The sequence below is a fragment of the Geotrypetes seraphini genome, chromosome 11 (genome assembly GCF_902459505.1).
Source record: "Geotrypetes seraphini chromosome 11, aGeoSer1.1, whole genome shotgun sequence".
In the NCBI taxonomy this organism is placed as follows: Eukaryota; Metazoa; Chordata; class Amphibia; order Gymnophiona; family Dermophiidae; genus Geotrypetes; species Geotrypetes seraphini.
The window spans coordinates 84,186,021-84,474,378 of NC_047094.1; the positions used below are offsets into that span (position 1 = coordinate 84,186,021).

At 45.4% G+C, this 288,358-nt stretch overlaps 1 protein-coding gene across 5 annotated transcripts; it reads right to left on the reverse strand.

Annotated features, from left to right (window-relative positions):
* Positions 1–4,093: 4,093 nt before the first annotated feature.
* Positions 4,094–159,937, reverse strand: LKAAEAR1 (LKAAEAR motif containing 1). 5 transcript variants are annotated; one of them, XM_033914303.1, is made up of 6 exons: positions 159,802–159,937; positions 157,704–157,957; positions 142,981–143,150; positions 84,771–85,109; positions 33,902–34,024; positions 4,094–4,964 (listed from the first exon to the last, which is right to left on the reverse strand). In XM_033914303.1, exons 4-6 carry the CDS (start codon positions 85,074–85,076, stop codon positions 4,902–4,904), a joined length of 492 nt encoding a protein of 163 aa, XP_033770194.1. In that variant the 5' UTR covers positions 85,077–85,109; positions 142,981–143,150; positions 157,704–157,957; positions 159,802–159,937; the 3' UTR covers positions 4,094–4,901. The 5 variants fall into 5 exon arrangements, with proteins under 5 accessions (XP_033770194.1, XP_033770196.1, XP_033770192.1 ...); XM_033914305.1 differs by lacking the exon at positions 142,981–143,150; XM_033914301.1 differs by lacking the exons at positions 157,704–157,957; positions 159,802–159,937 and adding an exon at positions 148,633–148,817.
* Positions 159,938–288,358: the final 128,421 nt, after the last annotated feature.

Genomic DNA, 288,358 nt, shown 5'->3' on the forward strand with positions numbered 1-288,358 from the left:
TTTCAGTTCATCTTTTAACTATGCCAGCTCTCGTTTTCTCTTCTTTCCACTTTTGTTAATACATGGAATACATCTGGTCTAGGCTTCCACAATGTATTTTTAAATAATATCCATGCCTGGTTTACAGTCCTATCCTTTTAGCTTCTTTTTAACCATTTTATCCAGAACCTCCCTCCCACATTTTCCTATGCCATCGGTACCTACATGTACCAATACAGCCAGCTCCTCTCCATCACTATCTAAAATCCTATCTAAGTGACATGTGAGGTCCGCCACCTTCACACCAGGCAGGCACTAATCCTCATGCCCACCAGCCACCCAGCTATCTACATGCCTAATGATCAAATCTCCAACTACAACAGCTGTCCTAATACTTCCCTCCTGAGCAGAAGCCCCGGAAGAAACATCCTCAGTGCGAGAGGATATTGGGCAGCACAGTGGCTGCCAGACTTGAGGTGGGACTTCTCTACAAAGTTATTAAATTTCACTTTAAAAAATCCCTGACTTGCATCCTCTTGGATATAACATCCCAGCACACTATACAATTCAGTACAATGGCATATCTCAGAACGCTTGCACATAATGGGCCCGATTCTATACATGAGACTCTAATCAGACGCCTAACTAAAATCTCTGCATAACTAAATAAAAACTGTTTAAAAAAAACAATTTTTTTTATTAATAATTAAGGTTGGGAGCAGATATCTGCATGGTGCCTAGTGATGACTAACTTAAGGCACCCTCCAATGCCTAACGAAGCCTACCTAAAACCTAAAAAGTAGGCATAGTTAGAGGTGGAAAATAGGTGTGGTAAACTGGTTGCTAGGCGTGCGAGTTAGGTGCAGATAAATTAAGGCAGGTAATACCTAAAATGACCATTTATTTTTTTTCCTCAAAACGGGACAGGATAGGAACCCCACCCTGGACCCCTGGATCATTTCCCAGATCCCCCCCCCCCCCGGAACACGTTAAATATAGTGCAAAATATAGACAGCAGATATAAAGTCTCAAAACTGATGCATTTTGATCACTAAATTGAAAATAAAATCATTTTTCCTACCTTTGTTGTCTGGTGATTTCATGAGTCTCTGGTTGCACTTCCTTCTGACTGTGTGCATCCTTTCTTTCTTTCTCTCTCCCTGCCCCACCTTTCTTTCTTTCTCTCTCCCTGCTCCCCCTTTCTGTCTTTCTCTCTCCCTGCCCCCTTTCTTTCTTTCTCTCTCCCAAACCCCCCCCCCCTTTTCGATCATCGAAGAGAAAGTTCCGGGCCAGCCATTCGCTGCCTGGCTGGCCCGGAATGTCCTCTCCGATGTCAGAATTGACGTCGGGAAGAAGGCTTCTGGGCCAACCGTTGTGCAGTCTCTGTATTCACCTCAGCTGGTCCTGTTGCTGCGTCGGCTTCGGGAAATAGGGAGAAATTGTCAGTGGCAGTGGTGTGGGGTAGGCAGGGAAAGAGAAAGAAATGAAAAGTTAGTTGGCTTTGGGGAGGCAGGGGGCATATTTTTTTTCTGTCTCTTTACCTCAGGTTAGCACAGTGCCTGATAATGCTAAAAGAGATAATGCAGGGAAGAGAGTGGATATGAAATACTTGCCACATGTCCTGACACGATGAGGACTGTCCAGTGGAGGAAGGCAGAATGGCAGGAAGGTAAGCAGAGGAGCAGTGGCGGTGTACCGGGGGGAAGTTTAAATCGGGCCTGGAGGGAGGCTTTTGTTTTCTGCAGTAGGGGGGGAAGGAGGTAGGCAGGCAGGCAGGCTGGCTGGCTCTGGGGGAGAGAGGTAGGTAGGCAGGCTTTGGGGGAGGTAGGCAGGCAGGCTTGCTGACTTTGGGGGAGACAAGCAGGCTGGCTTTAGGGGAGACAGGCAGGCTGGCTTTGGGGTAGGTAGGTAGGCTGGCTGGCTCTGGGGGAGGTAGTCTGGCAGACTTGCTTTGGGGGAGGCTGGTTTTGGGGGAAGTAGGCCGGCAGGCTTTTTGGGAGGGGGTAGGACAAAGGCTGGAAGGCAGTGAGGGGACATAGGAAGGAAGGATGAAGGAAGGAGAGAAAAAGGCAGAGAAGGGGGGGTTGTAAGTAGAAGAAAGACTAGAGAGATAAAGGCCTGGACCAAAGGGGAAAGACAGGAGGCAGAAGCAGGACTTTGGGGGGTGCAGACAGAGGGGGAGAGCCCCTGAGGAAGAGCAGAGAGAGGCAAAATCATAACAGAGGAGGGAAAGAGAGAGAGGGAGACCTGGAACAAAGGTACAAAGGAGAACTGACACTGGATCTGGGGGCACTAAGGGCATAGGAAGGAGGCACTGGGGACACTAAGGACATAGGAAGGCACTGGGGGCACTAAGGACATAGGAAGGAAGGAGGGAGGGAATAGAAAGGGACAATTGTTGGGCCTGAGTGCAGAAAGAAAGAAAGGATGCACAGTCAGAAGGAAACGCAACCAGAGACTCATGAAATCACCAGACAGCAAAGGTAGGAAAAATGATTTTATTTTCAATTTAGTGCTCAAAATGTATCAGTTTTGAGAATTTATATCTGCTGTCTATATTTTGCACTATATTTGTCTATTTTTCTATAGTTACTGAGGGGACATAGTTGAAAACCCCCCAAATATAAATGATAATTAACATTTTCTCTGCGTATAGGGTGCTTTGTGTTTTTTTAAATTTTATGGTTACCATTATGAAATAATAAGATATTGTGTGTACATGAAAAATGAATGGAAGAAATTGGGGAGGGGCTAGGGCGGGGCTAGTGTGGGATTGGGGCGGGGCTAGGGCAGGATTGGGGTGGGAATAGGGCAGGATTGGGGGTGGGACTGAATATTAATAGATATCCCGTTTTGATGAAAAAAATAAATGGTCGCGTTAGTCATAATAAACAATGCTCTACAACACAAGACAATACAATAACACACACTGCCCAGGGGCAAGTTCTATGATTTTATTTTCTACAACTTATATGTCATATTACTGTACAGACAATTTGAGTAAATCTAATTCAGTGATAATCAAACAGCGACACACAGCAAGGAGAAGAGCTTCTGCATTAAACAAACTGAAAACTGGTAATATTACAATAGGAGGACTCTGCCCATTTCACATCCTTCAGGGAAAGTCCTGGAATGTAAAAATTATCCTTTCTAATATAGTGAATGCACTCTGAAAAAGTTAAAAAAGAGAAAGAGAAAGAGAGATAATTGATTATAACCCCCCCCACACACACACACACACATCTCTCATGGGTTGTGTGAGAGGATGAGATCAGACTGTATGTGCGAGCAGGAAATGTGTTATTCATGGAGAGCCTCTTGCCATGTGTCTGCAAGGAGAAGAGCTTCTGTGCATGAAACAAACTGAAAATTAATAATACCGTGTTTCCCCGAAAGTAAGATCTACCCCGAAAATAAGCCCTAGCATGATTTTCAGGGTAGGTCTTAATATAAGCCCTACCCCCCAAAATAAACCCTAGTCGCTGGAAGTAGCAGCAGCAGTGCTCCTCCCCTCCTCCGTCGACCCATCTCTCTCTCCGATTGTGAGACAGAAAGAATTGTACCTTATAACAAACTGGCAGCATCGGCAGCAAACTAGACAGGCTCCTTCGCGGCCTGGGCCATTCCTCTTCCGCATTGCTCATGATGTCATCAGTGATGCGGCAGAGAAACGGCCCATGCCGCAAAGGAGCCTGTCTAGCTTGCTGCCGACGCTGCCGGTTTATCATAAGGTACATTTCTTTCTGTCTCGCGGTTGGAGGGAGAGATGGGTTGGCTGGGGGGTGGGTGATGGTGTCGGCAGGAGGGGTGCACAGGGGGGTGCATGGCGGCGGGGGGAGGATAGAAAGATGCTACACGGGGAATGGGAGGAAGGGAGGGATACAAGCTACAAGGGTTCTGCTGCACAAGGGATGGGAGGGAGGGATACAAGCTGCAAGGGTTTTGCTGCACAAGGGATGGGAGGGAGGGATACAAGCTGCAAGGGTTTTGCTGCACAAGGGATGGGAGGAAGGGATAGAAAGATACTGCACAAATGGATGGGTGAGAGGGGAAGAAATATGCTGCACATGTGGGGGTGAGAAAGGAAATAGGAAGAATTGGGGTGGAGGAGAGGAAGGGAGAGATGATCATTGTACACGATAAAAAATAAGACATCCCTGAAAATAAGACCTAGTGCCTTTTTTGGGCCCCAAATTAATATAAGACAGTGTCTTATTTTCGGGGAAACATGGTATTATAACAGGAGGACTCTGTCCGTGTCACATCCTGCAGGGAAAGTCCTGGAATGTAAAAATTATCCTTTCTAATATAGTTGAGTGCACTTTGAAAAAGTTAAAAAAGAGAGATAATTGATTATAGAAAAAAAACTCCACCTCTCATGGGTTGTATGAGAGGATGAGATCGGATAGTGTGTGAGCAGGAAATATGTTACTCATGGAGAGCCTCTTGCCATGTGTTTGGATCACTCAGCAACTACAGTTCATCCATCCTCTGATTATTCCCCATTTTTTTACACAGAAACTGCTTCCAAAGTGTAACTTTACAAACCGCACACATAAATCTCACACAGTAAGAACAGCTGACTACTGAATAAAAGAAAACAAAAGACATGCAATGCACTAAGACCACAGGCCACTTGTTATGTAATCACTTTTCTAATCCAGAAGAGAAGTGGCCTCTCCCTTGCCTGGTTATCTGTCTTTGTTCATTTAGAATATGAGACCAGGAAATGGAAGAATTTAGGGAAGTGCTTTCTTCATGATCCCTAACGATTAGGCTAGGCAGACCCAAGATCTGGCTCGGGTTTGCACAGACACAAGAAGTGAGAGCCAGTTATGCAGAGAATGTATCTTTATCTGTGCTGGGAGTTCTTGGAGCTGCCCTCTCTCTCCTCTCTTCAGCCTCTCTGCAGGATGCCATCAGCTTGTTCTCTTAATTGTTAATTCGCCTTCATCCCCCAGGATGTCTTCCACTCGTGCTCTCTAGAAAACAGCATAACTAACGTGACCATTTATTTTTTTTCATCAAAAAGGGACATCTATTAATATTCAGTCCTGCCCCCAATCCCGCCCTAGCCCCGCCTCCAATCCCACCCTAGCCCCACCCCCAATTTCTTCCATTCATTTTTCATGTACACACAATATCTTATTATTTCATAATGGTAACCATAAAATTAAAAAAAACCCCACAAAGCACCCTATACGCAGAGAAAATGTTAATTATTTATATTTGGGGGGTTTTCAACTATGTCACCTCTGTAATTATAGAAAAATAGACAAATATAGTGCAAAATATAGACATCAGATATAAATTCTCAAAACTGACACATTTTTATCACTAAATTGAAAATAAAATCATTTTACCTACCTTTGTTGTCTGGTGATTTCATGAGTCTTTGGTTGCGTTTCCTTCTGACTGTGCATCCTATCTTTCATTTCTTTCTGCACTCAGGCCCAACAATTGTCCCTTTCTATTTCCTCCCACCTTCCTTCCTATGTCCTTAGTGCACCCAGTACCTTCCTATGTCCTTAGTGTCCCCAGCGCCTCCTTCCTATGTCCTTAGTGCCCCCAGTGCCTCCTTCCTAGTGCCCCCAGATCCAGTGTCAGTTCTCCTTTGTACCTTTGTTCCAGGTCTCCCTCTCTCTCTCTCCCTCCTCTGTTATGATCTTGCCTCTCTCGGCTCTTCCTCAGGGACTCTCCCCCTCTGTCTGCACCTCCCAATGTCCTGCTTCTGCCTCCTGTCTTTCCCCTTTGGTCCAGGCCTTTATCTCTCTAGTCTTTCTTCTACTTACATCCCCCCCTTCTCTGCCGTTTTCTCTCCTTCCTTCATCCCTCCTTCCTATGTCCCCTCACTGCCTTCCAGCCTTTGTCCCACCCCCTCCCAAAAAGCCTACCGGCCTACCTCCTCAAAGCCAGTCTTGCCCAAAGCCAGTCTGCCTGTCTACCTACCCCAAAGCCAGCCTGCCTGCCTACCTCCCCCAGAGCCAGCCTGCCTGTCTCCCCCGTATGTGTGCGGGCGATGTCGGGAACTGGAGAGCTTGAAGAGTGAGGTCAATCGTCTGAATCACAGGATCCAGGAGCTGGAGGGACTCTGCATCTTAGAAGACTCTTTCCAGGCAGCCGAAGACCCTATGTAAGAGAGGCACATCGAGGAACAGGTCAGGGAGCTTGAGAAGTTCATTGAGGATGCCTACAGGAGAGTGGAAGAACAAGAACAAGAGCAGCGCAGGGACAAGGAAGACACACAGAACGGAGGACAAGATCCATCTGACACCAAGGTAGAAGGTAACCATGGAGGATTCTCACAGAATGAAGATGCAAGAATCTATCAGTGCCTAGAGGGAGAAGAAACGAAGCACACCAAGGACACGGACCTGCGACCACAGCGGAAGCTGAAAAAGGGGAAATCTTCAATCCTGGTGGGAGACTCAATCCTACGGCAAGTAGACAGTCACATAGCAGGAGGAAGAGAGGATCGGCTAGTGACCTGTCTCCCAGGAGCAAGAACCAAGGACATGGTAGATAGAATTGAAAGAATCCTGGAGGGAGCAGAGACGAAAAAGACAGCAGTGATAGTCCATGTCGGGACGAACGATGTCACCAGGAGAGACTACAGCAAGAATGCACTGACCGAACAGTTCAAGATCTTAGGAAGGAAATGAAGATGAGGACCCAGAGGATAGCCTTTTCGGAGATCCTACCAGTGCCGAGAGCAGAAGCGAAGAGGCAGACGGAGCTATAAACAATAAATGCGTGGATAAGGAGATGGTGTGAGGAGGAGGGATTTCTCTTTGTGAGGAACTGGACAACATTCTGAGGTAGGAACAAGCTCTTCAAGAAAGATGGACTACACTTGAGCACGGCAGGAACTAGACAACTTGCAAATAATGTCAGAAGCGCAATAGAGCAAGCTTTAAACTAAGTAGAAGGGGAAAGCCGACAGTTGACCTGGTGTCGACGGTTCAGAAGACAGTATCCCGAAAAGATACTGGATGGGAAAAACACCGGGATGACGCAAATGGCAAACAATAGCAGCGGAATAAACAAGTGAACATACTGCAAGGGGAAGTCAAAGTAGAACTGGACATTGGGAACAGTAGAAGCATAACACAAGGGGAAGACAAAGGAGAGGAGGACACGAGGAACTTACTACATGGGGAAGTCAAAATGAAATTGGACAAAGAGAGGGAACACGAGGAGGACAATAGGAACATACCACAAGGGGGAGACAAAAGAGACACAAATCAAGAGTCAGCAAGTCAGGAAGGGGGCGGAAAGGAAGGAAGCATAACAAGGAAGAGAAAACACCAGGACCTGAACTGCATGTACACTAATGCAAGGAGCCTAAAAGACAAAATGGGGGAATTGGAAGTCATGGCGAAAAATGAAAGCCTGGACATCATAGGGATCACGGAAACATGGTGGAACGAGGAAAACAATGGGACACAGTACTGCCAGGGTACAAGCTCTACCGAAGAGACAGGATGTATCAGATAGGAGGAGGAATAGCACTATACATAAAGGACACCATTAACTCGGCCAGAGTGGATGCAACAGCAGCGACAAATGTCCAACTGGAGTCACTATGGGTTAAAATACCAGGTAGAAATGGATCCGAGATAAAGATGGGGCTGTACTACCGTCCACCTGGGCAGAACGAAGCAACTGATACAGATATGGAAGCCGAGTTGAGGCGGGAATGCAAGCATACTAATACCATAGTTTTGGGGGACTTCAACTATCCAGGGATAGACTGGAGTCTTGGAAACTCAAAATGTACTAAAGAAAAGGAGTTCCTGGAGGCTGTACAGGAACAACTTGTCAGGGAACCAACGAGAGGGTCAGCGATTCTGGATCTAATCCTCAATGGATTGAAGGGACCCGCAAAGGGTGTGGAGGTCTTGGGACCACTAGGAACCAGTGACCACAACATGATCAGGTTCAAGGTAGAAATGGGATTACCCAAAGGGATGAAAACCAATTCAACAGTGTTTAACTTCAAGAAAGGGAACTATGGTGCCATGAGACAAATGGTGAGGAAGAAACTCAGAAACAGCACCAAGAAAGCTCAGACTGAGGAGCAAGCCTGGTCTTTATTCAAAGACACAGTTAACGAGGTGCAAAACCTGTATATACCCAGATTTAGGAAAGGATGCAAGAAGAATCATACAAAAAATCCAGCATGGATAACCAATGAAGTAAAAAAAGTGATAGAAGACAAGAAAAAATCATTTTGGAAATGGAAAAAAGACAAAACTGACGAAAACTGGAAGGAGCACAGGAAGCAGCAAAAAGAATGCCACGCAAAGAAAGCATACGAAGAGAGACTAGCCAAGGAAGCACAAAATTTTAAACCATTCTTCCGATATGTGAAAGGAAAGCAGTCGGCGAGGGAGGCGGTGGGACCTTTGGATGAGGGAGACAGGAAGGGAGTGGTGAAGGAGGAAAAAGAGGTGGCTGATAGACTAAACTAAACTAAACTAAAACTTAGGTTTGTATACCGCGTCATCTCCACAAGCGTAGAGCTCGGCACGGTTTACAGAGTTAGGATAGAAAGAAACGCCAATGAAGGGTTATAGGAAAGGAACAAGAAGGGAGAGAGGGACAAGGGTCCCAGAGAGCAGGAGGTGTTAGATTTTTGAAAAGAGCCAAGTTTTCAGGTGTTTGCGGAAGAATTGGAGGGAGTTTGAATTTCTGAGCGGGGATGTGAGGTTGTTCCAGAATTCTATGGTTCTAAAGGGGAGGGATGTTCCTAGTTTTCCTGCACGAGATATACCTTTTGTAGAAGGGAATGATAATTTCAGTTTTTGGGAAGATCTGGTGGAGTTAGGGTTAGAGGAGTTCCAAAGGAGTGGAATAACGGGAGGAAGGATGCCGTGTAGAATCTTGAAGGCTAAGCAGGTATATTTAAAGAGGACTCTGGAGTGTACTGGAAGCCAGTGGAGCTTGGACAGGAGTGGAGAGATGTGGTCGAACTTGCATTTTGCGAAAATAAGCTTAGCTGCGACGTTCTGAATTAGCTGAAGTCTATGGAGGTTTTTCTTAGTTAGGCTTATAAAGATGGAGTTGCAATAATCCAGTCTAGAGAGGATGGTGGATTGAACAAGGACGGCGAAGTGAGAATGATGAAAGCAGGATCTCACTTTCCTCAGCATATGAAGGCTAAAGAAGCATTTTTTTTACCAAGGAGTTGAGGTGGTCATTGAAGGAGAGAGAGGAGTCTATGATGATGCCCAGGACTTTGCTTGAAAACTCGATCTGAAGAGTGGGGCCAAAGGATAAAGGGACGGAGGTGGGTAAATGTTCTAATATTGGGCCGAGCCAAAGTAATTTTGTTTTGGACTCATTCAGTTTCATTTGTACAGATTGGGCCCAGGATTGGAGGTTCATTATACATGCGGATATGTTCTCAGCGAGGTTAGTGAGGTTCGAGTCTGTCTCGAGGAGGATGAGGATGTCATCAGCATAGGTGTAGAGAGTTTCTAGGGGGGATAGGTGGAGGTGTTTCAGAGAGGACATGTAGATGTTGAAAAGGATAGGAGAGAGGGGTGAGCCTTGCAGGACTCCACATATCGGCTTCCAGGAGGAGGATGAGGTGCCGTTTATGTTAACGGTGTAGGAGCGGAAACGTAGGAATTTCGAGAACCAATCTAGGACTGTGGAGCTTATGCCTATTTCGGAGAGATGGAAGATTAGGATATCATGATGTACGACGTCGAAAGCTGCGGAGAGGTCAAATTGTAGAAGAACAGCGAATTTATTGCGGGAATGGAGTTGTTGCACCTTGGAGATTAGTGAGGCCAATAGAGATTGCTGAAGTTGGGTCTGAAGCCGAATTGGTGGGGTAGGAGAATAGAGAATCTTTCTAGGTAGGATGAGAGTTGAGTGGATATGATAGATTCTAACATCTTGGTTAGGAGAGGGATGTTTGCTATTGGGCGGTAATTGGATGGGGTCAAGGGTTTGGTAATTGGGCGGTATGGAGGGGTCAAGGTCGGTCTTTTTCAGTAGGGGGGTCAGTGCAATGTGTCCCATTTCGGAGGAGAAAAGGCCCGATGTTAGGGCAGAGTTTATAAGTTTGGTGAGGGAAGTGATGGCCTGTGTAGAGATATTCTCAAATAGGTAGGAGGGGAAAGGATCCAAGGTACACTTGCAAGTTTTTAGTTTGAGGCAGAGTTTGGAGACTTGCGATTCGGAAACAAGCTCAAAGACGGTCCAAGATCTGTCAGCTGGAATGGGATTGGAGACAAGTAGGGTAGGGTTGAGGTCAGTAGAGGTCAGGGAGTTGTAGGAGACTGTAGGCGGGAAGGAGCATCCTTTTCATTGAAGAATTTTGCTAGGGCATCGGCTGATAGAGACGAGGGGAGCAAGGATGGGTCCTTTTTTGTAGTTAAGGAGCGCTAAATGTTAAACAACACACTGATCTGGTTGTTGGATCTGGAGATCTTATCTCCGAAGAAGTTCTTCCTGGCTTATTTTAGAGTTGAATTGTAGAGTTTGATATTGACCCTCCAGGTCTGTCTATCTGAAGGGGATTTAGATTTTTTCCATTTGCACTCCAAAGCGCGACATTTCTGTTTCAGTTCTCTGTGAAGCGGTAGGTACCAGGGGGCCTTTCGGGGGTAGGAGATTTTAGTGGACATTGGAGCAAGGGAATGGTGGATTCGGAGAGGGAGATCCAGTTGTGCCAGTAGGATTCGGAGTCTGTAGGCTTAGGACTGGAGGAGAGTTGGTTGAGGAATTTGGACCAGAATAGATCGCTCAAAGTTTTTTTGCAGAAGGTTATGGAATGGGAGGAGTGGGATGGGGATTCAAGGTGTGACATGAAAATGGGAAGACAGGTAGCCCCTAAGAAGTGGTCAGACCAAGGTCTTGTTCCCAACGAGTGTCATCAGTTGAAGTTTTGAAGACGGTAAGATCGAGGAAAGTGGTGAAGTCTACTGTGTGCCCCTTTTCATGGGTTGAAGAAGAGGTAGGTGAGGGGAAACCTAGAGAGGTAAGGAAATTGTTAAATTCAATCGTGTCCTTGCTGGTGGTATCGTCAAGGTGGAGATTAATATTACCAACGATCAATAGTCTTTGAAATTTAAGGAAGGCATTTGTTATGGCCTCAAAGACGAGATTGGAGGAGTTGATCCAAGGGGTAGGTGGGCAGTATAGTAACAAGATGCCCAATGGGTGAGTTCATCATTGACTGAGGCAAGCATATATTCTAGAGAGGCGTGAGTGCCCTTCTCGAGGAGCTGGACGTCAAAGAAAGATTTATAGAGGAGTGCCAGTCCTCCTCCTATTCGATTGGATCTGGGAAAGAAGAGACCTTGATAACAGAGGGGGAGGAGTTTGTTTTGTGTGAATAGATCGTCTTTGGCGATCCATGATTCCGTGATGCACAGGAATCCAGGGTCGAGCTCGTCTAGAAGGTCCTTCAAGATTTGGGTCTTGTTACATGCAGATCTGGCATTGCAATAAAGTGTTGGGACTGGGGTGAGAGAGTCAGAGGCAGCGCTGGGAAGATTGGCAGGGGGCAAGGGCTTTAGTGAATCTTGGTTGACTTTTCGGGGGTTTTTCTTAAAAGGGGGATTTCTGGTGCGTATCAGGATAGGGATTCTGAGGCCAGGGCAGATGTTATTGGTGTTTGCGGGATCGAGTAGGTTGGGAGAGGGAGGTTTCAGACAGAGGGAAGTATAGAGAGGTGAGCTGAGTAGGAGGAGAAGAAACCAGAAGGATGGATTCATGGCGGGGTTAGGACTAGGTGGATTGGTGCGTGAGAGTCTGTGGCAGGGGCTAAGGAAGGAGCAGGGGGCTTAATTAGGCTGGCTGAGAGAAGAGCCAAGAGTAGGGAAGAGAGGTTATTTTTTTATTTTTAGGGGTAGATCAGGGGAGGAGCCTTAGCGGTGAAAGCAATTAGCAGCTAGACACTTTTCATATGGAGCTTAAAACGGAGAGGATTGGGCAGTAGATGACCAACAGGAAAGATTGGGCAGCCAAGGTTTGTGTGTAGCCCAAGGATGTGCTTGGGGGGGGGGAAATAGGGGCAACAGAAAGTGAATACTGGCAAACCTTTGGCAATAATACAGTTTGGCACTAAGCAAAAGCAAAGACAGTAATAAAATTTGGCATCTAAACAAGAGCATAGACAGTAATAAAATTTGGCACTAAACAAGAGTATAGACAGTAATAAAATTGACATCGGGCAGAATCCAGGTTGGGAGGGTTAGACAGGGTAGAGCTGTGAGTCTGGAGGCCCCCAATGGACCTCGATAAGCCAAGGAAGGGGAGGGCGATGAGTTAGGCAGAGAGGAGCCCGAACGTGCTTGCACGATCTAGCATGGACTTCAACAGCTCTCGGGTGGGCTGCAGGAAGGCAGAGTTCAGCAGCTCTCGGGTGGGCTGCAGGAAGGCAGAGTTCAGAGAAGAGCAGAGGCAGGGCCAATCACTTCTGCTCCGGTGGCGTCGGGCGGAGGAAGGAGGGACAAAGATGGCGGAAGCTACCTCCTTCCTCTGCCTTGAAGAGCTGTTAAGACCAAAACATTCGGCGGTCCAGGGTGGGCTGAAAGGAGACCGGTCGTTGGTTGGGCACAGGCAAGCCCGACTGAATGGAAGTGGTCTTTGGCTGCCCTCGGATGGGTTGAAATCGAAGAAAAGAGTCTCCTCTCCCGGTTGGCTGTGGGGAGGAGGAGGAGCGGGGCTCGTTTACCCTGCAGGCAGGGCCGATGGTCTCCCTCTCTAATTGTGGCGGCGTGGGCTGGTTCCCGTCGCTGAATTGTTTATGCCCTAAACACATTCTTCTCATCGGTCTTTACAAGAGAAGACACATCCAACATGCCTGAACTGGAAAAAATCTTCAAGGGGGATCAAGAGGGAAAATTATCATACTTGGAGGTCAGCCTCGAAGACGTGCTCAGATAGATAGATTAAAAACTGACAAATCTCCGGGCCCAGGCGGAATCCACCCAAGAATACTGAAAGAGCTCAGAGACTAAACAGCAGAGTTACTGCGACAGATTTGTAATCTATCCTTGAGAACAGGGGTAATCCCAGAGGACTGGAGGATAGCAAATGTTCCGCCTATCTTCAAAAAAGGATCGAGAGAGGACCCGGGGAATTACAGACCAGTGAGCTTAACCTCAGTTCCGGGGAAGATGGCTGAATCAATGATCAAGGAAAGTATCAATGAGCACATAGAAAAAAATAATCTGTTGAGAACAAGCTAGCATGGTTTCTGTAAAGGAAGATCATGCCAAACGAACCTACTGTATTTCTTTGAGGGGATAAGCAAACAACTGGACAAAGGTGACCCTATAGACATCGTATATCTGGATTTCCAAAAAGTTTTTGACAAGGTACCCCACGAGTGCCTACTAAAGAAGCTGTGGAGCCAGGGGATGGAAGGGGATGTGCACAGATGGGTCAAAAATTGGCTGGCAGACAGGAAACAGAGGGTAGGAATAAAGGGACAATACTCTGGCTGGAAAGGGGTCACGAGTGGTGTCCCACAGGGGTCAGTGCTGGGACCGTTGCTGTTCAATATATTCATTAATGACCTGGAAACAGGGACGAAGTGCGAAGTTATAAAATTTGCGGACGACACAAAACTCTCCAGTAGGGTCAGAACTATTGAGGAATGCAAAGATCTACAGAGTGACCTGAACAAGCTGGGTGAGTGGGCAAATAGATGGCAGATGAGCTTCAATGTAGAGAAATGTAAAGTCTTGCACATAGGGAAAGGGAACCCGATGTACAGCTATATGATGGGAGGGAGGGTATTGGGGGAAGGCAACCTTAAAAAAGACTTGGGGGTATTGGTGGACACAACGATGAAGCCAGTGGCACAAAGTGCAGCGGCCTCAAAAAAGGCGAACAAAATGTTGGGTATTATCAAAAAAGGCATCACCACCAGAACGAGGGAAGTTATCCTGCCGCTGTATCGAGCGATGGTGCGCCCACATCTGGAGTACTGTGTCCAATACTGGTCGCCGCACTTTAAGAAGGATATGGTGATGCTCGAGAGGGTCCAGAGAAGAGCAATAAAAATAATTAAGGGCATGGAAAACTTTGCTTATACCGAAAGGCTGGAGAGGCTGGGGCTCTTCACCCTGGAAAAACGTAGACTTAGAGGGGACATGATAGAGACCTATAAAATCATGAAAGGTATAGATAAGATAGAGCGGGACAGATTCTTCAGGTTAGCAGGGACATCAAAATCAAGAGTGCACTCAGAAAAACTGAAAGGAGACAGATTCAAAATGAATGCTCGGAAGTACTTCTTCACTCAGAGGGTGGTGGACACCTGGAATGCGCTTCCAGGAGAGGTGATAGGACAAAGTACAATAATGGGTTTCAAAAAGGGCTTGGATGACTTCTTGAAGGAGAAAGGGATGACAGGGTATAACTTTACATGGTTCTTCAGGATTAGGGCATAAACAATTCAGGTGGAGGGAACTTACAGGTCAAGGACCTGGAGGGCCGCCGCGGGAGCGGACTGCTGGGCACGATGGACCCCTGGTCTGACCCGGCAGAGGCAATTCTTATGTTCTTATGTTCTTAAGTCAGCCAGTCAGCCTGCCTACCTCCCCCAGAGCCAGCCAGCCTACCTGCCTCCCGCAGAGCCTGCCTGCCTGCCTACCTCCCTCCCCCAGAGCCAGCCAGCCTGCCTGCCTGCCTACCTCCCCCAGAGCCTGCCTGCCTGCCTACCTCCTCCAAAGTCTGTCTACCTACCTCCCTCCACCAGAGACAGACAGCCTGCCTGCCTGCCTGCCTACCTCCTCCCCCCCTACCGTGGAAAACAAAAGCCTCCCTCCAGGCCCGATTTAGGTCCACCGCCGCTGCTCCTCTGCTGCCACTACTCGAACCCGGAAGCCTTCTTCCCGACGTCAATTCTGACGTCGGAGAGGACGTTCCGGGCCAACCAGGCAGCGATTGGCTGGTCCGGAATGTCCTCTCCGATGTCAGAATTGACGTCGGAAAGAAGGCTTTCGGGTTCCAGCAGTTTGCAGCAGAGGAGCAGCGGCGGTGGACCTAAATCGGGCCTGGAGGGAGACTTTTTTTTTGATGCGGCAGGGAAGGGACAGGAAGCGATCGTCTGTCCCGTTGTCCCCGCACACAGCTTCAGGACGCTGACCCTGAAAACGGGACATTTTGGCGTCCCGAAGCTGTGTGTGGGGACAACGGGACAGGGGATCCGAAAACGGGACTGTCCCGTTCAAAACGGGACGTATGGTCACCTTAAGCATAACAGACAACATGTCAAAATTCTGGGGCCCATGCAAGGGCTAAACATATGGCTTCTAATGCAAAGGTTTTGTTCTCTAATGCAGTAAACTAAAGACATGCAAATTATTGTTGTGTTAAAAAGTGTGTGCTCTCAGAAAACCCAAGACTTATTGTGGGGATAGTCTGCATATATTGGCTGCTGAAGAGCAAAAAAAGTCTCCCTTTCTGTCAGAATGTGAGTGGTGATTGACTCACTCATTGGCAGTATGGGATATATATATATAAAAAGCCCGCTGTCATGCGAGGAGTCAATACCACCTCTCCAAAATAAACCCATAATTCCATGATCCCCCATGCCCCAGTATTCTACCTGATAGAAATGCCTCCTGTTAACCCCACACCATTCAAAATATTCCTGGTAGTCTAGTAGACCCTAACCGCTGATCCTCCCAACAACCTCAAAATATCCTGATAGTGCACCCTGACTTCCCATCCCATATACCTCCCAAAAATCCCTGGTAGTCTAATAGACCCCCATCCCCCACAACCTACCAGTACTCAGATCCACCCCCACCTTCCATATCAATTAAGAGGTAGGAGCAATGCCTACTTGCTCCTCCCATTACACTGCCATCTTCCAAAATAATGGCATCTGATGCCAGTCAGTGCATCTTGGCAGTGGCGTACCTAGGGTATGTGGCACCCGGGGCCCATCATTTTTTGACACCCCCCCCCTATGTAAAAAAATATTTTTTGTAATGACCATGAAACAGAATAAATGGTCAGAATAGAAACAGGCAGTGAAAATTTTCTTATATTCCAAACATAACATAACATAAATTATGTCTGAATTGTCATGACATCAGAAGTACATATGGAGTAGTTGCAGGTGATGCTTGGGACAGTTCTGATTGTGTTAGTTCGGTTTTATGTGTTTTTTGAATAGAAGGATTTTTATTTCTTTTTGAAGGTTTTGCAGTCTGTGGTCGATGTCAATTGGTTGTAGAGTTGGGGGTCGAGTGGTTGCAGCTCGAATAGCTAGGAGGTTGTCAAACAGTTTTTTTCTTTTGACGTTTTTGGTTGGAGGGTGTGTGAATGGTGCGTGAGTTCTCCTATGTCTGTTTGAAGTGGATTGAATTATTTAGCTGAAGAAATTAGTTACCCCCTCATCCCACACACATTAATTCTCTTCCATTTTTGTTCCCATTATAAAAAACACTGATAAGTTCCCAGAAAAAAAATACATTAAAATAAGAAGTGAAAACAAAGGCCCCTACAGATGAGAACATAACATAAGAATAGCCTAACTGGGTCAGACCAATGGTCCATCATGCCCAGTAGCCCATTCTCATGGTAGCCAATCCAGGACACTAATACCTGGTCAAAACCCAAAGAGTAGCAACATTCCATGCTACCGATCCAGGGCAAGCAGACACTTCCCCCATGTCTTAATAACAGATTATGGACTTTTCCTCCAGGAATTTGTCCAAATCTTTCTTAAAACCAGCTACACTATCTGCTTTTACCATAACTTCTGGCCACTTCATTTTTAAGTTTAGATCTTTCCTTTCAAACAGAGACCTTGCTAGATGTCAAATACAGCACAAGGTAACTTCACATGGACTTAGCTGTGCAGGAAATGTGAATCTCCTCATACACCCACCATATAGTGCAAAAATGTGCAAAGGTCTGTTTTTTTCTTTCGATCACTACATAGCCTAATGCCACACAAGCAGCGCTGTTACAAACATATTCTGTAGGTCAATGCTAAGGATAACAAAGTTTCCTTCCTTGGACCAGAAGGAGATAAACCACTGGAAGAGATCCCAAAACAACACCCAAAGACCCACTCAGTGTGTGAACCAGTTGAGTGGAGTGGACTAACTGGGGGGTGGAAATGGGCCCGGAGTTTGCTCAGCAGAATTTCCCAGACCACCTCTTCCTCTCAACACATTGACACGCTGCCACCATCACCACTAGGAACACCTCACTGGGTAGACCAGCTATGCTATAAACTTTATAAAACACATTATTATATTTTCTTATAAAGCACATATTTTAACTGAACTCTCTGACATCCTCAGCCTTTCCATTCACAAAAATAGAAGGAAGAAAAGTTCCCATTTCCTGCTGTCTCATGTCCCCGGCCTGTACAATATTTTTTTTCTGCAGACCCTTCAAAAGTCTGACCAAATCCTCGTTTCACTTGCATTATAAAGTACTGAGGATGCCATCTCTCCCCAATCCCAGGTCCTAAAGTCTAAGACAGTAGCGCAAACTAATGCTGCCAGATACAGGAAAAAATTTTTTGATTCGATTCAGCCCTATTGAATTGGTTTTTCAATTCGATTTTCCTGCCCAGTTGGGTGATTTTTTTCAAAACTCCTGGTGGGTTTTATAGCTTTTTCACCCCCTTTGGCTTCTCCTAACCACACTGGCGCTGTGGTGTAAATAAAATAAAGAAACAAAAAGGACTTTTCCTCTCTCTGTTAAATCCTAGCTCACGTTTGCAGTCCAACACCAGCTCTGGCAGGATACACATTTCAAATCTGACATATTATAATCACAAAACAGAAAATAAAATTAATTTTTCTACCTTTTGTTGTCTGGTTATATTTCAAATCTTGTTGGTCCAAGGCTCTGGTTTTCTTTTGATAACTTGCTTGCCAGGGTCTCCTTCTTTCTGCATGCTAACCATCCATCTGCCAACTCTGTCCTCCCTTTCCATTTCCCTTCCCTTCCCAGGAAGTCTGGTATCTTTCCTTTTTTTCATCTCCCTCCACAGATCCACCTTTTCTTAAATACCCTTTCATCCGGCATCTCTCCCTCCTTCCCCACCACCCCAGAGTCCACCATCTCTCCCTTTCTTTTCCTAATTACCCTCCTATCCAGTATCTCTATCCCTCCTCCACACCATCCCTTGTGTCCAATTTCTCTCCCTTTCTGTTCCTTCCCTCCCTAAATCCCATGGTCCATCATCTCTCTCCCTCTCCTCTATTTTCAGACCCATTATTTCTTCCCCCCCCCCAAAGTTTGGCATATGCACGTCTCTTTGAACACCCCCTTCCCTCCGTGTACTTCTAAATCATGGTCCCCCCCAAAGGCCTGTCCCCCCCTTAAAGGTCTGCCTGTCCCCCCTTGAAGGCCTGCACCCCCCTTGAAGGCCTGTCCCATCCCCTTGTAGGCCTGTCCCCCCCTTGAAGGCCTGCCTGCCTGTCCCCCCCTTGAAGGTCTGCACCCCCCGAAGGCCTGCACCCCCCCCGAAGGCCTGTCCCCCACTTGAAGGCCTGTCCCACCCCCTTGTAGCTTCTCCCCCCCCCTTGTAGGCCTGTCCCCCCTTGAAGGCCTGCCTGCCTTTCCCCCCCTTGAAGGCCTGTCCCCCCTTGAAGGCCTGCACCCCCTTGAAGGCCTGCACCCCCCCCCCCGAAGGCCTGCACTCCCTTGAAGGTCTGCACCCCCCCGAAGGCCTGTCCCCCCTTGAAGGCCTGTCCCACCCCCTTGTAGGCCTGTCCCCCCTTGAAGGCCTGCCTGCCTGCCTTTCCCCCCCTTGAAGGCCTGTCCCCCCCTTGAAGGCCTGTCTCCCCCTTGAAGGCCTGCACCCCCCCCTTGAAGGCCTGCACCCCCCTTGAAGGCCTGCACTCCCTTGAAGGTCTGCACCCCCCCTAAGGCCTGTCCACCCCTTGAAGGCCTGTCCCACCCCCTTGTAGGCCTGTCCCCCCCTTGTAGGCCTGCCTGCCTTTCCCCCCTTGAAGGCCTGTCCCCCCCCTTGAAGGCCTGCACCCCTTTGAAGGTCTGCACCCCCCAAAGGCCTACACCCCCCTGAAGGCCTGCACCCCCCCTGAAGGCCTGCCTGCCCCCCCCTTAAAGGCCTGCACCCCTTGAAGGTCTGCAACCCCCCGAAGGCCTGTCCCCCCTTGAAGGCCTGCCTGCCTGCCTGTCACCCCCTCCCCCTTGAAAGCCTGCTTGCCTGCCCGCCCGCCCCACCCTGAAGGCCTGATGCCCCGACCCACCCCGAAGGACCGCTCGCCCCCTGGCCTCCCCGCACCACCTATGAAGCAGCCGCAGCAGGATCGCGAAGTCAGCGTCAGCGATCCCTGCGCTGCTTCCTGCGCCACGGTCCCGCCCCTCCTCTGACGTCAGAGGAGGGGCGGGATCGCGGCGCAGGAAACAGCGCCTAAGCAGCGCAGGGATCGCTGACGCTGACTTCGCGATCCTGCTGCGGTCTGCTTCACAGGTGGTGCAGGAAGGTCAGTGGGGCGAGCGGTCCTTCGGGGGTGGGGGGGGACTGAACGGCAAGGCCGGGAGCACCCCCTTAGGGCTGGCACCCGGGGCGCACCGTCCCCCCCCGCCCCCCCTTGGTACGCCACTGCATCTTGGGATGCACTACATGGGGTCAATCTGCCAAATAAGGGAAATTTCCTGTTATTTGATAGTTTGGGAGAAGACTAACAAATAACAGAAATATTTCCTTATTTGGCTGAGATGCCCTAAGCAATGCATCAGAAGATGCAGCATGTGGGATCAGGTGCTGCTATTTAGTAAGACTGTGGTGCAGAGGTATGAGCAAGAGGGCATCATCGTTCCTGCTTTTTCTTCAAGGTATGTGGGGTGGGGTGGGGTGGGGTGGGGTGGGGGAGGGTATGGGGAGCCCAGGAGAGGGTCGTAAGGGTGGGAAATCCACTAGACCAGTGTTTCTCAAAACACGGTATGGTACGTGAGCCGATTGTTGGGGGTACAGTACATGAGCCGCTGCCACTGAGGATCCCATGCCCTTCTTATTCTCCTTATTGCCAGCCCATCTCCCTCCGCCAAAGCAACTGTTGCCTCAGGGGATACCATGCCCTGCTTCCTGCTCGCCCCCTCCATTGAAGCCGACCCAGAAGGCTTCCCTGCGATGTCAGAGCCAACATTGGAGGAAAGCTCTCTGGGTCAGTGGGGGATCCCAGTTACCTCCTCCCAGGTGGGATGTTTCTTCCTGTCTTGAGCGGCACTTGTTGTAAGGATGTGAAAGCGTCTCTTTCACGCTACACGTGGCTGACCCGGAAACCTCTCTGACGTCAGAGCTGACGTCAAAGAGAAGGTTTCCGGGTCAGCCACGTGTACTGTGTGAACCGCTACCCATGCGTCCCTACACAAGTGCCACTGAAGGCAGAAGGAGCAGCCCAGCAGGACGGCCCTGAAAGAAGTGAGTGCAGCTTGAGCAAGTAAGGGAGAGAGGGGGCATGATCTGGGACAAAGGGAGAAAGGAGGGGAAGGAAGCAGCATGTTGGGACATGGGAGGGGCACGATTTTGGGACAAAGGCTAGAAGGCAAGGGGGTTATGAACTCAAAACACAGAAGGAAGGGGGGCATGAACATGGGACAGAAAGGAGGGAGGAAGGAGGCACTAACTTGGATCAAAGGAGGGAGAGAATAGAAAGGGAGAATTGTTGGGCATGAGTGTGAGAGTGAGAGGAAAAGAGATGGTGCACATGGGGAAAAGAAAGAGGAAAATTGGGCAGAGAGAGAGGAGTGAGGTAGAGATGCATGGGGAATAGAAGGATGAGAGGGAGAAATGTTGGATATGGTGATGGAGAGGGAACAGAGGGACAGATTGAAGGGTGAGGAATTTGGACATAGTGATGGCGGGAGCGATGTGGCATTGTGCTGGAGAGGAGTGATAGGAGAAATAGACATGGGGCTGGTGGGCAGTGGTGAAAAATGCTGTACATGATCCGGGGGATGAGAGAGGGAGAAATGTTGCAGTAAGGGAGGGAATGAGAGAAGGACAGTGAGAGAGAAAGGGAGACAAGTTGCCAATGAAGGTAGAGGAGAGAGGAAGAAAAGTTAGAATCATGGAGGGACAGAGAGAGATGTTGGTTGGGTGAAGGGAATGAGGTCCGAAGGAAAGGAAGTGTGCAGGAAAGAAATACACTTCTCCCTCAATATTTGCGGGGTTAGGGGCAGAGCCTGCAAATATTAAAAAGATGCGAATAATATTCGGGCTGGTTCTGACCCACCCCTTGCTTTCCCCTGGAATTAAAGCTGTATTCCGGACCTTCCCCGCCTCCCTTCTGCTTTCCCCGGAATCCCTTAAGCCTTACCTGGTGGTCTAGTGGGTTTTTGGGGCAGGAGCGATCTACCTACGCTCCTGCCCCGTGCAGATCACTCATAGGAAATAGCTCCCATAGTCTCTCGAGACTACGACGGGAGTTTACGGCAGCCATTTCCTATGAGACATAGACTTTACAGCATTTACAGCATGGACAAGGGTACAGATTACAGAAATTACAGTATAGCTATAACATTTAGACTTACAAATACAGACTTAGTGGACATAGGGTGGTTTAAATTGCAGCATTTTCAGTGTAGATATACTAGGAAGTAAAATAGATTTTCTTTGCAGGTGGGGTGGGGTCGGGGCAGAGCCTGGGCAGGTCTGGGGTGGAGCCTGGGTGGATCTGGGGTGGAGCTTGGGTAAGGGTACTCAGTTGATATTTGTTAGACTTAGGTGGTACTTAGCTTGAAGAAGTTGAGAAACTCTGTACTAGACTACCAAAAATACTTTTTAGGGGGTTAGGGGATTCAACTAGACTACTAGGAATAATATTTTTTGAGGGGGCAGACAAAGGTGTCAGGGGGTAGGAAGTCTCCTACACTACCAGGCAGAGGAACCAACTTTTCAAAATTATTGGGGATACTAAACCCAATGAAAATTATCTCTCCCTGCTCATAGTCAAGGAGTATGTTCAATACTGGGAGTGCTCAAGCATCCCTAGCACCCAGAGTTGGCTCCTATGCTACCAGTTATTTACTTTTGGAGTCTGGAGAAAATCAGGGGTTTAGGGTAAGGGGGATCAGGGCATGGAGGGGGATTATCTTGGGGGGGGGGGGCTAGGGGATGAGGATTCTGGGGGCATTTGGAGGAAAAAGAAGAAGCAGGCATTAAATCCTCACAGATGGTACTACAGAAGATCAAACCAATCCTTCTAGACCTCCTCTAAGGTGGCATTAATGAACTTGTATTTAAAGTTTTCAGCATTAATGAACTTGTATTTAAAGTTTTCAGCACACATTTCTGCATCAGAGCTGAAGAGGTAATAGCTTCATTAAGAATTATTTCAATCATAGGAGCCAGCTCAGTGGATGCTTGAGCACCATCAATATTGAAAAAACTCCTTGACTGTATCTAGGGAAAGATAATTTCCACAGCGTTTAGCACCACCAATAATTCTGAAAGGTTGGCTCCTATGATGCAATATGCTGTGCAGTAGTGCCCTATGTACAGATTCGCACAATTCATCTTCAGTTGGAAACACTTCTCTGCATAATGTGACCATTAAACTGTGTGTAAACATCATGATAACCCTGCAACATCACTTGAATAAGCTTTCTGCATCAGGCACTCTGATAGCTCCACTTCCAAAAAATAAAAAGAGGACTGTTGCTTCTAAGCTTTACCATGTATCTCTTGAGATAGGGAATTAAGGGCATTTTTTTCCATCACACATGGCTTGAGATATGAGAGCAAGGGCCTTGCTTCCAGGCTCTATCAAGTTTCTAAGTTTAATAAAGGCTTGATATACCGCCTATCATATATACATCTAGGTGATGTACAATCAAATTATAAATGGGAGGATGAAAATGAGCAAAGCATAGTAGGATCAAAGAAAGGAAGAAGCAGGAAAGGGAGGGGGCAGGAAAGATGGGGACTATCCACACAAATAGCTGATATAACAAGGGCCAGATTAAAGGGTAGGCCCAGGAGGCGTGTGCCTAGGACCTGGAATTGTCAGGGGGGACCCAGGGTCGGCATTAGGGGAGAGGAAACAGGGCAGCTACCCTGGGCCTAACAGATCCAGGGGGCCCCGCGGTCTGAACTTCTTTGTTAAACTCCTAAATTGTCCTTTTCAGAGGGGCCCCGACATGGCAGCTGTTCTCACAAGCTACCAGCAGCTGCCCCAAAGCTTTCCCTCTGCCACCATCTGCCCTGTCGGAAACGGAAAGTTGCAGCAGAAGGAAAACTTCGGGGCAGCTGCCAGCAACTTGTGAGAACAGCTGCCATGTCGGGGCCCCTCTGAAAAGGACAATTTTGGCTGCGGGGGAGAAGTGATCTCTTGCCTCCTCCCCCGTACTGTTCAGCTTTCCCTCCCCTGCTGGCCAAAACTCCTCATCTTTCCCCCTTCTCGGTTGTATTGGCAAGCAGGGCCAGCATTAGGGGAGAGCAAGGAAAGCAGCTACCCTGGGCCCTTGCCTTCTGTTTTGAGCCGCGATGATCGTCTGCTTTCTCCCTATTTCCCCGATGTGGCAGCCCACAAACCTTCCTCCCCCACAACCCAATGTCAATTCTGTTGTTGGAGAGGAAGTTCAGAGCCAACCAGGCAGCGATTGGCTGGCCTGGAACTTCCTCTCTGACGTCAAAATTGACGTTGGGCGGGAAGGCTTGTGGGCCCGTCACGTCAGGGAAGCAGGGAGAAATCACGGCGGTAGCTTGGCCAAATCAGCAGCAGTGGCGGTGGCCACGGGGGGGGGGGGGCGATAGAGAAAGAAAGGGGAGGGGGCAGGAAGAAAGAAAGAAAGCCTGAAAGAAAGGGGCAGGGAGAGAGAATTAAAGAAAGAGAGGGCAGGGAGAGAAAGAAAGAAAGAAAGAAAGGGAGGAGGCAGGGAGAGCGAGAGAGAAAAAAGAAAGGGGAGGGGGCAGGGAGAGAGGAAGAAAAAGTTTAAAGTTGGAGGAGGGAATGGAGTGTGTTGGGTGGCAGGGGACAGGCAGGGAGAGAGGAAGAAAAAGTTGGACTCATAGAGGGACAGAGAGATGTTGGTTGGGATGAGGTCTGGAAGAGAGGAAGCACGCAGGAGGAAGAAAGAAAGGATGCACAGTCAGAAGGAAGTGCAACCACAGACTCATGAAATCACCAGACAACAAAGGAAGGAAAAATGATTTTCTTTTCAATAGTGATCAAAATGTGTCAGTTTCTTCAAATTTACATCTGCTATATTTATATTTTGCAGAGTATTAGGGGATTATGTGTCATTGTTTCTGTGGTGTTTCACTGTATGCAGTTTGGCTTCTTGGCGGTTCAATTTAACCTTTATCTACATATTTCTATTTTTAGTTTGTGATTACTTATTCCATACTGGGTGAGGGTGTATCTGTGTTTGGTGTGTATGAAAGGCATGGTTTTCTGTTAGTGTTTACTAGCCTTGTTTGGCGAAATGCATCAGGCATGGTTCTTGGGAGCACCTTGAATAAACCTGATTTGAATCTTCTTATTGTCTGCCGATCTTCTTTTGATTCATGTTGGATTCTTTGGTGGACTGTTTGGCTTATTTCATTACAAGTTAACATACATGGGTGGAACGTACTAGAGGAGTTACAGATTTGATTGTTTATACATACATATTGGTTATAGTTGGTTGACATAGAGTGAGGCAGTTGAGAGGAGTTGTACACTTGGTTATTAATATAGACTTATATTTCGGATAGCATTACTGCTTTACAATATATTTGAACACTTCTTTATACATATGGAAAGTGTTCAGAGTTAAAGTCCTGGGTAAGTAGGTGGGAAGGGAAGAAAGGGGAATTTGTTCAGAGATGTTTGGGGGTGGCATAGAAGAAAAACTGTGCACTGGTATGCTAATTTTTGTTTGTTTTGAATTTAAAAAAAGAAAGAAATACAAGAGGAAATCAAGAAGTAAATAAGAAAACAGATAAATGGGGGTGGGGCAAGGCCAGGGGGGGCCAGTGTACTTGTGTGCCTAGGAGCCCTTGAAGAATTAATCGTACCCTGGATACATCTAAGGGGTTCAAGGCACATTGAAATCTTCAAAATGAGAAAAATTCATGTAACCCCTTCCTGGTTGCTGGCAAATGGGGCACACAAAGATATCTATTTGTTTGGGACCAAGGCCAAGACCAACTTCCAAGCTGGGGGCCCTTGGCAAACATTCACCAGATAGTCTCCTCTCACTCCTTCAAGGACTCAGACCACACCAGGTATTTAAATTCAAAACTCAACTTTTACTCCTTTTTGTTGGTGGAATAGGCACTCTGTTTAAATGTTCTTACAGTTCTTTTTTTTATTATTTATTTTTCTACAATTATCAAATTTCATCAAGCGAAATATATACAACTTGAATAGATCAATATAACATACTTATGAATTCATAAAATCAGGAAAAATAATTAATTATTGGATATTTAGTCCACAATATTTAAGGAGATCAACAGGAAATAATTCAAATAAAGTAGTACAAAATACTACGAAGCAGCATATCTCTGTGTTACCTACTGCTGCTATAGCAAGCTAAGTACTATCGGCCACAATTGTTCTTCCTTCTCTCAATTCAATAAATTCCAGCAGCTGTTTGGTTTCAAAAAATAAGTAACTCTTATCTTGATAAGTAATAAAACATTTTACAGGAAATTTTAACTGAAATATTCCTCCCAAAGCCAGGACTCTTGGCCTTAATGCCAAGAACTCCTTTCTTCGCTTCTGGGACTTTTGAGACATATCAGGAAATAAACAAATTTTGGCCCAAAAAAACTGATCATTCAAATGACGAAAATATAAACGCATAACATAATCACGGTCATTTGCCAAAGCTAAAGTAACTAGTAGAGTTCTTCTCTCAGTTACCATCTCCAGTGAACTCTCTAGGAATGTTGTCAAATCTAGTTCCCCCATTTTATCTCCTTGATTTTCAATAGGAGTAGAGACTTCCACAGTACTTTTAAGCTGCAAGTAATTAACTCTTACAATCGGAGGTAAATTATCCGGAAGGATACACAATATTTCCCTAAAGTATTTCCTAACCATCTCCATAGGAGATGTTTTGTATTGACTGGAGTTGTTTTAGCATGTTGGCAGGGCAAGGTAGATAGAGGGAATTGCAATAGTCCAGTAGACCTAGGACTCGGGGGAGGGGGCGGAGCAGTGCTCCCACGCTCCTCTCCTTTCTGGAGGCCTCTGAATCCCCGGTGGCCTGCAGGTATTGGTGCGGGGGGCTGTTTGCTGAATCTATAGGACAGTTTGCTGAATCTATAGGCCAGACTCTTAATGTCAGCAATTGTTTTGTCTGTGGTAGGACCAGTATGGGAGAACAGTGGCTATGAACACAGCTGGATATGCTAGACCTGCCTTCAATACAGAACCTCTCTTTCACGTCAGCCCCACGACTTCCACTGTTGGCCTTGCGGACTTCCATTATTGCATCTTCAATTTACCAGCTCTTCAGTACCTGCTCCATGGAACTACCTACGTCCGCTGGCCAGCTCCTGATGGTTGATATTGGCTCTGTGGCCTGTTTGCTTACCCTTGGCTGCCTGCTCACCGGACTGGTACATGTGTACTAGGATCTGTCCCAGGTCCTTTCTGCTACTGCTGGCCGAAAGCGGTTAGCACTCTCCACCCCATACAGATTGGAAAATGGGGTGACAACTGGCCTGCTGAACGGATCATGTGGAGAAATGTAAAGTCATGCACATGGGGAAAGGAAACCCGATGTACAATTACACGATGGGGGGGATACCATTGGGGGAGGGCAACCTAGAAAGGGACTTGGGGATTATGGTGGATAAAACAATGAAACCGGCGGCACAATGTGCTGCGGCCTCGAAAAAGGCAAACAGAATGTTGGGCATTATCAAGAAAGGTATTGCTACCAGAAGCAAGGAGGTTATCCTCCCACTGTATAGGGCGATGGCGCGACCGCATCTGGAGTACTGCGTTCAATACTGGTCGCCGTACCTTAAGAAGGATATGGCAATACTGGAGAGGGTCCAGAGAAGAGCAACAAAAATGATAAAGGGCATGGAGAACCTTTCGTATGCTGAGAGACTGGACAGGCTGGGGCTCTTTTCCCTGGAGAAGCGGAGGCTTAGAGGGGATATGATAGAAACTTACAAGATCATGAAAGGTAGAGAGAAGGTAGAGAGGGACAGATTCTTCAGACTGGCAGGGGCAACAAAAACTAGACGACATTCGGAAAAATTGAAGGGAGACAGATTCAGAACACATGCCAGGAAGTTATTCTTCACTCAGAGGGTGGTGGACACCTGGAATGCACTTCCGGAGGAGGTATTAAAGCAGAGTACGATTTTGGGTTTCAAAATGGGACTGGACAAATTCCTGAAGGAAAAGGGGATTGAAGGGTATAATTAGAGGGGTACTATACAGTACAAATGCTTAAGGGTAATAGATCACTTACTGATCATTGACTAGGGGGCCGCAGCGGGAGCGGACTGCTGGGCATGATGGACCTGTGGTCTGACTCGGCAGAGGCGATTCTTATGTTCTTATGGACCCACTACGTGGGCCAAAGATGGCTCCTGGGGTCCGCTACCTGCTCAACTGCTGTATTTTTTGAAATGCGTGACCTTTTCCTAACAGGTCCTCTTGGAAATTTCTTAGCAAACTGTTTATTTTATATTCTCGCTCAGCAAACTGTATATTTATATTTTTGCTTTCTTAAAATTTCTGCACTCTATTTCCTCTGATCATCTGCATATTGTAACTCACTGAACGTCCAGCTCCCTTGATTGTAAACCGCCTAGAAGTCGCAAGATTGTGGCGGTATAGAAGAATAAAGTTATTATTATTATTATTATTACTTCACTTGAACTTTTGCACTGCCATGTACCAGAATCGTCTGTCCCTAGATTACTTGCTGGCTGCGGAAGGTAGCGTCTGTGGCAAGTTCCACCTCTCTAACTACTGCCTTGACCTTGATGATGATGGTACCGTGCTTGAGGAAGATGTAGACCACATCACCAAACTGGCTCATGTTCCTCTCCAAACCTGGCGTGGCCTCCCTGCTGACTGACTCTTTCGCTCTTGGCTGCCTGCCTTGCCTGGTCCCTGTGATTCCATGATATAGTCAACTCTGCTGTTCATCGCTCTACTGCAGCCCTGGCTAGTACCTACCGGTCCCTACCACAGACTCCCGACCTTCCCGGAAGCTTTGACCCCCATGTCTATATTGCTGCTCTTGGTGTCCCAAGAGGGGTTAAACACCTTCTTATTGAAATATATATCATAGGACATATCTGGAATATCTCTCCCTCCAAGCTCATGCTGTACACTTATGATGTCATTTTCATGATGTAAGAGGGGATTGAAGGGGCACATATATTCTTTGTAAGTTTTTCTATTCCTGCTTATGTAAAAGGAACTGCTGAAACAGTTATCCTTGTGTAAAAGGAACTGCTGAAACAGTTATCATTTTGCCAAGAGACCACAAGGTCTTTTCTTTTTGTGTTCGGAGCTCTGCGTTCCCATTTTGTTCTGTAGTTGACTTGTTGTGATAAGAAACATTTGTTAAAAAAGAAACATTGCTAGACCTTAGACAAGACAGTATTATATGCTATAATGGAACCTTCTCACTATTCTCAAGTTTCAAGTTTTCAAGTTTTATTGATTTTGATATACCAACTATCAAATTAATATCTAGCTGGTTTACAATAAGATTACAGGATAGAAAAATTATTAAAAAATAAAAAAATAAAAGTATATATATAATTAATTTAGCAGTATTGTGTGAACATAAATAACATTACAAGACAAACTGGAAAGTGAGGGTGCTAGGGAGGGAAGGTTAAAAGTTACATATTGGAGATAGAAAAGGGTGACAGTGGGGTTTGGATAAAACATAGAGGGGGAGTCATAATTTCAGAGCTATTTATTGTTTACAAAAGAGGGGATAAGTGAGACTCTAAATGATATCAAATGCATCACGGAAGAGAAAGGTTTTAAGTCCTGTCTTAAATTTGTCTATTCGTGGCTCGTTGCGGAGATATAGTGGTATGGAGTTCCAGAGGGTTGGGGCAGTTACTGCAAAATTTACTTTTCGTGTATTGTAAAACTCTTTTATGGATGGGATGAAAAAAAGGTTTTGATCTCCCCCCCTTATGTTTGCTACCTTTTTCTAATTGCTTTTATGTATCCTGTTGCCAAATATGTTCTTTCCTACAGTCATATGCTGAAAAAATCTGACCCATGTGAAATGCTCTGAATAAAGGAGATATATCTCTTGGCATATTGGCATGTGCGTTTGTGTGTGTATGTGACAGCAGGACAGCAGAACGAGGCTAATACAAATTGGGACCTGGTCGTTTCATCTCCCACCTCCTCTACTGCCACATCAAACATTTCTTCCTTTCTCATCCACCGAATCATGTGCAGCGTCCTTTGCCCCTGCCCACCAGCCCCATGCTCAACATTTCTCCTTCTATCACCCCTCTCCAACGCCATGCCACATCTCTCTCTCCATTACTATTTCCAGCATTCCTCCCCCTTGCATCCCTTTCAATCTGTCCCTCTGTTCTCTCCTAACCACCATATCCAACATTTCTCCCTCTCATCCTTCTCTTCCCCATGCATCTCTACCTCACTCCTCTCTATGCCCAACAATTTTCCTTTCTTCCTTTCCCCATGTACACCATCTCTTTTCCTCTCACTTACACACTCATGCCCAACAATTCTCCCTTTCTACTCCCTCCCTCCCTCCTATATTTTCAAGTTCATGCCCCCTTCCTCCCTCCCTTAAGTGTCCTGTTCATGCCCCCTCCCTTCCTTTTATGTTCTGAATTTGTGCCTCCTCCATCCTTCCTTCCAGTCTTTGTCCCAGATTTGTGCCCCTCCCATGTCCCAATGTGCTCCTTCAGCCCATCCCCTCCTTTCTTCCTTTGTCCCATGTTCATGTCCCCTCTCTTCCTTAATTGTCCCAACATGTTCACTCATTTCCTTCAGGGCTGTCCAGGTGGGCTGCTCCTTCTTGCCTTCAGCCATATTTGCTTTTTTGCAGGGCCATGGGCAACGGCTCTTGCACGCCGCATGTGGCTAACCCAGAAGCCTTCCCTCTAATGTCAGAGGGAAAGCTTCCGGGTCAGCTTTGGCAGCGTACTGGGAGCATGCATGTGGCTTTGTGGAGGAGAGCATGTGGCTGGAGGGCAGGAAGGAGGCCTGCAGAGGTAAACACATGGAATACCTGGTGGTGGTGACGATTGACGATAGTGACTACACCTTGAGGAGGAAGAGGGTGCAGACTCACGCAGTACTGTGCACCACCTACCAGCGGTTCGCGTACCCCTAGGGGTAAGCATATCGCGTGTTGAGAACCTTTTGTCTAGGCCCGAGGGGCCCATGCAGATAGTGCTTGGAGTTAGTTTGGAAACATTTATCATCTCCTATTTAGAAGGCAGCAAGTGGTCTTACACTAACTGCAAAAGTGTCAATTAGTGCACACATTAGCAGCACACTAACTACAAACTAGAGAATGACATGGGGAAAAAATTTGTCCCCGTCTCTGCCCCGTCCCCACGAGCTCGCCCCCATCACCGTCCCATCCCCACGGGCTTGGTCCCCGTCACTGTCCCATCCCTGTGAGTTTGGTCACCGTCACCGTCCCGTCCTCGCGAGCTCAGTCCCCGTCACTGCCCCGTCCCCGCAAATCTAGAGAGAAGATTGTTCTTTAAGTAGAAGGAGTTAACCAAAGTGGATGGGATTGGGGAAGGGAGGTGGGGAAATAAGGAGAAAAGGCAGGGGAGATTGATAGGGAAGAGAGGGAAGAGTCAAAAGGGTATAGCGATTCAAATATTCTCTATCCTCTTTCCCAGCGTCTTCTTCCCACTCTCTCTTCCCGAGCGTCCTCCCCACTCTCTCTTCCCCATTTCCCAGCATCTTCTCCCCTCTCTTTCTTCCCCAGTTCCCTTCAGGCTGCTTCAGCGTCTTCTTCTCTCCATTCCCCCCAGCACCTCCCTCCCACCGGCCAGCCATGCATCTCCCTCCCTCCCTTCCCCTTCCCTTCTCTTTGTGGCGATTTCTATAAGGCAATGCGTTGTATTGCAGCTGGAGTCTTGAAGACGCGCCACGTTGGCTGCTGGAAAAGTCTCCTCCGATGCAACCGGAAACAGGAAGTTGCGTCAGAGGAGACTTTTCCAGCAGCCACACGCGACATGGCTTCAAGGCTCTGGCTGCAATACAATGCATAGCCTTATAGAAATCACCATGAAGAGAAGGTAAGGGAAAAGGAGGGAGGTAAATGTATGGCTAGACGGCTGGCAGGAGAGAGAGGGCTGCCGGACCGCGCGCTCGTTCACTGCGCGTGCTCACTCTAACTGTGGAGAAAAGACCATTCACCGTTCCACGGGGCGGTGAATGACCTTGTCCCCATAATCGTGGTGACCTTTTTTTTTGTCACTGTTTCGACGGGTTACCCGCAGCTAGCCGCAGGTAACAACCACCGTGTCATTCTCTAATACAAACCATGACCATTCTCATGCATGACATGCCCCCAAAACAAAAAGCACTTAACATGAGGTTTATTATGTGTTACCTGCAAATATGCTGCAAAATCCCTTAATGCAGTTGACACTAGCAGTTACCGCACAATAAACCATGTGTTAAGTGTTTAACATGGTTTTGTAAAGGGGCCCAATAGAGTACGTGTGTAAAGTGACAAAATAATAAAATCCAAATAGCACCAAAAGGTTCCACAAAGGAAATGAAGCAGCAAAACAACAAAAGATTGTGGAACAGAAGATCGGATGTACCAGTTTTTAATTTAATAAGCATCCAAATAACTTAAAAACAAAAATTTTAAAAACAATCCTCAAAGAGTGTACAGTGTTCCCCCACGAATTCGCAGTTCATGAATCGCAGAGTCACTCATTCACTGTCTGCTCCGACCGCCTCTTCCTGTAGTAAAGTCGGGCTACCCCAATCAGAAGCTGCGTGTCAAAGCAGCTCCTGATTGGTGTAGCCCAACTTTACTATAGGAAGAGGCGGTTGGAGCAGACCGCGAGTGATTTTCTTTACCCGTCGGCGCTCCAGCTGCCCTCTCCTGCCTCCCCTGCGTCAAAATTTGTGGGGATTCCTAGAACGGAACCCCCGTAAATTTTGGGGGAGTACTGTATACAGTCACAAGTGACCCACAAGATAAAACCCAAATAATGTATAAAATACATATGACCCAACACAGGCCGTGTTTTGGCAAAATAAAAATGCCTTCCTCAGGGGTCTTATGGGGTCCTACAAGATGGAAAGAGAAAATATTTAGAAAAAATATATTTATTTATTTAAAATAACCATACGCATCTTATTTACTATCAACAACTTGTATTTCTTTTCCCATCCTTTCCTTTTGTTCAATATGTTTTGTCAGGTTAGTTCTATTCGTTTGTTTTGTTTCCCACAGAAATTTGTAATTTTATTGATTTGTACATCGCTCAGAATTTTGAATAAGCGTTTAATCAAATTTATTATAAACTTGAAACTTGAAGAATAAGTGGTGGTGCATAACTATATTTTACCCGCATAGGTCTTTTGCATGGCCTTTCATTTCTTATTCTGAAATACTATGCCCCTTTTCACACATGCATTTTATAGACTGTCATTTGCGCACATTTGTAGCACTGGAGGTTTTTATACTAATCTGTTTAAAATGGTTCTCTTTTCTGCACTCATTCTAGTTTTTTTTACATCTGTTGTTTCCTTTTTTTGCTTTCTTTGTAGACTTTTATATTTGACAGCCAACAATGTGCGGCGGCGGCGAAAAGGGCGAACAGAATGCTAGGAATGATAAAGAAGGGGATCACGAACAGATCGGAGAAGGTTATCATGCTGCTGTACCGGGCCATAGTGCGTCCCGTATATGAAGAAGGACACGGTACTACTCGAAAGGGTCCAGAGAAGAGTGACTAAGATGGTTAAGGGGCTGGAGGAGTTGCCGTACAGTGAAAGATTAGAGAAACTGGGCCTTTTCTCCCTCGAACAGAGGAGATTGAGAGGGAACATGATCGAAACATTCAAGGTACTGAAGGGAATAGACTCAGTTGATAAGGACAGGTTGTTCACCCTCTCCAAGGTAGGGAGAACGAGAGGGCACTCTTTAAAATTGAAAGGGGATAGATTCTGTACGAATGTAAGGAAGTTCTTCTTCACCCAGAAAGTGGTAGAAAACTTGAACACTCTTCAGGAGTCTGTCATAGGAGAAAACACCCTCCAGGGATTCAAGACAAAGTTAGACAAGTTCCTGCTGAACCGGAACGTGCTAGTCTCAGGGCACTGATCTTTGATCAGAGGGCCGCCATGTGAGCGGACTGCTGGGCATGATGGACCACTGGTCTGACCCAGCGGCAGCAATTCTTATGTTCTTATAGGGCCTTTTTATCTAGTTCACCCCTCTCTTCACTAGTTTATTTTCTGTTTCATTAGTCTTACTGGCCACTGCACCAGTGGATTATTTTTACTGAGCATTTTCCACAATGTTGACATCACATTTCACCTCTTTCAGAGTTTCCATTACCACACCTTATTAATTACCACCATTTGTCCTGCTTTATCATCATTGTCTTTTCATCATTTCATTTCACTTCACAGTAATTCATCATTCACACATTCATTTTTATTACATATGCATCACCACTTATTCTTGATTATTTAAAATTCTAAATCTTTTCTTTCCATCTTTTAGGACCCCATAAGACCCCTGATGAAGGCATTTTTATTTTATTTTATACATTATTTTGTTTTTATCTTGGTGGGTCACTTGTGACTGTATACACCCTTTGTTGATTGTTTTTAAGATGATTGTTTTTAAGTTATTTGGACGCTTATTAAATTACAAACTGGTGCATCCAATCTTCTGTTCCATAATCTTTTTGTTGTTTTGTGTGTAAAGAGAGGATGTAAGAAGTTTTTCCACTTTTTTTCTCCTATTCACTTACCTCAAGTTTACCCATGGGATCTCGGGGAAATTGTATTTCTTGTCGTGGTGGAAGGAAGACCTCCAGTCTCACTGCAGCCATGGCCCTTGGCTGGTAAGTAATGAGATGTTTTATTTCTTGGGCCTGCATCAAAAGAAAACTCATTAAAAGATAATGCAGATGTACCCTATGAGTGAAAATACTGAGAAATGCACTACCTATCCAATGAGCAAAGAAAAAGGTGACGAGAAGAGCATCACTGCTAGTAAATCATGGTTAAGAAGATTCAATATGGCTGTCTCCATGTGCAATGTCAGTGAAGATGCAGATTGGGCCCAAATAATCCTACTTAATGCACATATACACAAAATTCAAATGTATCTATAAGATTATCGTCAGGGCTTTGTTTTCAGGTTTTAACCAAGTTGCTGAGAACTGTGGCGGCAATTTTGTATTCACTAGAGAGTGACGCGGGGATAAAAATTCATCCCTGTCCCCTCACCGTTCCCACATTTTCAACCCCGTTCCCTCACTGTCCCCACAGTGAAGTGCATTTTTTTATCCCTGTCCCTCCCTGTCCCTGCAGTTTCATCCCTATCCCCTTCCCGTCCCTGCAGTCTTAATTTTCTTCACCGCATCTCCCCACTCAAAGCAGAAACATGATTTTATGCAATTTTATGAGCCTAGGGCAGGGGTAGGCAATTCTGGTCCTCGAGAGCCACAGGCAGGTCAGGTTTTCAGGATATCCACAATGAATATATATGACATGGATTTGCATGCACTGCCTCCATGAGATGCAAATCTATCTCATGCATATTCATTGTGGATATCCTGAAAACCTGGCCTGCCTGTGGCTCTCGAGGACCAGAATTTCCTACCCCTGGCCTAGGACATTGCAAATAAACATTTTAAGCACCTTGTTTACTCACAGGAAAGTTGGAAAGAATGCCTTGCTTTCCCTATTTATTTGCATGTAGTTTATAGCTACTGTGAATAAAATTCAGATACTGGATGTTTAGTGCAGCTTAAAAAGGATACTGCTCCTCCCTGTTTGAGCACCACTTTTTAAAAACGTGAGACAGTATTTCTGTTGCTGATTGTTTTAAGCACACTGTACGCACTGCAGGGAATTATATATTTTTTAAAAATCAAATCAATATACAGAAAAACAACATATTGAACAGAATATTTGCAGAATTTTGGAAATATATGGGGGTATTTTAATATTTAGTTTGCCAGTCCAGTATCTTCCTGTCGGCCATGTAAACAGTGATATTTCGGCAGCACTAACCAAAACTCCTGAGGTTACTAGCAACCATAAACTTAGTGTTTTTGGTAGATTGCCAAATGGCCACTAGGCTTCAGTTCTGCTAGCCTTAAGTTACCACAGATTAGGTACAGGAGTGCCATGCTTGGATGAATGAGTCAGAACCAACATTGTCGGAGTACCTAAACTCGTTAGTGACCTCAAGATAACAAAGAAGCACTCTTCTCACATCCAACTTCATCAAGATGCGTTCCTGCTTCCTACCAGTAGAACCTATAGGTTGAAAGGCAGATGGACCTCCTGAATCACTACTACTATTACTTATCACTTATTTAGCGTTGAAACATTTAGCGTTGAAACATTTAGCGTTGAAACAGCGCTGTACATTTTGACATTTATAGACGGTTCTTGCTTGGAAGAGCTTACAATCTAACTTGGACAGACAGACATGACATATAGGGTTGGGGATGCAGGTGAGAGGAGTTAGGAGTTGAAAGCACTCTCAAAGAGGTGAGCTTTTAACTGGGCCTTGAACATTGCCAGAGAAGGAACTTGCCATAGGGATTCGGGCAGCTTGTTCCAAGCATACGGCGTAGCAAGGCAGAAGGGATGGAGTCTGGAGTTGGCACCCGAAGAGAAGGGCACAGAAAGGAGCAGAGCTTGCAGGGGGGATTATAGGGGGAGATAAGTGAAGAGAGATAGTGAGATAGTGAGATAGTCAAGAGAGGTCTGCTGCTTGCCGGGGGCCAAGATCCGGGATGTAACTGCTAGCCTTGGCAGACTCATCAAGCCCCAAGATCACTTCCCTATGATTCTCATCCATGTCGGAACCAACGACACTGCCAGGGGCACCCTAGAAAGCATACCCGAAGACTTCAGAGCCCTAGGAGAGAAGCTGAGGAGGATGGATGCGCAGGTGGTCTTCTCCTCGATCCTCCCAGTGAGGGGCAAGGGCAGTGCCAGGGAGGATCGTGTCCGGAGGGTGAACGACTGGCTGCAGGAATGGTGTAGGGAGATGAACTTTGGGTTCCTGCACCACGGAGAGGCACTGCAGGGACTGCTTGGACCAGACGGGTTACACCTGACCAAGAGGGGGAAGAACGTCCTTGGACACCGTCTAGTCCGCCTACTACACAGGGCTTTAAACTAGGTAAGATGGGGGAGGGTACGGGCTTTAAACTAGGTGAGTTGGGGGAGGGTACGGGCTACCAATACTATTTTGGAACTGAACTAAGTAAACACTGCATTGGGTCACATTACAATTCTGGGTCTAAGGGGAGTACATGTAGCAATTCTAGGTCTAGAGGGAGTACACACTGTAATTCTGGGACCAGTGAGAGTGCACACGCTGCAAATTGCACTAAAGGAGCTCAAGTAGCCCAAACGGGAATACCCCCACAGGGTACACACATTACCAAGTCTCTGATAGGAGCGCACTGCAGTTATGGGGAGTCCGGGATAGGTACAAGCTGTAGCTCTGGGTCTAGGGAGTGTAAGAGACAAGCGAAAAATACTAATGGTGGTCTAGTTGATATAGAGGGATTGTCCCCACTGAGATACAACAAGCACACAACATGGAGGGCTATGTACGTCAACGCCCACAGTCTGGGAAACAAGATCCTAGATTTGGAGACAGAAATGAGGAATGCCGACCTGGATGTGGTGGCGATATCTGAGACCTGGCTCACAGACTCCCACGCGTGGGACATGGTCATACCAGGTTACAACTTGCTTCGTCGGGACAGGGAGGGCAAAATGGGAGGTGGGGTAGCATTATATACTAAAGATGACATTAAGGTCACCAGAATCACAGATGTACAGTACACTGGGGAATCCCTTTGGGTAAATTTGGCCAGAGGGAAGGACAAATGCCTATATCTTGGCGTGGTATACAGACCCCCAAAACATCAAGAAGACCTAGATTTGGAATTAATCGGAGATATAGAGAATATCACCTTGCGGGGGGACACAGTATTGGTAGGTGACTTCAACATGCCCGATGTGGATTGGGTCACGCTTTCCTCTGCTTCCGGCAGCAGCAGGAAGCTATTAAACTCTTTGAATGGAGCAGGACTCAGGCAACTGGTAATTGAGCCAACAAGGGATCAGGCAATTTTGGACCTGGTACTTACCAACGGAGAAAGTATCACAGAGGTCTCGGTGGGTGAAACTTTGGCCTCCAGTGACCACAATATGATTTGGTTCAATCTCAGGAAAGGTTTCACGAAATCTACCACATTGACCAAGGTTCTCAAGTTCAAGGACACAAATTTCCAGGACATGGGAGACTTCGTTCACCAGGCGCTACAAACCCAAGCAGATACCGACAGCGTGGAAGAAATGTGGTCAACTTTGAAAACCACCATACAGGAAGCAACAAACCGCTATGTTAAATCAGTAAGCAAACGAAGTAGGAACAACAAGCCACAGTGGTTCTCTATGGAGATCTCAGACCTCATCAAAGAGAAGAAAAAAGCATTCATCTCTTACAAACAATCAGGGACACAGGACTCCAGAGTAGATTATCTGACCAAATCAAGAGCCGTCAAAGCGGCAGTTAGAGAGGCCAAATTCCGCATGGAGGAGTCTCTAGCAAAGAATATCCAGAAGGGAGATAAATCCTTCTTCAGGTATATTAGTGACAGGAAAAAGAACTCAGGCGGGATAGTACGACTCAGAAAACCAGACGGAGACCATGTGGAGACGGACTCAGAAAAGGCCCAACTGTTAAATGAATACTTCTGTTCAGTCTTCACCCGCGAGGTGCCGGGAATCGGCCCTCAACCACATACAAGGATTAAATCAGTAGACCCGTTTAGTAATTTCAAATTTACACCCAGCAGCGTCTACTGCGAGCTGTCAAAAATCAAGGTCAACAAGGCAATGGGGCCTGACAACCTACACCCTAGGGTACTCAGGGAGTTGGGAGATGTCTTGGCGGAACCACTATCCGCGCTCTTTAATCTCTCCCTTAGTACAGGTAACGTCCCGATGGACTGGAAGACGGCTAACGTCATTCCACTACACAAGAAAGGCTCCAGGGTGGATATGGCAAACTACAGACCAGTGAGTCTCACTTCAATAGTGAGCAAACTAATGGAAACCCTAATCAAACACCAAATGGATAGGATCATGGACGAGGAGAATCTGCGGGATCCCCGCCAACATGGATTTACTAAGGGGAGATCGTGCCAATCCAACCTGATCGGCTTCTTTGACTGGGTGACGAGGAAGCTGGATGTTGGTGAGTCCCTGGACATCGTCTATCTGGATTTCAGCAAAGCATTTGATAGCGTGCCACACCGCAGGTTGCTGAACAAGATGAGTTCTTTAGGTTTGGGCGACACTTTAACAAAATGGGTTGGGAACTGGCTTGGAGGTAGGCTTCAGAGGGTGATGGTGAATGGCACTCCCTCCAAGATGTCGGAGGTGATAAGTGGAGTGCCACAGGGCTCCGTCCTAGGCCCGATCTTGTTCAACATCTATATAAGAGACCTGACAGAAGGGCTTCGAGGTAAAATAACATTGTTTGCCGATGATGCCAAACTGTGCAATGTAGTGAGCAAAAGCACAACAGACAAAAAAGCAATGACAGACGATATGGTGCATGACTTACTTCTGCTGGAGCACTGGTCTAGGTCCTGGCAACTCAGTTTCAATGCCAAAAAATGCAAAGTCATGCACCTGGGAAGCCAGAATCCATGCAAGATCTACACCCTAAATGGCGAGATCCTGACAAGAACTGTAGCAGAAAGAGACTTGGGAGTGATTGTCAGGGAAGACATGAAGTCGGCAAACCAAGTGGAGCAAGCTTCATCCAAAGCAAGGCAAATCATAGGTTGCATACGCAGGAGTTTCATCAGCCGTAAACCTGAAGTCATTATGCCACTATATAGATCCATGGTGAGACCGCACCTGGAGTACTGTGTGCAATTCTGGAGGCCGCATTACCGCAAGGATGTGCTGAGACTGGAGTCGGTCCAGAGAATGGCCACCAGGATGGTCTCGGGACTCAGGGAGCTCCCGTACGAGGAGCGGTTGGGGAATTTGCAGCTCTACTCACTCGAGGAGCGTCGAGAGAGGGGAGACATGATCGAGACATTCAAATATCTCACGGGCCGCATCAAGGTGGAAGAAGATATCTTCTTCTTCAAGGGTCCCGCGGCAACAAGGGGGTATTCGTGGAAAATCAGGGGCGGGAAACTGCACAGTGACACTAGGAAGTTCTTCTTCACTGAAAGGGTGGTTGATCGCTGGAATAGTCTTCCACTTCGGGTTATTGAGGCCACCAGTGTGGCGGATTTTAAGGCCAGATGGGATAGACATGTGGGATCTATCCGCAAAGATAGATAGTGAGGATCACTGGGGTGGGCAGACTTGATGGGCCTTGGCCCTTATCTGCCGTCTATTTCTATGTTTCTATGAGGGGCAGCTGACTGAGTGCATTTATAGGTAAGCAAGAGGAGTTTGAATTGTATTCGGAAATGGATAGGAAGCCAATGAAGTGTCTTTAGGAGAGGGGTAATGTGAGTAAAGCGGCTCTCCTAGAATATGAGTCGTGCAGCCGAATTCTGGACAGATTGGAGGGGAGCGAGATGGCTAAGCAGAAGGCCAAGAGTAGTGAGTTGCAGTAGTCTAAGCGTGAAGTGATGAGGGCGTGGATAAGTGTTTTGGTAGTGTGCTCAGAGAGAAAGGGTCGCATTTTGGTAATATTATAGAGGAAGAAGCGGCAAGTTTTAGTGATATGTTGTATCTGGGTGGTGAAGGAGAGAGAGGAGTCAAAGATGACCCCAAGATTACGAGCAGACAAAATAGGAAGAACGAGAGTGTTGTCCACAGAGATGGAGAATGAGGGAAGGGGAGAGATGGATTTAGGTGGGAAGATGAGCAGCTCTGTTTTAGTCATATTCAATTTTAGATGGCAGTGAGACATCCAGGCAGCAATGTCGAACAGGCAGGCTGAGACTCTGGTCTAGGTTTCAGTAGCCATATTTGGTGCAGAGAGGTAGATCTGGGAGTCATCAACATAGAGATGATACTGGAAGCTGTGGGAGGAGATCAGCACTCCAATCACCTTCAGCAAAAACAAAGGAACAGTGCGCAAGGAAACTTCAGTGTCAGAATTCTGAAGAAAGGATCCCAATAAGAGAGCGCATGGAGTTCCAAAACACGCCACACCTAGATCACAGTGCTGAGTAAAACCGTCTTTAGTGTCAAGTCCACTAAGGATGCTGTTTCGAAGGCTCGGAGTCTTAGTGAGGTCTTTGAGAACCACATTGAGGTCCCACATAGGAAATGGTGGCTTAAACGGTGGTCTAATATGGAGAGCACCCTTCAGAAATCTGGCAATGTCAGGATGAGATGCTTGCATAGAATCACGGTCCCGAGCCCTGAAACAAGAAAGCCCAGTGACTTGAACCTGAAGAGAAGCCCTGGTGAGGCCCTTGTCAAGGCCCACCTGGAGAAAGGCCAGCAGCACTGAAACATGAGAATGGTTCCACACGTCCTTGGGCGAAACTAATGCTGGAAAGTTTTCCATGCCTTAACATAGGCAGAAACAGTAGTCTATTTCATAGACCTTGAGAAGGGTTGGCAATGCCTATGTCAGAATAACCTTGACACTCTAACGCTTTGTGTTCAATAGCCATGCCATAAGCGCAAAGTGATCCAGATCCTCCATGCATACTGGACCCTGTGAAAGCAGGTCTGGAAGCATCTGCAACCTAAGGCCTTGGCCCGATCAAAGCTGCAGCAGATTGGTATACCACATTCTGCAGTGTCAATCTGGAGCCACCAAAATGACTCTTCCTTGATGAGCTGCTATCCTCCGAATGATCCAGTCTATCATGGGCAAGGGAGGAAAACCATACAACAGGACTCCCTGAGGCCACGGCTGGACTAATGCGTCCAACCTGTCACTTCCAGGCTCAACTCTTCGATTGAAGAATTGGTCTGCCCTCTTGCTTTGTGCAGTTGCTTTGAGGTCAAAGTGAGTACAACTCTAGCACTGAACAATGGCCTGAAACATTGCTGAAGACAGCGCCCATTTACCCGGGTCCAAGGTCTGTCTGCCAAGGAAGTCCACCTGCACATTGTTCACTCCGGCTACATGCACTGCCGAGAGCACCTATAGATGGCATTCTGCCCAGTGGAAGAGAATGCGGGTTTTCAGATCCAGAGATACACTCCTGGTGCTTCCCTGGTGATTGACATATGCCACCAAGGTGGCAATGTCGGAGAAGACTAACCGCTTGACCCTCAAGAGTCTTCTGAAATTTAACTAAGGCCAACCATCTTCTGAAATTTAACTAAGGCCAACCAAATGGCACGCAGTTCCAGCTTGTTAATCAACCACTTCTTCTGAGAGGGCGTCTAACATCCCTGAATTGGACAATGGATTCAAAGGGCTCCCCAGCCCAGGAGACTTGCGTTTGTTGTCACAACCACTCAAGAAGCAATCCATAGAGACATGCTCCTGGTGAGGGAGAGAGTCCAGAGTCACCAATCCATGCTGGCCTGAGCCTCTAGCGTCCAGGACAGACACTTCTGTAACGCATCTGTCTGTAACGCATGTTCGAGAGGACACATGTGGGCTTTTGCCCAAGGCACCATGTCCAATGTGGCCGCTATGGATACCAGGACTGGAAGATAGTCTCACACCGACAGGGCCAACTTGCACAAGAGAGAAGAAATCTGAGAGCATAGCTTCTGTCTGCATGCCTCTGGCAGAAAGAAACAACCTGCAGCCATGTCAAACAAAATTCCCAGATACTTCAAGAATGGAGTCGGCATCAAATTGCTCTTGCGGTAATTTACAAGCAAGCCCAGATCTTCCAGGACTCAGATCACCTGATCCACTGTGCACTGACCCTCTGACAATGAAGGGGCCCTGATCAGCCAATTGCTGAGGTAGGGATGCACTTGTAATCCTTTATTGCGCAGGTGAGCTGCTACCATCACCATCACCTTAGTGAAGGAGCAAGGAGCTGTTGCCAAGCCAAAGAGTAGAGCTGAAAAATGATAATGATTTTCCAGGACTTGAAATCTGAGAAACTTCCTGTGATCAGGGAAAATGGAAATATGCAAAAAAGGCCTCTGTCAGATCCAGAGAAGCTAGGAACTCCACTGGGGCTACCGAGGTTATGACAGATTGAACCGTTTCCATGTGAAAGCACAGAACTCTGAGTGTTGCATTCACACAAGTAAGGTCTAGGATGCGTCTCCAATTGTCTGAGCCTTTCTTTGGCACAATGTAATCCGCCTTGAACCGCAAGGTAATGGCGGAATAGAAATCCCTAATGTAATGTAATGTAATGTAATGTAATATGGAAAATCTGCCTGAGCCCAAGAGTTCGGGCAGCATCGGCTCTAAGGTCCAAATATTGAGCAACCTTCTCACACGGGCCAGAACCCTGGCTGCCTTCTCCAAGAGCCCTACAGGAGAGACCACAAACCAATCCATCAGAAGCAGGGCAAACTGCAGCTTGTAGCTGAACCAAATGATATCCAGAACCCACCGGTTGGATGAAATGTGAACCCAGGCCTGAAGGAATGTGGAGAGCCTGCCCCTTACATGTAGAGGGATAACTCCTGGTCTGGCATCATTGCGACTTCTTAAAGTCAAGAAAATTAGAGCGTCATGCGCCTCTAGAAGTTCTGGGTCTACTATTAGGTAGGGTATTGGGTTGACAATCCACCACAGAATTCATGAGATCATCCAGACCTTTACCAAACAGTCACTGCCCCTTAAAAAGGAGTCTGGTGAAAGTAGCCTTAAGAGGCGGAATTGCCAGCCCATTGCCCGATTCAGAGCATTCTTCAAGCAGAAATGGAATAAGCTGATGCTTTGCCCAGGACACGAAGAATGTCATACAAAGCCAACCCCTGATAACAGAAGTTGAGGGAAGGGGGGGGCTCGACACCTTCACTCTCCAAAGTGCACAGTCTGGAAAGACAAGCACATATAACAAAGGATGCCACCGAGGTAGCTTTGACTTCCAAAGCCACTGCCTCAAAATGTTTCTTGAGAACTACATACACACGACGGTCCTGCATATCCTTGAGTACCACATCACTCAGAAGGGAGGTGTGCTTAGTGACCTGAGCCACCAAAGAATCCACTCTAGGTCGACTAAAGAGTTGCCGAAATGTCTGTGCCATAGGATACAGACGGGATACTCACTACTTTGAGAATACCCTCTGGAGGATCCCACTGCTCTGGAGAGCAGCTGCACGATACTTAAAGTCCTAGATTTCAAATGTACGGACTTCAATGCAATGGGAGAGTACCTGAAGAAAGAGCTGTTAGGATGGGAGGACATAAGAGAAGTGGAAAGACAGTGGTCTAAGATGAAAGGAGCGATAAAAATGGCTAAGGACCTTTATGTGAAGAAAATCAATAAAAACAAGAGAAAAAGGAAGCCGATATGGTTCTCCAAACTAGTGGCGGAGAAAATAAAGGGGAAAGAGTTGGCATTCGTGAAATATAAAAAATCCCAAGAAGAGGATGTCAGGTTTGTTAGTGGCCCCCACAATGCATGGTTGGTGGGGTCACTTGAGAGGTGCCCTTACAAACGCCAGGTCCCAGGTTCAGTTCCCTCACAGATGATTCACCAGGAAGTAGAATCAAAGAGGCACAGCCAGAGGTGATTGCATAAAGAATATATTATAGAAATAGGCTTACAGAAAAGTAGTATTTATAAGCATTACAATTAATGAGAGAGCAACACAGTTTCCCTGCCTTACATAGTTCAGAGACAAAGAGACAGAGAGTCTGAAGTTCTAGGGAGAGCCAGAGAGAGAGAGAAAGAAAGAAAGGACAAGAGAGCCAAGACCCAAGAGCCAAGAGATAGATGGATAGATTGATAGAGATTTTTGTGTGTTGCAGAGAGGAGGCTTTTATAGCTTGGAATCTTCAATAGAAGTTAAATTTCCCCTTCTTAGTAAACTTGTGCTAGACAGCCGAAGAATAGGCTATGGTCACATATGTATTTCCAGTCTGCCTCTGACAATAGTTTCTGATTAAGTTATCTGTGCACCTGGACCCATTGTCCTAAGCACCCTCTTAATCAGACATTAACACCTTTTAGCTAATCATGATTCAATCAGGGCTACTTAAAACATATCAATCAGGGCTACTTAAAACAGTCTCCCTGCCCTCAGGGTCTATCTGCATTCACATGCCAGAGTCAGATTGATATAATTTCCCATAGGCCTTCGCTGACATAAGTAATGCCAACTGAAAATGCTGAATGCTAGCAATAGCTATGCTGACATCTCCCATACTTTTTTATTTTTATTCTTTGAAATGAAGGGAAGCTTGTGGTACCCTCGCTTACCTCCAACAGCACGTCCCCTTTCCTGCAGAATCTCCAAGCTAAATCTCCCCCTTCTTAGTAAACTTGTGCTAGACAGCCGAAGAATAGGCTATGGTCATATATGTATTTCCAGTCTGCCTCTGACAATAGTTTCTGATTAAGTTATCTGTGCACCTGGACCCATTGTCCTAAGCACCCTCTTAATCAGACATTAACACCTTTTAGCTAATCATGATTCAATCAGGGCTACTTAAAACATATCAATCAGGGCTACTTAAAACAGTCTCCCTGCCCTCAGGTCTATCTGCATTCACATGACAGAGTCAGATTGATATAATTTTCCATAGGCCTTCGCTGACATAAGTAATGCCAACTGAAAATGCTGAATGCTAGCGATAGCTATGCTGACAGAGGAGTGCAGAAAGGACTACAGGGTGAAACTGAAAGAAGCCAAGAGAGAGATCCATCTGGTGAAAGCACAGGCGGAAGAACAAATGGCTAAAAATGTAAAAAAAGGAGACAAAATTTTTTTCAGATATATTAATGAAAGGAGGAAGATGAAAAATGGAATTGCTAAACTAAAAGATGCTGGGAACCGATATGTGGAAAGTGATGAGGAAAAAGCAAATGTTCTAAACAAATACTTCTGTTCTGTGTTCACAGAAGAAAATCCAGGAGAAGGACTGAGATTGTCTGGCAAAGTTACACGAGAAAATGGAGTAGATTCTGCTCCGTTCACGGAGGAGAGTGTTTATGAGCAACTTGAAAAACTGAAGGTGGACAAAGCGATGGGACCAGACGGGATCCATCCCAGAATACTAAGGGAGCTCAGAGAGGTTTTGGCGAGTCCTATTAAAGACTTGTTCAACAAATCTATGGAGAAAGGAGTGATTCCTGGGGATTAGAGGAGAGCGGATGTGGTCCCTATTCATAAAAGTGGTCACAGGGATGAAGCAGGAAACTGCAGGCCGGTGAGCCTCAATTCAGTTGTTGGAAAAATAATAGAAGTGTTGCTGAAAGAAAGGATAGTGTACTTCCTTGAATCTAATGGGTTACAGGATCCAAGGCAACATGGCTTTACAAAAGGTAAATCGTGCCAAACGAACCTGATTTAATTTTTTGATTGGGTGACCAGAGAGCTGGATCGAGGAGATATGCTAGATGTAATTTACTTAGATTTCAGCAAAGCCTTTGATACAGTTCCTCATAGGAGGCTGTTGAACAAACTTGAAGGGCTGAAGTTAGGACCCAAAGTGGTGAACTGGGTTAGAAACTGGCTGTCGGACAAATGCCAGAGGGTGGTGGCTAATGGAAGTCGCTTGGAGGAAGGAAAGGTGAGTAGTGGAGTCCCTCAGGGTTTGGTTCTGGGGCTGATCCTGTTCAATATGTTTGTGAGTGACATTGCTGAAGGGTTAGAAGGAAAAGTGTGCCTTTTTGCAGATGATACCAAGATTTGTAACAGAGTAGACACCGAAGAGGGAGTGGAAAATATGAAAAAGGATCTGCAAAAGTTAGAGGAATGGTCTAATGCCTGGCAACTAAAATTCAATGCAAAGAAATGCAGAGTAATGCATTTGGGGATTAATAATCGGAAGGAACCGTATAAGCTGGGAGGAGAGAAGCTGATATGCACGGACGGGGAGAGGGACCTTGGGGTGATAGTGTCTGAAGATCTAAAGGCGAAAAAACAGTGTGACAAGGCAGTGGCTGCTGCCAGAAGGATGCTGGGCTGTATAAAGAGAGGCTTAGCCAGTAGAAGGAAGAAGGTGTTGATGCCCCTGTACAGGTCATTGGTAAGGCCCCACTTGGAGTATTGTGTTCAGTTTTGGAGACCGTATGTGGCGAAGGACATAAGAAGACTTGAGGTGGTCCAGAGGAGGGTGACGAAAATGATAGGAGGCTTGCGCCAGAAGATGTATGAGGAGAGACTGGAAGCCCTTAATATGTATGCCCTAGAGCACAGTTCTTCAACCGCCGGTCCGCGGACCGGTGCCGGTCCGCTGAAAATTCCTGCCGGTCCGCGCAGGACCGGCAAGATGAACGCTGTTAAATTTCCTGCCCTGGTGATGTTCGGGGAAATCTTCTGTTCCTCCCAGCCTCGGGCGATCAAGACAGGCTGCTGACGTCAGCCATTCCCTCCGAGTCTCGCCTATGCAGAAACAGGAAGTTGAAACAAAATAGGCGGGACTCAGAGAGGGAAGGTCCCGATGTCGGCAGCCTGTCTTGATCGCTGCCCCGACCGAGTCGCCGAAGAGGGCCGTGGGGAAGCTGCAATTAGAAGGGAGATGGTCAGCGTGCGCGGTGGGGGGCAGCGTGTGGATTGGGGCCATCAGCAGTGTCTGTGCTGAGATTCTGCCCACGTGCAGGATGCGGCGGATAGGGGCCTCCGGCTCGTCTTGAGCGGCAGGGCCTGCGGTGCAAAGCTGTTTTTGCCGGGGGGGGGGGGGGTCGCGAATGTGCAGGGAGCCTTCAACAGTGGCTGTCTCCTCTCCTAGCAGCTCTGTACTTACCAGGGCAGTGATTCACTTTGGCAACTTCCCCTTCCTCAGAGGCAGCAACGACCCAAGGCTGCCTAAGGAAATCACTGCTGCAGGCAAGTACTGAGAGCTGCTGGAAGGAGAGGAAGCCATTGTTGGAAGCTGGGAAGCTGCTGGATAAAGGGAGAGCTGCTACTGCACCTGGAGGTAGAAAGAGAGATGCTGCTGGGAGGGGAAGAGGGAAAGGGATGGGAAGAGAGCTACTGTTGGATAGGGAGGAGGAGGGAAGGGAGAAGGAAAAAAGGAAGGAAACAGCTGGCAGGGAGATTAGAGGAGGGAAAGGGGAGAGACAGGAATGAGAAAGTAGAGAGAGATTGATGCTGGAAAGGGGGTCAGCAGAGAAATGAGAGAGGGATAAATATGCTAGATCTGGTGTAGGAGAGATAAAAATGAAGAAAGCAGTGAAGCTGGAATGAATGATGTAAAAAGGAGAGAGGAGGCACAGGCTGGATGGAAAGGAGAGAGGGGCATAGAAAGAAGTCATATACATATGGAAGGAGGAGAGGCCAGACAGTGGATGGAACGGGCAGACGCTGGAAGGAAGAGTGGAAAGAAGATGAAAGCAGAGACCACAAAAGGTAGAAAAAAATCATTTTATTTCTATTTTGTCATTACAATATATCAGATTTGAAATATATATCCTGCTAGAGACATAACTGGGGACTGCAAAGCCTAACACTATTCCTATCGTGTGACTGCAGTATTCTGTTAGCATGATATTTCTGTGTAGCATTCTGTAATAATTTGGCTTGTTCAGTTTTCTTGATAGTAGAGGGGATATATGTGAAGGGGAGGGGAGACAGGGGTTTTGTTGGTCCTTGCTCTGAATATTTATATTTATAAAATGACAATTGTACAGAATATTGTTTCTTTTTATACTTTAATAAAATACGTTCAATATAAAATCATAACTGAGGCTTGTGCAGATGGGATCAGATAATTTGTGGGGACCGAGCTTGCGGAGACGGGCGAAAATGTGTTTTTTTATTTCGGTCTTAGTAGTTTGCCGGTCCACAAAATAATTCTTTTATTTCTGCCGGTCCACGGGTGTAAAAAGGTTGAAGAACACTGCCCTAGAGCACAGTTCTTCAACCGCCGGTCCGCAGGAAATTTTTCCCGGTCCGCACAGGACCGGCAAGATTGACTCACTTCAACTTCCTGCCGGTCCGCGCAGGGCCAGCAAGATCAACATCTGAAGTTTGCGCTGGGACGGAGAGATCTTGGGGAGCCTCCGACATGGCTTTCTCCCCTCTCTGCAGCTCTCCTTTACTTCCCAGCGCAGCGATTAACGAAGGCAGCCTCGGGGCTTTTGCTGAGTCGCGGCTGCCTCTGATGATGCAACTTCCTCTTTCCTCAGAGGTGGCGCGACCCAACAAAGGACCCGAGGCTGCCTTCATTAATTGCTGCGCTGGGAAGTAAGAAGAGCTGCTGGGAGGGGAGAAAACCACTATCAGAGTCTGGGAAGCTGCTGGGCAGGGGAAAAAAGGGACAGCTGCTACTAGAGAGGGAGAAGGAGAGATGCTGCTGGGAGGGGAGGAGGGAAAGGAATCTGGAAAGCTGCTGGGCAAGGAAAAAAAGGGACAGCTGCTACTGGAGAGGGAGAAGGAGAGATGCTTCTGGGAGGGGAGGAGGGAAATGAATCTGGGAAGCTGCTGGGCAAGGAAAAAAGGGACAGCTGCTACTGGAGAGGGAGAAGGAGAGATGCTTCTGGGAGGGGAGGAGGGAAAGGAATCTGGGAAGCTGCTGGGCAAGGAAAAAAAGGGACAGCTGCCACTGGAGAGGAGAAGGAGAGATGCTTCTGGGAGGGGAGGAGGGAAAGGAATCTGGGAAGCTGCTGGGCAAGGAAAAAAGGAACAGTTGCTACTGGAGAGGGAGAAGCAGAGATGCTGCTGGGAGGGGAGGGAAGAGAATTACTGCTGGACAGGAGGAGGAGAGAAGGGAGAATGAAAAAAGGAAGGAAACAGCTGGCAGAGAGATTAGAGGAGGGGAAGGGGAGACACAGGCATGAGAAAGTAGAGAGATTGATGATAGGAAGGGGTCAGCAGAAAAATAAGCAGAGAGGGACAATGATGATAGATCTGGTGTAGGAGAGATAAAAATAAATCATGTAAAAAGGAGAGAGGGGCACAAGCTGGATGGAAAGGGGAGAGGGGCATAGAAAGAAGACAGATACCATATGGAAGGGGGAGAGGACAGACAGTGGATGGAAGGGGCAGATGCTGGATTGAAGAGACAGAGAGGGCAGACGCTGAAAGGAAGAGAGTGAAAAGAAACCAGAAACCAGAAACCAGAGAAGACAAAAGGTAGAAAAAAATAATTTTATTTCTATTTTGTGATTAGAATATATCAGATTTGAAATATATATCCTGCTAGAGCTGGTGTTAGACATAACTGGGGACTGCAAAGCCCAGGCTCTCTCCTTCTGCTGGCTGTAACATGGCTGGGGAAGAGGGCAGCTCCTCCTCTTCCACTATCTCCCAATCCTCGTCCCTGCTCTGGTCTGGCTGGGGGTGAAGGGAACTTGTTCTCCCTACGTATCTGCCTCCTTTCCTCTTTCACTAGCCTCTCTTTAAGTTGATTATAGCCACACACCCTCACCTTGGAGAGGGGGATAGGGCTAGGCTCCCTAGGAAGCTGCATGTGTCTTTCTCTAGCTTCCCTGCCCTGTCTCTGTTTCAAGTTTCAAATTTATTGATTTTTAATATACCGACCATCAACGAGTATCTAGCCGGTTTACAATAAAAGATAAAATAGAAGTAAAATTATGTTTATAGATAGTAAAATTAATAAAAGAGCAAAGGGGAAGTGGACATTAAGGACATTTGACGATGACAAACATGAAAGTGAGGTTGACAAGGGAAGGAGGGGGAGAGTTACATTATTAGTGGTGAAAAGAGAGTAAAAGAGAAAAAAAAGGCTTGAATGTGAAAGGGAGGGGAAGGGGAGGAACAGAAGGGAATGAGGTCGCTTCATAAAAGCAGTTGGATGAATTGGAGATGGAAGATTCACGAGCAATAAAATGCGTCTTGAAATAAGAAGGTTTTCAGATTAGTCTTGAATTTATCAATAAGTTTTTCCTGATGAAGTTGGGATGGCAAAGCGTTCCATAGTGTAGGGGCGACTACTGAAAAGCTGGTTTTCCTAGTATAGAAGAATTCCTTTATAGAAGGGACAGATAGTAAATTCTGGTCAGCAGATCTAAGAGATCGTGATGGGTAGAATGGAATAAGAAGTTTGTCAAGAAAAGATGGTTGATGGGAGGATTTGATTTTAAAGACCAACATGAGGGTTTTGTAGGTGATACGATGTGTAATGGGTAGCCAATGCGCTTCTTTCAAGAGAGGGGTGACATGGTCATATTTCCCTAGCTTATATATAAGTTTTATTGCAGTGTTTTGGATAAGCTGTAGACGTCGTGTTTCTTTTTTAGGAATTCCATTGTAAAGAGAATTACAACAGTCAAGATGAGAAATGACTAGAGAATGAACTAGGGTCGTGATTGCTTCAGTTTCGAGAAGTTAGGGATCGAATAAGTCGGAGTTTGTAGAAACAGGTTTTTACCACTGAACTGATATGATCGTGAAAGGTTAAATCTTTATCTATGATAACCCCTAGTAATTTTATTTTAGTTTCCATTTTGACAGGATGAGATTTAAGGCAGATTTAGCCTGTTACTGATTCATTAGGGTTGGTTGAGAAGAGTATACCACATGATTTATTAATATTAAGGGAGAGTTTATTTGCAAAGAGCCAATCAGTTATTTTGTCTAATTTTGAATTAATTTCTTGTATATCGGAGATGTTCGTGGTAACAATGGGGTGAAGTAATTGAATGTCATCTGCGTAAGTGAAGATTGTGAAACCTATTGACTGGGCTAGAGTGAGCAGAGGAGACATGAAGATATTGAATAGCAATGGAGATAGAATAGAACCCTGTGGGACACCGTAGGTTTGAACTATAGGTAGAGAAGTTTCGTTATTTGAATAGACATTGAAACTATGATCGGTGAAGTATGAGATAAACCATAGGAGGGCTTGGCCAGTAATGCCACAGTCTCTAAGGTGGTCGAGGACTATGTCGAACGCGGCTGACAGATTGAGAGAGATAAGGAGTAGAGAATGACACGGTGAAAAAATTGGTCCCCGTCACCGCCCCGTCCCCGTCTCACCATCCTCTGCACCACCCCGTCACCGCCATTCCCTTCACCGCCCCGTCACCGCCACTGCCACCCCATTCACCGCCCCGTCACCGCCACTGCAACCCCATTCACCGCCCCGTCACCGTCACCGCTGCATACATAAAAGCCTCAAACGGGTACGATTTTAAATACTTTTCTTTATTTACGTATAAAGGAAACATTCTTTAAAACTTTAAAACTTAGTTAAATATTAGTTAATAACTATACAAAAACAAACACGACATGTACTTTTAATGCTTACAATGTTAGCCTACATGGTAAGTAGACGCGGCCGCTGTACCTAATCGCGGCAAAGATTTCCCTGCCGTGATTAGGTAGCGGCTACGGCTGCAAGTTTCAAGTTTCAAGTTTATTAGCATTTTATGAATCGCCTATCATAATATCTAGGCGATGTACACTCTAAAAGCCACAGTTAGTGGTTTCACATATAATTTTGACAGATTAGACTTATTACAGACAATACAAAGCATAGTCAAAATTTTAAGAAACAGTCAATACAATACATTTAAAGTCAAAAAATAACATGACTGGGTAGGAAAGGAGGGAAAAGTTACATCATTTTTATCTATTAGAATTTACATAAATAGGAAAACACATTATGGGGTGAGGGGAAAAAAGTCCAATGTTTGTAATAAAATGAATAAAAGTTATTTGTGTTATATCGTGTGTTCAAATGCATCTTGAAATAAAAAAGTTTTTAAAAAAGTCTCCCCTCCCCCCAGCGATCACGGCAGGATGGCACCCAACCCCTCCTGTAGACCCCCACCAATGGCCCTCCTGACAATCGCAGCAGAAGGGTACCCAACCCCTCCTGCCGGTCCTCCCAATGGCCTCCCCTAAGATCGCCGGCAGGAGGGTACCCAACCCCTCCTACTGGACCCCCCCAATGAACCCTCCCACCCCGGAACCCCCTTAGTCTTACTTTCCAAGTTGGACAGGACGGCTCCTCACACGTATGGCCAGCAGGCTTGCCTCCGTCCAAATGAGGCGGGCCCGCCCCTACCCTGCCCAACCCACAGGATCCTAGGGCCTGATTGGTCTAGGCACCTAAAGCCACTCCCGCTATAGGAGGGGCCTTAGGTGCTTGGGCCAATCAGGCCCTAGGATCCTGTGGGTTAGGCAGGGGAGGGGAGGGGAGGGGAGGGGCGGGCCCGCCTCATTTGGACGGAGGCAGGCCTGCTGGCCAGACGAGCGAGGAGCTGTCCGGTCCAACTTGGAAAGTAAAACTAAGGGTGGTGTTTCGGGATGGCGGGGTTTGTTGGGGGAGGGTCCGGCAGGAGGGGTTGGGCACCCTCCTATTGGCGATATAGGGGGCCGTTGGGGTGGCCGGCAGGAGGGGTTGGGCACCCTCCTACCAGTGATCATAGGGGGGCTGTTGGGGAGCGGGCAGGAGGGGTTGGATATCCTCCTGCTGCGATCGTCGGGGGGGCTGTTGGGGTAGGCAGGAGGGGATGGGTACCCTCCTGCCGCGATCGTTGGGGAGGGCTGGTTCTGTCGGCATGAAGGGCTGAGCACCTTCCTGCCGGCGATCGTCGGGGGGGGGGGGGGCGGGTTCTATTGGCAGGAAGGGTTGATCTGACAAATGAGGAGCCAGTATATTGGGGGGCGGAGTCAATGCGGCAACGTGCAAGTTGGATCGAGAGTTGGAGGAGACAGACAACATGGCGGAGACATCAAACACCCGGTCACGAACACGGTGAAACACAGGTAAATAGCGGTTCCTAGAAGGGGGTACATTGGCCTGCGGGGACAAATCTTTTCACCATTTTTGCGGGCGGTGAAAACTTTTGTCCCCGTGTCTGCGGCGATTTGGCTTTGGAGTCTCCATAACCCGCAGCCAAACCGCAGCCACACCGCAGCTCCCTGCGGGGATCGCTCCCCGTGTCATTCTCTAATAAGGAGAACAGATTTTCCGTGGTCTCTGTCTTAATGGGACAGGGTGTATTTTTGGCACAAACACTCTAGCTGGGTTTAAAGCAGCTCTGGGCTGGCAAAATCCTTTCTGTCTGTCCTTAACATGCCAGTCCCTTTCTGATTCCTCCTCCCGGGTATAGGGGTAGTCAGTGAACTCGGGGTTTAAGGTGCTGATCTGGTCAGCTTTTCTGCACAGGGGCTTGGTGTTCTTCCTAAAACCCCTTGAAACAAATCATAGAAACATAGAAGATGACGGCAGAAAAGGGCTACAGCCCATCAAGTCTGCCCACTCTGCTTACCCACCCCCTGTCTATGCCCTAATGACCCAATTTCCTTATCTTGACCCTCGTAGGGATCCCACATGGGTATCCCATTTATTCTTAAAGTCTGGCACGCTGTCTGCCTCGATCACCTGCACTGGAAGCTTGTTCCAATGATCAACCACTCTCTCTGTGAAGAAATACTTTCTGGTGTCGCCATGAAATTTTCCGCCCCTGAGTTTGAGCGGGTGCCCTCTTGTGGCCGAGGGTCCCTTGAGAAAGAAAATATCATCTTCCACTTCGACACGTCCCGTGAGGTACTTAAAATGTTTCGATCATGTCTCCCCTCTCCCTACGTTCCTCGAGAGTGTAGAGCTGCAATTTGTTCAGTCTCTCTTCGTACGAGAGACCCTTGAGCCCCGAGATCATCCTGGTGGCCGTCCGCTGAACCGATTCAATTCTGCGCACATCTTTACTGTAATGTGGCCTCCAGAATTGCACACAGTACTCCAGATGAGGTCTCACCATGGCCTTGTACAACGGCATTATGACTTCAGGCTTTCGGCTGACGAAACTTCTATTGATACAACCCAATATTTGCCTTGCCTTAGATGAAGTCTTCTCCACTTGATTGGCAGTTTTCATGTCTGCACTGATGATTACTCCTAAATCTCGTTTTGCTGAAGTCCTAGTTAAAGTTTCTCCGTTCAAAAAGTATGTCCTGCATGGATTTCCGCTTCCGAGGTGCATGACCTTACATTTCTTAGCATTGAAGCCTAGCTGCCAGGTTGAGGACCAACTTTCCAATGTAAGCAGGTCCTGCGCCATATAATTCTGTAAACTGCATTCACTTACTATATTACATTGTTTGGCGTCATCGGCGAATAGTGTTATTTTACCTTGAAGCCCTTGAGTCAGATCCCCTATGAATATGTTGAAAAGGAGTGGACCCAGGACCGAGCCCTGCGGCACTCCACTGGTCACCTCTGATGTTTTAGAGAGGGTACCATTAACCACCACCCTCTGAAGTCTGCCACTCAGCCAATCATTGACCCATGCAGTTAGTGTCTCTCCTAACCCCATCGATTCCATCTTGCTTAGCAGCCTGCGGTGTGGGACACTGTCAAAAGCTTTACTGAAGTCCAGGTACATGACGTCCAAAGACTCTCCCAAGTCCAACTTTTTTGTTACCCAGTCAAAGAAGCTGATGAGATTGGATTGGCAGGACCTACCCTTGGTGAATCCATGCTGGCTGGGATCCCGAAGATTCCCTTCATTCAAGATCGTTTCCAATTTGCTTTTAATTAGTGTTTCCATGAGTTTGCACACTATTGATGTGAGACTCACCGGTCTAAAAATCGCAGCCTCTGCCCTGCAACCCTTTTTATGCAGAGGAACGCATTAGCTAATTTCCAGTCCAGCGGAACTTTCCCCTTACTTAGGGAGAGATTGAATAGCTCAGCCAACGGTTTCGCCAGGACATCGCTCAATTCTCTGAGCACTCTTGGGTGCAAATTGTCTGGTCCCATGGCTTTGTTCACCTTGAGTCTTGCCAGTTCACTGTAAACTTCACCTGGTGTGAACTCAAAATTCTGAAACGGGACTTCTGTGCTTTGTGTTTCCTTCAACTGCGGACCGTGTCCCGGTGCCTCACAGGTGAAGACTGAGCAGAAGTATTCATTCAGTAGTTCGGCTTTATCGGAATCTGCTTCCACGTAACTTCCGTCCGGTCTTCTAAGGCGTACTATCCCGCCTGTGTTCCTTTTTCTGTCACTAATATACCTGAAGAAGGATTTGTCCCCTTTTTTAATGTTTTTTGCCAGAATTTCTTCCACTCGAAGTTTTGCCTCCCTAACTGCCATTTTGACCGCTGTAAACCTGGTCCTATATTCTACCTTTGCCTCTCTTTTCTCCGTGCGCTTGTAGGAGAGAAACGCTTTTTTCTTGTCCTTAATGAGGTTCGAGATCTCCACGGTGAACCATTGGGGTTTATTGTTTCTTTGTCATTTATTTACTGATTTTATGAAGCGGCTAGTTGCTTCATGTATGGTTGATTTCAGTGTTAACCACTTAGCTTCTACATCATCGGTCTCCGCTTGGTCCTGCAGCGTCCGATGGACGAAATCTCCCATGCGTGCAAAGTCTGTGCCCCAGAAATTGAGTACCTTTGTTTTCGTGTTTGATCTAGGGAAGCCTTTCCTAAGGTTGAACCATACTATGTTGTGGTCGCTGGAGGCTAGCGTATCTCCTACTGAGACCTCTGAGACGCTTTCCCCGTTGGTGAGTACCAGGTCGAGGATCGCCTGGGCCCTAGTGGGCTCCATTACCATTTGTTTGAGACGTGCTCCCTTTATGGAGGTTAAGAGCCTCCTGCTACCGCTGGTTGTCGCTAAAAATGAGTTCCAGTCTGCATCAGGCATATTGAAGTCCTGTGCTGGCAATGGATTTGTCACAGAACGCATTGACTTTTCAGTGTGACCCCAGGCAGGAACGGGAGTACGACCCCCTTCAGAGGTCGAGAGTACTTGGGCCAATAAAATTTAGCCCCTCCTATGCCACAGTGCATGTGGAACATGGCCACTCACAAGATAGCCAACCATTGCAAATGGGGCATGAGTTCATCTGAGCGGTTTTATTTCAAAAATGACGCTTATAGAGGCTAAAAATAACTTTTAATTTGAATCAGGAAAATCCAAGATGGCCACTACTGGTGCTATTTTTAGAACAAAACAGACAGGGAAAGGCACAAGAACCACTAAAAAATGGCAAGTTCAGGATTTTAGGGGTGGGGGTGAGGGCTAGGGCTAGGGCACACTTCCAAAACTCTTAAAACCCATCTTTAGAGAACCCCCCAAATCGCTGATTCAGGCAGTCAGCTCAATTCTCACTTTGCCATGTACTGCTGAAATAGAAGCTGAAACTGCTTAGAGGGAGATCCTGTCTCAACAAGCAAACAAACTGAACTGCTGCTCTTCTGACTTCCTCACCGGTTCAACACCCACAGCCAGGGACCACCGCCATCATCTGATACCCATGCATATGCGACTTGGCGGAGGGACGCGGTCTGCTCTGATCCTGGGCACACCTCCATGGAACCACGGAGCCTGCGCTCAATCCACTAGCAGAAGAACCTGGGGTGAGCCAGCTCCCAAGGGAATGGTCCCTGAGCCCCAATCCGAAGTGCAGGTTCTCCAGAGGGTGCACTGCCAAGCAGCCAACCCCCTGGAAGCAGACTTTACACAAAACCTGTGATCTCCCACAGCCAGAGCTGTCCCCGCAGAGAACCTCTGCATGACAAGGGTGGAATCTGTGAACAAAAGGACTGATTTTAAAGAAAAATAAACACGAGCAGAGAAGCCAAGCTCCTACTGTCTGGCTTGTAGGAAAGAAACTGTATTCCTGGGGGGCAGTCCTGAGGTAAGAGGGGAGGAATTCAAGACTCTACAAGCTGTCTGATGACCATAGTAAAATAACCCACTAGTGGTAGAGCCTGGATTTAGAATGGAAGCATGTAGCCTGGCTTAACCATTAGACAAACTACTTGGTCAATTATGGTGGTAGATTCCTGAGGGGGAGGGGGCATACATATAGCAGTCAAAGCATACGACTGCCAGTCACACTAACTCTGAGAACTACAGAGAGCTTGATGAGACTCATCAAGCCTGATGACTATTATCCGATCATGCTCATCCACGTTGACTATTATCTGATGCTATTCATTCACACTGGCACTAACGATACTGCCAGGTACCTCTGTGAACATATCAAAAGTGACTTTGTGGCTCTGGGAGAAAAGGTGAAGCAGTCAGGTGTGCAAGGAGTATTCTTGTTCATCCTCCCTGTCAAGAGTAAAGGCTAGGGCAGAGAAGCTCACATCCTGGAGATGAATGCATGGCTATGTGGATGGTGTCGTCGAGAGGGTTTTGGCTAGGGCCATGGGATGATTTTCCAAGGGCTGCTGATCAGGGATGCTGTGCATCTATCAAAGAAGGGAAGCAGGCTGAAGAGGGCTTTAAACTAAAAGTGATAAAGCAGGGTGATCAAAGCCCCCAGGTGAGTATAAGCCCTCAGGTAAATAAATCTTTGAATACTTCTACACCAGTGGTCTCAAACTCAAACCCTTTGCAGGGCCACATTTTGGATTTGTAGGTACTTGGAGGGCTGCAGAAAAAAATAGTAACTGAGGTCCTTCTCCACCCTCCAAAATTACAGCTATAAAAATAAAAAGACCCACCGATCTAGTCCTCCTTTCCCCAAGTATAACTCCCCCTTTGGGGCAGGGAGGGCTATCTCCAGCAACAGAAGGCATACAGAATGGTGACCCAAACCGCCGCTAACTCAGCTTCCTCCAGAGGGGCATCGACTCCAGTAGCACCGTCAGGAGAAGGGGGCTGTGTAGACAGTCACCCAGCAATGGCGCACATCCATTGCGTGTGCTTGAGGGGACTTGCTTGGCCTCAACTCACTGAACTGCTGGGAAGTTGCAGTGTCTACTTGTGCCCACCTTCCGCCCACTCTTTTTCTTTTACTTTCCTCTAGATCAGGGGTCTCAAAATCCCTCCTTGAGGGCCACAATCCAATCAGATTTTCAGGATTTCCCCAATGAATATGCATGAGATCTATGTGCATGCACTGCTTTCAATGCATATTCATTGTGGAAATCCTGAAAACCTGACTGGATTGCGGCCCTCAAGGAGGGACTTTGAAATCCCTGTTCTAGATGCAAGCGTGTATGCGCACCTGCTTGCAGTGCTCCACCTCAGCAGTTTGCTATATGCAAGAGCACAACTGATTGGCAACATGCCCTGGACCTCCCCGGCAGTGTGTAAGAAGGGCTGCTGAGTGGATTGAAAAAAACAACCCAGCCTTGAAACGAGAAAAAGAGGAAGTGGAAAATAGAGAAGAGTTCACCGTAATGGAATGAATTAGAGCAAAGGTCTCAAAATAGTACCTGGCAGGCTGCAAGTTTCAGAACACTGCTCTACACGGATGAGAAAAGGGGGCAATGTCTGGAAAGCAGTATATACTGATGCACAAAGTATGGGAAACAAGAGGGCATTCGAAAAAGTTGAAAGGGGTCAGATTCAAAACGAATGCTAGGAAGTTCTTCTTTACCTGGAGAAGAGGAGACTTAGAGGAGATATGATAGAGACTTATAGGATCATGAAGAGCATAGAGAGAGTAAAGAGGGACAGATTCTTCAAACTTTCTAATAATAAAAGAACAAGAGGGCATTCGGAAAGTTGATAGGAGACAGATTCAAAACAAATGCTAGGAAGTTCTTCTTTACCCAACGTGTGGTGGACACCTGGAATGCGCTTCCAGAGGACGTAATAGGGCAGAGTACAGTACTGGGGTTCAAGAAAGGATTGGACAATTTCCTACTGGAAATGGGGATAGAGGGATATAGATAGAAGATTACTGCACAGGTCCTGGACCTGTTGGGCCACCGCGTGAGCGAACTGCTGGGCACGATGGACCTCGGGTCTGACCCAGCAGAGGCATTTCTTATGTTCTTATGTTCTTACCCAAAGTATGGTGGACACCTGGAATGCGCTTCCAGAGGACATAATAGGGCAGAGTACGGTACTGGGGTTTAAAAAAGGATTGGACAATTTCCTGCTGGAAAAGGGGATAGAGGGGTATAGATAGAGGATTACTGCACAGGTCCTGGACCTGTTGGGCTGCCACATGAGCGGACTGCTGGGCATGATGCCTCAGGTCTGACCCAGTGGAGGCATTGCTTATGTTCTTATGTATGTTCTTATGATGGAAGAAGATGAATTGAATATAGTGATGATCATGGAGACATGGTTCATGGAGAACCATGACTAGGATGTAGTTATACCGGGTTATAATCTGTTCAGGAAAGACAGGGTAGGAAGAAAAGGAGGGGGAGTAGCGTTATATGTTAAAGATCATATTAAAGCCACACAGGAAGAGGCACTGTGGATCAATTTGGAAAGAGGGAATGGTGAATATATTTACACTAGTGTGATATACAGGCCTCCTTCACAAACAGAAGAAGTGGACAGCGATTTAATAGTAGACATTCAGAATCTATCTACAAAAGGGGAAGTTTTGTTAATAGGTGATTTTAACATGCTGGATGTTGATTGGGGTATTCCTATTGCAGGATCTTCTAGAAGTAGGGAGATCCTGGATTCTCTACAAGGAGAACTGTCCCAGCAGTTGGTAATGGAACCCATGCGGGACAGGGGTCATACTGGACTTAGTGCTTACAAATGGGGAAAGTGTTTCTGATGTTACAGTGAGTGATCATCTGGCATCCAGTGATCACTGCATGGAACCATTTAATGGAACCATTTAATATTAAGATCGGTATAGAGAGGACTCATTCAAAAGCAAAGGTTCTAAGACTTAAAAAAAATCTAACTTTGTTTAGATGCGTGATTACGTCAAGGAATTGTTGTCTGGATGTGAACATCTGGAAGGAGTGGAAATGCCGTGGGCAAAACTGAAAGGAGTAATTGTAAGAGCGACAAATCCTTTTGTGAGGCAAGTAAGTAAAAGTAAGAGGAAAAGAAGGCTGCTTTGGTTCTCAAAAATAGTAACCTAAGAAGGAAAGGAATAAGAGGTTAGCTTACTTAAATTACAAAAGATCACAGAAAGAGGAAGACAGGCTAAAATATCTGGAAAAGTTAAGAGAAGCTTGTCGGGTAGTCAGGAAAGCAAAGATGCAAATGGAAGAAAAAATAGCTGACACAGTAAAACGGGGAGACAAGACATTTTTTATATATTAGTGATAGGAAGAAGTGCAAAAGTGAAATTGTGAGACTCACTGGTGAAGGGGAGAAATATGTAGAAGTTGATAAAGAAAAGGCTGAATTGTTTAACAAATATTTCTATTCTGTGTTCATGGCTGAAGCGCCGGGAGCTGGACCACAGAACACAAACATGAATAGGGATGGAGGAATGGTAGAGCCTGATCGATTTTCAGAGGGTTGTGTTTGTGAGGAGCTATCTAAAATTAAGGTAGACAAATCGATGGGGCCGGATGGTGTATATTCGAGGATGCTGAAGGAACTTAGGGAAGTTCTGGTGGCTCTGCTGACTGACCTTTTCAATGAGTCTCTAGAGTTGGGAGTGGCACTGGAGGACTGGAGAAGGGCTGATGTGGTCTCTCTGCACAAAAGTGGAAGTAAGGAAGAAGTAGGGAATTACAGGCCCATAAATCTGACTTCTTTGGTAAGCAAATTAATGGAAATGCATTTAAAACAGAGAATGGTAGAAGTTTCTGGAATTACAGGACTGGAGGCAACACGGATTCACTAGAGGTAGATAAATCTGATCAATTTCTTTGACTGGGTGACCAGAGAATTGGATAGAGGGAGTGCGCTAGATGTGGTATATTTAGATTTTAGCAAAGCCTTTGATAGTGTTCCATACAGACGTCTAATAAATTGAATACCCTCAGGATAGATCCCAAAGAGACAGGCTGGATCAGGAACTGGTTGAGTGGAAGGTGATAGAGAGTAGTGATCAATGGAGATTGCCCTGAGGAAAGGGATGCTACCAGTGGTGTGCCTCAAGGTTCTGTTCTTGGGCCTGTTCTCTTCTTTTTTTTTCTTTCAATTTTATACATCTTTATTCAACAAAGTCAAAAACAATACACAAGCAGAATGCTAGAGAAATGGGCGGAAAAGTGGCAGATGAAGTTTAATATAGAAAAATGCAAAGTGATGCATCTGGGTAAGAAAAACAAGGAACATGATTATAAAATGTTAGGTGTAACATTGGGCAAGAGTGAACAAGAAAGGGACCTGGGAGTACTGATAGACAAGACCCTGAAGCCGTCGGCTCAATGCGCAGCGGCGGCAAAGAAAGCAAACAGGATGTTGGGCATGATAAAGAAGGGAATCACGAGTAGATCGGCGGACATCATAATGCCGCTTTACAGAGCAATGGTCAGACCACACTTGGAATACTGTATCCAACACTGGTCTCCCTACATAAAGAAGGATATAACCCTGCTGGAGAGGGTGCAGAGGCGAGCCACGAAGCTAGTAAAAGGTATCGGGAATTTGAGCTACAAAGAACGCCTCAGAATACTGGGATTGTTCACCTCGAGAAGAGAAGACTACGAGGGGATATGATAGAGACTTTCAAAATATAAAAGGTTTCGACAAAATAGAGCAAGAAACATAGTTATTCACATTGTCAAATGTGACTCGGACAAGAGGTCATGGACCGAAACTGAGGGGCAACAGGCCCAGGACAAATATCAGGAAATTCTGTTTCACACAACGAGTGGTGGACGCTTAAAATGCTGTCCCAGAGGAGGTTGTGACGGAGACTACCATTCCGGGATTCAAGGGCAAGTTGGATGCACACCTTCTTGCAAATCACATTGAGGGATACAGGTAAACAAGGTCTTCAGCAGGGAACACCTGGATTGGCCCCCGCATGTGCGGGTCACCAGACTGGATGGACCTAGGGTCATAGAAACATAGAAACATAGAAAGATGACGGCAGAAAAGGGCTACAGCCCATCAAGTCTGCCCACTCCACTGACCCACCCCCTGATCCAGTGAAGGCATTTCTTATGTTCTTATGCCAACAGCAAATAAACAACTCCCAATAAAGTGAGCCCCTCCTTCTCCCACCCACTCCCAACTGAGTGATATATCACAGTACAGAAAGCAAATGAACAAAAGAAAAGTCCAGGAGTAAAGTATGAAATATCCAACGCTTAAGAAAGGCCTCTCCATGAGCCATAGCGATGCCAAATACGATGAAAGGAACCACATGTGTCATTATTTAAAGCAGTCAAGTTTCAAGTTTTAATAATAATTTGATGAATCGCTTAATCTAAATTCTAAGCGATGTACATGTTAATAAAATTACAATGTAAGGGGGATAATACAATAAATAAGACTAACAAAATTATTGACAAATTTGATAAGACTAGAAACATAAGAATTACAATTTATATAAAAGTTAAAGAAACAAATAAGGAGGACACATAAGGAAAGGGAAAAAGGAAAAAATTAAATTAAATTAAATTAATGTCAATTTGGACATCAAGTAAATCTGATCTACTTTAAGCAAAAGATCAGAACGAGTTGGCAAAGCTCCTTGTTTCCAAAAAGTGGCCACACAAAGTCTGGCTGCCATAGCAACCAGGGCCACAAAATGGGCAAGCTCACCATCTAAGCCTCTCACAGGGTAGTTACATTTCCATGTGAAACAGGATGGGGAAATGGAGAATATCAGACACAAACTGGCGAACCATCCGCCAGAATGGCACAACCCTAGGACAGTCCCACCATATATGCCCAAAAGATCCCAACCCCCAAAGTTACGCCAGCAGTGTCCATCTCCAAAAGCATAGAGGCGGTACAACTTTTCAGGTGTTAAGTACCACTGAAACAACATCTTATATCCCTGCTCTATCAGTGGAGAAGCTAAAGAGACCCGAAGTAAAGTGCCATAAAGGTGTCCCCATTGTTGGAAATCTAGGGTCCTACCCAACAGAACTTCCCATTTATGTTCATAAGACCGAACTTGAAGTCGTGTATATAAAAGAGCCTTATATAAAAGTGAAATAAGGCCCACCCCAGTTCCCATCCTAAAGACTTGAAGAAAGGCAGAGTCCGCCCCCTCCCACTCGGGAATCACCTTTTTTCTCAAAAAGTCCCGAAGCTGAGTATAAGCAAAGAAGTCTGTCGCTGGGAGGTCATACAGGTGCTGCAGAGCAGCAAAGGGGATCAAGTCACCACCCAAGACCAACTGACCCAGCACATGGAGTCCCTCCAGTTCCCAGCGCTTGAAGATTCCTGAATCTCTCGCTGGGAGAAAGCCAGGGGCAAATCTAATGGGAGTTGCGTAAAAATAACGCTGTCGTGGGAACCAAGCCCCCTGAACCTGACTCCAAGTCTGCAAAGTGCACGCCATCCCATATGAAGCCCCCTTCTGTAGATCCCGAATAGTATCAAGGGGAAGCAATGGTAGGGCCGCAAACGGAAACATCGGCTGAAATGCTTGTTCTAGGGAAACCCAAGGAGGAGTGTGTGGCGCAGTGGTTGGATCTACAGCCTCAGCACCCTGGGGTTGTGGGTTCAAACCCCGCGCTGCTCCTTGTGACCCTGGGCAAGTCACTTAATCCTCCATAGCCCCAGGTACGTTAGATAGATTGTGAGCCCACCGGGACAGAGAGGGAAAAATGCTTGAGTACCTGATTGTAGAAACCGCTTAGATAATCTTGATAGGCGGTATATAAAATCCTAATAAACTTGAAAACTTGAACCCTGGGAGGGGAAAGCCCAATGAAACAACACCTGTAGTTGGGCAGCATAGTAATAATTAAAGAAATTAGGGATATTCATCCCCCCATAAAGCCTATCCCAGTACATATGTTCCCTCCGCACCCTTGGAGTCTAATCAAGAACTGTTTAGGAATTGAGAGAGGCAGGCAGGAGAACAGATACAGAAAACGGGGCAATACATTCATGCACAAAGTGTTAATCTGGCCCATCCAAGATAACCGTAAGAAAACAGTCCGCAACAGTGGTGGATAATTGAGATCAAAAAGATCAGTCAGTGTCCGGGAAATGCGAACCCCAAGGTACCGGATCAACTTGGCCGCCCAACGAAACAAAAAAGTGTTACGCAAGGTTGCCACCAAAGCAGCGGGAAGAGATATATTAAGCAACTCAGATTTTGCAACATTAATTTTAAAACCGGCTACCGGACCATAGTGGTTCAGAACGCGAAGCACTGCCGACAAAGACTGAAGCAGGCGAGACAGTGTAAACAAAATATCTTCTGCATACAATGAGATCTTATGCTCCGGAGCGCCCACCACAATCCCTGTAATATCAACATGAGCGTGAATAGCCGCTGCCAAAGGTTCCATCACCAGGGCACAAATCAAGGGTGACAAGAGACAGCCACGACGAATCAAAAAAAGGGGCAGTATATCTCCCATTGACCTGTAAGCAAACCTCCGGGTCAGCATACAACAAGGTCACCCAATGCAAAACATTCCCTGAAATCCCCACCCGTTTTAAGACTGCTAGCATAAAGGGCCAGAAAACCCTATCAAAGGCTTTCTCGGCATCCACCGAGAGCTAAACAGATGGAATAGAAAATTGGTGGGTCACCCCAATAATATCCAACACCTTGCGGATATTGTCACCAGGTTGCTTCCCCGATATAAATACACACTGATCTCCATGAACAAGAGAAGGCAGAAAACGTTGCAAATGGACTGCTAAAATACGAGTAAACAGCTTATAATCAACCCCTAGCAACGATATAGGTCTATAGGATCAGCAAAGGAGGGGGTCCTGGCCAGGTTTAAGGAGAAGGGTGACTGCTGCCTGCCGAAAAGAGTTCGGCAAGCGTTACACCTCCAAAAAGGAATTAAACAACCGTGTAAGAGGGTCCACAATATAAGGCTTCATTTTCTTATAAAATAAGAGTGAAAAACCATCAACAGATGTCGAATAACTTCCAATACCTCCGCAGGCTGAATGGGAGAAGAAGCCAAGCTGCATCCACCTCCGCCAGGCGAGGTAGAAGGACACCCGAAAGAAAATCTTCAATCTCCCCCATAGAAGCCTCAGTCTCAGTGGTGTACAAAGTCTGATAAAAAGACAAAAATGCTTGATGAATAGCTGCTTCTTCCGAGTGAAGCTGTCCCGAGGCATGCTTAACCCACTTGATGATATGTAGAGCCTGCATCTGCCGAAGCTGCATAGCCAGCAATTGGCCCGCCCAACCTCCCCACTCAAAAAAACGTTGTCGCCTCCGTTGTAGGCTCCAAGCCATGCTCTCTAGATCAAGCTCTTGCAAGTCCCGACGACACGCTGCCAGGACTACACCACCGTCCACCGAAGGGGCTCGTTTGTTAGTATTCTCCAACTGCCGAAGAGGGGTCAACAGCTCCAGCCGGCGAGCAACCCGACATTGATTGTGATAAGACCCTTTGGAGATACAGCAACCACGGAGAGTGGCCTTGAAACTTTCCCAGAGCACACTTACACTGACTTCTCCCATATCATTAAAAGCAAAAAAATCTTTAACATTGGCCTCCAACAAGGACAAAGTTGTCGGATCTCTCAACAGAAAATCATTCAAGCGCCACATACTATGACCACTCCTGTCCGAGCCTACTTTCAACTCCAGAAAAAGTGGAGCGTGATCAGACCACACTCGCGATTCAATAAGAGAACCTAAGACCCAAGGCAGGGCAGTACGAGGCAGCAACCACATATCAATTCTGGTATACGAGTTATGCAAAAACGAATAAAAGGTATAATCCTGTTCACTGGGGTGGAGATACCGCCAAACATCTACCAAATCCTGCCGATGGAGAAAACATAGGAAAGCCCACCTGTCGCCTCTGGCATAATGTATGGCGGAGTTAGAGTTATCCTCCTGAGGATAGCAAGTAAGATTAAAATCCCCGCCCAGCAGTATAGTACCCTCAGCATGATCTAACAGCAAGCGTTCTAACAAGGTAAAGAAAGCCCCTGACAGGTATTAGATGCATAAACGTTCAGTAAACTATACAAGTGGCCATCCAACTCTGCCTTAACCAGAATGTAGCGCCCCTCAGTATCCCTCACCACCTCTCTCAAAGCAACTTGGACATGTTTGTGAATAAGAATGCCCCCAAACTACCTGGACAAATTTAACATCCTTAGTGAACACCAATCAGGATTCAGGAAAGGATACAACACAGAAACTGTCTTAGCCTCCTTACTGAACCACCTTTATGATCTCTTTAGCAAAGGCAAAAGTGCACTGATTCTACAATTAGACCTCAGCAGCGTGTTCGACCTGGTAGACCATGAAATCATGCTACTGTGCCTTGAAGTAATGAGAATTTCTGGAAAGGCAAAGAAATGGTTCCAAGAATTCCTTACAAACAGATCCTACCGAGTAATCAGCAATGGAAACTACTCCAAATCATGGAAAAACCCGTCAGGCGTGCCTCAAGGCTCCCCCCTATCGCCCACACTTTTCAATATCTATATCGCCTCCTTAGGTCACCTCCTACAAAAACTAATCTTAATACACTACATTTATGCAGACGACATATCCATTCTAATCCCCCTAAACGACATCACAAAAGAAATTGTAGACAACCTCTCAAACATAATGACCGAAATCGATAAATGGACCACCAATTTCAAACTAAAACTAAACACAGAGAAAACAAAAGTCTTTCTGGCTAGTCCTAATGACAAAATTACGAGAACATCGATAAAAATAAACAATCACGAATACCCAATTTCTAAAAACATAAAAATACTCGGTATCACTCTAGACACACACCTAACTATGACTGACCACATAAAGTCACTAGTGAAAAAATGTGTTTACATGCTATGGAAACTAAGGACCATAAAAAAATACTTTGACCCAACATCATTCAGGTTGCTGGTTCAGGCGCTGATCCTATCCATCCTTGACTACTGCAACATCATCTACCTGGGCATCCCTCAAAAAACAATAAAAAAAACTAAGATCAATACAAAACACCGCCGTTCGCCTAATTTTCGGACTAAGAAAAAATGACCACATCAGCCCCTACTATAAAAAACTGCACTGGCTTCCAATAGAAGCGCGAATACTATTCAAATTTGCTTGCACCTGTTTCAGGCAAGCCTGGGGACTAGCACCTTCATACCTGCAAACTCACTTCATCCTACACAACCCCACACGAGCAACCAAAAACAAAAACATCTTTGCATACCCAAAGATTACAGGCTGCAGATACAAATCATTCCTGGATAGAACCTTTAAGTTCCAAGCGAACAGACAGCAAGTTTGGCTGAAAAACTACATAAACGAACCCAATCTGACTTACAGTGTATTCCGCAAATCGATCAAAACCGCCCTATTCGCAAAATTCATTGACTATAACTGTCCCCTCACTCACTAGGACTCCCCTCCCTGTAAACGCCTTCTCTTTCTCTCAAGAAGCTCCTCATATATTCAAGTATTCTCTACCCATAAAACTCCAATTCATATGTAAGCTCTAAAGCATTCAGGTATTCATTACCCATAGAACTCCAATTAGTACGTAAGTTTCCCATTTTGACTATTGTATTGGACTCCCATTTGTCCGTTAAGTAGGATTTAAAGTCAGTGTCATCTCGCAAGTAAGAAGGGGGATAGGGGGATAGGTTCAAGACAAATGCAAGGAAGTTTTTCTTCACCCAAATGGTCGTGGACACATGGAATGCGCTCCCAGAGGAAGTGATCAGGCAGAATACAGTACAGGGATTCAAACAGGGATTGGACAGATTCCTGAGGGACAAAGGGATCGTAGGGTACTGAAAGGGTTGCGGGGCCAAAGGGTCAAGAATTTGATGGGAAGATAGGACCTCGATGAGAAAACAAGGGGTGATTCAGACAGGTCATGACCTGTTGGGCCGCCATGGGAGCGGACTGCTGGGCGTGATGGACCTGTGGTCTGACCCAGCAGAGGCACTACTTATGTTCTTATGTTCTTATGTATTGTATTTAGACTCACTGTATTGTATTGCACTGTATTGTACTTAGACTCATTGCATTGTATTGTATGTAGACTTATTGTATTGTATTAAGACCTTTTGTTATTCGCTGAATGTCCAGCCTTCTTACAATGTAAACCGCCTAGAAGTCGCCTGACTGTGGCGGTATAGAAAAATAAAGTTATTATTATTATTATTTTACGTGTCTTATTAGAGGAAAGAAAAACACGAGGATAACATTTATGGGAGAGCAACTTCTCATAGTGGGATTGAAAATGGGTCTCTTGAATAAACCCCACTGCAATTTTCAAACGATTCAATTCCTTAAACAACAGACTCCGTTTTTGCGGGGTATTCAGACCATGAACATTATAAGATAACAAAGTAAGCTTTACAATCAGTCTCACGCAAATTGCCCAACCCACACACTCGCACTCACAAAGAACTCAGTCCATGAACACACTCCAAAACATCTACACCCAAAAGCACTCGGCCATATTCCACCCAACCCCCCTCACACCCCCTCCCATCAACACCCCACATGGTCCAGCCACCGAAGCACCTGGAAACCATGGTACAGGAGTGTAGAGTAGTGCTGCCCGATTCATGATTCAAATCGATTCACCGATTCACTTCGGGTGAATCGATTCGAATTGATTCAAAACAAAACAAAAAAAAATCGGCTTCCCGATTCGGACCCTCCCCTCGCCCCCTAAAGCAGAAGCGGCAGCGCTGCTCTTGCTGGCCGGCCGCTGCTGCATCTGCTTTAGAGGGTGAGGAGGGAGGGTCAGTCAGGAAGTGCTGTTGTAGGCTTCCCCCCGGCCTCCCATTTCCCCCCTGGCCTCGCCGAAGGACTGCGCATCCCCCCCCCCCGGGAAGGCCTCTGTGTTCCCCCTGGCTTCCCCGCACCGTTTACCTTATAGCTTCAGCTTGCAGCGAAGATCGCAGTTACAGCGTCTTTGCAAAGTGCTTTAAGCTGTTTCCTCTGCCGCGATCCTGCCTCTGACATCAGAGGAGGGGCGGGACCGCAGCAGAGGAAACAGCTCAAAGCACTTTGCAAAGACGCTGTAACTGCGATCTTCAAAGAAGACCCTGGCAAGCAAGTTATCAGAAGACAACCAGAGCCTGGGAATAACAAGATTTGAATAATGACCAGACAACTAATTTTATTTTCCATTTTGTGATTACAATATGAAAGATTTGAAACGTGTATCCTGCCAGAGCTGGTGTTAGACTGCCCCCGAAGGACTGTGCACCCCCCCTCCTTCCCCCGGGAAGGCCTCCGTGTTCCCCCTGGCCTCCCTGCACCGTTTACCTTATAGTTTCAGCCTGCAGCGAAGATTGTAGTTACAGCATCTTTGCAAAGTGCTTTGAGCTGTTTCCTCTGCTGTGGTCCCGCCCCTCCTCTGACGTCAGAGGCAGGATCGCGGTGGAGGAAATAGCTTAAAGCACTTTGCAAAGACGCTGTAACTGCAATCTTCGCTGCAGGCTGAAGCTATAAGGTAAACGGTGCAGGGAGGCCAGGGGGAACACGAAGGCCTTACCGGGGGGGTGGGGGATGCGCAGTCCTTCGGGGAGGCCAGGGGGGAAGCGGGAGGCCAGGGGGGAAGCCAACAGCAGCACTTCTTGACTGACCTTCCCTCTTCGTCCTCTAAAGCAGATGCGGTAGCGTCCGGCCAGCAAGAACAGCGCTGCCGCTTCTGCTTTAGGGGATGAGGGGGGAGGGTCTGAATCGGGAAGCCAATTTTTTTTTGTTTTGAATCGATTCGAATAGATTCACCCGAAGTGAATCAGTGAACCGATTCGAATCGTGAATCGAGCAGCACTAGTGTCCACTACAGTTTCCATTTCTCCCAATTGGCTGCCAATATCACCCACCTCACGCTTCAGTTCTGCGATAACTCTATGGATATCTGCCCAAACCGCTAAGAGCTCTGTTTTCAGCTCCTGGAACCAACCGCGTATCTCCTGATGGAAGCTCGGCAGCGCGGTCTCAGGCGGCTGGCCTACCGCATCCATCTCTCCCTATTCTATCTATCTATCTCTAATATCTCGTAGAAACATAGAAACACAATGGAAGATAAAGGCCAAATGGCCCATCCAGTCTGCCCATACACAGCATCCACTATCTCCTCTTCTCTCTAAGAGACCCTATGTGTCTGATTCACGCTTTCTTGAATTCAGACACAGTCTTTGTCTCTATCACTTCTACTGGGAGATTATTTCAGGCATCTACCACCTTTTTGGTAAAACAGTATTTCTTTAGATTACTCCTGAGCCTATCACCAATTAACCTCATTCTATGCCCTCTAACTTTGAAGTCTCCTTTCAACTGAGTCTTGCCTCATGTGTATTTGTTCCACATAGGTATTTAAACATCTCTCTCATATCTCCCCTCTACCGCCTTTCCTCCAAAGAATACATATTGAGATCTTTAAGTCTGTCTCCATACACCTTATGATGAAGGCCACGCACCCTTTTAGTAGCCTTTCTCTGGATCGACTCCATCCTGTTTATATTTTTTTGAAAGTGCAGTCTCCACAACTGTACTCAATATTCCACATGAGGTCTCACCATAGTCTTATATACAGGGGCATTAATACCTCCTTTTTCCTCCTGACCATTCCTCTCCCTATGCACTCAAGCATCCTTCTAACTTTGGTCATTGCCTTTTCAACCTGTTTGGCCACCTTAAGATCATCACATACTATCACACTAAGTCCTGATCCTCTTTTGGGCACAAAAGTTCTTCACCTTCTAAACTGTATTTTCCCACAGGTCTTTGCAGCCAAAATGCATGAACTTGCATTTCTTAGCATTAAATCTTAGCTGCCAAATTTCAGACCATTCTTCAAGCTTCATTAGGTCCTTCCTTATGTTATTCACACCATCAGGGGTGTCTGTTGCAAAGAGACAAATTTTTTCAGAAAACCATTTAGCATTACAAATGGTTACAACAGAAATGAAAGAGAAGCTTGAATCACTCTGGATCAAAATTCCTGGTCAATATGGCGCAGATACGAAAATTGGCCTTTACTATCGTCCACCAGGACAGGCGGAGGAAACTGACTCAGAAATGATGGAGGAAATCAAACAAGAATGCAAGACAGGCAATGTAATTATATTGGGAGACTTCAATTTCCCAGGGATAGACTGGAAACTAGCAACCTCCAACTGCGGCAAGGAAGCCAAGTTCCTGGAGGTGCTAGGGGATTGCTTCCTGGAACAAATGGTAAAAGAGCCGACAAGAGGCAACGCCACCTTGGACTTGGTCCTAAATGGCCTCACGGGACCGATAACAGAAGTGGAAGTCATAGTTCCACTGGGAACGAGTGATCACAATGTAATCAACTTTAAACTTGACATCGGGAAAGGGAAACATGCCAAAACCTTAACCACCACCTTGAACTTTAAAAAGGGTAAATACGATAGCATGAGAGCCATGGTAGAAAAACGACTCGAGAAGATGGTGGACAAACTTGAAACGGTTGATCAGGCATGGACCCTACTGAAAAATACTATCACAGAAGCACAAGATCTCTACATTCCGAGGATTTCCAAAGATCGGAGAACAAAGAGCAAAAGAGAACCGGCATGGCTTACCATACAGGTGAAGGAAGCCATAAAAGAAAAGAAGGACTCTTTCAAAAAATGGAAATGCATAAAGACAACCGAAGCCTGGAACAAACATAAAGATGATCAGAAGAAATGTCACAAGGCGGTGAGGGATGCAAAACAGGAATATGAGGAAAAAATAGCCCAGGAGGCCAAAAACTTCAAGCCCTTCTTTAGATACGTGAAAGGGAAAAAACCTGCAAAAGAGGCAGTGGGACCCCTGGACGACCAGGGAAGAAAAGGGTACATCAAGGAAGATAAACAAATCGCAGACAAACTAAATTCCTTCTTTGCGTCCGTCTTTACGAAGGAGGACACCTCAACAATACCTGAAGCGGAGAAAGTGTTTGCAGGAGAAATAGAAGACAGCCTCACCACAGTTGAAGTGGACTTAGACCAGATATACTATCAGATCAACAAACTTAAAAGTGACAAATCCCCTGGACCGGATGGGATTCATCCGAGAGTCTTAAAGGAATTGAAGTTTGAAATCGGAGAGTTATTGCAAAAACTTGCAAACCTGACAATCAGAACTGGACAGATACCGGACGACTGGAGGATAGCGAACGTCACCCCAATTTTCAAAAAAGGATCGAGAGGGGAACCGGGCAACTATAGACCTGTTAGTCTTACGTCTGTCCCTGGCAAGATGGTTGAAGCACTGATCAAGGATAGCATAGTCCGGCACTTGGACGCATACGACTTGATGAAACCCAGTCAACATGGATTCAGGAAAGGGAAATCATGTTTGACTAATTTACTCCAATTTTTCGAGACCGTGAACGAGCAAATTGATAGTGGGAAGCCGGTGGACATAATATACTTGGACTTCCAGAAAGCGTTCGACAAAGTTCCACACGAAAGACTTCTCAGGAAACTACAAAGCCATGGCATAGAGGGGGATATACAAAGATGGATAGGCAAATGGCTGGAAAACCGAAAGCAGAGAGTGGGCATAAATGGGAAGTTCTCCGACTGGGAGAAAGTGACTAGTGGTGTACCCCAGGGCTCGGTACTTGGGCCGATCCTTTTTAATATTTATATCAATGACCTGGAGGAAGGAACATCCAGTGAGATCATCAAGTTTGCAGACGATACAAAACTATGCCGGGCAATCAGATCGCAGGAGGATAGAGAGAAACTCCAGAGCGACTTGTGTCGGTTAGAAACATGGGCGGAGAAATGGCAGATGAAGTTCAATGTGGAGAAATGCAAGGTAATGCATTTAGGCAATAAAAATAAGGAATACGAGTATACAATGTCAGGTGCAACTCTGGGGAAGAGTGAACAAGAAAAGGACCTGGGTGTACTGATAGATAGGACCCTGAAGCCGTCGGCACAATGCGCGGCAGCGGCAAAGAAGGCAAATAGAATGTTGGGCATGATAAAGAAAGGAATCTCGAGTAGATCAGAGAAAGTTATAATGCCGCTTTATAGGGCAATGGTCAGACCACACTTGGAATACTGTGTCCAACATTGGTCCCCCTACCTAAAGAAGGATATAAAGCTGCTGGAGAGGGTGCAGAGACGAGCAACAAAACTGGTGAAGGGTATGGAGAAACTGGAATACGAGGACAGACTTATAACACTAGGATTGTTCTCCCTTGAGAAAAGGAGACTGCGTGGGGATATGATCGAGACCTTCAAAATACTGAAAGGAATCGACAAAATAGAGCAGAGAAGATTATTTACATTGTCCAATTTGACACGGACTAGAGGACATGTAATGAAGCTGAGGGGGGACAGGTTCAGGACTAATGTCAGGAAGTTCTGCTTTACTCAGAGAGTGGTTGACACCTGGAATGCTCTCCCAGAGGAGATTATGACAGAATCGACCATCCTAGGCTTCAAGAGCAAACTAGATGCATATCTCCTTAAGAGAGGCATATAAGGATTGATGGACTATAAATTACGCCAGGTGTACACCTGGCAGGGCCTCCGCGTGTGCGGATCGCCGGACTTGATGGACCGAAGGTCTGATCCGGAGAAGGCAGTTCTTATGTTCTTATGTTCTTATTATCGCTTACAAAAATGTTAAAAAGAATAGGCCCAAGAACCAAACTTTGAGGCACACCACTGGTAATATCCCTTTCCTCAGAGCAATCTCCATTGACCACTACCCTCTATCACCTTCCACTCAACCAGTTCCTAATCCATTCTGTCACTTTGGGTACATATGGAGGGAACATTTGTCAAAGGCTTTGTTAAAATCATCTCATCTAGCACTTCCCCTCTATCCAATTCTCTGGCACAGTGGTTAAAGCTATAGCCTCAGCAGCCTGAGGTTGTGTGTTCAAACCCACACTGTTCCTTGTAACACTGGGCAAGTCACTTAATTCCTCCAATGCCCCAGGTACATTAGATAGATTGTGAGACTGCTGGGACAGCCAGGGAAAAATGCTTGAGAAACTGAATAAATTAATGTAAACCATTCTGAGCTCCCCTGGGAGAATGATATAGAAAATTGAATGAATGAATAAATAAACGATAATATTTGTCTGACAAGACCTGCCTCTAGTGAATCATCTATTTATCTAATACATCTACCTATCTACAACCTCTGTCTAATCTATCTCTCATATCTTTCTAATTTATCAACCTATCCCTCTATTTCTCTAATCTATACATGCTTCTCTCTGATCTATTAATCTATCTCTAATCATATTATATCCATTCATCAATCTCTCTCTAATCTATTTTATTTATCTCTAATTTATCTATTTCCCCCTCACTAAATCTATCCATCTCTCTCTCTCTATGTAATCAATGTAATCTATCTATCAATCTCTCTAATGGCTCTCTCTCTCTTCAATCTATCATCCCTCTTTCTCATCTATCTAATTGTAGATATGTGTGTATTACATTACATTAGCATTTATCAATTGCTTATATGCCTCAGAAGGATTTCAATGTGATTTACAATTTAGAAGAGTCTGGTCATATCCAGGGATTACATTAGTTCATTAGGGTTCATGACACAGATAGCTTTGCTTGTGCTTGTGTATTAGAGAGAGGATTGGCCATATCTGGTGTTGCAGTCTTGATATTATGGGTTCTGGTATGGATGTCTCTTTCCCAGTTTGTAGGGAGCTTGGTCATCTATCAAGATAGGAGAGGTGTCTTGTGTCTTGTTTGGTTTCTGGTGGTCATAGCCTGTTCGAGGGAAAGTGGATAAGGAATTTTCTAAATAGATAGGGTTTTAGGCCTTTATGAAAGTTTTGGCAGGATGACTAACGACTGCCTGCAGTGCCTGCGCGGAAGGATGCAATGCATCGGCAGCGATCGTGGAAGCTCGGGCGACTTCGTTGTGTGAAACGAAGTTCGTTGTATGAATCATGAAATGAAGTTCGTTGTGTGCAGCGTTCGCTGTGCGAGGCGTTCTTTATGCGAGGCACCACTGTATTTGATTCCTCTAGGATTTGGGAATCTTATTCTCATACTAGTCTTTAAGCCCGTTACATTAACGGGTGCTAGAATAGAGTGTCTGTCTGTCTGTGTTTCTTTATTTCTCTCTCCTTGGCTGCTGTCTGTGTCCTTCTGTCTCCCCCCCCCCCCCCCCGAGCAAAGCTGTCTGCCCCCAGCACACACCTCCCACCCAAAGCAGCCCCCTTTCCCTATCTCTCCATGGCCCCTTCTGTCTCACCCTAGCACACCCCTCCCCCAAAGCAGCCCCCTTTCCTTCTCCCTGTCTTTACATGGGCCCTTCTGTCTTCCACCCAGAGTAAAACTGTCTGTCCCCAGCACCCCCCCCCCCCAAAGCAGCCCCCTTTCCCTCTCCCTATCTCTCCATGGCCCCTTTCCCTCATCCTCTGGCCCCCTGAATTAATCCCCCTGCTTACCTGGCCTGCTCCTCTTCAAAACAGGCCGCAATCATGGTGGCCGGCCCCAGCGAACTTCGCAGGCCGCTCCCCAACCCGGAAGCACGCTCCCCCTGACACGATCCCGTGCATCAGAGGGAACATGCCACTGAGGCTGGAAAGCGGCCCGCGAGGCCCGCCAAAGCCGGCCACAATCGCAGGCTGGCCCGAAGAGGAGGATCAGCGGCAGTGACAGCAGCGGTGAGCGAGGGCGGGAGGTATGGTTTCCAGCTTAGTGAGGTGAAGGCGGGAGGTCTGCTGAGCTTCCTTTGGGTTGGTGAGGGCGGGAGGAGGGGCGTGGCCAGAGTGATCAATGGCCGGGTTCTAAAATGGAACACCACGGCCGCAATAATCACGCTTTTTTAAAAGCGCATGCACCACTAACCTTTTATTATATAGGATGGTTACTGATCAGGTTATATTTGTCTTTAGGTATGTGTGTAAACATATGCAGTATGCATGTGAAAGTAAGAAGTTCAATTATAGTTTTTATTTTTACAGAATTGGGAGGGTGGTATTGGACTGATCTTGATGGCTGAGTTTCTCAAATTCTGGAGGGCAAAGGGGTGCTAAGAACCTGAAAGTTAAATGTTAAGGGGTGGGGCGTGGGGAAAAATCACAGGTTATGTCACCTAATAAATTTTTCACTGGCCCTAATGATACACTATATCATCCAATGTCACACTGAGCTTGAATGGAGAACTAGGACCCAATCTCATATCTCGGGAGTCCTGCCAACACTTCACATCCCTGAACTTCAGAGCGGTACTGGCTGCGTGGGATCTGATCCTGTAAATTACACTGGTGTTTATAAATAGGCTCTTTCTTGATGGTCTAAAAATCTAAAATAAGCCTAGCTTTTCTCTCCCATGACTACAGCCTGCATCTCATCAGTCAGAAGAAAAGATGGGTGGGTGGCTATTTCTAGACAAGCCAAGGAAAGGCTTTTAAATCCCCAGCACAAGGCAGCTAGAAACTATTCCAGGAAACTATTCCAAATTGCATCTGCTATTTTTAGCTCCAGATGGAATCAGAGAAAATTACAAATAAGATTGCTGTTATATACTATAATTCTAATTAAACCAATTTGCTGCTGTTTTATGCCAAGTATAGTAGATATAAAATGTACATAGAACATACTGGAGTAGTGCTTCAACCCTCCCCCTCCCTAAGACAGCACCCAGGATGAACCACCCCCCTGACTCCCTCTCCTTACTACACCACTGCTTGGACCTACAGTAGGAAAGTACTATCTTGTGTCTGCAAAGTAGCACTTCCTTTAAACAAACAAGGGGAAATTTCCTAACTGAGCACATGTGCAAACTGTACATTCACACTTTTCCTGTGTGAGCTTTGGAGAATTATCAAAATAAAAAGTACACATGAATTTAAGTACAGTGGTACCTTGGATTACGAGCATAATCCGTTCCAGGAGCATGCTCGTAATCCAAAATGCTCGTTTATCAAAGCAAGTTTCCCCATAGGAAATAATGGAAACTCGCTTTGATAGGTTCCCACCCTCCATCCCCCCCCGAGGCCAGCAGCGCTGTTCCCCCCCCCACGAGAACCGGCATTGCTCCCCCCGAAGGCCCCCCCACGAACCGGCACCCTCCCCCCCGCGATCCGGCACCCCCTGCTGGCATCGAGCACCCCCCGCCGCCATCGGGCACCCCCCCGCCGCAATAGGGGACCCCCCCGCTGCGACCTGAGGTCCCCCAACCCACCCGAACCCTCTTCTTACTTCAGTGTAGCCTCCGCACCGGCACCAGCATGTCCTGCTGGTGCCCGAAGATCTGCCTCCTGTGCTGGGCCTTGAGCATGTGCGCATGCTCAAGGCCTGAGAGTTCAACGTGCACATGCTCAAGGCCCAGCACAGGAGGCAGATCTTCGGGCACCGGCAGACATGCTGGTGCCGGTGCCGGTGCCGGTGCGGAGGCTACACTGAAGTAAGAAGAGGGTTCGGGTGGGTTGGGGGACCTCAGGTCGCAGCGGGGAAGTGCCCGATGGTGGCGAGGGGGGGTGCCTGATCGCAGGGGGAGGGTGCCGGTTAGTAGGGGTGGGGGCGCTCGCAAATCGAGGTGCGCTCGATTTCCGAGGCGCCGATTTTGCGAATGTTTTGCTCGTCTTGCAAAACACTCGCAAACCGGTGCACTCGTAAACCGAGGTACCACTGTACTTACATTTACACTTGCTCTTTATCACACACAGATTTTCTGGACAAAAATTTACACATTCACATGAATTTTCAGAAGTGTGAGCATAAATGCCAGCACTTCCCCCCAGTGCCCTTCAGAGAATAAAAATATACAACTCCTACCCAATAATGTTGGAACTTAAGATGTTCCAGGTCAGTGAACCTCATCTCCTGAAAGCAAGCTATATCTGCCTTAAGGAGGTTTAAAGCAGTTAAGATATTAGTGTATTTTACTGGAGACATAATGCCACCAACATTCCAAGAAACAAGTTTTCAAAGTTGATGCCATCATATCGGTTCATCAGAAAAGACTTCAGATAATAATGCTCATACAGTGTATATGGGTCTCAGAATCCAAGACTTCCCTGGGATCCCTAGATACAGCATTGAAGAGAATTACAAAGTGAACAATCCCCCCTGACAGTCTCCCTACCACTTTCCCCATTCACAATCCTTTCCAGCATACCTCGCCACCTAACTATAGGAGGGGCCTTAAGCGCTTGGGCCAATCTGGCCCTAGGATACTGTGGGTTGGGCAGGGGAGGGCCGGGCCCGCCTCATTTGGACAGAGGCGGGCCTGCTGGCTGAACAGTGCGAGGACCCATCTGGCCAACATGCAGGTAAGCTTGAGGGGGGTTCTGGGGTGGGGGTTTCATTGGAGGGGAGGGACCGGCAGGAGGGGTTGGGCACCCTCTTGCCGGGGATCTTCAGGGGGGGGTTGGGGGGTCTGGCAGGAGGGGTTGGGCACACTCCTGCCAGCAATCTTTGGGGAGGCCGTGTGTGTGTGTGGGGGGGGGGGTCCAGGGAGGGCAGTTGGGGCATTTTGTTCGGGGAGGCGGGTTCTTTCGGCAGGAGGTGTTGGGCACCCTCCTGCCGCGATCATCGGTTGGGGTGGGGAGGGGAGACTGGTGACCATAGCCACGGCTGCTAAACTAATCGCAGCAGGGTGATCCCTTGCCGCGATTAAGTATAGCTGCCGCGTCTAAATAAACCTGATTCTGTAACCGGCGTCTGCAACATGGATATAGGTTACAGAATCGGGTTTACTTTGGGCGGGTTTTATTCTGATACAGAATTCGGGCCTAATTGTCCATATCAAATACAGTGGTACTTCGGTTTACGAGTGCACCGGTTTGCGAGTGTTTTTCAAGATGAGCAAAACATTAGCAAAATCGGCGCCTCGGAAACCGAGCGTGCCTCGATTTGTGAGCGGCGCCTCCCGCGATCCGGCACCCTACCCCCCCGCGATCCGGCACGCCCCACGTGATCCGGCACCCCGCCGTGAACCGGCAACCCCCCGCCGCGATTCAGCACCCCCCCGCCACGATCTGAAGTCCCCCAGACCCACCCGAACAGGCTTCTTACTTCAATCTCAGCCTCAGTATCAGCACCGGCATGTCCTGTGCATTGGTGCTGGTGCCCGAAGATCGGCCTCCTCTTCTTTGCTGGGCCTTGAGCAACTGCGCATGCTCAAGGCCTGCGATTTCACGCTCTCTCCGAGATTCTCGGAGATCTCGGAGAGAGCGTGAACTCGCAGGCTTTGAGCATGCGCAGATGCTCAAGGCCCAGCAAAGAAGAGGAGGCCGATCTTCGGGCACCGGCACCAACGCACAGGACATGCCGGTATCGGTGCCGAGGCCGAGATGGAAGTAAGAAGCCTGTTCGGGTGGGTCTGGGGGATTTCAAATCGCGGCGGGGAGGTGCCGAATCGCGGTGGGGGATGTGTGCTAGATCGCGGGGGAGGGGGTGCCGGATCGCGGGGGAGGGAGGGGTGCCGGATTGCGGAGGGGGGTGCCAGATCACGGCGGGGGGACCTTCGGGGGGAGCAAAGCCAGTTCTCGTGGGGGGGGTTGGGGGGGAACGAATCAAGCGAGTTTCCCTTAGTTCCTATGGGGAAACTCGCTTTGATATACGAGTATTTTGGTTTACGAGCATGCTTCTGGAACGAATTATGCTCGTAAACCAAGGTACCACTGTATATCCCAAGCACACACAGGCCCAGGCAGCATACTTTCACCCATACTGCAAACTCATAGAATTCTATTTAAAAAAATAATAAAAAAAAAGATTTATTCTGCAGTCTCCACAAGGACTTCCATAGATTTCAATATGACAGACAGACAAATGGTAAACTCTATAAGAATGACATGGCCAGCATACCAGCCCAATGATACCATATCTGTACAAGATGGTGAATCGTCCAACAGAACACAAAATCAAATCCACCTCTGGGCATAGTCAAGTACACACTCAAGTGGTAGGAGCAAATGGGAGATGAAACAAAAATGCATGGGCGTCCTCAACCACAGTGAAATACAACACTTTGCCTTCATGGTGAATGCAAAGTTTAGCAGGGTATAACAAGGTGAAGTGAACCCACCAATTATTACATTACATTACATTAGTGATTTCTATTCCGTCTTTACCTTGCAGTTCAAGGCGGATTACATAAGATGTGACTCCGCACAGATTGGTGCCATTTTCTTCCTATCATGTGCAAATTGTGCAGAATAATTATTAAACAAAAGAACTTTGTGGCTATTGTATTCTACAGTATCTTGGCATTGGAAAGGGTGACGAGTCAAAAGCACGCGGGACAACCGTGCGCCGACAAAGCCCCGAATTAAAACTTAACTTTAAAGTGCTCCGAGGGTGTGTGTGGGGGGAACCCCCCACTTCACTTAGAAGTGTTGCCGCTGCCGTGGGGGGTGGGGGGAGCCCCACCACTTAGAGAGGAAATTGTAATTTTTCCCTAAAAAAGACAGAAAAATTACTTTCCAACGGCAGTGGCAACACTTCTAAGTAAAGTGTGTGGAGGTTCCCCCCCCCAAAAAACACTCGGAGCGCTTTAAAGTTAAGTTTTAATCCAGCGCGCTCACGTCCTGCATGCATTTGTCCGAGTGGCTTTGTCGGCGTGCGGTTGTCCCGCGCGCTTTAGTCTGTGAACCATGGAAAACACACAAAGTATGCTCCTTGTCAGCTCAATTCAAATATTTGGAAATGACTGGACTTGGGCATTGAGCACGATCATGAAACTGACCCAACTAATGAGCCTTCTCACAAATGATGGGGTTTCACAGGGCTTCCATGCCCAGCTTCTCTAGTAGACATTTCTCAAAAATGGAGAGAAATTCAGAGTCTTTTACTTCAGCTAGGTCCAGGAGACCTATCAAGGGCATATTATTCCACCGGTTTTGATTCTCATGGTCCTCTACACATTCCAGGAGTCAGAGGTTATCTGCCCAAAGCTGTGACAATTACTCCTCCATGCAGGCAGTAAGATCCTCCTGGGCAGAGATCCTGGACTCCGATTCATCCAGACGATGAGCATAGCAGTCAAACTGCTCGCAAATATCGTCTATAGCAGTATGTAACTTGTTCATTTTCTCTTCTATCATTGCTGAACCAGTTTCAAGATTTTGTGCACAAAATCTCCAGTCAAAGGTACCACTGGACTCTGACACAGCCACCATCTTAGAAGAGTTGGCACTATTCCTATCCCTTGGAGGTTTAGGCGATTTAAAGGCATTACCCTGCTGAGAATAATGGTAAGCCCTTATGAGTATGGCCAACAGAATGCAATATAAAATTCAGTCCACGAATCACCGTGTGGAGTATTACAAGATTATAATCCCTGTGGAGAAAGCCGAAATCCAAGCATGCACGTCTGCTCCTCTATTTATTTATGCAAATTTGACATACTGCCAAAATGCACATGGTGCTACTAGGTGGCTTAGAATAAAATTTAGCAGAAGGAAACCTTGCTTTACCAATCTGTTAGCTTTTTTGAATGGGTTAATAAGCATGTAGATAAGGGTATGCTGGTTTACATAGTGTTTCTGAATTGTCAGAAAGTATTTGATAAAATCCTTTATAAGAGACTTCTGAGGAAATTAAAAAGTTGTGTGATAAGGAACAATAATACCCTGTTACAGATGAGGTGCTGGCTAAAAGAAAGGAAACAGAAAGCAAGAGAATGGTCAGTTCTCTCAGTGGAAAAAGGCAAATACAGTAATGATGTGTTCCAAACTGGATATTTTTAAATATATACAACAATCATATTTGCAGATGTTTAACCTTTTTTAAACTGCTTTCTTGGAGGAAAAGTTTACAAACCATTATTATGTTCTCAATTATTGTGTTAGTGTTGGTGTATTGTTTTATGTTGAGACTGTAACCTATCTTGGGTACTCCAACAGGTTCTTCACCATTAGTATCAAGGATGTTTTTTTTGATGCACTCAGACCTCATCAGATCTGAAATGACAGGATAAAAAAGTGCCCTCTCTTCCCACTGAACTCACCTAGTTCTGGGATACCCAGCTGATTCAAGACAACAAACCCAATGAATATATCAGTCTAAAAGTTATGTGAAGTCTGTTCACCCCTATCACACAGCAAAGTGGATGGTCTTATGATTTCTATCTGCTGACATATTCTATTTTTGTAAGAAGTTTCAAGTTTATTAAAATATTTTTTTGACCACTTATTCTAGTTTCTAAGCAGTTAACAAAATAAAATTACATAAAAACAAATAGTAAAATTACATTAGAACATATAAAAACAAGGAAAAAGGGTAACATACAAAGACATACAGCCACACAATGGGATGGTAGGGAAGAACTACAATTGATATAGAAAAGGTGAGACATAAAAGGATAAAACAGTCGGTTGGGTAAAAATAACAGAAATTTAGAATTTGGATTGTAAAAAGCTCCCACTGAATTGTCAGAAAGGCTTGTTGCTTATCACTGCTGAGAATGAAAGGGATTCCAATAGATGGAAACACATTGCTGCCACTTTTCAGCAAGGAAGCTTTTAGCAAACCAGACTGAAAAACTTACAGATCTGTAAAGAGGGAGAAACGATTATGGAAAAGAATGAAATGACTAAGGATGATCTCTAACACCGAGCTTAATTTAAGTTTTCTTTTCTTCTCATCGATTGCTTATCACTGCAGTTTTCTTCCTTCCAGGCATGGGCACTGCATTTAAATCACATATCTTTTAAAGCAGAAATCTACTTAACCGTGTTTTAATTAGATTGCAGGGCTTATTATGCCAGTACCTGCTTAAACTACAAATGCACCTTCAGAGAATATTGGTCCAGGGTCCAGTATTTCTTAGTGAAATTCGGACACAGGTGTTGATGTAGAAAACTACCATGGGTGAACGTGCACAGTTAGTGAGTGATTTATGAGCAAGTAAATAGTCGTCTAATGTGAAACAAAAAGGTTTTGTGCCAAAGCAAAATCTTGCATTGGGCACTAAAGCACAGCAAATGTACATAAAGAGGCTATCAGTTATTCTACCTTGACGCAGAGAATTGCTACAGAAGACTTTAAGGAACTTAAATGCCAGGTCTGAGAATGTGTGGAAAAGTTACCTCACCCTCCTGCAGTACTAGGGCAGAAAAGCTAATAGCTCCCTCCCCCCTGACTTGCTAACCTCATGAGCGCTCCTTGATATTCCCCCCAAATATGATTAAAAGCCTTGGTGTCTAGTGAACCCCCCCTTCCAACCTCCCTTAAGACAGCCCTGGAATTTAGTAGTAACCCTGATCCCTCCTGTCCTCTCTCAAAACAGCCCTGGTCTAGCAGCAACTTTACCCCGCATGCCATCACCCCCAATCCAGCCCTCGCAGTGTACCTAGCAGAAGAGACAGGAGCGGTGCCCACTTGCTTCTGCCTCAACAATGAGATATTGGAAAATGGTGCCATCTGATCCTACACAGGGCATATTAAGATACACAGTATGTGGGGTCAATCTGCCAAATAAGTCTTGCCACCAGGGATAGAAGATATTCCTTATGCAAGTCTTGGCTGAATATCGGCTGGGACTCTCATATGTTCTGGCAGTAAGAACCACTGGCATTAGCCCCAGATATTCAATGCAAGAGCCCCAACATGGCGTGACATTGAATATCTGGGGCTAACTTTGCTGCAGGCTGAATATCAGCTGGAATGTGCATAAATCATGACTCTGTGTTCCACCCAAAATTCACCCCAACACCTAAGTCACATAAAAGTATGCATCCACTTTACACAGTGGGGGGAGGGGGAGCAATTTTATAAGACCTTCTCACTTGGTTCATCAGTACCATAGCAGACTATTGTATGCCAAGCTGCAAACTGTACTAAAACATTTCACAGGACCCCCACAGTTTCCCACATGGGAAAGGCATTCAGTATAAGGCAGTGGTCTCAAATAGAGAATGACACGGTGACAAAATTCATCACCGTTCCCGTCCCCGCGGATAACCGTGGGAAATAATCCCATGTCATTTTCTAGTGTATATTTCAACCTCGGTCCTTCTACACCAGCATTCTTCAAAGCAAAGCTTGCGGGTCAGTGGTTGTGCCCAATTATACTCTGATTCTTCCCTCTCTCCTTAAAGAATGACATGAAGATGGTTTCCCATGGTTATCTGCGGGGACGGGAACGGTGATGAATTTTGTCACCGTGTCATTCTCTAGTCTCAAACTCAAACCCTTTGCAGGGCCACATTTTGGATTTGTAGGTACTTGGAGGGCCTCTGAAAAAATAGTTCATGTGTTATTAAAGAATTGACAATTTTGCATGAGGTAAAACTCTTTATAGTTTATAAATATTTCCTTTTGGCTAAGTCTTAATAATAATATTGTCATTTATAACTAAATAGACATATGATCAAGAAACTGTTTTATTTTACTTTTGTGATTATGATAGACATACTGAGGGCCTCAAAATAGTACCTGGCGGGCCGCATGTGGCCCCCGGGCCGCGTGTTTGAGACCACTGGTATAAGGGGACCCTACACATGCTCTTCCTCAAATGCAGAATACTGTATATTATTTGATGTAGCAAATGTGAAAAAAGATGTTACACTGGTGAGAAAAGCCAGCGTTGAACATGGAAAGAAGGATGTTATACTGGTAAGAAACTAATGTAGAAATATGAAGAAGGATGTTACACTAGTGAAAAGGGTTAACATAAAAAATGTCAAGAAGGATGTTGCACTGGTGAAACAGGTTAATATAGAAAATATAAAGAAAGATGTTACTTTGGTGAGATAGGCCAACATAAAAAATATTTTAAAAAATGATGTTACACTGATGATGTTACACTGGTGAGACAGATCAATGTGAAAAATATGAAGGATGTTACAGTGGTGAGAGACTGCGTGGACCGTGCTGGTCTTTATCTGCTGTGGTTTACTATGTTACTATGTATCAAAAGTGAGATCTGCCTGGCAACTTACTCTCATACACTGAAAGCGAAGCCTCTTTACTCGGATTCGGTTCCGGGCTTCAGCCGCCTTCAGCTGCCCCACCACCTTAGCCTGTTTAATCTGCTCTATGTCTTGCTGTTGTCGCAGTTTATCTTGCTTGATGAGTCGATTCTTTGATGTAAGCATAGACTGCATGACCTCTTTATTAAGCTCCTCGTGCCCTATATGTCTTGCCCGCTGCTGGGGAGCCATCTTCCTCATCTCCCCCTGGGCCAGGTTGGTCCTATTTCTTGTAACAAACTTTTCTTTATGCATACTAGTTCCTCTTACAGACATCGTTACTTTTTCCTAGGAACTACTAATATTCATCTGTTAAAAAAAAAAAAAAAAAAAAGATAAAATTAATGAACATTACCTCAGTTATCTGGAAAAGCACTGATTAAATAGGTGTCCATTATAAATGCGCCTGTTTAACTTTCAAAATCCTATATGGTATCCTCCCTCCCTTTATCCCTCTTTCTTGGAATTCCTCAAACCCTAATACCACCAGATCCTCCCACAAATTAAAACTATCCTTCCCCTCGCTAAAAGGCATTTCCCACACAGGAAAGCTAGGGACCTCCCTTCACTTCAAAATCACTGAGCTCTGGAACAACCTTACGGAACTTGAGCTCTCTCCAAGTTTTCCGCACACATTTGAAAACCTGGCTTTTCTCAAAAAAATGTAAGTCTCCCTCCAACTTAGGAATCAAGGAAACTCTTATATCTTGGTATCCCAAGCCCTCTAAATTTTCTTCACACTTCTACCTCTAACCCTCTGTTGTAGTTCCTTCCTATTTCTCCTACTGTAAACCGCGTCGAGCTCTACGACCGTGGAGATGATGCGGTATACAAACCTAAGGATTAGATTAGATTAGTAAGGCCACTTTATGTGCTCTGCCTAGTTCTATTACTGATGCACATTAAAGGCTTTTCTGAGCTCACACACTTCCTTTGCTTTTTGGCAACCAGCAATCTCATCTGCTTATCATTCTCAAGCTATCTTGAATTCCATTATTTTTGCTTCTATCACCTCCCATAGAATGCTGATACATGCATTGATCATCTCTTCCATGAAGAAATATCTTCTGAAGTTACTTCTGAATCCAGTCATACAGAGGTTCAAATCAAGACTTCTCAGTCTAGAACTTCCTTTCTGTTTGTAAATAATTGTTTTACCAGTGTAACTTTTTTAGATTTTAACCATGCATACATATGTGCATCTATGCCATTAATTTAAATACTGAAACCAAAGAACTTGTGGAGAATCGATGTCCAAGTTGACGGCTTTATTAAGGCAAACAAATAATCCACACAAATACGTCTAGGGCCAGAACCTCTAGAAACATTAAAGGCTCCACAAGTTCTTTAGTTTCTTTGTGTTTGCTTTTTGTGGAGAGAATAGGGTCAATTTCTTTTGTTGTTTTAATTTAAACATTTTCATACATAATTGGCACATAAATGTTAGCACCCAAATTTTGGAATTTTCCCCATTTAAGATGCCTAAATTTGGGTGCCAATAGTGCACCTAGTTTATAGAATGCTAGCACTTGTAAATATACAGTAATTGTGTCAATAATTCGTAGTTATGCATTTAAACACTGGGCGTTATTTTAAAAACAGTGGGCCTAACTCACTTAGCATGCAACTGTCAAGTGAAGTGAACACATGGGTGGAGAATGGGTGTATCATGGGCATGTCGCCAAATGAAGCACACAACTTATAGAATACTATCAATTGCACACATTGCATGGCACACCTCTCATAAGTGCACCACTTATGCCAGCCATTGACCTTTTGTGAAGCACTGAATAAATTATCAAGACTATGAAAAGCTCTACCTAATTTCAACAATGAAGAAACCTCTTCCCACTTATCAGCATTAGAACCTTTGTACTTATTTAACCTCTAAACATATATTACATTTAGGCAGTGCATGTTTTCTGGCAAAAAAAAATGCCAGTACTCAAATACCAGGCTATTCTTCAGGAGTGGGATAATTACTGAAGGACCCACCCCATTATAACCAGACTTCTTGCAATCAGCCACAGAAACCATGAAAAGGCAAGATTGAAAGTGCAGAACCTGAGCTCTTTTATTAATATTTGAGGAACATGGGTCATTTTTATCAAGTAATGGAAAAGGTTCCAGTACTCAGTACCCCTGAGTACCACCTCAAAACAAGTCCTGTGTTTAGGGCTTCTAATTTTAGGTGAAGACATTCCTGTTGCAAAAAAATTAAAATTGGTATTTATGAGATAAACACTAGAAAAATATCAATTTTTAGTACTCTCAGCACTTAGAGGATAATTCTATAAAGTGCTAACAATTGGTTACGCATATAAATGATTAGAATAATGGTATGGTATTTATATACATTTGTATGCAAATGCCAAAATTTTGTCAAAGTATTATTCTGAAAATACATATTTATCTTACATAGCATATATTTTACAGGTAAGCATATACTTAGGTGAAACCCGGTTGGAGCATGGGTGGAAAGTAAAGGTGGAAAGAACTTACCTTTAGCAGGTGTCCTCTGAGGACAGTAGGCCAATTATTTTCACATGTGGGTGATGTCATCCACAGAGGACACTAAAAACTTTGTATGAATGTGCAGATGCCTTCCCAATGGACTCGCGAATGCAGGACCAGTAGTACAGTATAATAATAATAATAATAATAATAACTTTATTTTTGTATCCCGCCATACCCGGAAGAGTTCTAGGCGGTTCACATCAATTAAACAAGGTTACAAGTGGTTTACAGCAGTTGAGCGGGGTTATGAGCGGTTCAATAACAAATTGATCAAAGTTGCCAGGGGGGGGTGAGGGAAGGATGTAGAGGGGAGAGTGGATGTTAGATAGAAGGGGCGTTGGGATCCTGGTCTTGGAAGAGGCGGGTTTTGAGTAGTTTTCTAAAGCCGAGGTAGTTGGGGGCCTTGAGGGCCATTTAGGATAACCATGGGTTTAGCTTAGTGGCTTGGAAGGCGAGGGTTTTGTCGAGGAATCTTTTAGAGTGGCAAAGTTTAAGGGAGGGGTAGGCGAATAGTTGGATTCTGTGGGAGTCCTTGATGCTGTGATTTAGGGCGAAGTGAGGGATGATGTAGCTTGGGGATAAACCAAATACTGTTTTATAGCAGAAGCAGGCGAATTTGAATAGGACTCTGGATTCTAATGGCAGCCAATGGAGTTTGTGGTAGAAAGGGGTGATGTGTTCCCATTTTTTCAGGCCGAATATGAGGCGGACAGCAGTGTTCTGGATCATTTTGAGTCTCCTGATGGTTTTTTTGTGGAGCTTAAGTAAATGATATTGCAGTAGTCCAATATGCTGAGGATGGAGGATTGTACTAGCAGGCGGAATGAAGTTTCGTCAAAGTATTTTTTTATGGTGCGGAGTTTCCAAAGCACCGAGATACTTTTTCTGACGGTATTGTCCGTGTGTTTGTCGAGGGATAGATGTTTGTCTAGTGTGACGCCGAGTATTTTTAGGTTGTGTTCAAGGGGGAAAACGGATCCTTTTACTTGAATTGTGGTGTCTTTGATTTTATCTTTGGGGGTTGCTAGGAAGAATTTTGTTTTATCCGGGTTTAGTTTTAGTCTGTATGATAACATCCAGTGTTCTATCTGATTGAGTATGCTTGAAAGGAAGGTAAGGAGCTCTGATGTAAAACTGGTTAGCGGGATGATTATAGTGATGTCATCTGCGTAGATAAAAAATTTGAGCTTGAGGTTTTGCAGAAGGTTTCCTAGGGAGGCGAGGTAGACGTTGAACAGGGTGGGAGATAGGGGGGAGCCCTGTGGCACGCCACAGGAGTTCTCCCAGCTATATGAGAAGGCGTCGTTTTTGAATACCCTGTATGATCTGTTCCGTAAGAACCCGTGGAACCAGTTAAGGACCTGGCCCGAGATGCCTATGTAGGAGAGGCAGTCAAGGAGAATGTTGTGGTCGACCAGATCGAATGCGCTGCTCAGGTCGAGTTGTACAATCAAGGCGCTGGAGCCTTGGCTGAAGAGTTTGTGAAGGTGGTCTAGGAGAGAGGCTATAATGGTTTCGGTGCTGTGGTTGGAGCGAAAGCCTGATTGATTGTCATTTAGGATATTGAATTTATCAAGGTATGTGGTAAGTTCGGCATTAACCAGCCCTTCTGCTATTTTGGTGAATAGTGGGATGCTTGCGATCGGTCTGTAGTTGGACGGGATATTGGGTGGTTATTTTGTGTTTTTTATGATTGGGGTGATCGAGATGTGGCCTTGTTCTGCTGGGAAGCTTCCGGTAGATAGTAGGAGGTTGACCCATGCCAGCATATTTGCTTTGAAGTGGATTGGAGCCGTTTTCATAATGTTAGGGGGGCAGGTGTCTAGTCTACAGAAGGAGTTGGTATATTTGTTATAAAATTTGTTGAAGGATTGCCAATCGATAGTAGTGAATTGATCCCAGTTTAGGTCTGCTCTGAACCCCGGGTCTGGTTTGGGACTGTTGTTGTCTTGGAGGGTTGGAAAGTTAATAGCTAGTTAAAGAAATACAACTTAAGGGGAGGTGAGATGGTATGTGAGAATAATTTGCCTGCTGTCCAAAGAGAACATCTGCTACAGGTATTGCTTTCTCCGAGGACAAGACAGCCTTATTATCTTACATGTGGGAATCCCTAGCTATCAGGCTCACTGAAAACAAGAATTTTAGGATAATAGGAGTCGAGTTAAAATGTTCAGTCAACCTGAAAACATATATACACTATTGTGGAGTTATGGTATCCTGCCCTGACCTGAAAAAGAGAGTTTTGGTCTCCAAATGTTAGAGAAAAATATATTAAAATCAGTCCAATAGAAAGACCATCTTATTTCCATCTTTTATTTATAAATGTTTATTATCACAGCTACAATACTACTTTATCCTAAAGAAAAAATAATTTTTTTAACCTTTATCTTCTCTGGTTTCTGCTTTCCTTATCTTCATTCTCTTCCTTCCATTCAGTGTCTGTCTGCCCTCTCTCTCCCTTCCATATGGCATCTGCCCTCTTTTTCTGCCCTCTCCCCCTTCCAAAAGGCATCTGACCTCTTTCTATGCCCCTTCCATAAACTGTCTACTCCTGTCCCCTTTTCATCCATCTTGTGCCCTCTCTCCATTTTACATGATTCATTCCAGCTTCACCCCTCTCCATTTTATCTCTGTTTCCCTCCCCCTCCTCCCATGCTCTGACATGTCTCTTCTCTCCTCTCTTTTCCTTTCCTTCTTTCCTTCCTTCCCACCCCATCCCATCCTCTGGCATCTCTTCCATCTCTCCCTCCCTTCTTTTCCCCTCCCAATGGTTTGGCATCTCTTTCCTCTTCCTGTTATCTTTGTAGTTCATTATCGCCTAGTATATCCTGACAGGGTTCACTCTCAGAAAGGTTTTTCTTAGGATAGGCAACCAAATCAGTAGGGAATACAATCTGGGCTTCTGGGGAGTTGTTTTCCTAACCCCAGCAGTGCATTTCTTCTGACTTTTAAAGGGGACCAAGGCAGGCACAGATCCTGTCTGGTCACACCCTGAAGTCACCAGCCCAAACTGCTGTGAGCCGGTACTATCCAGAGGAGCGGCAGCTGAAGGGGATGATGCTGCGGAGACCACCGAAGAAGGACTTCTGTAAAGGGCACATGTGTGCTCTGGGCCAGGGGATCGCCTCCAAGGAGGCGGTCATGGACCTCATCACCTTGCAGACAAAGCCAGGTCATGGGAGCCGGACAGTCCAGGAGATCTCTGATCTGCTGTTGTAGTTCAGGACCACACACCTCGGGAAGAAACACACGACCCTGCTGGGTGTCAAAGAGAAGACCCAGAGACTCCAAGGACTGGGACAGCATTAACCATAAGTTAACAATTCAACCTAAAGCCTGTAGCAGAGATTATCACCGTCTTCACCACATTTTCGCAAGGAGCCTGGATCAATGAAACATATAAGAAAAGGAGAACCAAGACACCATGCTGGCAGAGAAAAGTCGCCTCCATGAGATCCAAGGACGCTAGAACTCCCTAGGAGACAACTACAGTGACTGAACTCACGGCTTCCAATCAGAAATAAGGAATGCGCAGGAAGCGAGTGACTGACATGAAATCCAGAACAGGCCTCCAGTCCTCGGATTATACTTTGGCATGATGATGTATAAAGAGTATCTGGCATCCCAAGGACAGAGCTAAAGAGGCCGGCACGCAGACTCCGCATAAGCAATAAGAACTTGAATGAGATCAGAAAGGGCATCCGCCACATAATCCACACCTTCCAGCATTAGCTGGGGACAGACATTCACTTCCAAATTTGCAATTTCACGTGATAGGCACACGCCACAAAGGAGGCTGCCGCCACCTTGAAGCCTGAAGAAGTCACTTCAAAAATGTAAAAATAAATATATATTCACTGTGTGATCCTGGGAGCCCTTAAACGCCACTCCTCCAGCACCAGGGAGGTCTGTGCGCCAGGTATCCTGAGCCACAGTGGAATCCACCTTAGGGTGCAGAAAACTATTGAAAAGCAGGAGCCAGCGGAGAAAGCTTAAAACATAGCTTGAGAGAGCTGGAAAGAGCAGCCTAGGCATCCTATTGTCCTGTAAGCAGCCCAAGATGTTGTGGATGAGATGGAAAAACACAGTTACTTACCGTAACAGGTGTTATCCAGGGACAGCATGCAGATATTCTCACTGATGGTTGATGTCACCAACGGAGACCCGGTACGGACCACTTTAAGAACTTGCGCAAGTGCCTTCCCGCCCGATTTAGGCACGCGATCCCTCAGTTAAGGTAAGCCAGCTAAGAAGCCAACCTGGGGAGGTGGGAGGATTGTGAGAATATCTGCCTGCTGTCCCTGGATAACACCTCTTACAGTAAGTAACTGTGCTTTATCCCAGACAAGCAAGCAGCATATTCTCACCGATGGATGACCTCCAAGCTAACAGAATGGGATGGTGGGAGAGTTGGCCTTTAGGAGAATACATTTTGTAATACAGATTGGCCGAAGTGCCCATCCCATCTGGAGAATGACTCCAGACAGTAGTGAGAAGTGAAGGTATGAACTGAGGACCATGTGGCAGCTTTACAGATTTCCTCAATGTGAGTAGATCTGAGGAAAGCAACAGAAGCTGCCATAGCTCAAACTTAATGGGCTGTGACACGACTCTCCAGTGCCAGTCTGGTCTGAGCATAGCAGAACGAGATGCAGGCAGCAAGCCAGTTGGAAATTGTTCTCTTGGAAACAGGATGCCCCAACTTATTTAGATCAAAAGAGATGAAGAGTTGGGGAGAGGTTCTGTGTGGCTTTGTACGATCCAGGTAGTAAGCCAAAGCTCGTTTACAGTCCAAAGTATGTAAGGCCTGTTCTCCAGGAAGAGAATGAGGTTTAGGAAAAAATACTGGTAGAACAATCGACTTATTGAGGTGAAAGTCAGAGACAACTTTTGGAAGAAACTTTGAATGAGTAAGGAGAACCACCTTATCATGATGAAAAACTGTGAAAGGTGGATCCGCTACCAGTGCTGGCAGAGGTGAGAGCAATAAGAAAGACTACTTTCCAGATAAAAAATTTGAGATGAGCTGTAGCCATTGGTTCAAATGGTGGTTTCATCAAACCACAGGTGGAGGCTTAAGAGGAGGTTTCACATTGAAAAGCCCCTTCATGAATCTGGAGACTAAAGGATGAGCCGTGAGCGGTTTGCCTTGGACTGGTTCATGATAAGCAGTAATAGCACTGAGATGGACTTGAATGGATGTAGATTTAAGTCCAGAGTCAGACAAAGAAAGAAGATATTCCAACACCAACTCCACTGCTAAGGAAGTTGGATGATGATTATGAAGAAAACACCATGACTAAAACCTCGTCCACTTCTGTTGATAACAGTGCTGAGTGGATGGTTTCCTAGAGGAATCAATAATTTGACGAACAGGCTGAGAGCATAGCGTTTGAGTAGAGCTCAGCCCGAGAGAAACCAAGCTGTCAAGTGTAGAGACTGCAGGTTAGGATGTTGAAGGGATTGATGATTTCAGCTGAGTAAGCAGAATAGGAAACACTGGAAGAAGTATGGGTTCCCTGGAACTGAGTTGAAGAAGAAGGGAGAACCAATGTTGCCTGGGCCACCGTGGAGCAATGAGAATCATGGTGGCTGCTTCTCTCTTGAGCTTGAACAGAGTTCTCAACATGAGAGGAAGTGGAGGGAAGGAATATAGAAACCGACCTGTCCAATCCAGAAGAAAAGCATCCGCCGCCAGATGGAGAGGAGAGTAAAGTCTGGAGCAAAATTGGGGCAACTGGTGATTGTGAGGGGCTGCAAAGGGTCTAGCAGCAAACCGACGCTGGTAGGTAGACTATGGCCTGTAAGGTCGAGCAGGTGGAGGTTTTTTCTTGTTTTTAACCAAAGTATCCCACCTGGTTTCATGAGCTGACAACTTTTGGGTATCTAAAGACTCTCCAAAAAGTTCATCGCCCAAACAAAGAGCATTGGCCAGACAATCTTGATGTTTAACATCCAGCTCAGATACTCGAAGCCAAGCCAAGGGTCGCATAGCTACAGACATGGCAGTAGCACGGGATGTAAGCTCAAAGGTAACATAAATAGAGCGAACCAAAAACTTCCTCAATTGCAACAAACTAGAAACATACTGCTGCAAAAGAGGAACTTTGTGCTCAGGCACGTATTTTTGGAGGGCAGCCACTTGTTGGACTAAATGTTTAAGATAAAAAGAAAAATGGAAAGCATAATTTCCAGACCTATTGGCAAGCATGGAATTCTGGAATAAATGCTTACCAAAGCGGTCCATTGTTTTGCCCTCCCTGCCAGGAGGGACAGAAGGGTAAACACTGGCACCAGCAGATTTTTTAAGCGTAGACTCCACCAGAAGTGACTCATGGGGGAGTTGAGGCTTATTAAAACCAGGAAGAGCTACCACTCTTCCAGTTTGTAGAGGGAATCCAGTTTGCGAGGAGCCCCAAGAGTAGTTTAAGGAGTTTCCAGATTTTTATAATAAGTCTCCCTGAGAATATCATGAAGAGGGAGCTTAAGAAACTCCTTAGGAGGTTGCTCAAAATCTAATGCATCCAAAAATGTCTTAGATTTTTTAGAATCAGCCTCCAGAGGAATGGAAAGTGCCTCTGACATTTCCCTCAAAATTTTTGAGAAAGAGGTCTGTTCAGGCTTCGAAACAGGTTCTCGAGAAGACATATCACCATCAGAAGAAGCCTCATCATCTGTCAGGATAGGTTCCTCCGAATCCTCTCAGAGACCCGAATCCTTTGTCAGCGGAGGTCGAGAGGTGGGTGTTGAGGGCTCGACATGCTTGAGTTTCTTCAGTGATTTGCTCGACATTGTCTCGGTAGATGTATAGGAGGAATGATGTCGAGCTGAATCCGACATCGCACCGGAAGGTAAGCCTGCTGGCATCGAAGAAATTTTCCGATTTGGTGCTGGGGCAGTGGAGACTGGCTCAACAAATGTCAATGCTGGGACGGATGGCTCAGACCTAGCCAATGTCGCCAGGGTCGATGCTGAAACCATATGCTCAGAGCGAACCGGCACCGGAAGAGCCGGTGTCGCCAGCACTGGAAGCAAAAGTTGTAATTGCTCTCATAACTGGACTTTCAATACTGCAGCAATTGTGTCCTCAAGAGATGGCACCGGTTCCGCTTGCCTTTTCGCCGGTACCTTCGGTGCCGCTCTACGCTCCGGAGATGAGGAGGCCGATGATGAGGCACTCACCTCGATCGAAGCCGAGCGTTTTTTGGGGTGCTTCGAAGTCGGCAGGACTTGGCTCACTGCAGTAGTGACCTGAGGGCCTGAAAGGGTAGGGGAAGGCTTCTTAGCCGGCTTACTTATGGACTGCGACACCGAGGGAGAATCCTGCGATGTCGAATGATGCGATATCGACTTCGGCGTAGATTCCGATGCCGGGACCGATGCCGAATCACCTTCCATAGCGGACCCGAACAGCAAACGTTGTTGATTCTGATGGTTTCTGAGGGTCCTCTTCTGAAGGGAAGAACAATGGGTGCAAGAATCAGCCCTGTGGTCTGGCCCTAGATACTGGAGACACCAGTGATGCGGGTCTGTGATAGAAATAGGGCGAGCACACCATTTGCACTTCTTAAAAACCCGTTGGCGGACGGGACATGGAGGGGAAAATGGCCTCAGCAAAATCGAAGGTCGTGGCTGGAGGCGTGGAACAGGCCCTGCCAAGCTGAAAACGCGAAAGCGAAAAAGTGTAAATTTTTTTTTTCTCAGAAATAAAAGATAAAAGAAAAAGGAAACAAAATATGAAGAAAAAATTCAAAAAGAAAGCCGCATGAGCGGGAAGGCAGCGAAAAATTCAACAAGACTGTTGAAAGCGACTTCTTAGCTCTACGGAAACTAAGAAACTGAGGGACCGTGCGCCTACGTCGGGCAGGAAGGCACTTGTGCATGCGTGGTGCGGGCAGCCGAGAACTTTCCAAGTTCTTAAAGTGGTCCGTACCGGGGCTCCGTTGGTGACATCACCCATCAGTGAGAATATGCTGCCTGCTTGTCCTGGGATAAAAGGAGATTCCAATTTCTTTTTGCTCTTTCAAAACCCCAGCAGGAAAAGGGCGGGCAAAGTCATGCATAAAAAGCCTGCTGACAGAGGGGTTCTCAGCCAAAATTGAACTCTCAGGGCGACTATGTGGACTAGTTCCAGCAAGGTTATTAGTCAGATTTAAAATAAAAGCAGGGTCTGGAGATAAAAGCGGTATAATATCCACAAGTCACAATGTAATCGAGCTCAGCCATAGCCGGACGAGAGGACTCCTGAAAAGGGGCCTCTGCCACTGAAGCAATTGGGTTAGAAGAAAGCGATGCTCCCGCTGGCTGCATCCAACAAGTTGGTTCTGAGGAATACATTTTCCAGAGGAGCTGAAAAAGGATCCGGTGAAAATTCACACCATGAGCACTGCAGGGCCCTGCCGAGGCACTTGGACCACACCAAAAGAGCCCCAGACTTGGAACGCAGGCATTTGGCACCAAACCTCTTGGTGAGAAATTTCCTGAAATTTGTGGACCCAGGTCGACTCCCCAGTCCTGGAGGACCTGAAGGAGGCAAAGCTCGAAGCTCTCAACCCCTCCCCCAGTGCGCTGCAGCACGTGAAATACGGTCGCAGATCTGGTGCCAATCCAGCACATAGCAAGCACAAATTCAACAGATTAGGGGCTGGGGAGTCCATCCCAAATGATTTTTAATCAAATCAAGGGGTTTTGAGGTAGAAATAAAACTTTGAAAAAAAGATTGATTAAAATCCAAGATGGTCACTGCCAGTGAATTCATGCTATAAACAGCAAAAATAAACAAAATTTGAAAATATAAAATAGCGATTTGGGGTCTGGGGAGGTGGGGGACCTTAACCCTACCCTTAGAAACTGAAAAATGAATTTTAACCTGTTTTACAAATTACCCCCAAAGTTCTCATAGGAAATAATGGAGGTTTACTCAGGCACTGTCAGCTTTTTCACACAGCAGCTGAATGGAGAAAAAGAATATGCATTGAAAGCAGTGCATGCACATAGATCTCATGCATATTCATTGGGGAAATCCTGAAAATCTGACTGGATTGCGGCCCTCAAGGAGGGACTTTGAGATCCCTGCTCTAGATGCAGTCCAGCCTGAGCATAGCAGAATGAGATGGGAGCAGCCAACCAGTTGGAGATGGTTCTTTTAGACACTGGATGTCCCAACTTGTTTCGATCGAAGGAGACAAAAAGTTGAGAAGATCTATGTGGCTTAGTTGTTTGTAAGTAGAAAGCCAAAGCACGCTTGCAGTCTAGAGCAGTGTTTTTCAACCTTTTTTGGGCAAAGGCACACTTGTTTCATGAAAAAAATCACGAGGCACACCACCATTAGAAAATGTTAAAAAATTTAACTCTGTGCCTATATTGACTATATATAAAGTAATTCTCTTGAATAGGAATCAAATAAACACAAAGAAAGTATTTTATAATGCTGCCACCGCCACTGGGGAATAGGCTGCCACTGCCGCCATCGGGAACAGGCCGGCACCGAGTTCTCCCTGCTTCTCTTCCCCGCGGGGCCGACCAACTCTCGCCACCCGTCGTCAATTCTAACGTCGGAGAGGACGTTCTAGGCCAGCCAGGCAGCGATTGGCTGGCCCAGAACGTCCTCTCCGACGTCAGAATTGACGCGAGTGGCGAGAGTTGGCCGGCCCCACAGGGTAAAGCAGGGAGAACTTGGCGCCGGCCTGTTCCCGATGGCGGCGGTGGCACTCAAGTGGCTAAAGAGCTGCAGTTTGCCGGCCTAGGGACAACACTGGAGGGTGGCCAGCTGTGCACCCCCTTGGGACGTAAACCCGGGGTGGGGCAGACCGCCCCCTCCCCACCCTGGTATGCCACTATCTGTACCTCACTCCCTCCCTATGACCAAAAATTATCCTTTCTTCTATTCCCCGTGTACACAACCATCTCTTTCCCTCCCTTCCTCTCTCCAAAGTCCATGCCTTCTGTGTCCAAACACTCATTCCCTCCCCCACCTCAGCATCTCTTTCCCTCCCTTCCTCTCTCCCAAGTCCATTTCTTCTGTGTCCAAAATGCATTCCCTCCCCCACCTCAGCATCTCTTTCCCTCCCTTCCTCTCTCCCAAGTCCATTTCTTCTGTGTCCAAAACGCATTCCCTCCCCCACCTCAGCATCTCTTTCCCTCCCTTCCTCTCTCCCAAGTCCATTTCTTCTGTGTCCAAAAACGCATTCCCTCCCCCACCTCAGCATCTCTTTCCCTCCCTTCCTCTCTCCCAAGTCCATGCCTTCTGTGTCCAAAAACCCATTCCCTCCCCCACCTCAGCATCTCTTTCCCTCCCTTCCTCTCTCCCAAGTTCATGCCTTGTGTCCAAAACGCACTCCCTCCCCCCTTTTGTGTTCCGTGTTTGCCTCCCAGCCCATCTTTGCAACTTTCTCAGCAAAACGAAGCTCAAGCCGCGAGGCTTGTCTTCTGCTTCCTGCCTGCCCTGCCACGCACAAATAGCCGAACGGAAGTATTCTCCGACGTCAGCGCTGACGTCGGAGGGCAGGCTTTGCTTAAGCCCGCCCTCCGACGTCAGCGCTGACATCGGGGAACGCTTGCGATCGGCTATATGTTAGCTGCAGGGCAGGCAGGAACAGAAGACGAGCCTCGCGGCTCGAGATGTATTGAACTCCGCGGGTCCCTCGTCCAGCTCTCTCCTGTCCACGTGGGGCGGACCGCCCCTCTCCCTAGACTGGTGGTACTGCCCTGATGGCGGCCCTGACCGTACGGCACACCAGGCAACATCTCGCGGCACACTAGTGTGCCGCGGAACAGCGGTTGAAAAACACTGGTCTAGAGTATGAAGAACTGTTTCTCCTGGGTGAGAATGAGACTTTGGAAAAAACACTGGAAGTACAATGATTGATTTAGATTAAATTCTTAAACAACTTTTAGTAAGAATTTAGGATGAGTACGGAGGACCACCTTGTCATGATGGAATACTGTGAAAGGAGGGTTTGTTACTAAAGCTTATAGCTCACTGACTCTGCGGGCAGATGTGAGAGCAATGAGAAAAAAATACTTTCCAAGTGAGATATCTGAGATGAGCTTAAGACATTGGTTCAAATGGAGGTTTCATCAATCTAGCAAGAACCACATTAAGATCCCAAACCACTGGAGGCGGTTTGAGAGGTGGTTTGACACTGAAAAGTCCTTTCATAAATCAGGAAACCACAAGATGAGCAGAGATGGGTTTCCCCTCTAGTGGCTGATGACAAGCAGCAATTGCAATGGACTCCAATGGATGCTTATTTGAGGCTTGATTGAGATAAATGAAACAGGTAATCCAGAACTGAAGACAAGGAGTTATACTGAGGTTCCTTGTGATGAAGAGCGCACCAAGTAGAAAACCTAGTCTATTTCTGGTTGTAACATTGTCTGGTGGAAAGTTTTCTGGAAGCCTCTAAAATGTCTGCTACAGATTGAGAAAACTGTAGGTTGGCAGTTACGTTGAAAGGTACCAAGCTGTCAGGTGCAGAGACTGCAGGTTGAGATGAAGCAGAGAGCTCTGACTCTATGTAAGCAGAGACGGAAAAACTGGTAGAAGTAGTGGCTCCCTGTTGCTGAGCTGAAGTAGAAGGGAGAACTACAGTTGCCTGGGCCACCGAGGAGCTATTAGAATCATGGTGGCATATTCATGTTTCAGTTTGACGAGAGTCTTGAGAATTAGAGGGAATGGAGGAAACGCATACAGAAATTTGTTCGTCCATTCCAAAAGAAAGGCATCTGCCTCCAGGCGGTGAGGAGAGTATATCCTGGAACAAAACTGAAGCAGCTTGTTATTGTGGGGAGACGCATAGAGAACTATTTGAGGAGGTCCCCACTGAGAAAAAATGTGATGGAGAGGTAACCAAATGAGGGTCCATTTGTGAGGCTGTAGAAGACGACTCAATTTGTCCGCCAGAAAGTTTTTCTCTCCTTGAATATAGACGGCTTTCAGAAAGATGTTGTGAAAAATTGCCCAATTCCAAACCTTCTGAGCGTCCGTGCAAAGGGGAAGGGTTCCTGTTCCTCCCTGCTTGTTGACAACTAGCCTCATACATAGAGCAACACTCCTGCCTTCATACATCCCAATACGGTTTCTGAGAAAAAGCACAGCACCGAGCTCCTCATCATAACTCTAATCACTAAAATAAAACAGTTGCTAAACTCGGGTCATCAGGCAATACTACTCCAATTTGACATCTCCGCAGCCTTCAACTCAGTGGACCACCAACTACTCCTAACCAAACTCTCAGAAATCGGAATAACAGGGACTGTACTGAAATGGTTCGCCGACTTCGTACAAAATCGCGAATACATGGGTAAAAAGCAAGAAGTATACTTCAACCCTTGGAAGGCATTCTGTGGAATACCACAAGGCTCCCCATTATCCCCAAACCTATTCAATCTATTCATGAGTATGATGGGTCACATCAAAATGGAAGATGAAACTGTACTATCCTATGCCGACGACATCCTCCTCCTCCTCATCCCCATAACCTATAACCATCCTAATATAGACAAAAAAAATCTCAAACAATATAGATAAAATCCAAACCTGGGCAACAGACAAATTGAAACTGAACACCACCAAGACCAAAGCCATTGGTTTCCGCACCGCACATCAGAACATCATAAACCAAAAGTTTGGAAGGAAAGAGGAGGTTCTGCTGTTGGGAGATTTCAACCTGCCGGATGCGGACTGGAATGTTCCGTCTGCGGAATCGGAAAGAAGTAGGGAGATTGTGGATGCCTTTCAAGAGGCTCTGCTCAGACAAATGGTGACGGAACCCACAAGGGAAAAAGCGATATTGGATCTGGTCCTCACAAATGGAGAGAGTATCTCTAATGTTCGAGTGGGTGCTCACCTGGGTAGTAGCGATCATCAAACGGTTTGGTTTGATATAACGGCTAAAGTGGAGAGCGGCCGCACGATACTTAAAGTCCTAGATTTCAAACGTACGGACTTTAATGCAATGGGAAAGTACCTGAAGAAAGAGCTGTTAGGATGGGAGGACATAAGAGAAGTGGAAAGACAGTGGTCTAAGCTGAAAGGAGCGATAAAAATGGCTACGGACCTTTATGTGAAGAAAATCAATAAAAACAAAAGAAAAAGGAAGCCGATATGGTTCTCCAACCTAGTGGCTGAGAAAATAAAGGCGAAAGAGTTGGCGTTCATGAAATATAAAAAAACCCAAGAAGAGGAGAGCAGAAAGGACTACAGGGTGAAACTGAAAGAAGCCAAGAGAGAGATACGTTTGGCGAAGGCACAGGCGGAAGAACAAATGGCTAAAAATGTAAAAAAGGGAGATAAAAATTTTTTCAGATATATTAGTGAAAGGAGGAAGATAAAAAATGGAATTGCTAGGCTAAAAGATGCTGGGAACAAATATGTGGAGAGTGATGAGGAGAAAGCAAATGTGCTAAACAAATACTTCTGTTCTGTGTTCACAGAAGAAAATCCTGGAGAAGGACCGAGATTGTCCGGCAAAGTTACACGAGAAAATGGAGTAGATTCTGCGCCGTTCACGGAGGAGGGTGTTTATGAGCAACTTGAAAAACTGAAGGTGGACAAAGCGATGGGACCAGACGGGATCCATCCCAGGATACTAAGGGAACTCAGAGAGGTTCTGGCGAGTCCTATTAAAGACTTGTTCAACAAATCTCTGGAGACGGGAGTGATTCCTGGGGATTGGAGGAGAGCGGATGTGGTCCCTATTCATAAAAGTGGTCACAGGGATGAAGCAGGAAACTACAGGCCGGTGAGCCTCACTTCAGTTGTTGGAAAAATAATGGAAGTGTTGCTGAAAGAAAGGATAGTGTATTTCCTTGAATCTAATGGGTTACAGGATCCGAGGCAACATGGCTTTACAAAAGGTAAATCGTGCCAAACGAACCTGATTGAATTTTTTGATTGGGTGACCAGAGAGCTGGATCGAGGACATATGCTAGATGTAATTTATTTGGATTTCAGCAAAGCCTTTGATACAGTTCCTCATAGGAGGCTGTTGAACAAACTTGAAGGGCTAAAGTTAGGACCCAAAGTGGTGAACTGGGTCAGAAACTGGCTGTCGGACAGATGCCAGAGGGTGGTGGTTAATGGAAGTCGCTCGAAGGAAGGAAAGGTGACTAGTGGAGTCCCTCAGGGTTCGGTGCTGGGGCCAATCCTGTTCAATATGTATGTAAGTGACATTGCTGAAGGGTTAGAAGGAAAAGTGTGCCTTTTTGCAGATGATACCAAGATTTGTAACAGAGTAGACACCGAAGAGGGAGTGGAAAATATGAAAAAGGATCTGCAAAAGTTAGAGGAATGGTCTAATGCCTGGCAACTAAAATTCAATGCAAAGAAATGCAGAGTAATGCATTTGGGGATTAATAATAGGAAGGAACCGTATATGCTGGGAGGAGAGAAGCTGATATGCACGGACGGGGAGAGGGATCTCGGGGTGATAGTGTCCGAAGATCTAAAGGCGAAAAAACAGTGTGACAAGGCAGTGGCTGCTGCCAGAAGGATTCTGGGCTGTATAAAGAGAGGCGTAGTCAGTAGAAGAAAGAAGGTGTTGATGCCCCTGTACAGGTCATTGGTGAGGCCCCACTTGGAGTATTGTGTTCAGTTTTGGAGACCGTATCTGGCGAAAGACGTAAGAAGACTTGAGGCGGTCCAGAGGAGGGCGACGAAAATGATAGGAGGCTTGCACCAGAAGACATATGAGGAGAGACTGGAAGCCCTGAATATGTATACCCTACAGGAAAGGAGAGACAGGGGAGATATGATTCAGACGTTCAAATACTTAAAGGGTATTAACGTAGAACAAAATCTTTTCCAGAGAAAGGAAAATGGTAAAACCAGAGGACATAATTTGAGGTTGAGGGGTGGTAGATTCAGGGGCAATGTTAGGAAATTCTACTTTACGGAGAGGGTGGTGGATGCCTGGAATGCGCTCCCGGGAGAGGTGGTGGAGAGTAAAACTGTGACTGAGTTCAAAGAAGCGTGGGATGAACACAGAAGATTTAGAATCAGAAAATAATATTAAAGATTGAACTAGGCCAGTTACTGGGCAGACTTGTACGGTCTGTGTCTGTGTATGGCCGTTTGGAGGAGGATGGGCAGGGGAGGGCTTCAATGGCTGGGAGGGTTTCAATGGCTGGGAGGGTGTAGATGGGCTGGAGTAAGTCTTAACAGAGATTTCGGCAGTTGGAACCCAAGCACAGTACCGGGTAAAGCTTTGGATTCTCGCCCAGAAATAGCTAAGAAGAAAAAAAAAAAAAAAAAAAAAAATTTTTAAATTGAATCAGGTTGGGCAGACTGGATGGACCATTCGGGTCTTTATCTGCCGTCATCTATTATGTTACTATGTTACTATATCTAACCTCACTGTTTCATCAGGTATCACTCTCACAATGGAAAAATCCATCAAGGTACTCGGCTGCATCTTAGACGACCCTCTCACAATGGAACCACAAATCTCTAACCTTTGGAAAAAGACCATCTACACAATGCGTCAACTGCGATTCACAAGACCATATTTCCATCCACATCACTTTGTCCTGATTGGAAGTGGAAGGCTTCGGCTTTGGCCTAACTATAGAGGCAAACGATTTCTCATGCTCAGACAAGTGCTTTGTGGCTGCCTCAGTGGAGTCATCAAACAGATCATTTCCCTGACATGGGATGTTGGCCAGTCGATCTTGCAGGTTTGGATCCATGTTCACAGTGCGTAACCAGGCTGGATGACGCATGGCCACCAAGAACGCAATGACCCTGGAGGACATTTCAAAAGCATTGTATGGAGCCTGAACCATATGCGTGCGAAGTTGACCTAGAGTAGAATGCATATGCTGGAACTCTGGTAGCTGATGTTTTGGGAGATATTTGAAAAAAGTAGGCATAGTGTTGACCCAATACTTGAGATAGGATGTGAAAACAAAATTATAGTTTAAAATCTGATTTGTCATCATAGAATTTTGATACAGACAACGGCCACACTAGTCCATGGTCCTTCCCTCTCGGCCAGGAAGGACTATAGCATAAACTTTGGCAGGATTGGAACATTTTAAAAAGGACTCCATGGAAGAGATTGGTGGGACAGTTGAGACTTCTCAAATCCTTTACAATGAACCATCTTATAACGGGATTCTAGCTTTGCTGGCACAGCAGGAATAGAGTATGGGGTATCCAGATTTCTCTTGAAAGTCTGACAAAGAATGCTATTCATGGGTAATTTGAGAGAATCCCTAGGAGGATTAGCCATTCCTAGCTCTTCCAAATACTCTTTAGAGTACTTAGAATCAGACTCCAAGGCAATGTTGAGATCTTTACTCATTTGACACGACACCAGATCAGAAGAGGGATGACTATGTTGAGGTGAAGGTGAACGAGATCCCCTCGAAGTTCCCCTTACTGCAGAGAAAGAAGGTGAAGCCTCTCTGGAATATTGGTATTGAAGATCTGAATCCATAGGCACAGATGTGGAAGAAAGTCCACTCCTGGAATGAGGAGAAGCAGAACACTTTCTTTTTTTGAGAAACAAGCCAGTGAAGAAAATCTCGCAGCAGAAGAACTCGACTAGAGAGAATCCTGTCGAATATGAGGTTCCACAATTGATTTCCTCGACAAGAGAGTTGGAGGCCTCGAGGTGTCTTGAGGCCTCGATGAATGAGGTCCGCCTTGAGAAGAAGACCTGGGTCGAGACGAATGCCTTGACAGATGGTGTGGAAATGAACTATGGTTCGAAGAACGGGGCATTGATCGAGTTGGATCCATCCTCGATGAGGAATGTCGAGGTGTCCTTACCCTGTGCCTCAAAGAGGGATCAATGCCTTATGTTGTGAGGTAGGGCTTGAGGTTGAAGATCGAGGTTGAGACACTTGCAAGGACTTGGCTCCTTGTCTAGTGTGTTCAGATTGACCTCGGGGCACTCTCAAGGACTCGACTCCTTGTAATACTGCTGAGTGCTCAGGTTGGACTGCAGGAAGCAGAGTTGAGGCAGGAGTCAATTTGGCTAGCATGTTACCAAACTCCTGATGCAGAATAGTTTCCAACATATTCTGCAAAGCTGGCATCGAGACCACTAAAGCTGGTACATTTGGTGTGGCTATAGACTCCTAGGAAGATGACCTCGAGGAAGAGTGCTGCCTCGATTTTGAGACCCTCTTCTTTGGAAGCCTCGAAGCAACTGGTCCGACCAAGGTTGCTGTTGGAGTAGGCTGTGGCTTAGCTAACTGACCTGATGGAGACATTGAGGATAAAGGCCCCTCCGGAGATGATTTTGCAGATTTCCCAGAGGATGAGGACTTCCCCATCGAGGAAGGCTTTAATGAGATCGAGGTCAAAGCTTTAAGCCCCGCAGAAGAATTTGACATAATCCAGGTTGAGGTCGCAATCGGGGTCGAGGATTTAGCTGGAGGAAGATCCATGGCCCTGAAAATTTTTTCAATTTGAACACGATGTTGTTTAAGGGCCTGAAATTGAAGTGTAGCACAGTGGGTGCATGACTCTGGACGATGGTCAGGTCCTAAACACTGAACACACCACTTATGTGGGTCTGTGATAGAGATCGCGTGTTGACACTGGCTATATTTCCTGAACCCCATGACCAGCCGGGACATGGAATGAAAAAAGGCCGCGGCCAAATCGAAGCCCATAGGCTGAGGTCGTGGAGTAGGCCCTGCCGTGATCCGACGAAAAAAAACAATAAATTAAAAAAAAACCAAAAAAACGTGTACACAAACGACCCTTTAAAAGAAAGAAAATACATGAGCCGCAGTGTAGAGCAGGCACGAGTTAAGAACTAACTCTCATGCAGAGCCTTGAAACGAGGGCTTCTCAGCTCTGCAGAAAACTTAGAACTGAGGAGATGCACGCCCTACGTCAGACGCGAAGGCACTTGCGCATGCACGGTGCGGCAGTCGCAAACTTTCTAAATTATCTTCAAGCAAGTCTGCTTGTACAGCTGTCTGCATCGGGGCTCCGTGGTTAACGTCGCCCATATGTTGAGAATATGCTGCCTGCTTGTCCTGGGATAATGTAACCTCTGACCTTGTGATGAGGGGGTAAGTGAAAAAGGAGACCTCTGGAGAGATTGGAGGAGGTCATCCACCATAGAAGAGATGATGTCACGGATATAGGCTATGAGAGACGATCCGTCGCTTGATACCACTGAGACGCAAGGATCCACTGAGGAGTGCGAAGGTGGAGTCATGCCAGAGGTGTCACATGCACAATGGAAGCCATATGGCCCAGAAGAACCATGATGTGCCTCGCAGAGATGGACTGAAGAGGAAGCAGTTGCTGACAAAGGCATATGAGAGCCTGAAGGCAATCTTGAGGGAGAAATGCTCTCATGAGAGTGGTGTCTAGGATAGCTCCAATGAACTGAAAACGTTGAGTCAGAATGAAATGTGATTTGGGGGACGTTGACTTCGAATCCTAGAACATGAAGAAAAGAAATGGTCTGAGATGTTGCTTAGACCACTTCTTGAGATGAAACAGCCTTGATCAATGAGTCGTCCAAGTAAGGAAAGACTTGGAGGCTGTGTGATCTGAGAAATGCGGCCACTACAATCAGGCACTTCATGAAGACTCTGGGAGAAGAACAGTCTCCTTCGGCAGGGCAGCTTCACTGATATTGGGAGCTGCCTCAACTCTCCACTTGGCTCCAGCCCCAAGGAAAGGAGATGGTCAGGTGTGGGAGACCAACTCCTCCCCCAACAGCCCTTGCTGAGCCGCTTCACCTTTGGGAAAAAAAACCCAGCTCCTTTCAGCAGGGCAGGCGTGGGAGACCAACTCCGCCCGCCCCCCCAAGTGACCTTGTGGCGCTGCCTTTTCAAAGATTCTTCCACAAGACTACCCCACTGCTAGACAAGCCTCATCACCAGCAGCCTGGCCGAAGAGCTACTAGCGTGAACCAAAAAGCCAACTAAAAATCTTCCCCCCAAAGAACAACACCATCTCTATCCTCACAAACCACCACCACACATAACATGCCTCCAACTTTCCAGGCCCCCCTTCCCCACCTCCTTCCCACTACATCCCCAACCCTCCTTACAACACTATACCTCACCATCATTACAGACCAAGGCAGACACGGTGATCTTGCCTCCCAATACAAAAACAACTGTACCAGAACCCTGCCAGGAACCTTGTCAACCTAGTCTACTTGACCTCAGTGCTGCCTTTGACACAGTCGACCACCACCTCCTCTTATCCAGACCTTGGAATCAAGGACTCTGCCCTCCAGTGGTTCACCTCCTTCCTTCACCAAAGAACCCAAACAGTCCTACTAGGGACACACAAATCTAACCCCAAGCCTGTCAAATACGGTGTTTCCCAAGGCGCCCTTCTATCCCCCCTCCTACTTAACCTCTACATCAGACCTGTCATTGATATAGCCCAGAAGTACAACATTAAAATCCACTCCTATGCCGATGACATCCAGCTGCTCCTCCCACTAGGCAAAAACCGATCATCCCAAATCGCCAACCTCCAACACTGCCTCTCTGACATGAAAACCTGGATGACAAACAATAAACTACAGCTGAATGCCTCCAAGACTGAACTTTTATGGATGGGACTCCACCTTACTAACAGCAGCAGATCAAGTACACAGCCTAGGAATAACATTAGACAGCTACCTGTCCCTGGCCACCCACATATCTCAAGTAGACTCTACTTCCTTTTACTACCTCCGCCAACTGAGAAGGATCAAACCCTACATCTCCACACCTGACCTAGCCCAACTCCTCCTACGCCTAGGTCCTCTCCAGGATGGATTACTAAACTAAACTAAACCAAACCTTAAGTTTGTATACCGCATCATCTCCACAATGGTAGAGCTCGGCACGGTTTACAGGATCTAGTATAAAGAAGGTACTCCATAGTAAGGGGTTACAGGAACTTAGTATAAAGAAGGTTTAGAGAAACTTAGTATAAAGATGAAATACCATAGAGGGAAGGAAGTACAGTGGTGCCTCACACAACGAACTTAATCCGTTCCAGGAGCAAGTTTGTTATGTGAAACGTTCGTTGTGTGAAACGCGTTTTCCCATAAGAATACATGTAAAACAAAATAATTCGTTCTGCAGCCCTGTTTTCCCATAAGAATACATGTAAAACAAAATAATTCGTTCTGCAGCCCTACATTTCCCTCCCTCCACCTCACCTTATATGCAGAGTTTGCCAGCTTTCTTTTTCACCCAGCCGCACGCTTTCAAAAAGCTGTGCACGCGCAGCTGCTGAAGTTGATCAATGTTCTCCTCTCCTGCAACTTCCGGTTTCCGGTTGCGTCAGAGGAGAAGATTGAACAACAGAGTATGCGCGCATGTGCTGCTCTTTGAAAGTGTGTGGCTGGCCGAAAAAGAAAGCCGGAAAACTCGGCATCTAAGGTAAGGTGGAGGGAGATGATGGAACACTGCATTCAGACAGGAGGGTGCTGCTGTTCCCGGCTCACATTAGGAAGCGGCGAGAGTAGTTCCGCCCCCCCCCGGGCCCCTCGGGCGACTTCGTTGTGTGAAACGAAGTTCGTTATAGGGAGCAAGACAAAAAGTTCGTTATGCGCAGCGTTCGCTGTGCGAGGCGTCCGTTATGCGAGGCACCACTGTATTACATTTTTGAGAATAGCCAAGCTTTCAGATGTTTTCGGACTAGTTGGAGGGAGCCTAGATTCTGAAGTGGGGTAGTAAGGTTATTCCAAAGCTCTGTGATTCTGAAGGAGAGGGATGTCCCTAGTTTTCCTGCATGGGATACGCCTTTTAACAAGGGGAAGGATAGTTTGAATTTTTGGGTGGATCTGGTGGTATCAGGATTCGAGGAATTCCAAGATAGTGGGATTAGGGAAGGAAGGATGCCGTGTAGGATCTTAAAAGTGAACCCTGGAGATTACTGGAAGCCAGTGAAGTTTGGACAGAAGCGGGGAGACATGGTCAAATTTAATTTTTGCAAAGATATGCTTAGCCGCGGTGTTCTGAATCTGAAGTCTTTGAAGGCTTTTCTTGGTTAGATTTAAGTAGATGGAGTTACAATAGTCCAATCTGGAAAGGATGATGGACTAGGACAGCAAAATGTTATTGGTGGAAGATGGATCTCACTTTCCTCAGCATGTGAAGGCTAAAAAATCATTTTTTTTTACCAAGGAGTTGAGGTGGTCATTGAAGGAAAGTGTAGAGTCAATGATGATGCCCAGAACTTTGCTTGAGAACTCAAGCTGCAGTGTGATGCCAGAGGATAGAGAGATGAGGGTGGGTAGCTGATCTAATTGTGGGCCGAGCCAAAGTAGTTTTGTTTTAGACTCGTTCAGTTTCATTTGTACAGTGAGGGACCAGGATTGGAGGTTCTCAGAGAGGTTAGTAAGGTTCGAGTCGGTCTCGAGGAAGACAAGGATGTCATCAGCATAAGTGTAAAGTGTTTCCAGGGGGGATAGGTGGAAGAGTTTTAGGGAAGACATATAGATGTTGAAAAGAATAGGGGATAGAGGTGAACCCTTTGGGACTCCACATATTGGTTTCCAAGGAGAGGACGTGGTGCCATTCATGTTAACAGTGTAAGAGTGAGAATGTAAAAATTTCGAGAACTAGTCTAAGACTGTAGAGTTAATGTCTATCTTAGAAAGTTGGAAAATTAGAATATTGTGATGGATAACATTAAAAGCTGCAGAAAGGTTGAATTGTAGTAGAACAGTGAACTTATTATGAGAATGTAGTTGCTGAACCCTTGAGATTAATGAGGCCAATAGGGATTCGGTGCTGAAGTTGAGTCTAAAGCCATATTGATAAGGTAGGAGAATGGAGAATCTCTCTAAATAGGATGAGAGTTGGGTAGATATGATGGACTTTAGCATCTTGGTCAGGAGAGGAATATTTGCTATTAGACGATAGCTGGATGGCGTGGAAGGGTCTAGATCTGCTTTTTTCAGTAGTGGGGTCAAGGCAATATGTCCCATTTCTGCAGAAAATAGGCCCGATAGTAAAGCAGAGTTTATAAGTTTGGTGAGGGATGAGATGGCCTGTGCGGGAATTTTCTCGTATAGGTAAGAGGGGAATGGTCCAAGGTACAGTTGTAGGATTTCAGTTTGAGGCAGAGTTTAGAGACCTGGGATTCGGATACATGCTCAAAGACAGTCCAGGATCTGTCAACTGGGATAGGGTTAGAGTCGGCTAGGGTAGGGTTGGAGTCAGTGGGCACCAGAGAGTTGTAAGAGACTGCTGGTGGGAAGGAGCATTTTTGTTGAAGAATTTTGCTAAATCGTTGGCTGATGGAGAGGAGGGGATAATGGTGAAGTCATTTTTAAAGGTTGGATCTAGAGATTTTATCACCATAGAAGTTCTTCCTTGCTTTTTTTAGTACTGTATTGTAGAACTTAATATTGACCCTCCACTGTCTGTCCGCAGGGGATTTAGATTTTTTTCCATTTACGTTCCAGTTCTCAACATTTCTGCTTCAGTTCTATGTGGTACGGAAGATACCAAGGGGCCTTATGGGAGTAGGAGACAGTTTTAGTAGATAGTGAGGCAAGGGAATGGTAGGTGGACTCAGAGAGGGTAACCCAGTTGTGCCAGTTGATTTCTGGGTCAGCAGGCTTAGGACAGGAGGAAAACTGGTTGAGAAATTTGGTCCAGAACAGTTCGCTCGCAATTTTTTTGCGGAGGTTAATGGAATTTGAGGTACGGGGTGGGGCCCCAAGGTGCAACATGAAAATGCGGCACTGAAAGCCCCTAAAAAGTGTTCGGACCAAGGGACGTGTTCCCAGCGAGTGTCATCGGCTAAAGTTTTGTATTCGGTAAGATCGAGGAAACTGATGATATCTAGTGTGTGCCCCTTTTCATGGTTTGGAGAGGATGCAGGAGAGGGGAAACCTAGAGAGGTGAGGAAGTTATTGAATTCAGTCGCATCCTTGCTGGTGATGTTGTCTAGGTGGAGATTAATATCACCAATTATCAGTAATCTTTGAAATTTTAGGAAGGCGTTTGTTATGGTCTCGAGGGGTTGGTGGATGATATAGTAACAAGATGCCCAGTGGGTGAGGGTGGAGGTCATCGTTGACTGAAGCTATCATATATTCTAGTGAGGTATGGCTACCCTTTTCGAGGAGCTGGACATCAAAGAATGATTTGTAGAGATGTGCCAGTCCTTCTCCTTTCCGGTTAATTCTGGGGGAGAAGAGGCCTTGGTAATCGTGGGAACAGAGTTCATTTTGTGTAAATAGGTTGTCTTTTGTGATCCATGATTCCATGATGCACAAGAATCCAGGGTCAAAATCTTCAAGTAGGTCCTTCAAAATTTGAGTCTTCTTGCATGCAGATCTGGCTTTGCAATAAAGTGTCGGGACCGGGGTGAGAGAGTCAGAGGCAAGACTGAGTAGATGGCAGGGGGAATGGGCTTTAAAGAGGCGTGATTGACTCCTTGAGGGTTTTTTTGAAGGGATGATTTCTGGTGCGCACCAGCGTGAGGATTCTGAGGCCAGGGCAAATATTACTAACATTTGAGGGGTCGAATAAGTTGGGAGAGGGAGGTTTTGAGCAGAGGATGGTATTGAAAAATGAGCAGAGTAAGAGAAGAAGGAGCCACGGAGGTGGCTTCATGGTGGGAATTAGGAGAAACCTTTGGGAGGGCTGGGAGGCAGGACCTATTTGTTTCACATGTAAGTGAACTCGGATCAGAGTAAAGACTTAGTGTCAACTCAGGGAAAAAGCTTGGGACTTGTTTATTCTCTGAATGGCAACTCCCTATTTAATGGAGTAGCCAAAAAAGATCTCAAGCGCTTCCAGCGGGTACAAAATGCAGCAATCCGCCTCCTAAACAGCCTCAACTACCACAATCCCATCTCCCCAGCCTTCCGCGCAGAACACTGGCTTCCAATTAACCAACGCTGCACATTCAAGGCCCTGGTAATAGCGCATAAAACAATTTACACCACCACCCCTGTCTACATAGAATCCAAGCTAACCCTGTACACCCCCACCCGCCCCCTCCGCTCGGAAATGGAGAAACGCCTATGCATCCCCCCATGAAGGTCCCTACTGTCAGAAACCGCCTGCAAATGCTCCTACAGCCACTTCATCCCCCAACTCTGGAATCAACTCCCCCCTCAAATCAGATTACAGAACTCATTGATGACCTTCTGAAAAGTGGTAAAGACCCTCCTCTTCAACTAAAATTCAACCGTAATCTATGCCTCACTCCCCATAAACTCCCCCTCCCTTCTACCCTCTCTTCTTCATTCCGAACCTCTACTTAAATTGCTGTATAGTCCATTCTTAACCTGTACTTAAATTGCTGTACAGTCCATTCTTAACCTGTACTTAAATTGTCGTATAGTCCTTGTACTTAAACTACTGTATAGTCTTTGTATTGTCCAAATGTACTCCACCGTCAATGTTTGCTTGTAGGCCGTTCTGAGCTACTGGGAAGATGGGATAAAAATCTAAATAAATAAATAAATAAAAGGGAAGGACATTGTACTGGTAGTGACGTTGATTTATCTGAAAACTGAGGTAATTCCTGGAAGCCGGATGAATTGGAATATGTGTGTAGGCTTCCTTGAGATCCAGAGAGCATAGCTAATCGTTCTGATTGAGGAGAGGATAAAGCAGGGCAAGGGAGAGCATCCAAAATTTCTCCTTGTCTAGAAATTTGTTGAGAGCTCTGAGATCCAGAATGGGTTTCAGTCCTCCTGTCTTCTTTGGAACCAAAAAGTAATGGGAGTAGAATCCCTGGTTCTGCTGAGAGACGGGAACTTCCTCGATGGCTTTCAGCAGGAGAAGGGATTGAACCTCCTCGAGAGGAGAGGACTGTGCAGAATCCAAAGCAGACTCTCTTGGTCTGGAGGCAGGGTGTGAACATGAGCGGACTTCTGTGTAGTTGTGTCCATGGAGGGACCAAAAAGCTCATCTCCAAACACAGAGCATTTGCAAGCCTATCCTGATGGTTCACATCCAGTTCAGACACGCGAAGCCAGGCCAGACGTCTCATGGCTACGGACATGGCTGCAGCATGGGAGGTAAGTTTAAATGTGTCGTAAGTAGAATGTACCATATATTTCCCCAGCTGAAACCACCTCAACTCCTTGGTAAAAAAAATGCTTCTTTAGCCTTCATATGCTGAGGAAAGTGAGATCCTGCTTTCATCATTCTCACTTCGCCATCCTTGTTCAATCCACCATCCTCTCTAGACTGGATTATTGCAACTCCATCTTTATAAGCCTAACTAAGAAAAACCTCCATAGACTTCAGCTAATTCAGAACACTGCGGCTAAGCTTATTTTTGCAAAAGGCAAGTTCGACCACGTCTCTCCACTCCTGTCCAAGCTCCACTGGCTTCCAGTACACTCCAGAGTCCTCTTTAAATGTGCCTGCTTAGCCTTCAAGATTCTACACGGCATCCTTCCTCCCGTTATTCCACTCCTTTGGAACTCCTCTAACCCTAACTCCACCAGATCTTCCCAAAAACTGAAACTATCATTCCCTTCTACAAAAGGTATATCCCGCGCAGGAAAACAAGGAACATCCCTCCCCTTTAGAACCACAGAACTCTGGAACAACCTCACATCCCCGCTCAGAAATTCAAACTCCCTCCAATTCTTCTGCAAACACCTGAAAACTTGGCTCTTTTCAAAAATCTAACACCTCCTGCTCTCTGGGACCCTTGTCCCTCTCTCTCTTCTTGTTCCTTTCCTATAACCCTTCATTGGAGTTCCTTTCCATCCTAACTCTGTAAACCGTGCCGAGCTCTACGCTTGTGGAGATGGCGCGGTATACAAACCTAAGGTTTAGTTTAGTTTAGTTTGAAACAGATCAGAAATGTGATGTTGAAAAGCAGGAAGTTTGTGCTCTGGAATGTATTTCTGGAAAACAGCAATCTGCTTAATCATGTACTTAAGGTAAAATGAAAAATGAAAATTGTAGTTGCCAGAGCGGCTAGCCAACATGGCATTTTGATAAAGGCATTTGCCAAACCGATCCATGGCTTTGCCCTCCCTGCCAGGGGGCACAGATGCGTAAACACTAGCTCCTGAAGACTTCTTTAAAGTAAACTCCACCAGGAGAGACTCATGTGGAAATTGGGGTTTGTCAAACCCAGGAATAGGAACCACTCTGTAGAGAGAATCCAATTTGTGAGGAGCCACAGGGATGGTAAGTGGTGTTTCCAGGTTTTTATAAAAAGTTTCTCGTAAAATGTCATGAAGGGATCATAGTCCAAAGCCTCCAAGAACTGTTTGGACCATTTGGAATCAGCTTCCAGCAGAATGGACAGTTTCTGACATTTGATGAAGAAACTTGGAAAAAGATGATTTCTCAGATGACACAGGAGCCTCTTGAGACGAATGTTGAGGTGAATTGTCATCAGAAGAACCCTTATCCTCTGAAAGAAGAGGATCTTGTTCAGAGTCTCCCCACAAGTCTGAATCTTGAACAGAATGTGGGCTGTGTTGAGAACTTGTTGTTGAAGGTTCAATATGCTTTAGCTTTTGCAATGCCTTCCTGGACTGCACCAGAGTCAACTCTGGTGATGTCTGGTTCGAGGACGACTGGTGCCGGCGAGTCAAAGGGGCCGATTCCCTTATGGAAAGCCTGCACACCGATGGAATATGCACTTCAGCTGGAACCGGTGTCGAGGGCACCAGGGGAGTCGGTGTCGACAAGGGCATAAGTTGGGTTGGCACCAGCATTTGGAAATGCTCACCCAATTCTTCCCTAAGCAAATTGTCAATTTTTTGCTTGAGGGTAAGCACCGGTACCGCTGGCGTTTTTGCACCTTTGGTGCGGCTCTACGCTCCGGTGATGAGGATGCCTGTGAGGAGGCAGTCATCGATATCAGAGCGGAGTGCTTCTAGGGCCTCTTTGAGGTCGGCAGGACTTGGGTCACTGCTACTTTGACCTGAGGCCAAGACGGGGTGGGGGGAAGGCTTCTTAGCCGGCTTACCCACAGAAGACTGCGCCATCGAAGTTGTATCTGTCAGTGTTGACTTAGACGGCATTGCCAACGTCAGAAGCAATGTAAAATCTCCTTCCATCCCGACGTCGAAGAGAAGACGCTGTTGGATGAGGTGGTTCTTCAAAGTTCTTTTTTGGAGAGAAGAACAGCGGGAACAGGTCTCCGGTTCGTGCTCAGGCCTCAAACACTGGAGACACCAGCGATGCGGATCAGCCATGGAAATGGGGTGAGCACAACGTCCACACTTCTTAAAACCCATCTGCGGGCGAGACATCGAAGGAAAGATGGCACCGGCAAAATTGAAGTCGGAGACCAAGGTGGTTGAACAGGCCCTGCAGGGCCAAATCCGCAAGAGAGAAAAAACAAAATTTTTAATGTTTTTTTACACAAGGCAAAAAAGAGAAAGAAATAAAAGAAAAAATGATTAAAAAGTCAAAGAAATCCACAAGAGCGGGAAGGCAGCAAGAAAAAATTTCAACGGCCATTGAAAACATGTCTTTTTGGGCTTCTGGTAACATCACGAAGCATGGTGGAAGGTTAGAGTAAGAGCTCTGACCTCCGTGGGCACATACCTTCTTCCCAAGGGTGCTGTGGCAATTCCTTCTGGCGCAGAGCCTTTTCTTTAGCAGCACGGAGCGGCTCGTGTGCGAAGTATGCCTTCCAAAAAACAGAGCGCCGAGGGGCATCGGCCCGACATGGGCAGTGAGCAGTGCGGCCTGTGTCATGTGCGTGGGGCCTCCAGAGCGCCCGAGCGCGAGTCAGGGGAGAGCGCATTGGAGGACGAATCGGAGAGGGGTGCCTCTCCGAGACTGAGATGCCAGGACTGTGCCACGGCTGTAACCAAAGCCGATCTCCAGCAGTGAGCTTATGATATTAAACAAGAGGTGGCAGCTGTGAAAGGCAAGATTAAGGATGCCGTAAAAGAAATCCGGAAGGACTTTGCTGACCTCCTGGGGAGAGTGGAGGAGACCGAGAGGTGCATTGGGGACCAAGAGGTGGTGGTGCAGGATCTGAGTGGGGCTTTTACGGCAGCTCGGAAGGACTGGCAAGAATGTTTTACCCGCCTTGAGGACCTGGAGAACAGGTCCCGCAGAAATAATGTGTGCATCAGAGGGGTGCCCGAGCAGGCTGAGTATTAGGATGCAGTGCGTGTGGTCCAGGAGATCTTTGGGGCCCTTTGCCCGCAGGAGGGGGACGAGGTTGGTGCAAGGGCGGTGAAGGTGGACAGGGGCCACCGGGCATTGGGACCCAAAAAGGATGATAGTCCTAGGGATATCATCGCCTGCCTTCATGCTTTTGTGGACAAGGACCGGATGGTGTGGAAGGCCAGGGAGCTGGGCATGTTTGATTGGAAGGGGCATAAAGTGGAAGTTTTTCAAGATCTTTCAGCAATTACTTTACATTACATTACATTTGTGATTTCTATTCCGCCTGTGCCTTGCGGTTCTAAGCGGATTACAGTTAAATTGCAGTGGAGGCGGGAATTTGGGCATTGGGGGTTTGTTTTATTCTGGTTTTGTGCTCTTATTTGTTGATTCTGTACTTTTTCTTCTTCCTTTTACTTGGGTGCTTAGATGCCCGTTGGGAGGATTTCTGGATTACAGGAGATGATGGGTGTTGTATGCTGTTACGGGGGGGGAGGGATGGTTGGAGGGGGGTTGTTATGGTTTAGTTTAGTTTGATTGTACTGATTTGGTACTGTACTGCTGTGTTGGTGTGCGGTTCTTTGTTATAAATAAACAATTACAAAAAAGAAAACATGTCTTTTTAGCTCCGTGGAAACTAAGAAACTGAAGGACCGCGCACCTATGTCGGGTGGGAAAGTACTCATGCATGCGCGGTGCGGGCTATCGCAAACTTTCTAAAGACTTAAAGTGGCGATGCACTTTTAAAGTGGTCCATACCGCAGCTCCATCGGTGACGTCACCCATCATAGAGAATATGCTGCCTGCTTGTCCAGGGATAAAGGTTGTAACCCTATGTAATGTTATATTGTAACATTGTGAATGTTAAACTATAACCTGTTCTGAGCTCTCTATACTCTATGGGTTATAAAAATAACTTAATAAAATTACTAAAAATATTTTATATTTGGGGGGGGGGGGGTTAAAAATGATCTCTCAGGTGTCACATAGCATAGATACACCACTGGTGTGACCAACCCAGCACCAGTGGCTTACTCCTAAGAAAATGCAGCATCAGGAACTTACGGTCCCTTACCAAAAGAGCTGACCAGGTCAGTATCCATAGTCAGGCATCAGCTGGCTACTCCCCAGGCAGTGAAGCTGAGCAAGTCAGGAACTGGTTACCTAGCCACACACAAAGGACACCTCAGGAAAGGTTTATTTCTGAGCCAAGAAGGTTTACTGTTTTTAAAGAGAAGCCTATTATTTTGAGACAGTCCCTTAAAAAGCAGTATGGAGAAAGCCAGGCTCCACAGCTTAGAGAGCCAGTTCTCCTCCCCTGCTCCAGGTGCAGCGGGCCGGGTGTGACTATCCCAAGCATAAAATGCAGGGCTTGGAAGAGGAAGGGGAGAAGCAGGTGAAACAGCCTCAGGAGCAGTGGTGGAAGCAGCAAGGAAGAAAAGCAGTGCCTTGCTGAGCCATGGTTGGGCCAAGAGGTGGACATGCTTGAGGAGGGACTGGCTTCACCCCAAGCCTCCAGAGAACCATCAGATTGGGAAGCTATGGATGCCACCTGTGGGCCAGAGGAGGTCAGTTACCTGCCTGAAGTTATGGAGGTGGGTCCCTGAAAGGTTAAACATCTGAACTGTTTGGATTGTTGTTTTTTTTTCTTTGCCTGTTTGTTTAAACTGGGGCTGGGAAGCCAAAGTTTCTACAGGAGGAAACAAAAAGCTGATTTTGGGGAGTTTTGGTTTTTTCTGCTTTTCCCCTATTAGTGTTGGAAGTTTTCTTTCACTGCATTTCTTTTGGCTGTGAGGTTTTTTTTCTCTCTCTTACTGCTCAGTTTGGCAGTAATTGCAGCCAGGTGGGGGCTATTAAGGAATGTGTATCTGGGGGAGAAATTTCAAGAGCCATACAAGTCAGACCCAGAAGATTGGTATTTATTTTGTTTTTCTTGAATGCTAATGTGTGAACTTTCTCTCTTTTGAGTAAGCTGGACCACACTCACCACTTCAGCCAGAAGAAAGGGACAACTACCTTTTCTGCAATACTTACCAGTATAAAGCTATCACCGGGTCTGATGAAACCCCAGAGATCAGCTGCAGCGCAAGTAATTGCAACAACTACAGCTCAGTGGTGAAGTTTGCTTATATGTTTTTCTGTAAAGTATATTGCATCCTAGCCTTAGAAAAAGGAAAGGACTATATTTTTTTGTTGTGCTTTCCATGAAAACCTTGGTTTGGATTTTCTTTGTGTTTTATAGTTTCCAGCCTGACCATTCTGACGTGCCCAGGAAAAGGATTGAATAAAAACTATTTTCTCTTTACACTGACTGTTTTGTATGGTGGTGATTTTTGGCTACTACAGCCAGCATACCGGCTGGTCGTGGGCAAGCTCCCGGGCCAGTGCTCACTCCTAAAGGTTACCCTAGTTCCAGGGGAACACGCCCGGGATCCGAATCTAGTCCCCACCAGCGCCCTCTGCTGTCCTGACTAGAGGCCTGGTGGGTGACACTGGATAGAAGAAACTTTCCCTAGTTCACAGGAGAACTACTATCACTGAAATGAGAGGGGCCTTAGGTGTCTGGACCAATCAGGATGCACTGGGAAAGGGAATGTCCACCATTGTGAAGAGGCAGGCCTACTGGCCAGAGGGTGTAGGCATCCCTTCTGCAAGCCTTACAGCTAAAGGTACGGGGTGATGGTTGAAGGGGGTTGGGGCTTGGGGTTGTCGGGAGTATCGGTGATTGAGGCAGATCATGGGTTCGGGGGGGGGGGGGGGGTCCACAGACAGGAGGGAGTGAGAATCCCTCCTACCACGGGACTTTAAAGGGGGGTTTGGGGGAACAGGAGCATTGATTATGCAATTTGATTTACAAAGTGCTTTTGATTTGGTTGATCATAATGTTCTACTGAATTGTTTGGATGCCATCGGCATCTCTGGCAAAGCATTGCAATGGTTCTGAAATTTTTTCAAAATTATGTCCAGTATGAGCATAATTCATTCCAGAAGCATGCTTCTAATCCAAAGCACTCATATCAAAGCAAATTTCCCCATAGGAAATGATGGAAAATCAAGACGATTCATTTCACAACCCAAAAACTGTAATACAAATACTATACGTACTTGTATTGCAAGACCTCGCTCATATAGAACAGTCACTACAAGAACCATTGGCTCAGTTGTGGTGATGTGACGTGTGTATGTACTCGTATTGCAAGACTTTGCTCATTTAGAACAGTCGCTACACTCCTGCAGCGTCGGAGAGAGAAGAACCATTGGCTCAGTTGTGGTGATGTGACACGTGAATACTGTATGTACTCGTATTGCAAGACTTAGCTCGTTTAGAACATTCACTACACTCCTGCAGCATCAGAGAGAGAAGAACCATCGGCTCAGTTGCGGTGATGTGACGTGTGTATACTGTATGTCCTCGTATTGCAAGACTGCTCGTTTAGAACAGTCACTACACTCCTGTAGTGTCAGAGAGAGAAGAACCATCAGCTCAGTTATGATGATGTGACACGTGTATACTATAGGTACTCGTATTGTAAGATATTGCTTGTATATCAAGTTAAAATTTAATCAAATGTTTTGCTTGTGAGGAATAATGGCTCGTGGCCAGTAGGGGGCGATGTTTATGGGACGGTAATGGAATGGACATCAGGACATGATTGGTGCAGTATTTTGGGGAGTTTTTCTACAAAAATGCCTGCTTTTCGTATGATTCTGGGTAACTCTAGTTAGATACAAGCATATGTGTTAGTTAAGGCCACGCCTAATAGAAACGTGCAAAAAGTTGGTGAATAAAAATCTGAATATGGATGTAGCCAAGGCCAGAAAAACACACTACAGATTAATATTAAGGAAAAGCATAATAATATTCTTTTTATGTACTTTGCTATTAAGCCAGACCATAGGGGAAATCAGAACTCATTTTTAGAGGTATGAAACTACCTCCATGTTTCTTTCTCTCTTTTGTTCTCTTTGTTCAGGTTTTTCCCGCTTTTAGCCTTGTGGTTCTAATTGATACCAGATGTGCCTTAGGCTGGTTAGGAAGAACATATTAGACTCCATCTTTCAAAATGGAGCATAACATGTATTAAGTGTGTTGGATGTGTGGATCTGCTATGGATGGAGGGGCCCAAAACGAATGTGAGTGATTATGTGTATGAATGTTTATTGAACAAAAGAATTGGTTTTGAAAAAACTTATTATATATATTTGCAACCTAAAGAAATTTAAAGGAAGCCTGAGCGCAACATCTGGTAATAGTTAAGTTAGAATCTGAGACGCTGCACTAGTCCCCAGCATAGGAAGGGGCATTGAGAGCCCACACTTAAGAATGTGCCAGTGTAATTTGAACCTGTCAGTTCTTTTAACGTTCAGAGAAGGGAGGGGGAAATATCCCTCCTCCTTTGTCTGATACTGACAGGAAGGGCTAAGAACTTTTCAGCAGGTTACATAGACAAACTGTCTGAAATAAGTTTTGAGAAGGACAAAAAGAATATTGAATATGTAATAATAAAATGTTTATGTATATTCAGAAATGAATGTAAACAAAAAAATATGATTTCTGGAACTTTTATTCCATGTTTAAAAGAAGTTCTTTGTCCAAATTTTAGGACAGCCTCTGTTAATGGATTGGCTGACAGACAATGATGTCATGCAGGACAAAAGGTATATTGAGGAGCAACGAATTATCGAGCTGAGCTCTTTGTCAGAAAGTCAGCGTTTTGGCACTGTACAGAGCTTCCGATGACGCAACCAATCTTTTGAAATTCCATGATGGAAAAATAAAGACAATAATTAATTATTTTGATAAAACTTGCGTCATGGGCCATTTTTCATATGCATTTTTATTTTTACACACCTTGAGTGAAAGCTAGCAATTCACTTGGCAACTGCTGCTTAAAGAGTGCGCTGGTGTCCATTTACCCATGCTCACTTGTCTTGCAAAACGCTTGCAATCAAAGGTTTTACTGTACTTATCAAGTCAGTTTTGATGGGATCTTGTCAGATACTTGGAGTAAGTTTGTGGAGTTCCTCAAGGATGCCCTTTTTCCCTAGTACTTTTCAATATTTATCTCACCTCCTTAGGTTCAAGATGATCACATGACACAACTTTAGTAATTCTGATTTTTTTCTAATTTAGTAATTCTGATTTTTTTCTAATCTTTCATCAGCTTCTCAGTTAATTTTGAAGGTTTTTCAGACTAATTGGATGAGGGATTTTAAAATAAACTTTAACCCAGATAAAACTTATTGCATTTCCTACCAAATGTACAGAAGAAAATTTGACTCTGAATGGAGTGTCCTATCTTATTACCCCAATCAGGATTTTAGGAGTATACTTTGATAAAAACCTATCCATGAGTGATCACATTGATGTTCTAATCCGAAAAAGCTTCTTTACATTATGGAAACTACAAACAATTAGATCATACTTCAACACTACTTCATTCAGGTCCGTGAGCATTTTTGTAATGCCTTGATGAGAGGGAAAACAGGTAGTCTGTGATTTTGTGCTGCTCATAAGAGGACTGTGGAGTCTTTATCATTTCCTGGAGGGATTCTGTGATCACCTCTAAAAGCACTGAAGGCTTAAACGGCCTGCACATAGTCAGGTCCTCTCCGAGATCAAGGGCCTTCACCAGATCCAGATCTGAGCCCCTGCCACAGATGAAGCAGCATCTCCTGCTACAGAGGACCCTAACTGGGAGAGTAAAGGCATTGAAATAGAGTCCTCTTCATCCCAGTCTTTCTCAGACTGGACCTCCCCATCTTGTGCATGGCACTGTTGCTAGGTAATTACCCTTGACACCAGCATGGCTGTGATCCCAGAGTGTTCCATGTAGCCCTTATTAATCATGTAAGCTTCAAACATCATATTGAAGAATCCAGGGGATAACCCCTGTCCAGGATGTCCAGAGGGCCCCTGTGGACACTCTCAAGCTCCTTTCTAAGGTTTTATAGCAGCGCTTCACTGTGGTCTCACTTGTGTTGCTCCCTGGCTCGAACCTGGAATTATTTTCCTGGTCCTCGTACCATTTGGGCACTAACTCCCTGAGGGACTAGAGGAGGCTAAGCCAGTGACCCCCATCCCCCTCATACACTGCTTGACATGCGGACACAGATGATCCTTAGATGGCCATCCAGCACAAACTGGGGATGAATCCAAGGTATCCTGGCCAAAGGAGTCCATCAAATCTGTTTTTAAGCAAAATCGAGGTGTTTTGAGGCAGATAGATGCTTTTATTTTCAAATTGGGAAATTCAATATGGACAATGTGGCAGCAATTTTAGCACCAAAAATGGCCCAGGTGAGCTACACTGGGGTCCAAAAACTAGCGATTTTGGGATTTTAGAGATGGAGGAACCTGACTCGCCCCAGAATATTCCCCAAAAATTATTTTAACACTCCCCAATTTTATTTTTCAGGCTGTCAGCCTGTTACTCACTGTGCCATGTTGTGCGCTGGGAGCTGCAAGTGCTCCTCTTTGTTTAATTGGTAACCAGTGGAGTTGTTTCAGGATTAGCGAGATGTGAGAGCCATTCTAGGTGTATCAGTAATTAATTGTGCCGCTAAGTTCATTAACAACTGCAGAGCCTTGTTCTTTACTTGTGTCAGACTGAGGTACAGTGAATTACAATAATCCAATTTTGGCAAAATCAGCCCCTGTACCTACCAACATTCAAATTATTGTTTGGAGGAGGTAGATAAGTGGATGTTGTCACATGGTCTGTAATTGAATGTTAATAAAACAGAAGTTATGTTTGTGGGCCATGATCTGGAAGAAATTCAAGTAGAAAAATTGAATGTGTTAGGTGTGCAAGTGGAAGTAAAACAGGGGTTAACAGTTTTGGGAATCTGCATAGATTCAACATATATGATGGTAAAACAAAATATGAAATCCATCCAAGGGGGATATGCAGATCTGTGGTACAGGGGCTGATTTTGCCAAAATTTTAAAGCAACTGTGTCTCCCAGAGATACATAAAGGATGTACAAATATCTCGCCCACAAAGAATGCTTCCCATATTCCTTTCCTTTGAAATTTTCCATTTTAGAGTTATTTATCATGATTTCTCCTAGAGGCTTAACAGTCCCTGAGCCCTCAAACATTTAAGGGCAAATTCTATAAACAGCGTCACGATTGAAGGTGGTGGTGGTGGTAGGTGTCCTACTGTCTAACCAGCCAGTCTGGATGCACGTTTTCTTAAAAGATTACAGGGGCATATAATCGCATAAATCACGCATTTACTATTACAGTCAGTATTGCATCTAGAAGCGATTACTGTATGTTTCCCCGGTACTTCCCATTGTCCACCCTCTATTGTTATATCACACCACTGGCATTCCCCACAGACGGTGGACAATGGGAAGTACCGGGGAAACATACAGTAATCGCTTCTAGATACAATACTGACTGTAATAGTAAATGGGTGATTTATGCGATTATATGCCCCTGTACTCTCATCTATATAGGGAGGACGAGCCGCCCGATTAAGATCTGTTTGAACGAGCATAAGTCTCGAATTAATAATGCATACATTCAAGCTCCAATAGTTTAACATATGATATGTTTGAAGCATACAGTATTTGAATTGAGATGGAGAGTAATAGATAATTTGCCGCAAGATGGGAGGGTGGGAGGTAATATGGAAAGAGAGTTAAATATGAAAGAACAGAGGTGGATCCATAGACTCAACACAATTGAGCCGTCTGGATTAAACACCGAAATTGAGTGGGCTTCCATGTTCTGATTCCTCCAATGGGATCAGAGCAATCTCAGCTGTTTAGTTGTGTCAGCATGTAGATTTGGGAGCTTGCGTCCTTGGGGCAGGAGGCGGGCTCTTCTGTAAATGGGTTTACCCAGAAGGTGTTGGTCTTTCAGTAGTAACGCTATAAATAATGAGCCCTAAAATGCCATCGCCATCTTACAAATAGAAGTGAATGAGTAGGTCATGGTAAGGAGGAGATTGTTAAGATAGGTTGATGTTAAAGTTTTAGAGTAATGGGGTATATTGAAGAGTTTTTTAATTATTATGATATGATCTTTTTTAGAGTGGATCCCTGATGAAACTTCGGTGAAACATGGGTCTAACCGCTTAATTTATTGAAGAGATAAAGAAGCCATTACTAAAAATAAGTAAAAATACAAAAAAAATTTTAAAAAGAAGTTACACAAATTGAAAAAAATCATAAAAAAGTAACCTAGACCGGTGAGGAGTTACCATATGAATCTCCCCGTGAAACAACACCTAGAGTGGGACGGAGGAGTGGTGGTTCTGAGGTCTTAAGGCGAAACAGTGTATGTAGTGTTTAAGTATGAAGGTGGAAAAGATGAACAGCATAGAAGCACCTTAGAAATTTGGATTTAAGTGAAGTGTGGACATCTCTGAGGTTATATATTTGCCACTGATATTTGGTTTGAACAGTCTTGGGGCTAAACATTAGGTATCCAAGGAACGACTCTACAGAAAGCATTCTGTGAACTCATACCTGCTCATTTCTAAGCTCTCTTAAAAAATATTTTATTTAGGAAACTTTTTAATTTCAAACAAGCAAACAAAACTTGTTCAAAAAAGCCAATTATGTTGATAAAAGACAAAAGGAAATGAGAAAACTCCAAGGATAAACCGAAACATTCATGGCTAAAGTCCATACATACTAGGATCTAAGATGAAAATAAGAAAGAATTTTATATCACATCATAACAAAAGGAAATATAGTTAGAAACTTCTTCTATGGAGTCTTTCACTATAAATGAGAGCTATCTGAAATTTCAGAGGCAGAAGATATGGATTAGGGGAAGAGAGGGGACAGATGCTAGATGTGAGAGGAAGAGAAAGGGAGAGATGCTGGATGAGAGAGGGAGTAGATGCTGGTTTGAGGGGGGTATAAGAAAGGGGACAGATGCTGGATATGAGAGGGGACAGAAAAGGAGGAAGACACTGGATTAGGAGAGAAATGGGATAGATGCTAGATGTGGGAGGGAGAGAGAGGAGGCAGAAACTGGATGGAAGGGGGAGAAAGGGATAGACATTGAATGAGAGGGCGGGGAAGATGCTGGATTTGGGAGGGGGAGGGGGAGAGGAGGCAGGCACTGGATGGAAGGGGGAGAAGGGGGACAGATGCTGGATAGAAGAGGGAGAGTTGCGAGCCCCAGAATCGTGACACAATACTCTGGCCTGGCGTGTCCCCTACTACCAGGGGACCCTTCAGGACTTTACTCGGCTTCTTAACAGCCTAAGAAGGGCATGCAAGGCAAGAGTCCCAGACAGGATGTAGCAAATCAAAGGTTTTATTGTGAGCACAGGTTTCATTCAACAAAAGAAAATAGGCTTCAGCTCCGCAGTGTTCAAAATAAGCCCTCATTACCATGAGGCAAACCCAGGCTGCTCACACACAGGGCAAAACATCAACATCCAGTTTTCAGGTTTTGAGTGAGTCCCACCTTAACCTGCATTCCCCTGCCTCTGGACTTTCTTAGCAATTCTTTACACAGTCCTTTTCACCAGGGCAGGTTGGTTTAGCAACATTCACTGAGCTGCATCAGCTCTAGCAGCTGTGTCCATTCAAAAGGTAGGTAAATCCAGAACAGAAAATAAACTTGAACAACAAAACCTGTACAACAGGAAATCCGGCCAGCCTGTCACATGGTTTCACTGGCTTAACATTTCATCTCACTCCCTGTTGCTCTGTAAAACGTATTCCTCGTTAGACTAGCATGTCAAAGGTATCCAAAGCCCCTCTCAGCCTGTGAAGGCGTTTTCTTCCTGCTTAGCCTTAGCTCTGAGAATGTGCAGGGTCCCAGCACAGCTCCCTGCTGTGCCATGCAGATATTAATTCTGCACAGCTGTGTGGAGGAATGCTCAAGGCTCAGCCTAGCTGCTAGCAGGAAAATAATGCAAGACATTTGCTAGCCTCACAACTAAAACTCTTCAGCACCAACTTCACGTGCTCTTCAGAAGGGAGAGGCACACCATCCTCTTCAAACCCACTGACCTCACTGGTGGCTTCCCGACTGTGGCTGCAGGCAAACATATATTCCCTACTAGATATCAATGTCCATGGGCATACCTTCCGGTCCTACCAGACTAGCTTGTGTCTCCATGGGTTCCCCTGGGGTTCCTTTCCAGCTCTCAGGGTCAGCAGTAAGCTCCTCTGTGTCCAACATCGGCCAGTCTGAAGAGCCAGACTCCTCGGGGTGCAGAGGAAGAGAATGGGTCTCTCCTCCTTGCCTCCAGGCTGCTTCCCCCCATAGTGTTCCAAACTGTGTCGTTTTAAGCTGTGGAGGGACCCTCCCACTCAGCCTAGGTGGGGGAGTGGCCTTCCACACACAGGCTTGTTCCATCTGCCTAAGTGCAGGTTGTTTCCTAGCCTTAACCCTTGCCTGGACAGGCTGCTGGAAAGGAAGTAATAATCCTCTAGCAGGCTCGGGGCCAGGTTTAAACCCTGTGCCGTTCTGTTGCTTGAACCTCTCCTGCTGTCTCTCCGGACTCTATTTCCAGGTCTGTGCCGTAGTCAGCTAAGTCTAAAGTCGGGGATACTACCTGGTCCGCTCTTTTACATAGAGGTATATTGTACTTCTTCCTAATCCCTGTGGCAAAACCCGGACTGGACTTGGGTTGGACATAGAAAAACCCTGAAACGGGCTCGGGTTTGTCACACTCCTTATCATGAGAGATGCACCACATAGAAAATCTAGTCCATTTTTGATGGTAGCATTGTCTAGTGGTAAGCATTCTAGAAACCTCAAAAATGTCTCTTACAGGTTGAGAAAACTGAAGAGGAGTTATGTTGAGAGGTACCAAGCTGGCAAGTGCAGAGACTGCAGGTTGGTATGAAGTAGAGACCCTTGACTCTGTGTAAGCATAGATGGAAAAACTGGTAGAAGGTATGGCTCCGTGCTGCTGAGTTGAAGAAAGGAGTACCAAGGTTGTCTCAGCCACCGAGGAGCTATCAAAATCATGGCGGCATGATTGTTCTTCAACTTGACAAGAGTCTTGGGAATGGAAGGAATGCATACAGGAAGCGATTCATCCATTCCAGTAGAAAAGCATCTGCCTCGAGGCGAAGAGGAGAATATATCCTGGAGCAGAACTGGGGCAGTTTGTGGTTGTGGGGAGCTGCAAAGAGATCTATCTGAGGCATTCCCCACTGCGAAAAAATATGATGAATAGGCAAGGAATTGAGTGTCCATTTGTGAGGTTGCAGAAGACTCAATTTGTCCGCCAAACAGTTTTTCGCTCCTTGGATGTAGATAGCTTTGAGGAAGGTGTCATGGAGGATTGTCCGTCCCAAACCTGCAGAGCTGCTTGATAAAGGGAGGGAAATACCGTCCCCCAATTTGTTGACATAGTACATAGCGATTTGGTTGTCCGTCTGAATGAGGACTACCTGGTCGTAAAGAAGATGTTGAAAAGGCTTGAGAGCATTAAAGATCGCTCCGAGTTCCAACAGATTGATGTGACACTGACGATCCGTACTGGCCCAGTGGCCTTGAGTACGGAGACCATTGAGATGAGCCCCCCAAGCGTAGGTCGAGGAATCTGTTGTGAGGACCTTCTGATGGAGGGGGGGGCGTTTGAAACAGCAAGCCTCTTGAGAGATTGGAAGAGAACATCCACCAGTAGAGAGACTGTCTCAATGAAGGAGTGACTGTAATGTGTTGAGAGAGTGGGTCGCAAGCCTGCGTCCACTGAGATGCCAGGGTCCACTGAGGAATTCTGAGGTGAAGTCTGGCAAAAGGAGTCACGTGTACTGTGGAGGCCATGTGACCTAGGAGTACCATCATGTGTGTCGCTGAGAATGAAGAGCGGGAAGACACTGCATGACAGAGTTGAAGGAGAGCTTCCAGATGTTGTTGAGGAAGGAATGCTCTGAGTTGGATAGTGTCCAGAATAGCACTGATGAACTATAGATTCTGAAAGGGCTAAAGTTGGGGTTTGGAAAAAATGATTTCGAATCCCAAGCTGTGTAGGAACCACATAGCCATTGGGTTGCTACAATAACCCCCTGAGATGTTGAATCTTTGATGAGCCAGTCGTCTAGGTAAGGGAACATGTGAAGACCATGGTTCCCGAAAGCTGCTGCTACCACCATAAGGCACTTGGTAAACACTCTGGGAGATGAAGCTAGGCCAAAGGGTAGCACTCTGTATTGGTAATGCAGATTCCCCATTCGAAATCTGAGATACTGACAGGAGGTCTGTGAGTAGAAGCCTTCTCGAGATCTAGAGAACATAACCAAGCGTTCTGATCTATAAGGGGGTATAGGGACGCCTGGGACAACATGCGAGATTTTTCTTTAACTAAAAATAGTTGAGAGCCCTGAGATCCAAAAGGGTCTCAGATCGCCTGTCTTCTTCGGAACTAGGAAGTAACGGGAATAAAACCCCCTGCTTTGCTGTTCCAGGGGAAGTTTCTCGATGGCACGGAGACGAAGCAGAGCTTTAGCTTCCTGAAGAAGAAGGGTGGTCTGGGATGGATTGGAAGGATACTCTGTTGGAGGAAGCTCTGGTGGAACCTGAGTGAAAAGAAGAGAATATCCTTCCCTGATTATTGTGGAATGGAAGGAAAGAGGCAGTAGAGAATGACACGGGGAAAAAAAAATCTGTCCCCATCACTGCACCGTCCCCAGCCCACCGTCCCCTTCACCGCCCTGTCACCGCCATTCCCTTCACTGCCCTGTCACCGTCATCGCCATCCCATTCACCGTCACTGTCATCCCATTCACCGCCCCGTCACCGTCCCCGCAACATCCATACAAGCCTCAGTACTGCAATATTTAGCTTATTCCTTCCTTATAAATCAAAGTTCTGGCTGCTGAACTGGAGAAAGAGATGTTCAGCTGGCAGGGCTTTCTTCATAAATTTTTATCAACACAACTAATATACTTTATCCTGAAGAAAAAAAGAAAAAGAAATATCATTTTTTTTCTACCTTTGTTGTTTGGTTTCTGCTTTCCTCATCTTCTCATTCACTGTCTGTCTTCTCTCTGCGTCTTCCATTTGCTCTGTTACTGTGCCTCTCCTTTTCTCCCCCCCCCCTTCCAAATAAGTCTGGCACCCATCTTCTTCCCTCCACTCCCCCCATAGTCTGGCATCTCTGTATTCTTCCCTGCCAGCATCTTCTTCCCACTCTCTCTTCCCCATTTCCCTTCAGTGTCTTCTCCCACTCTGTCTTCCCCATGTCCATTCAGCGTCCTTCTCCCCCTTTTGTCACCCTTCACCATGTTTCCATAGCACCCTGAACCCCTTTTGTCACCATTCACCATGTTTCCATAGCACCCTGACCTCCCTTTGTCACCCTTCACCATGTTTCCATAGCACCCTGACCTCCCTTTGTCACCCTTCACCATGTTTCCATAGCACCCTGACCTCCCTTTGTCACCCTTTACCATGTTTCCATAGCACCCTGACCCCCCTTTGTCACCTTCCACACCCTTTCATGCCACCCTGACCTCCTTTCTTTCTCCGTCCCAAAGATCCTGATATGACTGCTTCTGCTCCGATGGAAGAGGTAAGTGACGTCGGAGGGGGCTGGGTCGGCAGACGCAATGAGTTGCGGCAAGATCCCGCGATGACTGCGGCTGCCAGCCCCCCCCCCCCCCCCGACGTCACTTACCTCTTCCCAGTCATCATGGGACCTTCTTCATTTCAGCGTGGCTGCCGACTCTGCTCTAAGTAGGGCAGCTGTGCTGAAGTACGGTTTGAAGCAGCGCGGGAGGTTCCGGATCCGGCCGGCTGTGCACTCCCTTGGAGCGTGCACCCAGGGCAGATCTCCCCCACCCTTGGTATGCCACTGCCCATGTCCTTTCAGCGTCCTTCTCCTCCTCTGTCTTCCCCATGTGCTTTCAGTATCCTTCTCCCCCCTCTGTCTTCCCCATGTCCTTTCAGCATCCTTCTCCCCCCTCTGTCTTCCCCATGTCCTTTCAGCGTCCTTCTCCCCACTCTCTCTTCCCCATTTCCCTTCAGCGTCTTCCCCCCACTATCTCTTCCCCATTTCCCTGCAGCATCTTCTCCCCATTATGTCTTCCCCATATCCCTGCAGCATCTTCTCCCTACTCCCTGTTCCCCATTTCCATTCAGACTCTTCTCCCCATTCTGTCTTCCCCATGTGCTTTCAGCGTCCTTCTCTCCCCCTGTCTTCCCCATGTGCTTTCAGCGTCCTTATCCCTCCCTCTGTCTTCCCCATGTGCTTTCAGCATCCTTATCCCCACTCTCTGTTCCCCATTTCCATTCAGCATCTTCTCCCCATTATGTTTTCTCCTTGTGCTTTCAGGGTCCTTCTCCCTCTCTGTCTTCCCCATGTGATTTCAGCGTCCTTCTCCCCAATGTCTTCCCATGTCCTTTCAGCTTCCTTCTTCCCTGTCTTCCCCATGTCCTTTCAGTGTCCTTCTCCCCCCTCTCTGTCTTCCCCATGTCCTTTCAGTGTCCTTCTCCCCCCTCTCTGTCTTCCCCATGTCCTTTCAGCGTCCTTCCCCCCCTCCATCTTCCCCATGTCCTTTCAGCGTCCTTCTCTCATAGTAACATAGTAGATGATGGCAGATAAAGACCCGAATGGTCCATCCAGTCTGCCCAACCTGATTCAATTTAAATTTTTTAATTTTTTCTTCTTAGCTATTTCTGGGCAAGAATCCAAAGCTTTACCCGGTACTGTGCTTGGGTTCCAACTGCCGAAATCTCTGTTAAGACTTACTCCAACCCATCTACACCCTCCCAACCATTGAAGCCCTCCTCAGCCCATCCTCCACCAAACGGCCATATACAGACACAGACCGTGCAAGTCTGCCCAGTACTGGCCTTAGTTCAATATTTAATATTATTTTCTGATTCTAAATCCTCTGTGTTCATCCCACGCTTCTTTGAACTCAGTCACAGTTTTACTCTCCACCACCTCTCTCGGGAGCGCATTCCAGGCATCCACTACCCTCTCCGTAAAGTAGAATTTCCTAACATTGCTCCTGAATCTACCACCCGTCAACCTCAAATTATGTCCTCTGGTTTTACCATTTTCCTTTCTCTGGAAAAGATTTTGTTCTACGTTAATACCCTTCAAGTATTTGAACGTCTGAATCATATCTCCCCTGTCTCTCCTTTCCTCTAGGGTATACATATTCAGGGCTTCCAGTCTCTCCTCATATATCTTCTGGCGCAAGCCTCCTATCATTGTCGTCGCCCTCCTCTGGACCGCCTCAAGTCTTCTTACGTCCTTCGCCAGATACGGTCTCCAAAACTGAACACAGTACTCCAAGTGGGGCCTTACCAATGATCTGTACAGGGGCATCAACACTTTCCTTCTACTGACTACACCTCTTTATACAGCACAGCATCCTTCTGGCAGCAGCCACTGCCTTGCCACACTGTTTTTTCGCCTTTAGATCTTCAGACACTATCACCCCAAGGTCCCTCTCCCCGTCCATGCATATCAGCTTCTTTCCTCCCAGCATATACGGTTCCTTCCTATTATTAATCCCCAAATGCATTACTCTCCCTCTCTGTTTTCCCCATGTGCTTTCAGCGTCCTTCTCCCCCTCTGTCTTCCTCATGTCCTTCTCCCTCCTCTGTCTTCCCCATGTCCTTTCAGTGTCCTTCTCCCCCCTCTGTCTTCCCCATGTGCTTGCAGCGTCCTTCTCCCCACTCTGTTTTACCCATTTCCCTTCAGCGTCTTTTCCTCTCCACCCCACATTTCCTCCTCGCTCCGGCTGCAGTAAGAAGGCAGTTTAGACTCGTGGCCACGAAGGTAAGGGGCAGGGAAGGAGAAAGGGAGCTGTTTCAACTCAGCGGCAGCAGTAAGGAGGGCAGCAGTAGGGAGGGAGCGCGATAGGTGACCGCACACGTTCCCTCCCTTAACTACGGGGACAAGGCCATTCACCGCTCCAAGGAACAGTGAATGGCCTTGTCCCCGTAGCCACGGTGAACACAGGTTTTTCCTTACCGTTTTGGTGGGTTACCCGCGGCTACCCGCCACCGTGTCATTCTTTAAGAGGCAGAATGATGGAGGTTATGCTCTTTTGAGACAGTCAAAAAGGCTGCGAAGCCTTAGGTTCAGCAGAAGGCTGAGGTTTCTGTTGCTTCTGTTGCTGTGATTCCTTGGAAGGGGCTCGAGTGTAAGGAGCCGCCCTTGGAGTATAATGCCTCTAGAAAACTGGAGTAGGGCGTGAAGGTTTTGTAGGAGCTGACTTTGGCTTTGGTCTGACAATGGAAGCAAAATATTTTTCATGATCTGACAACTTCTTAGGGGCAGCCTCTATGGATTCATCAAAGAGGTCATTGCCCTGAGAAGTAATGTTAGCCAGACGGTCCTGAAGATTGGAATCCATGGCAATGGTGCGAAGCAAGGCCAAGCGGTGTAACGCTATAGAAAAAGCAGTGGCTGTAGCCGACAGCTCAAAGGCATCATAAGATGACTGGAGAAGATGCAATCTGAGTTGTGCCAGAGTGTGCAGTGACTTCTTGGAACTCAAAATGTCTGTTAATCCAGGTTCTTCAGAAAACCTGGAAGAAGATCAAGAAGGAATTCGATATAGACGGCATCCAAACTTGTCCATACTCTTACCCTCCCTTCCAGAAGGAACTGTAGCATAGACCTTGGAAGGATGGGTTCTGAGACAAAAGCTTGTGAAGAGGAAGTTTAAGTGACACTGCAGGAGGTTGAGGTAGATGCATGATCTCGAAACACTCCTTAGAGTATTTAGAACCAGTATCTAACTGAATTTCCAGATCATCAGCCATCTGACTAAGGAAGAAGGAGAAAGACAGCTGATCTGCCAAGGCCTTGCCTCGAGAAGGGCTCGATGACCTTGAGGTGCCTCGAGTGGAGAACGAAGGTGAAGCTCTCTAGAGAAGTGACAATCCAAAGAATATGGAGAATTGGAGGAGGCAATGAAAGCAGCTGATTCCTCAGGGTCCGGAAGCAGAAACCTAGAGTGAGGAGTTGGGGGCCTCGAAGAACTGGAAGGTCTGGAATGAGGCCCAGATGAAGAAGGCTGCTCTTTAGAAGATCTGCGCCTCGATGGGTGTCTCAATGAAGACCTCGATCGGCAACGAGAGTGGTGCCTGGAAGCAGGTCTCGAGGATCGAGGAAATTTCGCCCTATGTATGGAAACAGGCAACGCTGCTGGTGAATGGTTAGGGGTCGAAGCTGTAGATCGAAACTCAGTGGTTTGGATCGAGAAATCTCGAAGCACTCCCAAAGACTCTGCTCCTTGTATGGAGTGTGCGGATTCCTGTCGAGACACTCACAGAGAATCTACTCCTTGGTTAGAGTGTGAAGGTTCCAATCGAGACACTCGCAAAAATTCTAATCCTTGCATCGAGTGTGTAGATGCCAGACCAGACACTCTCAAAGACTCTGCTCCTTGCATAAGAACATAAAAACTGCCATCACCGGATCAGACTCATGGTCCATCAAGTCTGGCGATCCGCACATGCAGAGGCCCTGCCAGGTGTGCACCTGGCATAAATTAAGTCACCCATATCCCTCTATGCCTCTCGTAAGGAGATGTGCATCTAGTTTGCTTTTAAATCCTAGAACGGTGGATTCTGCAATAACCTCCTCTGGCAGGGCATTCCAGGTGTCCAGCACTCGCTGCGTGAAGCAGAACTTCCTGATATTTGTCCTGGACTTGTCCCCCCTTAGCTTCAGTCCATGTCCTCTTGTCCATGTCACATTGGACATTGTAAATAATTTTTTTCCTGCTCGAGGCACAAGCAGGAACTCGACCTCGCGGGAGACTGATGATTGCCCAGGCTGTATTACAGGAGGCATTGTCGAGGCAGAACCATATTTGCTCAATAACTGAACAAATTGCTGCTTCAACATGGTCTGGAGAGAAACCTGCAAAGGTGGATCAGCATCTGAAACCGGACCACTTGCTGAGGCTAAAGGCTCCAAGGTAGCAATGGAGAGGAGGACCATCGCAGGAACCTTCTGCTTAGGTATCTGACCTGAGGGGAGCTCAGTGGAAGATAAAGCTGGCGTACTCGAGGCTAAAGACGATCCAAACGAGGACAGTCTGATGAGGCTAGAGCAGTGGCGTACCTAGGGGGGGGCGGGGGGGGCGGGCCGCCCCGGGTACCAGCCCTAAGGGGGTGTTCCCGGCCTTGCCGTTCAGTCCCCCGCCACCCCCGAAGGACCGCTCGCCCCCCTGGCCTCCCCGCACCACCTATGAACAGCCGCAGCAGGATCGCGTAGTCAGCGTCAGCATCCCTGCGCTGCTTCCTACGACGCGATCCCGCCCCTCCTCTGACGTCAGAGGAGGGGCGGGACCGTGGCGCAGGAAGCAGCAGGGATCGCTGACGCTGACTTCGCGAAACTGCTGCGGCTGTTCATAGGTGGTGCGGGGAGGCCAGGGGGGCGAGCGGTCCTTCGGGGGTGGCGGGGGACTGAACGGCAAGGCCGGGAACACCCCCTTAGGGCTGGTACCCGACGCTGACTTCGCGATCCTGCGGCGGCTGTTCATAGGTGGTGCGGGGAGGCCAGGGGGGCGAGCGGTCCTTCGGGGTGGGTCGGGGCATCAGGCCTTCAGGGTGGGGCGGGCGGGCAGGCAAGCAGGCTTTCAAGGGGGAGGGGGTGACAGGCAGGCAGGCAGGCCTTCAAGGGGGGACAGGCCTTCGGGGGGGGGGTGCAGACATTCAAGGGGTGCAGGCCTTCAAGGGGGGCAGGCAGGCCTTCAGGGGGGTGCAGACCTTCGGGGGGGGGGGTGTAGGCCTTTGGGGGGGTGCAGACCTTCAAGGGGGTGCAGGCCTTCAAGGGGGAAAAGGCAGGCAGGCCTTCAAGGGGGGGGACAGGCCTACAAGGGGGGGGGGACAGGCCTACAAGGGGGGGGACAGGCCTACAAGGGGGGGGACAGGCCTTCAAGGGGGGGTGCAGGCCTTCAAGGGGGGGTGCAGGCCTTCAAGGGGGGTGCAGGCCTTCAAGGGGGGAAAGGCAGGCAGGCCTTCAAGGGGGGGACAGGCCTACAAGGGGGGGGGGGGGCCGGCCCACAAGGGGGGGGACAGGCCTACAAGGGGGGGACAGGCCTTCAAGGGGGGGTGCAGGCCTTCAAGGGGGGGTGCAGGCCTTCAAGGGGGGTGCAGGCCTTCAAGGGGGAGACAGGCCTTCAAGGGGGGGAAAGGCAGGCAGGCAGGCCTTAAAGGGGGGACAGGCCTACAAGGGGGTGGGACAGGCCTTCAAGGGGGGGACAGGCCTTCGGGGGGGTGCAGACCTTCAAGGGAGTGCAGGCCTTCGGGGGGGGGGGGTGCAGTCCTTCAGGGGTGGGGTTTAGGCCTTCAGAGGGGGACAGACCTTCGGGTGGGAGGTAAAGTCCTTCGGGGGGTGCAGGTCTTCAGGCGTGGGGTGTAGCCCTTCGGAGGGGGGGACAGACCTTCGGGGGAGGGGGGTCCTGGTGTAAAAGTACACAGAGGGAGAGAGGGAAGGGGGGGTTCAAAGATACATGCATATGCCAGACTTTGGGGGTTAGAAATAATGGGTCTAAAAACAGAGGAGTGGGAGAGAGATGGTGCATAATGGGATTTAGGGAGGGAAGGAACAGAAAGGGAGAGAACTTGGAAACAGGGGATGGTGTGGAGGGGGGATAGAGATACTGGATAGGAGGATAGTTGGGAACAGAAAGGGAGAGATGGTGGATCCTGGGGTGGTGGGGAGTTGAGAAAAGGTGAATCTGTGGATGGAGACAAAAAAAAGGAAAGATGCCAGATCTCCGGGAGAGGGAAGGGAAACGGAAGGGGAGAACAGAGATGGCAGACGGATGGTTAGCACGGAGAAAGGAGACCCTGGCAAGCAAGACAACAAGAGCCTGGGACCAACAAGATTTGAATATTGATCAGAGAACAAAAGGTAGAAAAAATAATTTTATTTTCTGTTTTGTGATTACAATATGTTAGATTTGAAAAGTGTACATGAGACAGCTTGAAATGGGAACTTTTCTATTTTTGTGAATGGCAAGGCTGAGTTCAGTTAAAATATATGCTTTATAAGAAAATATAATAATGTGTTTTATAAAGTTTATAAGCATTGCTGGCATACTCGGTGAGGTGTTCCTAGTGTTGGTGGTGGTGGTAGCATGTCAGTGTGTTGAGAGGAAGAGGTAGTCTGGGAAATTCTGCTGAGCAAACTCTGGGCCCATTTCCACCCCCAGTTAGTCCACTCCACTCAACTGGTTCACACACTGAGTGGGTCTTTGGGTGTTATTTCTGGGTAGTTGTTTTAGAATCTCTTCCAGTGGTTTGTCAGTATCTCCTTCTGGTCCAAGGAAGGAAACTTTGTCAACCTTAGCATTGACCTTCAGAATATGTTTGTAACAGCGCTGCTTGTGTGGCATTAGGCTATGTAGTGATCGAAAGAAAAAAACAGACCTTTGCACATTTTTGCACTATATGGTGGGTGTATGAGGAGATTCATTTCCTGCACAGTTAAGTCCATTTTTTCTACTGAATAATAGTATAGGTACAATGAAAGTAAATAGCAAAAATGTTTGAGTAGATAATTAAGGAAATCTTTTTCATATTGCTTGCTTATGGACTGGGAAAAAAGACTGTTCAAGCAAATGTCTCCAGAACTGCTTTAATGGAAAAATGTGATTTTTTTTTTTTTAAGTACTTTGTGAAATTTATTGTTGTTGTGAAATTTATTGTTATACTTTGTTTAAACTTAAAAAGCGGTGTCATTAACAGTGAATCTAATCGAAAAATCGATTCAACAGGGTGAATCGGATCGAATGAAATATTTTTCTCTGAATCGGGCAGCACTATTGGCTACCATGAGAATGGGCTACTGGGCATGATGGACCATTGGTGTGACCCAGTTAGGCTATTCTTATGTTATGTTCTCATCTGTAGGGGCCTTTGTTTTCACTTCTTATTTTAATGTATTTTTTTCCTGGGAACTTATCAGTGTTTTTTTATAATGGGAACAAAAATGGAAGAGAATTAATGTGTGTGGAATGGGGGGGGGTAACTAATTTCTTCAGCTAAATAATTCAATCCACTTCAAACAGACATAGGAGAACTCACGCACCATTCACACACCCTCCAACCAAAAACGTCAAAAGAAAAAAACTGTTCGACAACCTCCTAGCCATTCGAGCTGCAACACTTGACCCCCAACTCTACAACCTATTGACCTCGACCACAAACTACAAAACCTTAAAAAAAGAAATAAAAACCCTTCTATTAAAAAAACACATAAAACCAAACTAACATAATCAGAACTGTCCCAAGCATCACCTGCAACTACTCCATATGTACTTCTGATGTCATGACAATTCAGACATAATTTATGTTATGTTATGTTTGGAATAATGGTTACATAAATGAGGTTCAATAAAAGAAAATTTTCTGTGGGAGCATTTGTTGGAACTTCTGTTATCCTGATTTCTTCTATCTGTGGGCTTTCTTTAGCTAACCTACTTATCTGGGGCTTTCCACTTCTGCAGCTGCCCTTTTCACGGTCCACTTTGCGCTTGCACTCTCTGGGGGGGGGGGGGTTGGGTCTGGGCTTGGTGGGGTAGGTGTGTCTGGTAGTTTTGTCTGGGTGGTGGCTGGGTGTTTCTTGGGTGCTTGTTGTGCGGATTGGTGTGTCTGGTGAGCGGTCTGGGTGTTGTTGCTTGTGGGGGTTTTTTTCATTATAAAATATGGCTGAGGGTCTAGTCCGGCTTATTATTCTTGTGGGTTCTGGGGTGGGATTTGTTTGCTTGCCCCAAGTTTTGGCCTTTTGTTGTGTATTGCTATGCCTCTCATTGGCAATTTTCTCTTGGAAGAGGCTTGTTCATGCTTGTTGTTGCTGTTACTCTCATTCTGTGTTCTTTTTGATAATGTATAAGTTTCTGTACAGACCATGGTTGCTTGTCTGGACCTTTTGCCATTCTCAATAAAAATACTTTGGGAAAAAAAAAAAAAAAAAAAAAGAAAATTTTCACTGCCTGTTTCTATTCTGACCATTTATTCCATTTCATGGTTATTGCAAAAAAAAAAAAAAAAAATTTTACATGAGGGGGGGGGGGGTGTCAAAAAATGATGGGCCCCGGGTGCCACATACCCTAGGTACGCCACTGGGCTAGAGGTCGGAGTAGTGGAAGCAGTAGGACCCTCGTTGGAAGGTGGGACCGAGGTAGCATTCGAGGTCGAGGGTGTCACCAAGGAGTTCATCCTGAAGAATTTTTCCACTAAAACTCAACGACGTTTAAGAGTCGAGGTTGAAGAGTAGCACAGCGCTCGCATGACTTCAAATGATGGGCAGGCCCAAGGCACTTGACGCACCAGTGCAGTGGGTCTGTGAAAGAAATTGACGCTGGCAGTGGCTACACTTCTTGAAGCCCGTGACTGGCTGGGACATAGGAGGGAAAATAGCCGCTGTGAAGTCGAAGCCTGCAGGCTGCGGCCGCACGGCCTGGCCCGCCAGTCAGTCACTGAAGAAAAAATAAAAATAAGTTCTTTTTCTTTTTAAAGGAAAATAAAGAAAGTAACACAGCGATTCGTGACTAAAAAGAACACGAACCGCGATGAGAGAAGGCACAAAGTGAATGAAGTTCAACGCAGAGTGTCAAAGTACAGACTTCTCGGCTCTGCGGAAAACTGAGAACTGAGGAGACTTGCCCTGTGCTGGGCGGGAAAGCACTCGTGCATGCACGGTGTGGCTGACTCGAAACTTCTAAAATTTTCTACAAGCAAGTATGCTTGCAAGGCTGTCCGCATCGGGGCTCTGTGGATGACGTCCCCCATATGTGAGAATAGGCTGCCTGCTTGTCCTGGGATAAAATTAGGTGCTTTTGCAGATGATATCCTGCTTCATTTGAAGAATCCTGAATCCACCATTCCGCATTTACTAGATCTGATTGACCGATTTGGAAAATTTTCTAGATATAAAATAAAATTGGAGTAAATCGGAGGTTCTTCCACTAAATATACATTGTACAAAAGGATTATCTGATTCATTCCCTTTTCTTTGGAAGGAAGAGGGTATAAAATGTTTAGGTATTTGGATTCAAACGCTGGAAGATACAATGAGAGTAAATGAAAAATCTTTATTGCTGAAGGTCACAGAAATGTGTGAGCAATGGAACCCCTTTCTTGGTGGGGGAAGAGTCCAAACGATTCATTACGCACTTTAAGCATTTTCAACTGTTGATGAAATTGAAGGAGGTTTAGGATATATGAATTAAGAAAGGAAATGATATGCCAAAAATACATAAATGGAATGAAATGAAATGTATTGAAATGAAATGGAAGAAGGATTTTGGATGAGATAATCCTGAATGAGAATTATTAGATGAATTGAGAAGATCAAGTACGGGTTGGTCTTGAGTTTCAAAGATGGCATACTGATTCGTTAGAGTTTAGATGTACCCCATACCAAAATAATTAATGAAATTTTTAAAAATTTAATAAGCTTTTAAAGATTAAACTATTTAATTAATGGGAATAAAATTTGTGAGTTTTTATATGAGAAAATTAATGTAGGTTAAACAAATTATTTAAAAAAGTTAATCAATTAGTAAATTAATAAGTTGGTAGGGAGGTGGGGAATAAGCCAGTGATGTTATAAGGAGGCAAGAGAATAATTCATTCTTCTCTTGAAGAAGTCCCAGTATGGGAAAGATGGACTCCTAAGTCTGAAGCTTATCCCCGTAGAATTTAAAATTAATAAATTATTTTGTTTAAAGGTTAATATTTAAATTTATGTAAATGAATTCAATTAAAGGTTACACTTTATTTATTTAGTAAATTTAGAATCAGTGTTCATTTTTGATTTTTTGCAAATGGCCTTTGAGATCTGCTCATTAAGATTGTCATTTGTCGAGTATCAAATTACCCAGAATTTATAAGGACAATAGTATCTTATTTGCCACATGGAACACTTTAAATTTATTAATAACTTAATAGATATTCCAGTAGAAAAGTTCACGTATCAATCATTATGGTTGAACCCCAAGATTTAAATTGGCGAGTCTAAGATTCTCTGGAAGCATTGGTTGCAGGCAGGTATACGTACGCTAGATGGTGTGATATCTAATGGGAAAATGCTTGATTTTTCACGACTGCAACAATCATTCGGTATTTCAAAATCTCAAATTTATAAATGGTTGCAGTTGAAGCAAGCCATTCAGAAGGGATTCCCTGATTGGCCAAATCTAAAAAATCAGTATAGCTTGCCGGTCCTATGCTTCCAGTCAGATTTCCTACAGCATCAGGCCGCCCGGTGGTATAAATTAATATCTGGTTATATGAATAAGAAACCAAAAACAAGTTTGAGAGATATTTGGAACATTGAGATTAAGCAGCAGATTTCTGCGTCTCAATGGCCATGGATTTGGTCTTGGAGGATGAGGTGTACAGTGTCAGCATCTATGAGGCAAACTTGGTTCTTTTTGTGGCATAGAATTTTTTGGACCCCTGTTTGTTTACAGAAATTAGATAGTTCAAAATCTAATAGATACTGGCACTGCCATCTGGATATAGGAACACTGGATCATTTATTATTCTATTGTCCTTTGATACTTAACTTCTGGAGATCTATCTGGGGACATATTAATCTGATTCTGGAGACTATGGTTCCATTATCATATGAAGTGGTGTTATGTGGGACGCTGTTATTTCCTTAATCTCCAGTGGACAGGCATAAAAACAGGTTTTTGGGCATAATGACTAGGGTAGCCATCCAAATGATTACAAAAATTTGGAAGACTTATGACCGATTGAATTTCACCTTCTGGTGGAATTCGTTATGCTTATGTTACCAATATGAGAAGACATTTTATGATCAAAAAGGCAATAATAAGTGGTTCAATCTGACATGGGGCCCATTGACTAATATAATTGATTCTACTTGAATAGTTCATTATTTCCTTATTTCTGGTTATCAGTTGCACATCCAGGGAGGGGGAGGTTGTATATTAGGATTGGGTTTTTTTGAATTATGTATATGGACATAATACTGTATGGTTTACTTATTACATTGAGACTGGGGGAGGAATATTATTGAAAATGATAGTGTTGTTTTTCATGTAAACTGTATGAATATCTGTATGCACTGATTTTAATTTAAAAATGAATAAAGATATTTTTTAAAAAAAAGAATGTAACTCATCAGACAACTAAAGGTAGAAATGGCGAACTGCCCATTCTATTCCTATGGGCGGCTTGTAAAAGGACTGATTTATTTGTTAATTTAGGAAAAAGTAGTGTCCTTTTACTATACTGCAGTAAAAAATGTTCTTAGCATACCCTTATATGGGGATCTACTTTACATTAACGCCATTTTTACCACTTACTTTTTTTTACCATTGATAGCCATATGCTAATGTTGCCATTAGTGCATGGCCATTAAAAAAGAATTACCATGAGGGGCACTTACCAACACCTATTTTGTAAGCGGTAAGGGTTCACATGGTAATGTACTGTTAACCAGTTAGTATACGGTAATGTGGACATATTAACTGATTAGTGCAGGAACGCCTACACTCTGCTCACCAGACATGGCTCCTCCAACAAAAAATTTTTTTTAGCACACAAGCAGCATGCAGGTTTGGAACTTATTGCAGTCCTATGTCCCATGGTAAGCACACACTAGTGCTTACCACAGTTTAGTAAAAAGACCTCATAAATAGAAAATGGATACAAGATGATATCCTCCATTGCCCCAGGTATGTTAGATAGACTTTGAGCCCGCAGAGACAGGTAGAGAAAAGTACTTAGTACCTCAATGTAAACCACTTAGACAACCTCCATTGACAGGTAGTATATAAATAAATGATATATTTTTATTACACTACATTTATACCTTTTTGAGTACTGTTGGAGACCAAAACCTCCTTCCTCAGTCAGTATAGCAGCAGTATATGTGCTGACTTGAGGAAGAAGGTTTTGGCCTCTGAAAGCAAACTGAAAAAATGTATTTAGTTCAATAATCATATTTTCCATTTGTTTTATTTGTATTTGTTAACTTGTAATGTGGACATGGGAATATGTTCATTTTATATCTACTATCATTATATTTTGCACAGTACATCACTTTTTCTCTGGTGTTGCACTTTGGTTTCCTGGGGCTCAGTTTAATTTTTGTCTACATTATTCTATATTGGGTGAGGGTTTATTTGTGTTCTGGGTATGTGAATGATACATGGTTTTCTGTTAGAACTGACTATGCAAGATCAATCTATACCAGGGGTAGGCAATTCCGGTCCTCGAGAGCCAGAACCAGGTCAGGTTTTCAGGATCTCCACTATGAATATGTATGAGATGGATTTGCATGCACTGCCTCCTTGAGATGCAAATCTATCTCGTGCATATTTATTGTGGATATCCTGAAAACCTGACCTGGCTCCGGCTCTCGAGGTCCGGAATTGCCTATCCCTGATCTATACTAATCTGCTTATTTAGTTTTTCAATACATTTACTGATGTTCTAGTACCCACTGCAGTATTTGTGGTGTGGTCTTTTCCTAGACAGGTTCGTGTTGTGTAAATCATGGAAGAGTACTGCTATTATAGTATGGTAGAATTGCTCTGTAGGTCTTGAGTAGGGTTACCAGACATCCAGGAAAACTCAGACATATCCTCTTTTTAGAGGACTGTCCAGGGTCCTGGATGGACTTTCCAAAACCCGGCAGTTTGTCTGGGTTTTAGAAAGTCCTGACAAGCTCTGGCCGCATTTGGAGGGCAACTGAGCATGCTCCAGGCCCTTCAGACGCGGCAGGAGCTTGTTGTAGAAAAAGAGAGGAGGTTTGTGGGGGGCGGGTTGGAGGCTGAACTGGGAAGGGCTGGGGCAGAATGGGGTGGAGCCAAAAGCAGAACTGGGTGCAGCCAGGGTGGAACAGGGCAGTGCCATGTGTACGGATTTTTATGGCCCAAAAAATGGTAACCCTAGTCTTGAGTGAGACATTTGTAGTATCTTGTATTATTTCACAGTATACTTGGTACTGGATTTTGAATTTGGATTTAGATTGCGCCTTTCTCGGTAATAGCTGAAGACAACATTCGGGTACAGTAGGTATTTTCTTGTTGCTGGAGAACTTACAATTTAAGTTTTGTTCCTGAGGCAATGGAGAGTTAAGTAACTTGTCTAAGATCTCAAGAAGCAGCAGTAGAATTTGAACCCTGGCCTCTCTGGTTCTCAGCCTGGGGGTAGGGAAGGAGAGAAGTGCTGGAGACTATAGGGTTGTGGTGCTGGTGGGGATTAGAGAAAGTAAGATGAGGAAAGAAATGTTGGCTACCATGGTGTGGGGTTCAGAGGTAGGGAAGGATGCTGGACACCATGGTGGAGGGGGAGGACTATGGGATGGTAGGAAAGGGAAAGGGAGATGCTAGAGATGGAGGCAGAGCTTGGCTGGTATTGAGGGCAGAACACAGCCCCTCCCCAACAGAAAGGTGTTTCGCTCTTCATGCTGTCCTTAACTGCAATACATCTGGACACAGTAATAGGAACTGTTTCCACCTGTTCTGTCTCCTTTGCTAAATCAAAAAACATTTGAACCCTTAAAGTCATAAATAACTTGCCTTGATTCTTAAAGAACAATTTGAGTAGCCACTCCTTGTCAGACAATAATGCAAATGCACCATTAGTGTTACAGAAGAGCACTGTTTAGTCTCTGAAATTTCAAAGGGAAGATTAGGTACTTACTTTGATAAACTTCTTTCTAGTAAATAATCATATCATTCTTGATCCTGTAGGTTGTGTACTTCTGATTATGAGATGGTGTAGAGAGCCTCATTTACATTTTTCTGTTCTGCCTCTCATCACTCTAGGCTGTCCTGTAATTCCTCAGTTCGTATCAAAGCAGACGGTCAGACCTAGAGAAGAAAACATAATAGGGAGAGGTAAGGGGACTCTCCCCGAGAAACAAGTCTTTTTTGCTCATATTACAATATTTAACATGAAATAACCATGAACCACATATAACGAGGTGGAATGAACAAGCGTGGGATGAACACAGAGGATCTCGAATCAGTAAAAATTAAGGCCAGTACTGGGCAGACTTGCATGGTCTATGTCCATATATGGCCGTTTGGTTGAGGATGGGCTGGGGAGGTCTTCGATGGCTGGGATGGGCTGGAGTGAGTTTTGATGGAGACTTCAGTACATGGAACCTAAGCATAGTACCGGGCAGAGCTTTAGGTTCTGGCCCAGCAATAGCTAAGAAGAAGGAAGATTTACATTAAGTCAGTAATTTAAAGAGTGGGTAGGGTTGGGCAGATTGGATGGACCATTCGGGTCTTTATCTGCCATCATCTACTATATATGTTACTATGTTACCTGGGTGCAACCTGCACTAATAGTCTTGGAGTTCAGGCCGCGCCCCCAGGTGGGACCTAAGGCTCCAGGGCCTATTCTGATTGGCCCACGCGCCTTAGGCCCCACCAGTAGGCGGAGCTTTAGGACGGATGGGCCAATCCAGCCTCATTCCTTCGTTGGCTGCCTGCCGGACAGGCGGGTTTGGCTCCCGTCTGTCCGGCCAACTACCAAAGGTACGGGGAAGGGGGGTGGGGGGGTCGTGGGGGTCGGCCAGGGGGGGTCGCGGGTCGGCTGGGGGGGGCGGTCGGAGGTTCTTGGGGGGGGCGGTCGTTGGGGGGGGGGGGGGGTTTGCGTCGAGGGCAGGAGGGCCTGGGATCCCTCCTGCCCGTAATGTAGTGCGGGGTGGGGTTAGGGGGGTCGCCGTGGCCAGGAGGGTTTGGGCTCCCTTCTGGCCCAACTACACAAAGGTACGGGGAAGGCGGGTGGGGGTGTCGTGGGGGTCGGTCAGGGGGGTCGCGGGTCGGCTGGGGGACGGGCGGAGGTTCTTGGGGGGGGGGGGGTCGTTGGGGGGGGGGGGGTTTGCGTCGAGGGCAGGAGGGCCTGGGATCCCTCCTGCCCGTAATGTAGTGCGGGGTGGGGTTAGGGGGTCGCCGTGGCCAGGAGGGTTTGGGCTCCCTCCTGGCCCGATATTGTTGGGGAGTCGGCGGTCCTTCGGGGTGGGGGTGCGAGTGGTCCTGCCGGGGGGGGGGAGGTATCGGACGTCGGGGGGGGGCATCAGGCTTTCAGGATGGGGACAGACCTTCAAGGGGGGACAGGACTTCAAGGGGGGACAGTGCACGGAAAGTCAGGGGGGGTGAACGGAGAGTCGGGACAGCGCACGGAAAGTCAGGGCAGTGCACGGAAGTCAGGGGGGGTGAACGGAGAGTCGGGACAGCGCACGGAAAGTCAGGGCGGGCGAAAGGAGCGTCGGGCATCATGCGCGGTATACCCGTGAGCGCGGTATACAAAAGTTTTTGTACATATCATCGTGATTTCTGCGCGCTATACCCGTGTGCGCGTTTTACACGGGTGCGCGTTATATCCGCGAAAATACGGTAATGCTCCCTTCAAAAATCTAGACATGTCTGGGTGAGAGGCTAAATGACCTACTATTAGTCTGGGGCCTGAAGCATGAAAGACCTGCTATCTATACTTTGAGGGAGCCAATTGACAGGCTTTTTCAAGCCCTTCTTTGAAGGAATGCTAGAACCAAAGGAATTAGAGTCATGACCAGTCCTCACTCTTCTGTGTGCATTAGCTCTAGAAGCACTTCCAGGCCTTCGCATAGGTAGCCAAAGTTGTCTGTTTCTTGGACCTTAGGAGAGTGGCAATAACCATTTCCAAATAGCCCCTGCATGCTAAGGCTGCACGCTCAAGAGCCATCCCTTAAGACCAAAACTCTCTGGATCCTCCAAGGTCCTTGGGCCCTGTGAGAGTAATTCCAGATGACCGGGTAGTCTGAGACACTGGTCGCTCTGTAGACCTACCAGATCTGCATACTAGTGCTGCCTGATTCACGATTCGAATCGATTAAATTTTCAAAAAAATCGGCCTCCCGATTCAATGACCGACCCTTCCCCCGTGCCTTCCTAAAGCAGGAGCTGCCGCGCTACTTCTTGCTGGCTGTCCGCTGCAGCTGCAGGGGGAGGAGTCAGTCAGAAAGGCCTCCCCCAGCTTCCCCCCTCTTACCTCCTTAAGGCGAACACGGCAGTCTGCAGGCTTGTTGGTGTTATAGCGATCCCTGCAGCTGCCCGTCGTCCTTAGCGTCACGTTCTCTCTGCTACGTCCTGCCCCTGTTCTGATGTCAGGGACAGGATCGCGGCAGAGAAAACGTGCTGCTGAGGATGACGGGTAGCTGCAGGGATCGCTATAACACCAACGAGCCTGCAGATTACCGTGTTAGCCTACAGGTAAGAGCAGGGAAGCTGGGGGAAGATATAGGCTTGCGGGAGGAGCAGGTGTTCACGGCGGGGAGCAGGCCAAAGAGTGCCTTCATGGCAAGGGGAGGCAGGCTTTTGAAGGGGGAGCAGGCATTCGCGGCAGTGAGCAGGCCGAAGAGTGCCTTCATGGCAGGGGGAGCAGGTCTTCGCGGCAGGGAGCAGGCCGAAGAGTGCCTTCATGGCAGGGGGGGGCAGGCCTGTGCAGGGGGAAGAGGAGGAAGAGTTCCTTCGTGGTGGGGAGGCAGGCCTGTGCAGAGGGAGGAGGAGGAAGGAGTAAGAGAGGGGAGGGGAGATGTCAGACCTGGGGTGAAGGGAAGAGAGATACCAAACCAAAAAGAGGGGGAGGAAAGCAAAGGAGAAGTGCTGGACTAAAGGAGAGAGGGAGAAGAAATGCAAGACCACAAGGGGAAGGGTACAAGAGGGACAGATACTGCTCCAAAGTAGGTGGGCAGGGTGCAGGATAGCAGGAGAGATAGTAGGAGAAAGCCTGTACTTGGGGAAGGGGATACAGGAAGTAAGGAAGAGAGAAAGAAGAAGCTGGATGTGGGAAGAGATAAGATGCTGGGCATGGAGGGAGCATAGAACAGGGACACAAGGGGGACAGTACTGGAGAGGAGAATAGGGACAGTGACACAGAAGAGATGTTGGATGAAAGGGTAGTTGAGAAAAGGAGAAATGGTGGATCTGTGGATGGTGGGGTCCAGCTGCGGGGGGATGGAGATGAAAAAAAAGAAAGATGCCAGGGGAGGAAAGGGAAACAGAAGGGGAGGACAGAGATGGAAGATGGATGGATAGCATGAAGAAAGAAAAAAGAAGGAGAGCCTGATCAGAAGACAACCAGACCAACATGATTTGAAAAATAACCAGAGAAGAAAAGGTAGGAAAAATAATTTTATTTTCTGTTTTGTGATTACAATATGTCAGATTTGAAATGTGTATCCTTCCAGAGCTTGTGTTGGACCGTAAACGTGAGCTAGGATTTAACAGAGAGAGGAAAAGTATTTTTTGTTTGTTTATTTTGTTTACACCACAGAACCAGTGTGGGTAGGAGAGGGCAAAGGGGGTGAAGAGGCTATAAAATGTTTGGAAAAAACCACTCAATTGGGCAGGAAAATCGAATCGAAAAATCGATTCAATAGGCTGAATCAAATCAAATTTTTTTTCCCTGAATCGGGCAGCACTACTGCACACCACAAATACCTCGGCCAGTCCAGTGCAACAAGAGCAACCCACAGAGCAATATTCTTCTTCTCAGGACTTTGCCTATCATGGGCCACGGAGGGAACATATACAGAAGCCATGCCTGTAGCCAGGGCTGCACCAGGGAGTCCAAGCTAGCACTTCCTGGTCTGTATCACCAGTTGAAAAACTGAGCCGCTTTTTAATTGGCCACCAACGCCATCAGATCAAACATTGAGCGCCAACAACTCACAAAGCTGTCGAATACTTCCTGGGATAGAGCCCATTCGGCACCCCGAACAACCCACAAAGCTGTCAAATACTTTCTGAGATAGAGCCCGTTCTCCGGGATCTAGAGTCTGCTGGCTGAGAAAATCCACTTGCATATTGTCCACTCTTGCTGCATGTGCCGTCGAGAGAGCCAACAGATAAATCTCCACCCTCTGAAACAACATTTGAGCCTCCAAGCATAGTGGAGCACTCTTGGTTCCTCCCTGCCGATTGACATAGGCTACTGCTGTAGCATTGACTGAGAAAACTCATCCTGCTTTGTCCTTCAGTGAGCCTGCAGTGTCAGGCTCATTGCTCTCAGCTCTAACCAGTTGATTGACCATTTCCTCTGTAAGGGGTTCCAATGTCCCAACACTGGATGCCCCTCACAATGCACGCCCCAACCGTGGAGAAGCGAAGCGGCACTCCCCCAGGATAATGACTGTGGCTCAAGCCAACAGTTCAGATTGTGATGCACTTCTGTTGTCCAAGATAGAGGCATCTGCAATGCATCCGTTTGCAGGGACCAACGGGATAAGAGCGCCTCCTGGAGAGGGAGTAAATGTGCTTTTGCCCAAGGGACCAACATGCCTGCAAACCTACCATGCCTGCAAATACTGCCAAGCTGTGTCATCATAGGACAGCAGAGGGCGCTAACTGCAACCTTTGTAAAACTCTGGGCGTGTTCCTCTGGAAATGGGGAAACCATTCAGGTAAGACTCGCCTAGTCATTTGCCTGGGGTCACCAGTTACACTGGTTAGTGGGAAGAGTATCTCCAAGAAAAAGAACAGTATACAATAATAGTTATCAACTTTTATTTTGTCCTGTAACTGGGCCCAGTTCAGGACAGTCAAATTCCAGAAAAACAATAGCACAAAACTCCCCCACTTTTCCTCCTGTTTGTTCACCCAAAGCACATTACTGTTTTATTGTCCCTGAGCTTTCTGGTCAAACAGGTAAGTCCACAGAACTTTTCACAAAAACAGGAGCATATAATATAAGCAAACAAACAAGTGATCACCACTTTGGAGCTGATTATCATTGCTGCCTACACTGCAGGTGAGAGTAAAGTTCCACCAGGCTCTGAGTTAGAGGAGCCTTGGAAATTCTGGTGGTTTGGACAGCAAAATACCCTGGATTACAGCTCTATCCTGGTAATCAGAATTCAGGTTCTTTCTCAAACTGCAACAGCCTCAATACTCCCATAAGCAAGTAGTAAGAAAGTCCATGCTTGTAAAATAAAAGAAACAAAACTTCATTGCATCAATACCTAGAACAATGTAAACACTCTTAGGACTGTTCTATAGCTCCAAAGTTATTCCCAAACCAGCTTTACTGAGTATTTTCCTCCTTGCTGGGCCTCAGTATCACTTGGCAAAAAACAAAAACAACCCATAGCCAAAAAATAAAGTACATAAGAAAGAAAACAGTGCCCAGCTTGGCAACACAGTTCATTCTTTTTATCTGGCTCTCAGCTGTCCTGATTAAAACAGTCTTTCAGAGGGAAAACGCCCCTCTCTTTCTTTCTTTAGCAGAGGTTTATGCCTTTCCAGCACAGCAAAATAAGGTTTCAACAAACAAGGCTATTCCTTCTCACTTTCAAGGACCCACCTTCATGCACTCTGGGAGTGCTGCTGGCTCCACTGGACACTCTGCTATGTCCATCTCCTCACAGGCTTCTGGATTCTCAGTGGCTTGAGGCAGGGACGGTTCTTCCTCTTCCATTCCACCTCCTTGTCTAGCCAAAGCTCAGGTGAACAGTTCCGCCCTTCATGTTCCTGTCTCCCTTCCTGATTAAAGGCTTGCCCCTTATGTCTCTCATAGCCATGCCCCTTACACCAAGGAAGGGGGATGGGGCTTAGCTCCCTTGGCTACAGAGTATGGCTTCCATTGTATTCCCTGCACTGAGGTTATCTTAAAGGGGCAGGCTTTCTCTTATAGGCAGTAAACCTTGCTGGCTTTACAACAGATTAATTTTGTTGGGAGCTTTCCTGCCTGTTACTATCAGATCATTCTCTGTCCTGCTCAGTTTCACTGTCTGAAGAGTAGACAGCTAGCTCATGATTTTTAACATTAACCTGGTCAGCTCTTCTGGTTAGGGGATGGATGCTTTTACTTATTTTTCCCGGGACAAAGCCAGAGCTGGCACTAAATTTGTCACAGCTGTTGGTGCTGACCTGTCCCCAAACTCCCTGTTCTGACATATGAGCTTCTCTCTGCAGGCTTCCGGGAGAAAAACTTTATTTTCCCTCATGTTCAAATGAATGCCCAGATACTCCATGAACTTTGTCAGCTCCAGATGTCTTTTTTGGAAGTTTATAGCCCGGTCCAGGCTCTGCAGAAGTTGGATCACATGCTCCACTGCTGTCTTCCCTTTGAATTCGGATGTACCTAATATCAGCTAAGGATGCACCTGTATCCCCTCCTTGTGGTGGTGCGGCTGCTACTATAATCATCACCTTGGTGAAGATGCGTGGCACCATGGACAGTTCAAACGGAAGGGCAGAGAACTGGAAGTTCTGCTTCAGAACATGGAACATGAAGAACTTCCTGTGATCTGGAAAAATGGGAAAATGCAGATAGGCCTCTGTCAAATCTAGAGAAATTCATCTGGTGCCACCAAGGCAATGATTGACCTTACCGTTCCATGCAAAAGCGCAATACCTTGAGGGCAGCATTGACCAACTTCAGATCCAAAATTGGCCTCCAGTCCTCTGAGTCTCTTTTGGGCATGATAAAGTATATGTTGTATCTGCCTAAGCCTGATTCTTTGTCTGGGATGGCTTCTATGGCTGCTAGATCTAGTAGTCTCTTTACTGTTGCTTGGACTCTGATCGCTTTCTCTGGTTTTCCGACTGGAAAATCCACATAGAGGTCTGGAATGGAACAAAAGAACTTGAGCTTGTACCTCTCCTGAAAAATTTTCAGTACTCAGCAGTCTGATGTGATCCTTGCCCACGCTCCCCAATAAATCGACAACTTCCCTCCTATTCTTGGAGGTATGGGTCCTGACCTGGCATTATAATTGCTTCTTGGGGACTGCTGTGGGTCAAGATCCTGAGGACTGGAGATGCTTAGCACCCCAAATCTCTGTCTTAAGCCTTGAAATGATCTCTGGACCAAAGGACCTCCCCAGTTCTGGCAAAAGTGCCTATAGCCATGAAAATTACCTCGACCTGATCCCTTAGGAGTCCTTGGCCAGCTGTCTGGTAAAGACTTTGGTTTAAGATCCTCCACACTGGCCATAAGATTGTCAAGCCCCTTGCTAAAGAGCAATTGACCTTTAAAAAGCAATTTGCTCAGAGTAGCCTTAAAGGATGAATCTCCTGATCCAAAGCATTCTACAGGTGGAAAAAGCATATGCTCATGACCCTGAACAGTTCATACAGAGCATCTGTCACATAAAAAATTGGGGATCCGTATCGGCATCTACTCCTGGAGCATGACATAACTTCAGCACAAGCACACATCTTGCATGAATCCTGGGTATCTTAGCCTGAGGAGTCAATCCATACCAATTTCAAGCCAGATCAAGGTGTTGAGGTAGATGGCTGCTGCAGCAGTGATTTTAGCACCAAAACGGCCTGTGAGACCTAAATAAGGGGTCAAAAATTTTAGGGAATAGGCTTTTAGAGGTGGGGGACCCTGTTCCTAGCCCCAGAAATCTTCAAAAACTATTTTTAGATACCCCCTGATTTCTCCCTTAGGCTATTACAGCCTGTACTCACTGTATCATGCAGATGCTGGGAGCTGCTTAGGCTGAAACTGCAGCCAGAGAACTTCTGCCTCAGACAAGCCTAGAAACCTGGATAGCTTACTTTAGACTGCTCCTCAGCTCTGCTGCCCAGACTGAGACTTCAAACCTCTACTGGAACTCGCGCGCAAAGTCAGGAAGAGGAAACACAGTCAGCACCCGATCCTAGTGAAAAACTGCCACGGGGCCACTCAGCCTGTGCAGACAAAACCTGGAGCAAGCCTTGCTCCTAAGCGAATGGTTCTTGAGTTCCCGAACTGGTAGTGCAGGTTGGCCAAGTATGTGCCTTGCAAAGCATGCTGCCTCTTGACTATGAAAGATTAGGTTCTTTTGTTAATCTTCTTTCTTGTAAATCCACACTTTATTCCGGGACCATTGGTCTGGGACTGGGACCTCCACCTGCCAGGACTTTGTAGGAAGCCTCAAACTTCAGAGATTTAAACTCTTCCCCCTCTTACCTCATTACTGTCCCTGTAAGCATCAGTTAGTCTTAAAGCAGCCAGGAACATCTGTAGAGGATAAGAACAAGAGAGAAAGGGGAATGGAGATAATCCCTGAAGTCTGTTCTGCTCATATCAACAAATGCAATAATGAAAAACGAGAGAACAGGTCATTAAACATTAGAAGTCTGAACAACAAAATAGTGCTATAAAGAGACACACTATCAGACAGCACTATCAGAAGGGGGGCGCCTGAACTAGAGATCCCCCCAAAACTAAGTGCTAAACCCATTCTGATGGCACTCTTATAAAGGCTGATCAGAAAACAGAAATCCAGCTTCAGTACTTGGAAAGGCAGACAATCAGCAAATCAGCAAGGTATAGGGTGGGTTCCCGAAATAAAATGTGGATTTACAAGAAAGAAGATTAGCAAAGGTAAAAACCTAATCTTTCATTCTTATACAATCCCACTTTATTCCGGAACCAGTGGGACGTAACAGAGCAGTCCCAGAAAATCAGGGTGGGACTGATGAGCCTGCTGCCAAAACAGAGGTACCAAAAGCCGCATTCTGCTTGGCTGCCACATCGATCCTGTAAAACTTGGTGAACGTATGCAAGGAGAACCAAGTAGCAGCCCTGCATATCTCGTCCAGAAAAACAGCCGACCACTCTGCCCACGAAGATGAAATACCTCTGATAGAATGAGCCCGCACCATGAGAGGGGGGGGGCTTCTTTTCGGCCATCATGTAAGTTGCGGAAATGGCCATACCATCTGGAAATGGTAGCCTTAGAAGCTGGCCTACCCTTGCAGACAGGGCCCACCAGAACAAACAGATGGTCAGAGGAGTGAAACTCATTGGTGACCTCCAGGTCCCAAAACAAGAGATTGTACACATCTGAGGACCACAATACCTGGTCCTGCTTCCTATATCTGGAAGAAGCAAAAGCAGAAAGCCTGACTTCCCGATTCACATGGCAAGCAGAAACCACATTCAGAAAAAAGGAGGAACCGTGCCTAGCATCACACCAGAATCCGTAATACGCAGCAAAGGATCCTGGCTGGAGAGAACCTGAAGCTCCGAAACTCTACAAGCTAAACTAAACTAAAAACTTAGATTTATAGACCGGTCATCTTCATATAATGAAGCTCAACTCGGTTTACATCAAATAAATAACCACCAGGAAGACCGTCTGATCGTAAGATCCGTAAGGGATGCCTGCTCCAGAGGCTAATATGGTGAACGAGTCAGAAAACGGAGAGCCAGGTTAAGATTCCAAGTCGGACAGGGAAGGCACAAATGGGGGCCTAAGTCACAGATCGCCCCATAGAAAACAGGCCACATCTGGATGAGCTGCCAACGAACCCCTCAGAGAAGGAGGACCCATACAAAAAAGACCGGCAATCTGCACCCGGAGAGAAGCTACAACTAGGCCCTAAACTCCAGAACACGAGGAACTGACGGAACAGATGGGTCCACCTGTCTCAGAACGCACCAGGCCTGATAACATCTCCAAGCCTTCCCATAGGCAGCCACTGTGGATTTCCTTTTGCTGTGAAGCAACGTGGCAATCACAGCAAAAGAATAGCCCTGGCTAGTTAAGGCCACGCACTCAATAGCCATGCCGTAAGACCAAAGAGGTCCGGATCCTGCAGTGCAATTGGACCCTGCACGAGGAAGTGAGAATGACAAGGTAGCCGGAGCCCCCGATCCTGCTGGAGCTGAACCAAATCAGCATACCATGGCCACTTTGGCAAATCGGGTGTGACCAGGATCATCAGACCTCTGTGGGCTGCTATCTGTCTCAGCAGACGCCCTATTATGGGCCACGGAGGGAAGACATATAGGAGACCTGTGGCCAGGGCTGAACCAGAGTGTCCAGGCCTTGCGACACCGACTGAAGAACTGATCTGCTTTCTTGTTGGCCACAGTTGCCATGAGATCGATTGTGGGACACCCCCACTGATGTACTGTGCAATCGAACACTCTTTGAAACAAAGACCATTCTCCGGGATCCAGAGTCCGATGACTGAGAAATTCTGCTTGAATGTTGTCTACTCCTGCCACATGTGCTGCTGACACCGCCACCCTCAGACATGCCGCACAGATGCCTGGCGGAGGAACACAGTCTATCTCTGATCCCAGATGTGCTTCCATGGAACCACGCAGCCTGCGCTCGACACACTAGCGGATGAACCTGAGGTGAGTAAGCTCCCAAGAGTACAGTCCCTGAGCCCTGATCTGATGTGCAGGCTGTCCAGGGGATTTACTGACAAGCAGGGAACCTCCCAGAAGCAGACTTTTCCAAAGGTCTGCAATCTCCTGCAGTCAGAGCTGTCCCTGCATGGAACTTCCGCAGCACGAGGGCAAAAGCCACAAATGCAAAGACTGAAATTACACAAAATAAAACACGAGTAGAAAAAACAAGCTCCTACAACCTGGCTTGTAGGAAGGAAAACTGATGTTACAGGGACAGTGATGAGGTAAGAGGGGGAGGGGCTTAAGTCTCTGAAGTTTGAGGCTTCCTATAAAGTCCTGGCAGGTAGATGAAAATAACCCACTGGTCCCGGAATAAAGTGAAATTGTACAAAAACAGACTACTGCTCTCAGAGTCTGTATTCTCTTGAAGCCAGGGATGTCCCATAACTGGGATCCTCTGCAGCATTAAAGAGCCTCATGACCGAAAAAATATACATGAGCAGAACTGATAGGTTCCTACCGTCTCGCATGTAGAAAGTAAAATTGAGGAATTACAGGACAGCCCAGAGTGAAGGGAAGCGGAGCAGAAAAATGTAAATGAGGGCTCTCTACACTAGATCTCGCGATCAGAGGTACACAACCCACAGCTTCAAGAATGATCTGCCTATTGCACTAGAAGCAAATTTGTAACATCCAGTCTCTCAATTGCCACATCTGCTAGACCAAAATTTTGATCTTGTAATTCTCTTCTCTTGAAAAGCAAATAATAAATCTGGGCTACAGGTAGAAAATTAGATTCTGGAACATTCAAAACATCTGTCAAATATTTCTTATATACCTCCTCTGCTGAGACTATTGGCATTTTGGGAAAATTTAACAAGCGAAGATTACTACTTTGAACAGAATTCTCCAAAGCTTCATTCTTAAGTCTAATTGCTATAACAACCTTAATCAAAGTTGCTTGCAATTGCTTACCAGAAGCCATAGATGCCTCTATATCATTAACTTTAACAGAAATCTTATTCAGTTCAAATCATGCTAAATTGTTCTATCTTCCAATTTCTTTTTTCTTCTGAGCAAGCTCATTAATATGTGGAACAAGAGCTTAATTAATTAAGGGCTTCCCAAATTGTCTCTAGCTTTACAACTGAAGGCCTTGACTTGCAACAGAACTAACCCCCTCCTTTACTAATGCGTAGCATGGGTTTTAGTGCCGGCAGCAGTGGTAACTGCTCCGACGCTCATAGAATTCCTATAAGCGTTGGAGCAGTTACCGCCACTGCCGGCATTAAAACCTGCGTTACACATTAGTAAAGGAGGGGGTAAATTAGGAAAAGCCAAACTTGGAACCTCTTTGGAGGTCTTCAAACCTGAGGATTCAGTCACAGTAGAGGTTATCTGCACTACTCCAGCACTTTCCAGCAGACCAATACTCAAACTCATGTTCCCTTCTCAGTGTTTTTTGTAATTGATGCTGAGGGCATTTGCCCCAGAGAACTCTGAGCCTATGGCATCAGAGGGATTGCTTTCCATTCTGGGTTAAGCATTTCTCCAAAAGACACGTTGCTAACACCTTAGTAAAATAATTTTGTTTAACTGGAACTTTTGATCAATTGAGGTGGTGTATAATAAAACTGTATGCAATGGCATATAAGGGGAGGAGCATATAATAAAGCTAAGTACTATTCTTCTTAAACTGATGTTCTAAAGAAGAATATATGTATAGTATATAAAAAAAAAGTAAAATAAGAAAAAAGTAACAATGTCAGATTAACAAATCACTGGGACTTATGAGGATTGGAACCACCTGAAGGTACATCATTCGGTGGTGGTCTGAAGATCCCTGAGTAGTAAACTCATGATTTGAGACATTGAAATAGTGGTTATGTGGTGCAATGAGCTATAACAGGGGCAGTAACAGTCTAAATAGCCAGTCTGCTCCTTGAGCTCTGACAGCTATAGTGGTCCATCCTTAAGGTGAACATACGTCCCATTTTCAACGGGACCGTCTCGTTATTGGACTAACTGTCCCGTTGTCCCGAGACACCGCTTTGGGATGCCGAAATGTCCGTGGGGACAAGGGGACGGTTCCTCCAGCGCCAAACCCCCGCAGTGTTCTCCGCGCCCGGCTAATCCTGCTGCTGCCACCGATGCTCCTTCCCGTGCTGACTCCAGCTTGCAAATAGAACCCATGCTCTGGGGCTCTCACGTGTGCGTGCCGGCTTTCCTTCACTTCCCTCCGAAACTGGAAGTTCCGTCCCAGGGGGAGGAGAAGAGAAGGGAAACCGGCACGGACACATTCAAGCCCCGGAGCAGAAGTTCGCTACGACCAGCAATGGAGGGAAGCTAAGGGAGACAGGTCAGCGACGGAGGGAAGCTTACAACTTGCTTTGGGCCTTCCTTGCTGCCAGGTCCTGCCTACTTTCTGTTTCTGCGAAGGCAGGACCCGGCAACGAGGAAGGCCCAGAGCAAGGAAGAGCAGCAAATTATAAGCTTCCCTCCGTCGCTGACCTATGGAAGATAGGTCAGCGATGGAGGGAAGCTTGCGACTCTGCCGATGGGAAGGATGGGAAGAGAAATGCTGCTGCTGCACACAAGGGGAGGGAAGGGGGGAAGAGAAAAGCTGCTGCTGCTGCACCCAAAGGGGGGAGGGGGGAAGAGAAAAGCTGCTGCTGCTGCACCCAAGGGGGGGAGGGGGGAAAAGAAAAGCTGCTGCACCTAAGGGAGAGAATAGAAAAGCTGCTGCTGTGCAAGGGGGAGGGGGGAAGAGAAAAGATGCTGCTGATGCACCCAAGGGGGGGAGGGAGGATGAGAAAAGCTGCTACACCCAATTGGGGAGGGGATAGGGGAAGAGAAGTGCTGCTGCTGCTGCACTCAATTGGGGAGAGAGAGGGGAGAAGGAAGACCAGGGAAGGGAGAGGAGAGGAAAGAGATGACAAGACCATGGGAGGAAGGGAAAGGAAAGGAGCTACCAGACCATGGGGGGGGGGAGAGATGTCAGGGTATATGGGGGAGGGGCAGTTAGTCACAGGTGCAGGAAGCTTGTGGGTACTGGAACGGTCATGGGTCTGCTGTCCACCTGTGCATAGCCATCGGCTCCACCAACCCCCGCCCCCTCCAACATCAGCTATGGGGCTGGGGACCAGCAGAGCAGACAGCCACACGAAGGCAGCCCACATCCCCATGACCAATCCATGCACCTTCCCACTGCCCAGAGGGAGTGCTCTGGCCAAAGGAGGGGTGGTCCACCTTGGGTTCCCACCCTACCGGGTATGGCACCGGGACAAAGCAAGATGATAGTGCACTATGAGGATGGAAGGGAACACTAAGCAAGGACTACTTTAAGCAAATATCATGTAAAGACTTCCACACATAATCTAAGAAGCTGGCCAAGTTGCTGAGGGATAGCCACAATTCTGATAAGTACACAGGCTCAGACTCACTCAATTTCAAATCTGGAAGTTTTTGAAAAGTAGATTATTATCTACTGCTGTTTGATGTATGTTCATTCACTAAAATTTACACACTTGCTATGATTAAATATTTCTTTAGCAACTATTTCTATTTTTTTAGTCCTCTTTTTTTTTTTAATCTCTACAATTATGGTAACTCTAGACTGGAGTATATTTTATAAAGGAAAATAGGTTATACATGTAAATGTGAGTCTGTCCACGATCAAGGTCTGAAAAGCAAAGGGAAGCTGAGCATGTCCCTGCTAATTCATGCTTTCTTTTTCCCTATTGCTGGGTCAGTAAAGGGTTGTCATTCCTCTGAACTAGTTTGTTGTTTAGCCCCTGAATAACTAAGAATGTCCAGGGAATTAGAAAGTCAGAGCAGCAGTTTGAGGTTATAGTGACATGTGTACCTGGGACTTTTTCACGTGATGTGATGTTCACTGCAATATTCCCTAGAGTGCCCCTTTTGCTCTGTTGTCTGTGTGGCTGCTGGTATACTGCCTTTTTGTGGTTACATATATACAGGTACTTGTTTTGTACCCAGGACCATGGAGGATTAAGTGACTTGCCCAGGGTCAGAAGGAGTAGTGCTGAGGCAGCAGTTCTACCACTAGGCCACTCCTTACCTCTTATTTTTGTGTGAAAATGGCCCCAAAAGATAGATGCATTAAGAAGGGATAAAACATCTAGATAGGAGAGAGAAGGCGGAGCTTAGCTAAGATGGCGGCTCAATGACTGCACAAGGACACCAATGCGGTCTTTCTGAAGAATTCCCTATTTTGCCTATGGTGAAGAGAAAATCTAAAATCCGGGTTTTCCCAGAGGAACCTTTACCTCAGACCGGGCCGATGGATTCTTTTGTGCAGTGTGGCCCACAAGCGCAGCAACCGGAGGAGGCCTCAGCAAGAGGGAACGTACAAGCTGAGACCCGTGAACTCTCCCTCGAGGGTGCCAGCTTGTCCCCGGAGGAGCAGGGTCCTCCGGCTCGTCCCGTGGTGGCAGGAGCAGCAGGAGTGATGGAGGTGCTACTGATGCTTGCCCGACTCGGGACACTCTCTTGCTGGCCCGGCAGGGCGGGGGATCCGGCCCTGAGAGAAGGCAGGAGGAGAGTGCTTTGTCAGTAGTACAGCCAGATGAGAGATTGGAGCAAGAACAAGTATTTTCAACGATTTCTACTGCAAACATAAGTACTATTGCTCTATCAGAGAGTGCCAGAACTGAGCTCACGGAAGCTTGAAGTCTTCAACATGGAGTCAATTTGGGAGGCTATATCTAGTCTTCAAATCTCTCTGGGAAGCCAGATACAGCAACTTTCCCAACGATGTACTACTGTACTTTCAGAAAGTTTGGAATTAAAAAATAAAGTTCTAATTTTGGAAAACAAATCAGATGATTTTGACACCAGAATAAAATCTTTAGAAACACAAGCACTAACTTGGGTTAAAGATAGTGCAAGCCTTCATTTGAAACACAAAATGGTGGAAAACTCCATTAAGAGATGCAATTTGCGGATTATTAACTTTCCAAAAGTGTTTTCTACACCTGCAATAGTTATGTTTAAGCATTATCTAAATTAAGTTCTGAAAGTACCTGAGTATTCTTATCCACCTCTCTCAAAAATATATTTACCTAGGAGAGATAGGTCTCAAAATCCTAATCAGCAGAATTTATCTGCTGATAGTTTGGATTATTTATCTAATTTCCTGGAGAGGTTGGATACTGAGACTCAAGTTTCTGCTACTTTATTAGTACAGTTTGCTATTGATTCTGATAGGGAATGGATGCTTAAATTGTTTTTCAGATACAGTGGAACCTTGGTTTATGAGCATAATTCATTCCAGAAGCATGTTCGTAAACTAAAGTGCTCATATATCAAAGCGCATTTCTCCATAGGAAGTAAGGGAAATTCATTTTATTTGTTCCCCCCCGAGGCCACCGGCGCTGCTCCACCTCCCCCCCCCCCCCCCGAGGCCACCGGCACTGCTCCGCCTCACCCCCCACCACCGAGGCCACTGGCATGCTTCCACCCCCCCCCCCCCCACTTCGAGAACCGGCATCGTTCCCCCCCCTCGCCCGAGAATCCCCCCCCACGAACCAGCATTGCCCCCCCATGAATGCTCCCCCCCTGCCCGTCCAAACACAAGCCCTTACCCCGATTTGGCACCGGCACACAGCACCAACCCACAAGATGTGCTGGTGCTGGTGCCCCAAGATCCTGCCTCTTGCCTGGGCTGGGCCTTGAGCATCTGCACATGCTCAAAGCCTTCTGGCTTCTGCTTTCTCCAAGAGGAACCCTAGCCAGTCAGGTTTTCAGAATATTCACAATGAATATGCATAAGATGGATTTGCACACTGTCTCCTTGGTATGCAAATCTTGCAACTTCTTAAGAAAACAGGACTACAAATCCCAGCACGCATTCTTTTCTGTCCTCTAAGCATTCAGCGAATTGTAGTTCTGTAGGTACCATTGGACAAGAAAAGAAGAAGAAGAAAAAAGAACCAATCCCTATCTGAATCAGCAGAAAAAAAAGCAAGGTAGGTACTTGGTCTTTCCAAATGTAAAATATGGTGAGAAGGATGGATTTGAAACTGCTTTATTGAATAAAGGTAGTCATATAAATACAAAAAGCTGTAACACAGGACTTGATAAATGAACTCGACAGGAGTCCATGTTTTGGTAGAATGCCTACGTCAGGAGTCACAACATCTATAGGCACAATGAATTTGCATAAGATGGGTTTGCATATACTGCCTTCTTGGTATGCAAATCTTGCAATGTCTTAAAGAAAACAAAACTACAAATCCCAGCATTCCCCACTCTTTTCTATCCTCATAGCATTCTGGGATTTGTAGTCGTGAGGTAGCATTGGGCAAATGTGACTCTTCAATGTAGCTTGTCATGGGTTTAAATCAGAACTGGCTCCCAACTTACCCAGGTGCGGGGGTTGGGCAGCAGGAAGGAAACCCGAATCGAGTTTAGCCGTAGTCCGGAAGGCGGTTCTCTGACGATTCCGCCCTTACGGCCGCTCCTAACAGCAACCGCCACAGTGTACAAAAGTTGCCATAGCAATAGAGTCATCAAGAAACGCCATCCGTGAGCACGTTTAACGTCCGGTCAGATGATTATGAAGCTCTAATAACAGTGGTTGTGTGAGCGAAGGGGAAGTACGTCGCAGCTCTGTCTGCCGGGAACGGCGTTGCGCACTTGGATGTTGTTTGGTAGGAGACTGAGTACTGGAGGGGTTGAGTACGCATCACATCTGCTAGGGTAGCGAGACAGTGGATACTGTTAGCGATCTGGGTACGTGGCCGCTGCATCACCTCCGTTCTATGCGTTTAGCAGAGCTGTTGAGGTTTCCGACAGTTTCGTGGTGTTGTATTATGGAACCTGTAGAGGTGATACCGAGGGTGTAGCTACTACCCTGCTATGAGATTAGAATTCAAAACCCCCCCTAATGGAAACTGGCAGCGTTGATGTCCTCTTGTATATGTGTGTGCTGTACATATATATAAGAAACACTCCCTACTCCCCAGAGACGGATAGAAATAAGGGGCTTCCCTTAAAATGGGAGGCTGGGCCCTTCTGTGTGTGCAGGGGCCTCCACTATTGCTTATTATCATCATCACTATAGTGCTAATAGTTGCGCCAAGTGCTATACAGCTCCTTTCTAAACTGTTTTGCCTGTTCTGTATTTGGCAACTCTTTTTTTCAGATCTCTGTGGGGTGAAATGTATTGGTTAATGTATTTTCAGTTCATATGCTTTGATATTTTGTGCTCTGTTGATCCTCAAAAAAAAAAAAAAAAAAAAAAATATATATATATATATAATTAATTTTAACCCTAGTCTCATTTGCACACAGTCCATGGGCACTAGCCAGCTCGTTGGGTCAGGCACCCATGACCAGAATTTTATTTGGAACTGCTTTTTAAGTTTCTTGAGCTTGGCATAGGCTGGTAGACCAAAGGATCACAATCCCAGAGTTCAGTCGCCACACTCGGTTCTTTACTTAATCACTTATCAAAGAATCAGATAAGCTGAGACCAAGATGCAATTGATAACTGGAACTTTTACTTGAATTTGATTGCAGCATCGATGCATACACTTCTTATGGTGTGAATACTAAAACTAGTTTTTACAAACTATGATAAAATCACTTCTGAAACACTATTATGTTCTCCAATCTCTTCCTACAATTTCTCAATACATGCAGTGAGCCGTTCCAGGGTCCCACCCTCTCCTCAGCCCGGGCCCATTCTTACCTTTCCTGCCAAGCTGAAGTGTGGATGCTCCACACATGCTGTGCAATAAGCAATCTTTCATTCATGGTTTCACTTTAGAGAGGGGTCTTCACACAATCCTTACTCTGTCCTCTCCTGGTGACCCCTTGGAAAAGTAAAGTTTCTTATATTCTTTTGGTGAATCTCTTCAGGTTCCACTTCTCTCCTCTCTGTTGTCTACCTTTCTGGCAAACCCTCTCAGACTTTCCTTCCACAAGTAGCAGGATCTCGGGAGTCTCCTTCAGTACTAAGGCTCTTTCGGGAGAACAGGATAACCGAAAGCCTTGATTTCACTCCTCTTTTGTACTGTTTCCCCTCCCACTCAGGCAAAGGGGCCTCCAACACATGCAATGTTCTGCTATCCACTCCCCAAAGAATCTAGTGCCTTCTGCTCTATAGCAAAGGCATTTTTGTGGGGTCATGTAAAGAAATGAGGAGACTTCACTTATGATGGAAGGATGGGCCCTTCTGGCTTATATGTGATGTAGTGCGATGTGACATGGTACTTATAGTATGCTAACTCCCAACAATTGGGTTCAAACTGAATTAACAATTAGAACTGATCTGCAGGAAACATTTAATCAGAGTTACAAATTCAGCTTTAGGAACAAATAGTCTTCAAACTTTTCTGGGATGATAGTTGGTAAGACCAAATTGAACTGTTTGGTAAGGAAAGCTAACTGTAAAAATTGCTTATCTCTAATTCCGGAAAGTGCTGGAAAGTAAAGCAGTCGATCTCCAGCCTGAGAAGAAAGAGGTGATAAAGGAAAAGGAAACAATAAATGCCCACAAAAATTTTATAAATCCAACATTACTACTATTACTGTATATACTTGAATTTATAAACTAGAAAAAGGCACGAGGATGGGTACCCGTCATTAAAGGTGGGATGGGGACAGGGACAAACTTTGTCCTCATGTGACTAATATCAATATGTAAAAACTTAACACATTTCAGACAACTGGCAACTGAATTCAGTGATTAAAAACAACTGTTAAATGACATTGTCAGTTTTGTTCGTGGCCCCCCCCCAGTGTATGGTGGTAGGGGTTAAGTGAAAAGGCGTACTGACCAACGCTGGTCCCAGATTCAGTTCCCTTACTGAAGACTCACCAGGAAGTAGAATAAAGAAGGCATAGCCAGAGGTGATTGCATAAAGAATATATTATAGAAATAGACTTACAGAAAAGCAATATTTATAATCATTACAATTAAGCATTACAATTAAATAGAGAGCAAAGCAGTTTCCCTGCTTTACATAGTCTAGAAACAAAGAGAGACATAGAAGCTTGCAGTTCTAGGAAGAGCCAGATAGAGAGAAAAGGGGGATGGTCTAAGCTTCGTGTTCCATAGATAAAGGGAAGGATAGACAGAGAGAGGGAGAGCCAAAACAGAACCAGAGTGCCAAGCCAAGAGATAGCTAGATAGAAAGAGAGATAGATTAATAGAGCAGAGAGCAGGCTTTTATACCTTGGAATCTTATTCTGAATAAAGAAATTATTGTATCTCCCAGTATCTTTCTGTTTAGAATTTGTAAACTGTTTGAAACAGTGGTTAATTTAATTGCTAAGGAGAGTGTGATGCTTGCAAGCATGGTGATGGGATTAGTCTCTGGCTTCTTTGTCCCATTCAAGCAGGCCATTGTCCTAAGCACCCTCTTAATCAGACATTAACACCTTTTAGCTAGTCATGATTCAATCAGGGTAACTTAAAACATATCAGGGATACTTAAAATAGTTTCCCTGTCCTCAGGGTCTATCTGCATTCCCATGCCAGAGTCAGATTGATATAATTTTCCCATAGGCCTCGCTGACATAAGTAATGCCAACTAAAAATGCTGAATGGTAGCGATAGCTAGGCTGACAGACATCATTTGTGTTTTGTTTATTTTTGATGAGGCAACAAGAATCTTGTCTGCTGATCGGATTCCAACCATCTACAACATCCTTCCATCATATGCCCGGCTGCTTAAGCATCTCACTGTTACCTCAACAGATTCATCCATTGTTTTTGGCATCAAGAAGCATTTCCAACATTTTATAGACACTTATTTTATTTTCTTGTTCATCCACTACACAGTTTAGGTTCTTTTCTACACCCATTTCTGAAAGCCAATCCAGTTACCTTACCAAATGATGTAAAAACATGGGCAACTGAATCTTTGGGAAGGTTGTACCAAAACCAAATCAAAATAGAAAGCTCTATTTGAGATTTATAAACAATTGTACAGGATATTGTCCCTTTTTATACTTTAATAAAAGTATTTAAATATAAAATCATGTGTGGAGGAGTGTGTGGCGCGGTGGTTGAAGCTACAGCCTCCGCACCCTGAGGTTATGAGTTCAAATCCCACGCTGCTCCTTGTGACCCTAGGCAAGTCACTTAATCCTCCATAGCCCCAGGTACGTTAGATAAATTGTGAGCTCACTGGGACAGATAGGGAAAATGCTTGCGTACTTGATTGTAAAACCGCTTAGATAACCTTGATAGGCGGTATATAAAATCCTAATAAACTTGAAACTTGTACAAATGAGGACAGAGCTTGCGGGGATGGAGAAGGAGCCTGTGGGGATGGAGACAAACTTTCCCTGTGTCATTCTCTACTGGGATGCAGTGGGAATAGCCTAAGACTCCGATTGGCCAGATGCCTAAAGCCCCTCCCATGGGATGCACTGGGAAGGAGGTCTGTGACTCCAATGGTCCAGGTGCATAGGAGGGGCCTTAGTCATCTGAGCCAATCAGGGCCTTAGGCCCCTCTCCAGTGCATCCCAGAATGCACCAGGAAGGGGAAGGCCCACCATTTTGGAGTGGCGGGCCTGCTGGCCGGAGGGTGTAAACATCTCTCTGGATTTTCTTCTGGAAAGGTATGGGGTGGGAGGCTTAGAGGTGTCCGGTCGGGTGATACAGGTTTGACGGGCGTCAACGGTTGGTGTGTGTGTGTGTGGGAGGAGTTGGGAATTCCTGGGGGAAGGCAGCAGGAGGGAGTGGGCATCCCTAATGTGACCATACGTCCCATTTTTAGATCACTTGTCCTGTTGTCCCCACTCACAGCTTCGGGACGCTGAAATGTCCTATTTTCAGAAAGAGCGTCCCGAAGCTGTGCGTGGGGACAGGCGATCTAAAGGCAACGCTTCTCCCTACTTTGCCGATGCAGCAACAGATCAGGTGCATGCAACAATGGCTACACAAGCCTTCCCACCCCCCACCCCCACCCGATGTCAATTCTGATGTCGAAGTTCTAGGCCAGCCAATTGCTGCTTGGCTGGCCTGGAGCTTCCTCTCCGACATCAGAATTGACGGGAGGCGTTAAAGCATGAGCAGTCACTGCTGCATGCACCTGGCCTGTTGCTGCGGTGGCTTGGAGAAATCGGCAGTGGCTTGGAGGGGAGGCAGGAAGAGAGAAAGAAAGAAAAGGGGGATAGGGAGACAGGAAGGATCCACAGGAGTCTGATCTCTAGAGCTGTGCAACAAGGGTGATTACAGCAATAATGGTTTTATGTTCAGCTTCATGCTGCAGCTTTATGGAATAGAGGAAAACATGATGGCCAGAAAGATAAGTAGTTCTGTAGTGAGCAAGTGTTTGAGGTGGACAGTGAAGGGTGCATGTAAGGAGTGTCAGGAAAGAAAGAAAGGGGGGTAGGGAGAGAAAGAAAGAATGAACAGTCAGAAGGAAGTAGTGCTGCCCGAATCAGGGAAAAAAATTTTGGTTCGATTCAGCCTATTGAATTAGTTTTTTGATTCGATTCGATTTTCCTGCCTAATTGGGTGGGTTGTTTTTTTTCAAACATCCTGGTGGGTTTATTTTATAGCCTCTTCACCCCCTTTGCCTTCTTCTAACCACACTGGCGCCATGGTGTAAACAAAATGAACAAAAAAGACTTTTCCTCTCTCTGTTAAATCTTAGCTCACGTTTGTGGTCTAACACCGGCTTTGGCAGGATACATGTTTCAAATCTGACATATTGTAATCACAAAACAGAAAATCAAATTAGTTTTTCTACCTTTTGTTGTCTGGTCATTATACAAATCTTGTTTGTCCCAGGCTCTGGTTGTCTTGTGATAACTTGCTTGCCAGGGTCTCCTTCTTTTTTCTTTCTGCATGCTAACCATCCATCTGCCATCTCTGTCCTCCCCTTCCGTTTCCCTCCAATCACCAGGAGGTCTGACATCTTTCCTTTTTTTTGTCTCCCTCCACAAATCCATCTTTTCTTAACTACCCTTTCATCCAGCATCTCTCCCTCCTTCCCCACCACCCCAGGGTCCACCATCTCTCCCTTTCTTTTCCCAACTACCCTCCTATCCAGTATTTCTATGCTCCCCTCCACACCATCCTTTGTGTCCAACTTCTCTCCCTTTCTGTTCCTTCCCTCCCTAAATCCCATTGTCCATCACATTCTCTCCCTCTCCTATTTTCAGACCCATTATTTCTTCCCCCCCCAAAGTCCGGCATATGCACGTCACTTTGAACCCCCCCCTTCCCTCCCTCCGTGTACTTCTATACCAGGGCCCCCCTCCCCTGAAGGTCTATCCCCCCCCTTTGAAGGCCTGCATCCCACCCCTGAAGGCCTGCCTGCCTGTCCCCCCTGAAGGCCTGTCCCACCCCCCACCCCGAAGGACTGCTCACACCCCTCCCCTTGGAAGGCCTGCGCATTCTTCCTGGCCTCCCACTGGTGTCCGGCTTCCCCCCTGGCCTTCCTGCACCGTTTACCTTTGAGGAGCAGCCTGTAGACAAGATTGCGGTGCTAGCGATCTTTGCACTGCTTCTGAGCTGTTTCCTCTGCCGCAGTCCCGCCCCTCCTCTGATGTCAGAGGCAGGATCATGGTGGAGGAAACAGCTCTGAAGCAGTACAAAGATCGCTAGCATCGCAATCTTGTCTGCAGGCTGCTCCTCAAAGGTAAACGGTGCGGGGAGGCCGGGGGGGGGAAACAGACGCCAGGGGGGGAAGCTGGACAACAGCACTTCCCGACTGACCTTCCCTTCTCGCCCTCTAATGCAGGTGCAGCAGCGACCGGCAGGCAAGAGCAGCGCTGCCGTTCCTGCTTTAGGGGGCGAGGGGGGAGGGTCATCCAAATCGGGAACCAATTTTCTTTATTTTTAAATTCTTTATTCATTTTACATCTTACAACAAGTGCATCATAAAATAACATTTGAACTTATACAATATCACTTGATTCTCTATCAATTTAATTTAAATCATAATATTTAAACCCTCCCTCCCAACCCTACTGTTTCATATGTATTACATATATCATATATCATATATTCTGTCCTATTAATCTAATCATTTAATAGCAAATCAGAAACCCACCCCCCCATACTTTGCAATTATACCTATTAGGGAAAAATGATAATCCAATAATTTCAATATTCTATTAATGGCCTCCAAACTTCCTGAAAGTTATTAAAATTTCCTTTCTGCAAGGCTAACATTCTTTCCATCTTGTACATATGACATAATGAATTCCACCAAAAACTATAATTTAATCTATTCCAATTTTTCCAATTAAATGTAATCTGCTGAATTAAATGTAATCTGCTGCAACTCCTGTCATAATAAGTAATAGCTTATTATTCTTTGCAGAAATTTGACTTTTCTTCCTCATTGACATTCCAAATAATATAGTATCATAGGATAGAGCCACAGGATTTTCCAACAAACAATTTATTTGGCCCCAAATCGATTTCCAAAAAGCCAAAATGAATGGACAATAGAACAATAAATGATCTAAGGTCCCCGCTTCGAGATGACAATGCCAACACCTATTAGACTTAGAGCTATCTAATTTTTGTAAATGAACAGGAGTCCAGAAAGCTTGGTGCAACAGAAAAAACCAAATTTGTCTCATAAATGCCGACATTGTACAACTCATCCTTCAAGACCAAATTCGTGGCCATTGAGATGCAGTAATTTGATGCTTAATCTCAATGCTCCAAATGTCTCTAAGACCAGTTTTTATTTTTTTTATTCATAAATCCAGATATCAATTTATACCACTGTGCAGCCTGGTGTCCCAGGAAGTCCACCTGAAAACATAAGAACTCTAGACTATATTGGTTATTAAGATTTTTCCATTCAGGGAACCCTGCCTGAATGGCCTGCTTCAGTTGCAACCATCTATAACTTTGTGATTTATTAAGACCAAATTTATGTTGCAGCTGTGAAAAACCAAGCAGTTTACCATTAGAAATAACATCGTCCAAAGTTCTTATACCTGCCATAACCCAATACTTCCAGATGACCTTAAATCTGCCTATTTGAATTTTGGAGTTAAGCCATATAGTTTGATATGTTGAGGAACAGGTGTTAAATTATTCACAAATCTCAAAGTTTTCCATGTATCTACTAACACTGTTTTCTTTATATATCCTAGGCATTTTGATACTAAGAACATGGTTTAATCGCAGAGGAAAAATGAGTCGCCATTCCAACCACAACCAGTCTGGAATATTATCAGTGGGCTCTGGGAGGACCCAATACATACCTTGGCACATAATATAGGCTTGATGATACCTATAAAAATTGGGAAAATTTACCCCCCCCTTCCCTAATAGACTTTTGCAAAGACACTAAAGCAATTCTAGCAATTTTACCAAGCCAAACAAATTTTGTAAAAAATACTATTTAACTTTTTATAATTGTTTGGATTCTCCCCCACCAAGATAAATGTAAAGGATTCCATTGCTCACACATTTCTGTTACCTTCTTTAATAAAGCTTTTTCATTTACTTTCATTGTGTCTTCCAGTCTATTTTTTATCCAAATTCCTAAGTATTTTATTCCATCTTCCTTCCATATAAAGGAAAATGAGTCAAACAAACCTTTTGTACAATGTACATTGAGTGGAAGAACTTCAGATTTATTCCAATTAATCTTATATCCGGAGAACTTTCCAAATTTCTCTATTAATTCAAGCAAGCATGGAATGGTTGTTTCAGGGTTTCTCAAATGAAGCAAAATGTCATCTGCATAAGCAGAGACCTTATATTCCCGTTCTGAATAGGGAATACCCTGTATCTCCTTTGTCTGTTGAATAGCTAATAACTAGGGTTCTAATACAATATCAAAAAGCAAAGGAGACAAGGGACATCCTTGTGTAACCCCCTCTGCAAACAAAACCTTTCTGAAAAATTATTGTTAATATATAATCTAGCAGTCGGGGAGCTATACAAGGATTGAATCATTTGTATAAAATCTGTCCCTATACCAAACCACTCCATAGCTTGATACATGATGGTCCATTCCACCCAATCAAATGCCTTCTCTGCATCCAAGGAAACAGAAAAAGCTGGATCATTCATATTTTTTGTAAAATGTAACATTTGGTATTATTAGAAGAATGTCTCTGAGCAACAAATCCAGTTTGGTGCATGCCAATAATATAAGGGAGAGCCTTGGCTAAGCGCAAAGCCAAAAGTTTAGCCAAAAGTTTGCCATCTACATTGATTAAAGAAATAGGCCTGTAATTTGAAACCAAAGTGGGATCTTTATTTGGCTTTGGCAAAACTATAGTTAAAGATTCTGCCATTGTGCCTGTAATACAACCTTTATTTAGTTGAGTCTGATATAACTTTAACAAATATGGTAATAGGGTAATGATTTAAAAAATTCCACCGTAAAACCATCACCTGGAGCGGATCTAACTCTAAGGGACTTCAACGCTGTTTGCAATTCTTTTAATGATGTGGAGGCGCATAATCAAAAGAAAAAAAGTCTAAAAAGTGTCCTAAATGGCTACTTGGACGATCAAAACGCCTGATCGTCCAAGTACCCATAACCAAAGCTGGTTTTTAGACGTATCTAAAACCAACTTAGGCCTTTCTCTTGCCTCTAGATGCACAGAGAGAAAAGATGCGTGTTTAGAGGAGGGGAAAGGGTGGGCGGTGAGTGGGAGGGAGCCGACCTACACCTAGGCATACAGCAGGTATAATCAAAACCTTAGGCAGGTTGCCTAGTTGGCACTTATACGTTTTTGACTTAGACCAAGTCAAAACACGTCTAAGTGCCGAAAACGCAACCTGCCTATCCCTCCACCGCAAGCATTGCGGCAGGAGAGATGCCTCATCTTCCCTACTGCGATGCCATCACTCCTCTACCCAAACTGCCACGACCTGCGGCAGGAGAGATGCCCTATCTCTCCTGCCGCGGGTCGCGGCAGTTCCGGTAGAGGAGTGATGGCATCGCGGTAAGGGAGATGAGGCATCTCTCCTGCCACGATCCATCACCCTCAACACACACAACATCGGGGCAAGAGGGAACCGAAGCCCTCTTGCCCCGCCGATTAACATCGGGCCAGAAGGGAGCCCAAGCTCTCCTGGCCCCAGCGACCACCCCCCCATGACTGGATCGAGCCAGGAGGGAGCCCAAGCCCTCCTGGCCCCAGTGATCACCCCCTCGCGACTGGATCGGGTCAGGACGGAGCCCAAGCCCTCCTGGCCCCGGCAACCCCTTACCCCCCACCCCCCACTACATTACGGGCAGGAGGGATCCCAGACCCTCCTGCCCTCGACACAACCCCCCTCCCCACCCGCGACGGGTGCCAAACCTGCCCGTCCGACAGGCAGTCGACGCCAGAATGGGGCTGGATTGGCCCATGGCCCAACCCGGGCTATGAGCCTAAAGCCCCGCCCACAGTTGGGGCCTAAGGCTCCCGGGCCTATTCTGATTGGCCCAGGCGCCTTAGGCCCCACTTGTGGGCGGGGCTTTGGGACGGCTGGGCCAATCCGGCCCCATTCTGGCGTCGGCTGCCTACCGGATGGGCGGGGTTGGCACCCGTCTCTCTGGCCAACTTTAAAAGGTACGGGGAAGGGGGGTGGGGGTGTCATGTGGTCTGCCTGGGGGGTCATGGGTCGGTGTGATTGGGGGTTCTGGGGAGGGGGCGGTCATTGGGGGGAGGGGCATTGCATCGAGGGCAGGAGGGTCTGGGATCCCTCCTGCCCGTAATGTAGTGGGGGTAGGGGGGTAGCCGTGGCCAGGAGGGCTTGGGCTACCTCCTGGCCCGATCCAGTCACGGGGGTGGTGGTTGCTGGGGCCAGGAGGGCTTGGGCTCTCTCCTGACCCGATATTAATCGGCGGGGCAAGAGGGCTTGGGCTCCCTCTTGCCCCGATATTGTTGGGGGGGAGGTCGCGGTTCAAGAGGGCTTGGCTCCCTCTTGCCCCGATATTGTTGGAGGGGGGTTGCGGTTCGAGGGCAGGAGGGCTTGGGCATCCTCCTGCCTGGATCGTTGTGGGGGGGGGGAAATTCTGTAACTGGTGTTGTTTTTGACAGACACCGGTTACAGAATCCAGCTTTTAGGCGAAGGACTGGCTCCTCCTTCACCTAAAAGCCCTTGTGTTGGACGTTTGGGGCTTAGGCGTTTTGTTGGTTCATTATGGACAAAAAGGGGTAAATTCTCTATTAGTACGTCTAACTTAGGCGTGCTTTAGACGTCCGGGAAACGGAAGTGCCAATTAACCGGTACTTAGGCGTACGGTAGACGTCCCTACAACCTCGTCGCGCAAAATAGACGCAGGTTTCTGAAACGTCATTAAGACGTCTCCAATGGATCCGTCATAGACGTGGGTACGTTTTTTTTTTTTTTGTTTTTTTTTAATTATACTTTATTTATACTCTTTATTATCACACATTCAGCATTGTAAGTATAGGATGATGAAATAGATATCTAAAACACAGTATACCATTTTGTAAACTATATATTAGTTAATCTAGCAGAGAACACTTCTGTGTTGTATCTCTTTCCTCTAGGATATCAGAATTCTACAGTTTACCATTAATACAAGGAAAAAAAATATGTTATGTTTCAAAGGAGAACTAGAAGATGAAACGTACCGAGTGGGTGTTGAACTTACATTATCAGTATGGAAGGTGGGAACCGGTAGATGTATGCTACACAGAAAGCTGTACAGAAATGTCATACTCACCTCCTATTAGAAGTGGAAAGGATAGGACTTTGAACACCATATAAACTTTGTTTAAGTTCCACAAAGACTGGCAGGAAAGGCACCCTAAGTCATCCAATAAGCTTTCTCTCGATTTCCCAGAGACATTATTTCAGAGAGGATAGTTTAGAAGTGATATCTTGCTCGAAAGAACACTCTCCTGGTCTTAAAACATTGCAACAATCAGCTCATTCTTCACAACAAAGGTAAATCCCATAACTTACACTGGCCCAACTTAGAAACAGAATCAAAACACAGATTAGACCTGAATGTGGCTTCCAGTTCACAGGAAGAGGAAGTAGCAAGCAGCACAATGCTGATCTCATTGTGACATCATCAAGGTGCACCTGGAAGGTAGATATGCCACAAGTAAAAGACAAGCCAGGAGTTGAACTCACAACCTATGGATAATTGGTACAGCGTGTTTTACTCACTGAGCTACTGAGATACTTAACTCTAGCCCTAACCCTAACCATAAAGTAGTGTCTGACGTCTTAGAAGCCGTTAGAATTTTGAAATCGTTTTGGACGTTCATTGGGTGTTCTCAGATCGAATACACCTGTAGATACTTGCAATGATTACCCCTTGTCAAAGCTTGTACATAAAGCCATTTCTGGAGACTCCCATTCCCAAATCCCCAACATAGCTCAGTGCTTAAAAGCACTGCATGTATCTTCCAAAGGTCAGGGGTTCAAGTCCTGACTAAGGTTACTAAAGACATAATATTATTTTTTTTTTCCACCCACCCAAACATGCATAGCTAAGCTAAACTATGTGAACCTCACTTCCCAATCTTCAGTTATTTAATTTATAACTTGTCATTGTGTTTGGGGGAGGTGAAGTTTCATTAGGTTTACATGGTAAGCTTCTAAGCTTGTACCTAAAGTCATTTCTGGAGACTCTCATTCTCAAATCCCCAACATAGCTCAGTGCTTAAAAGCACTGCATGTATCTTCCAAAGGTCAGGGGTTCAAGTCCTGACTAAGGTTACTAAAGACATATTTTTTTTTTTTCCACCCACCCAAACATGCATAGCTAAGCTAAACTATGTGAACCTCACTTCCCAATCTTCAGTTATTTAAATTATAACTTGTCATTGTGTTTGGGGGAGGTGAAGTTTCATTAGGTTTACATGGTAAGCTTCAAAGCGTTCTGCTATATACTTTTTTGTATAACAGCGATATCGGCGTGGTTTAGGATGTACTCAACAGTGTTGATGTAGCGCGGAATGGCCGCTGCAAGCACACCCAAGCGGCACAAATACGTCATCGCGGTTTTTTGCGTTGTGATGTCATAGAATCGCCCGTTCTTCATACGCAGTTATTTCTCCTAAAATGGCTGCCAGGAGACAGCCAAATTTAGCACAGAAGACTCCAGGCTGCTGGCCAGGCTCTTCTTGGTGCATGAGCACCACTATTTTAGAATGGCAGGCCATCGCAGGTCATACCTGCAGTTCAGGGACTCCTGGACCCGCCTGACCCGGCGGTATAACAGAAGAGCCTCATGTCCCAGGGAAGTAAGTATTCCAAGTCAGGCCCTCACAAATAATCATGTAAAATGTAATTATGATGGAAACCTGTCTCAATCAAATTAGTCATGTTTTTGTGGGTAAATCTTGATTCCTTTTAAAAACTACAATTGTGCATAATTAAAGCACATCCCAAAGGAGCAGTAGTAGGATTTCACATGACAAATTCAGCTTCTATAAGGCATCTATTCCATTCACAACATGCACACAACTAATTTTTGTGTCACGAGCATCGCATTTGTAATAGAAACATCTTGAAATCAACTTTGCCACAGGAAAACAAATATATTAAAGTGCTGCTATGTCATTTCAAATACCCAATAGTGGCATGACGTTTAAAGTGACAGCATCAGCACCCTGACGTCAGGGGTTTCAAGCCACGCTGCTCCTTCTGACCAAACTATTTTATTGCCCCTGCTGCATGATTGTAAGCTCACCAGGACATGCTGTAATGTGGGGCAGTGCTGATAGGCTACAGCCTCAGCACCCTGGGGTTGTGAGTTCAATCCCACACTCCTCCTTGTGATGCTGGCCATGTCACCTCACCCCCCCCCCCCCCCCCCCCCCCCACTGTCCCAGGTACAGTAGAGAGATAGCGATGCCTCCAGCACAGAAAGGGGAAAATGCTGGAGTACGTGAATAAATTCATGTAAAACATGTGGCAGAAGGGGGTGGAGGCAGGCAGCAAAGCAGATAGGGGCTCTTGGATGGCAGCGTACTCCATTTTTATGTGCTTATAGAGGTCAATACTTAAGTAAACATGTTATGCCACAGTGCTAGATGGCACTCATCATATCCCTCCCTCTCTGTTCTTTCTCTCTCTCTCTCTATTATCCAGGTTGAGGATCTCAGGAAAAGGGGGCGGCTGCTGAGACGCCAGGAGCGGGCCTTCCTTGAGGGGGTGAGGGAGGAATTGCGCGCTGAAGCCGGTGAGTAATGAGTCCAGCGTGTGTTTCTTTGTGATCAGCCTACCAGAATAGATGAAAATGCTTGAGTAGCTGTAAACCATTCTTAATCATAAAATCTGCAGTAAAGCTGCTATTGTGATATCATGTCACAATGGCGTTATGGTGTTCTACTTGCCTCACTTACTTACGCTACATTTTGATGTTTACAGTGGAGTAGGTGCTTTGCATCCTGTTATTAGCATTTGAAGAAAATAACGTAGTAAAGAATGTCATGTTCAAAAGTGTTGTGGACATATCTGACTGTATCCTATTTCTCTCTTGTCAAGCAGCAGCGCAGGCACCCCCTCAGGAGGCCCCGCAACTAATGGAGGGAGCCCCACCCTGGTCCTCGGCAGAGGAGGAAGAGGAGATGATGGAGGAGGAGGAGAAGGAGGCCTGGCAGCCCTCAGGACCACCCACACCGCCTACCCCACCACTGCCCCCTGGACCTCCACCACTGCCCCCTGGACCTCCACCGCCTGCCCCACCACTGCCCCCTGGACTGCCTGCCCCACCACTGCCCCCTGGACCCCCACCGCCTGCCCCACCACTACCTCCAGGACCACCACCCCCTGTTGGACCTTCCCCTTCCCCCACCCATAGCCCTTCCCCTCACTCTCCTGACCTTCCTGTTCCCATCCCACCCCCTTTCCTTGCTGTTCCCCCCCAGGAGCAGCCCGACCAGCCTCAGGAGGGGGCGGGCAGGGAGATGGAGGCCTACTCTGCCATCTTGGAGGAGGTGCAGGTATTGAGAGGGTGTGTGGAAAGAATGGAACATGCCCTCTTGCGGCTGGTAGCCGAAAGAGGGCATGGTGCCAGCAGCCATACACCCTCTCAATGACTGCACCTCTTCCGCCCCCCTCGCCTGCTCTTGGGGGGCACCCACCCTCTTTCCCTGTGTTATGTGTATGTAAATAGTTATTTTAAAAAAAAGTTTTAAGTTTTAAAAAGTTTATATTTGAATAAAAAATTTGGTTATAGTTTAAACTTTCCTGTGTGGTTTTAACCTTGTAGCATCAGCAGTTTAGTGGACAGAGTCCAAGGTAGATAGGGGTTCAGGAGGGACTGCTGAATGGGCCCTTTTCAATATAACAACAAGGTGACATATAGAAAGTTTGACAATCTTTATTGGGATCTGTCATTCATTCTATTACCTGCTAGCCACTTTGATGTCAAATCATTGCAGAATCTAGGAAAAAAGTAAGTGAATGCAAGGGTATATGCAACTGTAGGTAGATGACGACATCTCAGCTATGATGTGCAAAGTAAGCCAGTCCCTGTTCCAAAGTAAATGGCTACATAAGGAAGAGAATATAAGTCACTGTGGTAGATTTGTTGTTAAGGAATAGGGTTACTACTACTAAGAGTTGGCTCCACACCAGGAAAATCCAAATGAGACATGTGGGTTTTTCTTCCTTTCACGGAAGGTGATGGAAGTAAAGGCCACATACCTCAATCTATCCTCCTGGTTCTTGAGCTGCACTATTTTGGTTAAGCAGGTGTGGAAACCACAAAGATGCTCACAGCTGCACTGCTCTCAGTAATACAAAACTCCATCTGACAATACTGCAGTTGCCTGTCTAAGACACCTGAAAACAGAAAAGAGAAGCAGCTGGTTTACACAAGGTTCACAAACAGGGGGTTCAACCCCCAAGGTCCATATCTGTCCTCCCTTCCCTGAAGCAATTTGTTAACCTCATTTATGTTGAGCTGCTTAGATGTCACCGTGGTAGAGTTGTTAAAGCAATAGCCTTAACTCGCTGATGGTGTGGGTTAATATCACCTGTAATCCTCCACTGCTACTGTTTAGAACTCATGTGAGGGAATAGACAAACTAAAGTTTGTGTGCATATAACAGCAGGAATGCGTGCCATGGTGTTCTATGAGGCCAACATTATCAATTTACTATTGTTCCTGAAAGTCATCAAGGATACCTGTGTGAAGAGAACAATAGAAGTGTGAAAAATTTATTTCACTCATCAGAAGAGTGACTCAAGTGAAGAATAGTAGAGTAAGCAAATAAAGGTTACCATATATCATTCTCACCTACAACTGTTTGGCTAGGTGCAAGCTGGTGTGCTGAGCTGCTCGTCTGGTCTCTCTCTGGCAAACACATAGATGATGAGCAGAGTTAACCTGAAATGAGGAATAGAGAGAAACTGTTAACAAAGACCTATGTCTCCAAATTTAACACTGAAGTTGTGGCAGAACACACACCTAGAAGTAACAGAGCTGCTAACAAACCTTTAGACTCCTTATTAAAAATGGCAGCCATTAGCCACTCATTAGGAGTTTTCCACCTGAACCATGTACACTGATTGGATGTCCACTGAATGGCAGTGTTTCCTCCCCCAACACACCCAACCTATTCTTATCAATGAGTTAGTACACAGAACCATTCCTCACCTGATTTTAACTTGCCTGTAATTTGATTCTACAAAGAATAAACTTTAGCTCTATGAGTAAACCCTCTCTGATGTATGAACACATCCATTTTACTTACATATCCATATTTCTACCAGCAAAATATCTACCAGCATGGTCTTTATCAGTCTTCTCAGTCATTTTTGTCAGCCCTGTGGAATGGAGAGTAAGAGATATCAGAAATAAAATAACTATTATAAACAATAGCACACAATGAAAGCCCATAAAGAGAAGTCAGTTTTTGCTGGTTGGTTTCTTTAGTTCTATCATAAGGACACCTAAGTAGCTTACAAAATATCATTCTCACCTGGACTTACTATCTGAGCTGCTTCTAGAAAAGATAAAACAACATATTAGAATGACATGTAGCTTGTTAATGGCTCTGTGGAATAGAGAGAAATGGGAGGCAGAGATAGGAAAAAAAATGTAAAAGACTAAGACAGAGTAAAGTCTCAAACATCTGCATTAGCAATAGGACAGAATAGAAAGGAAACACTGCTCACCTGGACCTTCTCATACCCTTGCACGCCTATGTAGCGTCTGACGTCAGTAGGGCGGGAAAATTTTCTCAATGCCTATTGGGCGCTGTTCGGGCGCGGTTCCTTGTCCCGCTTCCTAACCACGCCCATCACACCTCATTGGCTGTCCTATGGGGGGGGGTGTTTGAATGTGTTCTACAAATAGCCTGAAAAGATGTCTTCACCTTACAACATGGCTCCAAAACGGAAATCGAATTTCTTGAATGGAGAGTTGCAGATATGGAAAATGGAGGTGGGGCAGACCATGACATTATGAAAGCAGGGAGAGTGGTGGGTGTGGGCATCTGTGTGTAACCTGACCTGGCCCCTTCTTTTCCCTAACAATCAGGTTTCCGCGCAAATCACAGCACCGAAACCATCATAGCCTCCCTTCTTGACCACCTCCACACGCTCTTCAGCCAGGGCACAAGTGCCCTGATAATACAACTGGACCTCAGTAGTGCCTTTGACCTGGTAGATCACACCATTCTCCTAGAATGCCTGGCACACATCGGCATTTCTGATCAGGTCCTCAACTGGTTCCAGGGATTCCTAAGAAATAGATCATACAAGGTTTGCAAAAACAATGCCTTCTCATACAGCTGGGATAACACCTGTGGGGTTCCTCAGGGCTCCCCCCTGTCACCCACTCTGTTTAATATCTACCTAGCCTCCCTAGGTAACCTCCTACACAACCTCAACCTCAAATTCTTTATATATGCAGATGATATCACAATTGCCATCCCACTAACCAATTTCTCAAAAGAACTACTTAACCACATCACAAATATTCTTAACCAGATCGAACTTTGGATGCTCTCGTTCAGACTGAAACTCAATCCCGACAAAACAAAATTCTTCCTAGCCACCCCTAATGACAAAATCAAAAACAACTCTATCCAATTGAAAGGAATTACTTTCCCTATTGAACCCACCCTAAAAATTCTGGGAGTCACTCTGGACAAAAATTTATCCTTAGAAAACCACACTGAACACATGGTCAAGAAAAGCTTCTCCGTACTATGGAAACTACGCACAATAAAAAAATACTTTGACGACTCCGCTTTCCGTCTGCTGGTTCAATCTTCCATCCTCAGCACTCTTGACTACTGCAACATCATTTACCTAAACGCCACGAAGAAAACCACCAGGAGATTAAAATTAATCCAAAACACCGCCGTGCGTCTCATCTTCGGCCTAAAGAAATGGGAACATGTCACCCCCTTCTACCACCAACTACACTGGCTGCCATTCGATTCCAGAGTCCTTTTCAAGTTTGCATGCTTCTGCTACAAATCGGTTAATGGTGCTACTCCAAGCTACATCAACCCCCACTTTAACCTCTATCACATAAACAAGAAATCCCGTAGAACTCAACTTTTCGCCTTCCCCTCACTAAAACTCTGCCACTATAAAAGATTCATAGACAAAACCTTCGCCTACCAAGCAGCCAAGCTCAACACATGGCTGGCCCAAATGATCCTCGAAGCCCCCTCCTACTTCGACTTCAGAAAATCTCTCAAAACTTACCTTTTCAGCAAACAAGACCTCTAATGGCCCTACCCGCTCACTTTTTCCTCTCCCCCCCCAACATTCACCCCCCCTTTTTTTCTGCTCCACTCTTCCAAGTCTTCAACAATCCTCCCCCATCCTCGGTCAATTTCAGTTTTTACTTGTTACCGAACTGTTTTATTTTATTTGTTTGTAAATCTGCTAGATAACGTAGATCCTTTTGAATTGATGTAAACCGCCTAGAACTCGCTGGGTATGGCGGTATATAAAAAATAAAATTATTATTATTATTATTATTATTCCCCTCCACACTTAACACAAAACCTAAGTCCTCAACAATCCCTCACACCAACACCCAGAAAAATCCATAAACTAAAGAAATACAAATAATGGGGGTGGGGAGGAGTGTCAAAGGCAGAAGGGAGTATAAAGGAGAACAGCACAAAGAAACAATAATATACAACTGCAGTGTTTTGTCTCACCAAACTGCTATAAGCACAAGAAAGCATTTGTAGCTCAACGCGGTAATGCTCCTGTTCCGAGCTCTGGCCTCTGAAACTCCCCGGTTTGACTCCCACCTTTGCTCATTTTAATAAGGTCCTAGTTTTTTCCTATTAGCTCTTATAACAGGGTCTACATGGTGGACTTTGCCATTTGTAAGGTGCACATTTCCCTTTCCAGGCAAACCTATTTTCAACTTACCATGGCTCGGACATCCTAAGCAGTGATGAGAGCACATTAACCAGGCGATCCACAAATGTCATCTTGCTGTCAGAGGAAAGGTTTCCTCTCATGTCCGAGCCATGGTAAGTTGAAAATAGGTTTGCCTGGAAAGGGAAATGTGCAACTTACAAATGACAAAGTCCACCATGTAGACCCTGTTATAAGAGCTAATAGGAAAAAACTAGGACCTTATTAAAATGAGCAAAGGTGGGAGTCGAACTGGGGAGTTTCAGAGGTCAGAGCTCAGAACAGGAGCATTACCGCGTTGAGCTACAAATGCTTTCTTGTGCTTATAGCAGTTTGGTGAGACAAAACACTGCAGTTGTATATTATTGTTTCGTCACCATTTCAGAAATGTATACTTTACCATGATATAAACTAACAAAGTATGCCATGTTTAAAAGGAGAAATATAAGATGAGTTGAACTCAAATTCTTAGCATGGAAGGGGGAAAAGTTTATTTTTCTGCTACACAGCAAAGTTGTTCAGTAATGTTATATTCAACTCTTATAAGAAGTGGAAAGCATCATCAAAGTGCACCTGGAAGGTAGATATGCCACAAGTAAAATACAGGCTGGGATTTGAACCCTCAAAGCCTGGAAGATTGGTAGAGAGTGCCTTTCCTCACTGAGCAACAGCTCCAATGCCTATGGCTCCCTTGTCATATCATATCTTAGTGAAGTGCTAAGGGAAAAGGAGTTTAGCTATAATGTCATAGTAGGCTGAGACAAAAGAGTGGTAGCTCAATGGTTAAAAGCGCTGCTTTCACTGAGCCCCAAACCCATATTCCCAAGTGTGCTTGAATGCATGTGAGGTGGAGCTCTGTTTTTCTCACACGCTAATCTTCATTCTAAGCACTGTACTAATGCATATATGACTGTAAGTAATCTGTTCCGTTTAGGCGTCATTTGTGCTGCAATTCTTTAATACATATTTGATATTTGTTTTCTACTTGAAAACTTTCCAAATCTTTAGGCATTCCTTTGCTTAAACTTATTTGAGTTCATCCTGATATGATACCTAATGAAGCATAGACAGCTCAGTCAAGCAGCTGTAGCTCTATGGGTTAGGAGCCAGCCTATGCTCCTAACATCCAGAGGTTGTGGGTTCTGCACCCAGCACATCTTTTAATTGTGGCATATTACTTTGAAGGTGCAGATTGATGAGGTCAGTTTTGTGCAACTGAAGACCTCCATTTTGCAATGAGGGAAGCTGGAATGTTAAGGTGTGTATCTGTTTATTCTCTTTTTAAGTGCTGATAATGTGTGCTGGTTTTTCTTTGCTTTCAAAAGAGAGCCGATTGCAGTGCTGTTTGTTGAGAAAAAAAAAGGGGGTTGTAAAAGCCATGTGTAAATTATATTATTGTTTGGGCAGAAATGTGGTTTGTTATCCATGCAATATAATGTGTTCCATTATTATGGTGTCATTATATTTATTAGGACAGAGAAAAGATGAAAATTACCTATTCAAACTCACTATTGGAATTATTGATGAAAAAACACAGCGGACGTCTGCCTCGCGTGTAACAAAGAGCCGCAATTACGATAGTTGAAACAACATTGAAATCCAAGTTAGACCAGGGTTTCTTACGTCTACATAATACACGATATTTAGATGCAGGCATTCGCTCAGGTAGCGCCTATCTAGCGTCCCCATTTGGCACACCCACGGAACGCCCACGGAACGCCCACTTCCAGAGCTGGAGACGGGACTATGCTTTTGATAGACGTCAGTTTGTCAAGTACCTCATAGGGACGTCTATGTGTCGTTAATTACCCAATTAACATTAATTAAGACCCTTAACTCCGTAATTATTCACTTACATCGGACGTCCAAAGCACGCCTGTTAAACGCAGTAATAGAGAATTTACCCCAAAGTGTAGACGTCATGGAGGTGTACTTGTAGACATAGTGGTGATCTGTGCGTTTAGGCAGAGGAAGGCCATTATCAAAACAAAACTCCTTTTGGACGTTTGTTTTGATTATGGACATTTTCCCTGCTTCTGCTTTGAAGTTTAAGGACTTAGGCCAAAAGGGGACTTAGACGCTTTTTTTGATTATTAACCCCATAGGCTCTTCAAGACCTTCTTTTATATGTTCAGGAATTTTAGGTCTCTCTAACAATTTTAAAAATTTCTTTATCCATCTTTTTCTTTATCCAAAAGAAGAATAAAGAGCTTTATAAAATTTAAAAAATTGTTTTAAAATAGATTCAATTTGAGTATAAGTATCACCTTTCTCATCTTTAATGGCAATTATTTTTGATTTTCTCTTTTTTGCTTTAAGATACTTTGCCAATAATCTTCCCGCCTTATTTGAATTTCCAACATACAAAGCTTGTTGAGAAAATAAATCATTCCTTACCAATTTGGAAGAAATCTCATTATATTTGCATTTAGCTTTTAAAAGATCCTGGAATGTAGAATATTCCCAATTATCAATCAATTTTCTTTCCAAAAATTTAATTTCTTGCTCCAGATTAATAAATTGTTTTTTGACCTGTTTCCTAATATGTGCCGAAAAATAAATAATTTGACCTCTCATGGAAAGCATCCCAAAAAATTTCTATAGAGATTCCATCAGTGGCATTAATTTGGAAATATTCATTTTTATATGAAAATCTTCACAAAAATTTGGATCTGCAAGCAGTGTATTATCAAATCTTCATACAGGTCTATCATTGTTTTTATCTCCTATTTTAAGTTCAATCTACACCCCCTTCATGATCAGATAAAATAATTGGGTCTATGGAGGTTTGTGTTATCTGTTGTACTAATTGGTTTGAAACAAAAATGTAATCTATTCTTGAAAATGATTTGTGAACATGGGAACAAAAAGAAAATTCCCGTCCATCAAAATGAAGTATTCATCATATATCTTTCAAATCACAAGAATTTACAAAATTATCCAAACCCAATGATTTCATAAATTTACTAGGTTTTTTATCCAACAAAGGATCCATAACAGCATTAAAATCCCCAGCTACCACTAATTTAGAGGTAGCCAGTGGTAATATCAGTTGTAGAGATTTAAAAAATTCATTTTGGTTTGAATTTGGGGCATATACATTAAAGAGCGCCATTGTAGTATTTCCCATGCTCATTTCTACATGTACCCATCTTCCTAAAGGATCAGAAGCAACTAATTTAAATAAAGCATTACATTTCCTATTCACTAAAATAGCTACTCCAGCGGCAAAAAAACCCCAATGCTTTACCCAACCTCCCTCTAGTTTTGTAGATTCTATATTAGATAAGTAAGTCTCTTGGATATAACAAATATCGGCATCCTGTTGTTTTAAAAATAATAATGTTTTTTTTTTCTTTTTAATCGGATGGTTGAGGCCATTAGCATTTAGGGAATATATTTTAAAATCCATTATATAGTTTATACATACTACTTATAAATATCTTCCCATAATTCAAATTGCAATGAATGTACATTAAACAATCACTTTTCCCCATTCTAAGAACTGAAATAAAAATCCCTCTTATCCCCCAAATCCTTCCCTCATATCCCCATCCCACCCTTTCCCACCACCCCCAAATTAATAGTGAAAACTTGGAAACGCACATTTGATATCAGGTGAAAAAGAACTCTTCACAGGCTAAATTTGTTAAAAAAAATAATTATACAGTATAATAAGCCATTAAGTTATATCCTCTAAATCATAAATTATATATTCTTAAACTAACTTTGATACCTACCCATACATACCTACTAAAAATATTATTATTTGTAAACATTTAAATAATAAAAACCCTATAAGAATTCATATTATCTAATAAAATATCTTTGTGCAACTTCATAAAGTAATATGTTTAAATAACAGTTATTATTAAATTATATCCAATTCTTGTACTCATGTTGAGTAAGATTATTTGTAAAATTAATATAATTAGGTGCAACTCTAACATCAATACATTAGACAAATTATAATAAAAAACTCCACAATTCACATCCCTTCATTCCAATATTTCATCTAATAAAATATTTTGACAAAATGAACTATATATCAATTTATCCCTTCTAAAAAATTATACTACCCCTTTTGAATTTCTCTTATATTTGCAATATTCTTATATAAGATGACTTTAAATAGTGAAGTAATTAGTATCATGTCTACCCTTATCTCCCTTTAAACATTATTTATATTTAATACTTATTATTATTTATATTTAACCATGTAATCACATCAATTTAATATTTCTCTAATGAATCATTTAATGAATATGGACTAATTATGAATTCTAACCATCTTAAAATTTCATATAACCAACTTAAATTCCATTACTCTAGTATAATCTTTATCCATACCAAAACTATCATTAATTATATTTATCCTCCACAAGTAAATCACATTTCATACATGTAATATCTCAATATTGAATTATTTCAACCTACATATTATCATATTTAATTTGAATTAGCCTATAATAAATAAAACTATATTCTTTAATACTAAATTTCTTAAGAAACCAATAAAATATCTTCTAACCCAGTTGATAAACATACTATATAAGAATCTATGCAAAAATTCTCCCTTAAAGATACTTCCCCTAAGCAAATTTAATTATAAGCTCCCGGTTTAAGAATGTAAGAACATCGTTAAAGTTTTAAATGTGATGTGACTAGATATTTTTGCTGATACACCCAACATTCTGATAGGATCTATCCAATTCTTCCTTTCATCTTCTAAAGAATCAATCCAAACTTAGAATCTGGAATTACATATTTCTTCAGCTGTTATAAATGCAGTCAAACATCCATTAAAGAAACCGTAGTATGGTGACTCCAAATCACTATCGTTATGTTAGCATCAGGATCTCAGAACTCTGTTTCAGAGGCATTTCCGTTTCTGGCAAATTCAAAAGCTCTCAAATATTGTCCCTGCAATCGTATCTTATACGCCCATCTTCTTGCAGCTCCTCCCCTATCAAAACAAGGGAGGAGGAGTTGTCATGCGTTAATGGCAGCACTCACAAGCCGACGCCCCGATCCACGCCAGGAGGAGCGACTGGGGAGCCCTCAACATGTGATCCTAGAGCGATGCTTGCCCCCGCACCCGTGGAGCAAGGGACGACTGCAGCCGGGGCTCTGATGTTGCATTCCTACAACAGAGCCAGGTATTGGGACAGAGTTGCCTGCGTATTAGCCACCGCTTTCGCCCAACTTGTGATAATTGCCAAACACTTAAATATGTTTTGACTGATACCTTGTGGTAAATGGCCTCTATAGTCACACACAGTTCAGAATATTATTCTAAGATGTTGCCTCTTTCTTTCAGGTTAGTGGCGCAATATAATTCCAGACTTCAGTTCCAAATCTGGAATATTTCTTAGTTATTCTATACGCCATGGCAACCATCTAATTTACATAAATCTTGAGCATTTTTAAAGTGTTCTAAATAGAGTTTCATCTATTAACACTTATATCCAGGATGATTATAACAGTTAATTCAAAAAAGATTCCATCTTTCATACTATTCAGCTTCCTATGTGAATATCCCAACTTTGTTTAAATAAAAACATAAAAATTAGTCAAATAATAAGTAATTAGAAGTTAATGACATTAAAACCCCCTCTTTTTTTCATGAAGCCATCGGTTGTTCACATGCATCCAAAAAGACCCTTAACTTTTCAGGATCTTCAAAACTCACTGTCTTATTGGCATATGTAACCTTCATTATAGCCGGGTATAACAAACCGTATCTTGCTCCTATACTTCTCATTTGTGGTCGCAATTCTAATAGTTTTTTCCTTTTTTCTGCAGTGACTTTAGCGAAATCCAGCACTATGTGAATTTTTGAATCTTGACATTTCAAGTTTCTATTTTCTTTTGCAAGCTGTATAATTTCCATGACTTTCTGATGCCTTAAAAGTTTAAAAATAATTGGACGTGGCCCCAGTATTTTAGTTGTTTACCTTGTAGGGATCCTGTGAGCCTTCTCAATTTCCAATGGATATTTTGTCTTGAGAGGCAGGATCTTCGGGAGAAAGTTTTCAAGGAAGGAGATTGTATCATTTTTTTCAACTCCCTCCAGGAGCCCAATTATTCTTAAATTGTTCCTTTTTCCTCTGCTAATACAATCTTCAAGCTTAAAACTTCTTTCAAAAGCCTGTTACTGTGGAGCTCAGTCTTCACCTGATCATCCGGCTGCGACTCCAGCCACGCCCCCTGAGAACCAATTTTTTTGTTGTTGTTTTGAATCAATTCACCCGAAGTGACTCGGTGAATCGATTCGAATCGGGCAGCACTAGAAGGAAGTGCAACCAGAGACTCATGAAATCACCAGATAACAAAGGTAGGAAAAATGATTTTATTCTCAATTTAGTGATCAAAATGTGTTGAGAATTTATATCTGCTGTCTATATTTTGCACTATATTTAACAGGATTGGGAGAGGGGGAGTGTCCTATCCCGTTTTGAGGAAAAAAATAAATGGTCACGTTAGGCATCCCTTCTGCCCAGCTGCTTCGGGAAGGGTTTGGTGGCAGGATGGAGTGGGCATCCCTTCTGCTGGGGTACTTCAGAGGGGGAGTTCCCTGCTACAGCCGATCAGGTGATAGAGCAGGATCATTCTTTTGCTGCGATCAGCTCAGTTGCCACGTCTATTTGAAATGTAGGCCAACATTTTGCTGGCCTACATTTCAGGCATTTGTTGTGGCCCTAGCGAGATGCTTATGGCCGCTTAAGCTCTCCCAAGGCCACTTCCAGGTGATACCATGTCCATGCCCAGCCTTGGGCGAGCTTAAGTGTCCTCAGCTGTGACAAATGCCTTCAGTGCAGGTGGCCTGCCTGTTTTTTTGTTTTTTTTTTAAACGTGTGTTCCGATTGGCTACTAGACAGTAGTAGGATGCCTGTTTATAGAATCTACCCCTTTATGTTTAATTTGAAAGTTAAAAAAAACCCAAAAAAACAAATATGAAGGCAAATAAAGACCATATGGCTCAATCCATGCCATCTACTTTTCCTTCTCTCCTAGAGATTCTCTGTACTTGTTCCAAGCTTTGTTGAATTCAGATACAGTTTTCATCTCTACCACCTCCACTGGGAAGCTGTTCCATGAATTCATCACCCTTTCCATAAAGGTTTTCAGGTTACTTCTGAGTTTATCCCCTTTCACCTTCATCCCAGAGTTTCCTTTCAATTGAGACTCGTCTCTGTGCATTTATGCCAAGGAGATATTTAAACATCTCTAATATAGCCAGTGTATTTTTTTTTCTAGCAAAAAAGGTGCTCATACTCAAATACCAGCTCATTCTTCTGGAATGGAATGATCACCGAAGGACCCACTTCACAGTAGCCAGGCCCCCTGCAACCAAGCACAGAATCCATTAAAAGGCAGCACTGAGTGCACAGAACCTGAGGTCTTTTATTGATACTTGGGAACCATAGGTCATTTTTATCAAGCAATGGAAAACGTGCCAGTACTCAGTACCCTGAGTACCCCCCTCAAAAAAGCAAATTGTATCTCTCCTATCCTACCTTTCTTACAAAGTATACTGTACATATTGAGGCCTTTAAGTCTGTCCCCATATGCTTTATGTGGAAGACCACAGACAATTTTATTAGCCCTACTCTGGACTAACTCCATCCTGTTTATATCTTTTTCAAGGTAAGGTCTCCAGAACTGTACAAAATATTCTAAACAATCTTATACAGGGACATCATTACCTCCTTTTTCCTACTAGCCATTCCTCTATGCACCCAAACATCCTGCTAGCTTGTCCCGTTTGTCTGAATTATTAGATTTTAAGCTCAACTGTGTACGGACTGTCTCTTGAATGTTTTAATGTACTGCGTTGCATTCATCTAGCATCACTATAGAAATAATGAGTAGTAGTAGCTTTTTCCTGCACCTTTTCTACATGTTTGGCCACTTTATGATCATACCCCAGGTCCCAAACCTCTTCTATGCATAAAAACTCTTTGCCCCCTAAACTACTTTTCCCGCAGGATTTTGCAGTCCAAATGCACATACAGTACCTGCATTTTTTTTAAGCATACTGATAATAACCATCTGTTTTAATTGTTTTTGCTTCAGGGGTGTGCTATTGTTTTTTATTGGATAAATTCTAAAGTTAGAAGCCCTGTGCTCCCCTCATGAACTCCGTTCATTGGGTAAATCCCTCTTATCTGTATCCTTCTCCACTGCCAGTTCCAGACTCTATTCCTTCTTTATTGGAACAGACTGTCTGAATCAATATGTCGTGCACCATCTCTAACAATATTCAAATCCAAGCTAAAAGGCCACTTTTATGAAACTGCTTTCAACTCTTAACTCTCACGTGCTGTCAGATATCTTTACCCATTGTATCATTTCTTCTACCAGAATCTCCCCAATCCTGAGATGTGCTGTCTGTCTGTCCAAATTAGATTTTATTTTCACTCAGAGAATAGTTAAGCTATGGAACACATTGCCAGAAGTTGTGGTAAAAGTGGATAGCGTAGCTGGTTTTAAGAAAGGATTGGACAATTTCCATAGTTTGTTATTGAGAAAGACATGGGGGAAGCCACTGCTTGCCCTGGATCGATAGCATGAAATATTGCTACTTCTTGGGTTTTGGCCAGGTACTAGGGACCTGGATTGGCCACCGTGAGAACGGGCTACTGGGCTTGATGGACCATTGGTCTGACCCAGTAAGGCTATTCTTATGAATATTAAATGTACAGCACTGCATACGCCTTTCAGTGCTATAGAAATGATAAATAGTAGTAGTAGTACAGACCTTGTTGACAAACATACTCTTCACTTTTAATATGGAACTCCCTCCCTCTCTCCATTATTAGCTCAAAGCCCTCATTAAACAAAATAGGATTGGCACTAAATAACATGGATTTTCTGTGTTATGGCCTTGGTGTACAGCATGTTTGTGAATAGACCTGTTTGTTGAAGCAAAATAATAAATTACGACTAGAAAATAAAAACATTGCAGTGCTAGAAAAGCGCTGAGATCACAACCCTGACAAAGAAGTGATTATCTTCCATTTCTACACATAAAAATACTAATGCAAGAAAACCAAACATCTTCTTGGGTATGGAAAGATGATTTATCAATTTAATAAAATGAAATAGCTAATAGAAGTGTTAGTACCAAGGAGCTGTTCTGTGCAGCCTTCGGAAAATGCTTGGATCCTGGAAATGCAATAAGAGACAGAAAGATTCAGACAGTTTCAGTTGTCATGAGTGCTGCTGGCCTAGATAAAGGAGCTTCAAGTACATATTTACAAGGTACATTTTATCTGTGTTTAGTAATCTTATAAGCTTCAAAAGAAGATACTGTGTGGCACTAGGCTGTTATGAAAAGCACTAGCAGTAAGTAAAAGAGACTGAAAACTTTACTGAACCCAGCTAAAGGAGGTTCATTCTCACTGTGGTGTGTATGAAAGAAACTGAGAAACAAACAAACACAAGGAAGGATACTCCAGAAAGTCTTGTGGTAAAGCAGAAAATAATTTATTTCTCTATGCCAGATAGGGTGTCCAAATTGCAAAAAAAAAAAAAAAAAAAAAAAGCAAAGTAGGCACACAGAGCTTAGTGCAATCATCCATTATATAGTTATTTCACATTTTTCTTAGTCCCTCCTGCCTGGCTGCTCATTGGTTAAAGCAGTAGCACTTCACAACCTATCAAATGTTTCCCTCTATACTGTTTTTCCCGCCTCTGTTTACCTCTCTCATTACCCTTATTTCTGGGACCACCAACTCTATTTTCTGTTTCCCATATATCAGTGGTTCCCAAACCTGTCCTGGGGGACCCCCAGCCAGTCAGGTTTTCAAGATATCCCTAATGAATATGCATGAGAGAGATTTGCATACCTGTCACTTCCATTAAATGCAAATCTCTCTCATGCATATTCATTAGGGATATCTTGAAAACCTGACTGGCTGGGGGTCCCCCAGGACAGGTTTGGGAACCACTGCCATATATGGTTACCCGATCCTCCCATCACATGCTCATTCTTCATGCTACATGTTGCATCCTTCGACTTTTGTTACTTCAACAAAGCCCTTATGTTATACTGCTGAGACATTCATGTTTTTCGGTTTACTGGAGGCATTGTGTTCCCAGGAATGCCTCATCCTCCCCCCTTACTGTCTTTTGTATACTTTGGCAAAAAGTTATTAGTACTAGTGTCCCACCTACTGTATTTATGTATCACATTCTGCAATAATGAACATTCTACAACTTACCAAAATATATTAGTAATTCACTCTATTATAATATATTATAAAGTAGTCATTTCATATTTAATTTCTCACAAAACCCATTTGGAGAAAGTGATCCAGGAATGATGTACCAAAGAGGAGGCCATTTGTGGCTTCTTGGACACAGTTTATGCAGAACTTGGTCTTGCCAAGGGCTTAAGCTGGAGACCAGCATAAATAGTTTGAAATAGTTCATCCTGTGGCTGAAAGGTTTTTGTTTAGGGAGACTGAAAGATTCTGTTTTTGCAGATGTGTTGTACATACCAATTGAAGTTATATGAATCAGCATTGAAAATCTCTGACTGTTTTGTGTTTCTCCTCTACCTTTTGAATAAGAAGTTTGAGGGTCGCAGTGAGTAAATCAGACTTTAGCCATCTGAAATCCCATCCATTCACTTTCCCATTCTCCAGCCCCTTTCAGTGCCTTCTTTTATGCAGTCTTCATAGGGGACATAACCAATGTTCTTCAATTAATTAAAGTGCTGCAAACTAAAGTATGTTTGAAATTCTTTATTATAATACAGGTGTACCATATCAAAACAAATAATGAAAATGATTCATTCAGTGTAATAACTTCTGCATCATTGTTTATTATCATTGTTTATTTCACTTAAGCTCTAGGTTGAGGAGAGATATGATATGATAGGCGTGTACAAAATCATTAGTGAAGTGGAAGGATAGAAGTACATTTGGGAAGCGTAAGCAAATGATTCACAAGGATTAGGGGGCAACACAATGAAGTTACTAAGTAGTACTCATACATTTAAAACAAATTGGAGAAAATATTTCTTCACTCAAAATGCAATAAAACTCTGGAATTTGTTGCCAGAGAATGTGGTAAAAGCAGTTATGGGAGATTTAAAAATGGTTTGGCTAGTTCCTGGAAGAAAAATTAATAAAGATGAACTTAGGAAAATCTATTACTTATTATTGGGATAATTAGCATGAAATCTGTTTACTTTATGGGATTGTACCTGGATTGGCCACTCTAGGAAACAGATGAACCTTTGGTTTGCCCTACTACTTTGATGCTTATGCACTTATGTAAAATATAAATATTAAAATTATAACCAAATAAAAACAATTACAAAATTAAAAATCAAATTACAAGAATGACACAATAAACACACAAAGCTCCAATTGATATATGGCCCCTTATATCAAGCAGCGCTAGAGATTTTTAGCATGGGCTGGTGTGATAAATGCTCTGACATAGAATTCCTATGAGTGTTGGAGAACTTATTTTGCTGACCCACGCTAAAAACCTCTAGTGCAGCTTGATAAAAGGGGGGATAATCTTTAAAGCATTCCAGGAGTGCCCTGCAAAAAGCAGCAGCTACAACCCTAATCAGAAGGTATTGGGTGGGGGGAATCTTTTGGAAACGATCCCAACTACGGGGAACCCTACCGGACACAGCCCGGCGCTCCAGCAAGGTCAATTCAAAGAGTGAACGTTGCCATTGTACCACCGTTGGGATAGCCTGCTCCCGCCAGCACACTAAAATCGCCCGTTTGACCAGTAAGAAAGCTTTCTGGAGGATCTAAATTCATCCTATCTCTATCGGTTATTATATTCTCTAAATCATCCACTTGCATTTCTTCAGCAGCTCTTAGTGCTGAGGAATTTGCAAAGGGATTTCTTTATTTCATCAGTCTTCAAGACTCCCTAGTACCTGTTTCTTCCTCCCCTACATTCTCTACAGGTGAGAACGTTGTAACAACTTGTCCTGAAAATGCAGGGCCGCCATCAGGGCAGTACTACCAGTCCTGCATTCAGGGGCCCGGAGCTGTCAGGGGGCCCGGGCTCCCCCAGGGTCCAGTGTTCCCTCTAAGGTGAGCGCATGAGCGATCGCTCACTATTTTCAGTGACGTCGCTCATACGCTTTCCTCTGTCGCTCACTCGAGGGCGGGAGGAGGTGAGAGGAAGCGGCAGCGGCGGCCTGTATTTTAAAGTTAAAAGATGCAGCGGCTCCTCTCAAGATCCCCGACTGCATCGGACTTCTGACGCAGGTGGGGATTCGTGAGAGGAGCCGCTGCCACGTCTTCAGTGTCCTACCAAGGGGGGGGGGGCGGTCCGCCCCGGCTGTGCACCCGCCCTAAGGCTGCAGTCGGAGAGGAAGTTCGGGCCAGCCAATCGCTGCCTGGCTGGGCGGAACTTCCTCTCCGAAGGCAGAATTGACGTCGGGGGATTGCTGGTTGGCCCGGTGGGAGAGCTTGGGGCAGCCGCGGCGGTGGCTTTGGGGCCTGTTTCCCCCGATGGTTGCGGCGGTGGCTTTGGGGCCTGTTTCCCCCGATAGTGGCAGCAGTGGCTTTGTGGAGGCTAGGGAGAAAGAAAGGGGGCAGGCAGGGAGAGAGAAGGGAAACAGAAAAAAAGAAAGGGGGCATCAAGAGGAAAAAAAAGAAAGAAAGGGCAAGGAGAGAGGAAGAAAAAGTTAGGGGAGTGAATAAGGTTTGGAGGAGAGGAAGCATACAGGCTGAAAGAAGGGAAGAAAGATTGGATGCACAGTCAGAAGATGAAAGTGCAACCAGAGACTCATGAAATCACCAGACAAGGTAGGAAAAATGATTTTATTTTCAATTTAGTGATCAAAATGTGTCTGAATTTATATATGCTGTCTATATTTTGCACTATGGCCCCCTTTTACTAAACCGCAATAGTGTTTTTTAGCGCAGGGAGCCTATGAGCGTCGAGAGCAGCGCTGGGCATTTAGCGCAGTTCCCTGCGCTAAAAACTGCTGTTGTGGTTTAATAAAAAGGAAGGAGGGTATATTTGTCCATTTTTATATGGTTGTTACTGAGGTGACAATGCATAGAGTCATCTGCCTTGACCTCTTTGAAAAAACCCCAGAATATGATAATTAACATTTTCTCAGCGTATAGTGTTCTTTGTGTTTTTTAATTTTATTGTTGGTAGATCATTTTGACTTGGTCATTTTAAAGTAGCTCGCAAGCCCAAAATGTTTGGGCACCCCTGAGCTAGAGCATTGAAGCTGTATATTTCTATTTTATCCCCCCTTTTACAAAACTGTGGAGCGTTTTTTAGCGCCAGCCGTGGTGGTAGCAGCTCTGATGCTCAGAATTCTATGAGCGTCAGAGCTGTTACCACCGTGGCTAAAATCCACACTACAGTTTTGTAAAAGGGTGAGGGGTTAGTTTGTGATGACATATTCCATACTAGGCGAAGGTTTTTTTGTGTGTTCTGTGTGTTCGAAAGACATGGTTTTCTGTTAGGATTAATCTGTGTAGGATTAATCTGTGCTGGTCTGGCTTGTTTAGTTTTACAATAGGTGTATTGATGTACTGCTCACTGCAATATGTAAGATGCTGCCTTTTCCTAGGTACTCATGTGTGACGTATGGTTTGTTACTAAAAATCATGTTTTTCTTACAGATGGGGAGGGGGTGCCAAAAAATGATGGGCCCCGGGTGTTACATATGCTAGGTACGCCACTGTATGTAAAGATACCAGAAAGCTGGCGTAGCAAAACCTTTAAGTAAATTGTTATTCTTCTAAGTTTTAAGTATTTAACCCTCCTACAATCTCACAGGCACTCGTTTCAAGTTTCAAGTTTATTGAGATTTTGATTTAAACGCAATATCAAATATTTTCAATGCGTATAACAAAAATAAATTTGGGGAAATAAATAAAACCATTTGAACAATAAACATACAAACATATCCATAGATGATTAAAATTACATAAGGAGTATAAGGATAAACTACATTTGTTTAAAAATGCGTCCTCCGCGCTTGCTCATAAATTTGTGGAGTATGTAACTTGTCGCTCATGCATATTTTTTTTTGCACACACCTCATCAATCCTTAGAGGGAACATTGGTCCTAGGCCACCATAGCACAAACCCTGTATTATGCTCAGGGCCGCCATCAGAAATTTCTGGGCCTCTTACTGAGCAATCCTATTGGGCCCCCCCATGCACCCCTTCCCCCCCACTTTTGTCCGGGGGGGGGGGGGGTGCTATCAGGAAATCGGCAGGGGACAAAAAAAAGTATGACAGCAGTGTTTATTGTTTATTGTTGTGCACAGCAGAAGCATAATACAGGAATTTGTGCTATGGTGGCCTAGGACCAATGTTTCCTCTAAGGATTGATGAGGTGTGTGCAAAAAAAAATATGCATGAGCGACAAGTTAACATACTCCACAAATTTATGAGCAGGCACGGAGTTTTTTTCAAAGAGGTCAAGGCAGATGACTCTATGCATTGTCACCTCAGTAACAACCATACAAAAATAGACAAATATACCCCCCATCCTTTTTATTAAACCACAATAGCAGTTTTTAGCACAGGGAACTGCGCTAAATGCCCAGCGCTGTTCTCGACGCTCATAGGCTCCCTGCACTAAAAAACACTATTGCGATTTAGTAAAAGGGGGCCATAGTGCAAAATATAGACAGCATATATAAATTCAGACACATTTTGATCACTAAATTGAAAATAAAATCATTTTCCTACCTTTGTTTGGTAATTTCATCAGTCTCTGGTTGCACTTTATTCTTCTGACTGTGCATCCAATATTTCTTCCCTTCTTTCAGCCTCCTGTATGCTTTCTCTCCTCCAGACCTCATTCCCTCCCCCAACTTTTTCGTTCTTTCTCTATGTCTGTCTTTCTCTGATTCTGTGCCCCATTATTTTGCTTTGTTTCTGGTTCCCTGCCCCCCCTTCTTTCTTTCTTCCTTCCTTCCTCCGTGCCCGATTTTTTGCTTTTTTTTCTGGCTCCCTCCCCCCCACACACACCTTCTTTCTTTCTTCCTTCCTGCCATGCCATGCCACCACCGCCGCGGAATAGGCTGCTGCCGCTGCCGCAATCGGGAACAGGCCGAGATCTCCCTGCTTCTCTTCTGCACGGGGCCGATCAACTCTCGCCGCCCGACGTCAATTCTAACGTCGGAAAGGACGTTCCGGGCAGCCAGGCAGTGATTGGCTAGCCAGAACGTCCTCTCGACGTCAGAATTGACGTCTGGCCGCCACGAGAGTTGGTCAGCCCCGCAGGGAAGAGAAGCAGGGATATCAAAGACACGGTGCCGGCCTGATCCCCGATGGCAGCAGTGAGAAGGGAAGGGAAGCAGGTTGGGCACCAGTGCTCTAGACGACCGCGAGCCGCACTCTAAGGAGAACAGTTGACCGCCCCCCCTTGGTACGCCACTGGAGCAGCTGCATGTCTGGCCGGCTCGTTCGTTCAAAGCCGCAGGTGGCGGCTCCTTGCGAGATCCGCGCCTGCGTCTGAAGCCTCTCTGATGTTGTGACATCAGAGAGGCTTCCGATGCAGGAGTGGATAGCACAAGGAGCCGCCAACCCGCGGCTTTGAACGAACGAGCCGGCTGCTGCTCCAAAAGGAATGATCGCCTCCAGACCGCGGGCCACAAATAAAACCTGGAGAGCCACACACGGGCCACGTGTTTGAGACCGCTGCCTTAGAGGGAACACTGCGGGCTAGGACCCTGGGGGAGCCCGGGCCCCCTGTCACCTCCGGGCCCCTGAATGCAGGACTGGTAGTACTGCCGTGATGGCGGCCCTGATTATGCTTCTGCTGTGCACAACAATAAACACTGCTGTCATACTTTTTTTTGTCCCCTGCCGATTTCCTGATAGCACCACCCCCCCCCCCGGACAAAAGTGGGGGGAAGGGGTGCGTGGGGGGGCCCAATAGGATTGCTCAGTAAGGGGCCCAGAAATTTCTGATGGCGGCCCTGTGAAAATGGTATTCTTTCAAATTCACAGTCACCTACCTCACTCCCAGCGGTGCCAGATGCATCACTCACTTCTTTCACTCCTCAATCAGTTACCTCTCTGAGGAAAATAATTACGCATTTGGAAACACAAATCGCCTCCAACTGATCCTGTCCCTGCATCACTTTTAGCACGTCTTATTGACCCTCTTTATTATCAGCTGGTGACTTCCCCTCAGATAGGAAAAAAAGTAGCTACTCCTCTCTTGAAGACAAACGGCTCGGATCCGAACATCATGGAGCGAATTTCGCCTTGCTGCTCCATGAATGGCAAAGCTCCTGCCCTTCTCTCCCCGAGCGGTAGCGGCAGAGCGGCAAGCAGGCAGGTGCGAGTGTAGGGTCATGAAATAGTTAACTGTTGTTTAAAATATTGCTCTGGCCTACATAGCTAAAAACAGTGTATAATCTATTGACTTCATCTGCCTGAAATGTATGTCCTTGCCCTACCACATTGTAAGCTGAATAGATAAGAGTTTGAGCCATGATGTACCCTGCCCTTCTGTACATGTAGCCTTTAGACCTGTAAGATTTAGATAAGCAGAGAAATGAGCTAGTTTCCTATAGGACTATAAGTTGTATCCCTGAGCCTATCATAAGTGCTGGCTTAGGACCAATAATAATTGTAGAAAGTTATAGAAGTAACAAATGAAAATTGTAGTTTTTGCATATATTAGTTTGCGAAAAGGGCATAAAAGTCCGTGTATTTCCTGTTTCTGACACTCTAGTAGGCAGGCTATTAACTGCACTAGAGTCCCGGCATGCTGTGAATAAAAAACTCTTGTACTTTCTTCACGCCTCTGACTTTGTGTATCCAAGTGACCTTTCATTTGGCGCCCGAACAGGGACTTGAAGGTCTCTTGACCACTGGTTACTCGATTGGTCACTTGTTTCTGGTCCTACAGCTGACTAGTCTGCTTAGCCGGCATCCCTTCTTTTGGGTTTGGCAGACCTCAGGAAGTTTGACCACTTCAACTGACTTATCCAGTCTCAGCTTAAAGTACAAGAATCTGTATCAGTTTAATTCTGTCTTGGAGTGGCCACTATCTGGTAAGTAGGAATTGATCTTTCCTATCCTGTCTCTATTCTCCTGCCTAGTAAGCCACTTGATCAGTCGCTGAAGTCGTTGGGAGGGATTATAGGAACTGTTATTTTCTGATTGGGTAACTAAACTGAAGTCTGTTGTGTTTTGTGTGTTTGAGAGTGTCTGAGACGTCCTTGAGGATGAAGCGAGTGCGGACCTGTTAGTACTGCGTTTCCCTAGCCCGGAGACGGGCGGGGCCAGGAATACAGGGAAGTGTTTTTGTCCTCCATTGCACAATGGGGGGATGTCAGTCTACCTATGGGGACCCCCTTGATACAATGTTAGTTAATTTTAAAAAGGGATTTGGCTCTGATTATGGGACTAGACTTAAAAAATCAACCCTTATTCGTCTGTGCCAGTTAGAATGGCCGACTTTTGGTGTGGGCTGGCCCCCCTCTGGCTCCCTGGAAGAGGACATAACCCGTCAGGTTTTTATTATAGTAACTCACCCTAAGACTGGCCATCCTGATCAATTCCCCTATATAGATAGTTGGTTAGACTTAGTCCGTAGCAAGCCTTCTTGGCTTTTCCCTTCTGTACCCAAGAAACTCCAGTCCCAAGTTCTCACCCTCAGGAAGACTGTCAATGAGAATTATCGTCCTACTCATGTTTTTGAGTCTGACCTTTCAACTGACATACTTGAAATACCTACTGCTCCTCCTTCTTACTCGGTAACACCACAGCCCATACCCAATCCCAGTTCTGTCTCTCTTGCTCAGCCTTCTGTTTCCCAGCCTGTACAACTCCCTGCTCAATTTCCAGCTTCCCCTTCCCGAGCCCTGGCTGATAGCCCAGCTCATGACATTCTGTCCTCCCCAGTCCTTTATCCACCTCTGGACTCTCTTTCTCTTTCCGATGATTCTCCTATCAGCCATCGCTTGAGACCTGATCCTCCTCAAATAGTTCCCATGAGAAGACAAATGAAACAGGGGACTCTGGAGGCTACAAATTTGGCCATGCCCCTTCGTCAGGTTCCTGTTGCCAATCCACCGGATGCCGCCGGGCATCCTAGACCACCCACTATTAGCCTTGTATATCAGCCCTTCACCACCACTGATTTATACAATTGGAAATCCCATTGTCCTCCTTACTCAGAGCGGCCACAGGCAACTATTGATCTAATTACATCCATCATTCGCACACACCGCCCCACGTGGTCAGATTGCCAGGAACTACTTCTCTGTCTCCTAAATACCGAAGAACGTAAACGGGTTCTGCAAGAATCCCTTACAAAGGCCCAGGCGGATGCAGATGCAGCCGACCCCAACTGGATCAATAACCATTTCCCTTCTCAGGACCCTAATTGGGACCCCAATGATGCCACTCATAATACTTTCCTTATGCGGTACCGCCAGTATATCCTTGAGGGTCTCCGGTTGGCTTCTCGGAAACCCACCAACATTTCTAAAGTATCTGAGGTCCTCCAAAAGTCTAATGAATCCCCAGCCGCATTCTATGAACGTCTCTGTGACGCTTACCGTACCTTTACTCCCTTTGACCCAGAAAAACCTGAAAACCTCCGTATGGTTAATACCTCGTTTGTGAGCCAGACACAACCTGATATCCGTAGGAAACTCCAGAAGCAGGATGGGTTCGCAGGCATGAACACTGTCCAGCTCCTTGAGATTGCCCAGCGCGTTTTCATGAACCGGGACAGCGCTAACCGGCAAGAAGCTGATAAGCTTCTCCGGCGCAAAGCGGACCTCCTTGCTGTAGCCCTTCAAAATACTTTCCCAAGTAACCGACCCCCTACCCGAAACTCTGAGTCCCGCTCTTCCAAGCGCCCCCCCTATTTTTCTGGCCCTTCAAAACCTACGGGGTCCCAGCTTGATAGGACAGGACCCCCTAGGAATTTGGAACGGGATCAGTGTGCCTATTGCAAGGAGAGGGGTCACTGGAAGAACGAGTGTCCAAGCAAGCCCCGTACCTGTCAGGCTAAAACTAAGGACCAACCTACTATTGGTTTGGCATCCTTTCAGTCTGACTCTGAAACTGATTACTGAGACAGACCGGCTCGCAGTGAGTACCAGGGACTTTCCGGATTGTTCCCAACTTACTCGCTCGGTTCCCACGAGCCCTTGGTCAATGTCCGTATAGGGGACCATTCTATCTCTATGCTGGTCGACACCGGCGCCAAACACTCAGTTCTGACCCGCCCTCTCAGTAAGCGTTCTTCCAAATCTATCTCCATTATGGGTGCAACTGGCTCTTCTGATTCTGTCCCTATCCTTGAACCAGTTTCGGTTCGCATTGGTGGTCATTCCATACCACATTCTTTTGTGTACATGCCTTCTTGTCCTGTCCCCTTGCTTGGTCGGGACCTTCTCCAGCGCTTGGGAGCCACTATTCGTCTGTCCTCTCATGGTCTGACTATGGACCTTCCTTCTGCAAACCTCACACCCATTCCTGACCGCTCCACTGCCCCCTCACCAAGCTTCCTCTGTTCCCTATTGTCAGAACCCAAGGCAAGCAAACCCCCACTCTCTGTACCTGATTTTCTTGAGGGCCTTGATTCAACTGTTTGGGCTGAGTCTGGGTCCCCCGGACTAGCACGTAACATCCCACCCTTTGTTGTTACCCTCAAGGCTTCTGCCAGTCCGGTCTCTATCAAGCAGTACCGCATATCCCAGTCTGCTCTCCAGGGAATACACGTCCATTTGTCTCGTTTGCTAGATTGTGGGTTTTTGGTTCCTTGCAAATCACCTTGGAATACCCCCCTCCTTCCAGTTTTGAAACCCGGTGATCCCCCTGATTACCGCCCCGTCCAGGACCTCCGTGCTGTCAACCGTCTTGTAGAGGATATCCATCCTACTGTCCCTAATCCTTATACCCTGTTGGGATTGGTTCCCCCTGGAGCTACCTACTTCACTGTTTTGGATCTCAAGGATGCATTCTTTTGTTGTCGGTTAGCCCCTACCAGTCAGCCAATTTTTGCATTCCAATGGGAAAACCCTTCCACTGGACAAACCTCCCAAGTAACCTGGACCCGTCTACCCCAGGGCTTTAAAAATAGCCCCACTCTATTCAGCACCGCCCTTGCTTCAGACCTTGCTAATTTCTCCCCTTCATCTGATTCCCAAGTCCTGCAGTACGTAGATGATCTTCTTCTCTGCTCTCTATCTATCTCTGCTTGTCAGGAGGACACTCGCTCTCTCCTTCAGTTTCTCCTCCATTGCGGATACCGTGTGTCTCTCCGGAAGGCTCAGTTGTGCCTTCCTCGTGTCACCTACCTTGGGTTTCATATTTCCCAGGGTATCAGGTCCCTTCCCCACACCCGTGTCCAGGCTGTCTCTAGTCTCCCTGTTCCTGATACTCGCAAAGCCCTGCGCGCCTTCCTCGGTATTGCCGGATACTGTCGCATCTGGATCCCTGATTTCAGTACTATTGCTCGTCCTCTGTATGATTCCACCAAGGGCGCTGACTCAGCCCCTTTTGTCTGGACCCAACTTCAGGAGCGGTCTTTTCGCTGCCTCCAAAAACTTCTGACTCAGGCTCCTGCCCTTGGCCTTCCTGACCCCTCCAAACCTTTCCAGCTCTATGTTCATGAAAAATCTGGTATCGCAGACGGAGTCCTTACTCAATTCCTTGGTTCTTGGCGTAGGCCCATTGCCTATCTCTCTCGACAATTGGATCCTGTTGCTGCTGGGTGGCCTCCCTGCCTTCGGGCAATTGCCGCCGTATCAGATCTCTTACAGCACGCTAATAAACTCACTTTTGGCCAACATATTGACCTCTTTGTCCCACATTGTGTGACCTCTCTTCTAGAACATAAAGGCTCCCTGTGGCTCACGAATGAGCGCCTCCTTAAATACCAAGCCCTTCTTTGTGAAAACCCACAGGTCTCTCTTGTTGTTTCTTCACTCCTTGACCCCTCCACTCTCCTCCCTATCTCCTCCCAGCCGGTCGTGCACAACTGCCTTGACACCGTTGACTTAGTTTATTCTTCCCGTCCTGATCTCACTGATATCCCCCTCCGGGATCCTGATCTCACTCTTTTCACAGATGGCAGTTCGTCTGTCACCCCTTCTGGTACTCGTATTGCTGGTTATGCAGTAGTCTCTGCCACTTCCCCTTTACTCATGGGCCCTCTGCCCTCTGGCACTTCCGCCCAAGAAGCTGAGCTGTATGCCCTCACTTCTGCCCTTCGCCACTCTGCCTCTCAGTCTTGCAACATCTACACTGACTCCAAATATGCTTTCCTTACCTTGCATGCCCATGGGGCCATCTGGAAACATCGAGGTTTCATTACAGCCTCCGGCCGCCTGATCCATCATGCTCCCCTCATTCTTGACCTCCTTGAGGCTGTTAAATTGCCCTCCCGTGTCGCGGTTATGCACTGTCGTGCCCACCGTCGTGTCACTGATCTCATCTCACGTGGCAATGCCCTTGCCGACCGCACAGCCCGAGCTGCCAGCCTCTGCCCCCCTCCTTCGGCTCCTCTGTACACCATCATTCCTTTTCTGGACTCCCTTACACCCCAATACACTTCTCAGGAACAGACTTGGGCCCGCACTCTTTCGGGCCAGTCTGTCCTGAAAGGGGGGTGGATACAAATATGCGCCAATTCAAGTGCCAATCCAGACCCACACACTGATACTTCAAACACGAGCACAGTGGGTACCCTCATATTCATTCCTCAACATCTGGCCCTCACGATTGTCAAAAGATGCCATGATTTGGCACACTCTGGAGAACCCGCTATGAAAATGACTCTCAAGAGACATTTCTTTATCAATCACCTTGATCAGCTAGTCCGGAATACGGTCCGACAGTGTGTTGTCTGTTCTAGAATACATAAGAACATAAGAACATAAGAACATAAGAAGCGCCATCTCCGGATCAGACCTTCGGTCCATCAAGTCCGGCGATCCGCACACGCGGAGGCCCTGCCAGGTATACACCTGGTTTATTTTATAGCCAACCATACTTTATATGCCTCTCTCAAGGAGATATGCATCTAGTTTGCTTTTGAAGCCTAGGACTGTCGATTCTGCAATAATCTCCCCTGGGAGAGTATTCCAGATGCCAACCACTCTCTGTGTGAAGCAGAACTTTCTGACATTAGTCCTGAACTTGTCCCCCCTTAGCTTCATTTCATGTCCTCTTGTCCGTGTCAAATTGGACAATGTAAATAATCTTCTCTGCTCTATTTTGTCGATTCCTTTCAGTATTTTGAAGGTTTCGATCATATCCCCACGCAGTCTCCTTTTCTCAAGGGAGAACAATCCCAGTGTTTTAAGTCGATCCTCATATACCAGTTACCAGTTTCTCCATACCCTTCACTAGTTTGGTTGCTCGTCTCTGCACCCTCTCCAGCAGTTTTATATCCTTCTTTAGGTAGGGAGACCAATGTTGGACACAGTATTCCAAGTGGGGTCTGACCATTGCCCTATAAAGCGGCATTATAACTTTCTCCGATCTACTCGAGATTCCTTTCTTTATCATGCCCAACATTCTATTTGCCTTCTTTGCCGCTGCCGCGCATTGTGCTGACGGCTTCAGGGTCCTATCTATCAGTACACCCAGATCCCTTTCTTGTACACTTTTTCCCAGACTTGCACCTGACATTCTGTACTCGTATTCCTTATTCTTACTGCCTAAATGCATTACCTTGCATTTCTCCACGTTGAACTTCATCTGCCATTTCTCCGCCCATTTTTCTAACCGACACAAATCGCTCTGGAGTTCCTCACTATCCTCCTGCGATCTGATTGCCCGGCAGAGTTTTGTGTCATCTGCAAACTTGATGATCTCACTGGATGTTCCGTTTTCCAAGTCATTGATATAAATATTAAAAAGGATCGGTCCAAGTACTGAGCCCTGGGGTACACCACTAGTCACTATCTCCCAGTCGGAGAACTTCCCATTTATGCCCACTCTCTGCTTCCTGTTATCCAGCCATTTGCCTATCCATCTTTGTATATCTCCCTCTATGCCATGGCTTTGTAGTTTCCTGAGAAGTCTTTCGTGTGGAACTTTGTCGAACGCTTTCTGGAAGTCCAAGTATATTATGTCCACCGGCTTTCCACTATCAATTTGCTCGTTCACGGTCTCAAAGAATTGGAGTAAATTTGTCAAACACGATTTCCCTTTCCTGAATCCATGTTGACTGGGTTTCATCAAGTCGTGTGTGTCCAAGTGCTGAACTATGCTATCCTTGATCAGTGATTCAATCATCTTGCCTGGGACGACTGCCACCTCCTGGACACCAACTCATTGGAACATATCCGATGCAGGTTCTGTCTGTAGACTTCACCCACATGCCCACTTCCCGTTCCTTCAGTCACCTTCTAGTCTTCACAGACACTCTGACTAGATGGGTTGAAGCCTTCCCTACTCGCACTGAACGCGCCAGAGAAGTAACCCAGCACCTCCTAAACGACATAATTCCGCGCTTTGGTCTTCCTGTTTCTATAGGCAGTGACAACGGCCCTGCTTTCATTGCTGATGTTGTCCAACAAACTGCTCAGGCTCTCCAAATTGAATGAAAGTTACATGCTGCTTACCATCCTGAGAGCTCTGGTCAGGTCGAAAGAATGAACAGAACTCTTAAGACCCTTCTCACGAAACGAATTGAAGAAACCAATCTGTCCTGGCCTGTCCTGCTGCCCTCTGTCCTATTTCAGATTAGATGTACCCCATCTAAACCCACTAAATTGTCCCCATTTGAGCTCATGTTCGGCCGGCCACCACCCATTGTGAACCCAGATCCTGGTTCCTTTGCTACTCTGGGATCAGATATCCTCCAGAGTCAGGTCCAATCTTTAGCTAAGGCCCTTCAAGAGCTCCACAAATGGGTCCTGGAAAGGGCCCCACTACCGATAGCTACACAAGTCCATGGATACATCCCTGGGGATAAGGTATGGCTAAAAACTTGGAAGTCAGACCCCCTAAAACCTAGGTGGACAGGCCCTTTCACTATCCTCATTTCTTCCCCTACAGCTGTCAAGGTGTCCGGACATGAAACCTGGTTTCATTACAGCAGAGTCAAGCCTGCTGCTGTATGGCAAGCTACCCCAGGCAAGACAGACCTCCAGCTGAAAATTTCTAAAACCTCAAAATTGCTTTGAACATTTACCACAGTATTTGACAGGTGTTCTGAATATAACCTTTTCATAAGTGTTTGAGTTTTACTGACTGTTTGTGGTTAACCACTGCCCCAATTGAACCTTCTTCTATGTGCATTGAGAGTCACTCTGTGACAAATGGGTTTTCTGTGTTGTCGTCCGCACCCTTAGGCAAGAGGCCCAGGAACGCAGGGACGATAATTATGCTCTTGTGACCTAAGGTAGGCTACACAAGAAATGTCAGGATATACGTTTTCAGGATTTTCCCCAACACAAAAAGAAAACCAGAGGAGTCAAAATGAAAACCCGGACTGGATTTATTAAGTTCCACTATAAGAAGGGGCCAACACACTTGGTTCCGAATCCTTCAAATAAATCAAGGAGCTTTTCAAACAAGAAAGGAAAACAGCTTAATGTTCTAGTCCCATATTGAAAAATCATAAATCCAAACAGCTCCCAAAAGAAAGGAAAAGGGAAGACTCTGTATTCAGGAGTCTCAACTTGAAAGTCCTTGGCTGCACTACGCAGAAAAAAACAAACAGTCTTTTTGCTTTTCTTAGAACACAAAAATATGTCCCAAAAGGAACAGTGTCTCAACACTGCACTATGTCAGCCGGTAGTAAGGCTGGCCAGGTGGTGTGCTCCACGTGCTGATATATGCCACATTAAAGAGCCCGCAATCCCACCTCAAACGTGGGGCAAAAATTCCCCCCACCACACTGGCAAAACAACCACAAAGCCAGAAAGTTTCAAAACAATTCAGTATCCCAAAGTTCACTGAAATAGCTGTACCTCTTAGTCAGGTCGACCGGGAACTGCTTTGGCAACGGTTATGTCCATAGGCTGTCCTTCCAGGATTGGTTCCACTCCCAATTCCATAGCCTGGGGATCCTCAGAGCAACTGGGAGACAGCACTGCATCAGCTTCTCCAAGCTCCATGCCTTCCGGCCATTCAGGGTGCTGCAGAGCTCCTAGTCCTGAGCTAGCCAGAGGGAACTGTTCCTGGGACTGGTTTCCTCTCCTACCACCCTCCCTCTCCCTTCCTAACTGCTCAGACTTTAGGTTCAGGAGTTTACAGCCCCGCCCAATCTCCCCAGCTGGAACACATTTCCGGTTGGAAGCCTTGGGCAGGAAAGGAGGAGGGGAAGCCTGTAATTCTACTCCCTGGCTCCCTCTGCTGGGATTGGAAAAAATGTCAGGAAAAGAACTACCTTGAGGTTTAAACTGCTGAGACAGAGGGTTATATGTTCTAGCCACTGGCTTAGGGCTAGGATCAACCCTAGCTGGCATAGCCTGCATATCACAGTGTATACATTGCCGAATGCTCCTATGTGTTATATCCGACTGCTGTTTTCTTCTTACTGTCTTATGCTTCTTCCTTTTGTATTTGTTTCCTGTTGTGCCAGAAGCTCAGGCACAACCCCTTAAGTCCTGTAAACCATGTCTTTCTGAGGTCCGTAATGGAAATCAGGTAGAAATGGCCCTCCTGTATAGAACCCAATTCCGTTGTCATATTGCTCCCTTATCTGATGTCTGTTCCTATGAGGGAGTCAATTATCGTAAGTGCCGAACCACTGATGGAGTCATATGTTACCAACCCACTAGTATTAAAGATGAAAAATGGGTAGAAGTCCGCATTAATGGGGCTGATGGTCCGCTTGTTAACCAAACTTCCCAGGAAGCCAGTAACTGTGTATTTTGATGCATGTGGGGTTGCTGATAGGGCTGCAGGTCTGGAGAACTCTAAGTATTCTGTTACTTGTGGGTCCCTCAGTTGGCAGAGATATTACTCCACATGTGATAAATACATGTGCCCTTTTATAATCTCTCCACTGTACAGGCAGAGAAAGTATGGTGCCTTTGCCTGTCAATATGACCATCAGATTAAGTGGGCTACTTACCCCCTAATCCACGGAAAAGGCCAGCCGCCCCCAGCTTCTGCTACTCTACGTTTAGGCCCTATGCCTAGCCCAACCTGCCCGATAGGGGCCTGCAACCCAGTTTCCTTCACTATCATGAAACCCCAAAATTGGAATCAGAAATTAGAGTATGTGAAATGGCGTATTGGGTTTAGAATTTCAGGCAAAGGGTCTGACCCAGGTGCAGACCTATACATCCATGTAGTGACCCGACCCCGAGCATCAGTACATCACTCCATTGTATTTCCACAGTTTTATGAAAACATGAAAGTAGACATTGAAATTCCAGCAGTTACTCGAAACTTGTTTATACAGTTTGCTGAGGCTATTGGACAAACCCTTAATATTAGCAATTGTTTTGTTTGTGGTGGCACTAATATGGGTGAGCAATGGCCATGGGAGGCAAAGCAGTTAGACATGTTAAGCTTATCTACACAGAACCTTACTTTTGCTTCCACTCCTCGGCCTCCTCGATGGACTTTGCGGACCTTCATTATTGCCTCTCACTGCCTGCAGCGGATTGATGGTCCCTTCAATGTTCAAGTTGGACACCTCAAATGTACCTCGCTCTGGTCCTTCAATGCCACAACAGCTACCTGGACTCCCTGGCCTGCTAACCTCACCTCCACTCTGCCAGGTAGTCCCCTCCAGAATCTACTCAAGGGTATCTCCTATGATCACTGGCCAGCCCCTGATGGTCGATACTGGCTCTGCGGCTTATTTGCATACTCCTGGTTGCCAGCAAATTGGACTGGAACTTGTGTACTCGGCATGATCCGCCCCAGCTTCTTCCTGTTACCGCTGGCTGATGGTGAACACCTGGGAGCCCCTGTATTCAACACCAGGGGTCGCCAAAAGCGGTCTACTTCCACCAATTCCCTTAAAATAGGTGAATGGGGTAATGACTGGCCTGCAGAACGGATCATTGCTGTTTACGGACCTGCCACATGGGCCGAAGATGGCACCTGGGGCTATCGGACCCCAATCTACATGCTGAACCGCATTATTCGTCTACAAGCTGTACTTGAACTGATAACCAATGAGACTTCCAGAGCTTTGAGTACCATTGGCAGAGCGAATGCTAAAATGCGCACTGCTATTTATCAGAATCGTCTAGCTTTGGACTATTTACTAGCTGCTGAAGGGGGTGTCTGTGGTAAATTCAACCTTTCCAACTGTTGCCTTGAACTTGATGATGATGGTAAAGTGATTGAGGAAGTTGTGGATCGTATCACCAAGCTGGCTCATGTTCCTGTTCAAACCTGGCATGGCCTCAATACAGACTGGTTCTCTGGTTCCCTGGGCTCTTGGTTACCGTCTGGTATGACCCTGAAAACAATTCTGCTGATAACTGCTTTGTCCTCCCTGGTACTATGTTGTCTACCTTGTTTAGTTCCATTGGCTATGAAATTTCTTCACCACACTGTGGACTCTGCTGTCAACCGTTCCACTGCTGAATTGGCCCTTGCCCTCTCCCAGTATCATCCCTTACCCACTGGGAACCCCGACTTTTCTGACCCCTAACTTTATTTTGTCAGGCTTGGCTCCTTAGGTACGCCAGCCTGAAAGGGGGGAATGTAGGGTCATGAAATAGTTAACTGTTGTTTAAAATATTGCTCTGGCCTACATAGCTAAAAACAGTGTATAATCTATTGACTTCATCTGCCTGAAATGTATGTCCTTGCCCTACCACATTGTAAGCTGAATAGATAAGAGTTTGAGCCATGATGTGCCCTGCCCTTCTGTACATGTAGCCTTTAGACCTGTAAGATTTAGATAAGCAGAGAAATGAGCTAGTTTCCTATAGGACTATAAGTTGTATCCCTGAGCCTATCATAAGTGCTGGCTTAGGACCAATAATAATTGTAGAAAGTTATAGAAGTAACAAATGAAAATTGTAGTTTTTGCATATATTAGTTTGCGAAAAGGGCATAAAAGTCCGTGTATTTCCTGTTTCTGACACTCTAGTAGGCAGGCTATTAACTGCACTAGAGTCCCGGCATGCTGTGAATAAAAAACTCTTGTACTTTCTTCACGCCTCTGACTTTGTGTATCCAAGTGACCTTTCACGAGTTTCTCGCTTTCCTGCCTTGTCCCGCAACGCTCTGTGAATGGCTCTCCCAGTTTTCTGGGGCAGCCATTCACAGAGTAGCGCGGGACAAGGCAGGAAGTGAGGAACTCGCACCTGCCTGCTTGCCGATCTGCTGCTGCCAGCAGAAGGGAATCTAACACCATTTTTTTAAAATAATTTGCTTCATATCTGGCAGGCCCTGGTCTGGGTTAGCCAGTGGCGTACCAAGGGGGGGGGCCTGGGGGACGGTCCGCCCCGGGTGCCAAGCCCTGAGGGGGTGCTCACGGTCCGGTTCCCCCCCTGCGTCCGGTTCAGCCCCGACGTCTCGCATCTGGATTCCTCCCCGCACCATTTACCTGAAGCAGCGTGCAGCAAGATCGCGATCCCAGCGATTTTTGCACTGCTTCGGCTGTTTCCTTCGCCACGGTCCCGCCCTCCTCTGTCGTCAGAGGAGGGGCGGGCCCGCGGCAGAGGAAACAGACCCAAAGCAGCACAAAGATCGCTGGGATCGCGATCTTGCTGCAGGCTGCTTCAGGTAAATGGTGCAGGCAAGCTGGGCGGATGAGCGGTCCTTCGAGGTGGTGGGAGGGCGAGTGGTCCTGCGGGGGGGGGGGGGTGCAGGCCTTCAGGGTGGGGCGGGTGGGCGGGCAGGCAGGCCGGCCTTGGGGGGGGGGAAGGAGACAGGCCTTCAAGGAAGGGACAGGCAGGCAGGTCTTCAAGGGGGGGGGGGACAGGCAGGAATTCGGGGGAGGGTGCAGGACTTCAAGGGGGGGGTACAGGCCCTCGAGGGGGGTGCAGGCCTTCGAGGGGGGGGTGCAGGACTTCGAGGGGGGACAGGCCTTCGAGGGGGGGTGCAGGCCTTCAAAGGGGGGTGCAGGCCTTCAAAGGGGGGACAGGCCTTCGAGGGGGGGACAGGCCTTCGAGGGGGGGTGCAGGCCTTCAAGGGGGGGTGCAGGCCTTCGAGAGGGGGTGCAGGCCTTCAAGGGGGCGACAGGCCTTCGAGGGGGGTGCAGGCCTTCAAGGGGGGGACAGGCCTTCGAGGGGGGGTGCAGGCCTTCAAGGGGGGTGCAGGCCTTCAAGGGGGGGACAGGCTTTCGAGGGGGGTGCAGGCCTTCGAGAGGGGGTGCAGGCCTTCGAGAGGGGATGTAGGCCTTCAAGAGGGGGGTGTAGGCCTTCAAGGGGGGTCAGGCCTTCGAGAGGGGGTGCAGGCCTTTAAGGGGGGATAGGCCTTCGATGGGGGTGCAGGCCTTCAAGAGGGGGTGCAGGCCTTCAAGGGGGGGTGCAGGCTTTCAAGGGGGGGACAGGCCTTCGAGGGGGGTGCAGGCCTTCAAGGGGGGGACAGGCCTTCGAGGGGGGGTGCAGGCCTTCGAGGGGGGGACAGGCATTCGGAGGGGTGCAGGCCTTAAAGGGGGGGAGAGGCCTTCAGGGGTGGGATGCAGACCTTTAAGGGGGGACAGGCCTTCAGGGGAGGGGGCCCTGGTGCAGAAGTACACGTAGGGAAGGGTGAGGGTTCAAAGAGACGTGCATATGCCGGACTTTGGGTGGGAAGAAATAATGGATATGAAAATAGAGGAGAGGGAGAGAGATGATGGACCATGGGTTTTAGGGAGGGTAGGAACAGAAAGGGAGAGAAGTTGGACACAAGGGATGTTGTGGAGGGGGGAATAGAGATACTGGTTAGGAGGGTAGTTGGGAAAAGAAAGAGAGAGATGGTGGACCCTGGGGTGGTGGGGAAGGAGGGAGAGATGCTGGATGAAAGGGTAGTTAAGAAAAGGTGGATCTGTGGAGGGAGACGAAAAAAAAGGAAAGATGCCAGACATCCGGGGGAGGGAAGGGAAATGGGGAGGACAGAGATGGCAGATGGATGGTTAGCATGCAGAAAGAAGGAAGAAAGAGACCCTGGCAAGCAAGTTATCAGAAGACAACCAGAGCCTTGGACCAACAAGATTTGAAAAATAACCAGACAACAAAAGGTAGAAAAACTAATTTTATTTTCTGTTTTGTGATTACAATATGTCAGATTTGAAATGTGTATCCTGTCAGAGCTGGTGTTAGACCGCAAACGTGAGCTAGGATTTAACAGATAGAGGAAAAGTCCTTTTTGTTTCTTTATTTTATTTACACCACAGCACCAGTGTGGTTAGGAAAAGCCAAAGGGGTGTGAAAAAGTTATAAAATAAACCCACCAGGATGTTTGAAAAAAACACCCAATTGGGCATTAAAATCGAAACGATAAACCAATTCAATAGGCTGAATCGAAAATTTTTTTCCTGAATCTGGCAGCACTAGTTTGTGATACTGTCGTAGACTTTAGGACCTGGGATTGGGGAAAGATGGCATCCTCAGTACTTTATAATGCAAGTGAAACGAGGATTTGGTCAGACTTTTGAAGGGTCTGCAGAAGAAAAATATTGTATAGGCCGGGGACATGAGACAGCAAGAAATGGGAACTTTTCTTCCTTCTATTTTTGTGAATGGAAAGGCTGAGGATGTCAGAGTTCAGTTAAAATATGTGCTTTATAAGAAAATATAATAATGTGTTTTATAAAATTTATAAGCATTGCTGGCCTACCCGGTGAGGTGTTCCTAGTGGTGGAGGCAGCGTGTCAATGTGTTGAGAGGAAGAGGTGGTCTGGGAAATTCTGCTGAGCAAACTCCAGGCCCATTTCCACCCCCCAGTTAGTCCACTCCACTCAACTGGTTCACACACTGAGTGGGTCTTTGGGTGTTGTTCCTGGGTAGTTGTTTTGGGATCTCTTCCAGTGGTTTGTCAGTATCTCCTTCTGGTCCAAGGAAGGAAACTTTGTTAACCTTAGCATTGACCTTCAGAATATGTTTGTAACAGCGCTGCTTGTAATGTAATGTAATATATGAGGTTCAATTAAAAAAAATTTTCACTGCCTGTTTCTATTCTGACCATTTATTCCATTTCATGGTCATTACAAAAAATATTTTTTTACATGGGGGGGGGCATCAAAAAATGATGGGCCCCAGGTGCCACATACCCTAGGTACGCCACTGGGGTTAGCGTCTGCTCTAACGCTGGAAAAGAGTGGGGCAGATTAGCTGGGAGAGAGGGATGTGTTAGAGAGGAGCGCTGTACGGCACCAGGCCCCAAGGGCTTCGGATGCTGATTTTATTCTGGAGGTTGAAAGGTGAACATTTTTACCTCACGGACATTTCTATGGCACCACCGTAGCGTGAGAGCTGGAGCTGAGAAACGTGAGGGGGTTCGCGGTTGGGACTGTGTGAGGAAAGCAACGCCTGCCTGCGAAGTAGCGGTTCAGAAGAGATGCGCTATGGGAGGCCACTTTCTTCTTCTCCTCCTTGACTTCCGTTTCGGTGCCTGCTCCTTTCCCTGCTCCTTTGTTAGGCCGCAAGCCTTTTGCGCTGGTTAAAACCATTGACAGAACTGATAGGTCCGGAGAAGGGGATTTACATCGTTGAACACACTAAAGTGGCCTTCCGCAGCAAAGAAGAATATGAAACACGTCTAAGAAGTATGGGGAAAGAATATGGACATGCAAGAGCAGAGGAAGCAAAGGTTGCATCTGCTGTGGAAAAGTGAAAGTAGCAATCTGTGAGACCCAAATTTTTTCTTGACTCCATGTTCTTCTGGGGATGTTAGACGCATGCATCAAATGGGATATGTCTGCAGAGAATGCTAGATGCAAAGTGTGTCGGAAAAAAGGTGAAGACGATAAGCTGATCGTGTGCGATGAGTGTAATAAAGCTTTCCACCTGTTCTGTTTGAGGCCAGCACTAGAGAATGACAGGGTGACAAAATTCATCACCGTCCCTGTCCCCGCGGATAACCGCGGGAAACCATCTTCATGTCATTCTTTAAGGAGAGAGGGAAGAATCAGAATATGAATGGCCACAACCACTGACCCTCAAGCTTTGCTTTGAAGAATGCTGGTGTAGAAGAACTGAGGTTGAAATAGACACTAGAAAATGACATGGGATTATTTCCCGCGGTTATCCGCGGGGTCGGGAACGGTGATGAATTTTGTCACCATGTCATTCTCTAGCCAGCACTTTATGAAATACCAGAGGATGAGTGGCAGTGTCCAGCCTGCCAGCCTGCTTATTCCAGATGCAGCTTCCGTCAAAGGAATTATGCTGAGGACTCTGGAAAGGATTCTGAGGAGATAGATGACAATGATGATGTAGAAGAGGAGGATCAGGAAGTGACAGGGCTCAGATTGAGACCAAGAAAGGCAGCCCTAGTCAAGCAGAGAAGTGTTTCCCGTCTTGTACGCAAGGATCGGACTCTGGGGAAGAAGAAATCCCTCCACTCAGTAAAAGGCTCACGACAACAGGCAGCATCCATCAATGGAGCAGACGTGGACGATCTAGTATGCCAGACCAAGCCAGTGTCAAACTTGGAGATGCAGAAATGTGAGGAGATCCTGAATAAACTCATCAAGTATCGTTTCAGCTGGCCCTTCAGGGAGCCAGTGACTACAGAGGAAGCTGAAGATTATTTTGACATAATAAGCAGTCCCATGGATTTCCAGACAATGCAAAGAAAGTGCTCTTGTGATCTTCAATGCAGAGCTGTATAACCAAAATGACAGCCATATGTTGTCCTGCCTACAGAAGACAGTGCAATGTCTAGTGGACTTGGTACACAAACATCTGCCTGGCCATAGTTACCAGCAAAGGAAACGGCAAAGGTGCTTGCCTTAGCGAGAGCGCCTTGGCGAAGGGCATTTGCGAAGGGACAAGGCACTACTATCAAGAACAACGGAGTAAGACAGAGGGGTAAAGAAGCGACAAGCACAAAAGGAAAGCACAGAAGGTAAGAAAGAGACAGACACAAAGGGCCAAGCCATTCACACAAGTATACCAAGGAGGCAGCAAGCAGGCAGAGGGAGAGAGAACACCAGCGGCTGGTAGAGAGCGAGAGGACACCAGCAGCAGATAAAGAGAGATACCAGCACAGAGCACCAACACAGAGAGAGAGGACACCAGCACAGAGAGAGAGTCAGGGAAGACACCAGCAGCAGATAGGGAGAGAGAAAGGACACAAAGCAGACACATGTCACAAGTAATCTCAAGTCACAAGTAATCTCAACTGGTATCTTAAAGTAGGAACAACAATGGAAGCAGAGGGAAGCCAGAAGATGAGCTTTCCAGTGTTCTGCACAGACTGTCATATGTATGACTATCTCCCCTCGGGGAGACAGTCATATGTATGTAGTCGGTGTCAGGAGCTGAAAAGCTTGAAGAAGGAGGTCAAGCGACTAGAGGACAGGATACAGGAGCTAGAAGGATTTCACACCACGGAGAGACACATTGAGGAGGAAGTCAGGGAACTCGAGAGATTCATTGAAGAGGCATACAGGACGAAGGTGGAGGAGAACGAACTTCAGATGAAAGAAGAACTACACGGATACCAACATGCAAGGGAGAGCAAGAAGAAGATTACCTCAAAGATGACACCCACAGAGGACTACCGCAAAAGGGGGAGAATTTGGCTAGTCGAGGCCCAGAAGTGGAAAGAGCGAAGCATATTGAGGACATTGACCTGAGACCGAAGCGAAACCTGAAGAAGGGGAAGTCAGCGATCCTAGTGGGAGACTCAATCCTTAGGCATGTGGACATAGCAGGAGGGAGAGAGGACCGACTGGGGACCTGCCTTCCAGGAGCAAGAACCAAGGACATCGTGGACAAAATTGGAATGATATTGGAAGGGGCGGAGACAGAAGAGACCGCTGTAGTGATCAACATCGGGACGAATGATGTCAGCAGGAGAGACTACAAAAGAAACACGCTATTAGAACAGTTCAAGATTCTGGTAAGGAAGCTGAGGATGAGGGCCCAGAAGATAATGTTCTCAGAGATCCTACGAGTACCGAGGGCAGATGTGAAAAGGCAGGAGGAACTACAATCAATAAATGCGTGGATGAGAAGATGGTGCGAGGAAGAAGGATTCCACTTCGTGAGGAACCGGATGGCGTTTTGGGACAAGAGCAAGCTCTACAGGAAAGATGGACTCCACCTGAGCGCAGCAGGAACTAGACTCCTAGCAAACAATGTCAAGTGAGGGGGGGTCACGTGACGCTAGCGCGCTGAACGGACGCGGGTAGATCAAGCTCCGCTCCCACCCCCAGAAACCGCCGCAAAACTTGCAGTTAGTCAGCACGTACCGCGCTGAATTTACCTTCTTTCACTTCGGGCTCTCTCCTGCTTCCGTGTGGGCGCCTCGGCGGCGCGCAGATCAGCCGCGATCGGCCGGCATGCTGAGGCCTGGTAAAGAGAGGTCAGTTAAGCCCGAAAAAATGGCGGCCCCCAGCCCGATCTCGGCTGTTGCGTCCCAGCACGAGGCAGACATGCAAGTCTCAGTCTGCCATCTTTCTAAACTGCTGGACGAAAAGCTGTCTAAACTGCTTGCTGTGCTAGAAGAAGTAAAAGACAGCATTGCAGGTCACGCTGCGCGCCTCCAGCAGGCTGAGGAGCAAATCTCGGCACAGGAAGATCGGGCAGACACAGCGGTCGGGCGATTGGCGGCCTTGGAAGCAAAAATCCATCAGCTGGATGATCGGGCTGAGGAGGCTGAAAACCGCAGCCGTCGAAATAATTTACGGCTCATAGGGGTGCCGGAGTCGGTCCGGGATACTGAGCTTGGAGACCTGGTGGCCACGTGGTTGCCTCAGACCCTTGGACTCACAGCTTCCCTGGGCCCGGTGCATGTGGAAAGGTTACATCGCATAGGAGCGCCACGTGCTGAGGGAGCCCGACCACGTCCTGTTATAGCCCGATTCCTCAACTATGCGATTAAGGCCCGCATCTTGGAGGCATACAGACGAGCCCGCTCCCTGGATTACAACGGCACCAAGCTTCTGCTCTTTCAGGACTTTTCCATCCGGCTCTCGGAGAAACGAAGGGCTTTGGCGCCCTACTGCACGCAGCTTCATGCCAGAGGGATTAAATTCACCCTTCAATATCCTGCTAAGGTGCGCATTCAAACCAACACCGGCGTGGTCATGATGGATACTCCAGCAGCGCTCCGTTCATACCTGGAGAGACTGCCGGCTCGTTGAGGGGTCTGGAGTTGGTAATGGCCTGATTGACATATCGTTTTGACCACCAGGGAGGTAGCGGGCTTTCTCCCTGCCGTCGGGGCAGGGATGGTATCCTTTGGCTGGGGCCTGCAGAGAGATGGACGCTGGCAGCTTCTGGACTGTGGCTCCTGGACTTACACACCCCATGGCTATCTTCCTGCCACCTGTACCTGTTGAGCCCCTTACGTGGGATCCGGGTCTGTTTCACTGTGCAGGGGGTATGACTCTCTTCCTCTGCAGCCTGCTGTGAAGTCCGAGGTGGGCGTTCTGTTTGTATCCACATTTGAAGAGCGTGTTTGTTTACTTTTGTTACTCTTGTGCTGACTATATAGATATCATGCTGCACTTTGTTTTCTGGGGGGAAAGGGGGTGCGGGGCACTGGTTCTGCACTGGTTCCAGGATGGGTAGAGTGATGGAAGGTGGGTCAGTTCTGAGGGGGGGTGGCTGAGAGGTGGGGGGATGGGGGAGTGTATCGGGGGGGGGGGGGTATGATTGGGGATGTATGTGTGGAGTCTCGAGAGCATGGGTATTTATGTATTTCCTTCATTTGCCAATACCTGATCCCTTTGATGCTGTGCAGGGGGAGGGCCTTGCTGGAGGTCCCTTCTACCTCTACCACTTTCTGAGTGTCTTTTCTGTTCCTGTTGTTCCAGGCCGGGTGGACAATGGTTAATCTAAAATTTTCATCCCTTAATGTGGATGGGATCCACTCCCCGGTCAAACGGAAGAAAATACTTTCCTGGTTCCGCAGGGAACGAATCGATATTGCTTTCCTACAAGAGACTCATCTCACAAATGTAGAACACGAAAAACTTAGGAGGGATTGGGTGGGTGAGGTGTACTACTCTTCTTACAACACTCGTCAGAGGGGGATAGCCATTTTGGTCCATAAACAACTCCCGTTTCAATTGCATAAGGTTATCCAGGACAAAGAGGGCCGATATGTTATAGTGCTGGGAGAGCTCTGGGGACGGCAATACTTATTTTGTAATGTATATGCCCCTAACATCTATAATCACTGTTTCTTCTCGGGGTTGATGTCGCGGCTGGCACAGTACCCGGGTTACCAAATCCTCATGGGGGGTGACTTTAACATCACGGTGGATCCTTCTCAAGATTGTGCTCCAGCCAAACGCTTCCCTAAGGACCACATGGGTAAAGGAGTTAACTTTTTGACCTTGCAGTTAGAACTTTTAGATATTTGGCGCCTCTTCCACCCCACGGAGCGTACTTACACGTTTTACTCCAATCCTCACAATCTTTACACTCGTCTTGACTACTTCTTGCTCTCTCCCGTGCTGCTGCCCATTGTTTGTGCTGTGGAGATAGAGGACATTCCTCTTTCCGATCATTCCCCTGTGACGCTATCCCTTCAAATTACAGCTGACTCTTTGGCTCGGACGTGGCGTTTCCCGGGATACCTCTTTAAAGATCTTGGTTTTCGTAGATACCTTAGGGAAAAATGGCTGGATTACTACAATACCAATTCTGATTCTGACATTGATCCTGGGCTGTTCTGGGAGACTTCCAAGGCAGTATTACGGGGTTTCGTTATCGCGTATGTCGCGGGGAAGAAAAAGAAATTGGAAGCGGAATTGCTGATGCTGTCGGGCGAGTTCCAACAGCTGCAGAGGCGCCACCAGGGGACCCTGCAGGAGGCTGATCATATCCACTTACGTACACTTAGACAGCAGATAGATACGATTCTCTCCAAGCGAGCGGAGAGGGATTTGTATTTTCATCGTTATAATTTACATCGGTGGGGGGGGAGAGAGCTGGGAGGCTGATGGCACGCTTGGTCCGCCCCTATCGTAAGCGACAAGTCATCACAGCTATTACCGACACGCAGGGTCACACACATACGACTGAAGCACACATACATAATCAATTTGTGACGTATTATAAGGATCTGTATGCTGAGTGGCCCTCGACGGGCGCGGATAGAGACCACTTCTTCAGTGATATCATCCTTCCACGGCTCCAACCGACTCAAGTTCAGGCTCTGAATGCTCCCATAACACGCCTTGAGGTGGAATTGGGTATTAAGGAGCTTAAATTGACTAAATCACCTGGGCCGGATGGTTACAGACCGGAATACTACAAGATTTTGTCTGACGTTATATCTGACCCTCTGGCGGATGCTTTTAATTCCTTGCACTCCCAAAAAGGTGTGGACCGCTACAATCTGGCACATGTAGTTTTGTTGCCCAAGCCGGGTAAGGATCCGTCTCAGGTGGGCTCTTATAGGCCCATATCGCTCCTCAAGACGCAAAACTGCTTGCTGCTTTACTTGCTAAACGCCTGAACGTCTATCTCCACCTCCTTATTCATGAAGATCAGGTGGGCTTTGTGCCTGGCAGATATGCCTCAATGAATCTCACGAGAGCTTTGATGGTCATTTATTCCCGCAGAGGGGGAAATAACCAGGCGGCTATATATGGCTTGATATGGAGAAGGCGTTTGATAGCATATCTTGGTCTTACCTTTTCTGGGTTATGGAGCACTATGGGTTGGAAGGCACGTTTGTGGACTGGGTGCGTGGTCTTTATTTTTTACCTCAGGCTAAGCTTTTTATTAATGGACAACTTACTTCCTCCTTTCCGCTTGCACGAGGTACTCGCCAGGGGTGCCCTTTGTCCCCGCTACTTTTTCTCCTGGCTATTGAACCCTTAGCGGTTAAAATTCGATCTTATCCTTCTCTTCTCGGTATTAAGGTTGGAGCCAAGGAAAGTCGCATCAATCTATTTGCGGACGATATTCTGTTATATTTGGAAAATGCACCCTTACATTTACCGGAGGCTCTTTCTCTTGTTCGAGATTTTGGGACAGTCTCGGGACTTCGGGTTAACTGCGCCAAATCGAAACTCTTGCCTCTGGCTTCTCACAGACATGAGCAATGGCATGATGCTCTACCGATTCCGCCGGTTTGGAAACCCATGCGATACCTTGGCATTTATTTGAGCACCCAATCTCATCTCCTTTATCAGTACAATGTTCTCCATCATATTGAGGCTATCCGTGCTCTATGTGAGAAGTGGAAGGATTTACCCCTCTCCCTATGGGGCCGCGCAGCGTTATTCAAAATGGTGCTCCTGCCGAAGCTTTTATATCCACTTCAAACGATTCCGCTTTGGATCCTGAATAAGGATGTCCAGGTCTTTCGGTCTATTCTTCTTTCTTTCCTGTGGCACAAAAAACGGGCTTGCATCAGTTTTGGTACTTTATCCCTAGACTCTAGGCAAGGAGGCCTAAACCTTCCTGATATTCGCCTGTACAACGTTGCTTCCCTGATGCGCTTGTTCATGAGGGTATCTCTGGCCACTATAGGTATTCACCGTCGAGATGGATCCAAGCGTGGTGCGCGCCTCACTCCTTTGTATCTTTATTGCATCTGTCCCCCCGGTCTATTCTGGGGGTGGACTCCCGACTCCCTCTCCTGAAACCGCTCCGCCGGGCGTGGTGGTGGTGGCGGAGGGAACAGGGGCGGGCCCCACAGGCTTCTCCTTTCTTGCTCCTGGTGGGTAATGTAGACTTCCTTCTGGGGATGGGTACCACGGGGTTTCAATTGTGGGAATCCCGGGGCTGTGCCAGCTTGCGACATCTCTCTGATGAGAACTCGGGGACTTTCCCCACTTTTTCACTCCTCCAAACCCGATGGGATCTACCGACTTCACATTTCTGGGCCTATTTGCAAGCCAGACATTACTATTTTTCCCTAAATCGACAGTGGGGAGAGACATGGGCATTGGGGAAATTGGACTCTTACTTGGCACTCTTACCTTCTCAGACAAATACTTTATCCACTTGGTATAGGCTTCTCAAAAATGCTCTTCTCCCCTCTTATCTGCCTAGAATTGTGGCCCAGTGGTCTCGAGATTTAGCTCTTGAATTTACCGAGACCCAATTTCTGGAATTTTTTACTAACCTTACTCAATTCACGGGATCAATGGACCTTAGGGAAATGCAATATAAGATATTGCATCGGACTTACATCTCTCAGGCTCGGGGACATGCCATGGGTTTATGGGATGATGACATTTGCTCTCATTGTAGGAGAGCGAGAGGCACACTACTGCACATGTTTTTGGAGTGTCCCCATGTGGCTTTATGGCTCTGGGTGCTCCCTTTTCTTGAGGGCATCCTTGGTCGGACCATTCCCCGGTCTTATGGCCTCTTATTGTTGGGTGACATGGGGGATGTATCCGCTGCAGGCTTTACCAAACTGTATCAGAAGTTTTTGTATACTGCACTCTTAGTGGTGAAGAAGCTGTTGCTTTCACATTGGGTGGGACCTGAGCCCGCTTCCTTCACTCAATGGCTCCACAACATGTGGGAGCTTGCTATTTTTGAAATTCAATCCCATGCGGAATCTCTTGGAAGTGATAGGGTAGTATACGTTTCCCTGTGGAGAGCTTTTCAAGTTGAGGCTGACTCCGCAGCTCCCATAACCCTGTCTTAATCTGGGCTTTTTAGATATGGGCGGCCCCTTGATTGGGGCCTCCTCTGTGCTACCTGACCGGCGACTCTCGAGCTAGGTTGATTGTGGTATGTCTGTGGAGTGCTAGGTGGGTGGCTGTTGTGGATTGTGTGGATTGTTTGTGCTGGATAGTTATGTCTGTTGGATGGGTGGGAGATTGAAGGGTGAGGGGTGTCTACTAATGACAAAATGTTTTTGCAGTCTTTCTTATCTTGAGGAGGGTGCTTTCGGGGGCGCCTTTTGAGACTCGTTTTTGGCGAGATTCTTCTTTTTCATTCAATCGATTGTATGTCCCTTCATGTCGGCTGTTACGATTGCACCTCCTCTGATATGAAGCATCTGTATTTCCTAATGTTTTGCTTTGTTGTTATACCTGTTCTGTGGTCGTATGCCGGACCACTGTTGTGTGTATTTGACTGCTTTTTCAATAAAAATTATATTTAAAAAAAAAACCCCAATGTCAAGTGAGGAATAGAACTGGCTTTTAACTAAGAAGAAGGGGAAAGCCGACAGTTGACCTAGGGTCGACGATTCGGAAGACGGTATCCTGTGAAGATACTGAGGGGAAAAATGGCTGAGAAGAAACAATGGATAAATTGCAGGAGTCGACTAACCCAGAAGAAGAGGTTACAATGTTTACAGCAAAAGAGAAGAAAATAAGGACCGAAGCACAGGGAAAGGAAAGGAGGACAACAAAATACCAAGATCTAAAATGCATATATGCTAATGCAAGGAGCCTAAGAAACAAAATGGGGCAACTAGAAGCCGTGGCCGATGCAGAAGACATCGACATCATTGGAATCTCTGAAACATGGTGGAATGAGGAAAGCAAATGGGATACAGCACTGCCGGGATACAAGCTCTATCGCCAGGACAGGTCAGGACAAAAAGGAGGTGGAATAGCCCTGTACATAAAAGAAAGCATACAATCCACAAGAATGTACACAGCAGAGACGACCAACAAGCTGGAATCTCTATGGGTTAAAATACCGGGAAGGAAAGGGCCTGAAATAAAGATGGGCCTATATTATCACCCACCCGGGCAAACCGGAGATATCGACGATGAAATGGAAGCCGAGAGGAAGCGAGAATGCAAAAGTGGCAACACGGTTATTATGGGAGACTTCAACTACCCCGGGATAGACTGGAGTCTTGGAAGCTTGAAATGCGATAGGGAGACAAAATTCCTGGAAGCCACACAAGATTGCTTCATGGAGCAGCTTGTTAGAGAACCGACGAGAGGAAATGCCACTCTGGATCTAATCCTAAATGGGTTAAGAGGACCTGCAAAGGACGTAGAAGTAGTGGGGATGTTGGGAAACAGCGATCATAATATGATCAAGTTCAAGGTTGAGGTAGGAGTATCAAAAGGCAAGAGATCCATAGCGACAACCTTTAACTTCAAGAAAGGAAACTACGAAGCAATGAGGGAATTGGTAAGGAAGAAACTTAGGAACACTTCCAAAACATGGCTAACGGTAAATCATGCCTGGTCCTTCTTCAGGGACATGGTGAGCAAGGTGCAAAATCTGTATATCCCCAGATTCAGGAAGGGGTGTAAAAAGAATCGAACAAAAGGCCCGGCGTGGATAACCAAAATAGTGAAGGAAGCGATAGGCAATAAGAAAAATTCATTCAAGAAATGGAAAAAGGACAAATCTGAGGGGAACTGGAAAGAGCACAAGAAGTATCAAAAAGAATGTCACCGTGAGGTTCGGAAAGCTAAAAGAGAGTATGAAGAAAGGCTAGCCAGGGAAGCAAGAAATTTCAAACCGTTCTTCAGATATGTTAAAGGGAAGCAGCCAGCTAGAGAGGAAGTGGGACTGCTGGATGACGGAGACAGGAAGGGAGTGGTGAAGGAGGAGAAGGGAGTGGCAGAAAGGCTTAACATGTTCTTCTCTTCTGTATTTACTAACGAAAACACGTCCAACATGCCGGAACCTGAGCAATTCTTCAACGGAAATCAAGCAGAAAAATTAACATAGAAGTGAGCATTGAGGACATTCGCAGGCAGATAGAAAAACTAAAAACTGACAAATCCCCGGGTCTGGATGGCATATATCCAAGGGTTCTGAAGGAATTAAAGGAGGAGATAGCGGAACTACTGCAGCAAATTTTCAACTTATTCCTGAAAACAGGCGAGATCCCGGAGGATTGGAAGATAGCCAACGTTACGCCCATCTTTAAAAAGGGATCAAGAGGTGATCCGGGAAACTACAGGCCGGTGAGCCTGACTTCGGTTCCGGGTAAACCCCAGGGAGAGGTCAGAATAAGAGTATTACTGAAACCTAAAGATAATGGGGTTATTTTAGATGCTGTCTTCACCAGCATTTATGTCATTAGGTTTAGGGAGAACCAGGTTCAGCACTTTGATGACAGTACTGCCTTAGCGTGATATTCTGTTGAATGTTATGCTTTCCTATTGTATTATGGAATTTTCTTTTCTATAATCTTAACATAGTTTATGTAAACTGCTTCGGCCTACATTTTAGAAGAATAAGGTATAGTAAATTTCTAATAAATGATAAAAGATTGAAAGTGGAATTTTAAAAAGCTGGGATGTAAATCTGTAATATGTGCATATGGGGTTTGAGCAGGACTAAAAATAGGTATGCAGTTGTTGTTACAGAAGGGGAATGCATGTCTTATGATCACCAAGATCAGTGCTGGGATTTATAGGTTTGTAGAAGTGCACCTTTTTAGCTCTTTATTCCTTCCAAAATTGGTAGGGCTGAATGATTGCAGGTTCTGTACTTGGAAGCATTTAGAGTCACCTCATGATGTTTTAGATGTTGATGCAAAGTATTTGCTAGTGTCATATGTAACTCCTGCATACACAGGAATTTCTTTGTGTATTTTAGAAAATGTTCTCTGTTGGCAGATCTTTTTGTAAAATGCTATTACAATGAGCTGGATACATTAAACATACCAACTGGATCGCTGTTGGCGATTCTCCAGCAGTGATCAATGCGCTATCAAGTCTGCAGGCAAATGATTTGCATGCAAATGTGACTGATCAATCGCGCAGAGCTCTAACAGCCTGTCATTGCTGTTAGGGCTTCTTTTTTTTTTTAATGGCACAGATGTTGTGTGTATGTTACACACAATCTGTCCCATTAAAAAAAAAAAGAAAAAAGCTCCCATGCGCCACTGTCCTCCCTCCAAACCCAAACCCCCCAAAATGGCAGGAGGACTGCCCAATCCCCCCTGCCAGGCACCCCCAAGCCACTGCCCCCGAACCTAAAAAAATGGCAGGAGGAATGCCCACTCCCTCCTGCCATCGGACCCCCCAAACTTCCCCCATACTTTTTTAAAAAGTTGGAAGTTGGAAGCCAGCTCTGAGGCTCCTGCTTTGGGCCCACCAGTTGTAAATAATGGACCCTCCCCTCCCCGGTGCATCAGGTGATGCACGGGGAGGGGCCAAAGGCCCTGATTGGCTCAGACCCCTAAGTCCCCACCCCTTTGGAGGTGCCTTAAGAATCTGAACCAATCAGGCCTTAGGCACCTCTCTTTGTATCCTGGATACAGAGGGAGGAGCCTAAAGTCCTGATTGGGCAAACCAATTGGTAAAGCCAATCAGGGCCTTAGGTGACTCAACCAATCAGGGCTTTTGGCCCTTCCTCAAGCATCACATGATGCACTGTGGAGGGGAAGGCCTGTCATTTACAACTGGTGGGCCTGAAGCAGGAGCCTCAGAGTGGCTTCCTGCTTCCAACTTTTTAAAAAGGTATGGGGGAGATTTGGGGGGCGTTGGGTGGCAGGAGGGAGTGGCCATCCCTCCTATCATTTTTCTGGGGTTTGGAACAGGGTTTGGGGGGGACAGTGGCTCGGGGGTGCCTGGCGCAGGGGGGATCCATGGTGTGGTGATGTTATGCATGGCAGGAGGGAGAGGGCATCCCTCCTGCCAATTTTCTCTCATACCATATTTGTTGGCCATCATTGGTGGTGGGGGACTTTTCATTTTTTTATGGGAAAGATATTTTGCGTGTGTAACACAAGCGAAATATCTGTTCCATTAAAAAAAAAAAAAACAACCCAGGCAGACCTGTCGGTTACACAGTTATCGACAGGTAGACCAGTTGGATTTTAAGATCGCTAAACCCCCATTCTTTTTAGTGTATCAATCGCTTGGCTACTTTGCATGGGGTTTTAGCTAATTTGCATGGCCGGATCGGAAAATGGGTGATCAATGGAAAAACACACAGTGGGCCAGTTTGTGCATCAAGTTGGTAAAAGCGATTATCGCTAAAGCTGTGAAAACAGGTTTAGTGACGATCGCTGACTTTATTGCATCTAGTCCAATATGCACTATACATTAAGGACACCATTCACTCAACCAGTGTGGACGCAGCAGCGACCAATGACCAACTGGAATCACTATGGGTTAAAATACCAGGAATAAACAGATCCGAGATAAAGATGGGACTGTACTACTATCCACCTGGGCAAACTGAAGCAAATGATACAGAAATGGAAGCCGAGTTGAAGCGGGAATGCAAGAACACTAACACCATAGTTACAGGAGATTTCAACTATCCCGGGATAGACTGGAGTCTTGGAATTTCAAAATGTACAAAGGAAACGGAGTTCCTGGAGGCTGCACGGGACTGCTTCATGGAACAACTTGTCAAGGACCCAACGAGAGGATCAGCGATTCTGGATCTAATCCTCAATGGGCTGAAAGGACCTGCAAAGGGAGTGGAAGTAGTGGGACCATTAGGAAACAATGACCACAACATGATCCAGTTCAAAGTGGAAGTAGGATTACCAAAGGGAAAGAGAACCAATGCAACAATGTTTAACTTCAAGAAAGGGAACTATGATGCCATGAGACAAATGGTGAGAAAAAAACCTCAAAAACAGCTCCAGGAAAGCGCAGACTGTGGAGCAAGCCCGAGAGACGGAATTATTCTTCTCAGCACGAAAGATATGAATTCCCTTGGTACAGGAACAAGAGTTCGTCAGCCACTGGTCCAGCTGTCAATTAGGTTGGCAGCAAAGGTTTCCTTTATGTGATGGAATCCAAATCTGTTTAAAGTCCGGTTCTCTCTGTCTCAGACAGAGTCATAAGAGGTAACTTTCCAGGTCTTAATTATTATAGAAGATACACAGAGAAACCTATGATAAGATGCAAATTCACTCACATCCCAGCATAGACTAAATTAGTAATTAGCACATTTCACTTGGATCTCGTCAGATGACCTCTCCGGACCAATCCAGAAACATAACTTAGATGAATAGCCTTTCTGTATAGAGTCTCGCTCAAGCTGAAACAGAGGCGCCTTCGTTAGATAAGACCAACACATGAGCCATAACTCCCCCAAGATTCACACAGGCTGAGCATGTAGGCATAGCTGGATGTCCTTGATTAGAATACAGTTCTGGTATATACCCAGAATGGATCAGGCATCATAAACAGCAAAGATGTTTTCTTCTTTCTCTTCTTGCATGGTTCATCCTGGAATGATTTCTTGGAGACAATGGTTCAGGCTTGATATCAGAGAGGCCTAACCTTCAGGTGCAAATAAGGAAACACCCCTACAGGTGGGACCTCTGGATGAGAGAGACAGGAAGGGACTGGTGAAGGAGGAAAAAGAGGTGGCTGACAGACTAAACATGTTCTCGTCGGTCTTTACAAGCAAAGACATATCCAACGTGCCGGAACCGGAAAAAATCTTCAAGTGGGATCAAGAGGGAAAATTATCATGCATGGAGGTAAGCCTCAAAGACATATTCAAGCAGATAGATAGATTAAAAACTGTCAAATCTCTGGGCCCAGACGGAATCCACCCGAGAATACTGAAAGAGCTCAAAGACGAAACAGCGGAGTTACTACGGCAGATTTGTAACCTATCCTTGAAAACAGGGGTAATCCCGGAGGACTGGAGAATAGCGAATGTTACACCTATCTCACGACCGACTCTTCGACTTACGCTTGGGGGGCTCATCTGGATGGTCTCCGTACTCAAGGCTATTGGACCAGTACAGATCGCCAGTGCCACATTAATCTCATGGAACTCAGGGCGATTTTCAGTGCTCTCAATGCTTTTCAACATCTGCTTCACGACCGTGTAGTCCTCATTCGCACGGACAACCAAGTTGCCATGTATTATGTCAACAAACAGGGAGGCACATCCCCTACCACCCCGTGGCTCCACAGTTTTCTTAGTAGGCGCTCATGTGGTACCTTGTCGAAGGCTTTTTGGAAATCCAGTGAGATCATTAAGTTTGCAGACGACACAAAGCTATGCCGGACAATCAGAACGCAGAAAGATAGCGAAGAACTCCAGAGCGACTTGTATCAGTTAGAGAAATGGGCAGAGCAATGGCAGATGAAGTTCAACGTGGAGAAATGCAAAGTAATGCATTTAGGCAGTAAGAATAAGGAACACGAGTATAGAATGTCAGGAGCAACTCTTGGTAAGAGCGAACAAGAAAGGGACCTGGGTGTACTGATAGATAGGACCCTGAAGCCGTCGGCACAATGCGCGGCAGCGGCAAAGAAAGCGAACAGAATGTTAGGAATGATAAAGAAAGGAATCATGAGCAGATCGGAGAAAGTCATAATGCCGCTTTATAGAGCAATGGTCAGACCACACTTGGAATACTGTGTCCAACATTGGTCTCCCAAACTAAAGAGGGATATAAAACTGCTGGAGAGGGTGCAGAGACGAGCAACGAAGCTAATAAGAGGTATGGAGAACTTGGAATATGAGGAACGACTCAAGAAACTAGGACTGTTCTCCCTTGAGAAGAGGAGGCTGCGAGGGGACATGATAGAGACGTTCAAAATATTGAAAGACATCGATAAAATAGAGCAGAAAAACAAATTATTTACACTGTCCAACGTGACACGGACAAGAGGACATGGTTTAAAGCTAAGGGGGGACAAGTCCAGGACAAATGTCAGGAGGTTCTGCTTTACGCAGCGAGTGGTGAACGCCTGGAATGCTCTTCCACAGGAGGTTATTAAGGAATCCACTGTGCTAGGATTCAAAGGCAAATTAGATGCACATCTCCTTATGAGAGGCATAGAGGGATATGGGTGGTAAAACTACATCAGGTGTATACCTGACTGGGCCTCCGCGTGTGCGGATCGCCGGACTCGATGGACCATGGGTCTGATCCGGAGATGGCAGTTCTTATGTTCTTATGTTCTTATGGGGTCACCCTTGTCCAATTGTTCGCTTATCCCCTCAAAGAAATGCAGTAGGTTCGTTTGGCATGATCTTCCTTTACAGAAACCATGCTGGCTTGTTCCCATCAGATTATTTTTTTCTAAATGCTCATTGATACTTTCCTTGATCAATGATTTGGCCATCTTCCCCGGAACTGAGGTTAAGCTCACCGGTCTGTAGTTCTCTGGGTCGCCTCTCGATCCTTTTTTGAAGATAGGTGTAACATTCGCTATTCTCCAGTCCTCCGGGATTACCCCTGTTCTCTAGGATAGGTTACAAATCTGCTGTAGTAACTCCACGTCTCAGGGAGTCATCCTGGCGACTCAGCAGACTATCTGGTTCATGCAGAGTCTGGGATTCGAGATCAACTTTCCAAAATCCCATCTTCAACCTTCTCAGACTCTTCCATTTATTGGAGCTGTTCAGATACTATCCAACTCAGAGCATTCCTCCCTCAGCAGCGTCTGAAAGCTCTTCTCCGCCTTTGTCATTCGGGGTCCTGTCGCCTGTCCATCTCGGCAAGACACATGATGGATCTTCTGGGCCACATGGCCTCTACAGTACACGTGACTCCTTTTACCAAACTTCATCTCAGGATTCCTCAGTGGACCCTGGCATCTCAATGGACGCAGGTTTCCGACCCTCTGTCTCGCCACATCCAGGTCACTTCTGCTCTGACACAGTCTCTTCATTGGTGGATGCTCTCTTCCAATCTATCCAGAGGTTTACTGTTTCACACGCCCCTCCATCAGAAGGTTTTTACCTGAAGAGACAGGAAGGCACCGCAGCTGGCGTCAAAGGCTGAGCCGGTACAAACGAAGCATGTTTGAGGCTCGGAGCAGTGGCTGTGGAAGTCTGGAGAGCTTCGGATGAGGTCGAAGGTGAAGCATCCTTCGATGACGAAAGTTCCATCGAAGACTCCATGCTGTAAAGCTGCTCCCACAAGATGCACGGGCTGTAAGTGTTGAGCAAGGCCGGCACGATTTTGGAAGGTGTTGAGGCCCAAGACACCGAAGACAGCGTCGATGAGGGTCTGTCAGTGAAATCGCGCGCTGGCACTTGGAACACTTTTTAAAACCAGTCGCAGGCCGGGACATAGGCCGAAAAAGCTCCGCCGCAAGATCGAAGCTGTGGGGCTGCGGCCACGTGGCCTGCCAGGTCGAACGGATGGAATAAATTTATTATTTTTTTTTTAAAACAAGAAAAGCACGATGAAAATCAGCAATTCTGAGAAAAATAACCCAAAACCGCGGACTTAAGAAGGCACAAGTGAAAATACTTCATGCAGAGAGTCGAAGACGGACTTCTCGGCTCCGCAGAAAAGTAAGAACTGAGGAGACGCGCCGCATTACGCTGGGTGGGAAGGCACTCGTGCATGCACAGTGTGGGCGACTCAAAACTTTGAGTTTCTTCAAGCAAGACTGCTTGTGAGGCGTCCGCATCGGGGCTCTGTTGAATCACGTCACCCACATATGAGAATACCTGCCTGCTTGTCCTGGGATAAATACATTTATAATAACTTGAAATCACTGATTACTTCTAAATCATTTAGAAATTGATAGCACATGAATGTTTTGAATTTGATTAGAGGATATTCTGGCATTCTGTTGCTTTGTATTACAGGGCATAATGGGAAGCTTCCAAGCTTAGATTGAAAATTCTCCTCTGGGGCATCTCAAGTGAATATCATTATTAATTCATATGACATTTTTTCTCTCAAAGAGGTGATTGGGTTTCTCTAAGGCTTTGGGAATCTCTGATGTGTCTACCACAATCTACTGCCCTGTTTCCAAGTCCTTCTCTATCAATGTTTTTGAATGAATTGCTCATCAGAGATGCTTCAACTCTCTCCTAGGAAAGACATTAGCCTGAGTTAATTCTTTCTTTGCTGTGTTAGAGAGCAATGTTCCAAGCTGTTTCCATAGGGCTTTTTCTAAATTAAGACACAAAAGAGATTGGGGAAGGGACACAGCACATCAGCCACAAGGACAATCAATTTATTAAAAGCATATAAATGGGTTAAAACATAGGCTTGTATTATTATTATTATTTTTTGTATATCAGAGTCTTTTATACTTTTTTTCAGCGATGTCACTGTTAGCAGATGCGATTGCACTTAGCTTTAGGGGACTGAGTTACCATGTTGATTTGCAAGCTTTTATATAAAAATCAAGAGCATTCCTTTTGGTCTTTATGTGAACACTGATGCCATCTACTGGATTTCATAAGCACACCCCCTGAAGAAGGCTCTCATAGCCAAAACATGGACTGTGCATTACTATACATGGGGCTATGTTTTCCTTTTTGTTGTATAATACTTTTAAAAATTACCCAGCCTATATATGGGTAAATTATGCATGCATTGCTACTAAATATGTAATTTTATATACAATAGAGAGAGGCTTTTTTGAGATGGGGTTTGCTATGCATTTGCAATTTTAAATTTTCCAAAGTATTCAAGTTATTTGTTCAGAACAAGAACATGAAGATATGTTTGGGTACTTTCACTTTGAAAACTGGTGAAAAGTCCACAGATTTTGCAAGAATGGGGATTTCTCTGGGTAAATAAGTTCTTTATCTGCTAACAATGACCTCCTGACATATCAAAAACTTACATGCATTCAGCCTATAAATCTCCTATGAATCTGGAAAATGTACTAAGCTAAATCAACAAGTTAAAAAATGATAAAACACCTGGACTAGATGGTATATATCCCAAGGTACTAAAAGAACACAAACATGAAATTGCCAACCTGCTGTTAGTGATCTGTAACCTGTTACTAAAATTATCTGTAGTACCTGAAGATTGGAATGTGGCCAATGTTACACTGATTTTTAAAAAGGGTTTCAGGAGAGATCTGGAAAATTACAGACCGGTAAGCCTGATTTCAGTGCCGGGCAAAATATTGGAAACAATTATAAAATATAAAATTGTGGAACACGTAAACAAATGTGATTTAATGGTAGAGAGTCAGCATGGGTTCAGCTGAGGGAGATCTTGCCTCACCAATTTGCTGGACTTCTTTGAAGGTGTGAATAAATATGTGGATAAAAGTGAGACAGTTGATATAGTATATCTAGATTTTCAGAACACTTTTGACAAAGTTCCTCATGAGGCTCCTGAGAAAATTAAAGAGTCATGGAATAGGAGGCAATGTTTAGTTGTGGATTAGGAATTGGTTATTGGGGGGGGGGGGGGGGTCACGTGATGCATCCTGCCTGAGAGGACGCGTGCAAGTGGAGCTCCCTCATATCCTCACTAATATCAGCTAATATCTTTTCCTATTCGCTACCGATGACCAGATTGTTACCTTTGGGGTGGAGATGACGGTGATCTGCCGCATCCGGAGTGGTTTCCCCTGGCTCTACGCTGTCTGGCATGCCCTTAAAAACAGCAAGAGCAGTTAGAGATCGGCCTGCTTCGACCCCAGCCAAAATGGCAGAGGAGACTGCAACTTTCACAGTTCCCTCAGGGGACTGGGTGCAAGGGATAACACGCTCGGTGTCTGCAGTGCTGGCAGATCACTTGAATAATCTTAAGTCAGGCATGGAGGAAATGCATGAGAAGAGGTGGAGCAACGAGTAGTGACGCAGGAGGACACATGCAGTGGCCTTGATTCCCGGGTGCTTGCGTTGCAAAAAGAAACTGAGCTCCTGAAAGCGCAGCTTGATGAGCAGGAGAATAGGAGATGCAGAATAACCTCAGGCAGGTGGGGCTCTCGGAAGCTGTTAAGGACGCTGTGCTATATACCATCTTTTCTACCTGGCTACCTGAACAGCTGCAGGAAAGCGGCATGCTCTTTACCTGTGAAAGGGCACATCGGATCGGCTCCCCTCAACAGCAGGAAAACCGGAGGCCTCACACAACGATTGCTAGATTCAGCAGCTGGAGGGAGAAAGAGAGCATCCTGCAGGCTTACCGTAAAAAGGGCCCCTTGGAATATAATGGAGCGAAGGTACACCTCTTCAATGACTATTCCATCAGTGTGGCGATGCAGCGCAAGCTAATGACACCCCAGCACTACACTCCCAAGGCATTCAATTCGCTCTCACGTTTCCTACTAAGCTGTGAGTTGAAGGATGGCTTTCTGTGGCTGTTATTTATATCTTTTCTCTGGCTGACTCTCACATCTACATACTCTCTTGGGGCTCCCAGAGCTTGGCACTAGCCCTTAGCCCATGTTTTTATTTCTCATTCTTTTCTTTTGTTTCTTTTCTTTGGGGGTGATCGGCACCTCAGTTATTCTCTGCTCTTCATTGGGTTTCTGTCTGGGAGGTATGGGGGGCTCCTTTGTGAGCAGGGTAGGAATTGTGGTTTTGGGATTTGCGGGACTGGGGGAGGAAGATACCGCTATGGACGCAGAAGGGGGGATGGGTGGGCTGTGGGGGAATGTCTGGGGTGGTCTGACTGGGAGTGAATGGGGAGTATGGCTGTATGTGGGGGAGTGAATGTGTGGACTGATTGGTCCTAGACAGAAGGGCTGCTTCTTGATCTTTTCTGCCTGAGGACCTAGCTGGGGGGTCCCGTCAGAGTGGTTTGCATTATGTTCCGGCCTTGTGAACATGTATTGGCTCTATGACAATGGCTGACTTGAAGGTGGTCACACTCAATGTGAATGGCCTTCAGTCACCCATAAAAAGATCCCGAGTCCTGGCTTCCCTAAGAAAATTGAATGCAGACATAGCCTATATCCAGGAGACTCACCTGTCCCAATTGGAACATTCTAACTACACAGAAATTGGATGGGTGAGGTGTATTCCTCATTGTTTGGGGGCCGGCAGCGAGGGGTGGCGATCCTTCTCCATAAAAAGCTACCCTTTCAGCTACATAAGCAGTTTCAAGTTCTTGAAGGGAAGTATGTTTCGGTTCTAGGGGAACTTTGGGGAATGAAGCTGATGCTCTGTAACATCTATGCCCCAAATGTGTACACTCATAGTTTCTTTTCCTCACTCCTGTCTCGCTTGTCGGGATATCCTGAGTATAACTTGATTGTGGGCGGTGATTTTAATATCACCGCTGATCCAGGATAGTAAACCGCCTCGTGTGAGGTCCTGTGATCAGGCTGCTAGGAGAGGGGTCAATTTTCTTTCCCACCTCTTGGACCTCGTGAACATTTGGGGGCGAATGCTACACCTGTACTACAAAGACATTACTTTGTTCTCCCATGTGCACACTGTTTATGCGAGGCTGGACTACCTCCTTCTTGATCATCGATTATTTGCCTCGGCTACGTGCGCAGATATTTATGACTACACTGTCTTGGATCACGCCCCCGTGGGGGTTGCCCTTTCTTTCTCATTTCCAACCACGGGTACTTCATGGAAATGTCTCCCCAGTTGTACTCGCATCCGGAGTTTCTGGCATATCTCAGAGCTAAATGGGTGGACTATCAGATGACAAATCAAACTGCAGACATGGGTCCTGGGATATACTGGTATGCATCTAAAGCAGTGCTACGTGGGCATAGTCTAGCATATACGGCGCATAAGAAGAAGGAGCGCAATAGGAAGTTGTTGCAGCTCACGTGCAAATTACATGCTATTCGGCAGAATCATATTCAGTCTCTGTCTGATTCGGACAAACGTGAACTGAAAGTTCTCCGGGAGCAGATTGAGGGGGTGCTTAATGACCGCATGCGGAACACTTTGCACTTTGTACCAGTGGAGGAGCAAAACTGGAAAACTTTTAGCTAATTTAGTGTGTGTGCCCAAAAAGCAACAAATAATTACCTCCATCAGAGAAGAGAGGGGGATGCAGTACACCAACTTTCTGCAAATAGCAGAGCAATTTGTTTCCTACTATAAGACCCTGTACGCTAAGTGCCCACTTGACCAGGCAGCTCTGGTTTCCTTTTTCTCTGATCTTCATGTCCCAGGTCTCGAGTCTTCACAGCTGCAGGCCTTAAACACTTCGCTTACAAAGGAGGAAGTTTTGACCAGTATACACTTCCTCGCCCTCGTGAAAGCACCGGGCCCCGATGGTCTGGGCCCAAAATATTACAGGATACTCCAGGATTTAGTAGCACAGCCCTGTGTGCCCTGTATAATGGAGTGTCTGCAGGCGAGGGCTCATTTCATGATAACTTAGCCCATGTGATTCTCTTGTCTGAGCCAGGTAAAGACCAAGAACTAGTGAGCTCGTACAGGCCCATTTCTGTTTTAGATCAGGATATCAAGCTGCTGGCAGCCACTTTGGTGTGACGGTTAAACTCCATCTTGCCCTGTCTTATTCATCCAGATCAGGTGGTTTTTGTACCGGGTCGCTATGCATCCATGAATATACTGAAAGTGTTGGGAGCCATTCGGGACCATGTGGGGAAAGGGGGAACAATTGTCGATCGCCAGATTAGATATGGAGAAAGCATTCGACAACATCTCCTGGGAGTATCTTTTCTGGACACTGGAGTGGTACGGGTTTGAGGGTTCCTTCCTGGCATGGCTGAGGGCTTTGTATGTCGAGCCACAGGCACGTCTGTTGATCAATGGGGGTCTGACTGCCTGCTTTGGTCTTCAGTGGGAAACTCGGCAGGGATGCCCTTTGTCATCACTGCTCTTCCTTTTGGCCCTAGAGCCCTTAGCCATTAAAATCCGACAGTACGACACCATTGGGGGGGGGGGTCGAGAGTGCAAAATTAGCTTATTCGCGGATGATATTCTTTTATATCTGGACCAGGCCCCCTTCTATTTAGATAGGACACTCACAGTGGTGGAACCCTTTGGGACGCTATCTGGCCTCCAAGTTAATTGTACTAAGTCTGAACTTTTATTGCTGGCGGGGGGGAAGGGGGGGTGGGGTGCTGCCGGAACCGTGGCATGCTTTATTGGCTATCCCGCCCACGGTCAAGCCAATGAGATATCTGGGTGTTTTCTTGAGCATGCAGCCCTCTACTCTCTATACTGCTAATTTAATATGGCCCTTGGAGGAGACTGGTGGTTTGTGTCAGGCTTGGCAGGACCTCCCTTTGGGACTGATGGGCAAGGTGGCCCTAGTCAAAATGGTAATGCTCCCCAAATTGTTATATCCTTTACAGACGATACTGGTCTGGTTGCGATGCAGAGAAGAACTTAAGTTTAAAACACTTATATCCAAGTTTATTTGGAACAGTATGGCGAAACTGATGCTGGACAAGTCGCTAGGGGGTCTTAATGTCCTGAACATTCGCCTCTACAATGTGGCCACTCTAATGAGATGGTTACATGAAGGTGCGAGCGTTATTTTCCTCCAGGATGGGTTGAAGGTTGGAGCTTTCTCTTTACATTTATGAACATGCTTCACTCACAACCGGACCCTTCCCACCGGCATAGAGATCAACTGCAATTTATGTGGCCTTTGCGGCAAGCTTGGCGCTGGTGGAGGCGCAGACAGGCTCAGCACAGCAGTCTCTCCTCCTCTGCTTCGTGGGTAACTCCAATTTCCAGCCGGAATGGGGGTGCTCAGTATTTTAGGGGTGGGCCTCTTGGGGCTGTAGATCCATGGCACAACTGGTAGACGACACACCTGATTCTTTTCCCTCTTTTTTCCAGGTGCAACAGCAGTGGGGTATCCCTAATTGTTTCTTGTTCTTGTACTTTCAGCTCCGGCACTATTGGGATGCGGAACACAAATGACACCCCGGGGCGTGGACGCTTGGGGGATTCGACACTCAATTTTTAAACACCCCGGCTTCTTTAAATAAGCTTTCACATTGGTATTGTGACAGGGAAGCCCCTGTCCCAGTTAAAAGAATGTCTAAACCTCCCCAGCATGCATAAATGGGCTCTGGAAAACCTGGCCTGGAGCAGAGACAGCTGGCTCAGCCAGGAGGGAAGGTGCAGAGGCAGGGTGTAGCACAGCCCAACAGCCAGGTGGGGAGGGCACTGAAAGCTAATTATCTCCCCTATCAATCCTTTCCTCAAACCCAGAAACAGAAAACCAACCCAGGAGGGGGTGGAGTCAGCACTCGTGGTGTGCAGGACAGACTGCCTCAAATAGGAAAGAGGCAGAGTAATCAGGGGGAGCTCAGCTGGCTCTAATCAAGAGAGCTCAGCCACACGCGGAGACTCCAGAGTTCCAGTTCCCCAACCCCGGATGTTTGCAGGAGGTCAACCCAGCAAAGGAGGAAGTGTAATCTCTGGGAGGTACAGTGCTCTGCCTAGCAAATCTTGGGAGGGAGACCCAGGGGTTTTCCCCTCAGAGAGAGAACGTTCTGAAGGAGCTTCCAGGCAGGCAAAGAGGGAGATGGGAGGAACAGCCTGAAGTTAATAGGTGGAGAAACAACCGTGGCTACAGGACTAATGAATGGGAAATGAGCAGCCTTCCCGATGAGAGTGAATCTGGAGAGGACATGGATATAGGAGGGAGTGAGATATGATAGGTCCTTCCAGTCCTAGGAGAAATCCAGTCCGGGTACATTAAGACCTTGAACTACAGCAAGGATAGGAGCAGGGCAAAGGGCAGCTCCATCTAATTAAGTGAAGATATTCCCTGAACAAACGTTTTGCCCTACTTCTGAGCAAACTGGTAAAGAGAAGTTAATGATTTTGTTTTCCTCTTGGACTGAATCAATTGTATGAGGAATCTGAAAGCCAGCACAGACTGTGCCTGGCTGCACCAAGTAACTAAGGACACATTCTGAGATTATTGTTTTTGAATTAAACCTTTTCATGTTAACCAGCATTGTTTAGTTTGACCTGGAAGCTCAAGGCAGATTGCTTGGACTTGAGCACATGTGGTGCCTTAGAGAATGTGAAGAACTAATTACCTGTTCCAACATGTTTTCTTTTTTTTTTTTGAAACTTTAATAAACCTGAGTGCAGACCCTAGAAAATCCGTCTTCCGGGTTTTTCATTCATCCAGCCACATAAAAGGCGCTACAAAAATCTACCTGTGGTCCGCGCCAGGATTTCCCACCTACCTGGGGACTGGCCCGGCCACAGTATAAAATCCTAAAGCTCTTGACTCCATCTGGTGGGATCTCTAAATTGCGTGAGGCCTGGCAGGGTGTTTTGGGAGTGCCTCTTATGGAGCATCAGTTTCAAGAGTGTTTTGTTACCCTTTTCGCATTCTCTAAATCTGCAATTATCAGGAAACTCAACATAAACTCCTGCATCGATATTATTTAACGCGACAGAAGGGAGCCTGCTTGGGTCTATGGGACGATGCCCTTTGTGTTAAATGTGTCAGCCTAGTACTTACCTTCACTCCTTTCTGGAATGCTCCAAGCTCACCATTTGGAGGGAGGTGCTGCCCCTGCTGGAGGCCGCCCTTCAGCAGTCTGTGGAGTGGAATTATGGAATTTTGATGCTGGGGCTGGAGGAGCCTCTCCTGGAACAGGGTTTGTCTGTCCCCCAAAGGTGTTTTATTTACAATATCACCCTCGTAGTCAAGAAATTTATATTATTTGGTTGGATCTCGGAGGACTCTCCCTCTATCACGCTGTGGCACGCTAAATTGCGGGATTGGCCTCCTTTGAACGGAAGTGGTATGGAGGCTCATCCAGCTTCGATAAAAATACTACGTTGCCTTGTGGGATAGCTTGTTACACTCCACTCCCATTTTGGAGCCAGTACCTTAATTATCCGCCTGATTTAGGGCTTCCGCCTGAACGTTGGAGATTCCTTTTTTTGTCCTCCTGAGCCGCCTGTTCTTCTTGGCGGTTTTCTTGTTTCTACTCTTTCATTTTTGTGACTCTCCTGTCTAGGGGTGGGGTGGGAGGATGAATGAGGGGGCAGTGTGTGCGGGGGAGGGGGTGACTGTTGCTGCATTTGGTTTGCGTGTAGATGGTGTGAGTGGGGTTCAGAGTGTGGTCTGGGGGATGGCCACTTTGGACCTTTGGGAGAAAAATGTAAAAGGTGGGGATTGCACTGACACCAGGCACGTATTGAGGATTCTCGTTTTCTTGCTTGCTTTGGATATGTCATCAGCTCTTGTATAACTTGTGGTATATGCTTTTGTGTTTCTGCATTGTTGACTCATGATTGTTTGTGTTCCACCACTGTTAATAAACATATATTTCAAAAAAAGGAATTGGTTATCGCATGGTTAAATGGCCATTTTTCTCAATGGAGGAGGGTAAATGGTGGAGTGCTATTTAAGTTATTTATAAATGATCTTGGAATGTTGAGTGACGTGATTAAATTTGCAGATGAAACAAAACTAATCAAAGTTGTTAAAATGCATCATATTGTGAAAAATTGCAGGCAAATTGGAAGACTGGGCATCTAAATTTTATTTAAATGGCAGATGAAATTTAATGTGGACAAATGCAAAGTGATGCTCATTGGGAAGAATAGCCCAAATCATAGTTACTAGATGCTAGGGTCCACCTCGGGGATTAGCGTCCAAGAAAAAGATCTGGGTGTCATTGTAGGCAATACAATGAAACCTTCCGCCAAATGTGCGGCGGCCAAAAAAGCAAACAAGATGGCTAAGAATTATTAAAAAAGGGATGGTTAACAAGAATAAGAATGTTATAACACCTCTGTATCGCTCCATGGTGCGACCTCACCTGGAGTATTGCATTCAGTTCTGGACACCTTATCTCAAGAAAGATATAGCGGAACTAGTAAAGGTTCAAAGAAGAGCAACTAAGATGATAAAGGGGATGGAACTCCTCTTGTATGAGGAAAGACTAAAAAGATTAGGACTCTTCAGCTTGGAAAAGAGATGGCTGAGGGGAGATATGACTGAAGTCTACAAAATCTTGAGTGGTGTAGAACAGGTACTCCATTAAAAATTACAAAGACTAGAGGGCTGACTGAAGCTGTTGCTGACATCTCCCTTCAGTCAGGCACCCTTGCAGCCACCACCCGGCATCTGCCATCGGGAGGAGAGGTCCTCGCTCCCACGAATAAAACCTGCTGTGAGCCGCGGAGAAAAGAGGTTCTGACTGAAGCTGTTGCTGACATCTCCCTTCAGTCAGGCATCCCTGCAGCCACCACCCGGCATCTGCCATCGGGAGGAGAGGTCCTCGCTCCCAAGAATAAAACCTGCTGTGAGCCACGGAGAAAAGAGGTTCTGACTGAAGCTGTTGCTGACATCTCTCTTCAGTCAGGCACCCCTGCAGCCACCACCCGGCATCTGCCTTCGGGAGGAGAGGTCCTCGCTCCCACGAATAAAACCTGCTGTGAGCCGCGGAGAAAAGAGGGCTGACTGAAGCTGTTGCTGACATCTCTCTTCAGTCAGGCACCCCTGCAGCCACCACCCGGCATCTGCCATCGGGAGGAGAGGTCCTCGCTCCCATGAATAAAACCTGCTGTGAGCCGCGGAGAAAAGAGGGCTGACTGAAGCTGTTGCTGACATCTCCCTTCAGTCAGGCACCCCTGCAGCCACCACCCGGCATCTGCCATCGGGAGGAGAGGTCCTCGCTCCCACGAATAAAACCTGCTGTGAGCCGCGGAACGCGGCCCGTGTCCGCGTGTCCGAAGGGGCGTGGCCAAAGGGGCAGGACACGCCCCTTTTGAGCCCAGGAGGAGCAGGGAACAGATTTATGAAGTTTTGGGCAAACGAAAGGCTAAGATCATTTCTACAATAAATTCTGGTACAATGGATCGTCATTTGTGCCATATTCCAGTAACATCGTTGGAAGGTAAGCCTGATTTACAGATCCAATCTGTTTCTCTCTCGTCTGGGGAACCCACGCCTCCACCTCAACCTGTTCAATTTTCCTTAGAGAAAGATGACTCTGACTCCATAGTAGATTCGGATTCATCTCCTCTACACTCATTTGAACTTGAACTGGACGCCAAAAGCATAATAAAGGGGAAACAATTGTTATCTGTATCCCCTGTTTCAATGCCTACTGGACCTGTTAACAGGCCTGAGTTGGGCAATAAAGTGGTTACTCTTCAAGATGTCTGGACAGTTGTGAATAGAATTGAGAATTCATTACAAGGCACAGTAGTAAAATTATGTCAATTTTCCTCTGAGATAACAAGTAAAGTGACTGATCATGATACTCAATTGGCTTTAATTGAGAAATAAAATCGATAAAGTGGAATCATCTGTTTCTGTAATGCAATCTTGTGCAGTTTCTAATGTTAAGGATAATACTTTATTACATTTACAGATGGAAAAAATGGAAAACACTATGAGATCTAGGAACCTCAGATTTCTGAATTTTCCTATATCTCATTACCTTTCTCATTTGGAGTTATTAAAAATGTATTTAAAGGATATATTTTTTTTATACTAAGATAGAATCCTTCATACCAGACAATCTTTATTATATTCCTAGTGGAGTAAAAGTGGCTTCAGAAGAGGGGGATAAAGATCAATTAGTGTCTCCTGACAGTTTAAATATTTCTCAATTCTTGGAATCATCGAAGGATTTTATAGCCAAAAGAGCAACACTGTTGGTCACTTTTAAAACCGACATAGAAAAACAGGACATTCTTAAACTATATTTTATAAATAAGAGTGCCTTGTTTTGTGGTCAACAGATAAACATCTTTCCAGATGTCTCCAAACAAACACAATATAGGAGGAAACAATTTCTACAACTCAAAACTCGTGTTTTGGGTGTAGGAGCTTCCTTTTTCCTTAAATTTCCATGTAAATGTTTGGTGACTTATCAAAATGTTAGATAAGTTTTTGTAGATCCAGTTCATTTAGAGAATTTTCTTCAAGATAAAAACAAAGTAAATACTTTACCTGAAACTATTGCAGAGATTGAGGTTGAGTGAAATATAGAAGTTTTTTCTCTTGCCTGAATTGAAGAATTTTGAATAATTTCCTGTTAATTTTTACTTATGACTTGGTGATGCCAATAGAACAAGCAGCCCTCATATAATGTGGACTTGAATTAGATTTTCTTTTATTTTGATGTATTTTTCTTGATTATTTGTTTTCATGGAATTGTTATAAGTTGTAACAAATGAATAAATTTATAAATTTAAAAAAAAAAAAATTACAAAGACTAGGGGACACTCAATGAAGTTACAGGGAAATACTTTTAAAACCAATAGGAGGAAATATTTTTTTCACTCAAAGAATAGTTAAGCTCTGGAACGCATTGCCAGAGGTTGTGGTAAGAGCAGTTAACATAGCTGATTTTAAGAAAGGTTTGGACAATTTCCTGGAGAAAAAGTCCATAGTTATTGAGACAGACCTGAAGGAAGGCACTGCTTGCCCTGTATCGGTAGCATGGAATATTACTACTTTTTAGGTTTTTGCCAGATACGAGAGGGGCTAGATGGACCATTGGTCTGACCCAGTAACACTATTCTAATGTTCTTATGATATATGGGAAACTTACATGCATTTAGCCTATGTACACAAAAAGTTTCTAGAATCATGTGGATTACAGGACCGGAGGCAACATTGATTCACTAGAGGTAGGTCTTGTCAGACAAATCTGATCAATTTCTTTGACTGGGTGACCAGAGAATTGGATAGAGGATGTGCGCTAGATGTGGTGTATTTAGATTTTAGAAAAGCCTTTGACAGTGTTCCACAAAGAACATAAGAACATAAGCAATGCCTCCACTGGGTCAAACCTGAGGTCCATCATGCCCAGCAGTCCGCTCACGTGACGGCCCAACAGGTCCAGGACCTGTGCAGTAATCCTCTATCTACACCCCTCTATCCCCTTTTCCAGCAGGAAATTGTCCAATCCTTTCTTGAACCCCAGTACCATCCTGTGCCCTATTATGCCCTCTGGAAGTGCATTCCAGGTGTCCATTAAGTTTCAAGTTTTTATTAATGTTTGATGAATCGCTTATACAATTTACTAAGCGATGAACAGCTTTATAAAAAGAACAAATTAGAAGACTAACAACTTTTTGAAAACAAAATTTAAAAACTAACATAATTATAACGACTAACAAATTACATCTGACATTCAGATTAAAACAAACATGATTGGTAAAGAAAAACTTCCTAGCATTCGTTTTGAATCTGTCCCCTTTCAACTTTTCCGAATGCCCTCTTGTTCTCTTATTTTTCGAAAGTTTGAAGAATCTGTCCCTCTCTACTCTCTCTATGCCCTTCATGATCTTGTAAGTCTCTATCATATCCCCTCTAAGTCTCCTCTTCTCCAGGGAAAAGAGTCCCAGTTTCTCCAATCTCTCAGCATATGAAAGGTTTTCCATCTCTTTTATCAGACGTGTTGCTCTCCTCTGAACCCTCTCGAGTAACGCCATATCCTTCTTGAGGTATGGCGACCAATATTGGATGCAGTACTCCAGATGCGGACGCACCATCGCCCGAACAACGGCAGGATAACTTCTTTCGTTCTGGTAGTAATACCCTTCTTGATTATACCTAGCATTTTATTCGCTCTCTTAGCGGCCGCTGCGCACTGTGCCGTCGGCTTCATTGCTATGTCCACCATTACCCCCAAGTCCCTTTCTTGAGTATTCTCCTTCAATAACATCCCTCCCATCGTATAGCTGTACCTCGGGTTTCTGCTTTACATTTCTCAATGTTGAACTTTATCTGCCATCTCGTCGCCCATTCCCCTAGTTTGTTCAAGTCCCTTTGCAATTCTTCGCAGTCCTCTTTAGTCCGAGCTCCACTAAATAGTTTGGTGTCGTCCGCAAATTTTATTATCGCACACTTCGTCCCTGTTTCTAGATCATTTATAAATATATTAAATAGAAGCGGCCCAAGCACCGAGCCCTGCGGGACATCACTCGTGACCCTCCTCCAGTCTGAGTAGTGGCCCTTCACTCCTACCCTCTGTTTCCTACCCGCCAACCAGTTTCTGATCCATCTATGTACATCTCCTTCCACTCCATGGTTCTTCAGTTTTCGAAGTAGGCGTTCATGGGGTACCTTGTCAAAGGCTTTTTGGAAATCTAGATATATGATGTCTATGGGGTCTCCTCTGTCCATCCATTTGTTGATTCCTTCGAAGAAGTGCAATAAGTTCGTTAGGCACGATCTCCCCTTGCAGAAACCATGTTGGCTGGTTATCAGAAGTTTGTTTCTTTCAAAATGTTCATCAATGTTGTCTTTTATCAGTGCTTCCGCCATTTTCCCCAGAACGGAGGTCAGACTCACCGGTTTGTAGTTTCCCGGGTCACCTCTTGATCCCTTTTTAAAGATGGGCGTAATATTGGCTATCTTCCTAATCCTCCGGGATCACGCCTGTTTTCAGGGATAGATTGCAAATTTGCTGCAGTAGGTCCGCTATCTCCTCCTTTAGTTCCTTCAGAACCCTTGGATGGATTCCATCCGGACCCGGGGATTTGTCAGTTTTTAATTTTTCTAGCTGCCTGCGTACGTCTTCAAGGCTCACTTCCATGGATGTTAATTTTTCTGCTTGATCTCCATTGAAGATTTGCTTGGGTTTCGGTATGTCGGATGTGTTTTCATTTGTAAATACAGATGAAAAGAACACGTTAAGTCTTTCTACTACTTCTTTCTCCTCCTTCACCACACCCTTCCTGTCTCCATCGTCCAGCGGTCCCACCTCCTCCCTAGCCGGCTGCTTCCCTTTAACATATCTAAAGAACGGTTTGAAATTTTGTACTTCCCTGGCTAGCCTCTCTTTATACTCTCTTTTGGCTTTTCGAACCACACGATGACATTCTTTTTGATACTTCCTATGCTCTTTCCAGTTCCCCTCAGTTTTGTCCTTTTTCCATTTCTTGAATGAATTTTTCTTATTTCCTATCGCTTCCTTCACTATTTTAGTTATCCACGCTGGATCTTTTGTTTGACTCTTTTTGCACCCCTTTCTGAATCTGGGGATATACAGATTTTGCGCCTCGCTCACCGTGTCCTTGAAAAAAGACCAGGCATGTTCTACTGTTTGCCATTTCTTGGAAGTGTTCCTAAGTTTCTTCCTTACCATTTCCCTCATTGCTTCGTAGTTTCCTTTCCTGAAGTTGAAAGTTGTCACTATGGTTCTCTTTATTTTCGGTATTCCTACTTCAACCTTAAATTTGATCATATTATGATCTCTGTTTCCCAACGATCCCACTACTTCACTTCCTTTGCCGGTCCCCTTAACCCATTTAAGATTAGATCCAGAATGGCATTTCCTCTCGTTGGTTCTCTAACAAGCTGCTCCATGAAGCAATCTTGTGTAGCTTCCAGGAATTCTATCTCCCTAGTGCATTTTGAACTTCCAAGACTCCAGTCTATCCCGGGATAGTTGAAGTCTCCCATCATAACTGTGTTACCGCTTTTGCATTCTCGCTTCATCTCGGCTTCCATTTCTTCATCGATACCCCGGTTTGCCCGGGTGGACGATAGTATAGGCCCATCTTTATGTCAGGCCCTTTCCTTCCCAGTATTTTAACCCATAGCGATTCCAGATTGTTGGTTATCTCTGTTGTGTCCATTCTTGTCGATTGTATGCCTTCTTTTATGTATAGGGCTATTCCACCTGCTTTCTGTCCTGGCGATAGAGCTTGTACCCCGGAAGTGCTGTATCCCATTTGTTATCTTCATTCCACCATGTTTCAGAGACTCCAATGATGTCTATGTCCTCTGCATTGGCCATGGCTTCTAATTCTTCCATTTTGTTTCTTAGGCTCCTTGCATTAGTATATATGCAATTTAGATCCTGGTGTTTTCTTGTCTTCATTTCCTTTCCCTGCGCTTCGGTCTTTAGCTTCTTCTCTTGTGCTACAATCCTTCTAACCTCCTCTTCTGGGTTAGTCAACTCCTGTAATTTGCCCATTGTTTCTTCCAAGCCTTTTTTCCCCTTAGTATCTTCACGGGATACCTTCTTCCGAATCGTCGACGCTTGGTCGACTGTCAGCTTTCCCCTTCTTCTTAGTTTAAAGCCTGTTCTATTCCTCTCCTGATGTTGTTTGCTAGAAGTCTAGTTCCTACCGCGCTCAGGTGCAGTCCATCTCTCCTGTAGAGCTTGCTCTTGCCCCAGAACGTTGTCCAGTTCCTCACGAAGTGAAATCCTTCTTCTTCACACCATCTCCTCATCCACGCATTTATTGATTGTATTTCCTCCTGCCTTTTCACATCTGCCCTCGGTACCGGTAGGATCTCTGAGAACGCTATCTTCTGAGTCTTCATCATAGAAACATAGAAACATAGAAAGTGACGACAGAAAAAGGCCGAGGCCCATCGAGTCTGCCCACACCGCTGACTCACCCCCCCTATTTAATCGCTCTCTGATGACCTTTCCCTCGTAGAGATCCGACATGAGCATCCCATCTGTTCTTAAAATCCAGCACGCTGCTGGCCTCGATCACCTGCACTGGGAGCTTTTTCCAGCTGTCAACCACTCTTTCGGTAAAGAAGTATTTCCTGGTGTCGCCATGAAACTTCCCGTCCTTTATTTTCAGCGGGTGTCCTCTTGTGGTGGAGGGTCCTTTAAGAAGGAAAATATCATCTTCTCCCTCGATACGACCAGTGACATACTTAAACGTCTCAATCATGTCTCCTCTCTCCCTGCGTTCTTCGAGAGAGTATAGATGCAATTCGTTCAGTCTTTCTTCATATGATAGATCTTTAAGCCCGAGACCATCCTGGTGGCCATCCGCTGTACCGACTCGACTCTCAGTACATCTTTACGGTAATGTGGCCTCCAGAATTGTACGCAGTACTCCAGATGAGGCCTCACCATGGTTCTGTACAAGGGCATTAGGACTTCGGACTTCCGACTAACAAAGCTTCTCCGGATACAACCCAGCATTTGCCTAGCCCTGGATGAGGCCTTCTCCACTTGATTGGCCGTTTTCATGTCTTCACTGATGATCACCCCCAAATCCCGTTCTGCTGTAGTCCTTGCTAAGGTTTCACTATTTAATATTTAACGTTCTGCACGGATTATTGTTGCCCAGGTGCATGACCTTGCATTTGTTAGCGTTGAAGCTAAGCTGCCAGGTCAAGGACCAAAGTTCCAAAAAAACCAGGTCTTGCGTCATGCTGTCCGACAGACTGCCGTTACTCACAATGTTACATAGTTTGGCATCATCGGTGAATAATGCTATTTTACCTTGAAGCCCCTGAATCATGTCTCTTACGAATATGTTGAAAAGGATCGGGCCCAAGACCGAGCCCTGCGGCACCCCACTGGTCACCTCTGACGTTTTAGAGATGGTACCATTAACCACCACCCTCTGAGTTCTTCCACTCAGCCAATCGTGGACCCATGCTGTAAGTGTTTCACCTAATCCCATCGATTTCATCTTGCCCAATAGCCTGCGGTGGGGGACGCTATCAAAGGCTTTGCTGAAGTCCAAGTACACGACGTCCAGGGATTCTCCCATGTCTAGTTTCCTTGTTACCCAGTCAAAGAAACTGATGAGATTGGATTGACAGGACCTACCCTTGGTGAATCCATGTTGGTGGGGATCGCATAGTTCCTCCTCGTCTAGTATCATGTCTAATTTGCGTTTGATGAGTGTTTCCATGAGTTTACTCACTACCGATGTGAGACTCACCGGTCTGTAATTCGCAGCCTCTGTCCTACAACCCTTTTTGTGCAGAGGAACGATGTTAGCTGTTTTCCAGTCCAAGGGCACTATTCCCGTGCTCAGGGACAGATTGAAGAGTACTGATAACGGCTCCTCTAGGACGTCCCTGAGCTCACTGAGCACCCTGGGATGTAGATTGTCTGGCCCCATTGCTTTGTTCACCTTGAGTCTTGATAATTCGTCGTAGACGTCTCCGGAAGTAAACTCAAAATCTCGAAACGGGTCTTCTGAACTTTGCTCTGCCTGCAACTGTGGACCTGACCCCGGTGCCTCGCAGGTGAAAACAGAGCAAAAATATTCATTTAGTAGTTCAGCTTTGTCTGAATCTGATTCTACATATTTCCCATCTGATTTCCTAAGGCGCACTATCCCATCAGTGTTTCTTTTTCTGTCACTAATATACCTGAAGAAGGATTTGTCGCCCTTCTTGATGTTCCTTGCTAGGTTTACCTCAGCTTGATGCTTGGCCTCTCTGACTGCCGCTTTCACCGCTGCAGATTTGGCCATGTATTCCAATTTAGCCTCCCTTGTCTCTGAATGTTTGTAAGAAATGAATGCTGATTTCTTTTCTTTAATGAGATCTGAGATCTCTGCGGTGAACCATTGGGGTCTATTGTTTCTTTGCCGTTTGCTTGCTGATTTGATGTATCGGTTCGTTGCTACATGTAAAGTAGATTTCAAGGTTGACCACATATCCTCCACATTATTGGCCACAGCTTGGATTTGTAGTGTGTGATGGACGAAATCTCCCATGCGTTTGAAGTCAGCGCCTCGAAAGTTGAGTACTCTGGTTGCCGTGCTTGATCTAGTGAAATCTTTCTTGAGGTTGAACCATATCATGTTGTGGTCACTGGAGGCTAACTTATCGCCTACCGAGACCTCCGATACGCTTTCTCCGTTGGTGAGTACCAGGTCCAATATCGCCTGTGCCCTAGTGGGCTCTGATACCAGTTGTTTGAGTTGTGCTCCTTTAATGGTGGATAATAGCCTTCTGCTGGCGCTGGTTGTCGCTGTGAGCGGGTTCCAATCTGCATCTGGCATGTTGAAGTCCCCTAACAGTACAGTGTCCCCCCTTAAAGTGATATTCTCTATGTCATGGATTAATTCTATGTCTTTGTTTTCCAGCTGTCTTGGTGGTCTATAAATTACACCAAGATACAGACACTTTTCTTTGCCTCTGGCTAGGTTTACCCAGAGGGATTCTCCGGAGTACTTGACCTCCATGATTCTCGTAGTTTTAATGTCCTCCCTAGTGTATAGTGCTACCCCTCCTCCTAACTTGCCCTCTCTGTCTCGACGAAGTAAGTTGTAACCAATCTTCAGCTTCCTTCCCAGAATCTTGAACTGTTCTATCAGCGTGCTTCTTCTGTAGTCTCTCCTGCTGACATCATTCATCCCGACGTGGATCATTACTGTGGTCTCTTCCGTCTCTGCTCTTTCCAGGATCTTTCCAATTTTGTCCACGATGTCCTTGGTTCTTGCTCCTAGTCAATCCTCTCTCCCTCCTGCTATGTGGCTGTCCACATGCCTCAGGATTGAGTCTCCCACTAGGACCGCTGACTTTCCTTTCTTTAATTTTCGCTTCGGTCTCAGGTCAATGTCCTTGGAGTGCTTTGCTGCTTCTTCTTCTATGTCCTCGGTGTGCTTCGCTGTTTCTTCTTCTTGGCATCGACTTGCCATTTTCTCCCCCTCGTGCGGTGTTCCTCTGTGGGTGTCTTCTTTGAGGTCATCTGCTTCTTGTTCTCCCTTCCATATTGGTGCTGGTGTAGTTTCATCTTCCATCTGGCGTTCGTTCTCTTCCACCCTCCTTCTGTAGGCTTCCTCAATGAATTTCTCAAGTTCCCTGACCTCCTCCTCAATGTGTCTCTCATTCATGAAGTCTTCAGCTGTCCTGATTGGGTCCTCCGTAGTGTAAAGTCCTTCTAGCTCCTTTATCTTGTCCTCTAGTCGCTTAACTTCCTTCTTCAAGCTTTTCAGCTCCTGACACCAACCGCATACATATGACTGTCTCCCCAAGGGGAGGTAGTCATACATATGACAGTCTGTGCAGAACACTGGAAAGCTCATCTTCTGGTTTCCCTCTGCTTCCATTATCGTTCCTACTTTAAGATAACAGTTAACAGTTTACGTGTGACCTGCTGATGTTACGTATGTAAGTGCCTTCTGTGTCTGCTTTGTGTCCTCTCTCTCTCTCTCTGCCTGCTGCTGGTGTCCTCTCTCTCTCTCTGCCTGCTGCTGGTGTCCTCTATCTTTCTCTCTCTCTCTGCTTGCTGCTGGTGTTCTCTCTCAAGTTCAAGTTTCAAGTTTTTATTGAATTTAATATACCGACCATCAACATGTACCTGGCCGATTTACAATACTAAAAAAAAGAAATAAGAGTTAAAAAGTAAAAATAATAATTATATATATGTGGGAAAGAGTGAACATCAAAAGACAATAGACAAGGACTTACATGAATTTGAGGATATTAAGGGGATGGAAAGGTCAATAAATACATTATTAAAATAAGAGTTAAAAGAAAGGGAAGAGGGGGGGAGGATATAATATCAGGGATAGGGTCGGGTCACTTCGTAAAAGCAGTTGAGATAATTTGACTGGTTTTGGGGAAGGAAGTATTTAGAGATTATGATATGCATCTTGAAAAAGAAAGGTTTTTAGTTTGTTCTTGAATTTATCGAGAAGATTTTCATGACGAAGTTGAGGTGCATTGCATTCCATAAGGTTGGAGCAGCTATTGAGAAATTAATTCTCCTAGTGTAGTAGAATTCTTTGATGGAAGGAACGGCCAGCAAGTTTTGATCGGCTGATCTGAGGGTCCGAGGAGAATAGAAAGGGATAATAAGTTTATCGAGAAAAGATGGAAGATGTGAGAGTTTAATTTTGAAAACCAGCATTAAGATTTTATAGGTGATACGGTGTGTGATGGGTAACCAATGAGCTTCTTTCAAGAGAGGAATTACATGATCATATTTCCCTGCTTTATGTATAAGTTTGATTGCTGTATTTTGTATGAGCTGCAAAAAATGTAATTCATTTTGTGGGAGTCCATTATATAGGGAATTACAGTAGTCTAAATGAGAAATAACCAGTGAATGCACAAGGGTTGTGATTGCATTAGTTTCAAGGATTGAAGTTAGAGAGCGGATGAGCCTTAGTTTGTAAAAACAAGTTTTTACTACAGAGCTTATCTAGTCGTGGAAGGTTAGGTCTTTGTCTATGATGACTCCAAGAAGTTTTATTTTTGGTTCAATTTTTACTAAGCAAGATTTAATAAAGATTTTTCCTGTTATTGTTTTGTTGTTCCTGATTGGGAAGAGTATACCACAGGATTTATTAATGTTGAGGGAAAGTTTGTTAGTTTGGAGCCAGTCACTGATTTTATCAAGTTTATAATTTCTTATATTTCGTTTGTTTTTGTAGAATCAACGGGGTGAAGTATTTGGATGTCGTCTGCATATGCGTAAATTGTAAAGCCGATAGATTGAGCTAGGGAGAGAAGAGGAGAAATGAAGATGTTAAATAGTAGTGGGGAGAGAATAGAACCTTGGGGAACGCCGTAAGTTTGAAAAATAGGTGGTGAGGTTTTCTCTTTAGAGTGAACTTTAAAGTTTCACTCATTAAAGTAAGAGATAAACCAGGAAAGCGCTGAACCTGTGATACCGCAGTTCCTGAGACAATCAATAAGAAGATAGTGATCAATAGTGTCGAAGGCAGCGGATAAGTCAAGAGAAACAAGAAGAACAGATTTTCGGTGGTCATGAAAGTAATGTATAGTAGTGATAGGACCGAGTAAAGATAATTCAGTGGAGTGATTGGAACGGAACCGTTTGGTGAGGGTGAAGCGCGTTGGATTTATTAATAAATTCTATAAGCTGATTATATACTATATTTTCAGTAAGCTTTGAGATAAGAGGAAGGTTTGCAATAGGACGAAAGTTAGCCGGTGATGTATTATCTAGATTTTGATTTTTCAGTTTTGGAAATACTAGTGCGGATTTCCAAACTTTTGGGACAAGGTTGGAGGTTAGACTCTTGGTTACCATTTCCAGTATAAATGGGCCGAAAATAGAAAATAATTTTTTGAGGATTATGGGAGGGATGCTTTCTGTTAGGTTATTGAGGGTATTTATGGATTGGAAGACTTTGAGAAGGTCAGCTAAAGATAGAAGTTTAAAGTTAGAGCATGAGCTGAAGGATAAAAGGTTAGTATGGTCAAGAGGGTTCTGGGAGTTGAGAAGATGTGGATTGATCTGATATCGTTGATTTTCTTATCAAAGTAATTTGCGAGTTCTGATGCTGGTGGTGATTCAAGTAGGGGAGAGGATTTCTTATTGGAGCAAGGGGATAGTGATCGGACTATACTGAAGAGGGCTGAGGAGTTGTGAGCTGTAGTTATGTATTTTGAATAGTACTCTTTTTTTGCTTGTTGTATAGTGATTTTGTATTGAGTAGCCATATTTTTGTATTGAAGGAGGGAGTTGTTAGACCGTGTTTGTCGCCATTTATGTTCGGTAGAGCGGAGTTGTCGCTGAAGGAGAATGAGATTTTCATTATACCATGGTTTCTTTTTGGATTGTGATTTGGTTGTTTTTACCTGGGGGGGGGGCTAGAAGGTCCATAAGAAATTGTGTTGTAGTTTTCCAGAGAGAAGACTGTTCTTCTATGGTGAGATTGGTGAAGTCTTGTAGGTTTAAGTTAAAGGAATTTTGAATGGCGGAAGCTGTGATATTGTTGATATCTCTGGAAATATAGTTACTCTGTGATGTGGTGGACGGTTGAATTATAGAATTTAGTTGAAGGTGAATAAGAACGTGATCTGACCAAGGAAGGGAGTAAGTTTGAAGTTTTTGGAAAATGTAGTTAATTGCTATTGGACTAAGAATCATGTCGATAGTATGTCCGGCAGAGTGAGTAGGAGTTGAGAATAGTAGAATCAGGGAAAGATCTGAAATTAAAGTTAGGAGCTCTGATGTGTTGGGGTGATTGGGTAGGTTGAAATGTATGTTAAAGTCACTGAGAATTATAGGATTGGAATGGGCAATGCTGAAATCCATGATTACGGATATGAGAGCAGTTAGTGAAGGTTTTGTGACTGGAGGAGGGAGATAAATAGGAAGGAAGTTAAGAGGTTGAGGGTTTTTTATAGAAAATTGGAAAGTTTCAACTGGGTAATAGTTATTTAGGGAGGAAAGATTAAATTGTAAAGGAATGGAAGAATGGTAAATCATGGCTAAGCCTCCTCCTTTTTTATTATTTGGCCGACATTGGATTTTTGCTTTGTAATTGTTTGGGCAGGCTTGGTTGATATAAGCCTCTTCTCCTTGAGTTAGCCAGATTTCTGTTAGGCAAAGAATATTTAGGTTATGTTGGAGAATTAGATCGTGTATTAGATGGTGTTTATTTTTGATAGAATGTACGTTTAGGTTTGAAGTATTGTGGTGTTGGTGGTAAAATAGGAGCTATTGGGGCTAGGGGTGAAGGAATGGTGGTAAGACACCTGGGCCGGTTTCTTAATAAAGCTCGGGAGGAAGGTCGGTGGCCCCAGATAACTGGAATGGAGGCCACTGGATTGAAGGCATCGTTAGGAGGGGAGCTGGGAATGAGGGAGGAAAGGTAAATGAAGCTAAACTGGTTGATGGAGAAATAGAGAAAAAAGATTTTAAGAAAGAAGAATATGTATTTTCCAAGACTAAGAATGGTAAGAAAGGAATTTAAGCCAGAGTGTGCAAGAAGTAGCTGCATGAAGGAGCGCATAAAGGAGCAGGACCTGCTCCTTGAGTGTGCTCCTTTGGCGTGCACCGCAAAGGAGGTGGTTTTAAAGAGGAAGCTACCAGTAAAAATTTGTGGGCGGTTCTCTGGGAGCAAGAGGCCAGTTAGTAGATTTTCAGAACTTTATTGCCCCAGGACAAGGGACTTTCATATTTCAGAGTGTTGCAGTAGTAGATGAAAATGGGAAACTGAAGGGAAGGAAGTTTATGGAAAAAATCAAAGAGCCATCCAGTAGATTGAGCTGGTTCCAGAGGTGAGACACAGAGGTATGCGTGTGGCTGAATATGCAAGTAAGATACAAAGTCAAGTTTCAAGGGGATAGGAGAGGAGCTGGTGTCCTCTCTCTCCCTCCCTATCTGCCTGCTGCTGATGTCCTCTCTCTCTGCCTGCTGCTGGTGTCCTCTCTCTCTCTCTGCCTGCTGCTGGTGTCCTCTCTCTCTCGTCTAATAAATAAATAAACTGAGTGCCCTCAGGATGGGTCCCAAAGCGATGGGCTGGGTCAATAATTAGTTTAGTGGAAGGCGACAGGGAGTAATGATCAATTGAGATCACTCTGAGGAAAGAGATGTTACCAGTGGTGTGCCTCAAGGTTCTATTCTTGGGCCTGTTCTTTTTAACATTTTTATAAACGATATTGCTGAAGGGTTGTCGGATAAGATTTGCCTCTTTGCAGAGGATACCAAAATCTGCAATAGAGTGGACACACTGGATGGTGTGAATAACATGAAGATCTGACAAAGCTTGAAGAATAGTCTGAAATTTGGCAGCTAAAATTTAATGCTAAGAAATGCAAGGTCATGCATATGGGCTGCAAAAACCCAAGGGAATGTTACACAGTAGGGAGTGAAGATCTTATGTGCATGACAGAAGAGCTGGACTTGGGTGTGATTGTATGTGATGATCTTAAGGTGGCCAAACAGGTTGAAAAGGTGATTGCGAAAGCAAGAAAGATGCTAGAGTGTATAGAGAGAGGTATGGCCAGTAGGAAAAAGGAGGTATTGATGCCCTTGTATAAGACTTTGGTGAGACCTCATTTAGAATATTGTGTACAATTCTGGAGGCCACACCTTCAAAAAGATATAAAAAGGATGGAGTCAGTCCAGAGGAAGGCTACTAAAATGGTATATGGTCTTCATCATAAGTCATATGGGGACAGACTTAAAGATCTCAATCTGCATACTTTGGAGTAGAGAATGATACGGGGAAAAATTTTGTCCCCATCTCCGACCCGTCCCCTTGAACTCGTCCCCGTCCCCACGAACTCAGTCCCTGTCCTGTCCCTGCGAGCTCCGTCCCTGTCCCCGCAAACCATCTGATCCCATCCACACAAACTATCTCCTTTCTGTGTTCCTATTTTCCCCATTTCTAATATCTCCCCTCTGTATCTGTATACACTCTTCTCTGTCAGGTATCGCCCACCCTGTGCTCATATACCATCCCCATGTATCTCCCTTTTATGTCTCTGTCCCTATGTCCCCATGCACATAATTTCCCCTCTGTTTGTTACCTTTCTGTGTCTAGATTTCCTCTCTCTTCCTCTTCCACACCAATGTGTCTCTCTCCTCTCCAACCTCATCTAGCTTCTTTTACTCTTTCTTCCCTCGCTTCCAGCATCTGGCTCACCTGACTATCCTTCTCCCCTTTCTCTTTCCTGCTGTGGATTCAATGTTTGTCTCCCTCTTATTTTATCCCCTTGGCCCAGCATCTCTTTCCCTTTCACTCCTTCCTTCCTACTGTGAGGGAACACTGTTGTCTTCATCTCCAAAGCCTGGTAGGCTGTGTGTTACATGACAGATTTCAGTGCTGAGTTGTGTCTGGCAGTTCGTCTCTCCAGTAGAGTCAGAACTGTTGAGGAATGCAAAGAATTACCTGAACAAACTGAGTGAGTGGGCAAAAAGATGGCAGATGAGCTTCAATGTAGAGAAATGCAAAGTCTTGCATGTGGGGAAGGCGAACCCAATGTATAGCTATACGATGGGAGGGAGGGTACTGGGGGAAGGCTGCCTAGAAAAAGACCTGGGGGTTTTGGTGGACAAAACAATGAAGCCGGTGGCGCAATGTGCAGCGGCCTCAAAGAAAGCGAACAGAATGTTGGGCATAATCAAAAAGGGTATAACTACCAGAACGAAGGAGGTTATTCTACCACTGTATCAAGTGATGGTGCGCCCACATCTGGAGTACTGTGTCCAATACTGGTCGCCCTACCTTAAGAAGGATATGGCGATACTCGAGAGGGTCCAGAGAAGAGCGACAAGGATGATTAAGGGCATGGAAAACCTTTCATATCCTGAAAGGTTGGAGAAGCTGGGCCTCTTTATCCTAGAGAAGCGGAGACTTAGAGGGGACATGATAGAGACTTATAAAATCATGAAAGGCATAGAGAAGGTGGAGAAGGGCAGATTCTTCAGACTAACAGGGCCAACAAAACAAGACGGCATTCAGAAAAATTGAAGGGAGACAGATTCAAAATGAATGCTAGGAAGTTCTTCACTCAGAGGGTGGTGGACACCTGGAATGCGCTCCCAGTGGAGGTGATAGGGCAGAGTAGAATATTGGGTTTCAAAAAAGGATTGGATGACTTCCTGAAGGAGAAGGGGATTGAAGGGTACAGAAAGAGGGTAACTATACAGGTACTAAGTAAATAGGGAATAAAGAATTTAGGTTAAGGACCACTTACAGGTCGCGGACCTGGGGGGCCGCCGTGTGAGCGGACTGCTGAGCGCGATGGACCACTGGTCTGACCCAGCGGTGGCAATTCTTATGTTCTTATGTTCCTCCCCCTCCTACTAGTGCCCGGTCCCCCCCTTCCCCTCTCCTCCCCATGGACCCAAGTGCACTATCCCAGTTGAGTCAGAGTCTGAAAACCCAGCTCTGAGCCCAGAATCGGCAAGTGAGGCACTCACCCCTGTCACTGTTGCATCAGAGAAAGAATGGATGGCCACAGATGAGCCCTGGGAGGCCCTACTCGGCCAATTTTGCTTTGGTGTCCTTTTTCACCCCCCCCCCCCCAAGATCTATGGGAAACTCTGTCCCCAGCAGCAGCCCCCTCCCTCCCTCTCACCCGCCGCGGTCCGTGCATCTCCCTCCCTTGCCCTTACCTTCGCTGGCGAGTTTTCTCTTAACAAGCAGCCGGAGCATTTTCTGAAGTCTCCTCTGCTCTGACACAACTTCTTGGTGCCGGTTTTGCCTGAGGAGAAGTTTCAGGCAGCCACCCAGCTGCACGTGACTTCAGAAAATGCTCTGGCTGCTTGTTAAGAGAAAACTCGCCAGCGAAGGTAAGGGCAAGGGAGGGAGGGAGATGCATGGACCGCGCAATTGGATTGGGAACACATCACTCCTTTTTACCACAAACTTCATTGGCTACCATTCGAATCCAGAGTCATATTCAAGTTTGCTTGCTTCTGCTACAAAACAGTACTTGGTTTATCGCCAGCCTACCTCAACCCACACTTCAACCTGAATTGCAACACTAAGAACTCCCGCAGAATCCATCTGTTTGCCTTCCCCTCCCTAAAACTATGTCACCTCAAAAGGTTCCTCGACAAAACCTTTGCCTTTCAGGCGGCTAAACTGAACCCATGACTAGCCCAAATGGTGCTTGAGGCCCCCACCTACCTCGACTTCAGAAAGCTACTCAAAACTCACCTATTCCACGGACACAACCCTGATACCCCATTCTTCCACTGCTCCCACCCCCTCTTCAATGAACTGAAATCTCCTCCCTCTCCTTCTCACTGTATTCTCCCGTCCCACTTTCCTCAATAACCTATACATCCCTACGACCTCAACGACATCATTCTTTGTCAATTGTTCATTATTGTTTGTGCACTGTTTGTAACTCTGATATGCTTGTAACTTTGATTAATTGCTGTGAACCGCCTAGAACTCCCTGGGTATGGTGGTATACAAAAATAAAGTTATTATTATTATTATTTAAGTATTTTGCGCACGTTCCCTCAATTAACTGTGGGGACAAGGCCATTCACCGCTCCTCGGGGCGGTGAATAGCCTTGTCCTCCTACCCGTGGCGACCAGGTTTTTATTCATCCCCGTTTCGTTGGGTTACAGCCGTGGGTAACAGTCACTGTGTCATTCTCTAGTTTGGAGGAAAGGCAGGAGAGGGGAGATATGATAGAGACGTTTAAATACCTACATAATGTAAATGCGCTTGAGTCGAGTCTCTTTAATTTGAAAGGAAACTCTGCAATGAGAGGGCATAGGATGAAGTTAAGAGGTGATAGGCTCAGGAGTAATCTAAGTAAATACTTTTTAACAGAAAGGGTGGTAGATGCATGGAACAGTCTCCCGGAAGAGGTGGTGGAGACAGAGACTGTGTCTGAATTCAAAAGGGCCTGGGATAGGCACATGGGATCTCTTGGAGAGAGAAAGAGATAATGGTTACTGCGAATAGGCAGACTAGATGGGCCATTTGGCCTTTATCTGCCATCATGTTTCTATGTTTGAAGGTAGGGTTGGGGATAGTTTGCATTCACATGCATGTTTTTTGCTTTTGAAAAGTCAAACATTAGTACATAATTAACCTAGACAATGTATATGCCCCAAATAGTGGAGGTAAATGTATTTTTCTGAGTCACTTTTCAAAGCAGATGCATGCACATTCTTTTCCTTTCAAAATCCAACAAGGTCAACTGAGCCCTGATCTGAGAACAAAAACTGTGCCATCAGCTCTGCAGCACCTTTCATGCATGTGATAATGTGAAAGTTCTGATCTGCATTGAAGAGACATGTTGATGTCAGTAAAGGCTTTCATGGCTGTCATTGGAATGCTTTTATGGATTACATATTTATTCTGATATAACATAATATAATTTTTATTTTTATATCATGAAAGCCTTTCTGTTCTATGTGGTTTACAAAAGAGGTGAACTGACTATTGTCAGTGAGCTACAATAGAATATTGGCATTAACCAGTTAACAGTAGTTTTACATCAGTATGTTTCTTAGGAGGGATTACAAGAATTTTGAGAATAGGTATGTTTTTAATAGATTTCTAAAATGCATGCACGAGGCTGATATTCTAATCATTTGGCCCAGTTTGGGATCCCTGGAAGCGGCTTAGTATGATAAGAGTCAGTTAATGAATATTTTCTGAGTATGGCCTTTGACTGAAGGGAAGGTAAAAAATGATTGATAATGTGTGGTGGTACTTGGAGACGAGAACAGGTAGTTAGGCAAAAGGCCATGTATTGCTTTGTAGAAGAGGCATCCAAACTTGAAGAGAACTCTTCCCGTGAAAGGAAGCCAATGTAATTTTTGGTAGAATGGAGTTAAGAGGACAAAATTCTTTAGGTTATGTTTAAATGATTTTTATTATTCCAGCAGTAAGAAGCAAATACAAACAGTAGTACCATTCAGGAAATAACATTTTCAACAATATAATCAGTTCCCCTCCCATCCCCCCTCCCCTCCCCAAGAATCCCTGGCCAGTCCAACAGCTGAGAGTGGGAATAAAATCTTAAAGATTCAAAAGTCTACTGCGAGCACGCGGTGTGAGGTCCTGCCAGAAGTGCTCCCACACCTGACAAAATTTGCGACCCGGGCCAAGAGTCAAATCTCCCACCATGCGTCTCTCCAGTGTTGCGTGCACTATCATTAAGGATCTCCATTGTGCATATGACGGGGGATCACGGGAGAGCCAGTTGGTGAGGATGGCTTTTTTTCCCATCAAAAGGGCTCTGGAGATAAATGCTGACATTCTCCTGGGTTTGGGCGAGGCTATATTATAAAATCCAAATAACGCCCTCGGTTGCGGAAGCCATCGCCTTCCCCAAAGCGATGTGGTATATAGGCCAAGATGTCTCCAAAACTGTTGGATTGCGGGGCAGGCCCAAAGCATGTGACTCAAAGATGCGTGAGCCTGATTGCATTTCGGGCAAGAATGCGACGCAGTAATCCCCATCCGGGCTGCACGTTCCGGTGGAATATAAAGTCTAAGAACAATTTTCAATTGCATTTCCCAGTGAGTAATATTGGGTGACACCTTCTGAATGTTCTTCAGGACCCGTTGTAACTGTTGAGCAGTCAACTGGCAATGCAAGTCCTCAGCCCACGCTGTCGCTAATATATCCAGATTCGTACTTGGTTGGCAATCCCGGATCCCCACAATATGAAATCGTAGAGGAATCCTCTGTTGGGCTGAAAGGCTGAAGAGTTCCGAAAGCGCCTCCTTGCAGACTTCAGTAAGGGCAGCCACTGGGAGGGACTGAACATAGTGACGGATCTGGTAGTAGGCGAAGAGATCATTAGCCTGTAGGTCAAAAGTTCGTTTCAGCTCGGCAAATGTGACCAGGCTCCCCTCCTCCGAAAACAGGTGAAAAAGATATTGTAGACCTTGTGCTTGCCACCTAAGAAAGGTGGCATTTTGCATGCCCGGCTGGAAAGCTCCATTGCCCTGTATAGGTAAATATAAAGACACCCTAGAAGACAATTTGGCTGTTTTACCCACCCATCTCCATGTCCTTCTGGCCGGCGTAAAAATGGAATAGTGAGACACCAAAGGACGCATCCTCGGATCCGCCACATGTAGAAAATAGCTCACATGGAACAGAGCCAGCAAAGATAACTCCAGTGGTATAGCAGAAAAATCAGATGTTCCTCTAAACCAATCATTAATATGTCTCATCTGACAAGCCTTAGCATACCAATGTACATTTAATAAACCATAGCCCCCCCTATACCTGGGCAGACACATCCGTAGCAAGGGCATACGTGGTCGCTTACCACCCCATAGAAAACGCTGTAGCTCTTTCATTAAACAAATGTTATGGGCATGGGACAGCAGCAGAGGTAAAACCTGAAAGCGATATAACCATTTGGGAAAGAGCACCATATTAAAAAGGGCTACCCGGCCCGCCACCGATAAGGGAAAAGTTGACCAATTCTGTAGATGTTGTGAGGTGTCATGAAGTAATGGGGTGATATTGCTGGTGTACAGGGTCGTAAGGTCTCGGGGGATCTGTACCCCCAAATAGCGAATTGAAGTCAGAGCCCACGTAAATGGGAAGTGACCGCTCCATGTCTGTTGTAGTATCAAGGGGCTAGCTAGGGCCATAGATTTCCGGTAGTTCAATGTAAATCCCGAATAAAATTTGAATTTGTCAAGCGCTTGCAATAAATATCGAACAGAGTGAGCGGGGTCAGTTAGCAAAAATAAGAGGTCATCTGCAAAGGCCAACACTTTGAGTGAATGAGTCCCGAAGTCCACACCCACTATGTCGGGGTCCTGAGACACTGTGCGAAGAAAGGGTTTGAGGTACAATAAAAATAAGAGGGGTGACAGGGGACAGCCCTGTCGAGTTCCCCTCTCAATAGATATTGGGTCAGTAATAATGTCATTGACAAGTAGTCTTGCTGTTGGAGTGGAATATAAAGTGCGTAATGCCGAGGCGAACCAGCCAGATATTCCCATACAATTTAACACTTCAAAGAGATACGTCCAATTGACCTGGTCGAACGCCTGTGCCGCATCCAAACTGAGTAAAAGCATAGGAGTGTGATGGAATTGCGTGTGCGCTAAGGCTATCAATGCTTTACATACGTTGTGTACTGCTTGTCTACCCTGTACAAAGCCGACTTGTGTGGATGCAATCACATCGGAGAGAAGGGTCGCTAATCTATTAGCTAAGATTTTGGACAGAATTTTGATGTCTATATTCAGCAAAGAAATTGGGCGATAGGACTCAGGAGCAGAACTGTCTTTGCCAGGCTTCAATATCAACGTGATTAAAGCCTCATTCGCTTCTCCAGGGAAATGTTCATCCCGGATTACCTGGGAGTAATAGTCCCTTAAAAAAGGACTAAGCTGCCCTGAGAGCAGTTTATAAAATTCTGCCGTAAAGCCATCCGGCCCTGGAGCCGAAAAATTCCGTTGATTGTGGATAGCTTTATGGAGTTCTTTAGGGGTGATGGGTGCATTAAGAAACCAAACATCCGAGTCAGAGAGCGGCTGTAAACCGGAATCCGTGAAATAGTCCTTAATAAGGGGTTCAGCTCCCGAGTCCCGGCGCCCATATAGCTTCCCGAAGTAGGACTGAAAAATTTGTGCAATGTGTTCAGTAGTGTGCTGAAATTGGCCCATACTATCCCTCAATCCCAAAACATAACGGTGACCCCGCACCTGGGAAGTCAAGCGGGCTAATAACTTTCCTGCCCGATTTCCATAGCGATGGTAGCGAAATTTTTGATACAAGAGCATTTTCACCGTGCGCTCATGTATATAAGAGTTGAGGGTCGTTTCCACGGAAGCTAAGTGTTCCCGAGCGTGGCGGGTCGGGTACAGGGTATACTGACGCTTAGCGCTTGCTAGTTCTTTTTCCAACCGCAGTATTCCCCGGGACAAACGGCGATTACGCGCTATTACATAAGCTATACAATCTCCTCTGAGCACCACCTTAGCCGTGCTCCAAAACAGTGTCGGATCATTGCTATGCTGACCATTAAAGTCTAGGAATTCACCCCATTTAGTCGTTAAGTATGTTTTGAAATGGTCATCAGAAAATAGATAACTAGGGAAGTGCCAACGTACAGGTCCTCGTAAACCGAAGCCCACATTCACATCTAGCCAGATCATCGCGTGATCTGAAATCACCGCCGGGCCTATTACCGCTGCATCCACATTTAGAAATGCTCTGCGTGTGGTAAGGATGTAATCTATCCTAGATTGTGTGTTATGTGCTCTGGAGCGGTGTGTGTAATCCCGTTCAGTGGTATGGAGAATTCTCCACGGGTCCACCAGATCTAAAGTGGCACAAAGATAGGGCAGGCCTCTGGTATGAGATATACTCGCACCAGATCCAGGCTGAGAACGATCACAAGTCAGGTCAAACACCTGATTGAAATCTCCTGCAATGTATACCGGATCAGTAACCCGTCCAAGAAGCATGGCAGTTAGACCCTCAAAGAAGGAATGGTCATAGGTATTAGGTGCGTATACATTCATCAAGTAAAAGGAATATGTGCCTACTGACAACTGCAGCAAGAGGTAGTAGCCCTGTGGGTCCGAGGCTATTACTTTCACAGTGTAAGGTAATGTCTTACTAATCAGTATCGCCACCCCTGCCCGTTTATGAGTTGAAGATGCTGCATGCACTGCGGCTACCCAGGACCTCCTCAATTTCTGATGTTCCAAGTCTGTAAGTCGGGTTTCTTGCAGACAGGCTATGTCGACCTTATGTCATTTGAGCTGTGTTAAAATTTTTGTTCGTTTTATGGGAGAGGTAATGCTCGAAACATTCCAGGATACTATTCTCAAAGTGTTAGTCAGCAGGTATAAAAGGGGCTAGTACAAACATATAAAATGCTAAGTGCAGAAAAAATCCACCCCGGGTTCCCAGCCATACCCAGGGCAGCCACATGACGCTCAGGACCTGCCCGAGCAGCACCAGTACCATGGTAAATGTCAGGTGCAGGAGTTTCGCAGCAGGGTCTGATCCCACCCTTCCCAATAATCGAAAGAATACCAGCAGCAACCACGTAGGCCAAGGACTCCCCCCCCTGGAACCCCAACCCCCCCCTCCCTTCCCAACCTTCTCCCCAATTGCATGGTTGTGGTCACAGCTTCAGGTTCGCCCTAGGCGGTCCCAAAGGTGTGAAAGATCACAAAACAATGCCACTCCGGGCCCCGAGTTCCCATACAGTAAATACAATAGTCATAAGAGTAGCCTGCAGAGAAAATGAACGTTAGGATGAGCTCAAATATACAGTATATCAATTTCTGAACTAGAACAGGAAAAAACACAAAATTGTAAACAAACTTAAACCAGAATAACAAGTAACAGCCATATTATCTGAGATCCAGGCTTCCCCCAAACCAGGAGATCCCGGTGCATCCACAATGCCACAGGCACACAGAAGCATGTGAAAAACGAGGAAGCACACCATGTGCTCTTTTATGTAAGGTCTGACTGGGGCAACACCTGAGTGTTCACATAAAGGGCCGCCTCAGCCGCGGCCTCAAATACCTGCCAGCGTCCCTGATGGTAAATTTTCAAAGTGGCTGGATATAAAAAGAGAAAGTGTATTTTTTTTTCAGCCAAAGAGGAGCAAAGTGGATAGAATTGCTTCCTGCGCTCAGGGCCACAGAGTAGTCCTGGAAAATGCGCACCTCAGACTCCTCAAATGCTAAAGTCTCCCAAAGTTGTTTATATTTGCGCAAGATTTCCACTTTATGGTTATAGTTTAAAATCTTGGCTATTATCATGCGAGGCCTCGCCTCTCTTGCTTGTTCTCGGCCTAGCCAGTCTGCTCTCTCCAGTCGAATAGGCCCCAGGCCCTCCTTCAAGGGAAAGAAACTGGTCAGCCAGGCCTCCAGCACCTGCAGGAGCTTAGGACCGGGTACTGTTTCCGGAATCCCAAAAAAACGTAAATTAGATCTTCTGGTTCTATTTTCAAGATCATCCAGTCTTTCTGCTTGTTTTTGAGTCAGAGCCTGCAGTTCCTGTAACGTGGTGTCATGTGCCTGCTGTGTATCCTCGACGCTGGAAACCCGGGTCTCCAGCGCTGTGGTGCGGCTAGTAGTCTTCATAAGTAGATTTTCAAGCTTTAGGAGCTGTTAAAAAGTTTTTCTATGCTGGGCTGCATTGCCACTGTTACTGCTTGAGTAAGGGCCATCAGCGCCTCTGGCGCTATTTGCTGAATCGCGGCTGTGGAGGTGACTGGCGCCATTTTGTCAGCGCCATGCTGCGGGCGGTCCCGATCCTTTTTTTGAGTGCGGGTGGACATCGGCGACGCAGGAGAGGACAGAAATCTGTCCATATGTTGTGCACAGCAAGCGCTGCAAAACGCTGTCTCCCGGCTCACCTCTAAAGGCTAGTAACAGGGCGCTTCAGGACTCGGGGCCCAGGAGCTCAGGCAACCTGCTTCTGCCTTGGCTCAGTGCATCACATGATCCCAAAATTCTTTAGGTTAAAGATTAATTTCACTGCGTTGTTTTGTATGATACTTGCCCCCTCTTCTATTAAACTGCGCTAGCAGTTTTTATCGCAGAGAGCTGCGCTGCTCCCGAAGCTCCTAGGAACTCTATGAGCGTCGGAAGCAGTGCGGGCCATTCAGCGCGGCTCCCCGTGCTAGAAAATTGCTAGCGCAGTTTAATAGAAGAGCCCCTTAGTTTTTGGAAATGTCTGCATTGTCCTGCTAGGTATGAAATGTTGCAGTAGTCCAGGAGGCTTAACACTAGTGATTGGACTAATAATTGGAAAGATGCCAGTTCAAAGAATTTTCTTATGGATCTTAGTTTCCTAAGTATGCTGAAGCCTTTGCATACGACTTGATCCACTTGAGTTGTCATATATAGCTGTCTATCCAGTGAACTCCCATGATTCTAATTGAAGGAGTGATGGGAAAATATTTCCTCTCAGAGTTAAGGTGTCCAAGGTGAAGTTTTGTGGAGGTGGCTAGAAAGAATTTAATTTTTTTCAGTGTTTATTTTTAACTTGAAGTGTGATATCCACCCTTCTATGTTGGATATGATTGAGTCTATTCTTTGAATCTCTGCGGGTGTTAGGCAGATGACAGGGAGGACAATAGTAATGTCGTCAGCGTAGCTATAGTGGGTAACATTTAAGCTTTTTAGATGAGCTCCCAGGGAGGAAAGTAAGACTTTGAAGCGAAGAGGTGATTATGTCATCATTTGCTTATTTCCAATCTGAAGGTTTTGCATAGAAACATGATGACAGATAAAGGCCAAATGGCCAGTCTGCCCATCTGCAGCATCCACTATCTCCTCCTCTCACCAAGAGATACCATGTGCCTGTCCCACGCTTTCTTAAATTCAGACACAGTCTTTGTTTCTACTGCTTCTACTGGGAGACTATTCCATGGATCTATCACCCTTTCTGTAAAAAATTATTTCCTTAGATTACTCCTGAGCCTATCATCTCTTAACTTCATTCTATGCCCTCTCAATCTGGAGTCTCCTTTCAACTGGAAGAAATTTGCCTCAGCGTATTTGTGTCACATACGTATTTAAACATCTCTATCATTACTCACTTCTCCTGCCTTTCCTCCAAAGTATACATATTGAGATCTTTAAGGCCCTCTTTTACTAAGAACAATACAAAATTGGCTAACACATGTGGTTCTAGCGTCTTTGATTGCAGTACGCTATGGACCGTGGGATCTTTCCTACCGACAGACTTAGCAGTCTATGCCGGTTTCTCATCCACTTTATATATATTTTTTTCAAATTAATCTCTGCTCTTGACGAAGTGGTGAAACGGAGCTCTGTCGAGTGGTGATTTATAGAGTGGTGATATTCATTAGTGACTCTTAAAGTTGTGATTTTCACGAGTGATTTAAGATGTTAGGACATTTTTGATTGGGCTCTACTTGAGCCGCTCTGTGTCTGTGTGTGTTTGAGCGTTTAGTAACTGAAGTTATGTGTTGATTATTTATTACTTTTGCTCGGTGCGTGTGTGTGTGTGTTTGTGGTGTTTTACAGTTCATGAACCTTAATTGTTATTATTACACACGGTTAATGAGGATTCGTACTTGCACTTTATATGATAAGACCCCAATAACGGACTGTTAGCGAGGACTTTACTTGTACTTTATACTGTCTTCTATGCTGCTACAGATTGTACTCCCACTTTTAGTATGATATGACCTTATTCAGGTATTTGTAGTGGGGGTTTTTGCATTTGCACTTTATGTCTCATTCTGCACTTCATGAATTATTGGTGTAAAAAAGTCTATTTGGTTCTGGGAATGTGTTTCAATTTGCATTTGCACTTTATGTCTCATTCTTGCCTTATATTCTGCACTTCATGAATTATTGGAAAGCACCTTGCACTTTGTATTTCTTTTAGAAATATTTATCAGGTATTTATCCATTTCTATTTGTATTTTATGTCTCATTCTTGCCTTATATTTTGCATTTCATGAATTATTGGAAAGCACCTTGCACTTTGTATTTTTTGTAGAAGTATTTATTAGGTATTCACCCATTCTCCTTTTTTGCACTTTACACACAGACACTGTTATATCTTATATGTTCACCATAGGGTTCGGCATATTTACAGTATTTATTATATTTATTAGGAAAGTTTTTATTCACAAGGTGTGTTTTCAGTAAGAGTATATATGTGTTATGCCCGTATAACCCCTTTTCCTTGGTGTAAAAAAGTCTATTTGGTTCTGGGAGTGTGTTGCAATTTGCATTTTTTTCGACACATTATGGACTATATGATGTATGAGGCTATTCTCATTTAGACTGCGGTCTGGTGCTGGTCACCTTGTGAGATATTGCCAGAGCCAGAGGTTTACGTTCATTTATTCATTAAGGGCTCATACTGATGTCCATTATTTACTAATTTACAGACTTGTCCCATCTCCTTAGACTTTCTCTCTCCAAGGATCAGGTGTATTAGCCAATTTTGTATTGTTCTTATTACTTTTTGGATATTGGCTATTATCCACATAGGGTTCTTACTTGTCCTCTTTTACTAAGCAATGGTAGAGATTTCTACTGTGGCCCAGAGTTCTAAATGCTCTGACACTCATAGAACTCCTTATGGCTTAGTAAAAGAGGGGGTAAATCTGTTCCTGTATGCCTTATAATGTAAACCGTTCCTCTGGACCGACTCCATCCTGTTTATATCTTTTTTTAAATGTTGCCAGAATTGTACAAAATATTCTAAATGAGGTCTCACAGGGGCATCAATACCTCCTTTTTTTCCTACTGGCCATTCCTCTCCCTATGCACTCAAGCATCCTTCTACCTTTCGCCATTGCATTTTGAACCTGTTTTGCCACCTTAAATCATCACATACTATCAGGTCAGGATTAATTCTTCGAGGGCCCTTAGGCACACAAGTACACTGGGGCCCCTTGGCCTTCCCCGTCCCCACCCCACCCCCCTGCCCCGCCCCTACCTAGCCCCCATTCATTTCCATGTTTTCTTATTCACTTCTTTATTTCCACTTGTATTTCTTTTTTTATTTTATTTTAAAATTCAAAACAAACAACAAAGATTACCATACCAGTGCCAGTGTAGTTTTAGTTCTATGCAAGCCCCAAACATCTCTGAACAAATCCCCCTTTCCTTCCCTTCCCACCTACTTGCTCAGGATTTTAACTCTAAACACTTTCCATATGTATATAAAAGTGTTCAAATGCATTGTAAAGCAGTAATACTATCCAAAACATAAGTCTATATTAATAACCAAGTTTGCAGCTCCTCTCAACTGCCTCACTCTGTCATCCAACTTTAACCCATATGTATGTATAAACAACCAAATCTGATACGTTCCACTCCATGTATATTAATTTGTAACAAAACAACAAGGCAAGCGGTCCACCAAAGAATCCAACGAGGAAGAAAAGAAGATTGGTAGACAATAAGGAGATTCAAATTAGGTTTATTTAAGGTGCTCCCAGGAACCATGCCTGGTGCATTTTGCCAAACAAGGCTGGTCAATGCTAACAGGAAGCCATGTCTTTCATACACACAGGACACAGAGCCACCCTCACCCAGTATGGAATAAGTAATCACAAACTTAACCCCCCCCCCCCCTTTTTACAAAAGCACGGACGAGGTTTTTAGCACTGGCTGGTGGGCTGAATGTTCTGCACTGTTCTGACGATCATAGGAATTCTATGACCATCAGAGCAGTGCAGAGCATTCAGCATGCTACAAACCGAAGGAACCGTACAGTTTAGGGGGTAAAGAAACAGTGGTAAATATCCCCCAATACTGAATAAAATATAAAGATAGCAGATGTAAATTTGAAAAAAAGAGAAATAAATCACTTTACAAATTAACAACTAAAATTAAAACAAAAAAATGGAAAATAACATAGTACCATTTTATTGGACTAATTCATTTTTTAATTAGCTTTCAGAGGTCAAACCCTCTTTCCTTAGGTCAGTAAAGTTTACTACTGTTACAGTATCCTGTCCTGACCTGAGGAAGTAGAATTTGGTCTCTGAAAGTTAGTCAAAAGTGTATTAAAATTAGTCCAATAAAATGATCACCGTATTTCCATTTTCTATTTCTAAACATTTTATCAGCACAGCTACAATACTACTTTATCCTAAAGCAAAAAAATAGAATTTTTTCTACCTTTGTCATGTGGTTTCTGCTTTCCTCATCTTCTTGTCATTCTCTTTCTTCCATCCACTGTCAGCCCCTTCCAGAAACTGTCTATCTCCCCCTGCCATCTCTCCTCTTGACGCCCCCCTCCCTTTGTTCTGGCATCCATTATCTTCCCTCTGTTTCCTCATGGTCTGGCATCTCTCTCCTTTCATCTCTCTTTCCCTCCCCCTGTGGTTTTTAATATCTCACTCTTCTCATTTCCTCTGCTCAGATCTGATATCTCTGTCTCCTTCCCCGTTCTCTGGCATCTCTCTCTCCTCTCTCTTCCATTTCCTTTTCTTCTCTGGTCTTCCTTCTTTATTTTCTGCCTCCGTCTAAATTAAATTCTTTCTTACTATGTGCAGTCCTCAGTTTCCCTCTTTTCTTTTTTTTCATAATTTATATTTTATTGATTTTAAGATTTGACAATTTTCAAATTCCAAATCAGAAGAAAAAATACAATGTAACCATAAACAAACATAGGATTAAAATTTAGGAATTTAAAGAAGATATTACAGAGTATAGTTAGTCCACCATTAACTGGAGGAGGAGTTGATAATTAGCTGAAATTTTTAACAAATAAACAAATAAAACAAGCAGAAAATAAAGATACGGTCTAATTGCTCTTGAACTATTCTTTCTGAGCTATATAAGAGCCAGATATACCCAGAATTACTCAAGAATTACTCTTGGAAATAAATTTGGAGAGCTGCTGTGGATCATAGAAGACATACCTGCCCCCTTTATAAACCAATACACATTTACAGGAGAAACGTAGAACAAAAGTAGTCCCTAACTGAATAACCTGTGATCTCAAAATAAACTGTTTCGTCTTTTCTGGGTAGAGCGAGATACATCAGGAAACATTCTGATAGTATTAGTATTAGAACATCTTTATGTTTGAAAAACAATTTTAATATCCATTCTCTATCAGAGTCAGTAGCAAATTGTACCAACAATGTGGCGGCAACCTGAACCTCAGTCTCAAGGAAATTAGTTAAATCCAAGCTATCAGCAGATAAATTCTGCTGGTTTGGATTTTGAGACTTAGCTCTTTTTGGAAGGTAATATATCTTTGAGAGAGGTGGGTAAGATGTTTCCGGCACCTTCAGGATCTCAGTCATATATCTTTTAAACATTACTGACGCAGTTATTGGAAAGACTTTGGGGAAAGTTAATAATCCACAAATTACATCTCCTAATGGAATTTTCCAGCATTTCTTGCTTGAAATGTAAGTTTGCACTGTCTTTAACCCAAGTTAAAGCTTGCGCTTCCAAAGTTTTCATCCGAATTTCCAAATCTTCAGCTTTATTTTACAAAGTTGTTACCTTATTTTTAAGTTCCAGATTTTCTGAAAGTACCTTAGTATAATTAGTAGAGAGTTGCTGTATTTGGTTCCCCAGTGAGGCTTGCAAATTGACAATAACATTCCAAATTGATTCTAAATTGATTACCTCAGGTCTCTGCAGTGGAGACAACTCTGTTCCAGCGGCCCCTGTTGCAAGCAAAGTACCTGTGTCCACAGCAGCTACTGTAGAAACTTCATGGGTCGGCCAAGCTCCCCCCACCGATTGCTGTGTTGGCATCTCTAACAGCTCCTCTTGCCTCAAATCAGAGCCGGATCCCCGCTCTCCACACCCGGCAGAAGCACATCCCGAGCTCACGGCTCTTCCGCTGCTTTAGGGCGGGTCGGTGGCGTGCACTCATCTGGGGACAGGGTAGTACCCTCAAAGGAAAACTCCAACGCCTCAGCCTGCGCTCGTTCTCCAGCCGAGGAAGTTCCCAGTTGTAATGTCCGCGAGCCACGCTTGACGAAGACGTCCATAGGGCCAGACTGTTGCACAGTTTCGTCTGGGAACACCCGGAGCTTCAACTTCCTCTTTACCATCGGGTAGGTAGCAAAAATTCAGACTGCCATCTTAGTCAAGCTCCTCTCAGTTTCCCTCTTTTTACTGTGTCTACCCACCTCTTTCCTTCATCCCTCCACTACCTCACTAACTCTGTCTTCTTCCCCCAACCAGCATATGTCCTTTTTCTTTATCCCCTCGTTCCATCCAGTAAATGTTTTCTTTCTCCACTTCATTCAGCATTTGCTCTCCCTTCTCAACTGACATCCGTCTGCCCTTTTCTCTCTCCCCCTTCTCCCCACTTCCATCATCTGCCCTCTTCTCTCTCTTTCCCCCACTTCCATCATCTGCCCCTTCTCTCTCTCTACCTTCTCCCCACTTCCATCATCTGCCCCCTTCTCTCAATCTCTCCATCCACCCCAGACCCATCTCCCTCCCTTCCTCTCACCTTTCTTTCCGATTTTGACAACAAGATCGGCAATGCCCCCCCCCACGATAGCACTCGAGATCGACAATGAGCCCCCCTCCTGCGATGACACTCAAGATCGGCAACGGCAGCAACGGCATCCCCCCAGCAACGGCACTCAACAGTGTTCTCCCTAGGGCCTTTTAGCTGGGCGGTCCGCCCAGCTAATTTAGACGAGCGCCCGGCTATCATCTGCTGCTGCCGCCGCTGCTGAACATTAAAGAAAAACAACAAAAAAAAACCCGGCTTGGAGATTTCAGCCCATAGCGAACTTATGCTCCGGGGCTCTAACGTGTGCATGCTGGCTTCCCTTCTCTTCCCTCTGAAACCGGAAGTTATGTCCGGGGGTGGGGGGGGGGAAAGGGAGTCCGGCACGCACATGTTGAGAGCCCTGAAGCAAGCGTTCGCTACGGGCTAAGGCGGGAGACAGGTTAGTGAAGCATTTGCTCTTCTTACTGCAGGGTCCTGCCTACTTTCTGTTTCCGCGAAGGCAGGACCCGGCAGCATTTCCCCCAATAGGTTGATCGCAATCTTGGGCCGATCAGCCTTCCTCTCTCCGACGGCAGAATTGACGTCGGGGAGAGGAATGCTGGTCGGCCGAAGCAGGGATAGCTTGGGGCGTCGTCGGCTTTCGGACCTGTTATTGGTGGCGGTTTGGGTCCTGGTCCCCAATGGCAGTGGCAGTGGCTTGGGGGAGGGCAGGGAGAAAGAAAGAAAAAGGGCAGGCAGGGAGACAGAAGGAAAGAACATAAGAACATAAGAAGTTGGCCCCGCTGAGTCAGACCAGAGGTCCATCTTGCTCAGCGGTCCGCTCCCGCGGCGGCCCATCAGGCCTAGTGCCTGAACAGTGGTCCCTGATTAATTTTGTAACTTACCTCTAATCCCATCCCTATAATCTACCTTTACTCTTATCTGTACCCCTCAATCCCTTTGTCTTCCAAGTACCTATCCAAAGCTTCTTTGAACCCCTGTAGCGTGCTCCTGTTTATCACATCCTCTGGTAGCGCATTCCGTGTATCCACCACCCTCTGTGTGAAAAAGAACTTCCTGGCGTTTGTTCTAAACCTCTCCCCTTTCAATTTCTCTGAGTGCCCCCTTGTACTTATTGATCCCCTTAATTTGAAAAATCTGTCCCTGTCTATTTTTTCTATGCCCTTCATGATCTTGAAGGTTTCTATCATGTCTCCTCTAAGTCTCCGCTTTTCCAGGGAGAAAAGCCCTAGCTTTTTCAGTCTGTCAGTATATGAGAGGTCCTCCATGCCCTTTATTAGCTTAGTTGCTCTTCTCTGGACCCTCTCAAGTACCTCCATGTCCTTCTTGAGGTACGGCGACCAGAACTGAACACAGTACTCCAGGTGCGGGCGCACCATAGCACGATACAGTGGCAGGATGACTTCCTTTGTCCTGGTCGTGATACCCTTCTTAATGATACCCAACAATGATACCCAACAGAAAAAAAAGAAAGGGAGGCAGAGAGAAAGAAAGGGCAGGGAGAGAGGATGGAAAAGTTGGGGGAGGGAATGAGGTCTGGAGGAGAGGAAGCATACAGGCTAAAAGAAGGGAAGAAAGATTGGATGCACAGTCAGAAGATGAAAGTGCAACCAGAGACTCATGAAATCACCAGACAAGGTAAGAAAAATGATTTTATTTTAAATTTAGTGATCAAAATGTGTTTGAATTTATATCTGCTGTCTACATTTTACACTAAGGTCCCCTTTTACTAAACCGCAATAGAGGTTTTTAGCGCAGGGAGCCTATGAGTGTCGAGAGCAGCACTGGGCATTCAGCGCAGCTCCCTTCGCTAAAAACTGCTATTGTGGTTTAGTAAAAAGGGAGGGGGTATATTTGTCTATTTTTGTATGGTTGTTACTGAGGTGATAGTGCATAGAGTCATCTGCTTTGACCTCTTTGAAAAACCCTGGAATAGGAATGATAATTAACATTTTCTATGCGTAGTGTGCTTTATGTTTTTTAAAAATTTTATTGTTGGTAGATCATTTTGACTTGGTCATTTTAAAAGTAGCTCGCAAGCCCAAAAAGTGTGGGCACCCCTGCTCTAGAACATCGCTCCTTAGTTTTAGCAAGTGGTGCAGTGCGGGGCCAGCATTTTACATCTTATCACCTCATTCTTTCTTTTTTTCTCCTCATGTACAGCACGGTTCTTTATTCTAAGCAGCTCTGGCACTAACAGTACTACGGGTGCCTTATGCTACTTTCACTACCACTTGCAGTCAGGTTCGGCATTTTATCATGGTTTTGGTTTTTTATTTAGTTTTTCACCAGTATTTTCATTTATTTATTAAAGCAGCCTTTTTTAACAGCCCGATGCCTCTCACCTATCAGTGTGCATCCAATCCACTGCCGACACTTTTTTGGCGCCTCTTTTAACAGATCAAATATCATAGCCTCACTGTCGCGTGTTCACATTTATTCTGCGTACAAGTTTATCTCATCAGTGCAGAGACCGTTTCGTTAAGTCCATTTTACTCTCCCTTTTTTACTTTCCCGAGTGCTGTGGTTTTATTCTTTGGTTTTAATAGAAGCTCATTTGAACAATAATTTAGATCTTTCCCAGGGTTCACTTTTCATCTATCCGGTCTTTTCTGGTTTCCTTTCTATAGTCTGCTTTTCGTCTGGAGTCTTTTGAGTTTAGAATTACATTTTATGACATATTTTTGTGGTTATAATTGTATGACATGTCTAAATCAGTCAAGTTATCCATTCTTTTTATTATTTTTTGTCCCCTCATACAGTGGCAGACCGCCCCGGGTGCCAGCCTTAGGGGGGTACACAGCCGGCTAGATCCAGAACCTTCCAAGGTGCTCTAAATGGCACCTGCACCTCAGTGCGGCTGCCGTACTTATTCTGAAGCAGAGTCGGCAGCCACACTGAAGTGCATTTGCCGCCTCTGCCTCCGGAAGACGTAAGTGGCGTCGGAAGGGGTGGACTGCCGGCCCACCCCCTCCAACATCACTTACATCTTCCAGAGGCAGAGGCAACAGAAGTAGTCATCATGGGACCTTGCTGGTTTGGAGGGAGAGAGGAGCATAGAAGGATGGTAGAGGGAGAAAAAGGGGGTCAGGGTGGTATGAAATGGTAGTGGAGGGAGAGAAAGGGGGCAGATGCTGATGGAATTGGTGTGCAGGGAAAGGAGAGAGAGACAAGGGGGAAGGATACTGGATGGAATTGGGTTGGAGGGAAAGAAAGGGGGCAGATGCTGATAGAAGTGGGGGGAAGGGAGAGGAGAGAGTGAAATGCCAGACCATGGGCGTGTGGGAGAGGGAAGGGAAGAACAGGAGAGAGATGCCAGACCATTGGAGGAGGGAAGGGAAGAAGATGGATGCCAGAATAATAGGGGTGAAGGGAGAGATGGAAGGGGAATACAAGGAGAGAAGATGCCATATAGAAGGGGCAGTGAGAGGGTAGACAGTGGATGAAAGGAAGAGAGTGACAAGACTATGAGGAAAGCAGAAACCAGAGAAGACAATGTAGAAAAAAATTCTATTTATTTTTTTGCTTTAGGGGAGATGCATTGCTGTTTCTCTGGTGTTGCATTGTATACAGAGTCCAGCTTCTTGGTGGTTCAATTTAACCATTGTCTACGTTTTTCTATTTTATTCCCCCTTTTACAAAACTGTAGAGCGTTTTTTTAGCACCGGCCATGATGGTAATTGCTCAGAATTCTATGAGAGTCTGAACTGTTACCACCATGGCTAAAAACCACATTATAGTTTTGTAAAAGGGAGAGGGGTTAGTTTGTGATTACATATTCCATACTAGGTGAAGGTGTTTTCTGTGTTCTGTGTGTTCGAAAGACATGGTTTTCAGTTAGGATTGACTGTGTAGGATTGATCTGTACTAGTCTGGCTTGTTTAGTTTTACAATGGGTGTATTGATGTACTGCTTACTGCAATATGTAAGATGATGCCTTTTCCTAGATACACTCATGTGATGTGTGGATTGTTACTAAAAATCATGTTTTTCATACAGATGGGGGGTGTCAAAAAATGATGGGCCTCGGGTGTCACATATGCTAGGTACACCACTGCCTTCATAGTTTATATCTAATCCACAAGCCTGCTTTTAGGACCTACAGGGTATGTATCCCTGATTCATGACAATTTCACTTCTCATGTTATCTTATCCATTCTTTTTATTATACAACTGCCCAGATAAGCATCAGTCTTTGACGTGATTGGACTTTGAAAACTAACGGCATCCCCAGAAATTTTTTCCAGCCATGAAAACTATTTGCTGCATTTAGTGTGCCACAAAAAACATTTGCTCCGTTTAGTGTGCCGGAGTTAAAAAAGTTTGAGAGACGCTGCTCTATACCATTTGAAAGAGGGCAAATATCTAATTATTCACTTCTAGAATTGGATACTTCTTAAATTTAATAAAAAATTATGGAACAAGTGTCAAACCTTAAGAAAGGCTGCCATATTGAGCATTGGAAAATAACTAATAATAATTAACTAATACAAATAGTACACATTTAGGGCTCCTTTTACTAAGCTGCGCTAGTGGTTTTACCACACGCTTAGCTCGCGCAGAATTGCAGCGCGTGCTAGACGCTAATGCCAGCATTGAGCTGGCATTAGTTCTAGCCGTGTAGCGCGGCAATTCTGCACACGCTAAAAACGCTATTGCAGCTTAGTAAAAGGAGCCCTTAATTTTCCCCACCACCAAATTTCCCTGTCCCGCCCCACCCGGCTACTTTTTCATGCCACCCGGCTGGAAAAATTTCTGGGGAGAACACTGCTCAAGATCGGCAACGAGCCCCCGCCAGCATCAACAACACTTCAGATCAGCAACGCGATGCTCAGTCCAAAGCTTCCCTCTGACCACAAACTGCTCAGGTGGAAACAGGAAGCTGCATCAGAGGGGAAGCTTTGGGCTGAGCACTGCATTGCTGATCTGAAATGTTGTTGATGCTGGGGGAGGAGGAGGCCCATTGCCGATCTTGAGTGCCGTCGATGGGGGGGGGGGGTCATTGCCAATCTTGAGTGCCATCGTGAGGGGGGAGGGGGCGTTGCCGATCATGTTGCCAAAATCGGAAAGAAAGGTGAGTGGAAGGGAGGGGGATGGGTCTGGGGTGGATGGAGAGATTGAGAGAAGGGGATAGATGATGGAAGTGGGGAGAAGGGAGAGAGAGAAGGGGGCAGATGATGGAAGTGGGGGGAAAGAAAGAGAAGGGGGCAGATGATGGAAGTGGCTCTCTCTTTGCCCTCCTTCAGCAGGCACCCTAACAATTTTGGGCCCTAGGCATGTGCCTACTGGGCCTATCCTTTAATCCGGCCTTGCATACTATCACACCCAAGCCCATTCATGCACAAAAGTTCTTCACCCCCTAAACTGTACCATTCCTTCAGGTTTTTGCAGCCCAAATGCATGACCTTGCATTTCTTAGCATTAAATCGTAGCTGCCAAATTTCAGATCATTCCTCAAGCTTCACTAGGTCATTCCTCCAGGGCTGTGGAGTTGAGGAGTCAGAGACAATTTTGGGTACCTGGAGTTGGAGTCTTGGGTACTAGAAATTGAGGAGTTGGAGTCGAAGGATTTATCTACCGTCCCCGCAACCCTGCCTTCGTCATGTTTTCCACACCATCAGGGATGTTTACTCTATTGTAGATTTTGGTATCATCTGCAAAGAGGCAAATCTTACCAGACAGCTCTTCAGCAATATTGCTTACAAAAATGTTAAAAAGAACAGGCCAGAGATCCAAGATGGCGACTGAGAGCAGGACGCGCTGAGTTGCTCGTCCCAGAACAGTGTCGGTTTTGAATAATTCTAGCGGTACTTTGCTTACCGCGATGCCTAAGAGACGGGGTCGGAGTGCCGCTTCTGCCTCGCGGCGTCCTGGAGCCCCCGCTCTTAGTAATATCCAAGATCTTCTGCGGCGTATGCAGGAGGTCACTGCAACATCGGACGGCGGCCTGCTGAGGACACAGGGAGGCGAACCCACAGTGAACACTCCTGGGCCCGACACTACTCTAAGCCCCGATGTTAGGGCACCACCCCCTCAGCCTCAGATTACCAGCTCTCCCAGGGGTGGAGAAACCCCGGATTCTGAGGTTTTCTCCTCTCCAGAGGCAAGGAAGGATCTTCTGGAGAGCTTGGAGGCTGGGGCTCTCACTGCAAGGGTCCCCATGGAGATATCTGGGGCAGTAACATCTCAATATGAGGGGGAAGGACAGAAGACAAGCCCCGAAGGAAATCTTCAGAACGGTGAGCACTTCACATTCACACAAACTCCAATTGTATTGATTAAACCCGCTGAAGTGACTTTAGATTCCATTTGGGACTTAATGGCTGGTTTTGTTAAAAATATAACTCCTACTTTTCAACAAATCGAAGGGAAAATTAAGGAACATAATAAAGAATTGAAGAACTTAAGAAAAGAAATGAATACCTCTAACTCATCCATTCAGAAAATAGAAAAGGAAATTATAACATCGAAACAATTGCAAGAGACTTTAGTTAAAGATAATATTAACCTAAGGAAGAAGATTGAAATGCTTGAGAACAATTCACGTAGTAACAATTTAAGGTTAATTAATTTTCCAAGACTTGATCTGGTAACACCCAGAGATATGCTTAAGAGATATTTAGTGGAAACTTTGGAAATACCTGAAGATTCATTACCACCATTTTCACGGGTTTATTATTTGCCTGATAAAGAACAAAACCAACAACAAAAAGTAAAATCTCCAGACCGAGAACCCTTAAATATTTCACAAATCTTAGAGACATCTGAGAAGGACTTAACATCATCAGCCACTATGATTATTACTTTGGCTTTGCCAATTGATAAAACATGGTTGTTAAAACTTTACTTTAAAAATAGACAGAAAAGTTTCCTTGGTCACAAAATACAAATGTTTCCAGACTTGGCACGGGAGACGCAAAGGCGCCGCCGTGAATTTCTTCTTTTGAAACCTGGGGTTTTATCCTTGGGGGCGACTTTTTATTTGAGACATCCGTGTAAATGTATTGTGTGTTACCGTACTCTCAAATATGTGTTTTTTGAACCATCCCAATTGACAAACTTTGTGGCAATGTCTCGTCTGAATGCAACAACCTTTGAACCCTAAATTTGATTATTGATGACCTCATTTCAGTGCTATAGCTTTCAGTTTTTATGTATTATTATTAATTTCTTCTATTTTTCGCCAATTTTCTCTGACTCTTGGATCCTAAGTTGAGGACTTGAGCATAAATAGTAAAATTTGTTAATTTGTGAATTATATTTACTGTATAATTGATATCTATTCTATTATTGCTTTCTGTACAAGTGTAATACTTGAAATTTAAATTGAAAATTCAATAAAAGATTTAAGCATAAAAAGAACAGGCCCGAGAACCGAACCTTGAGGCACACCACTGCTAATATTCCTTTTCTCAGAACAATCTCCATGATCAAAAAATGTATTGTTATTCTAATAAAAAAGGTACAATCTTATTATCTTTTTAAAATCTCTATTTATTATCTTTAAAAGTGGACTAACATGGCTACCACATCACTTCACTCATGACTGAATTTTGAAAGAGGCATTTCAGGGTAGAGTTGTCTCTCTACACAGGGGTTCTATGTATAGATTAACCAAGCTGTTGCTTCTTGGTACAGACTTCACAAGTCTGTAATAAATCAGCTACAAGTGCACAAATCAAATTTCAAATCCTATTACTGCTGCTTGTTCCAATCAGCCTGTGTCCTGGTGAGACTGTCAGTAGAATTATAGCTGTGCAGTCTCCTGGGGAGGCAGACAGCTGTTGCAAACATCAGTTTGTTCCAACCTAACTGCTGCACATCTTGATGTATGTGCATCAAAGACTCACAGGTGACTTGCATGATGTACCAACTAGTGGGTAACTGGAATGGCTGGCACCCTTATTCCTCAGCCTTGTACTAGTGCTGCCCGATTCAGGGAAAACTTACGATTTGATTCAGCCTATTGAATCAATTTTTCGATTCAGTTTACTTTTCCTGCCTAATTGGGAATTTTTTTCAAAATGTCCCGGTGGATTTATTGTGTAGCCTTTCCACCCACCCCAACCCCTTTGCCCTCTCCAATCCCACACTGGCACACACACAAACAGACTTTTCCTTTCTCTGTTAGGTCCTAGCTCACACTCACTAACACCAGCTCTAGCAGGATACGCATTTTAAATCTGACATATTGTAATCACAAAATAGAAAATTATTTGTTGTCTGGTCATTTTAACCTCTGAAAGCTAAGAAAGAAATGTACACTAAATTTTCTTCCCGCTATGCCCCATGCCTCCTATCCAAATGCAAAATATAAACTGGTGGGCTTCCCAAAGCCCTGCCAGCTGAAGATCTCTTCCTCTAGGAAGGAAGGGGAGTTTTGTTCAGAGATGTTTGGAGGTTGCATAGAAGAAAAACTGTACACTGGCACTGGTATGGCAATTGTTGTTTTAAATTTTAAAATAAAAGAAATAAAGTGGAAATAAAGAAGTAAATACATGGGGGCAGGGGGCGGGGCATGGTAGAGTGGGGAGGGGCAGGTGGTCCAGTGTACTTGTGTGCCATGGGGCCCTTGATGAATTAATCCTGCCCTGTAGACAGGAGCTTTATTTTTACCGTTTTTCACTGTTTTAAATGACGTTTCTCATAAGATCATAAGAATAGCTTTTCTGGGTCAGACCAATTGTCCATCAAGCCCAGTACTCCGTTCTCACAGTGGCCAATTCAGGTCCCTAGTACCAGGCCAAAACCCAAGGAGTAGCAAAATTCCATGCTACCAATCCAGGGCAAGCAGGGGCTTCCCCCCATGTATTTCTCAATAACAGACTATGGACTTTTCCTTCAGGAAATTGTCCAAACTTTTCTTAAAACCAGCTATGCTATCTGCTCTTACCACAACCACTGGCAAATGCGTTCCAGAGCTTAACTATTCTCTGAGTGAAAAAAAATTTCCTTCTGTTGGTTTTAAAAGTACCGTATTTCCCTGAAATTTCATTGAGTGTCTCCTAGTCTTTGTAATGTTTGATGGAATGAAAAATCGATCCACTTTTACCCATTCTACTCCACTCAAAGATTTTTTGTAGACTTCAATCATATCTCCCCTCAGCTATCTCTTTTCCAAGCTAAAGAGCGCTAACCTTTTTAGTCTTTCCTCATACGAGAGGAGTTCCATTCCTTTTATCATCTTGGTCGCTCTTCTTTGAACCTTTTCTAGTGCCTCTATATCTTTCTTGAGAGAAGGAGACCAGAATTGAACGCAGTACTCCAGATGAGGTCACACTATGGAGCGATATTGCAGTATTATAACATTCTTAGTCTTGTAAACCATCCCTTTTTTAATAATTCTTAGCATCCTGTTTGCTTTTTTGGCCTCTGCTGTACATTGGGAGGAAGGTTTCATCATGTTGTCTACAATGACATCAAGATCCTTTTCTTGGGTGCCGGTTGGGCACCTACCAGCACCTAAGTTTCAGCGCCATTTATAGAATATACCCCACAGGGTATCACTTCTTTTCACAAAGAACATGAAACATCCTGTAGCTGGCCTTGCTATTGTCTAACCACAGCACATAACTGTTATGAAAGCAACATGAAGGTATCATATTATTTATTTACAAAGATTTATTTACTGCAAATCAATATTTTCAAGTGGCTTACAGTAATACATAAGAAATATGTATAACATTAACACAAAACAAGACAGACATACAGAACACAGCCCAAAGCAAATTTCCAATGCTTGTTAAAAAAAAGAGCATTTAGACACATTCAGACTCTTAAATAATGATAGTTTAAGATATTTTTTGGCAATGGGATCCAAGATGGCATTTTGAACAGACGCTAGGCGATGAGCTCCGTGCTAGCGCTGTTCTGCTACCCCTCGTTCCCCTTACCTTGTGGTGACCAGCCTGCTGAACTTTTTTCTTTAGCCAGTTGGAGTTTTCTTCCACCGGAATGGTCTTTTTATTCCGTGGGCCTCGGAAGGTGCTTTCGAACCAAGCACGGAGGAGTCCCAAATGGGGAAGAGGAAGGGAAACACCCAGCCTATTCCTCCGGCTGCCGAGGGTTCCATGACCTTAGTGCAGACAATGCTGGGTTCCTTCATCTGCCCAAGGAGACGTCCCCGACTCTGGTAGGCTTGCCATGTTAGCGATGATCGGGTTTCCTTGAGCCCGATCCAGGGGCAAAGTCCTATCCAACCAGGAAGTAGCCCTGCTCTGAGAATGGCTGAGCAGCACACCCTGGAAGGAGGATTGCTGTCTAGCCCCGGAGGAACAGTGGGAGAAGACAGTATGGAGGAAGAAGTTCTCCCTGAAGCCCAGACATCGGCAGGAGCAAGAAAATCTTCTGTGAGTAATAACATCCGATTTGAACAACTGACTAAGCCAGCAGTAGTTAATTTAGAGGAACTATGGAGAACAATAGAAATCTTGGACTCTAACCTCCAGAAGGCTATGACTAAGATACAGGCGGACTGTCTCTCTGTTAACTCCAAGGTTGGAATTCATGAGGAAAAGTTAAGAGAACAAGCAGATGAAATTAAGAATGTAGAAATGGATATAATTAAAGAAAGATCCTTTATAAACAAAAAAAAACAAAAATACATGGAAAACAAACAAAGAAGAAATAATTTAAGACTTTAAAATTTTCCTAAATCCCCAGTGATATCTCCACAGATATTTGAAAGAAATTTTAAAGATCCCACAAGATAATTTGCCACTAATTACTACGGCTCAATATATATCTACTGGGGAAAAACAGGAGAGCTCTACTCCTGTTGTAAGTGGAAATATGGAGAAAGGAGGAATGAATTTAACATAATTTTTGGAGAATTCCCTGGAAGTAGTTAGAAATGATAACTGTCTTAGTAACGTTTGCCTTGGAGTAAGACAGAGACTTTATATTTAATCTTTACTTCAGACATATGAATGATAAATTCTTTGGTTCGACAATTCGCATTTTTCCTGATATTGCTCAAGTGACACAGAAGAGCTTTTGGCTCTTGGTGCATCTTTCATTTTGAAATTTCCACTACAAGGGAAACATATATATATTTTTTTTCCGAACTGAAGCAATTGTTGGAATTTATATCAACTAAGGGAGTGGTGATTGGTCCAATAGCTCTACCAGTAGTTTAAATCCAGTCTATTGGGGGGTTTCATCTATATCTTCTGATCTGTTCTTGTATTTAACCAGTATATTTTACTCTATAATATACTAAGGGCTCCTTTTACTAAGGTGCACTAGCATTTTTAGCGCACACACAAAATTACCACGCGCTACACTGCGTGGTATGCTTCTAGAATAATGCCAGCTCAATGCTGGTGATAAGGTCTAGCGTGCAGGGCAATTTAGCGCGCGCTATTCCACACGTTAAGGCCCTAACGCACCTTAGTAAAAGGAGCCCTAAGACTTGGATTCATAAAAAATTTTTATGTAATGGACTAATAATATATATTATTTTCTTTCCTCACATTACTATATTGAGTGATGTCAGGTATATTAACTTGTTTTGATTTATGGTGTTAATCTATATTCAAGTATTGAAATGCTTGTTTGAATAAAGAAATAATAAAAATAAATAAATAATAATGATATTTAAGTGCAGATAATGATAGTTTAAGTGCAGATCTGAAGGCAGACTTCCAATGAATTGGCATAGCACAAAAACAAAACCCATAAAATTGCATCTTTGCCTTACACTGAACTTTTGATTTTTGGTACCTGAAGTAAAGTCAGATTCTCAGACTGTGATGCATTAGATGGGTATTAATGCTGTTGTACTCATCTTCCCCTGAAAATATTGGCAACAGAGGTACAGTTATAAATCCTATGGTAATAATGCTTTAAAAACCAGCCAATCAGGGCCTTCGGCCCCTCTCACTGCATCCTAAGATGCATTGGAAGGGTGAAGCCCCATCATTTGCAGCATGCAGCCCTGTAGGCAGGAGGGAATGGGCTTTCCTACTGCTGTTTTCTCATCCGAAGGTACGGGGGCAACAGGGGGATGTCGGGGAGGTCCGGGCTCTGTGGCTCAGCTGATCCTGGCAGGGGGAATCCCCATCAGCTGAGCCGCCAGAAATCCCCAAAACTAGCTCAGTTGATGGGGATTCCTCTGCCGCCAACAGATAAGGTAGTTGGTGGGCACGTGTATAAAACTTGCTGTTGTATGTTTCCGACATGGACTTTTTTATTTTGGAAAATGGGCAAAAAAGGTAGACATCCTAAGGACCAAAACTTATACCTAACATTAGAGATTTTGAGCCAATCAGGGCCTTTGGGAGGAGGAAGCCCCACCATTTGCAGCACGCGACCCTGAAGGCAGAAAGGAGTGGGCTTCCCTCCTGCCATTTTCTCATCTGAAGGTATGGGGATTTGGGGATGTGTGTGTGTGTGTTGGGGGAGGAAGGGAGATGTCAGGGGATGTTGGGGAGGTCTGGGGATGTCAGGGGGAGAGGTGTAGGGCTCCGTGGCTCAGCTGATCCTGGCAGGTGGAATTCCTATCAGCAGAACTGCCAGAAATCCCATAACCAGCTCAGCTGATGGGGATTCTTCTGTCGCGATCAGACAAGGTAGTTGGTGGGTAAGTCTACAAAACTTGCTTTTGTACGTTTTTCACATGGATGTTTTTAATTTGGAAAATGGGCAAAAAGGGTAGATGTCCTAAGGACCAAAACTTATACCTAGCTCATTTTCAAAAATAAAAGATAGATGTTTGGGAGCTTTGAAAATGAGCCTTTTTCCTACTGGGGTTGTGGATGTCTTGCATAAAACGTCCAACCTCAGACTTAGGCATACTGTCGATTATGCCCCTCCACATGTCTTAATCTTCTTTCCTTTTCTTGGAGCCATATGGTAACCCTAGGGCAGTAGTCTTCATTAATTTTTAAGTGAGGGCCATTTTTGGTCCAAAAGGGCTGAAGGAGAGCCAACAAATATATTCCTACTTGGGTCCATGACACCAATAACGCTTCTCAACAATCATTCCTTCCAGAACACCTGAACTCGGTCACACATGCATAACACAGATAAGCCCTATGCAAATGCAGGACTACAAACTAAAAGTACTAATATACACAAACGAAAACCTAAGATGCCAGACTCTGCATGCAGTACAACACCAGAGAAATAGAATTAAATGAATTTCTTTCTGAACAGTGCAAAATATAGATATCAGATGTAAATTCTCAAAACTGACACATTTCAATTTGTTGACATGCATACATTTGTTGTCTGGTGATTTTATTTTCCTAATCATCTTTTCCCTGTCTCTGGTTATACTTTCTTCTGTCTGTGCTCTTAACTCTGTTTCCAGGGCCTTCTTTATGCATATTTTTCTACTGGCACTGTTTGGTGTTCATAAAGAACACATTGCTCTATTGACAATAGTGACTGTCCCACTTACTCTATCTACTTGTGATTGTGATGTTTGGCAGTGGCATGCAGTGACATATATAGCTGGGAATTCAGTAGATGAGCTAAACCAGAGGTGACCAACCTCGGTCCTCACCAAGTCAGGATTTCAGGATTTCCACAATGAATATGCATGAGATCTGTTTGCATACAATGAAGGCAGTGCATGCAAATAATCTAACCACAAGTATTTCCAATGTGCAATAATATTTTCTTTATTTATACTCTTATAAAGCTTTAAGGATATTCAGATATTTTGCAGTGATCTTCAATAATAGCTTTTAGAAGAGCTGCCAATTTGTCACTAAATCCTTAAGCTACTAACTTACTTTTTAAATATTTTTTTTTCTTAGCTTTTATAATATATAAGAAAGAATAAATTAATTATAAAACTTTAACATCTTTAGAGAATTTCACTGAGCACTTACCTTTTAATTCTTTTTTCTTTCGGCTTCGGTGTATTTTGTCGGCTGGGGACATCTGTCGACATGCTTTGCATACATTTATTTAACTCGATTATACTTAGAGCTTATATTTATAAATTGCTTACCGTTTTTGTTTTTTCAACCACACATCTTCACCCGAACTTGCTTAGGGCGGAAACGGCAGCGGTTTTATTTTTTATACAGTTAACAGCGACTCCCCTATGATGTCATTACGTTCTTCGACTTTAATACGTTTACGTGCTTTAGTAATTAAAGTTTAAAGATTAGATTTTAAAGTTGTCTTCAGACTAAATGGATTCCAAACAATTCACAAGTGCCATAAAGATTACAATAAGGTATTCCACTCTATTTCTAAATTTAGTCCATTAGGGGACACAGTATTCAAAGAGAAAATCCATCTTAGTTCTTTATAATTTAAAATATTTTCAAAATTGCCACCCTCCCACCCTTCTACCACTTGATCGATTATCCTCCATTTGATAACTTCCCAGGTATGAAGTTTCTCCCTCTAGTGACCCACCAGAGGGACTTGCTGAGCACCTGTCACAATTCTATATTTATGTTCTTTAAACGGACATTGATTTGACGCCTACTCTTACCAACATAAATTAGGTCACAAGAACATTTTATTATGTACACTACATTTTTACTTTTACATGTAGTGGAGGTCCTAGCTACTAGCTTTCTCCCAAGAGTAGGGACTGTCCATTCTGATCCCATATGGTGTGGACACACCATTGGCAGGTGTCACATGCCTGATGCAGATGTACTGTATCTCCATATGCTGTAGTATTATCTCTCTTTTATGACACAATTTCTCCAATGTTCTTTGATCTTTGGTATGCATACTGGAAAATTTCTCCATCCATCTGCACTATAGGCCAGTATCATAGAATGTTCATCTTCTTTACTTGATGGCCCATCCGGTTGTAGGGGAGCATACAGATCATTTTTTCTTCCTCCTGAGAGGTCTCTTTTTCTTGAAGGAGAAGTTGTCTATTAGCAAATTGCGCTCTCAGCTTTGCCTTTCTTACTGCAGATTTTGGATACTGTCTAGCATACAGTCTATTTTGTTACACTTCTGCTTCTTCCAAGTATGATTCTATGATAGTGCATATTGGAAGAAACTTACCTACAGGCAGGTTGTATTTTAGAGAGTATGGGTGAAAACTGTGGAATCGGAGCAAAGAGTTTCTTTCCGTTGGTTTGCGGTATACTTTTGTGATCAATTCACTATTATTTCTCATCCAGGAATTGGATCTTACTATTGTCGTATTGTAAGACAAATTTAATATTAAGGTCACAGTTATATATTTGTTTTACAAATTCTTTTAGAGTTTCCCCTGTTCCCTTCCATATTAGTAGAATATCATCTAAGTACCGCTTCCAATTAATTACTTGTGGGTAATTAATTGAACTGTACATAATAGACTATTCAAATCTTTCCATGTAGAGAGTTGCAGTAGTGGGAGTCACAGTAGCTCCCATGGCTACCCATTGTGTTTGGTGATAAAGATGGCAAGCAAACCAGAAGCACTCTTTTATCACAATTTGCACTAAATTGTTTAGGAAATCATTAGATATTCTCTTATGCACATTCACTTTTTCCAGTGTATTCCTAATACTTTCTAATGCCCCTTCCTAGGGGATGCATATATATTGGGAAACTATATCCAACGTTGCTAACCATATCACCCCATTAAAATTTTTAATTTCACTTAAAATATGTAAAAGGTGGGAAGTATCCCTCACATTATACTTAATCTCTCTAGTTGCTGATTGCAAGATAGTATCCAGCATAGGGCGGCCAGGAGGGTTTACAACACTTTTATGCACTTTTGGGAGAAAGTAAATTGTATGGGTTTTTGGGTGTTCTTCCAGCAAAAACCTGTTTTCTTTTGATGTAATCATGCCACTTTTAAAAGCATTACTAACCAGTTCTTTGATGCCCTTTTTTAGCATTTCAGTTGGATCAGTCTCCAATTGTTCATAAGAAAGTACTTCTCCCGGTTGCCTGTACGCTTCTCTTTCATACTGTACCCTAGATTGAACAATAATAGCTCCCCCTTTATCTGCTCTTATTATAATCCATCTTTCATCCTAACCTTAATTTAATCAGAGCAGTTCTCTCTCCATCTGACAGATTATCCCGTTCATATTGATAGATATTCTGTTGTTCCAGTTCTTCTAAATCTTTCCAAATCAAATCCCTTAACGTAGTAATAGTTGAGTTTGGGATCCCCGGAGAGGTCCAACTGGATTTTGGCTTGACCATAGATATATCCGCTGGAGATCAAGTCTCCTTAAAATAAGTTCGCAGATATAACTTCCTAATGAATCTCAATATACAAATACACATCTGAAAATTATCATAAGGAGCTACTGCGACAAAACCTAACACTAACACTTTTGTTTGTTCCTTAGTTAGAATAAGGTGAGATAAATTCATCACTGCTAGTTGTTACTCGTTTTGACTCCTATCGCATTCGGAGCTCTGCCTTTCTTTTCCTACTCTTTGTCGTCCTCTGGCTTGATCTTGTTGTCCTTGTAAAAAAAATCTTCACCTCATAGGGGAATCTCTGTTAAGAGTATAAAAAAATCAAACCGCTGCCATTTCCGCCCTAAGCAAGTTCGGGTGTAGATGTGCAGTAGAAAAAACAAAAATGGTAAGCAATTTATAAAGATAAGCTGTATGCAGTGGGAAAACACATATATTTTACTCTTTACCCAGGGGGACTGCCTTGAAAAAGCCAAGTTTGGTGAAACATGTTGGCAGATATCTCCAGCTGACAAACATAAGAATTGCCACTGCTGGGTCAGACCAGTGGTCCATCATGCCCAGCAGTCCGCTCATGCGGCGGCCCCTAGGTCAAAGACCAATGCTCTAAATGAGCCCAGACTCACCTGCGTACTTTCCAGTTGAGCAGGAACTTGTCCAACTTTGTCTTGAATCCCTGGAGGGTGTTTTACCCTACGACAGACTCCGGAAGAGCGTTCCAGTTTTCTACCACTCTCTGGGTGAAGAATAACTTCCTTACTTTCGTACAGAATCTATCCCCTTTCAACTTTAGAGCGTGCCCTCTCATTCTCCCTTCCTTGGAGAGGGTGAACAACCTGTCTTTATCTACTAAGTCTATTCCCTTCAGTATCTTGAATGTTTTGATCATGTCCCCTCTCAATCTCCTCTTTTTGAGGGAGAAGAGGCCCAGTTTCTCCAATCTCTTGCTGTACAGCAAATCCTCCAGCCCCTTAACCATTTTAGTCACTCTTCTCTGGACCCTTTCGAGTAGTACCGTGTCCTTCTTCATGTAAGGCGACCAGTGCTGGATACAGTACTCCAGGTGAGGGTGCACCATGGCCCGGTACAGCGGCATGATAACCTTCTCCGATCTATTTGTGATCCCCTTCTTTATCATTCCTAGCATTCTTTTTGCCCTTTTCGCCGCTGCCGCACATTGCGCGGATGGCTTCATCGATTTCTCGATCATAACTCCCAAGTCTCTTTCCTGGGAGGTCTCTCCAAGTACTGCCCCGGACATCCTGTACTCGTGCATGAGATTTTTGTTACCGACCTGCATCACTTTACACTTATCCACGTTGAACTTCATCTGCCATGTCGATGCCCATTTCTCGAGCCTGATTATGTCACGTTGCAGATCTTCGCAATCCTCCTGTGTCTTCACTACTCTGAATAACTTAGTATCATCCACAAATTTAATCACTTCACTCGTCGTACCAATGCCCAGATCATTTATAAAGATGTTGAAGAGCACGGGTCCAAGCTCTGAGCCTTGCGGCACCTCACTGGTGACACTCTTCCAGTCCGAGTATTGTCCATTTACCCCCACTCTCTGTTTCCTATGATTCAGCCAGTTTTTAATCCACGTGAGTATTTCACCCTCGATTCCATGGCTTGCAATTTTCCGAAGTAGTCATTCATGTGGAATCTTGTTGAATGCCTTCTGAAAATCCAGATATACGACCAGGTTGCCCTTGTCTGTCTGTTTACTCCCTCAAAGAAGTGCAGTAAGTTCGTCAAACTAGATCTGCCTTTGCTGAAACCATGCTGGCTGGTCCTCATCAGCCCGTGTCCATCAAAGGTGATCAATGATGCGGTCCTTTATCAGTGCCTCTACCATCTTTCCCGGTACCGAGGTCAAACTCACCGGTCTGTAGTTTCCTGGGTCCCCCCTCGAACCTTTTTTGAAGATCGGCGTAACATTCGCCACCTTCCAATCCTCCAGAATCTTTCCTGATTTGATCGACAGGTTGGCTACAAGTGCAGTTCAGCTATAGTCCCTTTCAGTTCCTTAATGACCCTCAGATGGATGCCATCTAGTCCCAGGAATTTATCGCTCTTTTGCCTATCTATTTGCCTGCATACCTCTTCTAGACTGACTGTCAACCCTGTCAGTTTCCCATCTTCGTTTCCAGCATATAGCCTGATGGGTTCCGGTATGCTGTGTATATCTTCTTCGGTAAATGTAGACGCAAAAAATGTGTTCAGTTTGTTGGCGTATGCTTTGTCCTCCTTTAGCACTCCCTTCATTCCACAGTCATCCAACGGTCCCACCGCTTCCTTCGTGGGTCGATTCCTCTTAATATATCGAAAGAACGGCTTGAAGTTTTTCGCCTCCTTGGCTATTATTTCCTCGTAGTCTCTTTTGGCCCCTTTTACCGCCTTATGGCACCTGCGTTGTTGTTTGTGCTGATTCCAGTTTTCGTACGTTTTTTTACCTTTTTCATTCCTTAAATAAAGTTTTCTTGTCTCTGATCGCTTCCTTAACCTCTACAGTGAGCCACGTCGGTTCTTTGTTCTTTTTCTTCTTGGATCCCTTGTTGATACGTGGTATATATAGATTTTGCGCCTCAGTGACAATGTCCTTAAAAAGGGACCAAGCTTGCTCTAGCGTTTTTACAGTGCTTATCCTCTTCTTAATCTTCTTCCCCACTATGCATCTCATCTCTTCGTAATTCCCTTTTCGGAAGTTTAGTGCCATGGTTGTTGTTCTGGGCCGATGTTTTGCCTCTGTATCCAGGTCGAAGCGGAACTTATTGTGATCACTATTTCCCATCGTCCCTTCTACTTCTACACCTTGTGCTGGTCCTCGCAATCCATTTAGAATTAAGTCCAGAATTGAATTTTCTCTTGTATTTTCCTTGACAAGTTGTTCCAGGAAGCAGTCGCCTACAGCATCCAAGAACTTGGCCTCCCTAGCACAGCCAGAGGTGCCTAGGTTCCAATCCATCCCTGGATAGTTGAAGTCGCCCATGATAACTGTGTTGCCTCCCTTGAAGTTGCTTTTAATCTCATCCATCATTTCTCCATCAATTTCTTCGGACTGCCCTGGGGGTCGGTAGTAGATGCTGATCTTCATTTCCAGTCTATTTGTTCCTAGAATTTTGACCCATAGAGACTAATTTATCCGTCAGTTGTGGCATGTTCTCTCCAGTAGATTCAATTCCCTCTTTGATGTATATGGCATGCCACCACCCTTTTGAGCCACTCTGTCTCTGCGGTATAGTTTGTATCCCGGTAGCATAGTGTCCCAGATGTTTTCCTCAGTCCACCATGTTTCCGTGATGCTGATGATGTCAACGTTATCTTTTTGTGCCACAGCTTCTAATTCACCCATCTTATTCGTAATGCTCCTTGTGTTCGTGTACATACACTTGAATTTGCGGCCTGTTCCTTTCTTGCATTTCCTTCCCTCTTGTGTTCCTTTCGGTCTGTCTTACCTGTGATCCGGTGAGTCTTCCCCTCTATCTTCCTACACGGTATCCTCCGGTTATACTGGTTCCTGAACCATCGACTCTCTCTCTCGGTCAACTGTCAGCTTTCCCCTTCTTCCTAGTTTTAAAACTTCTCAACTTGTCTCTTGATGTTGCTTGCAAGTAGCCTCGTTCCGTCTCTGCTGAGGTGGAGTCCGTCCTTCCAGAATAGCTTGCTCTTCCCCCAGAATGTCGTCTAGTTGCGCACAAAGTGGAATCCTTCTTCCTCACACCAGCGCTGCATCCACGCGTTGACTGCTTGCTGCTCCATCTGCCTCTTCTTGTCTGCCCTGGGTACCGGCAGGATCTCCGAGAATGCTATCCTCTATGTTCTGCTCTTCAGCTTCCTTCTTAGCATCCGGAACTGATCCTTCAGTACTTCTCTGTTGTAATTTCTCTTGCTCATGTTGTTCGTCCCCACATGGATCACCACCACCGTATCTTCTTCTACCACACTGTCGATGATTCTGTCGATGCGGCTCACTATGTCTTCTACCTTGGCTCCCAGTACTTTTACATGTAATGGAGGTCCTAGCTACTAGCTTTCTCCCAAGAGTAGGGACTATCCATTCTGATTCCATATGGTGTAGACACACCATTGGCAGGTGTTACATGCCTGATGCAGATGTACTGTATCTCCATATGTTGTAGTATTATCCAGTCTTCCTCCCACTATGTGGCTGTCAACTTGTCTGATGATGGAGTCCCCCACAACGATTGCTGTCCTCTCAATCTTTTCTTGATTCTCCATCCGCAGGTCCGTGTCCCTGGTGTACGTCCATCTCTCCTTCGTTCTCGCTGCTGTGTCACCCATTCCTTCGTGGTGGTTGTCCGTCGGGTGGTCCACACTCTCTGCAGGTGAATCTCGGCAGTTCCACTGTTGCTGGTGATTTTCCATGGCCTCCCTGTACACCTCCTCTATGAACTTCTCCATCTCTTGGACTTCTTTCTCGATGGTGTTTTCTGTCTCAATGTTCTCTGCATCTCTATCTTCCTCCTCCACTTCTTGGAGTTCTCTGCATCTCTGCATCTCCGCATCTCTGTTTTCCTCCTCCATTGCTTGAAGTGCCTCCAGTTCCAGTATTCTGCCCTCCAGGAGTCTGACTTTCTTCAGGTTCTCCAGTTCTCCGCATCGAGCGCATATGTAAGACTGCCTCCCACTGTTCTTTTTGACTTCTGTGGTGATATGAAGAAACCTAAGTTCCGTATCACTACCACTTTTCCAAAATGTATCCTTCAGAGTCAGCAAATTCCAATTAAAAAAATACTTTGAGAAATACAGATTGTGTTATTTTGAGGCTGAAGCAGAAAGTTATTATGGACCCACAAACAAGATGCAAAAGTGGAGAGCAGCAGACACATGACCCAGGGTGCATGCAACAAAATAAAATAAATTTTGCCTTGTCATCCATTCCTTCTTCATACTCAAACAGGGGTGACAGTAGACAATGCAAAGTCATTGTCACTATGAGCCAAATGATGGTACAGTGGCCCGTAACATCCATGAAAGTGTCCTCAGCACAGGAAACAGAACCAGTTAACACAATCTCAACTTATAACACCCCCACAGAAGCAAAAGAGGGGCTCAGCGGCCCCAGCATAACACCTCTCACTCCCTAGAACAGGGGTGTC

What these genes read in the sequence shown, in the direction of transcription:
- LKAAEAR1 (XM_033914305.1), bottom strand. Translation starts at nt 85,076, where the DNA reads ATGTCTGTAAGAGGAACTAGTATGCATAAAGAAAAGTTTGTTACAAGA. An exon ending in TTCGCTTTCAGTGTATGAGA is followed by an intron (nt 34,025 to 84,770) that starts GTAAGTTGCCAG and finishes CTTTTGATGCAG; the next exon opens with GCCCAAGAAATAAAACATCT. An exon ending in ATCCCATGGGTAAACTTGAG is followed by an intron (nt 4,965 to 33,901) that starts GTAAGTGAATAG and finishes GCTGTTTTCTAG; the next exon opens with AGAGCACGAGTGGAAGACAT.